Source organism: Phallusia mammillata, chromosome 7, assembly GCF_965637545.1.
Source record: "Phallusia mammillata chromosome 7, kaPhaMamm4.hap1.1, whole genome shotgun sequence".
Lineage (NCBI taxonomy): Eukaryota > Metazoa > Chordata > Ascidiacea > Phlebobranchia > Ascidiidae > Phallusia > Phallusia mammillata.
In genome coordinates, this window is record NC_137258.1 from 24,967,806 (window position 1) to 25,210,216 (window position 242,411).

General features: G+C 36.1%; 9 protein-coding genes, 14 long non-coding RNA genes and 2 pseudogenes across 51 annotated transcripts; all 25 read left to right on the forward strand.

Moving 5' to 3' along the window:
• Window positions 1-1,083: 1,083 nt before the first annotated feature.
• Window positions 1,084-2,633, forward strand: LOC145239283 (G-protein coupled receptor GRL101-like). 3 transcript variants are annotated; one of them, XM_080102587.1, is made up of 4 exons: window positions 1,084-1,137; window positions 1,264-1,376; window positions 1,439-1,620; window positions 1,677-2,633. In XM_080102587.1, the coding sequence occupies exons 1-4, from the start codon at window positions 1,120-1,122 to the stop codon at window positions 1,967-1,969; spliced, it is 606 nt and encodes a 201-aa protein (XP_079958713.1). In that variant the 5' UTR covers window positions 1,084-1,119; the 3' UTR covers window positions 1,970-2,633. The 3 variants fall into 3 exon arrangements, with proteins under 3 accessions (XP_079958713.1, XP_079958711.1, XP_079958712.1); XM_080102585.1 differs by having other exon boundaries at window positions 1,086-1,137; window positions 1,200-1,376; XM_080102586.1 differs by lacking the exon at window positions 1,084-1,137 and having other exon boundaries at window positions 1,150-1,376.
• Window positions 2,634-3,420: 787 nt separating this feature from the next.
• On the forward strand, window positions 3,421-7,891 carry LOC145238017 (ankyrin and armadillo repeat-containing protein-like). The gene is made up of 8 exons (XM_080101041.1): window positions 3,421-3,541; window positions 4,016-4,176; window positions 4,685-4,753; window positions 5,170-5,276; window positions 5,442-5,614; window positions 6,080-6,236; window positions 7,426-7,586; window positions 7,827-7,891. The coding sequence occupies exons 4-7, from the start codon at window positions 5,180-5,182 to the stop codon at window positions 7,539-7,541; spliced, it is 543 nt and encodes a 180-aa protein (XP_079957167.1). The 5' UTR covers window positions 3,421-3,541; window positions 4,016-4,176; window positions 4,685-4,753; window positions 5,170-5,179; the 3' UTR covers window positions 7,542-7,586; window positions 7,827-7,891.
• On the forward strand, window positions 7,713-11,913 carry LOC145239113 (ankyrin and armadillo repeat-containing protein-like; annotated as a pseudogene). The gene is made up of 10 exons (XR_013862224.1): window positions 7,713-7,748; window positions 7,827-7,941; window positions 8,176-8,369; window positions 9,475-9,582; window positions 9,976-10,093; window positions 10,482-10,535; window positions 10,718-10,925; window positions 11,189-11,394; window positions 11,452-11,629; window positions 11,849-11,913. The product of XR_013862224.1 is annotated as an ankyrin and armadillo repeat-containing protein-like (transcript).
• Window positions 11,457-14,440, forward strand: LOC145239114 (uncharacterized; annotated as a pseudogene). Its single transcript, XR_013862225.1, has 11 exons — window positions 11,457-11,568; window positions 11,849-11,974; window positions 12,038-12,225; window positions 12,592-12,784; window positions 12,881-13,056; window positions 13,387-13,540; window positions 13,594-13,755; window positions 13,812-13,921; window positions 13,978-14,100; window positions 14,155-14,288; window positions 14,347-14,440. The product of XR_013862225.1 is annotated as an uncharacterized LOC145239114 (transcript).
• Window positions 14,441-14,740: 300 nt separating this feature from the next.
• Window positions 14,741-16,498, forward strand: LOC145238022 (uncharacterized). The gene is made up of 3 exons (XR_013862067.1): window positions 14,741-14,788; window positions 15,002-15,056; window positions 15,113-16,498. It is a non-coding gene; the product is annotated as an uncharacterized LOC145238022 (long non-coding RNA).
• Window positions 16,499-17,700: 1,202 nt separating this feature from the next.
• On the forward strand, window positions 17,701-24,504 carry LOC145238021 (uncharacterized). Its single transcript, XR_013862066.1, has 8 exons — window positions 17,701-18,146; window positions 18,835-19,022; window positions 21,504-21,606; window positions 21,941-22,043; window positions 22,378-22,480; window positions 22,815-22,917; window positions 23,252-23,354; window positions 24,489-24,504. It is a non-coding gene; the product is annotated as an uncharacterized LOC145238021 (long non-coding RNA).
• An 8,080-nt stretch (window positions 24,505-32,584) lies between these two features.
• LOC145238018 (uncharacterized) lies at window positions 32,585-46,496 on the forward strand. The gene is made up of 17 exons (XM_080101042.1): window positions 32,585-32,663; window positions 33,352-33,501; window positions 34,226-34,328; window positions 37,477-37,579; window positions 37,914-38,016; window positions 38,714-38,816; window positions 39,151-39,253; window positions 39,951-40,053; window positions 40,388-40,523; window positions 42,129-42,288; window positions 42,831-42,919; window positions 42,999-43,137; window positions 43,410-43,595; window positions 43,994-44,281; window positions 44,555-44,881; window positions 45,307-45,433; window positions 45,738-46,496. Exons 1-4 carry the CDS (start codon window positions 32,645-32,647, stop codon window positions 37,520-37,522), a joined length of 318 nt encoding a protein of 105 aa, XP_079957168.1. The 5' UTR covers window positions 32,585-32,644; the 3' UTR covers window positions 37,523-37,579; window positions 37,914-38,016; window positions 38,714-38,816; window positions 39,151-39,253; window positions 39,951-40,053; window positions 40,388-40,523; window positions 42,129-42,288; window positions 42,831-42,919; window positions 42,999-43,137; window positions 43,410-43,595; window positions 43,994-44,281; window positions 44,555-44,881; window positions 45,307-45,433; window positions 45,738-46,496.
• A 748-nt stretch (window positions 46,497-47,244) lies between these two features.
• Window positions 47,245-51,879, forward strand: LOC145238019 (WD repeat-containing protein 62-like). Of its 3 annotated transcripts, XM_080101045.1 has the most exons (9): window positions 47,245-47,398; window positions 47,654-47,813; window positions 48,361-48,449; window positions 48,582-48,720; window positions 48,991-49,176; window positions 49,581-49,868; window positions 50,141-50,467; window positions 50,738-50,864; window positions 51,125-51,879. In XM_080101045.1, the coding sequence occupies exons 6-7, from the start codon at window positions 49,811-49,813 to the stop codon at window positions 50,359-50,361; spliced, it is 279 nt and encodes a 92-aa protein (XP_079957171.1). In that variant the 5' UTR covers window positions 47,245-47,398; window positions 47,654-47,813; window positions 48,361-48,449; window positions 48,582-48,720; window positions 48,991-49,176; window positions 49,581-49,810; the 3' UTR covers window positions 50,362-50,467; window positions 50,738-50,864; window positions 51,125-51,879. The 3 variants fall into 3 exon arrangements, with proteins under 3 accessions (XP_079957171.1, XP_079957169.1, XP_079957172.1); XM_080101043.1 differs by having other exon boundaries at window positions 47,245-47,813; XM_080101046.1 differs by lacking the exon at window positions 48,361-48,449 and having other exon boundaries at window positions 47,245-47,813.
• Window positions 51,880-52,215: 336 nt separating this feature from the next.
• Window positions 52,216-57,339, forward strand: LOC145238020 (uncharacterized). Of its 3 annotated transcripts, XR_013862065.1 has the most exons (7): window positions 52,216-52,364; window positions 53,037-53,196; window positions 53,737-53,825; window positions 55,295-55,433; window positions 55,706-55,891; window positions 56,302-56,589; window positions 56,863-57,339. It is a non-coding gene; the product is annotated as an uncharacterized LOC145238020 (long non-coding RNA). The 3 variants fall into 3 exon arrangements; XR_013862064.1 differs by having other exon boundaries at window positions 52,216-53,196; window positions 56,863-57,338; XR_013862063.1 differs by lacking the exon at window positions 55,295-55,433 and having other exon boundaries at window positions 52,222-53,196; window positions 56,863-57,335.
• A 7,635-nt stretch (window positions 57,340-64,974) lies between these two features.
• Window positions 64,975-66,377, forward strand: LOC145239340 (uncharacterized). Its single transcript, XR_013862288.1, has 2 exons — window positions 64,975-65,663; window positions 66,215-66,377. It is a non-coding gene; the product is annotated as an uncharacterized LOC145239340 (long non-coding RNA).
• Window positions 66,378-66,681: 304 nt separating this feature from the next.
• On the forward strand, window positions 66,682-68,911 carry LOC145239339 (uncharacterized). The gene is made up of 4 exons (XR_013862287.1): window positions 66,682-67,052; window positions 67,625-67,912; window positions 68,186-68,512; window positions 68,783-68,911. It is a non-coding gene; the product is annotated as an uncharacterized LOC145239339 (long non-coding RNA).
• A 2,264-nt stretch (window positions 68,912-71,175) lies between these two features.
• Window positions 71,176-72,578, forward strand: LOC145238620 (uncharacterized). Its single transcript, XR_013862155.1, has 4 exons — window positions 71,176-71,320; window positions 71,867-71,955; window positions 72,141-72,279; window positions 72,552-72,578. It is a non-coding gene; the product is annotated as an uncharacterized LOC145238620 (long non-coding RNA).
• Window positions 72,579-73,189: 611 nt separating this feature from the next.
• On the forward strand, window positions 73,190-110,839 carry LOC145238617 (uncharacterized). Of its 2 annotated transcripts, XM_080101844.1 has the most exons (16): window positions 73,190-73,635; window positions 73,909-74,567; window positions 74,771-74,808; window positions 74,929-75,166; window positions 75,396-75,497; window positions 75,940-76,138; window positions 78,421-78,488; window positions 78,754-78,901; window positions 80,002-80,159; window positions 107,190-107,292; window positions 107,627-107,729; window positions 107,849-107,943; window positions 108,089-108,109; window positions 108,503-108,604; window positions 109,378-109,479; window positions 110,252-110,839. In XM_080101844.1, the coding sequence occupies exons 12-16, from the start codon at window positions 107,922-107,924 to the stop codon at window positions 110,338-110,340; spliced, it is 336 nt and encodes a 111-aa protein (XP_079957970.1). In that variant the 5' UTR covers window positions 73,190-73,635; window positions 73,909-74,567; window positions 74,771-74,808; window positions 74,929-75,166; window positions 75,396-75,497; window positions 75,940-76,138; window positions 78,421-78,488; window positions 78,754-78,901; window positions 80,002-80,159; window positions 107,190-107,292; window positions 107,627-107,729; window positions 107,849-107,921; the 3' UTR covers window positions 110,341-110,839. The 2 variants fall into 2 exon arrangements, with proteins under 2 accessions (XP_079957970.1, XP_079957972.1); XM_080101846.1 differs by lacking the exons at window positions 107,849-107,943; window positions 108,089-108,109 and having other exon boundaries at window positions 73,191-73,635; window positions 107,627-107,724.
• Window positions 110,840-111,020: 181 nt separating this feature from the next.
• On the forward strand, window positions 111,021-142,846 carry LOC145238616 (uncharacterized). Of its 11 annotated transcripts, XM_080101841.1 has the most exons (9): window positions 111,246-111,684; window positions 111,827-111,928; window positions 121,485-121,586; window positions 123,234-123,335; window positions 126,070-126,172; window positions 128,254-128,356; window positions 128,691-128,792; window positions 129,126-129,228; window positions 129,563-129,611. In XM_080101841.1, exons 2-6 carry the CDS (start codon window positions 111,844-111,846, stop codon window positions 128,264-128,266), a joined length of 405 nt encoding a protein of 134 aa, XP_079957967.1. In that variant the 5' UTR covers window positions 111,246-111,684; window positions 111,827-111,843; the 3' UTR covers window positions 128,267-128,356; window positions 128,691-128,792; window positions 129,126-129,228; window positions 129,563-129,611. The 11 variants fall into 11 exon arrangements, 7 of the variants coding, with proteins under 7 accessions (XP_079957965.1, XP_079957966.1, XP_079957968.1 ...); XM_080101839.1 differs by lacking the exons at window positions 128,254-128,356; window positions 128,691-128,792; window positions 129,126-129,228; window positions 129,563-129,611 and adding exons at window positions 131,465-131,566; window positions 131,900-131,954 and having other exon boundaries at window positions 111,021-111,684; XM_080101836.1 differs by lacking the exons at window positions 128,254-128,356; window positions 128,691-128,792; window positions 129,126-129,228 and adding an exon at window positions 131,465-131,525 and having other exon boundaries at window positions 111,244-111,684; window positions 129,563-129,665.
• Window positions 118,209-120,497, forward strand: LOC145238619 (uncharacterized). Its single transcript, XR_013862154.1, has 4 exons — window positions 118,209-118,262; window positions 118,382-118,476; window positions 119,036-119,137; window positions 119,910-120,497. It is a non-coding gene; the product is annotated as an uncharacterized LOC145238619 (long non-coding RNA).
• A 1,134-nt stretch (window positions 142,847-143,980) lies between the features above and the next one.
• LOC145238618 (mitogen-activated protein kinase-binding protein 1-like) lies at window positions 143,981-146,649 on the forward strand. Of its 3 annotated transcripts, none has more exons than XM_080101847.1 (5): window positions 143,981-144,146; window positions 144,698-144,994; window positions 145,268-145,484; window positions 145,656-145,943; window positions 146,218-146,649. In XM_080101847.1, the coding sequence occupies exons 3-4, from the start codon at window positions 145,281-145,283 to the stop codon at window positions 145,704-145,706; spliced, it is 255 nt and encodes an 84-aa protein (XP_079957973.1). In that variant the 5' UTR covers window positions 143,981-144,146; window positions 144,698-144,994; window positions 145,268-145,280; the 3' UTR covers window positions 145,707-145,943; window positions 146,218-146,649. The 3 variants fall into 3 exon arrangements, with proteins under 3 accessions (XP_079957973.1, XP_079957974.1, XP_079957975.1); XM_080101848.1 differs by having other exon boundaries at window positions 145,656-145,766; window positions 146,218-146,647; XM_080101849.1 differs by lacking the exon at window positions 143,981-144,146 and having other exon boundaries at window positions 144,289-144,994.
• A 4,658-nt stretch (window positions 146,650-151,307) lies between these two features.
• LOC145237906 (uncharacterized) lies at window positions 151,308-168,714 on the forward strand. Of its 6 annotated transcripts, XM_080100897.1 has the most exons (12): window positions 151,308-152,522; window positions 153,511-153,677; window positions 153,760-155,866; window positions 155,928-156,044; window positions 156,316-156,422; window positions 163,020-163,753; window positions 163,915-164,083; window positions 164,199-164,381; window positions 164,778-164,896; window positions 165,668-165,838; window positions 167,058-167,180; window positions 167,949-168,714. In XM_080100897.1, exons 1-3 carry the CDS (start codon window positions 152,496-152,498, stop codon window positions 154,022-154,024), a joined length of 459 nt encoding a protein of 152 aa, XP_079957023.1. In that variant the 5' UTR covers window positions 151,308-152,495; the 3' UTR covers window positions 154,025-155,866; window positions 155,928-156,044; window positions 156,316-156,422; window positions 163,020-163,753; window positions 163,915-164,083; window positions 164,199-164,381; window positions 164,778-164,896; window positions 165,668-165,838; window positions 167,058-167,180; window positions 167,949-168,714. The 6 variants fall into 6 exon arrangements, with proteins under 6 accessions (XP_079957023.1, XP_079957027.1, XP_079957026.1 ...); XM_080100901.1 differs by adding an exon at window positions 152,684-152,783 and having other exon boundaries at window positions 153,511-155,866; window positions 165,668-167,180; XM_080100900.1 differs by having other exon boundaries at window positions 153,736-155,866; window positions 165,668-167,180.
• Window positions 168,715-169,529: 815 nt separating this feature from the next.
• On the forward strand, window positions 169,530-194,206 carry LOC145237596 (uncharacterized). Its single transcript, XR_013862009.1, has 32 exons — window positions 169,530-169,955; window positions 173,567-173,666; window positions 175,000-177,887; window positions 178,249-178,368; window positions 178,616-178,775; window positions 179,193-179,304; window positions 179,617-179,810; window positions 180,335-180,456; window positions 180,767-180,947; window positions 181,471-181,592; window positions 181,905-182,099; window positions 182,625-182,746; window positions 183,059-183,253; window positions 183,778-183,900; window positions 184,213-184,407; window positions 184,935-185,057; window positions 185,370-185,564; window positions 186,095-186,216; window positions 186,529-186,723; window positions 187,233-187,354; window positions 187,667-187,861; window positions 188,370-188,491; window positions 188,804-188,998; window positions 189,531-189,653; window positions 189,937-190,064; window positions 190,617-190,739; window positions 191,052-191,246; window positions 191,764-191,886; window positions 192,199-192,393; window positions 192,921-193,043; window positions 193,327-193,454; window positions 193,972-194,206. It is a non-coding gene; the product is annotated as an uncharacterized LOC145237596 (long non-coding RNA).
• A 73-nt stretch (window positions 194,207-194,279) lies between these two features.
• Window positions 194,280-197,145, forward strand: LOC145237598 (uncharacterized). The gene is made up of 4 exons (XR_013862011.1): window positions 194,280-194,602; window positions 195,128-195,251; window positions 195,564-196,404; window positions 196,717-197,145. It is a non-coding gene; the product is annotated as an uncharacterized LOC145237598 (long non-coding RNA).
• Window positions 197,146-197,389: 244 nt separating this feature from the next.
• LOC145239703 (uncharacterized) lies at window positions 197,390-200,613 on the forward strand. Its single transcript, XR_013862361.1, has 3 exons — window positions 197,390-198,716; window positions 199,029-199,872; window positions 200,185-200,613. It is a non-coding gene; the product is annotated as an uncharacterized LOC145239703 (long non-coding RNA).
• A 244-nt stretch (window positions 200,614-200,857) lies between these two features.
• On the forward strand, window positions 200,858-204,081 carry LOC145239704 (uncharacterized). Its single transcript, XR_013862362.1, has 3 exons — window positions 200,858-202,184; window positions 202,497-203,340; window positions 203,653-204,081. It is a non-coding gene; the product is annotated as an uncharacterized LOC145239704 (long non-coding RNA).
• A 6,069-nt stretch (window positions 204,082-210,150) lies between these two features.
• Window positions 210,151-212,601, forward strand: LOC145237599 (uncharacterized). The gene is made up of 5 exons (XR_013862012.1): window positions 210,151-210,267; window positions 210,580-210,774; window positions 211,302-211,424; window positions 211,708-211,835; window positions 212,353-212,601. It is a non-coding gene; the product is annotated as an uncharacterized LOC145237599 (long non-coding RNA).
• A 38-nt stretch (window positions 212,602-212,639) lies between these two features.
• On the forward strand, window positions 212,640-214,416 carry LOC145237600 (uncharacterized). Its single transcript, XR_013862013.1, has 3 exons — window positions 212,640-212,983; window positions 213,509-213,632; window positions 213,945-214,416. It is a non-coding gene; the product is annotated as an uncharacterized LOC145237600 (long non-coding RNA).
• A 4,875-nt stretch (window positions 214,417-219,291) lies between these two features.
• On the forward strand, window positions 219,292-223,406 carry LOC145237597 (uncharacterized). Its single transcript, XR_013862010.1, has 8 exons — window positions 219,292-219,409; window positions 219,722-219,916; window positions 220,442-220,565; window positions 220,878-221,072; window positions 221,598-221,721; window positions 222,039-222,233; window positions 222,752-222,875; window positions 223,193-223,406. It is a non-coding gene; the product is annotated as an uncharacterized LOC145237597 (long non-coding RNA).
• Window positions 223,407-235,412: 12,006 nt separating this feature from the next.
• LOC145239702 (uncharacterized) lies at window positions 235,413-238,724 on the forward strand. 3 transcript variants are annotated; one of them, XM_080103088.1, is made up of 5 exons: window positions 235,413-236,034; window positions 236,522-237,153; window positions 237,613-237,666; window positions 237,945-238,103; window positions 238,407-238,724. In XM_080103088.1, exons 3-5 carry the CDS (start codon window positions 237,631-237,633, stop codon window positions 238,503-238,505), a joined length of 294 nt encoding a protein of 97 aa, XP_079959214.1. In that variant the 5' UTR covers window positions 235,413-236,034; window positions 236,522-237,153; window positions 237,613-237,630; the 3' UTR covers window positions 238,506-238,724. The 3 variants fall into 3 exon arrangements, with proteins under 3 accessions (XP_079959214.1, XP_079959212.1, XP_079959213.1); XM_080103086.1 differs by having other exon boundaries at window positions 236,522-236,671; XM_080103087.1 differs by lacking the exon at window positions 237,613-237,666 and having other exon boundaries at window positions 236,522-236,671.
• Window positions 238,725-242,411: the final 3,687 nt, after the last annotated feature.

Below are 242,411 nucleotides of genomic sequence, written 5' to 3' on the forward strand. Positions count from 1 at the left end.
AACTTGCACAAAACAAGGAAGGGTCAATTGCTCCGCATTGAATGGAGCTAAGGTATGTTAGCATCTGCGGATCATAATAACAACCCCACTTTGTTTATCATTGAGTTCTGTGTGTTCATCTTATAGGGTAATGTGCTTAGGTTTCCATAAATAAATCAGCGATCTGTGATTTTACGATAAACTGTGATGATGAAAGCGACGAAACTAACTGCACGAGTGACGGAAGGTTTTATTGCGAAAACAAACAACCTTTGTTTGTGAAGAAGGAAAAGGTTTTAAATTATTTTAATAAATATCTTTTTATTGCGGTTTTAACAAAATGTGCCACTAACAGAAATTCAATGGATTTGGCGACTGTTCAGACTGGAGCGACGAATGCCCAACGAAGTCAAGCAGAGCAAATGAAAACGTTTTCTCCTCGCGATACGAACTGATCGCTAACCCGGTGTTACGAACTGTTGTGTGGATAATGGCGTTCCTCGCAATCTTTGGAAACCTGGTATATTTTGTAAAGCTTGGCTGAAACAAAGTTCGGCGTTCTAAGTTCCTGATAAACTAGATGGTTTTGTATATAACTTTTTGGTTTCCTTTATTTTCAGGTGGTCATGGTTACTGAGATTAAGCTGTTGGTGACGACAGAATCACAATCGGCCTCATTTCGAACCAACCATCTTCTTGTTTTGAATCTGTCGATTTCTGACCTGCTCATGGGAGTTTATCTGCTCATGCTCGGCATTGCTGGTGTTCAATATTCTGGAAACTACTGTGCCAACGACCTTGTTTGGAGGTCAAATCGGGCGTGCAATTCAATGGGCATTTTGGTTTTGCTTTCCAGCGAACATCAGTAATTACAATGGTCCTGCTGACAGCGTTTCGAATTTATGCTGTGAAAAACGTGAGTATTTTTTAATGTATATGTGCTCTAGTGTTTGCAGCAAGCAACTTATGTTTTGCAGCCGTTTAATGCGCCATATTTTCCCGAACTGAAGATTATTATCCTTGCCATCATTTTATCCTGGACATTTTCATTCACTCTGGCTTTTATTCCTCTCACGCCTCAATTCCAACATTTGTTTGAAACCAAAGCGTGGATGAAAGAAAATCCGTTCTTCAAGAGTCATGCCGTTGACTTTTCAAGTGAGCAATTGTAACACATGTGTATATTTACCAGTTTTGTTCCGCCGTGTGTTTTCGTGCAGGCATGGCACTTTCATGAAACGGTTTGTAAACTTTCGACACAATTTTACCATCAACGATTCTCAGACACTCGATGACGCACTTCTAAGGGCACACAATATTTATTCTTGGGCGGATTTTGTGGATGTTCTTGAAGATTATAACTACACTGAAATGTTTGACATTACAGGATATTTAGGGTATGTAGTTACAAGCAAATGGGGTTTTAGTAATTGTTGCTGTAACTGAATGTTTTTCTCAGGTACTACAGCACCAACAGTGTTTGCATCAGTAAACTTTACGTGACACAGACCGACAAGGCTTGGTCATTTTCACTTGGCATCATCACTCTAAACTTCGTGACTTTTATGTTTGTTGCTGTGGCCAGTGGCAGGCAAGTGAATGAGAGGGCCCGAAATGCGAGAGCTGAAAAACAGAACCAAGGTAAATCCGATAAGCGCAACTTAAATATTGCTCCTAACTTCTGGTGTTTGTTGCAGAAATGCAAAAGAAAATCATCCGGCTGGTCTTTACTGATTTCTTCTGCTGGGTACCAATCTCAATCATGGCTTTCCTAAACTTCGGTGGAACAACTGTACCCCCAGTGATTTACGCAGTGTCAGCAATAATCCTGATTCCCATCAACAGCTCTCTTAACCCTCTCATCTACTCCAACGCCCCGAAAATGCTCTACGATCGAGTCCGGAAGCGTTTACGTGACGTTCGACGACGTCAACAGCCATATGACAACCGACGAGTTAACGTGGCAGTTGTGGCTGAAGCCGCCCTCTGACAATTAAACGACAAGCGACACACATGATTGACAAACCAAGCGGCTAAACCGCACAAACCACCTCTTGTGCGGCATGTACATATTTATTATAATTTTCAGTTGTTTGCGAATGTTTTGCAATTGCGTGGTGCTTTGATCCTTTTTGCTATTTTGTGTAAAACTTGGGGTCAAGTACATGTTTTTGTTTTGTGCATAATTTTGTCACGATGTGTTTGCTGGGAACTGGCATTTTTCTTTGGCAACCCGGGAAATCCCGATTATTTTTTATGAAATCCCGGGATTGGGGGCAGGTGTTTACATTAAGTGGGGGTAGGCGTTGTTTAGTTTGCAGAATAACCTTTTGAATCAATCATACAATACAGTAAAGCACACCGCGGCAAAGTCAAAAAGGCTTGTTTAGCATTGTACGGCGAGCCGTATTATTCAGGATTGGGTTTTTGAAAACAAACCAGAAGTATAAACTCTACCAAGTGCCACGTTTGATCCGTAATGTCACTTTCTATTTACGATTGATTAGTTGCATACAACCTGCATAAAAACCGACAACAAAATAATAAGCTTCCAAAGTATTAAGCAAAGTGGATTGTACAAACAGTTGTGACACTAAAACGCTGATGTTAATTAGAATCTCAGGAAAGTTGTAACTATTAATAAAATGAATGATTGACCGAAATGTTGGTTTGTTTGTTTCAAAAAAAACTTCAAGATTTAAATTCCGCGCAAACGCAACAAGAAAAACGTTTATCATAACAAATAAATGACCTTCAAAGTTGTCTGACTGTTTGCATGAAGTGTTTTAAATCACGCGGGATAGACTAACACGTGACTATCGCGGAAGGCGGTCCCCAAAAGGCAACGTGATTGAAGCCAACTGATTAATTAGTTTCACCCTAACACCATCTTTTGGTTGGTAATACGAAATTGTAGCTGTAATGCTTGCAGTAGGTAACGACAGGGGAAATAACGAAAACAGAGCGTGGTGCGCGAACGTGAACACAAAGTGCAACTTAAAGTGGAAACAAAGTGCATGAAGGTAATGAAACAAATAAAAGAAAAGCAAACCAGAAAGTAGTTGAAAAAAGGTAAACGTGGGAAGTAACAAAATGCAGAAAAATTATACTAAAAACATGTTTTAGTATAAGTTACTAAAAACAAAGTGCAAGACTTTTCATATCTTAGTTCTTTTATGGCCTCGAGTAGCACTGTTGTGGTAAATACATTTTACTGAGCTATTAAAAACGACAATTCCTAAAACAGATTTGATGTGCAACACACGAATCAAGTTCGTAGTAATTATGTTTGTGCAAAATCTCCCGACACAAGTTAGTGTTTGATTCACTTCTTTCCACTGTTTGTAAATCAAGGGTTGTTTCGTTCCTGAGGGGCGATTTATCGGTCAAAACGCGCGGTAAAGTGATTAAGTAATCGTTGCTCGAAAACTTCACAGACAGGAAGATTGGGACTCCAAAGCTGACTTGCATCGGCGCCAAAGTTGATATAAAAGGCAAACAGCTGATTTGCGGCGTTAAAAGCACGTTTTACTGGAAGCGGATGGAGAAAGCCAAGCTACAGGTTCGTCGTTGTTGCTGGAATATTTGTGATTATAAAAACACGGTTTAAAGCTTAGGGACAAGTGCCGGATTAACCATTAGGCACAGTAGGCACGTGCCTGCAGGCCAGTAAAATATCCAGGCCACTTTTGATGATTTGGCAACACTAATAATTCTAATTTTTTAGTTGGCAACCCTGATTTTCGGGCCACTTATAAAATGTGCCTACAGGCCAGCAGACCCTTAATCCGGCACTGTTAGGAACCCATCCAGAACCTTGATTTGCTATTTTTGTTTTTCTTTGTTGCATTTCTCTTTTATGTATTTTACTCCCAACTTTTTTTGCGCATTATTGCAAATTTCACTCGTATTATGACGTCATCGCCGCAACTATCTCATGGACTTGAACACTAATCATTATGTTTTGCACGCATGTGACGCAATCACTGATAATGTCATCCAATGGGAATTGCAACATGATCCAATGGAACCGAAGCACCAGTGAGAACCAGAACGCCGTCACTATTCGATGACATCACACGACGGAGCGCCAGTGATGATGTCATCCTCGGCGCATCAGTGCGACTTCGAAACGCTTATGGCACTCGCCATGTTTGTTGCACGATGTGTTTTTAAGCATTGTTGATTTGTCTGCAGGTGAGTGGAGACGACGGGATAAGAAAGCGCCGATGATAGAGCACATTTCAACTTAAGTTAATTACGCTATATATTTATAACGACCATTTTCATTATATAACTTAGTTATAACGACCATTTTCATTATATGTTTATAACAACCATTTTCACTATATGTTTATAACAGCCATTTTCAATTCCAATAGTTGTAAAATATACGACATGTTGAGGATTTTCATAATTTATATTTCGCTTTATCCACCAGTTTTAAATCCTTCAACGACATTAGAAAGCTGTTTTAAACTCGTTTATCAGCGAATTTCTTTTTCTGACCTCAATTATAAAATTAGCTTTTTAACTAACTGCATAAAATCGTACTTAATTATTTTCACTTTTTTATTTTTTTAAACGTAGTTTTTGGTGGTGTACAGTTTCTTTACGATATCACAAAATTTCAAGGCCGTAATTTTTTTAAATAGAATGTTTGTATAAAATACATTAGTTATTGACATTATCGCTTTGTTTTCAGCTTGTGTTTTTAGTGCGTCAGTATATTTTCTTCATTTCAAGACTGTGGTCAAAATGTCATCGTACAAAAGTGAGTGTTTTTAAAATAATATTTTGCAGCAATTTTAAATCAATGTTATATTATTAACACATGCGTTTAAATTAAACCACCAATATTGGATTGGGAATTTTCGTTGCGCAATAACTGCTGAGCAAACGTCAATCAATATTACCACTAGCGGGATTTCCTGGGAATTTAATGTTGTGATAAATGTCAGTTCGAGCTGCAAACATATTTACTGCGATCTACAATTGGTTTGCAACTACCTAAAAACTACCAGCTATCTGTTCTGCGACATTTTAATGCGTAAAAATATTATTTTAATGCGTAAAATATTTGTGCATAGAAACTAATTTTTTGATATTTTATTACCTATACGTTTTATATAGAAAGTAAATTTTGGTTTAAAACCATCAGCAGGTGTAAAAACTTGTTTTTATGCATAGATTCAGGAATATGGGACATCACATCCAACGTTTGTGGATTTGTACGAAAGTTGATCCTGATGAGTGTTCGGCCGAGAAAGAAAGTCGGTTCTTCAACACCTACTCGGGTATTTTGCATTTAATCACGTGACGTTCGGCTGGTAAAACCTATTAGCATAAAAACATGTTGGCATGTTTGTAAGTAGTTGGTTCCTTAAATTTAATAAGCGTTGAAAAAACATTAGCTTACTAATGTGCTGTAGTTTGTTAAATACTTCTTTTTCTCTTTTCAGAAATCGTGAAATGTGTCTTGTCTGTGCACATGTCGCGTGTACGTGTGTCTCCTGTCGCGAACGTACTTGCGCTACACGCGACATGCGACGTATCTTCCGCCGTCAAGCTTTCTGACCACATCCACATCCACCCGATTTTGCTGCAACGATGGCGTCGACGATTACGTCATCACGTGAGTGACGTAAAACCGATGTAATGACGTGTATGTAAGGGTTTAAATCGGAGTTTCTATACCTGGGGAGGATTGTTAATAGAGTCGATCTTAATAAAACAGTTCATTGCAAAATTTGGAGCTGAAATAATCAAACGCACAAATATACCGAGCAAAATAACATTATGCAGGAAACCAATTTTTCAGCGCTGTGAACCGTAGTGAAGTTTCCGTGTTAATTGTTCTTACTTGCGTCGTAAAAATCGTGTGACAAAACATCCATTATATTTTCGTCACTGCTTTTTAAACATTTTAAGGCAAAACCGAGTTTCCTAAACTAAAAGCGAAAAATCTCAGTTACCGTCTGACTTTCATGTTAACCATTGAAGATTTTAAACATTGTCGCATTCTAAAAGTTTCTTATATGTTTGCAATAAGATCCTCAGTATACACAATATTTACGAGCTGAGGTTTTAATGTTTCCAGGTTGGACTGATTCGTGCAGCGATGGAACGTGACCCGGTGACGCAGAGAAATCTTAAACTTCTGCAATTTATCACCTCTCTGCCTGTCCTCTTGGTGGCGCTAAGGCGTCGGTTGATAAAAATCCCTGATTTGGGAGGATTGCTGACTCCGCTATCAGGTGATGAATAATTGAACGGGAAGAGTTGAGTTTATTTCGCGTGGTGAACATAGCGACACAATTGCACTAAAACCATCACCAAGCCGGAAATAACTGCGCAACGTTAAAACGTTATTGAGCGCAATACAGTGAAGGGAACAATTGGTGGGTCATGACTAATCCAGCTGCAGGTACACCGTATCGTGGAGCGTTATGTGACAGGGACTCACAAGAAAGTGAGTTTGGTGCATTGTGGTAAACACGACCGGGGGAAGACTCCCTTATTTCACCAAATGTTAATGTAAACATTTGTGGCCTCGTCAGTTCATGCAGAGAAATATAAACCGGTTATAAAGCGATTAACGACAGGATTGTGCGGTTATAATAAAGCGTTACTTACAATCAACTTTGTTGTTTGTTGTTTCATTTTCATGCTCTGGGCGGGCAAAGCCTGAATGCGTCATGCTCGCAATAAGTCCGCCGTATAGCTGCCTGTTTTTAATGTAAGTTGGTTAAATCATTTTTATTTACTTTTTTTGACTTATACAGTTGGTAAGTTGGTGATTTCAATTTAGTTCAACCCATCGGAAACCACTAGGTTGGAGCAATGTTGCTTAATTTCTTGCTCAGAAAACACAAGCGACCGAGATAGGATTAGAACTCACAACCTTGTGAACATAAGGCGGTTGCTCGTTTCTGTGATTTTGTTTTGACACAAAATACTTTATTTCAACCAATTTATACGGAAGCTTTAAAAATAATCTGCGTTAATGAGGAGTTGCAAGAAATCAGACGTGAATTGGCAATAGCTGCCGATAACAACGTTGCCAAAACGCTCGGATATGTTTGCAACAGGGGTCGGCAACACTTGGCACGCGTTCCAAGGTTACCTGCCTTCGTAATTTTCATGGCACGCCAACTGATTTGCGTGTTTATTTTTAAGTACTAATTTAACCTGTTACACTGCTTGTTTATAGTTTTTATCATGTCATTGTCTTAAAATTCAGCCTTACAAAACACTCTGCTGCACAAAACACTCTGCTTTTTATTATTGATATCTGCTGTTACGAACCACTGTTATTTAGAATAAACTTTGGCACACGAGGTCATTAAAACTTTAAAATAACAAGTAAATTGGCACGCGTCGCTTATAACGGTTGCCGACCCCTGGTTTACAACGAGTCTAACACTATCGTATGACGTCATGCAGGTGACGTATTACGAACTGAATCGGAAATTCCGCCGTTCGCAATTGGTCCAAAAGGTGCTCAACCATGCGAAACCTTCACGCTTGACCAAACAGGAGAACGATGTCATCTTACATGAGCTCACGGGGAAATTCAGTTTGACCTTGACACAGATGACATTGAGGTAAGCGTTGTGACGTCAGAATCATGTAACGTTATAAGTTGAGTGTGTTCTAAACACTGAAGCCAGGTTATCTTTAAATAAGTATTATGTGCTGGTTATTTACTCGATTGTAAGCCGCATTTTGTGATGTTCTATACTAGTTTTGGTTTGGCCAATTTCGTGGTAAGGTCTTGGCTGAATTCAGGGTTTGTACCGAAATTTTTCGATTGATTCGGTTTAACACTACTTATTTGTTTACAGACGTTGTCCGATGACGATTGGTGTAATCATGTTGCGGTTGAGGCAGGGCGACATCTAGCGGATCTCCTGGCAAACCGACCGCGACAGGAGTATTCCGTCCCGACAACATCGCTCGGTACAAGCGGTGACTTGGAGTTGCGAACTCAACACAGAAAATAAACATAAGTGCAAAAAATATTAATATCAGCGTATTCCAGGTTATTAAATCAATGCAGAACATTTCCTTACTTGTGGCGCAGGACATCAAACCGCAGTAGGCTATTTTGTTTGAAATTAGTCAACGCATTTGCTTTCCGTCGCCCATCCTTTCTGCTGTGCCATGTCACGGATGAAGTACTTGTTGTTGCAGATGGGAGTTTGTACCACGTGATCCGTATCCCTCTCACCACTTATTACCCAGCAACTCCGCCCATCCCAGCGTGGCTTCATGCAAGATACCAGCTACTAAGCTCCTACAGACCGAGAAAGCTGCCAATGAACGATTAACAACTCGACGAAATGATGAAAAGAGTCTTTGGGTTCCGCCAAGCTTTGAACAGCAAGGTTAGCACAGATGCGCGCGAGTTACATCTACGTTATTAATCGGGCAAGTAAAGTCTTTTTGTAAGTAAGTTAACTGCATGCGTTGTGGTTTTAAGAGTTCTGGACACAGGAAGTAAGTTTCAATATCTGCTCATAAAAACTGATCATCAGATATATCACATTGCTTTAGAAGTAAACAAGCTAGGTGAAGTATTTAAAAGGAGGCAGCGCAGGTGAAGTATTTGAAGGAGGCAGCGCAGAAGCATCTTGGTTGCCTTTTTAGACTAGTGTTGCTCTATTATTCGATGACAGTGAATAGAGAGTCAACAAATAATTTATGCTGCGGTATTGTGTTGATTATGCGAGCTTTTTGACAGTTGGTATTCTATTTTATTGTTGTAGGTTATAGAGTAAAAAAGTGGCGTGACCTGTATGTATTTTTATAAAAAGTGGCGTGACCTGTATGTATTTATTAATATTTTGTTTCAGCTTGTGAGATAAATAAGGTTTTTTGGTGCATAGTAATTTATGACGCTACAAGTTCTTCCAGTGCATCCAAAATTATATTTACACTCAAGACTTTCCTGCCGAATTTATACAAAGTCCCAGCAATAAATTATATACAACATCTGCAGCTGTACAGTTTATTTCGATTTCTTGTTGACAGTCACAGAAAAAAAAACGAGTAAACAAATGAGTTAGACAGCAAGTGAGCCACAAATCTCAGGCACTTTGCAAACGTTTATGAGGAAAGTCAACAGCGATTTTTTTAAATGAGGTAACCAAGGCATTTTTTTCTGCTGATATTCTCTGCACAAACAAACATATTTTTCTGGTTATTAATGAAAGCATTTTGTCTGGCATGTGTAGTTGAAATGGTAGAGCGCGAGTCCCGGAAAGACTCGAATCCCATCGCAGATTTTTATAATTTTTTTGTACCCTGTGCCTTGCTGGTCGCTGATTTGAGTTTATGTTTACTATATCTGACACACAATATTTAAATATTTTAGTTGGAAGTTATTTGTGCGATTGTCAACCTACTAAGTGCGCCAAATAGTGCTCTCAGGTCGGGCAGTTGATGATTGTCACCCACAATAATTTTATAGGTCGTATTTCACATTTGCAGAGTATGGAAGGAAGTCTCAAACTCTCATGCCGTCGTGAACTTGTCACCCCCTTTATCGCCCTAATGCGGAAAACTGCAAGCTCGAGTTTATTTTCCCCAGATGTGCAGGTTTGATGGTGACGTTGTTGTTTTTGTGTAGGGCATGACGCTGTTGTTTGTGTGTAGGGGATGACGCTGTTGTTTGTGTGTAGGGGATGACGCTGTTGTTTGTGTGTAGGTGATGACGCTGTTGTTTGTGTGTAGGGGATGACGTTGTTGTTTGTGTGTAAGGGATGACGCTGTTGTTTGTGTGTAGGGAATGACTCTGTTGTTTGTGTGTAGGGGATGACGTTATTGTTTGTGTGTAGGGGATGACGCTGTTGTTTGTGTGTAGGGGATGACATTGTTGTTTGTGTGTAGGGGATGACGCTGTTGTTTGTGTAGGGGATGACGCTGTTGTTTGTGTGTAGGGGATGACGCTGTTGTTTGTGTGTAGAGGATGACGTTGTTGTTTGTGTGTAGGGGATGACTCTACTTCACCACGCTTGCATTCACAACCGGCAGATGATCCTGAGTATTTTGTTGGGGCAGAAACCGAACTTAAACGTGAGACGAACCGAGATTAACCCGCGTTCTACACGTGAGTAAACACTTTTGTATTACTTGTTTATATTTAGCTGCTTTTCGTCTATAAACATAACCTGACAAAAATTTTAATGCCATTACATCATATATGTTTTCTGGTTATTGCCCGTATGGTCAATACAAGGTCAAATTTAAGACGGGTAAAAGTTTGAATAAACTGTTGCTGCCAGGCATAACGTATCAACAAAATTTTTAGCTCTTCCAGCAGTTTTTTATTGTAATATGTCGACGTTTCGACGTCTCATACGAGACACCTTCATCAGGTTAATGACATAAATTGAAAACACAAAGTTGTAAAGTATCTTGTTTCTTAAGCTAGAAATATTTTACAACTTTTAAATATGGCCGCCATTTTTTCTGAAACGACTTTATGTTGAACTTAGAATTGACAGGTTTCAACGATATACCTGATGACGATTTGTTTATTGAAAGGACCGGTGAGATTTTTATGAATGGAACTAACCCGCTTGTGTGACGTAATAACCTGCTTGTCGTCATTCAACGTCATCTTTGTTGTTGTTCATTGTAGATTTGTATTTTTCGCCGACTTGTAATGTTTTGTTGACTGCGTTTTAAACAGAAAGTGATTTTGTTTAAAAACCTTCAATTTTCATGACAGGCGCGACCCCCCCCCCCCTGCACTTTGCTGCCAGATGTGGCGCCCTCGAGTGTGTTACAGCGCTCCTAGCGAGCAAAGTGAACCCAATGGTGAGCGATGCCCGCAATCATTCAGCGATCCACCACGCATGCGCAACAGGTCACACGGCCATTGTGAGGTCACTACTGCGACGTCACCCGAATTTACTGGAAATGCCAGCAACTGGGGGGTGAGTTACGTGGATTAATTTGTTATTTGCGCGAATGTTACCTGGATATTGTTTTTGTGTTTTCAGTGAAAATTCGTCGAGTTTTAACTGAAGGTATTTTTACTTCACTCGTATTCATGCTTCAATCGTCACTAACAAAGCAATCACGTCATAGCGCATATTTAACTTATCAATATTACACAAACGACACTAATCTCAACCAAATGCGGTGGTTTTTTCCCGCCACAATTTATCTTTATGCTACACCTTTACATGCTATGTAGAGACAATGTGACCCCCCTGCTCGCTGCTGCCTCCAACGGCGCTCTTCAAACACTTAAGTTCCTCCTCAAATGTGGTGCAACAATAACTGCTTGTGACGTCAACAATGACGGGCCGATACAGCGCGCTGAGTTAAAGTACCACACTGACTTCATCGAGTAGTTGATCGGGCGCACAAAAAGCCACGATGTGTGGAGAGGTGTTGTTGGTACGTATCAGTCTGTGCATGCGCCCGGCTCGGCCAATAAAAAGCCTTTGTTGACAGAAATGATGGCTGGTCGTGACAAAGCAGGACGCGTCACTTCGGTGTTTGGAAGTTTTGCTCGATCGTTCACCCAAATACTGGAAACCTCTTCTCCACTCCGGGGCTGTCCCTCATCTCGTTAAGCTGCTCCAAAGTTCGTAAAGAAGACCGAAGTCGGCGACACTGTCGGTTGATTCTGGTCGGTTTTATGTTTCCTTAAAGTTTTGCTACACACGACAAGTACAACTGTCGTTTAATCGTCTCAATTTATTTTTTAAATCCAAAACTTGCACTTTAGCTGTTGTGCTATAGTGTATTAACTTAATACAAATACTATTAAGCGTTATTACTTGTTTTGCTCTGCATTAAGCTCGGTTGAGTGGATAACTCTCTCAGTTCATGCTTTGTTGTGTTCCAGGACTCGGCAGGGATTTGGACGATGAGAATTGTTCACTGATCCGCTCCTTGGCCTGCTCCGTTATTTGTCTCATGTCAGAACAGGATTCTGTGCGGGTCGAAGTTGCAAATGCTGGCGCAATACCAAGTAGGTACCCGGAATTCCCCCAAACCCCCTCAATAAGTTTGCCACATCTCTATTTGTGTCCAGCTTTGATTTCTCTGTTGAAACCGAGCAACGATGGTGATCCGGAGCACCGAGGTGTGGATGACGAGAGATGTGAGATCCAATCGTGTTCTTCTGTCGTTCTCTCGGATCTCGCTCATGTTGACGACAACGCGTCACGCATCGCTGATTACGGTGGTATCCGGCCTCTTGTGGAACTTCTGCAAGTTGATGTGAGTTTACATCGAAATGTTTCGGCCTTTAAGTTGAACTTATAAACTTAATGTATCATCAGCGCACAAATTTACGATATTGAAGTCTAGCAGCTGCAGCGTCACATTGACCTCTTATATAAGGCCTGCAGTTTTGTTCTGTTGATTTGATTCTTCAGTAAATCGTTTAGTTTGTATTCCTTTTAATATGTGCCCCTTACTCGATGCGTGAAGTCGGTTGTTAAATTGACTGCTTGATTCTTCTTTAATTGCATAATCATAAGCGAGCTCGTTCATTTTACAAACCGACTTCTTGTTTGTTCCCGAATTCTGGGCTGGCTTTCATGTAAGTGATTTGCGTCCCGGCTAATACGACTTCTACATCAGGTCGTCGATGTCTTGGTGAACGTCATCAACACTCTTGCCTCCCTGTGTCGGGGGGCAAGTCCGGTGCTGGCGACATCCAGCGGAGGATTATGGAGTGCGGAGCTTCAATTTTCTCACGGTTCGTGACGATGCGTTGCAGACAGCCGCTGCTGACGCAATAGCCGCCGTTTGTGACGAAACCAATGAGAACCAGGTAAACAGTTCTGGGCGGGCATACTGCGTCATTTTTCGATTAATAATGTCTGTTACAGATATAAATCTGTACGATAATGTGATTGTCTTCTTATAGAACGACTTTGTGAATATCGGAGTTCTACCGCCACTGGTGGCGATATTGCGTGGTCACTGCATTCCGGCTCAAATGAAGGCGGCACTTGCAGTTGGATGCATCACCAGAGGGAACTGTGTGCACAGCAGGAAGCGTCACTGGAGGGCGCCCCCGCATCGCTCAGCAGGATTTTTCAGGTTTTTGATTCAACCAAATTGAATATTCGTAATGCGTGGCTACAAAGAGAACTACGACACAAAAATAAAATCTAACAAAATTTAAAAACGCGTTATACCGAGTGAGAAGGTTTCAAATGAAAATCGTCTTTAGTGTTTAACGACGAGAATTTTTGGCATTTTCACGCTAATAGCTCTTGACGAGCCAACATAACCTGTACGGAGCCTGTACGATAAAATACTTGCGGCCTGTTATTCCCATAAAAAAAACGCAAATTGGATATGCGATAAACCGAATTCGTCTGTGTTCACGTATTATTGACAGCTACGTCATGAAAACTATTTGTGCAGATTTGGTCGGATGAGGTAAAGGAATGTGGCGCATGCGCACTGTGGGCGTTGGCTGGCAACCACCCGGAGCAGCAGAGAGCTATAGCTGAAAGAATCGGGACCAGCCAAATAATTGACATGCTGCTTATCAAGTCCGACACGCTTCATTTGATCGGTGAGCCAAAGTCACTGTGACGTCATTGTCGTACTAACTGATGCCCAATACAGGTTGCCAGGCGGTGGCAGCATGGGGCTGGAAAAGTTCGTCAAGTCAAAGTCGCTTGTCACGTGACAACACCATTCCTCCGCTCATCCGATTGTTGCGATTGGAAAGATCGACTCGGAAGGTCGTCATGGCAACCCTCGACGCTTTAAACAACATGTGCATTGGTGCGTGACAATTGTACTTAAATTCCTACAGTGTAATTAACTTCACACTGGTTCAGGCGTCGCCCACATTAACAACAAACAAACGCAACTTCTCATTGCCGAAGAGGGCGCCATAAAGCTGTTGCTCAACCGGGTCTGGAGGACGTCACGTGATGAGACGATGCAGGTAACGCCATCATCACGCTATGTGTGACGTCACAATGATTCATTGTCTATTGTCAGGTTTGCCTGTTGCACTGCTTGGCTTGTTTGGTGAGCGGATGCCAGGAGAATGAGGAGAAGTTGAATGACCTGGATGGATTCGGATTCGAAATTATTTTGGAAATACTCAACTCCGCCAACCTGGTGCGTCATTATAGTTTTGTTCGGTTGTTTGTGGTAATATACAGTTGTTTTCAGTCAGTAAAGTTTCAAGCAGCCTCAGCTGCGCTCAGCACTTGCTGGAATTTCACGCTTGGGTGGCTTGAATCTCACAACGTTGGAGGATTTCAACGTTGGAGGATTTGCTGCAATGACCCTGGTGGTGATGGCAGGTGTGACGTGTGGAAGTTAGTTCCTGTTGCAAAGTAATTACGGCGTGTTCTGTTTCAGCGGATTACCTGAGCTAGAGTGCCCGATGCCATTGTGACGTGTGGGGCAGTACCTAAACTGCTGGAGAAACTTAATTCGAGTGATAAGCTGCTTCGGCAGTCGGCCGCGCAGGCTTTGGGTGGGTTTCGTGTTTACTTGGAGCAGTGATTATTACCTGTTTATGTATTTCTCTGCCTCAACTTTCGATATTTTGTATATTAACACCCTACTTTGGTCCTTTACATGTGCGTTTGGTTAAAATCTCCCACTTGGTACTTGACAGGTTATTTGTCGTTCAACCGAACAGCGAGTCGGGAGTTGATGGGAGCTTGCAGGGCAACAGAAGGAGTTTATTCAAATCTCACTGTGAATTTGGGGGAAGATGGTCGCATTTCCGATGAATTTGTGGCGTAATTCAAACGACAAGCAACGATTGGACTTCCCATCGCTAACAAGAAGAAAAGTAATACAGTTTTTTATTTATAGAATTGGTGTGTAAACTGAGTGTAGTGACTGCAAGAGCTGCGTTTCTAGTTTTTAATTTACGAGACAGCACAATTGATAGAACTGTGGGAAGTTTTATAATGTGGGCTCGCAGACGTAATTTTATAAAAGGAGCCGATCACTACAAGATTGTTGGGAACCACTGACTTGTATTGACCGATTTTCACTTTAGGGATTTCCCGACCTTAAACGGCTTTCCCCACAACAAACAGGCCTCATGAGAACAGGTGGGAAAGTTTTGCAATCACCCTTTTCTTCGAATTTCATCAAATATTTTATGCAGAAATCCACGCAAATCGTTACGATCAAAATCCATTTCTCCTGCTAATAGAATTGTGACGTTAAAGAAGTAAAGTATGACGTCTTAAATCATGATGTCATCCTGTCAAGGACACAGAACAATTTTTTTCATTTATTTTTGCTTAATTTTCGAAAAGAAATATTTACTGTGAACAATTTTAATTAAATTAAAGTTTTTACCTTTTCAGTCGCAACTGTGATTTTTGATACTTTTGTTAGTTTGACTTGATCATTGACTTGATACTGTGTAATATTTTTATCTATGCCTTTCTTTTACCATCATGCATAAGAATTTATGTTTTCGTCCACCACTATTTTTGTTAATATTACTTTTAGCTGCAAACGTTTGTCGTCAATGCTTGGTTTGGCACAAATTGTAATTTGTATCAGCCTGAAGGAGGGCTTTAACCTGGAAATTTCTAAACCTTTTTTGTTTTGTGCCAATAAATGGGTAATAAATTCTTTTTTTTTAATTGATCGCGTGATGACGTTTTGCCGAATGTGTATCGGACCTTGGACTTTTCATTCAAAACATATCGGACTTTGGACTTTCAATTCAAAACATTTTAATTGCATGTAATTATCGTGACGTATTGGCCCGGTCAGACCCGATCATAACTCGCCTTTTTTCTACACTAAAGTTTGACCGGCTATTAAACCGGTTTAAACCTGTTTTCTCATCAACACACCGGTCATAAACTGGCTGAAGGCTATCGTTTTATCGCCCCCCTTACGTGTTAACGTGAAGCAACGTCTTAAACTGCTTCCAGCCATGTTACACTTGACGTTTCTGTAAAGCAGGGGTGGGCAACCTGCGGCCCTTCATCAAAGGTTGTGCGGCCCGCAGAGACGCTAGTATTTTAAAAGTACTGGCAAAAGAGTCCAATTAATACATATTTTTAAACTGATTAATGCGCCTCATGCTAGTTTTCTGCAATCTGGCCAAATGTGGCTAGAACCAAGTACGAATTATACTTGTAGTTGAGCATATTTGGTAAGAAACAAAGCAAAATCACTTTGTGTTATGCACATGTGCGGCCCGCGATCCAATTTTGACATTTGTAATTGGCCCTACAGTAAAAAAGGTTGCCCACCCCGGTTGTAAAGCATTTTAATGAATAATTGCGGTTTAGAACTCGGTTAATATTCTCGGCCGTACACGTTTTACAACCATACCAGTTTTACAACTTGTAATAACATGTGACCTGACCGCTATATAAGCTAGTATCTTTTAGACCTAAAATCAGTTTTTACTTTAGACTTGAAATCTCACAGTTGATTCGTGGCGCGTTGACTTTTGCGTTGCGTGTTGAGCCGCAATTGGCGCTCTCGTGGCATGGTTTATTGAAATATAATGTGGGAACGTTAATTTAGCTTTGCGTCTTTTTAGGTTTGTTTAGGCAGCTTAGTTTGTTTATTGGAGTCAGATATACGGCAGTGTTTTATATTGTCTACCTTGAAGGTCAGTACAAATGCAAGCTGAAATAAAGAAGTACCGTTTCATTGGCCTAAGAACGATAGTAGGATGCGTCTTTTTGCTGCGAAGTTGATTTAAAAGTTATACTTTTTCGCCTCGATGGAACCCACAGTTCAGGAGTTCGTTAATGTGCATTTATTTCCGAATATTATTGAGCGCGAAACATATTTATTAAACAGCTGTGAAAATAAACATTGCGTCATCAATCAGCTGTTTGTTAAGGTAGATACTTTAACACCAAAAACTAGCGGCACTGGAGTCCGGTTCACTTTAGGTCAAATGACAAATAGTTTGTGATAGTTTATAACTGCTGTTTAAATCATTAGAATGCAACTGTTGTTGTAGTGTGGTGGAAAAAACAATGCCTCATGCGCGCAATTTTTGGGTTCAATTTTTGTCTATTTTTTTTCTTTTTTTGCAGGCTTGTACAAATGCCGGCGGTTAGGGCTATTAGGGTCAGGTGAAGGTTTAAAATCAAAAATAACGTTAAAAACAAGCATTTTTTAAACATTTGACCTGACGTTACCTTCTTGACCTAAAGTGAACCGGACTCCAGTGCCGCTAGTTTTTGGTGTTAAAGTATCTACCGTTTGTTAACAGACGTGGCGAAAATTTTTATCTTAAAAGTTGAGACTGTTTTTGGTCGTTTTGTCGCAAAATTATGAAGATTAACGACAAAATCGTTTGGTAACACGTTTTTGGAATAACATTCTGAAAGTTTTGAGTTTCAATTTAAGTTGGAAACGTCGTTGCCGATGACCCTGTTTTACAGTTTACTAAGAAGGTTTTGGGCCTTATACGTTTTTATTTACGAATTTACCGTGTACCTTATGTTGTGTTAGATTTCTAGAGGATTAATAATAAACGCAATCCAAAGATCTGAATTGCAACAGAGAGAATGAAATCCAAAACATGTCTTCTACTCCAGTCCAAATTATGACATGATTGGGTGCTATTTTTCTTTTGCCTGTCACCTTTCTCATATCTCTGTCGTGCCAAGATGGAGCTTATGGGCTTGAAAGGCTGAGGCAGTTTTTCTTTTTAATCCAAGACTTTGAAACAACATTCAGCATCTGAAAGGTAGGTCTGTGTGCTGTAGTATATATATTGTGTTCATTTTAGTAGGTTAGGTGAACCTTTAGGACATTCTCAATCACCTCATTACAGTTTTTTCATGTTTTTAAAAAACAGGGGGTTCAGTTTGGGGGTATGCAAATGTGCATTCATGCGTAACAACAACTTTAAAAGCTCATATCTTGAAGAGCACACTAGCTACAAAGTTGAGTAATGGCTCAAATGAAAGCTCTTGTTGAGTACCTTACTTGTTCTTCATTTTGTGCTTGCCTTTTGTAATTTGTTTGAAGCAGGGTCATAATAAAAAACAGGTTCATTTTTCAGATATTTTTGTGATACTGCTTCTATTATCTATATTTTATGTGCCCTATTTTGTGATTAAAAGTTGTTAAGATGCAAAAGTGTAGTGTAGGTGTCTCACTGGATACTGAATGCCACAAAAAGACATATCCAACACAAAAACAAGGTATTTTACCAATTGACTCTCTAACAGATAAAGAGCGAGTGCTTCTGAATATCCGAGTTGCTGCTGATAAGGGTAATGAATGTTGTTTGGAGAACCCATGTATTCCCACAAGTACAATTACATTGGTCGGCACCCTTCCTTGCAGAAGAAGTGTTGTGATCCTTTTCAAGCCCACAGTAAACCAGTCAAAAATCGTAATATAAGTCCTATCACTTGGGAATGTTACCAAACTTGTAAAAACAAACATTGTACCGGGGAAAAAGGTGTGTGCCAAATGCAGCACAAGACTTTTTTTTAATGTATATGCTACATGGTTTGGAGTAGCATACTCTTCTCCACTATAAAGCTCTTCGAATGAGACATGATAATGCTGGTTGACGTTTTGATGACAGTGAGCCCGGTATCAGTAAAAGCCTCAGTAGCAAGCAAAAATGTGTATGTATATAATAGTTTTTGACACAGTTAGGTGATGGGGCTGTAGGTACATACCATGCATTGTAAGGCAGATTAATTTATTCATGGTAAAAATCATTAGTTGAGTGTTTCTTGGCACATGTAGGTTCTTCAACCAGTGTCCTCAAATATTTTAGAGGCTCATAGGTGGATCTTTGGCGAATAGTACCATAACACACTTTCTTGCTAAACATTATTTGTTTGTCTTACCTACTGCTCTCTGTATATGTTGCAGGTGGTCACATAAGTTCAATTCGCTTTCCATGTGAGCTGTTGTCTTTGCTGGATGCAGGAGGTGGAAGGAATCATTGCAATAAGCTCCTATAGGCTACAACATACAGTGCTTTTGCTGCATGTTTAGAAGTATCCACCAGCGTATGCGCACAAAAATGTTGTCCTTGCAATTTCGAACAGCTATGCAAGGTAACTACTGTAAATTACACCTACATTTTTTGTTTGTATTCTAATCCTTTATAGTGATTTTTGTTTTTGGGTACCCTTTCGAACACTAGTTTCATATGCATGGGCATATATATGCAAATTTAATGCTCGGGTGAGTTTGTGCAACTGCTCGGCCGAGCACCAAGCACCAAAATATGCAGTTCTCGGTAGCAAGTTCTCTGATTCTGGCTCAGTGCGGCCAATCCCTAGTATTTACTTTGGTCTATAACAGGGAATGGGTCATACATGAGATTATAATTCGGAAAGAAAACAAAGTGGGTCACTTATTTTATTACATGTCAATGTCAATGAGACGCTTGTTGCTGCATCTTCTCTGCAAGTCTTACAATCCTAGATAGTTTTCAGCTTAATACACGCAGCAGTCATATCCGAGCTAATACGATTCCTGGCACTTGATTTTACCAAATCCATGTGTGCAAACAAGGATTCGGATGAATATTTAAATTTGGGTCACTAAAAAAAACTACAAGTGGGTCACTAAAATTCATGTGGCGGGTCACTTCTTCGCCATCCCTGGTATATGAGGACATTAAAAAAGCAATGGTTTTAGGTTTGAATATGTTTGCAAATGATCCATTACCATGATAGTGAGTTTTATGTCATTATGAAATGTTTGAAACCAGGGTGATAGACTAGAATGGCATACATAATTTGTTGCTTGTAACTAAGTCACATTGCTAAGCTGTTTATGTTTGGCCTGGAAACCAATTTTCTTAGCCAAGTGTAGGCTGACCCTTGCCGCTAAATATTTTTGACCAGTATATGCTTGGTAAAGCCATATTTACATTTTGAACTTTGATTTTATTTCTAAATGTCCCCCCCCCCCCCCCCACACACACACTTTTATACGGTATTTTTAAGAATATCCACCAGAGCATTGTTGGTTTAATGTGTCGGGTATGCAAGTTTTTACAGCAAGTGTTTTGTGTTATGGCAAAGTACTGGAACCCCTGGTTTTTGCACCTTTTTCTTCACTGTAGGTTTTTAAAGCTGTTTAATCGAAGCCCATTACAAAATATACTTTACAAATTTACACTCTTTACGCCATGTGTGCGTATAGTACTGGGACTGTGTCTTTCCGTTTTTCATTTCTGGGTTAATGTGTTGGTCTCAGAAGTTAACATTTGATAAGACATGTTACATTTAAATTCAAGCTGTTATTTTTATGTTTTGATTCAAACAGGCTAACTTATGTAGATATAAACCCCTATGTTTTCTGCACCAATTGTTTAAGTTATTTCTACTTTGTATTTGTAGTCTAAGTGCTGTATGTGTTCATTAGTGTGTCCCTTGATTTCACAAACCTGCCTGCTTAAAAACATTTGACATTGCATCGCTTCAGACAGTAAGGTTGCTGAAATAGTTTTAATAGAAGGTGTGTTTTGTAGAAGGCATGCTTCCAGTAAATGAAATGTCCTATTTTAGTCGATCTTATTTTGTATGTTTTCGCTTGTGTTCAAAATCTGTTGCATGTTTTTGGCGTTAATAAAGTTTATTATGTTTGTGTTGGTACTTGAGAAGGCAGGCAGAGATTTATTTAAACATAGAATAAAAGGAATCCATAAAATCACATGTAAACATTGAGATTTGTCAAAAAATGATTGTTGACAAGCTTTTTGTGGAAATTTGGTCACGCACTAACGACCATATCATGAAAAGTGATACCATAAAAAATACTTTGTTATCAATTGCGGCATGAATTTGGGGAAAAAATTGCAATTTTGGAGTTAAAATAATATTTTATGTTTTAATTTACCGCAGTTGTTTAATGACTTTATTGGTAAAGTTTTCTGAATCTAATTAACGTGACGCAATAATTCATAAGTTTGGCAAATATGATTTCAGTGTTTAGTTATGACTTAAATTTTTTTTAAATTGCCGAAATTGAGCTACTGCTTGCTATGTCTGGTTTTGTTTTGTGCCAATCAATGGGTAATAAATTCTTTTTTAAAAAAATTGATCGCGTCATGACGTTTTGCCGAATGCAAACCCAAATAAAGAAGTACCGTTTCATTGGCTTAAGAACGATAGTAGTGCGTCTTTTTGCTGCAAAAGTGATTTGCAAGTTAAACTGATACGCTTCGATGGAATAGCAAGTTCAGGAGTTCGTTAATATGCATTTATTTTCGAAAAATATTGAGCGCGAAACATATTTATTGAACAACTGTAAAAATAAACATTGCGTCATCAGCGATCAGCTGTTTGTAAACAGATGTGGCGAAAATTTTTATCTTAAAAGTTGAGACTGTTTTTGGTCGTTTTGTCGCAAAATTATGAAGATCGAAGACAAAATCGTTTGGTAACTCGTTTTTGGAATAATATTCTAAAAGTTTGAGTTTCAATTTAACTTGGAAACATTTTCTGCCGATGACTCAGTTTTTCAGTTTACTAAGAAAAAACTTTGATTTCACTTCTAAATGTCTTTTTGTATTTTTATTACAGGCGTGCAAAGTCGCCAAAGGACACATACATACAGACAGTTGAATCATAGCTTGGATTTACTGACAGATTCTTTTCTTCGTGAATGCACCCCTACATTTATACGGTATTTGGTTTTGCTCTATAAGGACATTAAAAAAGCAATGGTTTTAGGTATCAACTTTTTTGCAAATGATCAATTACCATGATAGTGCGTTTTTTGTCATTATGAAATCTTTTTCACCAGGGGTGATAGACTAGAATGGCATACATAATTTTGTTGTTTAAAACTAGCCTGCATTGCTGTGCTGTTTATGTTTGGCCCGGAAACAAATTTTCATGGTCAAGTGTAGCTGACACTTGCCACAAAATATTCTTGAGAACTATAAGCTTGGTAAAGCCACATGTGCATTTTAAACTTTGATTTCACTTCTAAATGTCTTTTTGTAATCTTGTTACAGGTGTGCAAAGTCGCCAAAGGACACATACATACAGACAGTTGAATCATAGCTTGGATTTACTGACAGATTCTTTTCTTCGTGAATGCACCCCTACATTTATACGGTATTTGGTTTTGCTCTATAAGGACATTAAAAAAGCAATGGTTTTAGGTATAAACTTTTTTGCAAATGATCAATTACCATGATAGTGAGTTTTTTGTCATCATGGTATCTTTTTTACCAGGGGTGATAGACTAGAATGGCATACATAATTTTGTTGTTTATAACTAGCCTGCATTGCTGTGCTGTTTATGTTTGGCCCGGAAATAAATTTTCATGGTCAAGTGTAGCTGACACTTGCCACAAAATATTCTTGAGAACTATAAGCTTGGTAAAGCCACATGTGCATTTTAAACTTTGATTTCACTTCTAAATGTCTTTTTGTATTCTTATTGCAGGCGTGCAAAGTCGCCAAAGGACACATACATACAGACATTTGAATCATAGCTTGGATTTACTGACAGATTCTTTTCTTCGTGAATGCACCCCTACATTTATACGGTATTTGGTTTTGCTCTATAAGGACATTAAAAAAGCAATGGTTTTAGGTATCAACTTTTTTGCAAATGATCAATTACCATGATAGTGAGTTTTTTGTCATCATGAAATCTTTTTTACCAGGGGTGATAGACTAGAATGGCATACATAATTTTGTTGTTTCTAACTAGCCTGCATTGCTGTGCTGTTTATGTTTGGCCCGGAAACAAATTTTCATGGTCAAGTGTAGCTGACACTTGCCACAAAATATTCTTGAGAACTATAAGCTTGGTAAAGCCACTTGTGCATTTTAAACTTTGATTTCACTTCTAAATGTCTTTTTGTAATCTTGTTACAGGCGTGCAAAGTCGCCAAAGGACACATACTTACAGACATTTGAATCATAGCTTGGATTTACTGACAGATTCTTTTCTTCGTGAATGCACCCCTACATTTATACGGTATTTGGTTTTGCTCTATAAGGACATTAAAAAAGCAATGGTTTTAGGTATAAACGTTTTTGCAAATGATCAATTACCATGATAGTGAGTTTTTTGTCATCATGAAATCTTTTTCACCAGGGGTGATAGACTAGAATGGCATACATAATTTTGTTGTTTATAACTAGCCTGCATTGCTGTGCTGTTTATGTTTGGCCCGGAAACAAATTTTCATAGTCAAGTGTAGCTGACACTTGCCACAAAATATTCTTGAGAACTAAAAGCTTGGTAAAGCCACATGTGCTTTTTAAACTTTGATTTCACTTCTAAATGTCTTTTTGTATTCTTATTACAGGCGTGCAAAGTCGCCAAAGGCCACATACATACAGACATTTGAATCATAGCTTGGATTTACTGACAGATTCTTTTCTTCGTGAATGCACCCCTACATTTATACGGTATTTGGTTTTGCTCTATAAGGACATTAAAAAAGCAATGGTTTTAGGTATAAACTTTTTTGCAAATGACAGGGTTCCTGCAGGTATGGAAAACCTGGAAAAGTTATGGAATTTAAATTTGTATTTTTAAGGCCTGTAAAAGTTTTGAAAAAGACCAACTCTTGCAAAAGTCCTTGAAAAAGTATGGAATTTGGCAACTGTTTTACCCAAAAAATGCCAGATAGGGATAGGAATATCAAATTACGTAATGTTTGTATATTCGTTGCAAGTATGGCAAATTGGCTGCATCTACCAAAGCCTCTTTACAAGTTTCACGATGGGAATAACTCGATTTGTTTCGAATAAGTTATGAAAAAAAATTTTTTTTTCTTGAAAAGTTTTGGAAAAGTCATGGAATTTGTGAACGAAAATTGTGCGGGAACCCTGAAATGATCAATTACCATGATAGTGAGTTTTTTGTCATCATAAAATTTTTTTCACCAGGGGTGATACACTAGAATGGCATACATAATTTTGTTGTTTCTAACTAGCCTGCATTGCTGTGCTGTTTATGTTTGGCCCGGAAACAAATTTTCATGGTCAAGTGTAGCTGACACTTGCCATAAAATATTCTTGAGAACTATAAGCTTGGTAAAGCCACATGTGCATTTTAAACTTTGATTTCACTTCTAAATGTCTTTTTGTATTCTCTTTACAGGCGTGCAAAGTCGCCAAAGGACACATACATGCAGACATTTGAATGATAGCTTGGATTTACTGACAGATTCTTTTCTTCGTGAATGCACCCCTACATTTATACGGTATTTGGTTTTGCTCTATAAGGACATTAAAAAAGCAATGGTTTTAGGTATCAACTTTTTTGCAAATGGTCAATTACCATGATAGTGAGTTTTTTGTCATCATGAAATCTTTTTCACCAGGGGTGATAGACTAGAATGGCATACATAATTTTGTGGTTTAAAACTAGCCTGCATTGCTGTGCTGTTTATGTTTGGCCCGGAAACAAATTTTCATGGTCAAGTGTAGCTGACACTTGCCCCAAAATATTCTTGAGAACTATAAGCTTGGTAAAGTCACATGTGCATTTTAAACTTTGATTTCACTTCTAAATGTCTTTTTGTATTCTTATTACAGGCGTGCAATGTCGCCAAAAGGCCACATACATACAGACATTTGAATCATAGCTTGGATTTACTGACATATTCTTTTCTTCGTGAATGCACCCCCACATTTATACGGTATTTGGTTTTGCTCTATAAGGACATTAAAAAAGCAATGGTTTTAGGCATAAACTTTTTTGCAAATGATCAATTACCATGATAGTGAGTTTTTTGTCATCATGAAATCTTTTTTACCAGGGGTGATACACTAGAATGGCATACATAATTTTGTTGTTTATAACTAGCCTGCATTGCTGTGCTGTTTATGTTTGGCCCGGAAATAAATTTTCATGGTCAAGTGTAGCTGACACTTGCCACAAAATATTCTTGAGAACTATAAGCTTGGTAAAGCCACATGTGCATTTTAAACTTTGATTTCACTTCTAAATGTCTTTTTGTATTCTTATTACAGGCGTGCAAAGTAGCCGAAGGACACATACATACAGACATTTGAATCATAGCTTGGATTTACTGACAGATTCTTTTTTTCGTGAATGCACCCCTACATTTATACGGTATTTGGTTTTGCTCTATAAGGACATTAAAAAAGCAATAGTTTTAGGTATCAACTTTTTTGCAAATGATCAATTACCATGATAGTGAGTTTTTTGTCATCGTGAAATCTTTTTTACCAGGGGTGATAGACTAGAATGGCATACATAATTTTGTTGTTTATAACTAGCCTGCATTGCTGTGCTGTTTATGTTTGGCCCGGAAACAAATTTTCATAGTCAAGTGTAGCTGACACTTGCCACAAAATATTCTTGAGAACTAAAAGCTTGGTAAAGCCACATGTGCTTTTTAAACTTTGATTTCACTTCTAAATGTCTTTTTGTATTCTTATTACAGGCGTGCAAAGTAGCCGAAGGACACATACATACAGACATTTGAATCATAGCTTGGATTTACTGACAGATTCTTTTTTTCGTGAATGCACCCCTACATTTATACGGTATTTGGTTTTGCTCTATAAGGACATTAAAAAAGCAATAGTTTTAGGTATCAACTTTTTTGCAAATGATCAATTACCATGATAGTGAGTTTTTTGTCATCATGAAATCTTTTTTACCAGGGGTGATAGACTAGAATGGCATACATAATTTTGTTGTTTATGACTAGCCTGCATTGCTGTGCTGTTTATGTTTGGCCCGGAAACAAATTTTCATGGTCAAGTGTAGCTGACACTTGCCACAAAATATTCTTGAGAACTAAAAGCTTGGTAAAGCCACATGTGCTTTTTAAACTTTGATTTCACTTCTAAATGTCTTTTTGTATTCTTATTACAGGCGTGCAAAGTCGCCAAAGGCCACATACATACAGACATTTGAATCATAGCTTGGATTTACTGACAGATTCTTTTCTTCGTGAATGCACCCCTACATTTATACGGTATTTGGTTTTGCTCTATAAGGACATTAAAAAAGCAATGGTTTTAGGTATAAACTTTTTTGCAAATGACAGGGTTCCTGCAGGTATGGAAAACCTGGAAAAGTTATGGAATTTAAATTTGTATTTTTAAGGCCTGTAAAAGTTTTGAAAAAGGCCAACTCTTGCAAAAGTCCTTGAAAAAGTATGGAATTTGGCAACTGTTTTACCCAAAAAATGCCAGATAGGGATAGGAATATCAAATTACGTAATGTTTGTATATTCGTTGCAAGTATGGCAAATTGGCTGCATCTACCAAAGCCTCTTTACAAGTTTCACGATGGGAATAACTCGATTTGTTTCGAATAAGTTATGAAAAAATTTTTTTTTTTCTTGAAAAGTTTTGGAAAAGTCATGGAATTTGTGAACGAAAATTGTGCGGGAACCCTGAAATGATCAATTACCATGATAGTGAGTTTTTTGTCATCATAAAATTTTTTTCACCAGGGATGATACACTAGAATGGCATACATAATTTTGTTGTTTATAACTAGCCTGCATTGCTGTGCTGTTTATGTTTGGCCCGGAAACAAATTTTCATGGTCAAGTGTAGCTGACACTTGCCATAAAATATTCTTGAGAACTATAAGCTTGGTAAAGCCACATGTGCATTTTAAACTTTGATTTCACTTCTAAATGTCTTTTTGTATTCTCTTTACAGGCGTGCAAAGTCGCCAAAGGACACATACATGCAGACATTTGAATGATAGCTTGGATTTACTGACAGATTCTTTTCTTCGTGAATGCACCCCTACATTTATATGGTATTTGGTTTTGCTCTATAAGGACATTAAAAAAGCAATGGTTTTAGGTATCAACTTTTTTGCAAATGATCAATTACCATGATAGTGAGTTTTTTGTCATCATGAAATCTTTTTCACCAGGGGTGATAGACTAGAATGGCATACATAATTTTGTGGTTTAAAACTAGCCTGCATTGCTGTGCTGTTTATGTTTGGCCCGGAAACAAATTTTCATGGTCAAGTGTAGCTGACACTTGCCACAAAATATTCTTGAGAACTATAAGCTTGGTAAAGTCACATGTGCATTTTAAACTTTGATTTCACTTCTAAATGTCTTTTTGTATTCTTATTACAGGCGTGCAAAGTCGCCAAAAGGCCACATACATACAGACATTTGAATCATAGCTTGGATTTACTGACATATTCTTTTCTTCGTGAATGCACCCCCACATTTATACGGTATTTGGTTTTGCTCTATAAGGACATTAAAAAAGCAATGGTTTTAGGCATAAACTTTTTTGCAAATGATCAATTACCATGATAGTGAGTTTTTTGTCATCATGAAATCTTTTTTACCAGGGGTGATACACTAGAATGGCATACATAATTTTGTTGTTTATAACTAGCCTGCATTGCTGTGCTGTTTATGTTTGGCCCGGAAATAAATTTTCATGGTCAAGTGTAGCTGACACTTGCCACAAAATATTCTTGAGAACTATAAGCTTGGTTAAGCCACATGTGCATTTTAAACTTTGATTTCACTTCTAAATGTCTTTTTGTATTCTTATTACAGGCGTGCAAAGTAGCCGAAGGACACATACATACAGACATTTGAATCATAGCTTGGATTTACTGACAGATTCTTTTTTTCGTGAATGCACCCCTACATTTATACGGTATTTGGTTTTGCTCTATAAGGACATTAAAAAAGCAATAGTTTTAGGTATCAACTTTTTTGCAAATGATCAATTACCATGATAGTGAGTTTTTTGTCATCGTGAAATCTTTTTTACCAGGGGTGATAGACTAGAATGGCATACATAATTTTGTTGTTTATAACTAGCCTGCATTGCTGTGCTGTTTATGTTTGGCCCGGAAACAAATTTTCATAGTCAAGTGTAGCTGACACTTGCCACAAAATATTCTTGAGAACTAAAAGCTTGGTAAAGCCACATGTGCTTTTTAAACTTTGATTTCACTTCTAAATGTCTTTTTGTATTCTTATTACAGGCGTGCAAAGTAGCCGAAGGACACATACATACAGACATTTGAATCATAGCTTGGATTTACTGACAGATTCTTTTTTACGTGAATGCACCCCTACATTTATACGGTATTTGGTTTTGCTCTATAAGGACATTAAAAAAGCAATAGTTTTAGGTATCAACTTTTTTGCAAATGATCAATTACCATGATAGTGAGTTTTTTGTCATCGTGAAATCTTTTTTACCAGGGGTGATAGACTAGAATGGCATACATAATTTTGTTGTTTATAACTAGCCTGCATTGCTGTGCTGTTTATGTTTGGCCCGGAAACAAATTTTCATAGTCAAGTGTAGCTGACACTTGCCACAAAATATTCTTGAGAACTAAAAGCTTGGTAAAGCCACATGTGCTTTTTAAACTTTGATTTCACTTCTAAATGTCTTTTTGTATTCTTATTACAGGCGTGCAAAGTAGCCGAAGGACACATACATACAGACATTTGAATCATAGCTTGGATTTACTGACAGATTCTTTTTTTCGTGAATGCACCCCTACATTTATACGGTATTTGGTTTTGCTCTATAAGGACATTAAAAAAGCAATAGTTTTAGGTATCAACTTTTTTGCAAATGATCAATTACCATGATAGTGAGTTTTTTGTCATCATGAAATCTTTTTTACCAGGGGTGATAGACTAGAATGGCATACATAATTTTGTTGTTTATAACTAGCCTGCATTGCTGTGCTGTTTATGTTTGGCCCGGAAACAAATTTTCATGGTCAAGTGTAGCTGACACTTGCCACAAAATATTCTTCAGAACTATAAGCTTGGTAAAGTCACATGTGCATTTTAAACTTTGATTTCACTTCTAAATGTCTTTTTGTAATCTTGTTACAGGCGTGCAAAGTCGCCAAAAGGCACATACATACAGACATTTGAATCATAGCTTGGATTTACTGACAGATTCTTTTCTTCGTGAATGCACCCTTACATTTATACGGTATTTGGTTTTGCTCTATACGGACATTAAAAAAGCAATGGTTTTAGGTATCAACTTTTTTGCAAATGATCAATTACCATGGTAGTGAGTTTTTTGTCATCGTGAAATCTTTTTTACCAGGGGTGATAGACTAGAATGGCATACATAATTTTGTTGTTTATAACTAGCCTGCATTGCTGTGCTGTTTATGTTTGGCCCGGAAACAAATTTTCATGGTCAAGTGTAGCTGACACTTGCCACAAAATATTCTTGAGAACTATAAGCTTGGTAAAGCCACATGTGCATTTTAAACTTTGATTTCACTTCTAAATGTCTTTTTGTAATCTTGTTACAGGCGTGCAAAGTCGCCAAAGGACACATACATACAGACATTTGAATCATAGCTTGGATTTACTGACAGATTCTTTTCTTCGTGAATGCACCCCTACATTTATACGGTATTTGGTTTTGCTCTATAAGGACATTAAAAAAGCAATGGTTTTAGGTATAAACTTTTTTGCAAATGACAGGGTTCCTGCAGGTATGGAAAACCTGGAAAAGTTATGGAATTTAAATTTGTATTTTTAAGGCCTGTAAAAGTTTTGAAAAAGGCCAACTCTCGCAAAAGTCCTTGAAAAAGTATGGAATTTGGCAACTGTTTTACCCAAAAAATGCCAGATAGGGATAGGAATATCAAATTACGTAATGTTTGTATATTCGTTGCAAGTATGGCAAATTGGCTGCATCTACCAAAGCCTCTTTACAAGTTTCACGATGGGAATAACTCGATTTGTTTCGAATAAGTTATGAAAAAAATTTTTTTTTCCTTGAAAAGTTTTGGAAAAGTCATGGAATTTGTGAACGAAAATTGTGCGGGAACCCTGAAATGATCAATTACCATGATAGTGAGTTTTTTGTCATCATAAAATCTTTTCCACCAGGGGTGATACACTAGAATGGCATACATAATTTTGTTGTTTATAACTAGCCTGCATTGCTGTGCTGTTTATGTTTGGCCCGGAAACAAATTTTCATGGTCAAGTGTAGCTGACACTTGCCATAAAATATTCTTGAGAACTATAAGCTTGGTAAAGCCACATGTGCATTTTAAACTTTGATTTCACTTCTAAATGTCTTTTTGTATTCTCTTTACAGGCGTGCAAAGTCGCCAAAAGACACATACATGCAGACATTTGAATGATAGCTTGGATTTACTGACAGATTCTTTTCTTCGTGAATGCACCCCTACATTTATATGGTATTTGGTTTTGCTCTATAAGGACATTAAAAAAGCAATGGTTTTAGGTATCAACTTTTTTGCAAATGATCAATTACCATGGTAGTGAGTTTTTTGTCATCGTGAAATCTTTTTTACCAGGGGTGATAGACTAGAATGGCATACATAATTTTGTTGTTTATAACTAGCCTGCATTGCTGTGCTGTTTATGTTTGGCCCGGAAACAAATTTTCATGGTCAAGTGTAGCTGACACTTGCCACAAAATATTCTTGAGAACTATAAGCTTGGTAAAGCCACATGTGCTTTTTAAACTTTGATTTCACTTCCAAATGTCTTTTTGTATTCTTATTACAGGCGTGCAAAGTCGCCAAAGGACACATACATACAGACATTTGAATCATAGCTTGGATTTACTGACATATTCTTTTCTTCGTGAATGCACCCTTACATTTGTACGGTATTTGGTTTTGCTCTATAAGGACATTAAAAAAGCAATGATTTGAGGGATCAACTTTTTTTGCAAATGATCAATTACCATGATAGTGAGTTTTTTGTCATCATGAAATCTTTTTCACCAGGGGTGATAGACTAGAATGGCATACATAATTTTGTTGTTTATAACTAGCCTGCATTGCTGTGCTGTTTATATTTGGCCCGGAAACAAATTTTCATGGTCAAGTGTAGCTGACACTTGCCACAAAATATTCTTGAGAACTATAAGCTTGGTAAAGCCACTTGTGCATTTTAAACTTTGATTTCACTTCTAAATGTCTTTTTGTATTCTTATTACAGGCGTGCAAAGTAGCCGAAGGATACATATGCTAAACCCAGGGCTTCCACATCTTTTCTTCGCTGTAAGTTTTCAAAGTTGTGTAATTGAAACCCGTCATAAAACATACTTTCAGATTTGCACTGTTTAAGCCACATGTGAGTATAGTACTGGGATTGTGTCTTTCCGTTTTTCATTTCTGGGTTATGTGTTGATCTCAGAAGGTAACATTTGATAAGACATCTTACATTCCAATTCCAGCCGTTATTTTTATGTTTTGATTCAAACAGGCTTACTTATGTGGATACAAACCCCTATCCTTTCAGCACCAATTGTTGTTTCTACTTTGTATTTGTAGCCTAATTGCTGTATATGTTCATTAGTGTGTCCCTTGATTTCACAAACCTGCCTGCTTGAAAACATTTGACATTGCATCGCTTCAGACAGTAAGGTTGCTGAAATAGTTTTAATAGAAGTTGTGTTTTGTAGAAGGCATGCTTTCAGTAAATGAAATGTCATTTTTTAGTCGATACTATTTTGTATGTTTTCGCCTGTGTTCAAAATCTGTTGCATGTTTTTGGCGTGAATAAAGTTTCTTCTAGATTGATCACTGGTGTTTTGCATTTTGTAAAGTATCTCTTGATTATGTTTGCGTTGTTTCTTGAGAAGGCAGATAGAGATTGATTTAAACATAGAACAAAAGGAGTCCATAAAATCACATGAAACCGTTGAGATTTGTCAAAAATGTTTGTTTACAAGGTTTTTGTGGAAATTTGGTCACGCACTAATGACAATGTCATGAAAAGTGATACCATAAAAAAATACTTTGTTATCAATTGTGGCATGAATTTGGGGAAAAAATTGCACTTTTGGAGTTAGAATAATATTTTGTGTTTTAATTTGCCGAAGTTGTTTAAAAACTTTATTAGTGAAGTTTTCTGAATCTAATTAACGTGACGCAATAATTCATGAGTTTGGCAAATATGATTTCAGTGTTTAGTTATGACTTAAAATTTTTCCAGAAGTTTCCAGTGCCGAAATTGAGCTACTGGTTGCTATGCCCGATTTTGTTTTCTGCCAATAAATGGGTAATAAATTCTTTTTTTTGAAAAAATTGATCGCGTGATGACGTTTTGCCGAATGCAAACTCAAATAAAGAAGTACCGTTTCATTGGCCTAAGAACGATAGTAGTGCGTCTTTTTGCTGCAAAAGTGATTTGCAAGTTAAACTTTTACGCCTCGATGGAATAGCAAGTTCAGGAGTTCGTTAATATGCATTTATTTTCGAAAAATATTGAGCGCGAAACATATTTATTGAACAACTGTGAAAATAAACATTGCGTCATCAGCGATCAGCTGTTTGTAAACAGACGTGGCGAAACTTTTTATCTTAAAAGTTGAGACTGTTTTTGGTCGTTTTGTCGCAAAATTATGAAGATCAAAGACAAAATCGTTTTGTAACTCGTTTTTGGAATAATATTGTAAAAGTTTGAGTTTCAATTTAACTTGGAAACATTGTCTGCCGATGACTCAGTTTTTCAGTTTACTAAGAAAAAACTTTGATTTCACTTCTAAATGTCTTTTTGTATTTTTATTACAGGCGTGCAAAGTCGCCAAAGGACACATACTTACAGACATTTGAATCATACCTTGGATTTACTGACAGATTCTTTTCTTCGTGAATGCACCCCTACATTTATACGGTATTTGGTTTTGCTCTATAAGGACATTAAAAAAGCAATGATTTGAGGGATCAACTTTTTTTGCAAATGATCAATTACCATGATAGTGAGTTTTTTGTCATCATGAAATCTTTTTTACCAGGGGTGATAGACTAGAATGGCATACATAATTTTGTTGTTTATAACTAGCCTGCATTGCTGTGCTGTTTATATTTGGCCCGGAAACAAATTTTCATGGTCAAGTGTAGCTGACACTTGCCACAAAATATTCTTGAGAACTATAAGCTTGGTAAAGCCACATGTGCATTTTAAACTTTGATTTCACTTCTAAATGTCTTTTTGTATTCTTATTACAGGCGTGCAAAGTCGCCAAAAAGGCACATACATACAGACATTTGAATCATAGCTTGGATTTACTGACATATTCTTTTCTTCGTGAATGCACCCCTACATTTATACGGTATTTGGTTTTGCTCTATAAGGACATTAAAAAAGCAATGGTTTTAGGCATAAACTTTTTTGCAAATGATCAATTACCATGATAGTGAGTTTTTTGTCATCATGAAATCTTTTTTACCAGGGGTGATACACTAGAATGACATACATAATTTTGTTGTTTATAACTAGCCTGCATTGCTGTGCTGTTTATGTTTGGCCCGGAAACAAATTTTCATGGTCAAGTGTAGCTGACACTTGCCACAAAATATTCTTGAGAACTATAAGCTTGGTAAAGCCACTTGTGCATTTTAAACTTTGATTTCACTTCTAAATGTCTTTTTGTAATCTTGTTACAGGCGTGCAAAGTCGCCAAAGGACACATACATACAGACATTTGAATCATAGCTTGGATTTACTGACAGATTCTTTTCTTCGTGAATGCACCCCTACATTTATACAGTATTTGGTTTTGCTCTATAAGGACATTAAAAAAGGAATGGTTTTAGGTATCAACTTTTTTGCAAATGATCAATTACCATGATAGTGAGTTTTTTGTCATCATGGTATCTTTTTTACCAGGGGTGATAGACTAGAATGGCATACATAATTTTGTTGTTTATAACTAGCCTGCATTGCTGTGCTGTTTATGTTTGGCCCGGAAACAAATTTTCATGGTCAAGTGTAGCTGACACTTGCCACAAAATATTCTTGAGAACTATAAGCTTGGTAAAGTCACATGTGCATTTTAAACTTTGATTTCACTTCTAAATGTCTTTTTGTAATCTTGTTACAGGCGTGCAAAGTCACCAAAGGACACATACATACAGACATTTGAATCATAGCTTGGATTTACTGACAGATTCTTTTCTTCATGAATGCACCCCTACATTTATACGGTATTTGGTTTTGCTCTATAAGGACATTAAAAAAGCAATGGTTTTAGGTATAAACTTTTTTGCAAATGATCAATTACCATGATAGTGAGTTTTTTGTCATCGTGACATCTTTTTAACCAGGGGTGATAGACTAGAATGGCATACATAATTTTGTTGTTTATAACTAGTCTGCATTGCTGTGCTGTTTATGTTTGGCCCGGAAACAAATTTTCATGGTCAAGTGTAGCTGACACTTGCCACAAAATATTCTTGAGAACTATAAGCTTGGTAAAGCCACATGTGCATTTTAAACTTTGATTTCACTTCTAAATGTCTTTTTGTAATCTTGTTACAGGCGTGCAAAGTCGCCAAAGGACACATACATACAGACATTTGAATCATAGCTTGGATTTACTGACAGATTCTTTTGTTCGTGAATGCACCCCTACATTTATACGGTATTTGGTTTTGCTCTATAAGGACATTAAAAAAGCAATGGTTTTAGGTATAAACTTTTTTGCAAATGATCAATTACCATGATAGTGAGTTTTTTGTCATCATGAAATCTTTTTCACCAGGGGTGATAGACTAGAATGGCATACATAATTTTGTTGTTTCTAACTAGCCTGCATTGCTGTGCTGTTTATGTTTGGCCCGGAAACAAATTTTCATGGTCAAGTGTAGCTGACACTTGCCACAAAATATTCTTGAGAACTATAAGCTTGGTAAAGCCACATGTGCATTTTAAACTTTGATTTCACTTCTAAATGTCTTTTTGTATTCTTATTACAGGCGTGCAAAGTAGCCGAAGGATACATATGCTAAACCCAGGGGTTCCACATCTTTTCTTCGCTGTAAGTTTTCAAAGCTGTGTAATTGAAACCCATCATAAAACATACTTTCAGATTTGCACTCTTTAAGCCACATGTGAGTATAGTACTGGGATTGTGTCTTTCCGTTTTTCATTTCTGGGTTATGTGTTGGTCTCAGAAGGTAACATTTGATAAGACATCTTACATTCAAATTCCAGCCGTTATTTTTATGTTTTGATTCAAACAGGCTTACTTATGTGGATACAAACCCCTATCCTTTCAGCACCAATTGTTGTTTCTACTTTGTATTTGTAGCCTAATTGCTGTATATGTTCATTAGTGTGTCCCTTGATTTCACAAACCTGCCTGCTTGAAAACATTTGACATTGCATCGCTTCAGACAGTAAGGTTGCTGAAATAGTTTTAATAGAAGGTGTGTTTTGTAGAAGGCATGCTTTCAGTAAATGAAATGTCATTTTTTAGTCGATACTATTTTGTATGTTTTCGCCTGTGTTCAAAATCTGTTGCATGTTTTTGGCATGAATAAAGTTTCTTCTAGATTGATCAGTGGTGTTTTGCATTTTGTAAAGTATCTCTTGATTATGTTTACGTTGTTTCTTGAGAAGGCAGATAGAGATTGATTTAAACATAGAACAAAAGGAGTCCATAAAATCACATGAAACCGTTGAGATTTGTCAAAAATGTTTGTTTACAAGCTTTTTGTGGAAATTTGGTCACGCACTAATGACAATGTCATGAAAAGTGATACCATAAAAAAATACTTTGTTATCAATTGTGGCATGAATTTGGGGAAAAAATTGCACTTTTGGAGTTAGAATAATATTTTGTGTTTTAATTTGCCGAAGTTGTTTAAAAACTTTATTAGTGAAGTTTTCTGAATCTAATTAACGTGACGCAATAATTCATGAGTTTGGCAAATATGATTTCAGTGTTTAGTTATGACTTAAAATTTTTCCAGAAGTTTCCAGTGCCGAAATTGAGCTACTGCTTGCTATGTCCGATTTTGTTTTCTGCCAATCAATGGGTAATAAATTCTTTTTTTTGAAAAAATTGATCGCGTGATGACGTTTTGCCGAATGCAAACTCAAATAAAGAAGTACCGTTTCATTGGCCTAAGAACGATAGTAGTGCGTCTTTTTGCTGCAAAAGTGATTTGCAAGTTAAACTTTTACGCCTCGATGGAATAGCAAGTTCAGGAGTTCGTTAATATGCATTTATTTTCGAAAAATATTGAGCGCGAAACATATTTATTGAACAACTGTGAAAATAAACATTGCGTCATCAGCGATCAGCTGTTTGTAAACAGACGTGGCGAAATTTTTTATCTCAAAAGTTGAGACTGTTTTTGGTCGTTTTGTCGCAAAATTATGAAGATCAAAGACAAAATCGTTTGGTAACTCGTTTTTGGAATAATATTGTAAAAGTTTGAGTTTCAATTTAACTTGGAAACATTGTCTGCCGATGACTCAGTTTTTCAGTTTACTAAGAAAAAACTTTGATTTCACTTCTAAATGTCTTTTTGTATTTTTATTACAGGCGTGCAAAGTCGCCAAAGGACACATACTTACAGACATTTGAATCATAGCTTGGATTTACTGACAGATTCTTTTCTTCGTGAATGCACCCCTACATTTATACGGTATTTGGTTTTGCTCTATAAGGACATTAAAAAAGCAATGGTTTTAGGTATAAACGTTTTTGCAAATGATCAATTACCATGATAGTGAGTTTTTTGTTATCATGAAATCTTTTTCACCAGGGGTGATAGACTAGAATGGCATACATAATTTTGTTGTTTATAACTAGCCTGCATTGCTGTGCTGTTTATGTTTGGCCCGGAAACAAATTTTCATAGTCAAGTGTAGCTGACACTTGCCACAAAATATTCTTGAGAACTAAAAGCTTGGTAAAGCCACATGTGCTTTTTAAACTTTGATTTCACTTCTAAATGTCTTTTTGTATTCTTATTACAGGCGTGCAAAGTCGCCAAAGGACGCATACATACAGACATTTGAATCATAGCTTGGATTTACTGACAGATTCTTTTCTTCATGAATGCACCCCTACATTTATACGGTATTTGGTTTTGCTCTATAAGGACATTAAAAAAGCAATGGTTTTAGGTATAAACTTTTTTGCAAATGACAGGGTTCCTGCAGGTATGGAAAACCTGGAAAAGTTATGGAATTTAAATTTGTATTTTTAAGGCCTGTAAAAGTTTTGAAAAAGGCCAACTCTTGCAAAAGTCCTTGAAAAAGTATGGAATTTGGCAACTGTTTTACCCAAAAAATGCCAGATAGGGATAGGAATATCAAATTACGTAATGTTTGTATATTCGTTGCAAGTATGGCAAATTGGCTGCATCTACCAAAGCCTCTTTATCAGTTTCACGATGGGAATAACTCGATTTGTTTCGAATAAGTTATGAAAAAAATTTTTTTTTCCTTGAAAAGTTTTGGAAAAGTCATGGAATTTGTGAACGAAAATTGTGCGGGAACCCTGAAATGATCAATTACCATGATAGTGAGTTTTTTGTCATCATAAAATTTTTTTCACCAGGGGTGATACACTAGAATGGCATACATAATTTTGTTGTTTATAACTAGCCTGCATTGCTGTGCTGTTTATGTTTGGCCCGGAAACAAATTTTCATGGTCAAGTGTAGCTGACACTTGCCATAAAATATTCTTGAGAACTATAAGCTTGGTAAAGCCACATGTGCATTTTAAACTTTGATTTCACTTCTAAATGTCTTTTTGTATTCTCTTTACAGGCGTGCAAAGTCGCCAAAGGACACATACATGCAGACATTTGAATGATAGCTTGGATTTACTGACAGATTCTTTTCTTCGTGAATGCACCCCTACATTTATATGGTATTTGGTTTTGCTCTATAAGGACATTAAAAAAGCAATGGTTTTAGGTATCAACTTTTTTGCAAATGATCAATTACCATGATAGTGAGTTTTTTGTCATCATGAAATCTTTTTCACCAGGGGTGATAGACTAGAATGGCATACATAATTTTGTTGTTTATAACTAGCCTGCATTGCTGTGCTGTTTATGTTTGGCCCGGAAACAAATTTTCATGGTCAAGTGTAGCTGACGCTTGCCCCAAAATATTCTTCAGAACTATAAGCTTGGTAAAGCCACATGTGCATTTTAAACTTTGATTTCACTTCTAAATGTCTTTTTGTAATCTTGTTACAGGCGTGCAAAGTCGCCAAAGGACACATACATACAGACATTTGAATCATAGCTTGGATTTACTGACAGATTCTTTTCTTCATGAATGCACCCCTACATTTATACGGTATTTGGTTTTGCTCTATAAGGACATTAAAAAAGCAATGGTTTTAGGTATAAACTTTTTTGCAAATGACAGGGTTCCTGCAGGTATGGAAAACCTGGAAAAGTTATGGAATTTAAATTTGTATTTTTAAGGCCTGTAAAAGTTTTGAAAAAGGCCAACTCTCGCAAAAGTCCTTGAAAAAGTATGGAATTTGGCAACTGTTTTACCCAAAAAATGCCAGATAGGGATAGGAATATCAAATTACGTAATGTTTGTATATTCGTTGCAAGTATGGCAAATTGGCTGCATCTACCAAAGCCTCTTTATCAGTTTCACGATGGGAATAACTCGATTTGTTTCGAATAAGTTATGAAAAAAATTTTTTTTTCCTTGAAAAGTTTTGGAAAAGTCATGGAATTTGTGAACGAAAATTGTGCGGGAACCCTGAAATGATCAATTACCATGATAGTGAGTTTTTTGTCATCATAAAATTTTTTTCACCAGGGGTGATACACTAGAATGGCATACATAATTTTGTTGTTTATAACTAGCCTGCATTGCTGTGCTGTTTATGTTTGGCCCGGAAACAAATTTTCATGGTCAAGTGTAGCTGACACTTGCCATAAAATATTCTTGAGAACTATAAGCTTGGTAAAGCCACATGTGCATTTTAAACTTTGATTTCACTTCTAAATGTCTTTTTGTATTCTCTTTACAGGCGTGCAAAGTCGCCAAAGGACACATACATGCAGACATTTGAATGATAGCTTGGATTTACTGACAGATTCTTTTCTTCGTGAATGCACCCCTACATTTATATGGTATTTGGTTTTGCTCTATAAGGACATTAAAAAAGCAATGGTTTTAGGTATCAACTTTTTTGCAAATGATCAATTACCATGATAGTGAGTTTTTTGTCATCATGAAATCTTTTTCACCAGGGGTGATAGACTAGAATGGCATACATAATTTTGTTGTTTATAACTAGCCTGCATTGCTGTGCTGTTTATGTTTGGCCCGGAAACAAATTTTCATGGTCAAGTGTAGCTGACGCTTGCCCCAAAATATTCTTCAGAACTATAAGCTTGGTAAAGCCACATGTGCATTTTAAACTTTGATTTCACTTCTAAATGTCTTTTTGTAATCTTGTTACAGGCGTGCAAAGTCGCCAAAGGACACATACATACAGACATTTGAATCATAGCTTGGATTTACTGACAGATTCTTTTCTTCATGAATGCACCCCTACATTTATACGGTATTTGGTTTTGCTCTATAAGGACATTAAAAAAGCAATGGTTTTAGGTATAAACTTTTTTGCAAATGACAGGGTTCCTGCAGGTATGGAAAACCTGGAAAAGTTATGGAATTTAAATTTGTATTTTTAAGGCCTGTAAAAGTTTTGAAAAAGGCCAACTCTCGCAAAAGTCCTTGAAAAAGTATGGAATTTGGCAACTGTTTTACCCAAAAAATGCCAGATAGGGATAGGAATATCAAATTACGTAATGTTTGTATATTCGTTGCAAGTATGGCAAATTGGCTGCATCTACCAAAGCCTCTTTACAAGTTTCACGATGGGAATAACTCGATTTGTTTCGAATAAGTTATGAAAAAAATTTTTTTTTCCTTGAAAAGTTTTGGAAAAGTCATGGAATTTGTGAACGAAAATTGTGCGGGAACCCTGAAATGATCAATTACCATGATAGTGAGTTTTTTGTCATCATAAAAATTTTTTCACCAGGGGTGATACACTAGAATGGCATACATAATTTTGTTGTTTATAACTAGCCTGCATTGCTGTGCTGTTTATGTTTGGCCCGGAAACAAATTTTCATGGTCAAGTGTAGCTGACACTTGCCATAAAATATTCTTGAGAACTATAAGCTTGGTAAAGCCACATGTGCATTTTAAACTTTGATTTCACTTCTAAATGTCTTTTTGTATTCTCTTTACAGGCGTGCAAAGTCGCCAAAGGACACATACATGCAGACATTTGAATCATAGCTTGGATTTACTGACAGATTCTTTTCTTCGTGAATGCACCCCTACATTTATATGGTATTTGGTTTTGCTCTATAAGGACATTAAAAAAGCAATGGTTTTAGGTATCAACTTTTTTGCAAATGATCAATTACCATGATAGTGAGTTTTTTGTCATCATGAAATCTTTTTCACCAGGGGTGATAGACTAGAATGGCATACATAATTTTGTGGTTTATAACTAGCCTGCATTGCTGTGCTGTTTATGTTTGGCCCGGAAACAAATTTTCATGGTCAAGTGTAGCTGACACTTGCCACAAAATATTCTTGAGAACTACAAGCTTGGTAAAGCCACATGTGCATTTTAAACTTTGATTTCACTTCTAAATGTCTTTTTATATTCTTATTACAGGCGTGCAAAGTAGCCAAAGGATACATATGCTAAACCCTGGGGTTCCGCATCTTTTTCTTCACTGTAAGTTTTTCTAGCTGTGTAATTGAAACCCTTCATAAAACATACTTTCGGATTTGCACTCTTTGAGCCACATGTGAGTATAGTACTGGGATTGTGTCTTTCCGTTTTTCATTTCTGGGTTAATGTGTTGGTCTCAGAAGGTAACATTTGATAAGACATATTACATTTAAATTCCAGTCGTTATTTTTATGTTTTGATTCAAACAGGCTAACTTATGTGGATACAAACCCCTATCCTTTCAGCACCAATTGTTGTTTCTACTTTGTATTTGTAGCCTAATTGCTGTATATGTTCATTAGTGTGTCCCTTGATTTCACAAACCTTCCTGCTTGAAAACATTTGACATTGCATCGCCTCAGACAGTAAGGTTGCTGAAATAGTTTTAATAGAAGATGTGTTTTGTAGAAGGCATGGTTCCAGTAAATGAAATGTCCTATTTTAGTGGATCCTATTATGTATGCTTTCGCTTGTGTTCAAAATCTGGTGCATGTTTTTGGCGTAAATAAAGTTTTCGTTTAGATCCTTCCGTGTTGTTTTGCATTGTGTAAAATATCTCTTTATTATGTTTGTGCTGTGACTTGATAAGGCAGACAGAGATTTATTTGAACGTAGAATAAAAGGAATCCATAAAATCACATGTAAACGTTGAGATTTGTCAAAAAATGTTTGTTGACAAGCTTTTTGTGGAAATTTGGTCACGCACTAACGACCATGTCATGAAAAGTGATACCATAAAAAAATACTTTGTTATCAATTGCGGCATGAATTTGGGGAAAAAATTGCACTTTTGGATTTATAATAAAATTTGGTGTTTTAATTTACCGCAGTTGTTTAAAAAATTTATTAGTAATGTTTTCTGAATCTAATTAACGTGACGCAATAATTCATGAGTTGGCCAAATATGATTTCAGTGGTTAGTTATGACGTAACATTTTTTCAGAAATTTCCAGTGCCGAAATTCAGCTATTGCTGGCTATCTCCGGTTTTGTTTTGTGCCAATGAATGGGTAATAAATTATTTTTCCTAATAATTTGACCGCGTGATAACCTTTTGCCGAATGCAAACTCAAATAAAGAAGTAACGTTTCATTGGTCCAAGAACGATAGTAGATTGCGTTTTTTTGCTGCACAAGTGATTTACAAGTTAAACTTTTACGCCTTGATGGAATTGCAAGTTCAGAAGTTCGTTAATGTGCATTTATTTCATTGATTTAAATTATTGATCGCGAAACATGTTTATTGAACAGCTGTGAAAATAAACATTGCGTCATCAGCGATCAGCTGTTTGTAAACAGACGTGGCGAAAAATTTTCATCTTTAAAGTTGACACTGTTTTTGGTCGTTTTGTCGCAAAATTATGAAGATTAAAGACAAAATCGTGCTTTTGCTTTTGCTTTTGCTGCCTGATAAGAAGTTGTATTTTGGTAAAAGTTAGTTTCAAAATTTTTACATATTTAATGAGAAAAATAACGGCCTAAGTAGACATAAAAAGCAACTTGCCTCGATATCACTGATGTGGGCATGAGCATTTGCAGAAGCAGTTATAAAATAATAAACCATGTTGCATTTACATCTATTTGAGCTTTTATTTTTATGACTAAATTTATGAACAGATCCATGCATATTGTTTAATATATTTTTACATTAATTATTTTGAACTTACAATTGGATTCTTGCAGAGGTTATGAAGTGCTTGTGATGTCAGTAGATGTCTACAACATGTGGCTGCATCTTGTATTTTCTAATCACTCACTTGTTATAACTGATGTGATGGATTTTGAAAAACCAAATGTCACTTCAGTTTCCAGGTTTCACAGCTCGTGTGTCTAGGAAATCAAGGTTTGTCTTTGTAACATACATATATTGAAGTTACATCACTAAAAAAATTATATTTCATCACAAAAGACAATTGTAAACAATAAATTTTATTAATCGGGACACACTGCTCTTCGATATCCAAAATACTTAAAAACAGTGACTGATCATTTTTTAGTGATTTTTTTTTAATGTTAAATGTGCTCAAAAAAAGCATCGTCAGTTTCTGTACCCCTCACATCCATGGAGATCATTACATAATTCATAACAAAAAGTATATAGGCTTATGTCAATAGACATACTATAACTATTCAAATATCATCAGTAGTGGCTGAAAATGAATGAAATGTTGTAACGTCAGCTGCTGTAATCATGTCTCATGAGTGTAAATTGTCTGCTCTAATTATAACAGTGAAATTATAAATGTAAACCAAATTCAGAAAAGTCTTTCTGATTTAATTTATTTGGTCAAATTCTTGTTTTGTTTTTGTCACTGATTTAAATCACTGGGGCACAAAACCCTGTTTACATGTAATAATAGTTTCTTCCTTATGGTGTTTTTGCAGACTCTTTCTGATTGTGCTGAGTCAGCTGTTTTGTTTCGGTTTCAAATGACGGCAGAGTCAGGATTTGGAAAATCGATGACCAAACATGTGTACGAACCTTATATATTGTGGCTGTTTGTAGGATATATGTATTGAACGAGCAATAAGTTAGTTATTAAATATTTGTAGGTTCTGAAACACACAATTCTATTGGAAAGTATGGAGAAACACTTCACGGACACTAAAACATCGGTTGAAGCACGTTGAATTTCTGTTCATAATGACGGCAAACACATGTGGTTGGCGACAGGAGTGGGAGTATCCAGCAGTATGTATTCAACATACTTCCTAATTCAATTTGTAGTCATCTTTATGTCTGGGCACATTGGGGAATTCTGCACACAATTTAACACTCTATCATAAATATGCATCAGTAATTTCATCGCTGGTTTCTAGGCTGCACCTATTTTAGCTTGTTTTTCCAAGCCACAGTAAATTTGGAATTTGGTTTTAAGTTGTTATTTTGGATTTGTTTTTTTTTGTAATCCTCAAGACTAAATAGTTTTCCGTTTTTTATGACAACCAATCATTTGTTTTTAGTGTGTACGACCTTATGACGTTTAAGAGGATATCATTTATTTCGTCACACGACGGGGATATATTAAGCATGGATTATTCTCACTGTGGTTCGATGCTTGCAAGCGCGAGTAGAGATTGATGTGTTCACATGTTTACTGATGATTCTATTCCGTCCATTTGGCTCATTCGACCCAGTTGACACAAAATGTAAATTCAATGCACTAAGTATCATTTACACGAACTACAATAAACTGCATTAAAACGCTGGAATTTAAATCATACAAGTAAACAAGGGTAAATTTGGAAAATGAAACACGCATGTTTAAGTGATTTGCCTTTGAACCAAATGTGTAACATTTAAAAATCTGACTTTTTTCCGAACCTTTCTTTGTAAATTGCATTTTGCTTTGCCTAAGCTTTTTTAATTATATATTTATATATATATATATCAGTCACAGTGAAAGTGTCCAGTTTTCAGCTGCATTTGTTTTTGTACCACTTTTGTGATTTTTGTGTTTTAGTGTCATTATGTTGTTTAACAGAGAGCATAGTTGTTTAATCTTGATGCTGACAATTCTTGGTCTAAATCAGATTTATAATTACAGTTTCGACTAATGAGCTGTGGAACAGACAAGTCTCTTTACTACTACAACTGACATCAGTTGAGAACAACATTACATTGAGAAACACTCGATGGCTGAAATGGACATTGTTGAGTAAGCAAATCCACAAAATTTTAAACCCAGCCATTCTAATTGTGGATTTTATTCATCGATGATTCAGTGCTAGTTGCGTGCAGCTGCAATTTAACCGAATATGACATCTTTGGTGCAAAACGCTTGTTGCAACCTCGTGTGTTGATAAAAACATCTATGTCCTCCCGTACACCACAGGTCAGTGTTGGTTTGCATTTGTTGAGAAAATTGAAAAGCAATTTGCAGTTATACAATATTAATAAGCATTTCCACTTAATTCAATCAAACATGTTTTATTCATGTCAAATGACTAAATGTATGTCTAGCAAATTTACTCATGGTAGGAATTTCACAATACTGGCCTTTTACAAGTTTGCATTTTTTCTGCATCAGTTTTTAAATTGCTTTAATGTATTTGCAACTGTTTTTCCAATTAACATTTTTAACTAGACTCTTTTGTTTGTCTCGCAGGAGATTGTGTTTGCATGATCAGCCGGCATTCAGAGGTAGCGGTTGCTCTCACTTTCGACCACAACTCTCACTTAATCTCTGCATCTGCCGACAGTTGCATATTTGGGCAGACATTTAGCCATCGGGTGACAGAAGAGCTCAAACAAAGCCAGAAAGGTGCCACCTTCATGCCTGGAAGTCCAGATTTGAATAAAACCTCATATTTTGCTACAAACGACTAGTTCACATAGGAAATAATCGATGATTCGACGCATCCTAGTAATGTTGACATCCCGTTCAGTGATGAGTTTGACGACACTTCAACTTTCACATTTCACAACAATCCGGGTAATGTCTGTTGCTGCGGTTTCCAAATGATTTGTCCGTTAGTTGAGGTGTTTGCAGAGTTGCTTTGGTAATGATCCCAGAAAATATCCTGCATTAAGAAAGATATTATTTATGTTTTCTGAAATAATTTTATTTTATCACATATTTAAACTTATAATCGTTTGTTGTATCTTGATTTTTGTTCCTTGATTTAAACAGAATGACCACTGTTTTGGCTGGTTTGATATGTTACTATTATCATATTTATTGACATTCAGAATACACTTTTTTTATTATGATTCCTTTATTGTTTTTCTTATTACACACATCAGTACAAACTTCATTATGCAAATTTAATTTGTAAAGAAGTGTCAACATTTTTATGCATTTTGCTGGTTTGTATTTATTTTGTTTGGCTTTTTAAGAACTTACAATTGCTTGTTCAGATGCTGAGCAACAAAATGCTGATGAGTCATTGTTGTCAAAGTGAGTGACTAAGCAGTTGTCCAACGATGAGTCAGGGTTACCTTTACCTGAACTGGGGAAATGGGAGATAAATTACACAAAGAAAAGGTGGTATGTTGGGATTTAACTTTACAAATATGTGACAGACTAAAAACTTTGACAAGCCTGAAGTCGTCCACTGTTTTATTTAGACATATATATTTCACCTAAGTAATAGGCAGTGTTAGTTTCTAAAAACAACTAAGTCACATTGCTAAGCTGTTTATGTTTGGCCTGGAAACCAATTTTCTTAGGCAAGTGTAGGCTGACCCTTGGGGCTAAATATTTTTGACTAGTATATGCTTGGCAAAGCCACATATACATTTTAAACTTTGATTTCATTTCTAAATGTCTTTTTGTATTCTTATTTCAGGCTTGCACAGTAGCAGAAGGACACATACATACCAACATTTGAGTCATAGCTTGGATTTACTGATGGATTATTTTCTTTGTCCCCCCCACACACACACACTTTTATCTGGTATTTTCAAGATTATCCACCAGAGCATTGATGGTTTAATGTGTCTGGTATGCAATTTTTTTACAGCAAGTGTTTTGTGTTATGGCAAAGTACGGAAACCCCTGGTTTTTGCACCTTTTTCTTCACTGTAGGTTTTTAAAGCTGTTTAATTGAAGCCGGTCATAGAATATACTTTACAAATTTACACTCTTTAAGCCATGTGTGCGTATAGTGGGATTGTGTCTTTCCGTTTTTGATTTTGGGTGTAATGTGTTGGTCTCAGAAGGTAACATAAGATAAGACATGTTACATTTAAATTCAAGCTGTTATTTTTATGTTTTGATTCAAACAGGCTAACTTATGTAGATATAAATCCCTATGTTTTTTGCACCAATTGTTAAAGTTGTTTCTACTTTGTATTTGTAGCCTAATTGCTGTATATGTTCATTAGTGTGTCCCTTGATTTCACAAACCTTCCTGCTTGAAAACATTTGACATTGCATCGCCTCAGACAGTAAGGTTGCTGAAATAGTTTTAATAGAAGATGTGTTTTGTAGAAGGCATGGTTCCAGTAAATGAAATGTCCTATTTTAGTGGATCCTATTATGTATGCTTTCGCTTGTGTTCAAAATCTGGTGCATGTTTTTGGCGTAAATAAAGTTTTCTTTTAGATCCTTCCGTGTTGTTTTGCATTGTGTAAAATATCTCTTTATTATGTTTGTGCTGTTACTTGATAAGGCAGACAGAGATTTATTTAAACGTAGAATAAAAGGAATCCATAAAATCACATGTAAACGTTGAGATTTGTCAAAAAATGTTTGTTGACAAGCTTTTTGTGGAAATTTGGTCACGTACTAACGACCATGTCATGAAAAGTGATACCATAAAAAAATACTTTGTTATCAATTGCGGCATGAATTTGGGGAAAAAATTGCACTTTTGGAGTTAAAATAATGTTTGGTGTTTTAATTTACCGCAGTTGTTTAAAAAATTATTAGTAATGTTTTCTGAATCTAATTAACGTGACGCAATAATTCATGAGTTGGCCAAATATGATTTCAGTGGTTAGTTATGACGTAACATTTTTTCAGAAATTTCCAGTGCCGAAATTCAGCTATTGCTGGCTATCTCCGGTTTTGTTTTGTGCCAATGAATGGGTAATAAATTATTTTTCCTAATAATTTGACCGCGTGATAACCTTTTGCCGAATGCAAACTCAAATAAAGAAGTAACGTTTCATTGGTCCAAGAACGATAGTAGATTGCGTTTTTTTGCTGCACAAGTGATTTACAAGTTAAACTTTTACGCCTTGATGGAATTGCAAGTTCAGAAGTTCGTTAATGTGCATTTATTTCATTGATTTAAATTATTGATCGCGAAACATGTTTATTGAACAGCTGTGAAAATAAACATTGCGTCATCAGCGATCAGCTGTTTGTAAACAGACGTGGCGAAAAATTTTCATCTTTAAAGTTGAGACTGTTTTTGGTCGTTTTGTCGCAAAATTATGAAGATTAAAGACAAAATCGTGCTTTTGCTTTTGCTTTTGCTGCCTGATAAGAAGTCGTATTTTGGTAAAAGTTAGTTTCAAAATTTTTACATATTTAATGAGAAAAATAACGGCCCAAGTAGACATAAAAAGCAACTTGCCTCAATATCACTGATGTGGGCATGAGCATTTGCAGAAGCAGTTATAAAATAATAAACCATGTTGCATTTACATCTATTTGAGCTTTTATTTTTATGACTAAATTTATGAACAGATCCATGCATATTGTTTAATATATTTTTACATTAATTATTTTGAACTTACAATTGGATTCTTGCAGAGGTTATGAAGTGCTTGCGATGTCAGTAGATGTCTACAACATGTGGCTGCATCTTGTATTTTCTAATCACTCACTTGTTATAACTGATGTGATGGATTTTGAAAAATCAAATGTCACTTCAGTTTCCAGGTTTCACAGCTCGTGTGTCTAGGAAATCAAGGTTTGTCTTTGTAACATACATATATTGAAGTTACATCACTAAAAAAATTATATTTCATCACAAAAGACAATTGTAAACAATAAATGTTATTAATCGGGACACACTGCTCTTCGATATCCAAAATACTTAAAAACAGTGACTGATCATTTTTTAGTGATTTTTTTTTAATGTTAAATGTGCTCAAAAAAAGCATCGTCAGTTTCTGTACCCCTCACATCCTTGGAGATCATTACATAATTCATAACAAAAAGTATATAGGCTTATGTCAATAGACATACTATAACTATTCAAATATCATCAGTAGTGGCTGAAAATGAATGAAATGTTGTAACGTCAGCTGCTGCAATCATGTCTCATGAGTGTAAATTGTCTGCTCCACACTAATTATAACAGTGGAATTATAAATGTAAACCAAATTCAGAAAAGTCTTTCTGATTTAATTTATTTGGTCAAATTCTTGTTTTGTTTTTGTCACTGATTTAAATCACTGGGGCACAAAACCCTGTTTACATGTAATAATAGTTTCTTCCTTATGGTGTTTTTGCAGACTCTTTCTGATTGTGCTGAGTCAGCTGTTTTGTTTCGGTTACAAATGACGGCAGAGTCAGGATTTGGAAAATCGATGACCAAACATGTGTACGAACCTTATATATTGTGGCTGTTTGTAGGATATATGTATTGGACGATCAATAAGAACATTATATATTGTGGCTGTTTGTAGGATATATGTATTGAACGAGCAATAAGTTAGTTATTAAATATTTGTAGGTTCTGAAACACACAATTCTATTGGAAAGTATGGAGAAACACTTCACGGACACTAAAACATCGGTTGAAGCACGTTGCATTTCTGTTCATAATGACGGCAAACACATGTGGTTGGCGACAGGAGTGGGAGTATCCAGCAGTATGTATTCAACATACTTCCTAATTCAATTTGTAGTCATCTTTATGTCTGGGCACATCGGGGAATTCTGCACACAATTTAACACTCTATCATAAATATGCATCAGTAATTTCATCGCTGGTTTCTAGGCTGCACCTATTTTAGCTTGTTTTTCCAAGCCACAGTAAATTTGGAATTTGGTTTTAAGTTGTTATTTTGGATTTGTTTTTTTGTAATCCTTAAGACTAAATAGTTTTGCGTTTTTTATGACAACCAATCATTTGTTTTTAGTGTGTACGACCTTATGACGTTTAAGAGGATATCATTTATTTCGTCACACGACGGGGATATATTAAGCATGGATTATTCTCACCGTGGTTCGATGCTTGCAAGCGCGAGTAGAGATCGATGTGTTCACATGTTTACTGATGATTCTATTCCGTCCATTTGGCTAATTCGACCCAGTTGACACAAAATGTAAATTCAATGCACTAAGTATCATTTACACGAACTACAATAAACTGCATTAAAACGCTGGAATCTAAATCATACAAGTAAACAAGGGTAAATTTGGAAAATGAAACACGCATGTTTAAGTGATTTGCCTTTGAACCAAATGTGTAACATTTAAAAATCTGACTTTTTTCCGAACCTTTCTTTGTACATTGCATTTTGCTTTGCCTAAGCTTTTTTAATTATATATATATATATATATATATATATATCAGTCACAGTGAAAGTGTCCAGTTTTCAGCTGCATTTGTTTTTGTACCACTTTTGTGATTTTTGTGTTTTAGTGTCATTATGTTGTTTAACAGAGAGCATAGTTGTTTAATCTTGATGCTGACAATTCTTGGTCTAAATCAGATTTATAATTACAGTTTCGACTAATGAGCTGTGGAACAGACAAGTCTCTTTACTACTACAACTGACATCAGTTGAGAACAACATTACATTGAGAAACACTCGATGGCTGACATGGACATTGTTGAGTAAGCAAATCCACAAAATTTTAAACCCAGCCATTCTAATTGTGGATTTTATTCATCGATGATTCAGTGCTAGTTGCGTGCAGCTGCAATTTAACCGAATATGACATCTTTGGTGCAAAATGCTTGTTGCAAGCTCGTGTGTTGATAAAAACATCTATGTCCTCCCGTACACCACAGGTCAGTGTTGGTTTGCATTTGTTGAGAAAATTGAAAAGCAATTTGCAGTTATGCAGTATTAATAAGTATTTCCACTTAATTCAATCAAACATGTTTTATTCATGTCAAATGATTAATGTGTGTCTAGCAAATTTACTCATGGTAGGAATTTCACAATACTGGCCTTTTACAAGTTTGCATTTTTTCTGCATCAGTTTTTAAATTGCTTTAATGTATTTGCAACTGTTTTTCCAATTAAAATTTTTAACAAGAATCTTTTGTTTGTCTCGCAGGAGATTGTGTTTGCATGATCAGCCGGCATTCAGAGGTAGCGGTTGCTCTCACTTTCGACCACAACTCTCACTTAATCTCCGCATCTGCCGACAGTTGCATATTTGGGCGGACATTTAGCCATCGGGTGACAGAAGAGCTCAAACAAACCCAGAAAGGTGCCACCTCCATGCCTGGAAGTCCAGATTTGAATAAAACCTCGTATTTTGCTACAAACGACTAGTTTACAGTAGAAATAATCGATGATTCGACGCATCCTAGTAATGTTGACATCCCGTTCAGTGATGAGTTTGACGACCCTTCAACTTTGACATTTCAAAACAATCCAGGTAATGTCCCTTGCTGCGATTTCCAAATGATTTGTCCGTTAGTTGAGGTGTTTGCAGAGGTTTGATATGTTACTATTATCATATTTATTGACATTCAGAATACACTTTTTTATTTTATTATGATTCCTTTATTGTTTTTCTTATTACACACATCAGTACAAACTTCATTATGCAAATTTAATTTGTAAAGAAGTGTCAACATTTTTATGCATTTTGCTGGTTTGTATTTATTTTGTTTGGCTTTTTAAGAACTTACAATTGCTTTTTCAGATGCTGAGCAACAAAATACTGATGAGTCATTGTTGTCAAAGTGAGTGACTAAGCAGTTGTCCAACGATGAGTCAGGGTTACCTTTACCTGAACTGGGGAAATGGGAGATAAATTACACAAAGAAAAGGTGGGATGTTGGGATTTAACTTTACAAATATGTGACAGACTAAAAACTTTGACAAGCAGTAATAGGCAGTGTTAGTTTCTGAAAACAACTAAGTCACATTGCTAAGCTGTTTATGTTTGGCCTGGAAACCAATTTTCTTAGGCAAGTGTAGGCTGACCCTTGGGGCTAAATATTTTTGACTAGTATATGCTTGGCAAAGCCACATATACATTTTAAACTTTGATTTCATTTCTAAATGTCTTTTTGTATTCTTATTTCAGGCTTGCACAGTAGCAGAAGGACACATACATACCAACATTTGAGTCATAGCTTGGATTTACTGATGGATTATTTTCTTTGTCCCCCCCCACACACACACACACTTTTATCTGGTATTTTCAAGATTATCCACCAGAGCATTGATGGTTTAATGTGTCGGGTATGCAATTTTTTTACAGCAAGTGTTTTGTGTTATGGCAAAGTACGGAAACCCCTGGTTTTTGCACCTTTTTCTTCACTGTAGGTTTTTAAAGCTGTTTAATTGAAGCCGGTCATAGAATATACTTTACAAATTTACACTCTTTAAGCCATGTGTGTGTATAGTGGGATCGTGTCTTTCCGTTTTTGATTTTGGGTGTAATGTGTTGGTCTCAGAAGGTAACATAAGATAAGACATGTTACATTTAAATTCAAGCTGTTATTTTTATGTTTTGATCAAACAGGCTTACTTATGTTGATACAAACCCCTATGTTTTCTGCACCAATTGTTGTTTCTACTTTGTATTTGTAGTCTAATTGCTGTATATGTTCATTAGTGTGTCCCTTGATTTCACAAACCTTCCTGCTTGAAAACATTTGACATTGCATCGCCTCAGACAGTAAGGTTGCTGAAATAGTTTTAATAGAAGATGTGTTTTGTAGAAGGCATGGTTCCAGTAAATGAAATGTCCTATTTTAGTGGATCCTATTATGTATGCTTTCGCTTGTGTTCAAAATCTGGTGCATGTTTTTGGCGTAAATAAAGTTTTCTTTTAGATCCTTCCGTGTTGTTTTGCATTGTGTAAAATATCTCTTTATTATGTTTGTGCTGTTACTTGATAAGGCAGACAGAGATTTATTTAAACGTAGAATAAAAGGAATCCATAAAATCACATGTAAACGTTGAGATTTGTCAAAAAATGTTTGTTGACAAGCTTTTTGTGGAAATTTGGTCACGCACTAACGACCATGTCATGAAAAGTGATACCATAAAAAAATACTTTGTTATCAATTGCGGCATGAATTTGGGGAAAAAATTGCACTTTTGGAGTTAAAATAATGTTTGGTGTTTTAATTTACCGCAGTTGTTTAAAAAATTATTAGTAATGTTTTCTGAATCTAATTAACGTGACGCAATAATTCATGAGTTGGCCAAATATGATTTCAGTGGTTAGTTATGACGTAACATTTTTTCAGAAATTTCCAGTGCCGAAATTCAGCTATTGCTGGCTATCTCCGGTTTTGTTTTGTGCCAATGAATGGGTAATAAATTATTTTTCCTAATAATTTGACCGCGTGATAACCTTTTGCCGAATGCAAACTCAAATAAAGAAGTAACGTTTCATTGGTCCAAGAACGATAGTAGATTGCGTTTTTTTGCTGCACAAGTGATTTACAAGTTAAACTTTTACGCCTTGATGGAATTGCAAGTTCAGAAGTTCGTTAATGTGCATTTATTTCATTGATTTAAATTATTGATCGCGAAACATGTTTATTGAACAGCTGTGAAAATAAACATTGCGTCATCAGCGATCAGCTGTTTGTAAACAGACGTGGCGAAAAATTTTCATCTTTAAAGTTGAGACTGTTTTTGGTCGTTTTGTCGCAAAATTATGAAGATTAAAGACAAAATCGTGCTTTTGCTTTTGCTTTTGCTGCCTGATAAGAAGTCGTATTTTGGTAAAAGTTAGTTTCAAAATTTTTACATATTTAATGAGAAAAATAACGGCCCAAGTAGACATAAAAAGCAACTTGCCTCAATATCACTGATGTGGGCATGAGCATTTGCAGAAGCAGTTATAAAATAATAAACCATGTTGCATTTACATCTATTTGAGCTTTTATTTTTATGACTAAATTTATGAACAGATCCATGCATATTGTTTAATATATTTTTACATTAATTATTTTGAACTTACAATTGGATTCTTGCAGAGGTTATGGAGTGCTTGCGATGTCAGTAGATGTCTACAACATGTGGCTGCATCTTGTATTTTCTAATCACTCACTTGTTATAACTGATGTGATGGATTTTGAAAAACCAAATGTCACTTCAGTTTCCAGGTTTCACAGCTCGTGTGTCTAGGAAATCAAGGTTTGTCTTTGTAACATACATGAAGTTACATCACTAAAAAAATTATATTTCATCACAAAAGACAATTGTAAACAATAAATGTTATTAATCGGGACACACTGCTCTTCGATATCCAAAATACTTAAAAACAGTGACTGATCATTTTTTAGTGATTTTTTTTAATGTTAAATGTGCTCAAAAAAGCATCGTCAGTTTCTGTACCCCTCACATCCATGGAGATCATTACATAATTCATAACAAAAAGTATATAAGCTTATGTCAATAGACATACTATAACTATTCAAATATCATCAGTAGTGGCTGAAAATGAATGAAATGTTGTAACGTCAGCTGCTGTAATCATGTCTCATGAGTGTAAATTGTCTGCTCCACACTAATTATAACAGTGGAATTATAAATGTAAACCAAATTCAGAAAAGTCTTTGTGATTTAATTTATTTAGTCAAATTCTTGTTTTGTTTTTGTCACTGATTTAAATCACTGGGGCACAAAACCCTGTTTACATGTAATAATAGTTTCTTCCTTATGGTGTTTTTGCAGACTCTTTCTGATTGTGCTGAGTCAGCTGTTTTGTTTCGGTTTCAAATGACGGCAGAGTCAGGATTTGGAAAATCGATGACCAAACATGTGTACGAACCTTATATATTGTGGCTGTTTGTAGGATATATGTATTGGACGATCAATAAGAACATTATATATTGTGGCTGTTTGTAGGATATATAGTCAAGTGGGATAAAAAAAAACAATTTTTTGAAACTTTGTTACCAAACTTTTATTTTAGGCAACAAAATGTCAGTTTTTCTTCCCAACAAAGCTGATAGGACTACTTTTATAGTTATGTGACAAGTTTTTGATTTTACTAATAAACAAAAAAAATATTTGACAAAAACTGTTCTTCTTTTTTAACCCGAAAAAGGTACAAAAAAAAACAATGTCGGGGTAAAAAAACAACAAGTGGACATTAGGACCATTCAAAAAAAATTGAGTGGCAGTTGGAACTTCAATTCAGTTATATGAACTTAATCAACCATCTTAAAGTCAAACATAAGACAGAAATTTCATTAATAACTCTGTTACAATAAATAAGCCAAAAAAACACGAGCCACATAAAAATTCTTTGTTTTCGAATTTTTACAAACCAAACTTACAGCAGTTAGTAAACTGTTTGTAAATTAATAAAACACTTTCAAATTGGGGCTAAGACTTTCCATGGCTTTGTACCTTTATTGCACTGCATTTATTGCCTTTGATTTGGTCTTTTTTGTCATTTTCCAGTCTTTTGTTGGTATGCAACTAGGTTTAAATAGAGCTCACCCACTTGCTGACTGGTCATGTAACCTAAAACCTTATTAAAATAAAGTTTAATTTTCTACCCCAAACTGCTTGAATTGCCACATAATGATTTGATAACCTGTTTTTCTTACTTAGTAGCATTTTTCTTTACACCTGGATCCCAATTTGTACTTTTATCCATGCAGGTATACTTTTTGGTAAAAATTTCTCCAAAACTGGGCCTCAAAGAAATTTTATACAAGTTTGGTTTAAGTACATGTTTTATAGGCTTTCTTTTTTATTTTCTAAACTTCCAGGTGACAAATAAAAATGTTTGGGCAAAAAAAATTTTTGGGGTGCAAAAAATACATAGTTTTTTATTACCCCATTCCTATAGAACCGTTTGGGGTAAAAACAAACAACAAGATAACTGAAAAAATTTAGAAGCTAGCCAAGTGGAGTCTTTTTTGTTTATTAGGTCATAGTTATGACACAACACAGAACAAAGGTCATTGACACCAAACTTGTAATAAAAAATCTGCAGGAAAGTTTTTAAAGGTTGTTGAAGACTTTTTAACATACGAATTTTACTACTGTTGTTTCAACCTGCAGAACATTGCCTGCAAACAAAATCTGAGAATGGTTTATGGCTTATTTTGTTGGTAGAGAATAAATACATCCTATGAAAAAGAAACCATTTAAAAAAAATTTTTGGTTTAGCTGTGAAGGTATTGTTTTTTTTACCCCAACTTCAGCAAAAATTTTTTTTACCCCATTTGACTATATGTATTGAACGAGCAATAAGTTAGTTATTAAATATTTGTAGGTTCTGAAACACACAATTCTATTGGAAAGTATGGAGAAACACTTCACGGACACTAAAACATCGGTTGAAGCACGTTGCATTTCAGTTCATAATGACGGCAAACACATGTGGTTGGCGACAGGAGTGGGAGTATCCAGCAGTATGTATTCAACATACTTCCTAATTCAATTTGTAGTCATCTTTATGTCTGGGCACATTGGGGAATTCTGCACACAATTTAACACTCTTTATCATAAATATGCATCAGTAATTTCATCGCTGGTTTCTAGACTGCACCTATTTTAGCTTGTTTTTCTAAGCCACAGTAAATTTGGAATTTGGTTTTAAGTTGTTATTTTGGATTTGTTTTTTTGTAATCCTTAAGACTAAATAGTTTTGCGTTTTTTATGACAACCAATCATTTGTTTTTAGTGTGTACGACCTTATGAAGTTTAAGAGGATATCATTTATTTCGTCACCTGACGGGGATATATTAAGCATGGATTATTCTCACCGTGGTTCGATGCTTGCAAGCGCGAGTAGAGATCGATGTGTTCACATGTTTACTGATGATTATATTCCGTCCATTTGGCTAATTCGACCCAGTTGACACAAAATGTAAATTCAATGCACTAAGTATCATTTACACGAACTACAATAAACTGCATTAAAACGCTGGAATCTAAATCATACAAGTTAACAAGGGTAAATTTGGAAAATGAAACACGCATGTTTAAGTGATTTGCCTTTGAACCAAATGTGTCACATTTAATAATCTGACTTTTTTCCGAACCTTTCTTTGTACATTGCATTTTGCTTTGCCTAAGCTTTTTTAATTATATATATATATATATATATATATATATATATATCAGTCACAGTGAAAGTGTCCAGTTTTCAGCTGCATTTGTTTTTGTACCACTTTTGTGATTTTTGTGTTTTAGTGTCATTATGTTGTTTAACAGAGAGCATAGTTGTTTAATCTTGATGCTGACAATTCTTGGTCTAAATCAGATTTATAATTACAGTTTCGACTAATGAGCTGTGGAACAGACAAGTCTCTTTACTACTACAACTGACATCAGTTGAGAACAACATTACATTGAGAAACACTCGATGGCTGACATGGACATTGTTGAGTAAGCAAATCCACAAGATTTTAAACCCAGCCATTCTAACTGTGGATTTTATTCATCGATGATTCAGTGCTAGTTGCGTGCAGCTGCAATTTAACCAAATATGACATCTTTGGTGCAAAACGCTTGTTGCAACCTTGTGTGTTGATAAAAACATCTATGTCCTCCCGTACACCACAGGTCAGTGTTGGTTTGCATTTGATGAGAAAATTGAAAAGCAATTTGCAGTTATGCAGTATTAATAAGTATTTCCACTTAATTCTATCAAACATGTTTTATTCATGTCAAATGACTAAATGTATGTCTAGCAAATTTACTCATGGTAGAAATTTCACAATACTGGCCTTTTACAGGTTTGCATTTTTTCTGCATCAGTTTTTAAATTGCTTTAATGTATTTGCAACTGTTTTTCCAATTAACATTTTTAACAAGAATCTTTGGTTTGTCTCGCAGGAGATTGTGTTTGCATGATCAGCCGGCATTCAGAGGTAGCGGTTGCTCTCACTTTCGACCACAACTCTCACTTAATCTCCGCATCTGCCGACAGTTGCATATTTGGGCGGACATTTAGCCATCGGGTGACAGAAGAGCTCAAACAAACCCAGAAAGGTGCCACCTCCATGCCTGGAAGTCCAGATTTGAATAAAACCTCGTATTTTGCTACAAACGACTAGTTTACAGTAGAAATAATCGATGATTCGACGCATCCTAGTAATGTTGACATCCCGTTCAGTGATGAGTTTGACGACCCTTCAACTTTGACATTTCACAACAATCCAGGTAATGTCCCTTGCTGCGATTTCCAAATGATTTGTCTGTTAGTTGAAGTGTTTGCAGAGTTGCTTTGGTAATGATCCCAGAAAATATCCTGCATTAGGAAAGACATTATTTATGTTTTCCGAAATAATTTTATTTTATCACATATTTAAACTTATAATTTTTTTTTGTATCTTGATATTTTTTCCTTGATTTAAACAGAATGACCACTGTTTTGGCTGGTGTGATATGTTACTATTATCATATTTATTGACATTCAGAATACACTTTTTTATTTTATTATGATTCCTTTATTGTTTTTCTTATTACACACATCAGCACAAACTTCATTATGCAAATTTAATTTGTAAAGAAGTGTCAACATTTTTATGCATTTTGCTGGTTTGTATTTATTTTGTTTGGCTTTTTAAGAACTTACAATTGCTTTTTCAGATGCTGAGCAACAAAATACTGATGAGTCATTGTTGTCAAAGTGAGTGACTAAGCAGTTGTCCAACGATGAGTCAGGGTTATTAAGCAACAAACCTTTACCTGAACTAGGGAAATGGGAGATAAATTACACAAAGAAAAGGTGGGATGTTGGGATTTAACTTTACAAATATGTGACAGACTAAAAACTTTGACAAGTCTGAAGTTGTCCACTGTTTTATTTAGACATATATATTTCACCTAAGTAATAGGCAGTGTTAGTTTCTAAAAACTACTAAGTCATATTGCTAAGCTGTTTATGTTTGGCCTGGAAACCAATTTTCTTAGGCAAGTGTAGGCTGACCCTTGGGGCTAAATATTTTTGACCAGTATATGCTTGACAAAGCCACATATACATTTTAAACTTTGATTTCATTTCTAAATGTCTTTTTGTATTCTTATTTCAGGCTTGCACAGTAGCAGAAGGACACATACATACCAACATTTGAGTCATAGCTTGGATTTACTGATGGATTATTTTCTTTGTCCCCCCCCCCCACACACACACTTTTATACGGTATTTTCAAGATTATCCACCAGAGCATTGATGGTTTAATGTGTCGGGTATGCAATTTTTTTACAGCAAGTGTTTTGTGTTATGGCAAAGTACGGAAACCCCTGGTTTTTGAACCTTTTTCTTCACTGTAGGTTTTTAAAGCTGTTTAATTGAAGCCGGTCATAGAATCTACTTTCCAAATTTACACTCTTTAAGCCATGTGTGCGTATAGTGGGATTGTGTCTTTTCGTTTTTGATTTTGGGTGTGATGTGTTGGTCTCAGAAGGTAACATAAGATAAGACATGTTACATTTAAATTCAAGCTGTTATTTTTATGTTTTGATTCAAACAGGCTAACTTATGTGGATATAAACCCCTATCCTTTCAGCACCAATTGTTGTTTCTACTTTGTATTTGCAGCCTAATTGCTGTATATGTTCATTAGTGTGTCCCTTGATTTCACAAACCTTCCTGCTTGAAAACATTTGACATTGCATCGCCTCAGACAGTGAGGTTGCTGAAATAGTTTTAATAGAAGATGTGTTTTGTAGAAGGCATGGTTCCAGTAAATGAAATGTCCTATTTTAGTGGATCCTATTATGTATGCTTTCGCTTGTGTTCAAAATCTGGTGCATGTTTTTGGCAGAAATAAAAGTTTTCTTTTAGATCCGTCCGTGTTGTTTTGCATTGTGTAAAATATCTCTTTATTATGTTTGTGTTGTTACTTGATAAGGCAGACAGAGATTTATTTAAACATAGAATAAAAGGAATCCATAAAATCACATGTACACGTTGAGATTTGTCAAAAAATGTTTGTTGACAAGCTTTTTGTGGAAATTTGGTCACGCACTAACGACCATGTCATGAAAAGTGATACCATAAAAAAATACTGTGTTATCAATTGCGGCATGAATTTGGGGAAAAAATTGCACTTTTGGAGTTAAAATAAAATTTTGTGTTTTAATTTACCGCAAATGTTTAAAAAAAGTATTAGTAATGTTTTCTGAATCTATTTAACGTGACGCAATAATTCATGAGTTTCCCAAATATGATTTCAGTGGTTAGTTATGACGTAACATTTTTTCAGAAGTTTCCAGTGCCGAAATTTAGCTATTGCTGGCTATCTCCGATTTTGTTTTGTGCCAATGAATGGGCAATAAATTCTTTTTCATAAAAATTTGACCGCGTGATGACCTTTTGCCAAATGCAAACTCAAATAAAGAAGTAACGTTTCATTGGTCCAAGAACGATAGTAGATTGCGTTTTTTTGCTGCACAAGTGATTTACAAGTTAAACTTTTACGCCTTGATGGAATTGCAAGTTCAGAAGTTCGTTAATGTGCATTTATTTCCGAAAATTATTAAGCGCGAAACATATTTATTGAACAGCTGTGAAAATAAACATTGCGTCATCAGCGATCAGCTGGTTGTAAACAGACGTGGCGAAAAATTTTCATCTTTAAAGTTGAGACTGTTTTTGGTCGTTTTGTCGCAAAATTATGAAGATTAAAGACAAAATCGTGCTTTTGCTTTTGCTGCCTGATAAGAAGTCGTATTTTGGTAAAAGTTAGTTTCAAAATTTTTACATATTTAATGAGAAAAATAACGGCCCAAGTAGACATAAAAAGCAACTTGCCTCAATATCACTGATGTGGGCATGAGAATTTGCAGCAGTTATAAAATAATAAACCATGTTGCATTTACATCTATTTGAGCTTTTATTTTTATGACTAAATTTATGAACAGATCCATGCATATTGTTTAATATATTTTTACATTAATTATTTTGAACTTACAATTGGATTTTTGCAGAGGTTATGAAGTGCTTGCGATGTCAGTAGATGTCTACAACATGTGGCTGCATCCTGTATTTTCTGATCACTCACTTGTTGTAACTGATGTGATGGATTTTGAAAAACCAAATTTCACTTCAGTTTCCAGGTTTCACAGCTCGTGTGTCTGGGATATCAAGGTTTGTCTTTGGAACATACATATATTGAAGTTACATCACTAAAAAAATTATATTTCATCACAAAAGACAATTGTAAACAATAAATGTTATTAATCGGGACATACTGCTCTTCGATATCCAAAATACTGAAAAACAGTGACTGATCATTTTTTAGTGATTTATTTTTTTAAATGTTAAATGTGCTCAAAAAAAGCATCGTCAGTTTGTGTACCCCTCACATCCATGGAGATCATAACAAAAAGTATATCAGCTTATGTCAATAGACATACTATAACTATTCAAATATCATCATTAGTGGCTGAAAATGAATGAAATGTTGTAACATCAGCTGCTGTAATCATGTCTCATGAGTGTAAATTGTCTGCTCCACACTAATTATAACAGTGGAATTATAAATGTAAACCAAATTAAGAAAAGTCTTTCTGATTTAATTTATTTAGTCAAATTCTTGTTTTGTTTTTGTCACTGATTTAAATCACTGGGGCACAAAACCCTGTTTACATGTAATAATAGTTTCTTCCTTATGGTGTTTTTGCAGACTCTTTCTGATTGTGCTGAGTCAGCTGTTTTGTTTCGGTTTCAAATGACGGCAGAGTCAGGATTTGGAAAATCGATGACCAAGCATGTGTACGAACCTTATATATTGTGGCTGTTTGTAGGATATATGTATTGGACGATCAATAAGAACATTATATAATGTGGCTGTTTGTAGGATATATGTATTGAACGAGCAATAAGTTAGTTATTAAATATTTGTAGGTTCTGAAACACACAATTCTATTGGAAAGTATGGAGAAACACTCCACGGACACTAAAACATCGGTTGAAGCACGTTGCATTTCTGTTTATAATGACGACAAACACATGCGGTTGGCGACAGGAGTGGGAGTATCCAGCAGTATGTATTCAACATACTTCCTAATTCAATTTGTAGTCATCTTTATGTCTGGGCACATTAGGGAATTCTGCACACAATTTAACACTCTTTATCATAAATATGCATCAGTAATTTCATCGCTGGTTTCTAGGATGCACCTATTTTAGCTTGTTTTTCCAATCCACAGTAAATTTGGAATTTGGTTTTAAGTTGTTATTTTTGATTTGTTTTTTTGTAATCCTCAAGACTAAATAGTTTTGCATTTTTTATGACAACCAATCATTTGTTTTTAGTGTGTACGACCTTATGACGTTTAAGAGGATATCATTTATTTCGTCACACGACGGGGATATATTAAGCATGGATTATTCTCACCGTGGTTCAATGCTTGCAAGCGCGAGTAGAGATTGATGTGTTCACATGTTTACTGATGATTATATTCCGTCCAACACGATAGATGATCATTCTGCTGCCGTCACTGCTGTGAAGTTTGCGAACCGAGATTATGAGGTAAACTGTCATGTAGGGAAGTTGAAACTAGTATAAGTAGGTATTTTAGAATAGTTGTTTCGATTCTAGAATATCTAATCCAAATCTTATATAATTTTTTATTGTGATCTGGACAACAATGTTTCCCGAGGTAAACTGTCACTGGTGTGGCTATTTCCATTCAGTTGACACAAAATGTAAATTCAATGCACTAAGTATCATTTACACGAACTACAATAAACTGCATTAAAACGCTGAAATTTGAATGATACAAGTTAACAAGGGTAAATTTGGCAAATGCAACACACACGTTTAAGTGATTTGCCTTTGTTGAACCAAATATGTAAGATTTGAAAATCTGACTTTTTTCCGAACCTTTCTTTGTACATTGCTTTTTGCTTTGCCTAAGCTTTTTTAATTATATATATATATATATCAGTCACAGTGAAAGTGTCCAGTTTTCAGCTGCATTTGTTTTTGTACCACTTTTGCGATTTTTGTGTTTTAGTCTCATTATGTTGTTTAACAGAGAGCATGATTGTTTAATCTTGATGCTGACAATTCTTGGTCTAAATCAGATTTATAATTACAGTTTCGACTAATGAGCTGTGGAACAGACAAGTCTCTCTACTACTACAACTGACATCAGTTGAGAACAACATTACATTGAGAAACACTCGATGGCTGACATGGACATTGTTGAGTAAGCAAATCCACAAAATTTTAAACCCAGCCATTCTAACTGTGGATTTTATTCATCGATGATTCAGTGCTAGTTGCGTGCAGCTGCAATTTAACCGAATATGACATCTTTGGTGCAAAACGCTTGTTGCAACCTCGTGTGTTGATAAAAACATCTATGTTTCCCGTACACCACAGGTCAGTGTTGGTTTGCATTGCAGTTATACAATATTAATAAGCATTTCCACTTAAATTAATCAAACATGTTTTATGCAATACTGGCCTTTTACAAGTTTGCATTTTTTCTGCATCAGTTTTTAAATTGCTTTAATGTATTTGCAACTGTTTTTCCAATTAACATTTTTAACAAGAATCTTTTGTTTGTCTCGCAGGAGATTGTGTTTGCATGATCAGCCGGCATTCAGAGGTAGCGGTTGCTCTCACTTTCGACCACAACTCTCACTTAATCTCCGCATCTGCCGACAGTTGCATATTTGGGCGGACATTTAGCCATCGGGTGACAGAAGAGCTCAAACAAACCCAGAAAGGTGCCACCTCCATGCCTGGAAGTCCAGATTTGAATAAAACCTCGTATTTTGCTACAAACGACTAGTTTACAGTAGAAATAATCGATGATTCGACGCATCCTAGTAATGTTGACATCCCGTTCAGTGATGAGTTTGACGACCCTTCAACTTTGACATTTCACAACAATCCAGGTAATGTCCCTTGCTGCGATTTCCAAATGATTTGTCCGTTAGTTGAGGTGTTTGCAGAGGTTTGATATGTTACTATTATCATATTTATTGACATTCAGAATACACTTTTTTATTTTATTATGATTCCTTTATTGTTTTTCTTATTACACACATCAGTACAAACTTCATTATGCAAATTTAATTTGTAAAGAAGTGTCAACATTTTTATGCATTTTGCTGGTTTGTATTTATTTTGTTTTGCTTTTTAAGAACTTACAATTGCTTTTTCAGATGCTGAGCAACAAAATACTGATGAGTCATTGTTGTCAAAGTGAGTGACTAAGCAGTTGTCCAACGATGAGTCAGGGTTATTAAGCAACAAACCTTTACCTGAACTAGGGAAATGGGAGATAAATTACACAAAGAAAAGGTGGGATGTTGGGATTTAACTTTACAAATATGTGACAGACTAAAAACTTTGACAAGTCTGAAGTCGTCCACTGTTTTATTTAGACATATATATTTCACCTAAGTAATAGGCAGTGTTAGTTTCTAAAAAGTCACATTGCTAAGCTGTTTATGTTTGGCCTGGAAACCAATTTTCTTAGGCAAGTGTAGGCTGACCCTTGGGGCTAAATATTTTTGACCAGTATATGCTTGGCAAAGCCACATATACATTTTAAACTTTGATTTCATTTCTAAATGTCTTTTTGTATTCTTATTTCAGGCTTGCACAGTAGCAGAAGGACACATACATACCAACATTTGAGTCACAGCTTGGATTTACTGATGGATTATTTTCTTTGTCCCCCCCCCCACACACACACACTTATATATGGTATTTTCAAGATTATCCACTAGAGCATTGATGGTTTAATGTGTCGGGTATGCAATTTTTTTACAGCAAGTGTTTTGTGTTATGGCAAAGTACGGAAACCCCTGGTTTTTGCACCTTTTTCTTCACTGTAGGTTTTTAAAGCTGTTTAATTGAAGCCGGTCATAGAATATACTTTCCAAATTTACACTCTTTAAGCCATGTGTGCGTATAGTGGGATTGTGTCTTTCCATTTTTGATTTTGGGTGTAATGTGTTGGTCTCAGAAGGTAACATAAGATAAGACATGTTACATTTAAATTCAAGCTGTTATTTTTATGTTTTGATTCAAACAGGCTAACTTATGTAGATATAAACCCCTATGTTTTCTGCACCAATTGTTTAAGTTGTTTCTACTTTGTATTTGTAGCCTAATTGCTGTATATGTTCATTAGTGTGTCCCTTGATTTCACAAACCTTCCTGCTTGAAAACATTTGACATTGCATCGCCTCAGACAGTAAGGTTGCTGAAATAGTTTTAATAGAAGGTGTGTTTTGTAGAAGGCATGGTTCCAGTAAATGAAATGTCCTATTTTAGTTGATCCTAATATGTATGCTTTCGCTTGTGTTCAAAATCTGGTGCATATTTTTGGCGTAAATAAAGTTTTCTTTTAGATCCGTCCGTGTTGTTTTGCATTGTGTAAAATATCTCTTTATTATGTTTGTGTTGTTACTTGATAAGGCAGACAGAGATTTATTTAAACATAGAATAAAAGGAATCCATAAAATCACATGTAAACGTTGAGATTTGTGAAAAAATGTTTGTTGACAAGCTTTTTGTGGAAATTTGGTCACGCACTAACGACCGTGTCATGAAAAGTGATACCATAAAAAAATACTTTGTTATCAATTGCGGCATGAATTTGGGGAAAAAATTGCACTTTTGGAGTTAAAATAAAATTTGGTGTTTTAATTTACCGCAGTTGTTTGAAAAATTTATTAGTAATGTTTTCTGAATCTAATTAACGTGACGCAATAATTCATGAGTTTGCCAAATATGATTTCAGTGGTTAGTTATGACGTAACATTTTTTCAGAAGTTTCCAGTGCCGAAATTCAGCTATTGCTGGCTATCTCCGGTTTTGTTTTGCGCCAATGAATGGGCAATAAATTCTTTTTCATAAAAATTTGACCGCGTGATGATCTTTTGCCAAATGCAAACTCAAATAAAGAAGTAACGTTTCATTGGTCCAAGAACGATAGTAGATTGCGTTTTTTTTGCTGCACAAGTGATTTGCAAGTTAAACTTTTACGCCTTGATGGAATTGCAAGTTCAGAAGTTCGTTAATGTGCATTTATTTCCGAAAATTATTGAGCGCGAAACATATTTATTGAACAGCTGTGAAAATAAACATTGCGTCATCAGCGATCAGCTGTTTGTAAACAGACGTGGCGAAAAATTTTCATTTTTAAAGTTGAGACTGTTTTTGGTCGTTTAGTCGCAAAATTATGAAGATTAAAGACAAAATCGTGCTTTTGCTTTTGCTGCCTGATAAGAAGTCGTATTTTGGTAAAAGTTAGTTTCAAAATTTTTACATATTTAATGAGAAAAATAACGGCCCAAGTAGACATAAAAAGCAACTTGCCTTAATATCACTGATGTGGGCATGAGCATTTGCAGAAGCAGTTATAAAATAATAAACCATGTTGCATTTACATCTATTTGAGCTTTTATTTTTATGACTAAATTTATGAACAGATCCATGCATATTGTTTAATATATTTTTACATTAATTATTTTGAACTTACAATTGGATTTTTGCAGAGGTTATGAAGTGCTTGCGATGTCAGTAGATGTCTACAACATGTGGCTGCATCTTGTATTTTCTGATCACTCACTTGTTATAACTGATGTGCAGGATTTTGAAAAACCAAATGTCACTTCAGTTTCCAGGTTTCACAGCTCGTGTGTCTAGGAAATCAAGGTTTGTTTTTGTAACATACATATATTGAAGTTACATCACTAAAAAGATTATATTTCATCACAAAAGACAATTGTAAACAATAAATGTTATTAATCGGGATACACTGCTCTTCGATATCCAAAATACTGAAAAACAGTGACTGATCATTTTTTAGTGATTTATTTTTTTTAAATGTTAAATGTGCTCAAAAAAAGCATTGTCAGTTTCTGTATCCCTCACATCCATGGAGATCATAACATAATTCATAACAAAAAGTATATAAGCTTATGTCAATAGACATACTATAACTATTCAAATATCATCAGTAGTGGCTGAAAATGAATGAAATGTTGTAACGTCAGCTGCTGTAATCATGTCTCGTGAGTGTAAATTGTCTGCTCCACTCTAATTATAACAGTGGAATTATAAATGTAAACCAAATTCAGAAAAGTCTTTCTGATTTAATTTATTTAGTCAAATTCTTGTTTTGTTTTTGTCACTGATTTAAATCACTGGGGCACAAAACCCTGTTTACATGTAATAATAGTTTCTTCCTTATGGTGTTTTTGCAGACTCTTTCTGATTGTGCTGAGTCAGCTGTTTTGTTTCGGTTTCAAATGACGGCAGAGTCAGGATTTGGAAAATCGATGACCAAACATGTGTACGAACCTTATATATTGTGGCTGTTTGTAGGATATATGTATTGGACGATCAATAAGAACATTATATATTGTGGCTGTTTGTAGGATATATGTATTGAACGAGCAATAAGTTAGTTATTAAATATTTGTAGATTCTAGAACACACAATTCTATTGGAAAGTATGGAGAAACACTCCACGGACACTAAAACATCGGTTGAAGCCCGTTGCATTTCTGTTCATAATGACGGCAAACACATGCGGTTGGCGACAGGAGTGGGAGTATCCAGCAGTATGTATTCAACATACTTCCTAATTCAATTTGTAGTCATCTTTATATCTGGGCACATTAGGGAATTCTGCACACAATTTAACACTCTTTATCATAAATATACATCAGTAATTTCATCGCTGGTTTCTAGGCTGCACCTATTTTAGCTTGTTTTTCCAAGCCACAGTAAATTTGGAATTTGGTTTTAAGTTGTTATTTTGGATTTGTTTTTTTGTAATCCTTAAGACTAAGTAGTTTTGCGTTTTTTATGACAACCAATCATTTGTTTTTAGTGTGTACGACCTTATGACGTTTAAGAGGATATCATTTATTTCGTCACACGACGGGGATATATTAAGCATGGATTATTCTCACCGTGGTTCGATGCTTGCAAGTGCGAGTAGAGATGATTTTTACTGATGATTATATTCCGTCCAACACGATAGCTGATCATTCTGCTGGCGTCACTGCTGTGAAGTTTGCGAACCGAGATTATGAGGTAAACTGTCATGTAGGGAAGTTGAAACTAGTATAACTAGGTATTTTAGAATAGTTGTTTCGATTCTAGAATATCTAATCCAAGTCTTATATAATTTTTTATTGTGATCTGGACAACAATGTTTCCCGAGGTAAACTGTCACTGGTGTGGCTATTTCCATCCAGTTGACACAAAATGTAAATTCAATGCACTAAGTATCATTTACACGAACTACAATAAACTGCATTAAAACGCTGGAATTTAAATGATACAAGTTAACAAGGGTAAATTTGGCAAATGCAACACACACGTTTAAGTGATTTGCCTTTGTTTGAACCAAATGTGTAACATTTAAAAATCTGACTTTTTTCCGAACCTTTCTTTGTACATTGCTTTTTGCTTTGCCTAAGCTTTCTTAATTATATATATATATATATCAGTCACAGTGAAAGTGTCCAGTTTTCAGCTGCATTTGTTTTTGTACCACTTTTGTGATTTTTGTTTTTTAGTCTCATTATGTTGTTTAACAGAGAGCATAGTTGTTTAATCTTGATGCTGACAATTCTTGGTCTAAATCAGATTTATAATTACAGTTTCGACTCATGAGCTGTGGAACAGACAAGTCTCTCTACTACTACAACTGACATCAGTTGAGAACAACATTACATTGAGAAACACTCGATGGCTGACATTGACATTGTTGAGTAAGCAAATCCACAAAATTTTAAACCCAGCCATTCTAACTGTGGATTTTATTCATCGATGATTCAGTGCTAGTTGCGTGCAGCTGCAATTTAACCGAATATGACATCTTTGGTGCAAAACGCTTGTTGCAACCTCGTGTGTTGATAAAAACATCTATGTCCTCCCGTACACCACAGGTCAGTGTTGGTTTGCATTTGATGAGAAAATTGAAAAGCAATTTGCAGTTATGCAGTATTAATAAGTATTTCCACTTAATTCAATCAAACATGTTTTATTCATGTCAAATAACTAAATGTATGTCTAGCAAATTTACTCATGGTAGGAATTTCACAATACTGGCCTTTTACAAGTTTGCATTTTTTCTGCATCAGTTTTTAAATTGCTTTAATGTATTTGCAACTGTTTTTCCAATTAACATTTTTAACAAGAATCTTTTGTTTGTCTCGCAGGAGATTGTGTTTGCATGATCAGCCGGCATTCAGAGGTAGCGGTTGCTCTCACTTTCGACCACAACTCTCACTTAATCTCCGCATCTGCCGACAGTTGCATATTTGGGCGGACATTTAGCCATCGGGTGACAGAAGAGCTCAAACAAACCCAGAAAGGTGCCACCTCCATGCCTGGAAGTCCAGATTTGAATAAAACCTCGTATTTTGCTACAAACGACTAGTTTACAGTAGAAATAATCGATGATTCGACGCATCCTAGTAATGTTGACATCCCGTTCAGTGATGAGTTTGATGACCCTTCAACTTTGACATTTCACAACAATCCAGGTAATGTCCCTTGCTGCGATTTCCAAATGATTTGTCCGTTAGTTGAGGTGTTTGCAGAGGTTTGATATGTTACTATTATCATATTTATTGACATTCAGAATACACTTTTTTATTTTATTATGATTCCTTTATTGTTTTTCTTATTACACACATCAGTACAAACTTCATTATGCAAATTTAATTTGTAAAGAAGTGTCAACATTTTTATGCATTTTGCTGGTTTGTATTTATTTTGTTTGGCTTTTTAAGAACTTACAATTGCTTTTTCAGATGCTGAGCAACAAAATACTGATGAGTCATTGTTGTCAAAGTGAGTGACTAAGCAGTTGTCCAACGATGAGTCAGGGTTATTAAGCAACAAACCTTTACCTGAACTGGGGAAATGGGAGATAAATTACACAAAGAAAAGGTGGGATGTTGGGATTTAACTTTACAAATATGTGACAGACTAAAAACTTTGACAAGTCTGAAGTCGTCCACTGTTTTATTTAGACATATATATTTCACCTAAGTAATAGGCAGTGTCAGTTTCTAAAAACAACTAAGTCACATTGCTAAGCTGTTTATGTTTGGCCTGGAAACCAATTTTCTTAGGCAAGTGTAGGCTGACCCTTGGGGCTAAATATTTTTGACCAGTATATGCTTGGCAAAGCCACATATACATTTTAAACTTTGATTTCATTTCTAAATGTCTTTTTGTATTCTTATTTCAGGCTTGCACAGTAGCAGAAGGACACATACATACCAACATTTGAGTCATAGCTTGGATTTACTGATGGATTATTTTCTTTGTCCCCCCCCCCCCCCCCCCCCCCCCCACACACACACACACACACACACACACACTTTTATACGGTATTTTCAAGATTATCCACCAGAGCATTGATGGTTTAATGTGTCGGGTATGCAATTTTTTTACAGCAAGTATTTTGTGTTATGGCAAAGTACGGAAACCCCTGGTTTTTGAACCTTTTTCTTCACTGTAGGTTTTTAAAGCTGTTTAATTGAAGCCGGTCATAGAATATACTTTACAAATTTACACTCTTTAAGCCATGTGTGCGTATAGTGGGATTGTGTCTTTCCGTTTTTGATTTTGGGTGTAATGTGTTGGTCTCAGAAGGTAACATAAGATAAGACATGTTACATTTAAATTCAAGCTGTTATTTTTATGTTTTGATTCAAACAGGCTTACTGATGTGGATACAAACCCCTATCCTTTCAGCACCAATTGTTGTTTCTACTTTGTATTTGTAGCCTAATTGCTGTATATGTTCATTTGTGTGTCCCTTGATTTCACAAACCTTCCTGCTTGAAAACATTTGACATTGCATCGCCTCAGACAGTAAGGTTGCTGAAATAGTTTTAATAGAAGATGCGTTTTGTAGAAGGCATGGTTCCAGTAAATGAAATGTCCTATTTTAGTGGATCCTATTATGTATGCTTTCGCTTGTGTTCAAAATCTGGTGCATGTTTTTGGCGTAAATAAAGTTTTCTTTTAGATCCGTCCGTGTTGTTTTGCATTGTGTAAAATATCTCTTTATTATGTTTGTGTTGTTACTTGATAAGGCAGACAGAGATTTATTTAAACATAGAATAAAAGGAATCCATAAAATCACACGTAAACGTTGAGATTTGTGAAAAAATGTTTGTTGACAAGCTTTTTGTGGAAATTTGGTCACGCACTAACGACCATGTCATGAAAAGTGATACCATAAAAAAATACTTTGTTATCAATTGCGGCATGAATTTGGGGAAAAAATTGCACTTTTGGAGTTAAAATAAAATTTGGTGTTTTAATTTGCCGCAGTTGTTTAAAAAATTTATTAGTAATGTTTTCTGAATCTAATTAACGTGACGCAATAATTCATGAGTTTGCCAAATATGATTTCAGTGGTTAGTTATGACGTAACATTTTTTCAGAAGTTTCCAGTGCCGAAATTCAGCTATTGCTGGCTATCTCCGGTTTTGTTTTGTGCCAATGAATGGGTAATAAATTATTTTTTCTAATAATTTGACCGCGTAATAACCTTTTGCCAAATGCAAACTCAAATAAAGAAGTAACGTTTCATTGGTCCAAGAACGATAGTAGATTGCGTTTTTTTTGCTGCACAAGTGATTTACAAGTTAAACTTTTACGCCTTGATGGAATTGCAAGTTCAGAAGTTCGTTAATGTGCATTTATTTCCGAAAATTATTGAGCGCGAAACATATTTATTGAACAGCTGTGAAAATAAACATTGCGTCATCAGCGATCAGCTGTTTGTAAACAGACGTGGCGAAAATTTTTCATCTTTAAAGTTGAGACTGTTTTTGGTCGTTTAGTCGCAAAATTATGAAGATTAAAGACAAAATCGTGCTTTTGCTTTTGCTGCCTGATAAGAAGTCGTATTTTGGTAAAAGTTAGTTTCAAAATTTTTACATATTTAATGAGAAAAATAACGGCCCAAGTAGACATAAAAAGCAACTTGCCTCAATATCACTGATGTGGGCATGAGCATTTGCAGAAGCAGTTAAAAAATAATAAACCATGTTGCATTTACATCTATTTGAGCTTTTATTTTTATGACTAAATTTATGAACAGATCCATGCATATTGTTTAATATATTTTTACATTAATTATTTTTAACTTACAATTGGATTTTTGCAGAGGTTATGAAGTGCTTGCGATGTCAGTAGATGTATACAACATGTGGCTGCATCTTGTATTTTCTAATCACTCACTTGTTATAACTGATGTGATGGATTTTGAAAAACCAAATGTCACTTCAGTTTCCAGGTTTCACAGCTCGTGTGTCTAGGAAATCAAGGTTTGTCTTTGTAACATACATATATTGAAGTTACATCACTAAAAAAATTATATTTCATCACAAAAGACAATTGTAAACAATAAATGTTATTAATCGGGATACACTGCTCTTCGATATCCAAAATACTGAAAAACAGTGACTGATCATTTTTTAGTGATTTTTTTAAATGTTAAATGTGCTCAAAAAAAGCATCGTCAGTTTCTGTACCCCTCACATCCATGGAGATCATTACACAATTCATAACAAAAAGTATATAGGCTCATGTCAATAGACATACTATAACTATTCAAATATCATCAGTAGTGGCTGAAAATGAATGAAATGTTGTAACGTCAGCCGCTGTAATCATGTCTCATGAGTGTAAATTGTCTGCTGCACACTAATTATAACAGTGGAATTATAAATGTAAACCAAATTCAGAAAAGTCTTTCTGATTTAATTTATTTAGTCAAATTCTTGTCTTGTTTTTGTCACTGATTTAAATCACTGGGGCACAAAACCCTGTTTACATGTAATAATAGTTTCTTCCTTATGGTGTTTTTGCAGACTCTTTCTGATTGTGCTGAGTCAGCTGTTTTGTTTCGGTTTCAAATGACGGCAGAGTCAGGATTTGGAAAATCGATGACCAAACATGTGTACGAACCTTATATATTGTGGCTGTTTGTAGGATATATGTATTGGACGATCAATAAGAACATTATATAATGTGGCTGTTTGTAGGATATATGTATTGGACGATCAATAAGAACATTATATATTGTGGCTGTTTGTAGGATATATGTATTGAACGAGCAATAAGTTAGTTATTAAATATTTGTAGGTTCTGAAACACACAATTCTATTGGAAAGTATGGAGAAACACTCCACGGACACTAAAACATCGGTTGAAGCACGTTGCATTTCTGTTCATAATGACGGCAAACACATGCGGTTGGCGACAGGAGTGGGAGTATCCAGCAGTATTTATTCAACATACTTCCCAATTCAATTTGTAGTCATCTTTATGTCTGGGCACATTGGGGAATTCTGCACACAATTTAACACTCTTTATCATAAATATGCATCAGTAATTTCATCGCTGGTTTCTAGACTGCACCTATTTTAGCTTGTTTTTCCAAGCCACAGTAAATTTGGAATTTGGTTTTAAGTTGTTATTTTTGATTTGTTTTTTTGTAATCCTTAAGACTAAATAGTTTTGCGTTTTTTATGACAACCAATCATTTGTTTTTAGTGTGTACGACCTTATGACGTTTAAGAGGATATCATTTATTTCGTCACACGACGGGGATATATTAAGCATGGATTATTCTCACCGTGGTTCGATGCTTGCAAGCGCGAGTAGAGATCGATGTGTTCACATGTTCACAGATGATTATATTCCGTCCAACACGATAGCTGATCATTCTGCTGGCGTCACTGCTGTGAAGTTTGCGAACCGAGATTATGAAGTAAACTGTCATGTAGGGAAGTTGAAACTAGTATAAGTAGGTATTTTAGAATAGTTGTTTCGATTCTAGAATATCTAATCCAAGTCTTATATAATTTTTTATTGTGATCTGGACAACAATGTTTCCCGAGGTAAACTGTCACTGGTGTGGCTAATTCGACCCAGTTGACACAAAATGTGAATTCAATGCACTAAGTATCATTTACACGAACTACAATAAACTGCATTAAAACGCTGAAATTTGAATGATACAAGTTAACAAGGGTAAATTTGGCAAATGCAACACGCACGTTTAAGTGATTTGCCTTTGTTTGAACCAAATGTGTAACGTTTAAAAATCTGACTTTTTTCCGAACCTTTCTTTGTACATTGCTTTTTACTTTGCCTAAGCTTTCTTAATTATATATATATATATATATATATCAGTCACAGTGAAAGTGTCCAGTTTTCAGCTGCATTTGTTTTTGTACCACTTTTGTGATTTTTGTTTTTTAGTCTCATTATGTTGTTTAACAGAGAGCATAGTTGTTTAATCTTGATGCTGACAATTCTTGGTCTAAATCAGATTTATAATTACAGTTTCGACTAATGAGCTGTGGAACAGACAAGTCTCTCTACTACTACAACTGACATCAGTTGAGAACAACATTACATTGAGAAACACTCGATGGCTGACATGGACATTGTTGAGTAAGCAAATCCACAAAATTTTAAACCCAGCCATTCTAACTGGATTTTATTCATCGATGATTCAGTGCTAGTTGTGTGCAGCTGCAATTTAACCGAATATGACATCTTTGGTGCAAAACGCTTGTTGCAAAACGCTTGTGTGTTGATAAAAGCATCTATGTCCTCCTGTACACCACAGGTCAGTGTTGGTTTGCATTTGTTGAGAAAATTGAAAAGCAATTTGCAGTTATGCAGCATTAATAAGTATTTCCACTTAATTCAATCAAAAATGTTTTATTCATGTCAAATGACTAAATGTATGTCTAGCAAATTTATTCATGGTAGGAATTTCACAATACTGGCCTTTTACAAGTTTGCTTTTTTTCTGCATCAGTTTTTAAATTGCTTTAATGTATTTGCAACTGTTTTTCCAATTAACATTTTTAACAAGAATCTTTTGTTTGTCTCGCAGGAGATTGTGTTTGCATGATCAGCCGGCATTCAGAGGTAGCGGTTGCTCTCACTTTCGACCACAACTCTCACTTAATCTCCGCATCTGCCGACAGTTGCATATTTGGGCGGACATTTAGCCATCGGGTGACAGAAAAGCTCAAACAAACCCAGAAAGGTGCCACCTCCATGCCTGGAAGTCCAGATTTGAATAAAACCTTGTATTTTGCTACAAGCGACTAGTTTACAGTAGAAATAATCGATGATTCGACGCATCCTAGTAATGTTGACATCCCGTTCAGTGATGAGTTTGACGACCCTTCAACTTTGACATTTCACAACAATCCAGGTAATGTCCCTTGCTGCGATTTCCAAATGATTTGTCCGTTAGTTGAGGTGTTTGCAGAGGTTTGATACTCAGCAGGTAACTCAGCAGGGCTGCCACTCCTTGGGATTTTTCCCAAGATCTTGGGATTTCAGTGCTGAGCTTGGGACTTTGGGAAAAACGTTTTAAATCTTGGGATTTTTTTTATATTATCCGTTGAATACGTTTAAGGTTAACTTATTACCATTTTTCATCAAAAATCATCGTTTTGCAAAATCCATTTTTTGAATTAACAGTGCTTTGTCAATTTAGTGATCGAAGCCGTGCAAGTTGATTGAAAAACACTGTCAAAACTAGTAAGTCTGGCCAGCATTATTGCTTTTTCGATGTATCATGTACCAGTAAAAAGATGTATACAAAAACTATTTTTTCTTTCGTATTTTACTGGTATTTCTTAGCGTCTGTTTGAAGGTATGTGGTGGCTGGGTTCTGGCGTAACTATAATAATTATGTTGCCTGCACTATATTACATATATACTGTGTGTTTGCCATTTTTTAGGTGATCTTGTGATTTTTCGACAAACCTTGGAATTTTTGGTAAGTGAACCTTGGGATATTTTAAAATTCTCAGTGGCAGCTCTGTGACCCTGTTTTACAGTTTACTAAGAAACTTTTCTGCCTTGTACGAACTTTAACTTGTACCTTATGTTTTGTCAGGTTTCTTGAGGATTAATATTCAATGCATTCCAAAGATCTGAATTGCAACAGAGAGAATGGTATCCAAACTTTGTCTTCTACTCCAGCTTAAATTATAATAAGATTGGGTGCTATTTTTCCATTGCCGTCACCTACCTTATATCACTGTCCTGTGAAGATGCAGCTGGTGGGCTTGGATGGCTGAGGCAGTTTTTTCGTTCTAAGCAAAGACTTTAGAACAACATTCAACATCTGAAAGGTAGGCATGTGTGTTGTAGTTTTCTACTGTTTAGCTGTTAACCTTGGAACAGTACTATACAGCCGAATTATGTCCAATTGGTACCTAGTCCGAAATGGCCTGTGCGATAATTTGGATTTTCTCTTGTATCCTATATGCTGTAAAATTTAGGGATACAAATATGATATAGAATCAAATGCATTTAGTGCTATGATTTGATCTTAAATTTATATTGTTGATTTTGTTTTAGGTTTGAGTTATTGGCTAACCCGCTGAGGCATACACTTATGATACCAATTAGAAAACTGATGGATATTATTTTTTTGAAGACAGCACAGCATCTATTAATGAGGTATTTTAATGTGAGGTGATATGTTACCTTTTATTTGTTTGATTTTAATGTATATACTACATGGTTTGGAGTAGCATACTCTTCTCCACTATAAAGCTCTTCGAATGAGACATGATACTGCTGGTTGACTTTTTGCTGACAGCGAGCCCGGTATCAGTAAATGCCTCAGTAGCAAGCAAAAATGTGTATGTATATTATAGTTTTTGACACAGTTAGGCGATGGGGCTGTAGGTACATACCGAGCATTGTAAGGCAGATTAATTTATTCATAGTATAAATCATTAGTTGAGTGTTTCTTGGCACATGTAGGTTCTTCAACCAGTGTCCTCAAATATTTAAGAGGCTCCTAGGTGGATCTTTGGCGAATAGTACCATAACACATTTTCTCGCCAAACATTTTTTGTTTGCCTTATCAACTGCTCTTTGTATATTTATGTTGCAGGTGGCCACATAAGTTCAATTTGTTTTCTATGTGAACTGTTGTCTTAGCGGGATGCAGTGGTGATGCAGGAGGTGGAAGAAACCATTGCAATAAACTCCTTTGGGCTACAACATACAGTGCTTTTGCTGCATGATCAGAAGTATCCACCAGCGTATGTACACAAAAATGCTGTCTTTGCAATTTTGAACAGCTATCCTAGGTAAATGCTGCAAAATGACACTTATACAATTAGTCTTTTTTCTGTTTTTTGTAGTGTAATGTTTATGTGTTGTCCCTAAACAAATCTCACAGCCTGGCAATGAGTTGTGGCAAACATATTGTCATCTTCTGCTTTAGAGTGTAGAAAACAAATATAGGATCGATGTATTTGCAGCTTTGATTAGATCAGTGGTTCTTAACCTTTTTTCTGTTGTTACCCACAAAATGTTTTGATGGATATCAATTACCCCTTATTAGAAAAATATCACCTAACATTTTTGGGGTCTAAATTATCCTTACTACTACAAACGAAACAAATGCTACCTCATGCCTATGATGCCTATCACTAAGCCTCTTTACATGGAGTGTTTAAGCGTATTCGATACGCATTTCTCTCGTTTTCGAAAAAGAAAAAAGGCTAAGCGTATTAGACTTCTCCGATTCTCGATGCGCTCGGCACAGGTGCCAATACGCTTAGGAGAACTCTTTTGTGAACAATTACGTCAACTTGAAACCATATGTAGTTTGTTTAATTTGGTGCCGAATATAACGGGGAAAATTGTAGTTAATGCTGAACGTATGTTCCAAACAGCAAGTTATATATTTCATAAATTTTTTCGTCCAACTGGTGCAAAGTTCTACAAATTAGTTGTTATTATACATATAACAAACAGGAGACTCTAATGAAACAGATTTAATATATTTGTACAGTCATATAAAGGATTTTTTGTAATGTGCTACATGGCCTGGAAATGTAGGCTAATACAGTTTTAGTATGTAAACTTAGAAATCGGCACGTATTACTATTGGACAATAAAGTCAGAGTAATCTATACACTTTGAATGTTTCTTCCAACTACTCCTGATAGTTCACAATAAAGAAATTCATACATATGGTATGTCTAAACTCGACGCAAACAGCTGCTGCACACAAATTAATTCATATTTTTTTGGAAGAATAGACTAAAAGTCTAAAAATACTTTATAATTATGGGTCCCCTTCCCTGAAGGGGACACATATTGATTTTACTCAAAATGTTTGTTTTTTTTGTTTTTTTTTCTTTTTTTTCTTTTTTTTTCTTTTTTTTTCTTCTACCCAAAGTTTGTCCGACTCGTTTTTCCATCAAATCCTTGATGGATTTGGATGAAATTTACACAGATGTTAGATGTAGTTATGTAGATGTGCATCCCACTTTGTTTTGTTGATACCCCCAGTATTTACCCCGCTAGCCCCCTAAAATAGGTATTTTTTCCCCGAAGTTTGTCTGACTCGTTTTTCCATCAAATGTTTGATGGATTTGACTGAAATTTACACAGATGGTAGATGTAGTTATGTAGATGTGCATCCCACTTTGTTTTGTTGATAACCCCATTATTTACCCCGTTAGCCCCCTAAAATGGGTGAGTTTTTAAACAGTGTCAGAATTGGCTGAAATTTGGATTTCTTGTATAGTATGCCATTTATGTGTGTCGATTGTTGCGTTTAACCTTGTAGTCCTAACATTTACCCCACAAGCCCCTAAAGTGTAAAACGTATTTGTATGTTACTGGTCACCACAAACGAAAGATTTCTTTGGAGCAATAGTGTTACAAGGGCAACCAGTTGTATGTTGCTCATTGGTGGGTCGCTCGGTGGTCGTTTTTGTGCCATGGCAGTTAGGGGCTTGTTAACAACCCTATGACGTCGGAAACATTATCGGTTGTTGCTCAAAACACCTCTAGTGGTCAAAATTTTAAACATTGGCGGATTGGGCTGAAATTTTGCAGTACTATTGATTGAGTCATTGTTGTTTTTATATATTTTTTAGTTTGTGTTTCGAAACCAATTAGTTGCTCTACTAGCCCCCTAAAATGGGTCAGTCATGGTTATCTCTTGAATTGCATTATTTTCAACTTTACATGTGTGGGGACCCATGAGTTTTTGCCTGCAGAAACGACTAAAGTTATAAAAGACGATGGCTAATATGGGACCCAGTACAAAATAAGCATAGGAAATATATTTATGTTTTAAAATAGGTTATAGTGTATGTGCAAGGGCAATATGTGCTAAGCCACCCTTCTAGTTTAGTTTGACTTTTTATTGAATTATTTTGAATAAATTTTACCCTCATTACAAAATTTTTGCTGGTTACAATAATGATAATTAAGAATCTAAAAATAACTATAACAGAAAATCTATGTTACCCCTTTTAAAATGCCAAATTACCACTTTGGGGGTAACTACCCACAGGTTAAGAACCACTGGATTAGATCTTAAATTTATATATTGTTGATTTTGTTTTAGGTTTGAGATATTAGCTAACTTCTTTGTTTTGGAAGACAGCACAGCATCTTTTAATTAGGAATTTTAATGTGATGTGATATGTTAACTTTTATTTGTTTGATTTTAATGTATATACTACATGGTTTGGAATAAAATACTCTTGGAATAGCATGTTTATCGAAAGCATTCGTGACCCCCACTAAAATGGTAAACAACCCTATCTTAGGTCGCAACACATAGGTTAAACACCACTGGTGTAGATTCTGCTCAAACCATTGGTAGCTGTTGTTTTTTTGTTGTTTGATGCACAGGTATATTTTTCTTTTAGATGTTAAACTTTTCTGTTTTTAACAGGTTTGTTTGGTCACATGATCCAACATGTGTTCATCCAGATTACAAGTGACATCCATCATGAGTCTTTTATGCAAGCCTGATATAGAAAAGATTGGATTATTATGGATCCCTTTCCTTGAAGGCGACACATATTGATTTTACTCAAAATGTTTTTTTTTTTTTCTTTTTTTTTCTTCTACCCAAAGTTTGTCCAACTCTTTTTTTTCATTTAATGTTTGATGGCTTTTCCTGAAATTTACACAGATGGTAGATATAGTTATGTTAATGTGCATCCCACTTTGTTTCTCCGGATAATCGTAGTATTTACCCCACCAGCCCCTTAAAATGGGTGAGTTTGTGAACAATGTCAGAATTGGCTAAAATTTGGATAGCTTATAAAGTATGCCAATTATCGTTATTGCACCATTGCAGTTCGGGGGTTGTTAACAGCCCTTTGACTGTCAACTTTGCATATGTGGGGACCCATGAGTTTTTGCCTGCAGAAACAACCAAGGTTATAAAAGACGATGGCTAATATGGGACCCAATACAAAAAAAGGATAGGAAATTAATGTATGTTTTAAAAATAGATCATAGTGTATGTGCAAGAGCAATGTGTTCTAAGCCAGGGGTTTCAAACTCAAACCACTTTGAGGGCCAAAATCAGGCTTCCAAGTAAGTCGAGGGGCCGCACTGTCGAAACCTTTTTTACAGATCAACATGACAATAACACAATTGCATGATTATGAACTGAAAGAATCATTAATTCCATTAAAAAACTATATTTTAATAAACAACAAACATATATACAGTGTAACAAAGTGAAAGAATCAACTGTGCTTTATTGCTTTGTGTGAAAACAATGGCGTACAATGACGCAACAATCGCAGTTGCTGATTCTAAAGATGGATTATATCAATTAACCTATTAAAACGCTAATATATACCACTAATAGACAGGGATTGTATCGTGTGAACTCGCTGGGATGACAGGGTATTTTGCCTGAGTAAAATACATAAATAACTTCTAGAAGTTACTTCGGTGGCCGCACAAAAACTCTTAAAGGGCCGCATGCGGCCCGCGGGCCGCATGTTTGACATCCCTGTTCTAAGCCACCCTTCTAGTTTTCTGTTGTTTAATGCCCCAATGGATTCCTTTGAGATGTTAAACTTTTCTGTTTTTAACTGGTTTGCTTGGTCACATGATCCAACATGTGCTCATCTAAACATTTTTTGTTTGCCTTACCTACTTCTCTTTGCATGTATTGCAGGTGACCACATAAGTTCCATTCGCTTGCCATGTGAGCTGTTGTCTTAGCAGGATGCAGTGGTGATGCAGGATGTGGAAGGAATCATTGCAATAAAAAGTGCTTTTGCTGCATGATCAGAAGTATACACACAAAAATGTTGTCCTTGCAATTTGACACAGGTAACCAAGGTAGCTCCTGTAAACGATACCCATTTTTGTATTTATTTTCAGTGTTTATGTGTTGCCCACAAACAAATCCCACAGCCTGTTCTTGGAAACTCTTTGGCACACTGCCCGGCATAAATATGCAAATTTCATACTCGGGTCAGTTTGTGCAACTGCTCAGCCGAGCACCGAGCATCAAAACAACAGTGCTCGGTACCGAGCACTCGGGTTCTAGCTCGGCTTGGCCCATCCCTTGCCAATAAGGTACATAAGAACGACCTGATTTAATCGCGTAAATAAGCGTGCCCCCGAAAAACAGTATGAAGTTCGCTTGTCATTTCCGTTTTGCTTACATGAACGAACTGTAACTTTTCAAGCTATGTCTGACTGCAATTCCGAATTGGCTCGTGAAAATCGTTTAATTTTATGTCATTTCGTTTACGTTTTATGGCCAATAAGGTATATTAAGAACGACCTGATTTAATCGCGTTAATAGTCTTGCACTCGAAAAAAAATGAAGTTCGCTTGTCATTTCCGTTTTGCTTACATGAACGAACTGTAACTTTTCAAGCTATTTCTGACTGCAATTCCGAATTGGCTCGTGAAAACTGTTTAATTTTATCTCATTTCGTTTACGTTTTATGGCCAGCAAGGTACATTAAGAACGACCTGATTTAATCGCGTTAATAGTCTTGCCCTCGAAAAAAAATGAAGTTCGCTTGTCATTTCTGTTTTGCTTACATGAACGAACTGTAACTTTTCAAGCTATGTCTAAATGCAATTCCGAATTGCCTCGTGAAAACCGTTTAATTTTATGTCATTTCGTTTACGTTTTATAGCCAATAAGGTATATTAAGAACGACCTGATTTAATCGCGTTAATAGTCTTGCACTCGAAAAAAAATGAAGTTCGCTTATCATTTCCGTTTTGCTTACATGAACGAATTGAAACTTTTCAAGCTATTTCTGACTGCAATTCCGAATTGGCTCGTGAAAACCGTTTAATTTTATCTCATTTCGTTTACGTTTTATAGCCAATAAGGTATATTAAGAACGACCTGATTTAATCGCGTTAATAGTCTTGCCCCGGAAAAACAGTATGAAGTTCGCTTGTCATTTCCGTTTTGCTTACATGAACGAATTAAAACTTTGCAAGCTATGTCTAAATGCAATTCCGAATTGGCTTGTGAAAACCGTTTAATTTTATCTAATTTCGTTTACGTTTTATGGCCAATAAGGTATATTAAGAACGACCTGATTTAATCGCGTTAATAGTCTTGCACTCGAAAAAAAATGAAGTTCGCTTGTCATTTCTGTTTTTCTTACATGAACGAACTGTAACTTTTCAAGCTATGTCTAAATGCAATTCCGAATTGGCTCGTGAAAACCGTTTAATTTTATGTCATTTCGTTTACGTTTTATGGCCAATAAGGTATATGAAGAACGACCTGATTTAATCGCGTTAATAGTCTTGCACTCGAAAAAAAATGAAGTTCGCTTGTCATTTCTGTTTTGCTTACATGAACGAACTGTAACTTTTCAAGCTATGTCTAAATGCAATTCCGAATTGGATCGTGAAAACCGTTTAATTTTATGTCATTTCGTTTACGTTTTATGGCCAATAAGGTATATTAAGAACGACCTGATTTAATCGCGTTAATAGTCTTGCCCCGAAAAACAGTATGAACTTCGCTTGTCATTTCCGTTTTGCTTACATGAACGAACTGTAACTTTTCAAGCTATGTCTAAATGCAATTCCGAATTGGCTCGTGAAAACCGTTTAATTTTATCTCATTTCGTTTACGTTTTATGGCCAGCAAGATATATTAAGAACGACCTGATTTAATCGCGTTAATAGTCTTGTCCTCGAAAAAAAATGAAGTTCGCTTGTCATTTCCGTTTTGCTTACATGAACGAACTGTAACTTTTCAAGCTATGTCTAAATGCAATTCCGAATTGGCTCGTGAAAACCGTTTAATTTTATCTCATTTCGTTTACGTTTTATGGCCAATAAGGTATATGAAGAACGACCTGATTTAATCGCGTTAATAGTCTTGCACTCGAAAAAAACGAAGTTCGCTTGTCATTTCTGTTTTGCTTACATGAACGAACTGTAACTTTTCAAGCTATGTCTAAATGATATTCCGAATTGGATCGTGAAAACCGTTTAATTTTATCTCATTTCGTTTACGTTTTATGGCCAATAAGGTATATTAAGAACGACCTGATTTAATCGCGTTAATAGTCTTGCCCCGAAAAACAGTATGAACTTCGCTTGTCATTTCCGTTTTGCTTACATGAACGAATTAAAACTTTTCAAGCTATGTCTAAATGCAATTCCGAATTGGCTCGTGAAAACCGTTTAATTTTATGTCATTTCGTTTACGTTTTATGGCCAATAAGGTATATTAAGAACGACCTGATTTAATCGCGTTAATAGTCTTGCACTCGAAAAAAAATGAAGTTCGCTTGTCATTTCCGTTTTGCTTACATGAACGAACTGTAACTTTTCAAGCTATTTCTGACTGCAATTCCGAATTGGCTCGTGAAAACCGTTTAATTTTATGTCATTTCGTTTACGTTTTATGGCCAATAAGGTATATTAAGAACGACCTGATTTAATCGCGTTAATAGTCTTGCCCCGAAAAACAGTATGAACTTCGCTTGTCATTTCCGTTTTGCTTACATGAACGAATTAAAACTTTTCAAGCTATGTCTAAATGCAATTCCGAATTGGCTCGTGAAAACCGTTTAATTTTATCTCATTTCGTTTACGTTTTATGGCCAATAAGGTATATTAAGAACGACCTGATTTAATCGCGTTAATAGTCTTGCACTCGAAAAAAAATAAGTTCGCTTGTCATTTCCGTTTTGCTTACATGAACGAATTAAAACTTTGCAAGCTATGTCTAAATGCAATTCCGAATTGGCTCGTGAAAACCGTTTAATTTTATCTCATTTCGTTTACGTTTTATGGCCAATAAGGTATATTAATAACGACCTGATTTAATCGCGTTAATAGTCTTGCACTCGAAAAAAATGAAGTTCGCTTGTCATTTCCGTTTTGCTTACATGAACGAATTAAAACTTTTCAAGCTATGTCTAAATGCAATTCCGAATTGCCTCGTGAAAACCGTTTAATTTTATCTCATTTCGTTTACGTTTTATAGCCAGCAAGATATATTAAGAACGACCTGGTTTAATCGCGTTAATAGTCTTGTCCTCGAAAAAAAATGAAGTTCGCTTGTCATTTCCGTTTTGCTTACATGAACGAACTGTAACTTTTCAAGCTATGTCTAAATGCAATTCCGAATTGGCTCGTGAAAACCGTTTAATTTTATCTCATTTCGTTTACGTTTTATGGCCAATAAGGTATATTAAGAACGACCTGATTTAATCGCGTTAATAGTCTTGCACTCGAAAAAAAATGAAGTTCGCTTGTCATTTCCGTTTTGCTTACATGAACGAACTGTAACTTTTCAAGCTATTTCTGACTGCAATTCCGAATTGGCTCGTGAAAACCGTTTAATTTTATCTCATTTCGTTTACGTTTTATGGCCAACAAGGTACATTAAGAACGACCTGATTTAATCGCGTTAATAGTCTTGCCCTCGAAAAAAAAATGAAGTTCGCTTGTCATTTCTGTTTTGCTTACATGAACGAACTGTAACTTTTCAAGCTATGTCTAAATGCAATTCCGAATTGGCTCGTGAAAACCGTTTAATTTTATCTCATTTCGTTTACGTTTTATGGCCAATAAGGTATATTAAGAACGACCTGATTTAATCGCGTTAATAGTCTTGCACTCGAAAAAAATGAAGTTCGCTTGTCATTTCCGTTTTGCTTACATGAACGAATTAAAACTTTTCAAGCTATGTCTAAATGCAATTCCGAATTGGCTCGTGAAAACCGTTTAATTTTATCTCATTTCGTTTACGTTTTATAGCCAGCAAGATATATTAAGAACGACCTGATTTAATCGCGTTAATAGTCTTGTCCTCGAAAAAAAATGAAGTTCGCTTGTCATTTCCGTTTTGCTTACATGAACGAACTGTAACTTTTCAAGCTATGTCTAAATGCAATTCCGAATTGGCTCGTGAAAACCGTTTAATTTTATCTCATTTCGTTTACGTTTTATGGCCAATAAGGTATATGAAGAACGACCTGATTTAATCGCGTTAATAGTCTTGCCCTCGAAAAAAACGAAGTTCGCTTGTCATTTCTGTTTTGCTTACATGAACGAACTGTAACTTTTCAAGCTATGTCTAAATGATATTCCGAATTGGATCGTGAAAACCGTTTAATTTTATGTCATTTCGTTTACGTTTTATGGCCAATAAGGTATATTAAGAACGACCTGATTTAATCGCGTTAATAGTCTTGCCCCGAAAAACAGTATGAACTTCGCTTGTCATTTCCGTTTTGCTTACATGAACGAATTAAAACTTTTCAAGCTATGTCTAAATGCAATTCCGAATTGGCTCGTGAAAACCGTTTAATTTTATGTCATTTCGTTTACGTTTTATGGCCAATAAGGTATATTAAGAACGACCTGATTTAATCGCGTTAATAGTCTTGCACTCGAAAAAAAATGAAGTTCGCTTGTCATTTCCGTTTTGCTTACATGAACGAACTGTAACTTTTCAAGCTATTTCTGACTGCAATTCCGAATTGGCTCGTGAAAACCGTTTAATTTTATGTCATTTCGTTTACGTTTTATGGCCAATAAGGTATATTAAGAACGACCTGATTTAATCGCGTTAATAGTCTTGCCCCGAAAAACAGTATGAAGTTCGCTTGTCATTTCTGTTTTGCTTACATGAACGAACTGTAACTTTTCAAGCTATGTCTAAATGCAATTCCGAATTGGCTCGTGAAAACCGTTTAATTTTATGTCATTTCGTTTACGTTTTATGGCCAATAAGGTATATTAAGAACGACCTGATTTAATCGCGTTAATAGTCTTGCACTCGAAAAAAAATGAAGTTCGCTTGTCATTTCCGTTTTGCTTACATGAACGAACTGTAACTTTTCAAGCTATTTCTGACTGCAATTCCGAATTGGCTCGTGAAAACCGTTTAATTTTATCTCATTTCGTTTACGTTTTATGGCCAATAAGGTATATTAAGAACGACCTGATTTAATCGCGTTAATAGTCTTGCCCCGAAAAACAGTATGAACTTCGCTTGTCATTTCCGTTTTGCTTACATGAACGAATTAAAACTTTTCAAGCTATGTCTAAATGCAATTCCGAATTGGCTCGTGAAAACCGTTTAATTTTATCTCATTTCGTTTACGTTTTATGGCCAATAAGGTATATTAAGAACGACCTGATTTAATCGCGTTAATAGTCTTGCACTCGAAAAAAATGAAGTTCGCTTGTCATTTCCGTTTTGCTTACATGAACGAATTAAAACTTTTCAAGCTATGTCTAAATGCAATTCCGAATTGCCTCGTGAAAACCGTTTAATTTTATCTCATTTCGTTTACGTTTTATAGCCAGCAAGATATATTAAGAACGACCTGGTTTAATCGCGTTAATAGTCTTGTCCTCGAAAAAAAATGAAGTTCGCTTGTCATTTCCGTTTTGCTTACATGAACGAACTGTAACTTTTCAAGCTATGTCTAAATGCAATTCCGAATTGGCTCGTGAAAACCGTTTAATTTTATCTCATTTCGTTTACGTTTTATGGCCAATAAGGTATATTAAGAACGACCTGATTTAATCGCGTTAATAGTCTTGCACTCGAAAAAAAATGAAGTTCGCTTGTCATTTCCGTTTTGCTTACATGAACGAACTGTAACTTTTCAAGCTATTTCTGACTGCAATTCCGAATTGGCTCGTGAAAACCGTTTAATTTTATCTCATTTCGTTTACGTTTTATGGCCAACAAGGTACATTAAGAACGACCTGATTTAATCGCGTTAATAGTCTTGCCCTCGAAAAAAAAATGAAGTTCGCTTGTCATTTCTGTTTTGCTTACATGAACGAACTGTAACTTTTCAAGCTATGTCTAAATGCAATTCCGAATTGGCTCGTGAAAACCGTTTAATTTTATCTCATTTCGTTTACGTTTTATGGCCAATAAGGTATATTAAGAACGACCTGATTTAATCGCGTTAATAGTCTTGCACTCGAAAAAAATGAAGTTCGCTTGTCATTTCCGTTTTGCTTACATGAACGAATTAAAACTTTTCAAGCTATGTCTAAATGCAATTCCGAATTGGCTCGTGAAAACCGTTTAATTTTATCTCATTTCGTTTACGTTTTATAGCCAGCAAGATATATTAAGAACGACCTGATTTAATCGCGTTAATAGTCTTGTCCTCGAAAAAAAATGAAGTTCGCTTGTCATTTCCGTTTTGCTTACATGAACGAACTGTAACTTTTCAAGCTATGTCTAAATGCAATTCCGAATTGGCTCGTGAAAACCGTTTAATTTTATCTCATTTCGTTTACGTTTTATGGCCAATAAGGTATATGAAGAACGACCTGATTTAATCGCGTTAATAGTCTTGCCCTCGAAAAAAACGAAGTTCGCTTGTCATTTCTGTTTTGCTTACATGAACGAACTGTAACTTTTCAAGCTATGTCTAAATGATATTCCGAATTGGATCGTGAAAACCGTTTAATTTTATGTCATTTCGTTTACGTTTTATGGCCAATAAGGTATATTAAGAACGACCTGATTTAATCGCGTTAATAGTCTTGCCCCGAAAAACAGTATGAACTTCGCTTGTCATTTCCGTTTTGCTTACATGAACGAATTAAAACTTTTCAAGCTATGTCTAAATGCAATTCCGAATTGGCTCGTGAAAACCGTTTAATTTTATCTCATTTCGTTTACGTTTTATGGCCAATAAGGTATATTAAGAACGACCTGATTTAATCGCGTTAATAGTCTTGCACTCGAAAAAAAATGAAGTTCGCTTGTCATTTCCGTTTTGCTTACATGAACGAACTGTAACTTTTCAAGCTATTTCTGACTGCAATTCCGAATTGGCTCGTGAAAACCGTTTAATTTTATCTCATTTCGTTTACGTTTTATAGCCAGCAAGATATATTAAGAACGACCTGATTTAATCGCGTTAATAGCCTTGTCCTCGAAAAAAAATGAAGTTCGCTTGTCATTTCCGTTTTGCTTACATGAACGAACTGTAACTTTTCAAGCTATGTCTAAATGCAATTCCGAATTGGCTCGTGAAAACCGTTTAATTTTATCTCATTTCGTTTACGTTTTATGGCCAATAAGGTATATGAAGAACGACCTGATTTAATCGCGTTAATAGTCTTGCCCTCGAAAAAAACGAAGTTCGCTTGTCATTTCTGTTTTGCTTACATGAACGAACTGTAACTTTTCAAGCTATGTCTAAATGATATTCCGAATTGGATCGTGAAAACCGTTTAATTTTATGTCATTTCGTTTACGTTTTATGGCCAATAAGGTATATTAAGAACGACCTGATTTAATCGCGTTAATAGTCTTGCCCCGAAAAACAGTATGAACTTCGCTTGTCATTTCCGTTTTGCTTACATGAACGAATTAAAACTTTTCAAGCTATGTCTAAATGCAATTCCGAATTGGCTCGTGAAAACCGTTTAATTTTATCTCATTTCGTTTACGTTTTATGGCCAATAAGGTATATTAAGAACGACCTGATTTAATCGCGTTAATAGTCTTGCACTCGAAAAAAAATGAAGTTCGCTTGTCATTTCCGTTTTGCTTACATGAACGAACTGTAACTTTTCAAGCTATTTCTGACTGCAATTCCGAATTGGCTCGTGAAAACCGTTTAATTTTATGTCATTTCGTTTACGTTTTATGGCCAATAAGGTATATTAAGAACGACCTGATTTAATCGCGTTAATAGTCTTGCCCCGAAAAACAGTATGAAGTTCGCTTGTCATTTCCGTTTTGCTTACATGAACGAATTAAAACTTTTCAAGCTATGTCTAAATGCAATTCCGAATTGGCTCGTGAAAACCGTTTAATTTTATCTCATTTCGTTTACGTTTTATGGCCAATAAGGTATATTAAGAACGACCTGATTTAATCGCGTTAATAGTCTTGCACTCGGAAAAAATGAAGTTCGCTTGTCATTTCCGTTTTGCTTACATGAACGAATTAAAACTTTGCAAGCTATGTCTAAATGCAATTCCGAATTGGCTCGTGAAAACCGTTTAATTTTATCTCATTTCGTTTACGTTTTATGGCCAATAAGGTATATTAAGAACGACCTGATTTAATCGCGTTAATAGTCTTGCACTCGAAAAAAATGAAGTTCGCTTGTCATTTCCGTTTTGCTTACATGAACGAATTAAAACTTTTCAAGCTATGTCTAAATGCAATTACGAATTGCCTCGTGAAAACCGTTTAATTTTATCTCATTTCGTTTACGTTTTATAGCCAGCAAGATATATTAAGAACGACCTGATTTAATCGCGTTAATAGTCTTGTCCTCGAAAAAAAATGAAGTTCGCTTGTCATTTCCGTTTTGCTTACATGAACGAACTGTAACTTTTCAAGCTATGTCTAAATGCAATTCCGAATTGGCTCGTGAAAACCGTTTAATTTTATCTCATTTCGTTTACGTTTTATGGCCAATAAGGTATATGAAGAACGACCTGATTTAATCGCGTTAATAGTCTTGCACTCGAAAAAAACGAAGTTCGCTTGTCATTTCTGTTTTGCTTACATGAACGAACTGTAACTTTTCAAGCTATGTCTAAATGATATTCCGAATTGGATCGTGAAAACCGTTTAATTTTATGTCATTTCGTTTACGTTTTATGGCCAATAAGGTATATTAAGAACGACCTGATTTAATCGCGTTAATAGTCTTGCCCCGAAAAACAGTATGAACTTCGCTTGTCATTTCCGTTTTGCTTACATGAACGAATTAAAACTTTTCAAGCTATGTCTAAATGCAATTCCGAATTGGCTCGTGAAAACCGTTTAATTTTATGTCATTTCGTTTACGTTTTATGGCCAATAAGGTATATTAAGAACGACCTGATTTAATCGCGTTAATAGTCTTGCACTCAAAAAAAATGACTATCGCTTGTCATTTCCGTTTTGCTTACATGAACGAATTGAAACTTTGCAAGCTATGTCTAAATGCAATTCCGAATTGGCTCGTGAAAACCGTTTAATTTTATCTCATTTCGTTTACGTTTTATGGCCAGCAAGATATATTAAGAACGACCTGATTTAATCGCGTTAATAGTCTTGCCCTCGAAAAAAAATGAAGTTCGCTTGTCATTTCCGTTTTGTCTACATGAACGAACTGTAACTTTTCAAGCTATTTCTGACTGCAATTCCGAATTGGCTCGTGAAAACCGTTTAATTTTATCTCATTTCGTTTACGTTTCATAGCCAATAAGGTATATTAAGAACGACCTGATTTAATCGCGTTAATAGTCTTGCACTCGAAAAAAAATGAAGTTCGCTTGTCATTTCCGTTTTGCTTACATGAACGAATTGAAGCTTTTCAAGCTATTTCTGACTGCAATTCCGAATTGGCTCGTGAAAACCGTTTAATTTTATCTCATTTCGTTTACGTTTTATGGCCAATAAGGTATTTTAAGAACGACCTGATTTAATCGCGTTAATAGTCTTGCCCCGGAAAAACAGTATGAAGTTCGCTTGTCATTTCCGTTTTGCTTACATGAACGAATTAAAACTTTGCAAGCTATGTCTAAATGCAATTCCGAATTGGCTTGTGAAAACCGTTTAATTTTATCTAATTTCGTTTACGTTTTATGGCCAATAAGGCATATTAAGAACGACCTGATTTAATCGCGTTAATAGTCTTGCACTCGAAAAAAAATGAAGTTCGCTTGTCATTTCTGTTTTGCTTCCATGAACGAACTGTAACTTTTCAAGCTATGTCTAAATGCAATTCCGAATTGGCTCGTGAAAACCGTTTAATTTTATGTCATTTCGTTTACGTTTTATGGCCAATAAGGTATATGAAGAACTACCTGATTTAATCGCGTTAATAGTCTTGCACTCGAAAAAAATGAAGTTCGCTTGTCATTTCTGTTTTGCTTACATGAACGAACTGTAACTTTTCAAGCTATGTCTAAATGCAATTCCGAATTGGCTCGTGAAAACCGTTTAATTTTATGTCATTTCGTTTACGTTTTATGGCCAATAAGGTATATTAAGAACGACCTGATTTAATCGCGTTAATAGTCTTGCACTCGAAAAAAATGAAGTTCGCTTGTCATTTCCGTTTTGCTTACATGAACGAATTAAAACTTTGCAAGCTATGTCTAAATGCAATTCCGAATTGGCTCGTGAAAACCGTTTAATTTTATCTCATTTCGTTTACGTTTTATGGCCAATAAGGTATATTAAGAACGACCTGACTTAATCGCGTTAATAGTCTTGCCCTCGAAAAAAATGAAGTTCGCTTGTCATTTCCGTTTTGCTTACATGAACGAATTAAAACTTTGCAAGCTATGTCTAAATGCAATTCCGAATTGGCTCGTGAAAACCGTTTAATTTTATCTCATTTCGTTTACGTTTTATAGCCAGCAAGATATATTAAGAACGACCTGATTTAATCGCGTTAATAGTCTTGCCCTCGAAAAAAAAATGAAGTTCGCTTGTCATTTCCGTTTTGTCTACATGAACGAACTGTAACTTTTCAAGCTATTTCTGACTGCAATTCCGAATTGGCTCGTGAAAACCGTTTAATTTTATCTCATTTTGTTTACGTTTCATAGCCAATAAGGTATATTAAGAACGACCTGATTTAATCGCGTTAATAGTCTTGCACTCGAAAAAAAATGAAGTTCGCTTGTCATTTCCGTTTTGCTTACATGAACGAATTGAAACTTTTCAAGCTATTTCTGACTGCAATTCCGAATTGGATCGTGAAAACCGTTTAATTTTATGTCATTTCGTTTACGTTTTATGGCCAATAAGGTGCAAGGTATATTAAGAACGACCTGATTTAATCGCGTTAATAGTCTTGCCCTCGAAAAAAAATGAAGTTCGCTTGTCATTTCCGTTTTGCTTACATGAACGAACTGTAACTTTTCAAGCTATGTCTAAATGCAATTCCGAATTGGATCGTGAAAACCGTTTAATTTTATGTCATTTCGTTTACGTTTTATGGCCAATAAGGTATATTGAGAACGACCTGATTTAATCGCGTTAATAGTCTTGCCCCGAAAAACAGTATGAACTTCGCTTGTCATTTCCGTTTTGCTTACATGAACGAATTAAAACTTTTCCAGCTATGTCTAAATGCAATTCCGAATTGGCTCGTGAAAACCGTTTAATTTTATGTCATTTCGTTTACGTTTTATGGCCAATAAGGTATATTAAGAACGACCTGATTTAATCGCGTTAATAGTCTTGCACTCGAAAAAAATGACTATCGCTTGTCATTTCCGTTTTGCTTACATGAACGAATTGAAACTTTGCAAGCTATGTCTAAATGCAATTCCGAATTGGCTCGTGAAAACCGTTTAATTTTATGTCATTTCGTTTACGTTTTATGGCCAGCAAGATATATTAAGAACGACCTGATTTAATCGCGTTAATAGTCTTGCCCTCGAAAAAAAATGAAGTTCGCTTGTCATTTCCGTTTTGTCTACATGAACGAACTGTAACTTTTCAAGCTATTTCTGACTGCAATTCCGAATTGGCTCGTGAAAACCGTTTAATTTTATCTCATTTCGTTTACGTTTCATAGCCAATAAGGTATATTAAGAACGACCTGATTTAATCGCGTTCATAGTTGCCCTCGAAAAAAAAATGAAGTTCGCTTGTCATTTCCGTTTTGCTTACATGAACGAACTGTAACTTTTCAAGCTATGTCTGACTGCAATTCCGAATTGGCTCGTGAAAACCGTTTAATTTTATGTCATTTCGTTTACGTTTTATGGCCAATAAGGTATACAGACGAATCCGGTTAATCGCATATCGGTTAATCGCATATTCCGTTTAATTGCATCACAATTAAAAATCCCAAACCGTCGCCCATCGTTTGTTAAGAAAATCGTCCGGTTAATCGCATACCGGTTTATCGCATAAACCGGATATTCGCATCGATTTTCCACGAAATATGCGATTAACTGGATTGATGACCTATATGTGAAAGTCGAACAGCCCGAGTATTTGGAATAAAAAAGGACGATATGATAGTAAAATCCTCCGGAGGTAATGTACGCGAAAAAGACGTAGATGCATTTTTGCATTCCACACCAAATAACGCGTCTAACGTTGAAAATGACACGTCTCGACCATAAAATATTTTGGAAAAGTTATTAGAAGATTAAATCGGCGTTCAGTGTACCGCTGTGCGATAACAAGGAGTCGTTATCTCACAGCCGTGCACATTGATCCTTTTTTATTGGCTTATCTAATCGCCAATAGTTTAAATCAAGCGTTTAAATAAAGAGTTCAACGTCTTAAATTTACGAAACTGGTGTTCCGGCAAAGACGCTGATTGTAATTTCTGCACCAAATTCGAAGTGTTAAACTGTATTGAAATTTAAACCATGTTAAATGTAAAACAAATGTTTAAAAATGTTTTCTGTTATATTGTTCATGACCCGCCAAACACGTAATGGTTGTAAAAAATGTTAGATCGCAAGTAATCACACCATGTTGTATAGATTTACGTAGTTGGTAACATGCCAATGATTGCCATATTTTGTCTTCTGTTCGTGACCTTGCGCAACTTATCAGGTACAACACCGATTAAGAAAGGCATTTATTCCTGTAATATTTGTTTCTGCTTTAAATTTTTGAAGCAACGATTACACGTTGATCACGTGACAGTCACGCTAATCTTGCAGCTGCAGTTTTGCTGAGTAAGCTAGAAAGTAGCGCCACAATCTGAGTCGTTAAAGTTTTGCTAAAATCAAATATTCTTTTTGTCAATTGGATAATGGGCAATAATAGAAACTGATGCAGCTCGCCTTAGTGTCCTTGTGCTGTAGAATGTGCCAAAGCTTTAGGTTTAACGTGTACTTGCGGGTTTGGGCTTGTTCACAAATATGCACCTAGCACTTTGCCGCTTAACGCGTTGGTTTGCACTAGAAAACGAAATAGGTTAGAAACAACAGGCCATTTTTCATGTATATTAGGCGAGAGGCCTGGCAGCTTTATAAGGGAAACTACCCAAAACAAGACTAAAACATCATAAACCGTCTTTATCGGGAAGTTCCCAAATTTAAATGTTGGGCCGCTTAGCTACGATGCGATGTAACAGATCTTTTCAAATAAAACCGACTGCAAGAGAAAGCACAAATCAAGCGAACTGTGGCGTGTGTGCCAATTAAGAGTGTGTGTGCGTGCGTGCGTTTCTACTGTTTCTTTAACACACATAGGCGATTGCACTATAGCCACGACAGTTAGGAAGCATGTCGTCATGTATTGCGCTGAGAGCAGCAATTTTTTTAATTCTCGGCAACAAAAGAGAGAAAATACTGCTCCGTTGCCATAGTTGAGCGTCACTGCAACTTTGTTTCAGCTGGGGAAGTGAAAATGTGCACTTTTGTCAACGGCTTGTACTGTTTACATAGCAACCGGATTATCGCATAATCCGGTTAATCGCATCAAATACCCTTGGCAAATCGATGATGCGATTAACCGGATTCGTCTGTATTAAGAACGACCTGATTTAATCGCGTTAATAGTCTTGCACTCGAAAAAAAAATGAAGTTCGCTTGTCATTTCCGTTTTGCTTACATGAACGAACTGTAACTTTTCAAGCTATTTCTGACTGCAATTCCGAATTGGCTCGTGAAAACCGTTTAATTTTATCTCATTTCGTTTACGTTTTATGGCCAGCAAGGTACATTAAGAACGACCTGATTTAATCGCGTTAATAGTCTTGCCCTCGAAAAAAAATGAAGTTCGCTTGTCATTTCTGTTTTGCTTACATGAACGAACTGTAACTTTTCAAGCTATGTCTAAATGCAATTCCGAATTGCCTCGTGAAAACCGTTTAATTTTATGTCATTTCGTTTACGTTTTATAGCCAATAAGGTATATTAAGAACGACCTGATTTAATCGCGTTAATAGTCTTGCCCTCGAAAAAAAATGAAGTTCGCTTGTCATTTCCGTTTTGCTTACATGAACGAATTGAAACTTTTCAAGCTATTTCTGACTGCAATTCCGAATTGGCTCGTGAAAACCGTTTAATTTTATCTCATTTCGTTTACGTTTTATAGCCAATAAGGTATATTAAGAACGACCTGATTTAATCGCGTTAATAGTCTTGCCCCGGAAAAACAGTATGAAGTTCGCTTGTCATTTCCGTTTTGCTTACATGAACGAATTAAAACTTTGCAAGCTATGTCTATATGCAATTCCGAATTGGCTTGTGAAAACCGTTTAATTTTATCTCATTTCGTTTACGTTTTATGGCCAATAAGGTATATTAAGAACGACCTGATTTAATCGCGTTAATAGTCTTGCACTCGAAAAAAAATGAAGTTCGCTTGTCATTTCTGTTTTGCTTACATGAACGAACTGTAACTTTTCAAGCTATGTCTAAATGCAATTCCGAATTGGCTCGTGAAAACCGTTTAATTTTATGTCATTTCGTTTACGTTTTATGGCCAATAAGGTATATTAAGAACGACCTGATTTAATCGCGTTAATAGTCTTGCCCCGAAAAACAGTATGAACTTCGCTTGTCATTTCCGTTTTGCTTACATGAACGAATTAAAACTTTTCAAGCTATGTCTAAATGCAATTCCGAATTGGCTCGTGAAAACCGTTTAATTTTATGTCATTTCGTTTACGTTTTATGGCCAATAAGGTATATTAAGAACGACCTGATTTAATCGCGTTAATAGTCTTGCCCCGAAAAACAGTATGAACTTCGCTTGTCATTTCCGTTTTGCTTACATGAACGAATTAAAACTTTGCAAGCTATGTCTAAATGCAATTCCGAATTGGCTTGTGAAAACCGTTTAATTTTATCTCATTTCGTTTACGTTTTATGGCCAATAAGGTATATTAAGAACGACCTGATTTAATCGCGTTAATAGTCTTGCACTCGAAAAAAAATGAAGTTCGCTTGTCATTTCTGTTTTGCTTACATTAACGAACTGTAACTTTTCAAGCTATGTCTAAATGCAATTCCGAATTGGCTCGTGAAAACCGTTTAATTTTATGTCATTTCGTTTACGTTTTATGGCCAATAAGGTATATTAAGAACGACCTGATTTAATCGCGTTAATAGTCTTGCCCCGAAAAACAGTATGAACTTCGCTTGTCATTTCCGTTTTGCTTACATGAACGAATTAAAACTTTTCAAGCTATGTCTAAATGCAATTCCGAATTGGCTCGTGAAAACCGTTTAATTTTATGTCATTTCGTTTACGTTTTATGGCCAATAAGGTATATTAAGAACGACCTGATTTAATCGCGTTAATAGTCTTGCCCCGAAAAACAGTATGAACTTCGCTTGTCATTTCCGTTTTGCTTACATGAACGAATTAAAACTTTTCAAGCTATGTCTAAATGCAATTCCGAATTGGCTCGTGAAAACCGTTTAATTTTATGTCATTTCGTTTACGTTTTATGGCCAATAAGGTATATTAAGAACGACCTGATTTAATCGCGTTAATAGTCTTGCCCTCGAAAAAAAATGAAGTTCGCTTGTCACTTCCGTTTTGCTTACATGAACGAATTGAAACTTTGCAAGCTATGTCTAAATGCAATTCCGAATTGGCTCGTGAAAACCGTTTAATTTTATGTCATTTCGTTTACGTTTTATAGCCAGCAAGATATATTAAGAACGACCTGATTTAATCGCGTTAATAGTCTTGCCCTCGAAAAAAAAAATGAAGTTCGCTTGTCATTTCCGTTTTGTCTACATGAACGAACTGTAACTTTTCAAGCTATTTCTGACTGCAATTCCGAATTGGCTCGTGAAAACCGTTTAATTTTATCTCATTTCGTTTACGTTTCATAGCCAATAAGGTATATTAAGAACGACCTGATTTAATCGCGTTAATAGTCTTGCCCTCGAAAAAAAATGAAGTTCGCTTGTCATTTCCGTTTTGCTTACATGAACGAACTGTAACTTTTCAAGCTATGTCTAAATGCAATTCCGAATTGGCTCGTGAAAACCGTTTAATTTTATGTCATTTCGTTTACGTTTTATGGCCAGCAAGATATATTAAGAACGACCTGATTTAATCGCGTTAATAGTCTTGCCCTCGAAAAAAATGAAGTTCGCTTGTCATTTCCGTTTTGTCTACATGAACGAACTGTAACTTTTCAAGCTATTTCTGACTGCAATTCCGAATTGGCTCGTGAAAACCGTTTAATTTTATCTCATTTCGTTTACGTTTCATAGCCAATAAGGTATATTAAGAACGACCTGATTTAATCGCGTTAATAGTCTTGCCCTCGAAAAAAAAAAGAAGTTCGCTTGTCATTTCCGTTTTGCTTACATGAACGAACTGTAACTTTTCAAGCTATTTCTGACTGCAATTCCGAATTGGCTCGTGAAAACCGTTTAATTTTATCTCATTTCGTTTACGTTTCATAGCCAATAAGGTATATTAAGAACGACCTGATTTAATCGCGTTAATAGTCTTGCCCTCGAAAAAAAAAATGAAGTTCGCTTGTCATTTCCGTTTTGCTTACATGAACGAACTGTAACTTTTCAAGCTATGTCTGACTGCAATTCCGAATTGGCTCGTGAAAACCGGTTAATTTTATCTCATTTCGTTTACGTTTTATGGCTAATAAGGTATATTAAGAACGACCTGATTTAATCGCGTTAATAGTCTTGCACTCGAAAAAAATGAAGTTCGCTTGTCATTTCTGTTTTGCTTACATGAACGAACTGTAACTTTTCAAGCTATGTCTAAATGCAATTCCGAATTGCCTCGTGAAAACCGTTTAATTTTATCTCATTTCGTTTACGTTTTATGGCCAATAAGGTATATTAAGAACGACCTGATTTAATCGCGTTAATAGTCTTGCCCCGAAAAACAGTATGAACTTCGCTTGTCATTTCTGTTTTGCTTACATGAACGAATTAAAACTTTGCAAGCTATGTCTAAATGCAATTCCGAATTGGCTCTTGAAAACCGTTTAATTTTATCTCATTTCGTTTACTTTTATGGCCAATAAGGTATATGAAGAACGACCTGATTTAATCGCGTTAATAGTCTTGCCCTCGAAAAAAAATGAAGTTCGCTTGTCATTTCCGTTTTGCTTACATGAACGAACTGTAACTTTTCAAGCTATTTCTGACTGCAATTCCGAATTGGCTCGTGAAAACCGTTTAATTTTATCTCATTTCGTTTACGTTTCATAGCCAATAAGGTATATTAAGAACGACCTGATTTAATCGCGTTAATAGTCTTGCCCTCGAAAAAAAAAATGAAGTTCGCTTGTCATTTCCGTTTTGCTTACATGAACGAACTGTAACTTTTCAAGCTATGTCTGACTGCAATTCCGAATTGGCTCGTGAAAACCGTTTAATTTTATCTCATTTCGTTTACGTTTTATGGCTAATAAGGTATATTAAGAACGACCTGATTTAATCGCGTTAATAGTCTTGCACTCGAAAAAAATGAAGTTCGCTTGTCATTTCCGTTTTGCTTACATGAACGAACTGTAACTTTTCAAGCTATGTCTAAATGCAATTCCGAATTGCCTCGTGAAAACCGTTTAATTTTATCTCATTTCGTTTACGTTTTATGGCCAATAAGGTATATTAAGAACGACCTGATTTAATCGCGTTAATAGTCTTGCCCCCAAAAACAGTATGAACTTCGCTTGTCATTTCTGTTTTGCTTACATGAACGAATTAAAACTTTGCAAGCTATGTCTAAATGCAATTCCGAATTGGCTCTTGAAAACCGTTTAATTTTATCTCATTTCGTTTACTTTTATGGCCAATAAGGTATATTAAGAACGACCTGATTTAATCGCGTTAATAGTCTTGCCCTCGAAAAAAAATGAAGTTCGCTTGTCATTTCCGTTTTGCTTACATGAACGAACTGTAACTTTTCAAGCTATGTCTAAATGCAATTCCGAATTGGCTCGTGAAAACCGTTTAATTTTATGTCATTTCGTTTACGTTTTATGGCCAATAAGGTATATGAAGAACGACCTGATTTAATCGCGTTAATAGTCTTGCGCTCGAAAAAAAATGAAGTTCGCTTGTCATTTCTGTTTTGCTTACATGAACGAACTGTAACTTTTCAAGCTATGTCTAAATGCAATTCCGAATTGGATCGTGAAAACCGTTTAATTTTATGTCATTTCGTTTACGTTTTATGGCCAATAAGGTATATTAAGAACGACCTGATTTAATCGCGTTAATAGTCTTGCCCCGAAAAACAGTATGAACTTCGCTTGTCATTTCCGTTTTGCTTACATGAACGAATTAAAACTTTTCAAGCTATGTCTAAATGCAATTCCGAATTGGCTCGTGAAAACCGTTTAATTTTATGTCATTTCGTTTACGTTTTATGGCCAATAAGGTATATTAAGAACGACCTGATTTAATCGCGTTAATAGTCTTGCACTCGAAAAAAATGACTATCGCTTGTCATTTCCGTTTTGCTTACATGAACGAATTGAAACTTTTCAAGCTATGTCTAAATGCAATTCCGAATTGGCTCGTGAAAACCGTTTAATTTTATGTCATTTCGTTTACGTTTTATGGCCAATAAGATATATTAAGAACGACCTGATTTAATCGCGTTAATAGTCTTGCCCTCGAAAAAAAAATGAAGTTCGCTTGTCATTTCCGTTTTGTCTACATGAACGAACTGTAACTTTTCAAGCTATTTCTGACTGCAATTCCGAATTGGCTCCTGAAAACCGTTTAATTTTATCTCATTTCGTTTACGTTTCATAGCCAATAAGGTATATTAAGAACGACCTGATTTAATCGCGTTAATAGTCTTGCCCTCGAAAAAAAATGAAGTTCGCTTGTCATTTCTGTTTTGCTTACATGAACGAACTGTAACTTTTCAAGCTATGTCTAAATGCAATTCCGAATTGCCTCGTGAAAACCGTTTAATTTTATGTCATTTCGTTTACGTTTTATAGCCAATAAGGTATTTTAAGAACGACCTGATTTAATCGCGTTAATAGTCTTGCCCCGGAAAAACAGTATGAAGTTCGCTTGTCATTTCCGTTTTGCTTACATGAACGAATTAAAACTTTGCAATCTATGTCTAAATGCAATTCCGAATTGGCTTGTGAAAACCGTTTAATTTTATCTAATTTCGTTTACGTTTTATGGCCAATAAGGTATATGAAGAACGACCTGATTTAATCGCGTTAATAGTCTTGCACTCGAAAAAAAGTGAAGTTCGCTTGTCATTTCTGTTTTGCTTACATGAACGAACTGTAACTTTTCAAGCTATGTCTAAATGCAATTCCGAATTGGCTCGTGAAAACCGTTTAATTTTATGTCATTTCGTTTACGTTTTATGGCCAATAAGGTATATGAAGAACGACCTGATTTAATCGCGTTAATAGTCTTGCACTCGAAAAAAATGAAGTTCGCTTGTCATTTCCGTTTTGCTTACATGAACGAATTAAAACTTTTCAAGCTATGTCTAAATGCAATTCCGAATTGGCTTGTGAAAACCGTTTAATTTTATCTCATTTCGTTTACGTTTTATGGCCAATAAGGTATATTAAGAACGACCTGATTTAATCGCGTTAATAGTCTTGCACTCGAAAAAAAAATGAAGTTCGCTTGTCATTTCTGTTTTGCTTACATGAACGAACTGTAACTTTTCAAGCTATGTCTAAATGCAATTCCGAATTGGCTCGTGAAAACCGTTTAATTTTATGTCATTTCGTTTACGTTTTATGGCCAATAAGGTATATGAAGAACGACCTGATTTAATCGCGTTAATAGTCTTGCACTCGAAAAAAATGAAGTTCGCTTGTCATTTCCGTTTTGCTCACATGAACGAATTAAAACTTTTCAAGCTATGTCTAAATGCAATTCCGAATTGGATCGTGAAAACCGTTTAATTTTATGTCATTTCGTTTACGTTTTATGGCCAATAAGGTATATTAAGAACGACCTGATTTAATCGCGTTAATAGTCTTGCCCCGAAAAACAGTATGAACTTCGCTTGTCATTTCCGTTTTGCTTACATGAACGAATTAAAACTTTTCAAGCTATGTCTAAATGCAATTCCGAATTGGCTCGTGAAAACCGGTTAATTTTATCTCATTTCGTTTACGTTTTATAGCCAGCAAGATATATTAAGAACGACCTGATTTAATCGCGTTAATAGTCTTGCCCTCGAAAAAAAAATGAAGTTCGCTTGTCATTTCCGTTTTGTCTACATGAACGAACTGTAACTTTTCAAGCTATTTCTGACTGCAATTCCGAATTGGCTCGTGAAAACCGTTTAATTTTATCTCATTTCGTTTACGTTTCATAGCCAATAAGGTATATTAAGAACGACTTGATTTAATCGCGTTAATAGTCTTGCCCTCGAAAAAAAATGAAGTTCGCTTGTCATTTCCGTTTGGTCTACATGAACGAACTGTAACTTTTCAAGCTATTTCTGACTGCAATTCCGAATTGGCTCGTGAAAACCGTTTAATTTTATCTCATTTCGTTTACGTTTCATAGCCAATAAGGTATATTAAGAACGACCTGATTTAATCGCGTTAATAGTCTTGCCCTCGAAAAAAAAATGAAGTTCGCTTGTCATTTCCGTTTTGCTTACATGAACGAACTGTAACTTTTCAAGCTATGTCTAAATGCAATTCCGAATTGGCTCGTGAAAACCGGTTAATTTTATCTCATTTCGTTTACGTTTTATGGCCAATAAGGTATATTAAGAACGACCTGATTTAATCGCGTTAATAGTCTTGCACTCGAAAAAAATGAAGTTCGCTTGTCATTTGTGTTTTGCTTACATGAACGAACTGTAACTTTTCAAGCTATGTCTCACTGCAATTCCGAATTGGCTCGTGAAAACCGTTTAATTTTTTCTCATTTCGTTTACGTTTTATGGCCAATAAGGTATATTAAGAACGACCTGATTTAATCGCGTTAATAGTCTTGCCCCGAAAAACAGTATGAACTTCGCTTGTCATTTCCGTTTTGCTTACATGAACGAATTAAAACTTTGCAAGCTATGTCTAAATGCAATTCCGAATTGGCTCGTGAAAACCGTTTAATTTTATCTCATTTCGTTTACGTTTTATGGCTAATAAGGTATATTAAGAACGACCTGATTTAATCGCGTTAATAGTCTTGCCCTCGAAAAAAAATGAAGTTCGCTTGTCATTTCCGTTTTGCTTACATGAACGAACTGTAACTTTTCAAGCTATGTCTAAATGCAATTCCGAATTGGATCGTGAAAACCGTTTAATTTTATCTCATTTCGTTTACGTTTTATGGCCAGCAAGATATATTAAGAACGACCTGATTTAATCGCGTTAATAGTCTTGCCCCGAAAAACAGTATGAACTTCGCTTGTCATTTCCGTTTTGCTTACATGAACGAATTAAAACTTTTCAAGCTATGTCTAAATGCAATTCCGAATTGGCTCGTGAAAACCGTTTAATTTTATGTCATTTCGTTTACGTTTTATGGCCAATAAGGTATATTAAGAACGACCTGATTTAATCGCGTTAATAGTCTTGCCCCCAAAAAATGAAGTTCGCTTGTCATTTCCGTTTTGCTTACATGAACGAATTAAAACTTTGCAAGCTATTTCTGACTGCAATTCCGAATTGGCTCGTGAAAACCGTTTATTTTATGTCATTTCGTTTACGTTTTATGGCCAATAAGGTATATTAAGAACGACCTGATTTAATCGCGTTAATAGTCTTGCACTCGAAAAAAAATGAAGTTCGCTTGTCATTTCCGTTTTGCTTACATGAACGAATTGAAACTTTTCAAGCTATTTCTGACTGCAATTCCGGATTGGCTCGTGAAAACCGTTTAATTTTATCTCATTTCGATTGCGTTTTATGGCCAATAAGGTATATTAAGAACGACCTGATTTAATCGCGTTAATAGTCTTGCACTCGAAAAAAATGAAGTTCGCTTGTCATTTCTGTTTTGCTGACATGAACGAACTGTAACTTTTCAAGCTATGTCTAAATGCAATTCCGAATTGGATCGTGAAAATCGTTTAATTTTTTCTTATTTCGTTTACGTTTTATGGCCAATAAGGTATATTAAGAACGACCTGATTTAATCGCGTTAATAGTCTTGCCCCGAAAAACAGTATGAACTTCGCTTGTCATTTCCGTTTTGCTTACATGAACGAATTAAAACTTTTCAAGCTATGTCTAAATGCAATTCCGAATTGGCTCGTGAAAACCGTTTAATTTTATCTCATTTCGTTTACGTTTTATGGCCAATAAGGTATATTAAGAACGACCTGATTTAATCGCGTTAATAGTCTTGCCCCGAAAAACAGTATGAACTTCGCTTGGCATTTCCGTTTTGCTTACATTAACGAATTAAAACTTTGCAAGCTATGTCTAAATGCAATTCCGAATTGCCTCGTGAAAACCGTTTAATTTTATCTCATTTCGTTTACGTTTTATGGCCAATAAGGTATATTAAGAACGACCTGATTTAATCGCGTTAATAGTCTTGCACTCGAAAAAAATGAAGTTCGCTTGTCATTTCCGTTTTGCTTACATGAACGAATTGAAACTTTTCAAGCTATTTCTGACTGCAATTCCGGATTGGCTCGTGAAAACCGTTTAATTTTATCTCATTTCGTTTACGTTTTATGGCCAATAAGGTATATTAAGAACGACCTGATTTAATCGCGTTAATAGTCTTGCCCCCCCAAAAAATGAAGTTCGCTTGTCATTTCTGTTTTGCCTACATGAACGAATTAAAACTTTTCAAGCTATGTCTGACTGCAATTCCGAATTGGCTCGTAAAAACCGTTTAATTTTATGTCATTATGGGTCCCCTTCCCTGAAGGGGACACATATTGATTTTACTCAAAATGTTTGTTTTTTTTTCTTTTTTTTTCTTTTTTTTCTTATTTTTTCTTCTACCCAAAGTTTGTCCGACTCGTTTTTCCATCAAATCCTTGATGGATTTGGATGAAATTTACACAGATGGTAGATGTAGTTATGTAGATGTGCATCCCACTTTGTTTTTGTTGATAACCCCAGTATTTACCCCACTAGCCCCCTAAAATGGGTATTTTTTTCCCCGAAGTTTGTCCGACTCGTTTTTCTATCAAATGTTTGATGGATTTGGCTGAAATTTACACAGATGGTAGATGTAGTTATGTAGATGTGCATCCCACTTTGTTTTTGTTGATAACCCCAGTATTTACCCCGCTCGCCCCCTAAAATGGGTGTTTTTACCCCAAAGTTTGTCCGACTCGTTTTACCATCAAATGTTTGATGGATTTGGCTGAAATTTACACAGATGGTAGATATAGTTATGTAGATGTGCATTCCACTTTGTTTTGTTGAAAACCCCGTTTTTTACCCCGTTAGCCCCCTAAAATGGGTGAGTTTTTGAACAGTGTCAGAATTGGCTGAAATTTGGATTTCTTGTATAGTATGCCATTTATGTGTGTCGATTGTTGTTTTCAACTCTGTAGTCCTAACATTTACCCCACAAGCCCCTAAAGTGTAAAACGTACTTGTATGTTACTGGTCACCACAAACGAAAGATTTCTTTGGAGCAATAGTGTTACAAGGGCAACCAGTTGTATGTTGCTCATTGGTGGGTTGCTTGGTGATCGTTTTTGCGCCATGGTAGTTAGGAGCTTGTTAGCAGCCCTATGACGTCAGAAACATTTACGATTGTTGCTCAAAACACCTCTAGTGGTCGAAATTTTAAACATTGGCGGATTGGGCTGAAATTTTGCAGTACTATTGATTGAGTCATTGTGGTTTTTATATATTTTTTAGTTTGTGTGTCGAACCCAATTAGTTGCTCTACTAGCCCCTTAAAATGGGTCAGTTTTTTGAAACGTTAAATAGGACATACTTCAAACAATATCTGGGGTGAATCTAATTTTATAGCTTGTATTCTACATAGTATTATTATTTAAGCCCAGTGCCGATCACTGTGTTTTACCTTACATCACCCGACTTTCTCATGGTTATCTCTTGAATTGCATTATTTTCAACTTTACATGTGTGGGGACCCATGAGTTTTTGCCTGCAGAAACGACTAAAGTTATAAAAGACGATGGCTAATATGGGACACAATACAAAATAAGCATAGGAAATATATTTATGTTTTAAAATAGGTTATAGTGTATATGCAAGGGCAATATGTGCTAAGCCACCCTTCTAGTTTCGTTTACGTTTTATGGCCAATAAGGTATATTAAGAACGACCTGATTTAATCGCGTTAATAGTCTTGCCCCGAAAAACAGTATGAACTTCGCTTGTCATTTCCGTTTTGCTTACTTGAACGAATTGAAACTTTTCAAGCTATGTCTGACTGCAATTCCGAATTGGCTCGTGAAAACCGTTTAATTTTATCTCATTTCGTTTACGTTTTATGGCCAATAAGGTATATTAAGAACGACCTGATTTAATCGCGTTAATAGTCTTGCCCTCGAAAAAAAAATGAAGTTCGCTTGTCATTTCCGTTTTGCTTACATGAACGAATTGAAACTTTTCAAGCTATTTCTGACTGCAATTCCGAATTGGCTCGTGAAAACCGTTTAATTTTATCTCATTTCGTTTACGTTTTATGGCCAATAAGCTATATTAAGTACGACCTGATTTAATCGCGTTAATAGTCTTGCCCTCGAAATAATCTGGAAACCAATCAATGGAAGATAATGGAAAAGCTCCTTAAAATTTTAAACCAATTTGTTGATTGTACAGCTCTACTGAGTGGATCAAATGTCACTGCGACTTCAATTATTCCTCACATCAAAGTCTTTTGTCACTTTTATGAGATAGGAGAACAGAAAGGGTTGTTTGTAGGGCTAGGCACAACTTTGACTGCATGGAAAGCGTCCCTAAATATTCGCTTTAAAAGTTATTTGGAAAACAAAAACTTGATCTTAGCGACTTTTCTAGACCCTAGATTCAAAAAAAGTTTTTTGGAGGACGAGTACAACAACGATTCGCTGGAAGATGCTGTCGTTGTTTTGTTGTCAAAAGATTTGAGTGTACCAGCTACAAGTAACTCAGATTGTCCAGACACTTTCCCACCGATCGATTCTTCAGATTCTTTTGATGAGGAAAGTAGCGATGATTTTAGTTTTGCGAAATGCTTCTAGAATCTTAAGAAAAAAAAGAAAAACGTAACGAAAGTTACTTTGGTACCAGAAGAAAAAAGTGAAAGGGCAGCACTACATGAAGAGGTCGTTAAGTACCAAAGTCTGGCTGTAATAAAGACGGAAGAAGATCCCTTTCAATGGTGGAAAGCACACAGCAATAATTTTGACCGCCTCAAGTCAGCTGTGAGAAAGTATTTGTCAGCCCCTCCATCCTCTATAGAAAGTGAGAGAATTTTCAGTGTCAGGGGCAATATATGTACTCCGAAACGAAACAGGCTGCAGAGTAAAACAGCGGAAAAGCTTATGTTCCTGCATTATAATTTGAGAGTACTTGGATTAAAGTACGAGTAATGCAGTGCGAGTATCTTCTGTCGGCTCAGTTTTTTTTGAACATAATAACTTGCTTGTTGGTATTTTATTATATTGGATGTGTAACGAATGGGTAGAGCTACTGACACAAGAACGCACAACAGACAAAGTTTGCTAAATCGTAATCTTAAAAAAAGACACAGTTATTTAAATTAACAATCAGACTAGGATGTGGGTAAACACTAAGTTTATAATCTGGGTTGATTGTTATTATAAAACACCACCGCAAATAGCTCTAACCGTAAGCATTTTTGCTTAACTTGTTTTTTGCATATTCACAAATGCTATTGGTTTACTTATCGATATTTAGCAAACTTTGTCTGATGTGAGTTCTTACGTTTGTTCAATTTGAAAGCAAATGAATGCAAATACCTAGTGTTTTGTACAAAATAGCCAAGCTTTCGTCCAACTGAAGCAAACGAGTGCACTTCTTATTCAGGAACAACATATCTAAAAGTGCAATAGCGTCGAGCTGCTAGGCCGGCGCAAGTTGCCGTTCCGCTAGGTTATGTAAACTTTTTCGTTATCATGTGGAGATTACATTTTTCTACATGCTTCGGCATTTGTGTGCACGCCTGTAACCTAAATTAGCTAGTGATATATCTTGATTATGTTTGCGTTGTTTCTTGAGAAGGCAGATAGAGATTGATTTAAACATAGAACAAAAGGAGTCCATAAAATCACATGTAACCTTTGAGATTTGTCAAAAATGTTTGTTTACAAGCTTTTTGTGGAAATTTGTTCACGCACTAATGACCATGTGATGAAAAGTGATACCATAAAAACATACTTTGTTATCAACTGCGGCATGAATTTGGGGAAAAAAATTGCACTTTTGGAGTTAGAATAATATTTTGTGTTTTAATTTGCCGAAGTTGTTTAAAAACTTTATTAGTGAAGTTTTCTGAATCTAGATAACGTGACGCAATAATTCATGAGTTTGGCAAATATGATTTCAGTGTTTAGTTATGACGAAAAAGTTTTCCAGAAGTTTCCAGTGCCGAAATTAAGCTACTGCTTGCTATGTCCGATTTTGTTTTGTGCCAATCAATGGGTAATAAATTCTTTTTTTTTAAATTGATCGCGTGATGACGTTTTGCCGAATGCAAACTCAAGTAAAGAACTGCCGTTTCATTGGCCTAAGAACGATAGTAGTGCGTCTTTTTGCTGCAAAAGTGATTTGCAAGTTAAACTTTTACGCCTCGATGGAATAGCAAGTTCAGGAGTTCGTTAATGTGCATTTATGTTCGAAAAATGTTGAGCGCGAAACATATTTATTGAACAACTGTAAAAATAAACATTGCGTCATCAGCGATCAGCTGTTTGTAAACAGACGTGGCGAAAATTTTATCTTTAAAGTTGAGACTGTTTTTGGTCGTTTTTTTTTCAGTTTACTTAGAAAAAACTTTGATTTCACTTCTAAATGTCTTTTTGTATTCTTATTACAGGCGTGCAAAGTCGCCAAAGGACACATACTTACAGACATTTGAATCATACCTTGGATTTACTGACAGATTCTTTCCTTCGTGAATGCACCCCTACATTTATACGGTATTTGGTTTTGCTCTATAAGGACATTAAAAAAGCAATGGTTTTAGGTATCAACTTTTTTGCAAATGATCAATTACCATGATAGTGAGTTTTTTGTCATCATAAAATCTTTTTCACCAGGGGTGATAGACTAGAATGGCATACATAATTTTGTTTTTTATAACTAGCCTGCATTGCTGTGCTGTTTATGTTTGGCCCGGAAACAAATTTTCATGGTCAAGTGGAGCTGACACTTGCCACAAAATATTCTTGAGAACTATAAGCTTGGTAAAGCCACATGTGCATTTTAAACTTTGATTTCACTTCTAAATGTCTTTTTTTATTCTTATTGCAGGCATGCAAAGTTGCCAAAGGACACATACATACCGACATTTGAATCATAGCTTGGATTTACTGACAGATTCTTTCCTTCGTGAATGCACTCCTACATTTGTACGGTATTTGGTTTTGCTCTATAAGGACATTAAAAAAGCAATGGTTTTAGGTATCAACTTTTTTGCAAATGATCAATTACCATGATAGTGAGTTTTTTGTCATTATGAAATGTTTTTCATAGGGGTGATAGACTAGAACAGTGCTCTTCAATCTTTTTTGGTGTTGTGAACCCTTGAAGTTGTTGTGACGAACTCATGCACCCTGTTTACTTAAAAGGTAAACTGAGATAAAAAGCGATATGAAAAATTGTTATGCATATCATTTTGTCAAATAAATCCAAGCATATGTTCGCAAATTTTCTATGAAACATTGGTGAAAAAATCATCACTTGATATCCAAACATCACCCGAATGTAACACAGACACTATCAAACTGGACACAGGTATAAACCATGGAAAAAGTTTACCTTGGTGTTGTACATGAGTTGAAACCTACATCTTTTTTCTAATATCTTGTAAGTCAAATATTAATGGTTCATTAAAAGTTTGTGATGCACCCTTGTATACCTTTTCGGACTGGTGCACCCCATGCATGTTTTGGTGCATCTTGCACACCGGTTGAAGAGCATTGGACTAGAATGGTGTACATAATTTGTTGCCTATAACTATCCTGCATTGCTGTGCTGTTTATGTTTGCCCCGGAAACAAATTTTCATGGTCAAGTGTAGCTGACACTTGCCTCACAATATTCTTGAGAACTATATGCTTGGTAAAGCCACCTGTGCATTTTAAACTTTGATTTCACTTCTAAATGTCTTTTTGTATTCTTATTGCAGGTGTGCAAAGTAGCCAAAGGACACATACATACAGACATTTGAATCATAGCTTGGATTTACTGACAGATTCTTTTCTTCTTAATGCACCCCTACATTTATACGGTATTTGGTTTTGCTCTATAAGGACATTAAAAAAGCAATGGTTTTAGGTATCAACTTTTTTGCAAATGATCAATTACCATGATAGTGAGTTTTTTGTCATTATGAAATGTTTTTCATAGGGGTGATAGACTAGAACAGTGCTCTTCAATCTTTTTTGGTGTTGTGAACCCTTGAAGTTGTTGTGACGAACTCATGCACCCTGTTTACTTAAAAGGTAAACTGAGATAAAAAGCGATATGAAAAATTGTTATGCATATCATTTTGTCAAATAAATCCAAGCATATGTTCGCAAATTTTCTATGAAACATTGGTGAAAAAATCATCACTTGATATCCAAACATCACCCGAATGTAACACAGACACTATCAAACTGGACACAGGTATAAACCATGGAAAAAGTTTACCTTGGTGTTGTACATGAGTTGAAACCTACATCTTTTTTCTAATATCTTGTAAGTCAAATATTAATGGTTCATTAAAAGTTTGTGATGCACCCTTGTATACCTTTTCGGACTGGTGCACCCCATGCATGTTTTGGTGCATCTTGCACACCGGTTGAAGAGCATTGGACTAGAATGGTGTACATAATTTGTTGCCTATAACTATCCTGCATTGCTGTGCTGTTTATGTTTGCCCCGGAAACAAATTTTCATGGTCAAGTGTAGCTGACACTTGCCTCACAATATTCTTGAGAACTATATGCTTGGTAAAGCCATCTGTGCATTTTAAACTTTGATTTCACTTCTAAATGTCTTTTTGTATTCTTATTGCAGGTGTGCAAAGTAGCCAAAGGACACATACATACAGACATTTGAATCATAGCTTGGATTTACTGACAGATTCTTTTCTTCTGACTGCACCCCTACATTTATACGGTATTTGGTTTTGCTCTATAAGGACATTAAAAAAGCAATGGTTTTAGGTATCAACTTTTTTGCAAATGATCAATTACCATGATAGTGAGTTTTTTGTCATCATGAAATCTTTTTCACCGGGGGTGATGGACTAAAATGGCATACATAATTTTGTTGTTTATGACTAGCCTGCATTGCGGTGCTGTTTATGTTTGGCCCAGAAACGAATTTTCATGGTCAAGTGCAGCTGACACTTGCCACAAAAAATATTCTTAAGATCTATAAGCTTGGTAAAGCGACATGTGCATTTTAAACTTTGATTTCACTTTTAAATGTCTGTTTGTATTCTTATTGCATTCGTGCAAAGTCGCCAAAGGACGCATACATACCGACATTTCAATCATACCTTGGATTTCTGACAGATTCTTTTCTTCGTGAATGCACCCCTACATTTGTACGGTATTTGGTTTTGCTCTATAAGGACATTAAAAAAGCAATGGTTTTAGGTATCAACTTTTTTGCAAATGATCAATTACCATGATAGTGAGTTTTTTGTCATCATGAAATCTTTTTCACCAGGGGTGATAGACTAGAATGGCATACATAATTTTGTTGTTTATAACTAGCCTGCATTGCTGTGCTGTTTATGTTTGGCGCGGAAACAAATTTTCATGGTCAAGTGTAGCTGACACTTGCCACAAAATATTGTTGAGAACTATAAGCTTGGTAAAGCCACATGTGCATTTTAAACTTTGATTTCACTTCTAAATGTCTTTTTGTCATCTTATTACAGGCGTGCAAAGTAGCCGAAGGACACATATGCTAAACCCTGGGGTTCCGCATCTTTTTCTTCGCTGTAAGTTTTTAAAGCTGTGTAGTTGAAACCCGTCATAAAACATACTTTCAGATTTGCACTCTTTAAGACACATGTGAGTATAGTACTGGGATTGTGTCTTTCCGTTTTTCATTTCTGGGTTAATGTGTTGGTCTCAGAAGTTAACATTTATTAAGACATCTTACATTCAAATTCCAGCCGTTATTTTTATGTTTTGATTCCAACAGGCTAACTTATGTAGATACAAACCCCTATCCTTTCAGCACCAATTGTTGTTTCTACTTTGTATTTGTAGCCTAATTGCTGTATATGTTCATTAGTGTGTCCCTTGATTTCACAAACCTGCCTGCTTGAAAACATTTGACATTGCATCGCTTCAGACAGTAAGGTTGCTGAAATAGTTTTAATAGAAGGTATGTTTTGTAGAAGGCATGCTTCAAGTAAATGAAATGTAATTTTTCAGTCGATACTATTTTGTATGTTTTCGCCTTTGTTCAAAATCTGTTGCATGTTTTTGGCGTGAATAAAGTTTTCTTCTAGATCGGTCAGTGTTGTTTTGCATTTTGTAAAGTATCTCTTGATTATGTTTGCGTTGTTTCTTGAGAAGGCAGATAGAGATTGATTTAAACATAGAATATAAGGAGTCCATAAAATCACATGCAACCGTTGAGATTTGTCAAAAATGTTTGTTTACAAGCTTTTTGTGGAAATTTGGTCACGCACTAATGCTAATGTCATGAAAAGTGATACCACAAAAATACTTTGTTATGAATTGCGGCATGATTTTGGGGAAAAAAATTGCACTTTTGGAGTTAGAATAATATTTTGTGATTTAATTTGCCGAAGTTGTTCAAAAACTTTATTAGTGAAGTTTTCTGAATCTAATTAACGTGACGCAATAATTCATGAGTTTGGCAAATATGATTTCAGTGTTTAGTTATGACGAAAAAGTTTTCCAGAAGTTTCCAGTGCCGAAATTGAGCTACTGCTTGCTATGTCCGATTTTGTTTTGTGCCAATCAATGGGTAACAAATTCTTTTTTTTTAAATTGATCGCGTGATGACGTTTTGCCGAATGCAAACTCAAGTAAAGAACTGCCGTTTCATTGGCCTAAGAACGATAGTAGTGCGTCTTTTTGCTGCAAAAGTGATTTGCAAGTTAAACTTTTACGCCTCGATGGAATAGCAAGTTCAGGAGTTCGTTAATATGCATTTATGTTCGAAAAATGTTGAGCGCGAAACATATTTATTGAACAACTGTGAAAATAAATATTGCGTCATCAGCGATCAGCTGTTTGTAAACAGACGTGGCGAAAATTTTTATCTTAAAAGTTGAGAGTGTTTTTGGTCGTTTTGTCGCAAAATTATGAAGATCAAAGACAAAATCGTTTGGTAAGTCGTTTTTGGAATAATATTCTAAAAGTTTGAGTTTCAATTTAACTTGGAAACATTGTCTGCCGATGACTCAGTTTTCAGTTTACTAAGAAAAAACTTTGATTTCACTTCTAAATGTCTTTTTGTATTTTTATTACAGGCGTGCAAAGTCGCAAAATGACACATACATACAGACATTTGAATCATAGCTTGGATTTTCTGACAGATTCTTTTCTTTGTGAATGCACCCCTACATTATACGGTATTTGGTTTTGCTCTATAAGGACATTAAAAAAGCAATGGTTTTAGGTATCAACTTTTTTGCAAATGATCAATTACCATGATAGTGAGTTTTTTGTCATCATGAAATCTTTTTCACCGGGGGTGATAGACTAAAATGGCATACATAATTTTGTTGTTTATAACTAGCCTGCATTGCGGTGCTGTTTATGTTTGGCCCGGAAACGAATTTTCATGGTCAAGTGCAGCTGACACTTGCCACAAAAAATATTCTTAAGATCTATAAGCTTGGTAAAGCGACATGTGCATTTTAAACTTTGATTTCACTTTTAAATGTCTGTTTGTATTCTTATTGCATTCGTGCAAAGTCGCCAAAGGACGCATACATACCGACATTTGAATCATAGCTTGGATTTCTGACAGATTCTTTTCTTCGTGAATGCACCCCTACATTTGTACGGTATTTGGTTTTGCTCTATAAGGACATTAAAAAAGCAATGGTTTTAGGTATCAACTTTTTTGCAAATGATCAATTACCATGATAGTGAATTTTTGGTCATCGTGACATCTTTTTCACCAGGGGTGATAGACTAGAATGGCATACATAATTTGTTGTTTATAACTAGCCTGCATTGCTGTGCTGTTTATGTTTGGCCCTGAAACAAATTTTCATGGTCAAGTGTAGCTGACACTTGCCACAAAATATTCTTGAGAACTATAAGCTTGGTAAAGCCACATGTGCATTTTAAACTTTGATTTCACTTCTAAATGTCTTTTTTTATTCTTATTGCAGGCATGCAAAGTTGCCAAAGGACACATACATACCGACATTTGAATCATAGCTTGGATTTACTGACAGATTCTTTCCTTCGTGAATGCACTCCTACATTTATACGGTATTTGGTTTTGCTCTATAAGGACATTAAAAAAGCAATGGTTTTAGGTATAAACTTTTTTGCAAATGATCAATTACCATGATAGTGAGTTTTTTGTCATTATGAAATGTTTTTCATAGGGGTGATAGACTAGAACAGTGCTCTTCAATCTTTTATGGTGTTGTGAACCCTTGAAGTTGTTGTGACGAACTCATGCACCCTGTTTACTTAAAAGGTAAACTGAGATAAAAAGCGATATGAAAAATTGTTATGCATATCATTTTGTCAAATAAATCCAAGCATATGTTCGCAAATTTTCTATAAAACATTGGTGAAAAAATCATCACTCGATATCCAAACATCACCCGAATGTAACACAGACACTATCAAACTGGACACAGGTATAAACCATGGAAAAAGTTTACCTTGGTGTTGTACATGAGTTGAAACCTACATCTTTTTTCTAATATCTTGTAAGTCAAATATTAATGGTTCATTAAAAGTTTGTGATGCACCCTTGTATACCTTTTCGGACTGGTGCACCCCATGCATGTTTTGGTGCATCTTGCACACCGGTTGAAGAGCATTGGACTAGAATGGTGTACATAATTTGTTGCCTATAACTATCCTGCATTGCTGTGCTGTTTATGTTTGCCCCGGAAACAAATTTTCATGGTCAAGTGGAGCTGACACTTGCCTCACAATATTCTTGAGAACTATATGCTTGGTAAAGCCACCTGTGCATTTTAAACTTTGATTTCACTTCTAAATGTCTTTTTGTATTCTTATTGCAGGTGTGCAAAGTAGCCAAAGGACACATACATACAGACATTTGAATCATAGCTTGGATTTACTGACAGATTCTTTTCTTCTGAATGCACCCCTACATTTATACGGTATTTGGTTTTGCTCTATAAGGACATTAAAAAAGCAATGGTTTTAGGTATAAACTTTTTTGCAAATGATCAATTACCATGATAGTGAGTTTTTTGTCATCATGAAATCTTTTTCACCGGGGGTGATAGACTAGAATGGCATACATAATTTTGTTGTTTATAACTAGCCTGCATTGCGGTGCTGTTTATGTTTGGCCCGGAAACGAATTTTCATGGTCAAGTGCAGCTGACACTTGCCACAAAAAATATTCTTAAGATCTATAAGCTTGGTAAAGCGACATGTGCATTTTAAACTTTGATTTCACTTTTAAATGTCTGTTTGTATTCTTATTGCATTCGTGCAAAGTCGCGAAAGGACGCATACATACCGACATTTGAATCATAGCTTGGATTTCTGACAGATTCTTTTCTTCGTGAATGCACCCCTACATTTATACGGTATTTGGTTTTGCTCTATAAGGACATTAAAAAAGCAATGGTTTTAGGTATCAACTTTTTTGCAAATGATCAATTACCATGATAGTGAGTGTTTTGTCATCATGAAATCTTTTTCACCAGGGGTGATAGACTAGAATGGCATACATAATTTTGTTGTTTATAACTAGCCTGCATTGCTGTGCTGTTTATTTTTGGCGCGGAAACAAATTTTCATGGTCAAGTGTAGCTGACACTTGCCACAAAATATTGTTGAGAACTATAAGCTTGGTAAAGCCACATGTGCATTTTAAACTTTGATTTCACTTCTAAATGTCTTTTTGTCATCTTATTACATGCGTGCAAAGTAGCCGAAGGATACATATGCTAAACCCTGGGGTTCCGCATCTTTTTCTTCGCTGTAAGTTTTTAAAGCTGTGTAGTTGAAACCCGTCATAAAACATACTTTCAGATTTGCACTCTTTAAGCCACATGTGAGTATAGTACTGGGATTGTGTCTTTCCGTTTTTCATTTCTGGGTTAATGTGTTGGTCTCAGAAGTTAACATTTATTAAGACATCTTACATTCAAATTCCAGCCGTTATTTTTATGTTTTGATTCCAACAGGCTAACTTATGTAGATACAAACCCCTATCCTTTCAGCACCAATTGTTGTTTCTACTTTGTATTTGTAGCCTAATTGCTGTATATGTTCATTAGTGTGTCCCTTGATTTCACAAACCTGCCTGCTTGAAAACATTTGACATTGCATCGCTTCAGACAGTAAGGTTGCTGAAATAGTTTTAATATAAGGTATGTTTTGTAGAAGGCATGCTTCAAGTAAATGAAATGTAATTTTTCAGTCGATACTATTTTGTATGTTTTCGCCTTAGTTCAAAATCTGTTGCATGTTTTTGGCGTGAATAAAGTTTTCTTCTAGATCGGTCAGTGTTGTTTTGCATTTTGTAAAGTATCTCTTGATTATGTTTGCGTTGTTTCTTGAGAAGGCAGATAGAGATTGATTTAAACATAGAATAAAAGGAGTCCATAAAATCACATGTAACCGTTGAAATTTGTGAAAAATGTTTGTTTACAAGCTTTTTGTGGAAATTTGGTCACGCACTAATGACAATGTCATGAAAAGTGATACCACAAAAATACTTTGTTATGAATTGCGGCATGATTTTGGGGAAAAAAATTGCACTTTTGGAGTTAGAATAATATTTTGTGATTTAATTTGCCGAAGTTGTTCAAAAACTTTATTAGTGAAGTTTTCTGAATCTAATTAACGTGACGCAATAATTCATGAGTTTGGCAAATAAGATTTCAGTGTTTAGTTATGACGTAAAATTTTTCGTGAAGTTTCCGGTAGATACTATAACACCAAAAACTAGCGGCACTGGAGTCCGGTTCACTTTAGGTCAAGAAGGTAACGTCAGGTCAAATGTTTGAAAATGCTTGTTTTTAACGTTATTTATGATTTTAAACCTTCACCTGACCCGAATAGCCCTAACCGCCGGCATTTCTACAAGTCTGCAAAATAAAGAAAAAAAAAGATAAAAACTAAACGGGATTTGAACCCAAAAATTTTGCGCATGAGGCATTGTTTTTTCCACTACACTACAGAAACACTTGCTTTATTATACTTCAAACAACACGTATAAACTAACATAAACTATTTGTCATTTGACCTAAAGTGAACCGGACTCCAGTGCCGCTAGTTTTTGGTGTTAAAGTATCTACCGAAGTTTCCAGTGCCGAAATTGAGCTACTGCTTGCTATGTCCGATTTTGTTTTGTGCCAATCAATGGGTAATAAATTCTGTTTTTTTAAAATTGATCGCGTGATGACGTTTTGCCGAATGCAAACTCAACTAAAGAAGTGCCGTTTCATTGGCCTAAGAACGATAGTAGTGCGTCTTTTTGCTGCTAAAGTGATTTGCAAGTTAAACTTTTACGCCTCGATGGAATAGCAAGTTCAGGAGTTCGTTAATATGCATTTATGTTCGAAAAATGTTGAGCGCGAAACATATTTATTGAACAACTGTGAAAATAAACATTGCGTCATCAGCGATCAGCTGTTTGTAAACAGACGTGGCGAAAATTTTTATCTTAAAAGTTGAGAGTGTTTTTGGTCGTTTGGTCGCAAAATTATGAAGATCAAAGACAAAATCGTTTGGTAAGTCGTTTTTGGAATAATATTCTAAAAGTTTGAGTTTCAATTTAACTTGGAAACGTTGTCTGCCGATGACTCAGTTTTTCTGTTTACTGTGAAAAAACTTTGATTTCACTTCTAAATGTCTTTTTGTATTTTTATTACAGGCGTGCAAATTCGCCAAAGGACACATACATACAGACATTTGAATCATAGCTTGGATTTACTGACAGATTCTTTTCTTCGTGAATGCACCCCTACATTTATACGGTATTTTGTTTTGCTCTATAAGGACATTAAAAAAGCAATGGTTTTAGGTATAAACTTTTTTGCAAATGATCAATTACCATGATATTTGTTTTTTTGTCATCATAAAATCTTTTTAACCAGGGGTGATAGACTAGAATGGCATACATATTTTGTTGTTTATAACTAGCCTGCATTGCTGTGCTCTTTATGTTTGGCCCGGAAACAAATTTTCATGGTCAAGTGTAGCTGACACTTGCCACAAAATATTCTTGAGTATTATAAGCTTGGTAAAGCGACATGTGCATTTTAAACTTTGATTTCACTTCTAAATGTTTTTTTGTATTTTTATTGCAGGCGTGCAAAGTCGCCAAAGGACACATACATACAGACATTTGAATTATAGCTTGGATTTCTGACAGATTCTTTTCTTCGTGAATGCACCCTTACATTTATACGGTATTTGGTTTTGCTCTATAAGGACATTAAAAAAGCAATGGTTTTAGGTATCAACTTTTTTGCAAATGATCAATTACCATGATAGTGAATTTTTGGTCATCGTGACATCTTTTTCACCAGGGGTGATAGACTAGAATGGCATACATAATTTTGTTTTTTATAACTAGCCTGCATTGCTGTGCTGTTTATGTTTGGCCCGGAAACAAATTTTCATGGTCAAGTGGAGCTGACACTTGCCACAAAATATTCTTGAGAACTATAAGCTTGGTAAAGCCACATGTGCATTTTAAACTTTGATTTCACTTCTAAATGTCTTTTTTTATTCTTATTGCAGGCATGCAAAGTTGCCAAAGGACACATACATACCGACATTTGAATCATAGCTTGGATTTACTGACAGATTCTTTCCTTCGTGAATGCACTCCTACATTTGTACGGTATTTGGTTTTGCTCTATAAGGACATTAAAAAAGCAATGGTTTTAGGTATAAACTTTTTTGCAAATGATCAATTACCATAATAGTGAGTTTTTTGTCATTATGAAATGTTTTTCATAGGGGTGATAGACTAGAACAGTGCTCTTCAATCTTTTTTGGTGTTGTGAACCCTTGAAGTTGTTGTGACGAACTCATGCACCCTGTTTACTTAAAAGGTAAACTGAGATAAAAAGCGATATGAAAAATTGTTATGCATATCATTTTGTCAAATAAATCCAAGCATATGTTCGCAAATTTTCTATGAAACATTGGTGAAAAAATCATCACTCGATATCCAAACATCACCCGAATGTAACACAGACACTATCAAACTGGACACAGGTATAAACCATGGAAAAAGTTTACCTTGGTGTTGTACATGAGTTGAAACCTACATCTTTTTTCTAATATCTTGTAAGTCAAATATTAATGGTTCATTAAAAGTTTGTGATGCACCCTTGTATACCTTTTCGGACTGGTGCACCCCATGCATGTTTTGGTGCATCTTGCACACCGTTTGAAGAGCATTGGACTAGAATGGTGTACATAATTTGTTGCCTATAACTATCCTGCATTGCTGTGCTGTTTATGTTTGCCCCGGAAACAAATTTTCATGGTCAAGTGTAGCTGACACTTGCCTCACAATATTCTTGAGAACTATATGCTTGGTAAAGCCACCTGTGCATTTTAAACTTTGATTTCACTTCTAAATGTCTTTTTGTATTCTTATTGCAGGTGTGCAAAGTAGCCAAAGGACACATACATACAGACATTTGAATCATAGCTTGGATTTACTGACAGATTCTTTTCTTCTTAATGCACCCCTACATTTATACGGTATTTGGTTTTGCTCTATAAGGACATTAAAAAAGCAATGGTTTTAGGTATCAACTTTTTTGCAAATGATCAATTACCATGATAGTGAGTTTTTTGTCATTATGAAATGTTTTTCATAGGGGTGATAGACTAGAACAGTGCTCTTCAATCTTTTTTGGTGTTGTGAACCCTTGAAGTTGTTGTGACGAACTCATGCACCCTGTTTACTTAAAAGGTAAACTGAGATAAAAAGCGATATGAAAAATTGTTATGCATATCATTTTGTCAAATAAATCCAAGCATATGTTCGCAAATTTTCTATGAAACATTGGTGAAAAAATCATCACTTGATATCCAAACATCACCCGAATGTAACACAGACACTATCAAACTGGACACAGGTATAAACCATGGAAAAAGTTTACCTTGGTGTTGTACATGAGTTGAAACCTACATCTTTTTTCTAATATCTTGTAAGTCAAATATTAATGGTTCATTAAAAGTTTGTGATGCACCCTTGTATACCTTTTCGGACTGGTGCACCCCATGCATGTTTTGGTGCATCTTGCACACCGGTTGAAGAGCATTGGACTAGAATGGTGTACATAATTTGTTGCCTATAACTATCCTGCATTGCTGTGCTGTTTATGTTTGCCCCGGAAACAAATTTTCATGGTCAAGTGTAGCTGACACTTGCCTCACAATATTCTTGAGAACTATATGCTTGGTAAAGCCATCTGTGCATTTTAAACTTTGATTTCACTTCTAAATGTCTTTTTGTATTCTTATTGCAGGTGTGCAAAGTAGCCAAAGGACACATACATACAGACATTTGAATCATACCTTGGATTTACTGACAGATTCTTTTCTTCTGAATGCACCCCTACATTTATACGGTATTTGGTTTTGCTCTATAAGGACATTAAAAAAGCAATGGTTTTAGGTATCAACTTTTTTGCAAATGATCAATTACCATGATAGTGAGTTTTTTGTCATCATGAAATCTTTTTCACCGGGGGTGATGGACTAAAATGGCATACATAATTTTGTTGTTTATGACTAGCCTGCATTGCGGTGCTGTTTATGTTTGGCCCGGAAACGAATTTTCATGGTCAAGTGCAGCTGACACTTGCCACAAAAAATATTCTTAAGATCTATAAGCTTGGTAAAGCGACATGTGCATTTTAAACTTTGATTTCACTTTTAAATGTCTGTTTGTATTCTTATTGCATTCGTGCAAAGTCGCCAAAAGACGCATACATACCGACATTTCAATCATACCTTGGATTTCTGACAGATTCTTTTCTTCGTGAATGCACCCCTACATTTGTACGGTATTTGGTTTTGCTCTATAAGGACATTAAAAAAGCAATGGTTTTAGGTATCAACTTTTTTGCAAATGATCAATTACCATGATAGTGAGTTTTTTGTCATCATGAAATCTTTTTCACCAGGGGTGATAGACTAGAATGGCATACATAATTTTGTTGTTTATAACTAGCCTGCATTGCTGTGCTGTTTATGTTTGGCGCGGAAACAAATTTTCATGGTCAAGTGTAGCTGACACTTGCCACAAAATATTGTTGAGAACTATAAGCTTGGTAAAGCCACATGTGCATTTTAAACTTTGATTTCACTTCTAAATGTCTTTTTGTCATCTTATTACAGGCGTGCAAAGTAGCCGAAGGACACATATGCTAAACCCTGGGGTTCCGCATCTTTTTCTTCACTGTAAGTTTTTAAAGCTGTGTAGTTGAAACCCGTCATAAAACATACTTTCAGATTTGCACTCTTTAAGCCACATGTGAGTATAGTACTGGGATTGTGTCTTTCCGTTTTTCATTTCTGGGTTAATGTGTTGGTCTCAGAAGTTAACATTTATTAAGACATCTTACATTCAAATTCCAGCCGTTATTTTTATGTTTTGATTCCAACAGGCTAACTTATGTAGATACAAACCCCTATCCTTTCAGCACCAATTGTTGTTTCTACTTTGTATTTGTAGCCTAATTGCTGTATATGTTCATTAGTGTGTCCCTTGATTTCACAAACCTGCCTGCTTGAAAACATTTGACATTGCATCGCTTCAGACAGTAAGGTTGCTGAAATAGTTTTAATAGAAGGTATGTTTTGTAGAAGGCATGCTTCAAGTAAATGAAATGTAATTTTTCAGTCGATACTATTTTGTATGTTTTCGCCTTTGTTCAAAATCTGTTGCATGTTTTTGGCGTGAATAAAGTTTTCTTCTAGATCGGTCAGTGTTGTTTTGCATTTTGTAAAGTATCTCTTGATTATGTTTGCGTTGTTTCTTGAGAAGGCAGATAGAGATTGATTTAAACATAGAATATAAGGAGTCCATAAAATCACATGCAACCGTTGAGATTTGTCAAAAATGTTTGTTTACAAGCTTTTTGTGGAAATTTGGTCACGCACTAATGCTAATGTCATGAAAAGTGATACCACAAAAATACTTTGTTATGAATTGCGGCATGATTTTGGGGAAAAAAATTGCACTTTTGGAGTTAGAATAATATTTTGTGATTTAATTTGCCGAAGTTGTTCAAAAACTTTATTAGTGAAGTTTTCTGAATCTAATTAACGTGACGCAATAATTCATGAGTTTGGCAAATATGATTTCAGTGTTTAGTTATGACGAAAAAGTTTTCCAGAAGTTTCCAGTGCCGAAATTGAGCTACTGCTTGCTATGTCCGATTTTGTTTTGTGCCAATCAATGGATAACAAATTCATTTTTTTTAAATTGATCGCGTGATGACGTTTTGCCGAATGCAAACTCAAGTAAAGAACTGCCGTTTCATTGGCCTAAGAACGATAGTAGTGCGTCTTTTTGCTGCAAAAGTGATTTGCAAGTTAAACTTTTACGCCTCGATGGAATAGCAAGTTCAGGAGTTCGTTAATATGCATTTATGTTCGAAAAATGTTGAGCGCGAAACATATTTATTGAACAACTGTGAAAATAAATATTGCGTCATCAGCGATCAGCTGTTTGTAAACAGACGTGGCGAAAATTTTTATCTTAAAAGTTGAGACTGTTTTTGGTCGTTTTGTCGCAAAATTATGAAGATCAAAGACAAAATCGTTTGGTAAGTCGTTTTTGGAATAATATTCTAAAAGTTTGAGTTTCAATTTAACTTGGAAACATTGTCTGCCGATGACTCAGTTTTCAGTTTACTAAGAAAAAACTTTGATTTCACTTCTAAATGTCTTTTTGTATTTTTATTACAGGCGTGCAAAGTCGCAAAATGACACATACATACAGACATTTGAATCATAGCTTGGATTTTCTGACAGATTCTTTTCTTTGTGAATGCACCCCTACATTATACGGTATTTGGTTTTGCTCTATAAGGACATTAAAAAAGCAATGGTTTTAGGTATCAACTTTTTTGCAAATGATCAATTACCATGATAGTGAGTTTTTTGTCATCATGAAATCTTTTTCACCGGGGGTGATAGACTAAAATGGCATACATAATTTTGTTGTTTATGACTAGCCTGCATTGCGGTGCTGTTTATGTTTGGCCCGGAAACGAATTTTCATGGTCAAGTGCAGCTGACACTTGCCACAAAAAATATTCTTAAGATCTATAAGCTTGGTAAAGCGACATGTGCATTTTAAACTTTGATTTCACTTTTAAATGTCTGTTTGTATTCTTATTGCATTCGTGCAAAGTCGCCAAAGGACGCATACATACCGACATTTGAATCATAGCTTGGATTTCTGACAGATTCTTTTCTTCGTGAATGCACCCCTACATTTGTACGGTATTTGGTTTTGCTCTATAAGGACATTAAAAAAGCAATGGTTTTAGGTATCAACTTTTTTGCAAATGATCAATTACCATGATAGTGAATTTTTGGTCATCGTGACATCTTTTTCACCAGGGGTGATAGACTAGAATGGCATACATAATTTGTTGTTTATAACTAGCCTGCATTGCTGTGCTGTTTATGTTTGGCCCTGAAACAAATTTTCATGGTCAAGTGTAGCTGACACTTGCCACAAAATATTCTTGAGAACTATAAGCTTGGTAAAGCCACATGTGCATTTTAAACTTTGATTTCACTTTTAAATGTCTTTTTTTATTCTTATTGCAGGCATGCAAAGTTGCCAAAGGACACATACATACCGACATTTGAATCATAGCTTGGATTTACTGACAGATTCTTTCCTTCGTGAATGCACTCCTACATTTATACGGTATTTGGTTTTGCTCTATAAGGACATTAAAAAAGCAATGGTTTTAGGTATCAACTTTTTTGCAAATGATCAATTACCATGATAGTGAGTTTTTTGTCATTATGAAATGTTTTTCATAGGGGTGATAGACTAGAACAGTGCTCTTCAATCTTTTATGGTGTTGTGAACCCTTGAAGTTGTTGTGACGAACTCATGCACCCTGTTTACTTAAAAGGTAAACTGAGATAAAAAGCGATATGAAAAATTGTTATGCGTATCATTTTGTCAAATAAATCCAAGCATATGTTCGCAAATTTTCTATAAAACATTGGTGAAAAAATCATCACTCGATATCCAAACATCACCCGAATGTAACACAGACACTATCAAACTGGACACAGGTATAAACCATGGAAAAAGTTTACCTTGGTGTTGTACATGAGTTGAAACCTACATCTTTTTTCTAATATCTTGTAAGTCAAATATTAATGGTTCATTAAAAGTTTGTGATGCACCCTTGTATACCTTTTCGGACTGGTGCACCCCATGCATGTTTTGGTGCATCTTGCACACCGGTTGAAGAGCATTGGACTAGAATGGTGTACATAATTTGTTGCCTATAACTATCCTGCATTGCTGTGCTGTTTATGTTTGCCCCGGAAACAAATTTTCATGGTCAAGTGGAGCTGACACTTGCCTCACAATATTCTTGAGAACTATATGCTTGGTAAAGCCACCTGTGCATTTTAAACTTTGATTTCACTTCTAAATGTCTTTTTGTATTCTTATTGCAGGTGTGCAAAGTAGCCAAAGGACACATACATACAGACATTTGAATCATAGCTTGGATTTACTGACAGATTCTTTTCTTCTGAATGCACCCCTACATTTATACGGTATTTGGTTTTGCTCTATAAGGACATTAAAAAAGCAATGGTTTTAGGTATCAACTTTTTTGCAAATGATCAATTACCATGATAGTGAGTTTTTTGTCATCATGAAATCTTTTTCACCGGGGGTGATAGACTAGAATGGCATACATAATTTTGTTGTTTATAACTAGCCTGCATTGCGGTGCTGTTTATGTTTGGCCCGGAAACGAATTTTCATGGTCAAGTGCAGCTGACACTTGCCACAAAAAATATTCTTAAGATCTATAAGCTTGGTAAAGCGACATGTGCATTTTAAACTTTGATTTCACTTTTAAATGTCTGTTTGTATTCTTATTGCATTCGTGCAAAGTCGCGAAAGGACGCATACATACCGACATTTCAATCATACCTTGGATTTCTGACAGATTCTTTTCTTCGTGAATGCACCCCTACATTTATACGGTATTTGGTTTTGCTCTATAGGGACATTAAAAAAGCAATGGTTTTAGGTATCAACTTTTTTGCAAATGATCAATTACCATGATAGTGAGTGTTTTGTCATCATGAAATCTTTTTCACCAGGGGTGATAGACTAGAATGGCATACATAATTTTGTTGTTTATAACTAGCCTGCATTGCTGTGCTGTTTATTTTTGGCGCGGAAACAAATTTTCATGGTCAAGTGTAGCTGACACTTGCCACAAAATATTGTTGAGAACTATAAGCTTGGTAAAGCCACATGTGCATTTTAAACTTTGATTTCACTTCTAAATGTCTTTTTGTCATCTTATTACATGCGTGCAAAGTAGCCGAAGGATACATATGCTAAACCCTGGGGTTCCGCATCTTTTTCTTCGCTGTAAGTTTTTAAAGCTGTGTAGTTGAAACCCGTCATAAAACATACTTTCAGATTTGCACTCTTTAAGCCACATGTGAGTATAGTACTGGGATTGTGTCTTTCCGTTTTTCATTTCTGGGTTAATGTGTTGGTCTCAGAAGTTAACATTTATTAAGACATCTTACATTCAAATTCCAGCCGTTATTTTTATGTTTTGATTCCAACAGGCTAACTTATGTAGATACAAACCCCTATCCTTTCAGCACCAATTGTTGTTTCTACTTTGTATTTGTAGCCTAATTGCTGTATATGTTCATTAGTGTGTCCCTTGATTTCACAAACCTGCCTGCTTGAAAACATTTGACATTGCATCGCTTCAGACAGTAAGGTTGCTGAAATAGTTTTAATATAAGGTATGTTTTGTAGAAGGCATGCTTCAAGTAAATGAAATGTAATTTTTCAGTTGATACTATTTTGTATGTTTTCGCCTTAGTTCAAAATCTGTTGCATGTTTTTGGCGTGAATAAAGTTTTCTTCTAGATCGGTCAGTGTTGTTTTGCATTTTGTAAAGTATCTCTTGATTATGTTTGCGTTGTTTCTTGAGAAGGCAGATAGAGATTGATTTAAACATAGAATAAAAGGAGTCCATAAAATCACATGTAACCGTTGAAATTTGTGAAAAATGTTTGTTTACAAGCTTTTTGTGGAAATTTGGTCACGCACTAATGACAATGTCATGAAAAGTGATACCACAAAAATACTTTGTTATGAATTGCGGCATGATTTTGGGGAAAAAATTGCACTTTTGGAGTTAGAATAATATTTTGTGATTTAATTTGCCGAAGTTGTTCAAAAACTTTATTAGTGAAGTTTTCTGAATCTAATTAACGTGACGCAATAATTCATGAGTTTGGCAAATATGATTTCAGTGTTTAGTTACGACGTAAAATTTTTCGTGAAGTTTCCGGTAGATACTATAACACCAAAAACTAGCGGCACTGGAGTCCGGTTCACTTTAGGTCAAGAAGGTAACGTCAGGTCAAATGTTTGAAAATGCTTGTTTTTAACGTTATTTATGATTTTAAACCTTCACCTGACCCGAATAGCCCTAACCGCCGGCATTTCTACAAGTCTGCAAAATAAAGAAAAAAAAAGATAAAAACTAAACGGGATTTGAACCCAAAAATTTTGCGCATGAGGCATTGTTTTTTCCACTGCACTACAGAAACACTTGCATTATTATACTTCAAACAACACGTATAAACTAACATAAACTATTTGTCATTTGACCTAAAGTGAACCGGACTCCAGTGCCGCTAGTTTTTGGTGTTAAAGTATCTACCGAAGTTTCCAGTGCCGAAATTGAGCTACTGCTTGCTATGTCCGATTTTGTTTTGTGCCAATCAATGGGTAATAAATTCTGTTTTTTTAAAATTGATCGCGTGATGACGTTTTGCCGAATGCAAACTCAACTAAAGAAGTGCCGTTTCATTGGCCTAAGAACGATAGTAGTGCGTCTTTTTGCTGCTAAAGTGATTTGCAAGTTAAACTTTTACGCCTCGATGGAATAGCAAGTTCAGGAGTTCGTTAATATGCATTTATGTTCGAAAAATGTTGAGCGCGAAACATATTTATTGAACAACTGTGAAAATAAACATTGCGTCATCAGCGATCAGCTGTTTGTAAACAGACGTGGCGAAAATTTTTATCTTAAAAGTTGAGAGTGTTTTTGGTCGTTTGGTCGCAAAATTATGAAGATCAAAGACAAAATCGTTTGGTAAGTCGTTTTTGGAATAATATTCTAAAAGTTTGAGTTTCAATTTAACTTGGAAACGTTGTCTGCCGATGACTCAGTTTTTCTGTTTACTGTGAAAAAACTTTGATTTCACTTCTAAATGTCTTTTTGTATTTTTATTACAGGCGTGCAAATTCGCCAAAGGACACATACATACAGACATTTGAATCATAGCTTGGATTTACTGACAGATTCTTTTCTTCGTGAATGCACCCCTACATTTATACGGTATTTTGTTTTGCTCTATAAGGACATTAAAAAAGCAATGGTTTTAGGTATAAACTTTTTTGCAAATGATCAATTACCATGATATTTGTTTTTTTGTCATCATAAAATCTTTTTAACCAGGGGTGATAGACTAGAATGGCATACATATTTTGTTGTTTATAACTAGCCTGCATTGCTGTGCTCTTTATGTTTGGCCCGGAAACAAATTTTCATGGTCAAGTGTAGCTGACACTTGCCACAAAATATTCTTGAGTATTATAAGCTTGGTAAAGCGACCTGTGCATTTTAAACTTTGATTTCACTTCTAAATGTTTTTTTGTATTTTTATTGCAGGCGTGCAAAGTCGCCAAAGGACACATACATACAGACATTTGAATTATAGCTTGGATTTCTGACAGATTCTTTTCTTCGTGAATGCACCCTTACATTTATACGGTATTTGGTTTTGCTCTATAAGGACATTAAAAAAGCAATGGTTTTAGGTATCAACTTTTTTGCAAATGATCAATTACCATGATAGTGAATTTTTGGTCATCGTGACATCTTTTTCACCAGGGGTGATAGACTAGAATGGCATACATAATTTTGTTTTTTATAACTAGCCTGCATTGCTGTGCTGTTTATGTTTGGCCCGGAAACAAATTTTCATGGTCAAGTGGAGCTGACACTTGCCACAAAATATTCTTGAGAACTATAAGCTTGGTAAAGCCACATGTGCATTTTAAACTTTGATTTCACTTCTAAATGTCTTTTTTTATTCTTATTGCAGGCATGCAAAGTTGCCAAAGGACACATACATACCGACATTTGAATCATAGCTTGGATTTACTGACAGATTCTTCTCTTCGTGAATGCACCCTTACATTTATACGCTATTTGGTTTTGCTCTATAAGGACATTAAAAAAGCAATGGTTTTAGGTATCAACTTTTTTGCAAATGATCAATTACCATGGTAGTGAGTTTTTTTGTCATCGTGACATCTTTTTCACCAGGGGTGATAGACTAGAATGGCATACATAATTTTGTTGTTTATAACTAGCCTGCATTGCTGTGCTGTTTATGTTTGGCCCTGAAACAAATTTTCATGGTCAGATGTAGCTGACACTTGCCACAAAATATTGTTGAGAACTATAAGCTTGTTAAAGCCACATGTGCATTTTAAACTTTGATTTCACTTCTAAATGTCTTTTTGTATTCTTATTACAGGCGTGCAAAGTCGCCAAAGGACACATACATACAGACATTTGAATCATAGCTTGGATTTCTGACAGATTCTTTTCTTCGTGAATGCACCCTTACATTTATACGGTATTTGGTTTTGCTCTATAAGGACATTAAAAAAGCAATGGTTTTAGGTATCAACTTTTTTGCAAATGATCAATTACCATGATAGTGAGTTTTTTGTCATTATGAAATGTTTTTCATAGGGGTGATAGACTAGAACAGTGCTCTTCAATCTTTTTTGGTGTTGTGAACCTTTGAAGTTGTTGTGACGAACTCATGCACCCTGTTTACTTAGAAGGTAAACTGAGATAAAAGCGATATGAAAAATTGTTATGCATATCATTTTGTCAAATAAATCCAAGCATATGTTCGCAAATTTTCTATGAAACATTGGTGAAAAAATCATCACTCGATATCCAAACATCACCCGAATGTAACACAGACACTATCAAACTGGACACAGGTATAAACCATGGAAAAAGTTTACCTTGGTGTTGTACATGAGTTGAAACCTACATCTTTTTTCTAATATCTTGTAAGTCAAATATTAATCGTTCATTAAAAGTTTGTGATGCACCCTTGTATACCTTTTCGTACTGGTGCACCCCATGCATGTTTTGGTGCATCTTGCACACCGGTTGAAGAGCATTGGACTAGAATGGTGTACATAATTTGTTGCCTATAACTATCCTGCATTGCTGTGCTGTTTATGTTTGCCCCGGAAACAAACTTTCATGGTCAAGTGTAGCTGACACTTGCCTCACAATATTCTTGAGAACTATATGCTTGGTAAAGCCACCTGTGCATTTTAAACTTTGATTTCACTTCTAAATGTCTTTTTGTATACTTATTGCAGGTGTGCAAAGTAGCCAAAGGACACATACATACAGACATTTGAATCATAGCTTGGATTTACTGACAGATTCTTTTCTTCGTGAATGCACCCCTACATTTATATGGTATTTGGTTTTGCTCTATAAGGACATTAAAAAAGCAATGGTTTGAGGTATCAACTTTTTTGCAAATGATCAATTACCATGATAGTGAGTTTTTTGTCATCGTGACATCTTTTTCACCAGGGGTGATAGACTAGAATGGCATACATAATTTTGTTGTTTATAACTAGCCTGCATTGCTGTGCTGTTTATGTTTGGCCCTGAAACAAATTTTCATGGTCAAATGTAGCTGACACTTGCCACAAAATATTGTTGAGAACTATAAGCTTGTTAAAGCGACATGTGCATTTTAAACTTTGATTTCACTTCTAAATGTCTTTTTGTATTCTTATTACAGGCGTGCAAAGTCGCCAAAGGACACATACATACAGACATTTGAATCATAGCTTGGATTTCTGACAGATTCTTTTCTTCGTGAATGCACCCTTACATTTATACGGTATTTGGTTTTGCTCTATAAGGACATTAAAAAAGCAATGGTTTTGGTATAAACTTTTTTGCAAATGATCAATTACCATGATAGTGAGTTTTTTGTTATCATGAAATCTTTTTCATCAAGGGTGATAGACTAGAATGGCATACATAATTTTGTTGTTTATAACTAGCCTGCATTGCTGTGCTGTTTATGTTTGGCCCGGAAACAAATTTTCATGGTCAAGTGTAGCTGACACTTGCCACAAAATATTCTTGAGAACTATAAGCTTGGTAAAGCCACATGTGTCTTGTAAACTTTGATTTCACTTCTAAATGTCTTTTTGTATTCTTATTGCAGGCGTGCAAAGTCGCCAAAGGACACATACATGCCGACATTTGAATGATAGCTTGAATTTACGGACAGATTATTTTCTTCGTGAATGCACCCCTACATTTATACGGTATTTGGTTTTGCTCTATAAGGACATTAAAAAAGCAATGGTTTTAGGTATCAACTTTTTTGCAAATGATCAATTACCATGATAGTGAATTTTTTGTCATCGTGACATCTTTTTAACCAGGGGTGATAGACTAGAATGGCATACATAATTTTGTTGTTTATAACTAGCCTGCAATGCTGTGCTGTTTATGTTTGGCCCGGAAACAAATTTTCATGGTCAAGTGCAGCTGACACTTGCCACAAAATATTCTTGAGAACTATAAGCTTGGTAAAGCCACATGTGCATTTTAAACTTTGATTTCACTTTTGAATGTCTTTTTGTATTCTTATTACAGGCGTGCAAAGTCACCAAAGGACACATACATGCAGGCATTTGAATCATAGCTTGGATTTACTGACAGATTCTTTTCTTCGTGAATGCACCCTTACATTTATACGGTATTTGGTTTTGCTCTATAAGGACATTAAAAAAGCAATGGTTTTAGGTATCAACTTTTTTGCAAATAATCAATTACCATGATATTGAGTTTTTTGTCATCATGACATCTTTATAACCAGGGGTGATAGACTAGAATGGCATACATAATTTTCTCCGCGTTCAGTTTTGCATGATTAACTTTTATTTCCCGTTCTATGACGTAACAATCGCCATGTGCGTAACAGCAAAAATCAGAACGCTATTGTCAGTATGTTGCAATGATTAGTTCATTTCATTGTGCAACGTGGTCGAGTGAGGGCACTTTACTACTACAACATTAAGTAAATTCGTTTGTGTTTACTTAATGCAGTAATAGTTCGTTTGGACAGAATTGAACCACCATAGCGCGACCCATTTTTTGACCCTGCGCGACCCATGATTGGGTCGCGACCCATACTTTGAGAAACACTGCTCTATAAGGACATCAAAAAAGCAATGGTTTTAGGTATCAACTTTTTTGCAAATGATCAATTACCATGATAGTAAGTTTTTTGTCATCATTATGGGTCCCCTTCCCTGAAGGGGACACATATTGATTTTACTCGAAATGTTTGTTTTTTTTTCTCTTTTTTTCTTTCTTTTTCTTCCCAAAGTTTGTCCGACTCGTTTTTCCATCAAATGTTTGATGGATTTGGCTGAAGTTTACACAGATGGTAGATATAGTTATGTAGATGTGCATCCCACTTTGTTTTTGTTGATAACCCCAGTATTTACCCCGCTAGCCCCCTAAAACTGGTATTTCCCCCCCGAAGTTTGTCCAACTCGTTTTTCCATCAAATGTTTGATGGATTTGGCTGAAGTTTACACAGATGGTAGATATAGTTATGTGGATGTGCATCCCACTTTGTTTTTGTCGATAACCCCAGTATTTACCCCGCTAACCTCCTAAAATGGGTGAGTTTTTAAACAGTGTCAGAATTGGCTGAAATTTGGATTTCTTGTATAGTATGCCGTATGCCATTTATAGGTGTTGATTGTTGTGTTCAACCCTGTGGTCCTAACATTTACCCCACAAGTCCCCAAAGTGTACTATGCTCAAAATACCTCTAGTGGTCAAAATTTTAAACATTCTTGGATTGGGCTGAAATTTTGCAGTACTATTGATTGAGTCATTATGGTTTTTATATATTTTTTAGTTTGTGTGTCGAACGCAATTAGTTGCCCTACTAGCCCCCTAAAAAGGGTCAGTTTTTTAAAACGTTAAATAGGACATACTTCAAACAATATCTGGGGTGAATCTAATTTTATAGTTTGTATTCTACATAGTATTATTATTTAAGCCCAGTGCCGATCGCTGTGTTTTACCATACAACACCCGACTTCCTCAGGGTTATCTCTTGAATTGCATTATTTTCAACTTTGCATGTGTGGGGACCCATTAGTTTTTGCCTGCAGAAACTAATAAAGTTACAAATGATGATGGCTAATATGGGACCCAATACAAAATAAGCAAAGGAAATATATTTATGTTTTAAAATAGGTTACAGTATATATGCAAGGGCAATATGTGCTAAGCCACCTTTCTAGTTAAATCTTTTTTTGCCATGGATGATAGAGTAGAATGGCATACATAATTTGTTGTTTATAACTAGCCTGCATTGCTGTGCTCTTTATGTTTGGCCCGGAAACAAATTTTCATGGTCAAGTGTAGCTGACACTTGCCACAAAATATTGTTGAGAACTATAAGCTTGGTAAAGCCACATGTGTATTTTAAACTTTGATTTCACTTCTGAATGTATTTTTGTATTCTTATTACAGGCGTGCAAAGTCGCCAAAGGACACATACATACAGAGATTTGAATCATAGATTGGATTTCTGACAGATTCTTTTCTTCGTGAATGCACCCTTACATTTATACGGTATTTTGTTTTGCTCTATAAGGACATTAAAAAAGCAATGGTTTTAGGTATAAACTTTTTTGCAAATGATCAATTGCCATGATATTGAGTTTTTTGTCATTATGAAATGTTTTTCACCAGGGGTGATAGACTAGAATGGCATACATAATTTTGTTGTTTATAACTAGCCTGCATTGCTGTGCTGTTTATGTTTGGGCGGAAACAAATTTTCATGGTCAAGTGTAGCTGACACTTGCCACAAAATATTGTTGAGAACTATAAGCTTGGTAAAGCCACCTGTGCATTTTAAACTTTGATTTCACTTCTAAATGTCTTTTTGTATTCTTATTACAGGCGTGCAAAGTCGCCAAAGGACACATACATACCGACATTTGAATCATAGCTTGGATTTACTGACAGATTCTTTCCTTCGTGAATGCACCCCTTTATTTATACGGTATTTGGTTTTGCTCTATAAGGACATTAAAAAAGCAATGGTTTTAGGTATCAACTTTTTTGCAAATGATCAATTACCATGATAGTGAATTTTTTGTCATCGTGACATCTTTTTAACCAGGGGTGATAGACTAGAATGGCATACATAATTTTGTTGTTTATAACTAGCCTGCAATGCTGTGCTGTTTATGTTTGGCCCGGAAACAAATTTTCATGGTCAAGTGCAGCTGACACTTGCCACAAAATATTCTTGAGAACTATAAGCTTGGTAAAGCCACATGTGCATTTTAAACTTTGATTTCACTTTTGAATGTCTTTTTGTATTCTTATTACAGGCGTGCAAAGTCACCAAAGGACACATACATGCAGGCATTTGAATCATAGCTTGGATTTACTGACAGATTATTTTCTTCGTGAATGCACCCTTACATTTATACGGTATTTGGTTTTGCTCTATAAGGACATTAAAAAAGCAATGGTTTTAGGTATCAACTTTTTTGCAAATAATCAATTACCATGATATTGAGTTTTTTGTCATCATGACATCTTTATAACCAGGGGTGATAGACTAGAATGGCATACATAATTATGGGTCCCCTTCCTTGAAGGGGACACATCTTGATTTTACTCGATTTCTTTTTTTTTTTTTTCTTTTTTTTTCTTCTTTTTTTTTTTCTTCCCTGAAGTTTGTCCACCCCATTTTGCCCTGAAATGTTTGATGGATTTGGATGAAACTTTCACAGATGGTAGATATAGTTGTGTAGATGTGCCATCTGCTTCGTTTGTCATGATAACCCCAGTATTTACCCCGCTAGCCCCCAAAATGTAAAATGTGGTTTGTGCGCACCACAAACGTTAGTTTTGTGTGATGTTATAAAGACAACTACATATGGTACTTATGTTTAAGGATTGCTTGGTGAACGTGTTTGCGGATAGCAGTCAAGGGGGTTGTTCACAGCCTTGTGACGTCATAAGTCATTAGGGTTGTTTGTTAAAACGCCCCCTAGTGGTCAAAATTGAAACATTGGCCAATTTGGACAAAATTTTACAGGATTGTTGTTTGGGTCATCTTGTGACGTCATAAGTTATTACGGTTGTTGGTTAAAACGCCCCCTAGTGGTCGAAATTGAAACATTGGCCAATTTGGACAAAATTTTACAGGATTGTTGTTTGGGTCATTGCAGTTTCATATTTTCAACATTAGGGTGAAGAACCCCATCAGTTACCCCACTAGCCCCCTAAAATGGGTGAATATTTAAACAGGGTCGGAATTGGCTGAAATTTGGATAGCTTGTATAATTTGCCATTTACAATTGATGATTGTTGTGTTAAAACCTGTAGCCCCAGCATTTACCCCACTAGCCCCCTAAAATGGGTGAATTTTTAAACAGGGTTGGATTTGGCTGAAATTTGGATAGCTTGTACAATTTGCCATTTACAAATGATGATTGTTGTGTTAAACCCTGTAGCCCCATCAGTTACCCCACTAGCCCCCTAAAAAGGATAAATTTTTTAAACAGGGTCGGAATTGGCTGAAATTTGGATAGCTTGTACAATTTGCCATTTACAAATGACGATTGTTGTGTTAAACCCTGTAGCCCCAATAGTCACCCTGCTAGCCCCCTAAAATGGGTGAGTTTTTAAACAGTGCACAATTGTTGGAAATGTTATGCCATTTATAGGTATCGATTGTTGTGTTTTACTTCTTTGTTTTAAACTAGACAAACTTTAAACAATGCTTGAATTGAGTCGATTTGTATAGTTTGAACTTTGCATAGCATGACTATTTAATCCTAGTACCAATCACAGTGTTTTACTTTACAACACCAAAGTTTCTTATGGTTATCTCTTGAAATGCAGTATTTACAACTTTGCATGTGTGGGGACCCATGAGTTTCTGCCTGCAGAAACAACTAACGTTTTAAAAGACGGTGGCAAATATGGGACCCAATATAAAATAAGTGAAGGAATTATATTTATGTTTTAAAATAGATCATAGTGTATGTGCAAGGGCAATATGTGCTAAGCCACCCTTCTAGTTTTCTCCGCGTTCAGTTTTGCATGATTAACTTTTATTTCCCGTTCTATGACGTAACAATCGCCATGTGCGTAACAGCAAAAATCAGAACGCTATTGTCAGTATGTTGCAATGATTAGTTCATTTCATTGTGCAACGTGGTCGAGTGAGGGCACTTTACTACTACAACATTAAGTAAATTCGTTTGTGTTTACTTAATGCAGTAATAGTTCGTTTGGACAGAATTGAACCACCATAGCGCGACCCATTTTTTGACCCTGCGCGACCCATGATTGGGTCGCGACCCATACTTTGAGAAACACTGCTCTATAAGGACATCAAAAAAGCAATGGTTTTAGGTATCAACTTTTTTGCAAATGATCAATTACCATGATAGTAAGTTTTTTGTCATCATTATGGGTCCCCTTCCCTGAAGGGGACACATATTGATTTTACTCGAAATGTTTGTTTTTTTTTCTCTTTTTTTCTTTCTTTTTCTTCCCAAAGTTTGTCCGACTCGTTTTTCCATCAAATGTTTGATGGATTTGGCTGAAGTTTACACAGATGGTAGATATAGTTATGTAGATGTGCATCCCACTTTGTTTTTGTTGATAACCCCAGTATTTACCCCGCTAGCCCCCTAAAACTGGTATTTCCCCCCCGAAGTTTGTCCAACTCGTTTTTCCATCAAATGTTTGATGGATTTGGCTGAAGTTTACACAGATGGTAGATATAGTTATGTGGATGTGCATCCCACTTTGTTTTTGTCGATAACCCCAGTATTTACCCCGCTAACCTCCTAAAATGGGTGAGTTTTTAAACAGTGTCAGAATTGGCTGAAATTTGGATTTCTTGTATAGTATGCCGTATGCCATTTATAGGTGTTGATTGTTGTGTTCAACCCTGTGGTCCTAACATTTACCCCACAAGTCCCCAAAGTGTACTATGCTCAAAATACCTCTAGTGGTCAAAATTTTAAACATTCTTGGATTGGGCTGAAATTTTGCAGTACTATTGATTGAGTCATTATGGTTTTTATATATTTTTTAGTTTGTGTGTCGAACGCAATTAGTTGCCCTACTAGCCCCCTAAAAAGGGTCAGTTTTTTAAAACGTTAAATAGGACATACTTCAAACAATATCTGGGGTGAATCTAATTTTATAGTTTGTATTCTACATAGTATTATTATTTAAGCCCAGTGCCGATCGCTGTGTTTTACCATACAACACCCGACTTCCTCAGGGTTATCTCTTGAATTGCATTATTTTCAACTTTGCATGTGTGGGGACCCATTAGTTTTTGCCTGCAGAAACTAATAAAGTTACAAATGATGATGGCTAATATGGGACCCAATACAAAATAAGCAAAGGAAATATATTTATGTTTTAAAATAGGTTACAGTATATATGCAAGGGCAATATGTGCTAAGCCACCTTTCTAGTTAAATCTTTTTTTGCCATGGATGATAGAGTAGAATGGCATACATAATTTGTTGTTTATAACTAGCCTGCATTGCTGTGCTCTTTATGTTTGGCCCGGAAACAAATTTTCATGGTCAAGTGTAGCTGACACTTGCCACAAAATATTGTTGAGAACTATAAGCTTGGTAAAGCCACATGTGTATTTTAAACTTTGATTTCACTTCTGAATGTATTTTTGTATTCTTATTACAGGCGTGCAAAGTCGCCAAAGGACACATACATACAGAGATTTGAATCATAGATTGGATTTCTGACAGATTCTTTTCTTCGTGAATGCACCCTTACATTTATACGGTATTTTGTTTTGCTCTATAAGGACATTAAAAAAGCAATGGTTTTAGGTATAAACTTTTTTGCAAATGATCAATTGCCATGATATTGAGTTTTTTGTCATTATGAAATGTTTTTCACCAGGGGTGATAGACTAGAATGGCATACATAATTTTGTTGTTTATAACTAGCCTGCATTGCTGTGCTGTTTATGTTTGGGCGGAAACAAATTTTCATGGTCAAGTGTAGCTGACACTTGCCACAAAATATTGTTGAGAACTATAAGCTTGGTAAAGCCACCTGTGCATTTTAAACTTTGATTTCACTTCTAAATGTCTTTTTGTATTCTTATTACAGGCGTGCAAAGTCGCCAAAGGACACATACATACCGACATTTGAATCATAGCTTGGATTTACTGACAGATTCTTTCCTTCGTGAATGCACCCCTTTATTTATACAGTATTTGGTTTTGCTCTATAGGGACATTAAAAAAGCAATGGTTTTAGGTATCAACTTTTTTGCAAATGATCAATTACCATGATAGTGGGTTTTTTGTCATCGTGACATCTTTTTAACCAGGGGTGATAGACTAGAATGGCATACATAATTTTGTTGTTTATAACTATCCTGCATTGCTGTGCTGTTTATGTTTGGCCCGGAAACAAATTTTCATGGTCAAGTGTAGCTGACACTTGCCACAAAATATTGTTGAGAACTATAAGCTTGGTAAAGCCACATGTGCATTTTAAACTTTGATTTCACTTCTGAATGTCTTTTTGTATTCTTATTACAGGCGTGCAAAGTCGCCAAAGGACACATACATACAGAGATTTGAATCATAGATTGGATTTCTGATAGATTCTTTTCTTCGTGAATGCACCCTTACATTTATATGGTATTTGGTTTTGCTCTGTAAGGACATTAAAAAAGCAATGGTTTGAGGTATCAACTTTTTTGCAAATGATCAATTACCATGACAGTGAATTTTTTGTTATCGTGACATCTTTTTAACCAGGGGTGATAGACTAGAATGGCATACATAATTTTGTTGTTTATAACTAGCCTGCATTGCTGTGCTGTTTATGTTTGGCCCGGAAACAAATTTTCATGGTCAAGTGTAGCTGACACTTGCCACAAAATATTGTTGAGAACTATAAGCTTGGTAAAGCCACATGTGCATTTTAAACTTTGATTTCACTTCTAAATGTCTTTTTGTCATCTTGTTACAGGCGTGCAAAGTAGCCGAAGGATACATATGCTAAACCCTGAGGTTCCGCATATTTTTCTTCACTGTAAGTTTTAAAGCTGTGTAATTGAAACCCGTCATAAAACATACTTTCAGATTTGCACTCTTTAAGCCACATGTGAGTATAGTACTGGGATTGTGTCTTTCCGTTTTTCATTTCTGGGTTAATGTGTTGGTCTCAGAAGTTAACATTTATTAAGACATCTTACATTCAAATTCCAGCCGTTATTTTTATGTTTTGATTCAAACAGGTTAACTTATGTAGATACAAACCCCTATCCTTTCAGCACCAATTGTTGTTTCTACTTTGTATTTGTAGCCTAATTGCTGTATATGTTCATTAGTGTGTCCCTTGATTTCACAAACCTGCCTGCTTGAAAATATTTGACTTTACATCGCCTCAGACAGTAAGGTTGCTGAAATAGTTTTAATAGAAGGTGTGTTTTGTAGAAGGCATGCTTCCAGTAAATGAAATGTAATTTTTTAGTCGATACTATTTTGTATGTTTTCGCCTGTGTTCAAAATCTGTTGCATGTTTTTGGCGTGAATAAAGTTTTCTTCTAGATCGGTCAGTGTTGTTTTGCATTTTGTAAAGTATCTCTTGATTATGTTTGCGTTGTTTCTTGAGAAGGCAGATAGAGATTGATTTGAACATAGAATAAAAGGAATCCATAAAATCACATGTAACCGTTGAGATTTGTCAAAAATGTTTGTTTACAAGCTTTTTGTGGAAATTTGGTCACGCACTAGTGACAATGTCATGAAAAGTGATACCAAAAAAATACTTTGTTATCAATTGCGGCATGAATTTGGGGAAAAAACTGCATTTTTGGAGTTAGAATAATATTTTGTGTTTTGATTTGCCGAAGTTGTTCAAAAACTTTATTAGTGAAGTTTTCTGAATCTAATTAACGTGACGCAATAATTCATGAGTTTGGCAAATATGATTTCAGTGTTTAGTTATGACGTAAAAATTTTCCAGAAGTTTCCAGTGCCGAAATTGAGCTACTGCTTGCTATGTCCGATTTTGTTTTGTGCCAATCAATGGGTAATAAATTCTTTTTTTTTTTGAATTGATCGCGTGATGACGTTTTGCCGAATGCAAACTCAAATAAAGAAGTGCCGTTTCATTGGCCTAAGAACGATAGTAGTGCGTCTTTTTTCTGCAAAAGTGATTTGCAAGTTAAACATTTACGCCTGGATGGAATAGCAAGCTCAGGAGTTCGTTAATGTGCATTTATGTTCGAAAAATGTTGAGCGCGAAACATATTTATTGAACAACTGTGAAAATAAATATTGCGTCATCAGCGATCAGCTGTTTGTAAACAGATGTGGCGAAAATTTTTATGTTAAAAGTTGAGACTGTTTTTGGTCGTTTGGTCGCAAAATTATGAAGATCAAAGACAAAATCGTTTGGTAAGTCGTTTTTGGAATAATATTCCAAAAGTTTGAGTTTCAATTTAACTTGGAAACGTTGTCTGCCGTTGACTCAGTTTTTCTGTTTGCTGTGAAAAAACTTTGATTTCACTTCTAAATGTCTTGTTGTATTTTTATTACAGGCGTGCAAATTCGCCAAATGACACATACATACAGACATTTGAATCATAGCTTGGATTTACTGACAGATTCTTTTCTTCGTGAATGCACCCCTACATTTCCTACATTTATACGGTATTTGGTTTTGCTCTAACAGTGGTTCTCAAACTTTTTTGACCGCGACCCAAATCTGAGTTTTATGAACATCTCACGACCCAAGCCTCAAACATCAAACAATGTAACAATTTCGAGGCCACTTTGTCGCCGCATATGAGTCTGCCCATTTCAAAATGGCTGCAGGTTTAACGAGTTCGATTCGACAATACTACATAACACAACACATATTGTGGATTTGCAGCACCATGATCATTGATAGAAGTGAACCCCAAATCTAAAAATGTTTCTGTGTACGAATACTTACTCATCCTCAAACGCTAACTGGTACATCTCCGCGCTCAGTTTTGCATGATTAACTTTTATTTCCCGTTCCATGACGTAACAATCGCCATGTGCTTAACAGCAAAAATCTGAACGCTATTGTCAGTATGTTGCAATGATTAGTTCATTTCACTGTGCAACGTGGTCGAGTGAGGGCACTTTACTACTACAACATTAAGTAAATTCGTTTGTGTTTACTTAATGCAGTAATAGTTTGTTTGGACAGAATTGAACCACCATAGCGCGACCCATTTTTTGACCCTGCGCGACCCATGATTGGGTCGCGACCCATACTTTGAGAACCACTGCTCTATAAGGACATTAAAAAAGCAATGGTTTTAGGTATCAACTTTTTTGCAAATGATCAATTACCATGATAGTAAGTTTTTTGTCATCATTATGGGTCCCCTTCCCTGAAGGGGACACATATTGATTTTACTCAAAATGTTTGTTTTTTTTTCTTTTTTTTCTTTCCAAAGTTTGTCTGACTCGTTTTTCCATCAAATGTTTGATGGATTTGGCTGAAATTTGCACAGATTGTAGATATAGTTATGTAGATGTGCATCCCACTTTGTTTTTGTTGATAACCCCAGTATTTACCCCGCTAGGCCCCTAAAATGGGTGTTTTTACCCAAAGTTTGTCCGACTTGTTTTTCCATCAAATGTTTGATGGATTTGGCTAAAATTTACACAGATGGTAGATATATTCATGTGGATGTGCATCCCACTTTGTTTTTGTCGATAACCCCAGTATTTACCCCGCTAACCTCCTAAAATGGGTGAGTTTTCAAACAGTGTCAGAATTGGCTGAAATTTGGATTTCTTGTATAGTATGCCATTTATAGGTGTTGATTGTTGTGTTCAACCCTGTGGTCCTAACATTTACCCCATAAGTCCCCAAAGTGTACTATGCTCAAAATACCTCTAGTGGTCAAAATTTTAAACATTCTTGGATTGGGCTGAAATTTTGCAGTACTATTGATTGAGTCGTTATGAAATATTGTTGAGAACTATAAGCTTGGTAAAGCCACATGTGCATTTTAAACTTTGATTTCACTTCTAAATGTTTTTTTGTATTCTTATTACAGGCGTGCAAAGTCGCCAAAGGACACATACATACCGACATTTGAATCATAGCTTGGATTTACTGACAGATTCTTTCCTTTGTGAATGCACCCCTACATTTATATGGTATTTGGTTTTGCTCTATAAGGACATTAAAAAAGCAATGGTTTTAGGTATCAACTTTTTTGCAAATGATCAATTACCATGATAGTGAGTTTTTTGTCATCATGAAATCTTTTTCACCAGGGGTGATAGACTAGAATGACATACATAATTTTGTTGTTTATATCTAGCCTGCATTGCTGTGCTGTTTATGTTTGGCCCGGAAACAAATTTTCATGGTCAAGTGTAGCTGACATTTGCCACAAAATATTGTTGAGAACTATAAGCTTGGTAAAGCCACATGTGCATTTTAAACTTTGATTTCACTTCTAAATGTTTTTTTGTATTCTTATTACAAGCGTGCAAAGTCGCCAAAGGACACATACATACCGACATTTGAATCATAGCTTGGATTTACTGACAGATTCTTTCTTTCGTGAATGCACCCCTACATTTATATGGTATTTGGTTTTGCTCTATAAGGACATTAAAAAAGCAATGGTTTTAGGTATAAACTTTTTTGCAAATGATCAATTACCATGATAGTGAGTTTTTTGTCATCATGAAATCTTTTTCACCAGGGGTGATAGACTAGAATGACATACATAATTTTGTTGTTTATATCTAGCCTGCATTGCTGTGCTGTTTATGTTTGGCCCGGAAACAAATTTTCATGGTCAAGTGTAGCTGACATTTGCCACAAAATATTGTTGAGAACTATAAGCTTGGTAAAGCCACATGTGCATTTTAAACTTTGATTTCACTTCTAAATGTTTTTTTGTATTCTTATTACAGCCGTGCAAAGTCGCCAAAGGACACATACATACCGACATTTGAATCATAGCTTGGATTTACTGACAGATTCTTTCCTTCGTGAATGCACCCCTACATTTATATGGTATTTGGTTTTGCTCTATAAGGACATTAAAAAAGCAATGGTTTTAGGTATCAACTTTTTTGCAAATGATCAATTACCATGATAGTGAGTTTTTTGTCATCATGAAATCTTTTTCACCAGGGGTGATAGACTAGAATGACATACATAATTTTGTTGTTTATATCTAGCCTGCATTGCTGTGCTGTTTATGTTTGGCCCGGAAACAAATTTTCATGGTCAAGTGTAGCTGACATTTGCCACAAAATATTGTTGAGAACTATAAGCTTGGTAAAGCCACATGTGCATTTTAAACTTTGATTTCACTTCTAAATGTTTTTTTGTATTCTTATTACAGGCGTGCAAAGTCGCCAAAGGACACATACATACCGACATTTGAATCATAGCTTGGATTTACTGACAGATTCTTTCCTTCGTGAATGCACCCCTACATTTATATGGTATTTGGTTTTGCTCTATAAGGACATTAAAAAAGCAATGGTTTTAGGTATCAACTTTTTTGCAAATGATCAATTACCATGATAGTGAGTTTTTTGTCATCATGAAATCTTTTTCACCAGGGGTGATAGACTAGAATGACATACATAATTTTGTTGTTTATATCTAGCCTGCATTGCTGTGCTCTTTATGTTTGGCCCGGAAACAAATTTTCATGGTCAAGTGTAGCTGACATTTGCCACAAAATATTGTTGAGAACTATAAGCTTGGTAAAGCCACATGTGCATTTTAAACTTTGATTTCACTTCTAAATGTTTTTTTGTGTTCTTATTACAAGCGTGCAAAGTCGCCAAAGGACACATACATACCGACATTTGAATCATAGCTTGGATTTACTGACAGATTCTTTCCTTCGTGAATGCACCCCTACATTTATACGGTATTTGGTTTTGCTCTATAGGGACATTAAAAAAGCAATGGTTTTAGGTAACTTTTTTGCAAATGATCAATTACCATGATAGTGGGTTTTTTGTCATCGTGACATCTTTTTAACCAGGGGTGATAGACCAGAATGGCATACATAATTTTGTTGTTTATAACTAGCCTGCATTGCTGTGCTGTTTATGTTTGGCCCGGAAACAAATTTTCATGGTCAAGTGTAGCTGACACTTGCCACAAAATATTGTTGAGAACTATAAGTTTGGTAAAGCCACATGTGCATTTTAAACTTTGATTTCACTTCTAAATGTCTTTTTGTATTGTTATTACAGGCGTGCAAAGTAGCCGAAGGATACATATGCTAAACCCTGGGGTTCCGCATCTTTTTCTTCGCTGTAAGTTTTAAAGCTGTGTAATTGAAACCCGTCATAAAACATACTTTCAGATTTGCACTCTTTAAGCCACATGTGAGTATAGTACTGGGATTGTGTCTTTCCGTTTTTCATTTCTGGGTTAATGTGTTGGTCTCAGAAGGTAACATTTATTAAGACATCTTACATTCAAATTCCAGCCGTTATTTTTATGTTTTGATTCAAACAGGCTAACTTATGTAGATACAAACCCCTATCCTTTCAGCACCAATTGTTGTTTCTACTTTGTATTTGTAGCCTAATTGCTGTATATGTTCATTAGTGTGTCCCTTGATTTCACAAACCTGCCTGCTTGAAAATATTTGACATTACATCGCTTCAGACAGTAAGGTTGCTGAAATAGTTTTAATAGAAGGTGTGTTTTGTAGAAGGCATGCTTCCAGTAAATGAAATGTAATTTTTTAGTCGATACTATTTTGTATGTTTTCGCCTGTGTTCAAAATCTGTTGCATGTTTTTGGCCTGAATAAAGTTTTCTTCTAGATTGATCAGTGTTGTTTTGCATTTTGTAAAGTATCTCTTGATTATGTTTGCGTTGTTTCTTGAGAAGGCAGATAGAGATTGATTTAAACATAGAATAAAAGGAGTCCATAAAATCACATGTAACCGTTGAGATTTGTCAAAAGTGTTTGTTTGCAAGCTTTTTGTGGAAATTTGGTCACGCACTAATGACAATGTCATGAAAAGTGATACCAAAAAAATACTTTGTTATCAATTGCGGCATGAATTTGGGGAAAAAATTGCAGTTTTGGAGTTAGAATAATATTTTGTGATTTAATTTGCCGAAATTGTTCAAAAACTTTATTAGTGAAGTTTTCTGAATCTAATTAACGTGACGCAATAATTCATGAGTTTGGCAAATATGATTTCAGTGTTTAGTTATGACGTAAAAATTTTCCAGAAGTTTCCAGTGCCGAAATTGAGCTACTGCTTGCTATGTCCGATTTTGTTTTGTGCCAATCAATGGGTAATAAATTCATTTTTTTTAAATTGATCGCGTGATGACGTTTTGCCGAATGCAAACTCAAATAAAGAAGTGCCGTTTCATTGGCCTAAGAACGATAGTAGATCGCTTCTTTTTGCTGCAAAAGTGATTTGCAAGTTAAACTTTTACGCCTCGATGGAATAGCAAGTTCAGGAGTTCGTTAATATGCATTTATGTTCGAAAAATGTTGAGCGCGAAACATATTTATTGAACAACTGTGAAAATAAACATTGCGTCATCAGCGATCAGCTGTTTGTAAACAGATGTGGCGAAAAATTTTATCTTTAAAGTTGAGACTGTTTTTGGTCGTTTTGTCGCAAAATTATGAAGATCAAAGACAAAATCGTGCTTTGGCCTGTGCTACATGATAAGAAGTCGTATTTTGGTAGAAGTTAGTTTCAAAATTTGTACATATTTAATGAGAAAAATAACGGCCCAAATAGATATAAAAAGCAACTTGCCTCAATATCACTGATGTGGGCATGAGCATTTGCAGAAGCAGTTATAAAATAATAAACCATGTTGCATTTACATCTATTTGAGCTTTTATTTTTATGACTAAATTTATGAACAGATCCATGCATATTGTTTAATATATATATTTTTACATTAATTATTTTGAACTTACAATTGGATTTTTGCAGAGGTTATGAACTGCTTGCGATGTCAGTAGATGTCTACAACATGTGGCTGCATCTTGTATTTTCTGATCACTCACTTGTTATAACTGATGTGATGGATTTTGAAAAACCAAATGTCACTTCAGTTTCCAGGTTTCACAGCTGTGTGTCTGGGATATCAAGGTTTGTCTTTGTAACATACATATATTGAAGTTACATTACTAAAAAAATTATATTTCATCACAAAAGACAATTGTAAACAATAAATGTTATTAATTGGGACACACTGCTTTTGGATATCCAAAATACTGAAAAACAGTGACTGATCATTTTTTAGTGATTTATTTTTTTTAAATGTTGAATGTGCTCAAAAAAGCATAGTCAGTTTCTGTACCCCTCACATCCATGGAGATCATAACATAATTCATAACAAAAAGGATATAAGCTTATGTCAATAGACACACTATAACTATTCAAATATCATCAGCAGTGGCTGAAAATGAATGAAATGTTGTAACGTCAGTTGCTGTATTCATGTCTCATGAGTGTAAATTATCTGCTCCACTCTAATTATAACAGTGGAATTATAAATGTAAACCAAATTCAGAAAAGTCTTTCTGATTTAATTTATTTAGTCAAATTCTTGTTTTGTTTTTGCCACTGATTTAAATCACTGGGGCACAAAACCCTGTTTACATGTAATAATAGTTTCTTCCTTATGGTGTTTTTTGCAGACTCTTGTTGATTGTGCTGAGTCAGCTGTTTTGTTTCATGTTCAAATGACAGCAGAGTCAGGATTTGGAAAATCAAAGACCAAACACCTTATATATTGTGGCTGTTTGTAGGATATATATATTGAACGAGCAATAAGTTAGTTATTAAATATTTGTAGGTTCTGAAACACACAATTCTATTGGAAAGTATGGAGAAACACTCCACGGACACTAAAACATCGGTTGAAGCACGTTGCATTTCTGTTCATAATGACGGCAAACACATGCGGTTGGCGACAGGACTGGGAGTATCCAGCAGTATGTATTCAACATACTTCCTAATTTAATTTGTAGTCATCTTTATGTCTGGGCACATTAGGGAATTCTGCATACAATTTCAACACTCTTTATCATAAATATGCATCAGTAATTTAATCGCTGGTTTCCAGGCTGCACCTATTTTAGCTTGTTTTTCCAAGCCACAGTAAATTTGGAATTTGGTTTTAAGTTGTTATTTTTGATTTGTTCTTTTGTAATCCTTAAGACTAAGTAGTGTTGCGTTTTTTATGACAACCAATCATTTGTTTTTAGTGTGTACGACCTTATGACGTTTAAGAGGATATCATTTATTTCTTCACATGACGGGGATATATTAAGCATGGATTATTCTCACTGTGGTTCGATGCTTGGAAGTGCGAGTAGAGATCGATGTGTTCACATGTTTACTGATGATTATATTCCGTCCAACACTATAGCTGATCATTCTGCTGCCGTCACGGCTGTGAAGTTTGCAAACCGAGATTATGGGGTAAACTGTCATGTAGGGAAGTTGAAACTAGTATAACTAGGTATTCTAGAATAGTTGTTTCAATTCTAGAATTTCTAATCCTTTTCTAATCATTATGTTGTTTAACAGAGAGCATAGTTGTTTAATCTTGATGCTGACAATTCTTGGTCTAAATCAGATTTATAATTACAGTTTCGACTAATGAGCTGTGGAACAGACAAGTCTCTCTACTACTACAACTGACATCAGTTGAGAACAACATTACATTGAGAAACACTCGATGGCTGACATGGACACTGTTGAGTAAGCAAATCCACAAAATTTTAAACCCAGCCATTCTAACTGTGGATTTTATTCATCGATGATTCAGTGCTAGTTGCGTGCAGCTGCAATTTAACTGAATATGACATATTCGGTGCAAAACGCTTGTTGCAACCTCGTGTGTTGATAAAAACATCTATGTCCTCCCGTACACCACAGGTCGGTGTTGGTTTGCATTTGATGAGAAAATTGAAAAGCAATTTGCAGTTATGCAGTACTAATAAGTATTTCCACTTAATTCAATCAAACATGTTTTATTCATGTCAAATGACTAAATGTATGTCTAGCAAATTTACTCATGTTAGGAATTTCACAATACTGGCCTTTTACAAGTTTGCATTTTTTTCTGCATCAGTTTTTAAATTGCTTTAATGTATTTGCAACTGTTTTTCCAATTAACATTTTTAACAAGAATCTTTTGTTTGTCTCGCAGGAGATTGTGTTTGCATGATCAGCCGGCATTCAGAGGTAGCGGTTGCTCTCACTTTCGACCACAACTCTCACTTAATCTCTGCATCTGCCGACAGTTGCATATTTGGGCGGACATTTAGCCATCGGGTGACAGAAGAGCTCAAACAAACCCAGAAAGGTGCCACCTCCATGTCTGGAAGTCCAGATTTGAATAAAACCTTGTATTTTGCTACAAACGACTAGTTTACAGTAGAAATAATCGATGATTCGACGCATCCTAGTAATGTTGACATCCCGTTCAGTGATGAGTTTGACGACCCTTCAACTTTGACATTTCACAACAATCCAGGTAATGTGCATTGCAGCAAATTTCCAAATGATTTGTCCGTTAGTTGAGGTGTTTGCAGAGTTGCTTTGGTAATGATCCCAGAAAATATCCTGCATTAAGAAAGATATTATTTATGTTTTCCAAAATAACAAATTTTTTGTATCTTGATTTTTGTTCCTTGATTTAAACAGAATGACTACTGGTTTGGCTGGTTTGACTTGTTATTATTATCATATTTATTGACATTCAGAATACACTTTTTTTTACTATGATTCCTTTATTGTTTTTCTTATTACACACATCAGTACAAACTTCATTATGCAAATTTAATTTTTAAAGAAGTGTCAACATTTTTATGCATTTTGCTGGTTTGTATTTATTTTGTTTGGTTTTTTAAGAACTTACAATTGCTTTTTCAGATGCTGAGCAACAAAATACTGATGAGTCATTGTTGTCAAAGTGAGTGACTAAGCATTTGTCCAACGATGAGTCAGGGTTATTAAGCAACAAACCTTTACCTGAACTGGGGAAATGGGAGATAAATTACACAAGGGAAAGGTGGGATGTTGGGATTTAACTTTACAAATATGTGACAGACTAAAAACTTTGACAAGTCTGAAGTCGTCCACTGTTTTATTTAGACGTATATATTTCACCTAAGTAATAGGCAGTGTTAGTTTCTAAAAACAACTAAGTGACATTGCTAAGCTGTTTATGTTTGGCCTGGAAACCAATTTTCTTAGGCAAGTGTAGGCTGACCCTTGGGGCTAAATATTTTTGACCAGTATATGCTTGGCAAAGCCACATATACATTTTAAACTTTGATTTCATTTCTAAATGTCTTTTTGTATTCTTATTTCAGGCTTGCACAGTAGCAGAAGGACACATACATACCAACATTTGAGTCATAGCTTGGATTTACTGATGGATTATTTTCTTTGTCCCCCCCCCCCCCCCCCCCCCACACACACACACACACTTTTATATGGTATTTTCAAGATTATCCACTAGAGCATTGATGGTTTAATGTGTCGGGTATGCAATTTTTTTACAGCAAGTGTTTTGTGTTATGGCAAAGTACGGAAACCCCTGGTTTTTGCACCTTTTTCTTCACTGTAGGTTTTCAAAGCTGTTTGATTGAAGCCGGTCATAGAATATACTTTACAAATTTACACTCTATAAGCCATGTGTGCGTATAGTGGGATTGTGTCTTTCCGTTTTTGATTTTGGGTGTAATGTGTTGGTCTCAGAAGGTAACATAAGATAAGACATGTTACATTTGAATTCAAGCTGTTATTTTTATGTTTTGATTCAAACAGGCTAACTTATGTAGATATAAACCCCTATGTTTTCTGCACCAATTGTTTAAGTTGTTTCTACTTTGTATTTGTAGCCTAATTGCTGTATATGTTCATTAGTGTGTCCCTTGATTTCACAAACCTTCCTGCTTGAAAACATTTGACATTGCATCGCCTCAGACAGTAAGGTTGCTGAAATAGTTTTAATAGAAGATGTGTTTTGTAGAAGGCATGCATCCAGTAAATGAAATGTCCTATTTTAGTTGATCCTATTTTGTATGTTTTCGCTTGTGTTCAAAATTCTGTTGCATGTTTTTGGCGTGAATAAAGTTTTCTTCTAGATCGGTCAGTGTTGTTTTGCATTGTGTAAAATATCTCTTTATTATGTTTGTGTTGTTACTTGATAAGGCAGACAGAGATTTATTTAAACATAGAATAAAAGGAATCCATAAAATCACATGTAAACGTGGAGATTTGTCAAAAAATGTTTGTTGACAAGCTTTTTGTGGAAATTTGGTCACGCACTAACGACCATGTCATGAAAAGTGATACCATAAAAAAATACTTTGTTATCAATTGCGGCATGAATTTGGGGAAAAATTGCACTTTTGGAGTTAAAATAAATTTTGGTGTTTTAATTTACCGCAGTTGTTTAACAAATTTATTAGTAATGTTTTCTGAATCTAATTAACGTGACGCAATAATTCATGAGTTTGCCAAATATGATTTCAGTGGTTAGTTATGACGTAACATTTTTTCAGAAGTTTCCAGTGCCGAAATTCAGCTATTGCTGGCTATCTCCGGTTTTGTTTTGCGCCAATGAATGGGCAATAAATTCTTTTTCATAAAAGTTTGACCGCGTGATGACCTTTTGCCAAATGCAAACTCAAATAAAGAAGTAACGTTTCATTGGTCCAAGAACGATAGTAGATTGCGTTTTTTTGCTGCACAAGTGATTTACAAGTTAAACTTTTACGCCTTGATGGAATTGCAAGTTCAGAAGTTCGTTAATGTGCATTTATTTCCGAAAATTATTGAGCGCGAAACATATTTATTGAACAGCTGTGAAAATAAACATTGCGTCATCAGCGATCAGCTGTTTGTAAACAGACGTGGCGAAAAATTTTCATCTTTAAAGTTGAGACTGTTTTTGGTCGTTTTGTCGCAAAATTATGAAGATTAAAGACAAAATCGTGCTTTTGCTTTTGCTGCCTGATAAGAAGTCGTATTTTGGTAAAAGTTAGTTTCAAAATTTTTACATGTTTAATGAGAAAAATAACGGCCCAAATAGATATAAAAAGCAACTTGCCTCAATATCACTGATATGGGCATGAGCATTTGCAGAAGCAGTTATAAAATAATAAACCATGTTGCATTTACATCTATTTGAGCTTTTATTTTTATGACTAAATTTATGAACAGATCCATGCATATTGTTTAATATATTTTTACATTAATTATTTTGAACTTACAATTGGATTTTTGCAGAGGTTATGAAGTGCTTGCGATGTCAGTAGATGTCTACAACATGTGGCTGCATCTTGTATTTTCAGATCACTCACTTGTTATAACTTATGCGATGGATTTTGAAAAACCAAATGTCACTTCAGTTTCCAGATTTCACAGCTCGTGTGTCTAGGAAATCAAGGTTTGTCTTTGTAACATACATATATTGAAGTTACATCACTAAAAAAATTATAGTTCATCACAAAAGACAATTGCAAACAATAAATGTTATTAATCGGGACACACTGCTCTTCGATATCCAAAATACTGAAAAACAGTGACTGATCATTTTTTAGTGATTTATTTTTTTTAATGTTAAATGTGCTCAAAAAAAAGCATCGTCAGTTTCTGTACCCCTCACATCCATGGAGATCATAACATAATTCATAACAAAAAGTATATAAGCTTATGTCAATAGACATACTATAACTATTCAAATATCATCAGTAGTGGCTGAAAATGAATGAAATGTTGTAACGTCAGCTGCTGTAATCATGTCTCATGAGTGTAAATTGTCTGCTCCACACTAATTATAACAGTGGAATTATAAATGTAAACCAAATTCAGAAAAGTCTTTCTGATTTAATTTATTTAGTCAAATTCTTGTTTTGTTTTTGTCACTGATTTAAATCACTGGGGCACAAAACCCTGTTTACATGTAATAATAGTTTCTTCCTTATGGTGTTTTTTGCAGACTCTTCCTGATTGTGCTGAGTCAGCTGTTTTGTTTCGGTTTCAAATGACGGCAGAGTCAGGATTTGGAAAATCGATGACCAAACATGTGTACGAACCTTATATATTGTGGCTGTTTGTAGGATATATGTATTGGACGATCAATAAGAACATTATATATTGTGGCTGTTTGTAGGATATATGTATTGAACGAGCAATAAGTTAGTTATTAAATATTTGTAGGTTCTGAAACACACAATTCTATTGGAAAGTATGGAGAAACACTCCATGGACACTAAAACATCGGTTGAAGCACGTTGCATTTCTGTTCATAATGACGGCAAACACATGCGGTTGGCGACAGGAGTGGGAGTATCCAGCAGTATGTATTCAACATACTTCCCAATTCAATTTGTAGTCATCTTTATGTCTGGGCACATTGGGGAATTCTGCACACAATTTAACACTCTTTATCATAAATATGCATCAGTAATTTCATCGCTGGTTTCTAGGCTGCACCTATTTTAGCTTGTTTTTCCAAGCCACAGTAAATTTGGAATTTGGTTTTAAGTTGTTATTTTTGATTTGTTTTTTTGTAATCCTTAAGACTAAGTAGTTTTGCGTTTTTTATGACAACCAATCATTTGTTTTTAGTGTGTACGACCTTATGACGTTTAAGAGGATATCATTTATTTCGTCACACGACGGGGATATATTAAGCATGAATTATTCTCACCGTGGTTCGATGCTTGCAAGTGCGAGTAGAGATCGATGTGTTCACATGTTTACTGATGATTATATTCCGTCCAACACGATAGCTGATCATTCTGCTGCCGTCACTGCTGTGAAGTTTGCGAACCGAGATTATGAGGTAAACTGTCATGTAGGGAAGTTGAAACTAGTATAACTAGGTATTTTAGAATAGTTGTTTCGATTCTAGAATATCTAATCCAAGTCTTATATAATTTTTTATTGTGATCTGGACAACAATGTTTCCCGAGGTAAACTGTCACTGGTGTGGCTAATTTGACCCAGTTGACACAAAATGTAAATTCAATGCACTAAGTATCATTTACACGAACTACAATAAACTGCATTAAAACGCTGAAATTTGAATGATACAAGTTAACAAGGGTAAATTTGGCAAATGCAACACACACGTTTAAGTGATTTGCCTTTGTTTGAACCAAATGTGTAACATTTAAAAATCTGACTTTTTTCCGAACCTTTCTTCGTACATTGCTTTTTACTTTGCCTCAGCTTTTTTAATTATATACATATATATCAGTCACAGTGAAAGTATCCAGTTTTCAGCTGCATTTGTTTTTGTACCACTTTTGTGATTTTTGTGTTTTAGTCTCATTATGTTGTTTAACAGAGAGCATAGTTGTTTAATCTTGATGCTGACAATTCTTGGTCTAAATCAGATTTATAATTACAGTTTCGACTAATGAGCTGTGGAACAGACAAGTCTCTCTACTACTACAACTGACATCAGTTGAGAACAACATTACATTGAGAAACACTCGATGGCTGACATGGACATTGTTGAGTAAGCAAATCCACAAAATTTTAAACCCAGCCATTCTAACTGTGGATTTTATTCATCGATGATTCAGGGCTAGTTGCGTGCAGCTGCAATTTAACCGAATATGACATCTTTGGTGCAAAATGCTTGTTGCAACCTCGTGTGTTGATAAAAACATCTATGTCCTCGCGCATAGCACAGGTCAATGTTGGTTTGCATTTGTTGAGAAAATTGAAAAGCAATTTGCAGTTATGCAGTATTAATAAGTATTTCCACTTAATTCAATCAAACATGTTTTATTCGTGTCAAATGATTAATGTGTGTCTAGCAAATTTACTCATGGTAGGAATTTCACAATACTGGATATTTACAAGCATTTTTTCTGCATCAGTTTTTAAATTGCTTTGAATTTTTTTTCACAACAATCCAGGTAATGTCCGTTGCTGCGGTTTCCAAATGATTTGTCTGTTAGTTGAGGTGTTTGTAGAGTTGCTTTGGTAATTATCCCAGAAAATATCCTGCATTAAGAAAGATATTATTTGTGTTTTCTGAAATAATTTTATTTTATCACATATTTAAACTTATAATCTTTTTTTGTATCTTGAATTTTGTTCCTTGATTTAAACAGAATGACTACTGGTTTGGCTGGTTTGACTTGTTATTATTATCATATTTATTGACATTCAGAATACACTTTTTTTTACTATGATTCCTTTATTGTTTTTCTTATTACACACATCAGTACAAACTTCATTATGCAAATTTAATTTTTAAAGAAGTGTCAACATTTTTATGCATTTTGCTGGTTTGTATTTATTTTGTTTGGTTTTTTAAGAACTTACAATTGCTTTTTCAGATGCTGAGCAACAAAATACTGATGAGTCATTGTTGTCAAAGTGAGTGACTAAGCATTTGTCCAACGATGAGTCAGGGTTATTAAGCAACAAACCTTTACCTGAACTGGGGAAATGGGAGATAAATTACACAAGGGAAAGGTGGGATGTTGGGATTTAACTTTACAAATATGTGACAGACTGGAAACTTTGACAAGTCTGAAGTCATCCACTGTTTTGTTTAGACATATATATTTCACCAAAGTAATAGGCATTGTCAGTATGTAAAAACAAACAGCGCCAACTAAACATATTTTTGTTAGATTTGCGAGGAGATTGAAAACTTGGCTCAGTTTGGGGATTTAATTTTTATTGTGAGTTTGTGCGACGACGAAAATTTTGAAACAGAAAAACTTCAACTGGGTGAGAAGATTTATTGGTTGATTATGTTTTAGAATAAAATAAGCAGGACAAGTTGGGAAAATACAAACTGGTTAATAAACTGTAGAGCTTGCTTTGTTTATGGGAAATCGTGAACGTAGTGTTCGAAGTTGCAGTTCCTAAAAAAATCCTGGCTTATTTATAAAATTTTTGTAGCCACTGATAAAAGCGAATGTTTAGCAAAAATTAGTAAAGACCTTTAAAGTTTGGTTGTTTATCTAATTCAGGGGTGCACAACCTTTCGCTAAGATGGCCACATTGCAGATCATTATTTAATCAAAGGTGGCCAGGTGTATTCTTGTCGTTTGTGAATGAAAGAATATGTGTATTACATATATGTATATAAAGGCCAGCATCTGAAAAGCCCAGAATATTATTTAACTTGTTTCAAAGATCTGAACAAGCTGGCGGTGAGTTATCTATGACGTCACCTATATTGTGATTCTTGTGGTGCCTGTTTTCGCATCATTTGTCCATAATAGGCTTGCAAAAAGTCTGATGACAATTAAAATTACTAGGCGGGTAATATCTTTTACAGTATCACTATAACTAGTTAGACCAGTTTTGAAATTCATATATAGCAAATGAGTTTTATTTACATTACCACAGCCAGTCCATGTATTTCAACCCACATGTTCACAGCCGCACAAACTGATATCTGTGGCCGCAGGTTTTGCACCCCTGATCTAATTTGTTGTGTCATGTGTAGAGAACCTGCAAAATATTGGGACAAATTTTTCCCATTGCTGATGACTTTTCAACGACCTCTGAAAGTCTGGATGAAGACCACCAACATTTAAACGCGACTTTTTTTACAAGATTTTCAAAACAAGCATCATGTCATGAAAAAAATTCAGAATGTTTCACAAAATCCAGGTAGGGGAACTACCATGTGGTGCTTTTGATGATTTGGATGATGACAAATATGTTTCAGAAAATAACTTTGCCATGGTTCCAGGATTTTAAAAGAAAACGCGGCTTTGTGCAAAAAAGCCAAGCACCGTTTACAACCTGTCGCCATAGAAACAGAGGAAAATAACTCTCACTTAAGTGAAGTGCAATCGAGCTTCGAACACGTGGATATTCGGGCTCTGATATTCTCAAAATCTCCCAGAAAAACTGGTAAACAAAGTAATCATAATAATCTCGAACCCGGGTTTAGGTCAAATAAAGTGCTCCATCTAGTGTCGGTATGTTTTCTTTTCAAGATTTTGCCATATTAATAAATCTGGCTTTTCTGCCTCCCAGTGCCTTCGTGTATAAGTTCATAAAATTATTTCGCAGTTTGATGCAGTGTTGTGTTAAAGCGGGTTTTAAACAAGCTTTGTGCAGTCATCCATAACCAACCCAGCTACAAGATACTTTCTCGTGTATTTCAAAACATCAGCACTCTTGAATGTACGAAGCTCGCTTGCAAACCCGCTTCATGCTGACCATGTATAAGTAACGTGTTTCGTTTTTCGTGCAACCGGTTAAATTTCCATCCACTGTTTCTACATAACCTACTTCGTCTTTGCAGACGTGTTTGTATCGTTCATGGTGAAATGTTGCAAATGTATTTGACACTTTGTTTCCGAGCTGAGTAGTTGGTTTCGCAAAAAGGTTGTAAACAAGAAGACGCAGTTTCAAATGACATAACAATGCGAACGATAGTTAGACAGCCAGTTGAAACTGTTGTTGCTTTTATATTTGCAATGGATAAATTTCTACGACTTGAATATGTCACAAGTAACCGTGGATTATGAAAGGGGCGCCAATATCGGTGGTGCGAAGTCAGGGAGGATCGTATAAAAGCTTGGAATATTATTTTGAAGACCTATTTTGGGAAGTTTATAACCATGGATGGTTGAAAACGACGAGATTGTTCATGCAAATTGCTGCTAGTGACAAATTTCCGTGGATCTATGTAGTCTCCCTCCTTATCAGTGGGTCACCTGTGTAAAGGTGTTTCTCTACTCTTTGAGCCAAGGTGTGAAGATTTGGTGAAAGTGACGTAGTAACTGAAAATTAAATGTTTAATGCTTAGTTCGAGGGATTCTTAACAAAAATGAGGTCGCGGGCCAAAGTTTCTCATGTATTCTGTTCCTGTGTTCCACCCTGCCCAGCAAATTGGATTTAACCTAATAACGGTTTTAAGTCGATTTTTTCCCGATGGAACACAACAAGAACGACCTGAATATATTGATGCGGTGTCTGACTGTTACATGTTTATTTTAATCAAGTCCGTCCTAATTATGTTTATGTGACATCACCTGACACAAGTCAGTGTTTGATTCTGTTGTCACTTCTTTCCACTGTTTGTAAACCAAGAGTTGTTTCGTCCCTGAGGGGGTGAATGTTCGGTAAAAACGCGCGGTAAAGTGATTAAGTAATCGTTGCCCGAAAACTCTACAAGCAAAAAGATTGGGACTACAGGTGTTTGTAGGATTTTTTTCCGAGGCGATGATTGGTCGGTCAAAACACGTGACATTAAGCAATCAAGGCCTGAAAACTCCACAGGCAATTTGCGCGCAGAATTGGGGACTCCAAAGCTGACTTGCAGGGGCGCTGAGGTTGATATAAAAGTCAACAGCTGATTTGCGGCGTTAAAAGCACGTTTTGCTGGAAGCGGATGGAGGAAGCCAAGCTATACAGGTTCGTCGTTGTTACTGGGTTTTGTTGTTATCAAAACACGGTTTAAAGTTTAGGAACCAACCCAGAACCTTGTTTTGCTATTTTTATTTACTTCACTTCTCTTTCATTCTTTTTATTTCTATCGTATTTTTTTTTCGCCGCACTATACAATATAGAGGGTTTGGCCAGACTCTCTATATTGTTTTTGCGGATTTTACCAAACAAGGTTCTGGGTTTTTACGCGCATAAACTATTTGTTTGTTTGTATCGTGATAAAATCAAAATATTTAGTAATAAGTTTTATTTTGTTTTCACGCATGTGACGCAACCATTGATGATGTCATCTACTGGGAATTGCAACATGATCCAATGGAACCGAAGCACCAGTGAGAACTAAAACGCGGTCACTATTCGATGACGTCACACGACGGAGCAGTACGACTTCAAAACCCGTATGACACTCGCCATGTTTGTTGCCCGATGCGGTTTTAAGCATCGTTGATTTGTCTGCAGCTGAGTGGAGACGACGGGATAACGAAGCGACGATGATCGGATCCATGAAGCGGTTGGATTCTGAAAGTAAGATGACTCGGCAAACCAGCGACACAACAATATTATGACAGGAACGAGGTAACTGTTATTAGTTGTTTAAATAACTTTTTAACAACTACCGAAGGTTATGTCACTTTACATCACAGTTAAACACTTTATTAATGTGTTTTTAAGCATTGTTGATTTGTCTGCAACTGTTTAAATGAATGTTAAATAATTCCACTTTATATAAATTTTATTCCGTTCACATTTTGTGAAATGTGTTTGTAAATTCTTATACACAAAGGCATATTGGTGGTAGTAGCAAATATTCTTAGCAAACAACAACAAATAGTTTATTTCTTAACAGGAATCCAACCTCCTTCTCTGCGATACCACCAAACTCCACCTCTCCATCGAACAAGCAACTTTCCTCCTGATATGTTTTGTTAGAAGTCTGTCGTGTGATTCACCCAGGTCGTCCAACCAAATCATAACAACTACATATTTAATTTTACTAACTCCGTCAATAGATTTGTAATCAATTAATAATTTATTTTCTTGCATTTCCCGTAACTGGGTTTTGCTTTTTTATATTTGGACGACGAAAATGCATGACAGACTCGCTATATGAATTTTGTAAGCTAGCTTAGTTGAATAGATAGATATAAATATGGTTAGGCTAGCTTAGGGTTGCCATATTTTATGAAACACAATCCCTGACAAAATTTATGTCAGTTGCGTCAACCCAGTTTTTCTCAAACTTTAAGTCTAAATGTGTATTTCAGAAAAACGAAAGTTGATTGCAGGATTTTAGCTAGTTATGCAAAATTGCGCATAACAAGGATCCAAATCTGACATCACAGACAGAACAAAAAACATTACAATTGTGCGCGAACAATTGCATTTTGTTAGTTGTCAATTGTCATGCAATACAGCCTATTGTTTGACAATGGAGACGGTCGATTCTCACTTTCACTTTTGATTTAAACTTATTTAGTTGCACAAACTGACGCCAAATAAGGTTATAGAATTACTTCCACCTTTTCGAGGTCCCCGCAAAATGCCATAAACGACCGCGGATCCCAGTCTGAGAACCGCTGCGTTGATCATTTTTGCGATCCAAACACTTATATTCCGGAATAAATTATAATATTGGGAAGTCACACGGACAGCGACACGAGAAAACGTTACATACGATACTCTGATCCTTGTCAATTAACTTTCTGCTCACGCTTGTGGTTAGTTAAGTTTTTTTTTTAACCAAAAAAATGAAACGATGGGAGTCACAAGGAGCTTTTTAAATTTGAAGAAAAATGCCACTGCAAAAATGTTCCACTGTAAAAATGCCACTGTAAAAATGACTTTTAGTTGTTTGTTAGTTCCCTGCATATTAGGTACACGTCAGTTAAATGAAATTTTCCACGTTCTCATGTAGCTTCGAATGCTGTGTTTTCTTGAAACGCGGATTTTTATTTGTGTATTTAACGCATATTGTTAAACATCTAGTAACAAACAGGTATTGTTACGCGCGCACACACATCAAACAGTAACAGGTACATTAACCTGCGCGCCGCCGGTTTACCTCTTATCGTTTCATGGTATAGACGCGGTTATAGCTATCTACTAGAAACTTTCTCCGTTGGTACATTAATTTTTATAATATATACAAATATTTTTTCTTGAATTCCGGACTTAAGTACATTTTACCATTTCTCCCTGACGCAGATTGAAACACTAAATTCCCTGACATGTCAGGGAAAATCCGTACGAATGGCAACCCTAGGCTAGCTGTGTTAGATATCTTAAAACTTAATTTTACTCGGTTAGTTTACCAAACCTCTAGCTTAACGTTGAACAATATCCAACTTAAAAACTCGCAATATTCGTTAATCATACCTGACCAGTTTGCTGACATTTAACTTACATGTATCACATGTAGATGATTATTATTCACTTAACCGTCATACTGACCACTTTTCATTTATTTTAATGCGCTTGGTTAACCATCCTGCAACACCCGCATTATCTGATACAAGTGAATAATCCCAACCTGCTGAGTTTGCCATTCAACCATTTTGTCCCCCGATAATTGATAACACGCATAATATCTTGGACGGTTGTTAGCAATGAACCTGTTTTAATTGTTTAGTTGCCTGTCTGACAATCCAAACATAAATAATACTTATTTGACCCTAAACTGTGGCTTACAAATTAATAACCCCTGTACCCCGATCTTAGAATCAATAAGTAATACATATTTTCTCAGCTACAAGTTACAAACATATTTAAACATTTCTATAATAGCTAAAATCTCAATAAATCTGCGAAATAAAGTTTGTAGGAATACTCGGAACCTTGTTTTGTTTTCATTTTTTTCGTTTCTTGTGTTTTATTTTTACTTCTCTTTTATTTTCTCTTTATTTTTGTTCGTTTATGTTATATTTTTATTTACATTTTTTTATTCTTTCGTTTTTTTATATTTTTTTCGCCGCATTATATAATATCGAGGGTGTGCACGGCCCTTTATATTATTTGTGCGGATTTTTTAAACAAGGTTCTAGGTTAAAAATTAGTTTCAAAATGTAAAAAAATAAATAAATTTTTGCGTTCATGGTTTCATTACGTCCCCAACATGTTACGTCATAGTAGGGGAATTCCCTTATTTGTCCCCCAGCTCCTAACATGTTACGTCATAGTGGGGGAATTCCCATGCGCCCCCAACGCGTTACGTCATAGTAGGGGAAATCCCATATGGGCCCCCCAACATGTTACGTCATAGTAGGGGAATCCCATATGCGCCTATAACACGTTACGTAATATTTACTTTTGAGGTTTTGTAATCTACCCTATGGACGGCCATCGTTAATATTACGTATAATTGTTTGTAGATTTGTAAATATAGTTTGTAACCGTAATAATATATGGAATTAATTTTAATGGTAAGCAAATAGCCTGTATTTTTGTAGCTGTATTAGCGTATGTTTTTAAGCATGTTTACATATTACATATTACTCATCTGTTATTAACGTTAGTTTTGTTCGGTCAGCCGCAAATTTAGGGGTGTAGCGGTTACAACACTATTGTGCAATGTTTATGAAAACGATTGCATGTTATTTCGCAATAACGTTTCTCACCACGAAATGGAAATGGTTACCCTCATTTCTGCATAGACTAATGTTTATATTTCCGTTTCTATGGTAGTCATAAGTTATTTTCAGCCATTTTTCGGGTTCCAGAAAGATCTAACAGTAAACATAGTGTTTATTCCCTTATGACACATATTTCCGCAGTCGTGATTCGTGTATAACGCGTCGTTTCCACCCTGTGTAAATTACATGGCTACCTTAAAATAAATAATATAAGTAATATGAGAAAAAGAATTCGTACACCGGCCAAGGTTTCACATTGTTATATAAGCGTAGACTTTGATGTTTTCGCCCTTCTATTTGGGTTCTATTTGTGGATTCTATTTGTTCCTGCTATTTCCACCGGGAAAGCTATTTTGGGACTTCTATTTTTTGGCTTCTATTTTTATCCCATGTGGATGTGTAGCTGATTTGGACGTTCGCCTTTAATGTTATTCAAGAATACAAAGAAAGAAGAGACATATGTGTGGCTGTTAATCAGTCAGCTGTTATTGAGATGCAAAGATCAGACTCACCAAACAATTTGCAATGAACATCATAGTTCACACCGTAGCGGTCCTTCACAGGCCGCCATTGAGGCAGGCATCGCTACAAAGTGGTGCCCACGAGTTGCTACAGACCTTCCGAACTCGCTTCCAGCGCAGGCAGATGTCACTTCAAATTGGTACTTTACGAGCAAGGTTCGGACAGCACGTTCAAAGTGATGCCCCGAACGGTTCGAACAAGTCGTCATTTGGACAAGGGTTACTCACAGATTGCCCTGACGCTCGATCGAGCTTACCAGAGACTTTTCGAGCACAACCAGACATTTTAGTTATGTGCAACGCCACCGACATCCCATTGGAATCTGAAACAAAAGAGGAAGAAATCGACTACCAAGGTCACGGAAATGACATTCACGCGGTCGCTCCGACTGACATATTTTCCTCTGTTAAGTAAGTGCGTGTGAAATCTGCACTTGACATTCTTCTGTGTTGTAAAATATATATTTTATTCGCTTAATAACACTTTTCAAGATAATTTAGTTATGTTTATTCATCGATGTATGTTGCATGTTAAGCTGTGTGCGTGTATATAACTTATAATTCAGTAAAAATTGATATAATTTTTTGCTAGTGTCAAACTGTAAACGTGTGCTTCGGTGTTTTTCACCGTCAATTTATGTTTCACGTTTCATGTCAACGGCTTTGTCAAGCCGGAAACGTTCTTGTTTTGCAACTCACGCTGCATGATATGTATTGACTCCCTGGCTTGAGCTGTTTAATAAGATCACACATTTTCCACACACAAATATAACATGTTAACGACCAACCTGTCAAAACAAGTAAGCTCAGTTACGCTGAAGACAATTGCCCAAACCCAAGAAAACAAGCATCCTGACCGAAACACGACGTCGTTCTACGCCATATTTGTCTGCATGGTGCATACCACTTCGAGCATCGAGCTCCATCTGTTCACAAGTCTACAAACAGACATTTCGAGCCACGAGCTCCAACTATTTTCAAGTCTACAAAAGACATTTCGAGCAACAAGCTCCAACTATTTTCAAGTCTACAAAAAGATATTTCGAGCAACAAGCTCCAACTATTTTCAAGTCTACAAAAAGACATTTCGAGCCACGAGCTCCAACTATTTTCAAGTCTACAAAAGACATTTCGAGCAACAAGCTCCAACTATTTTCAAGTCTACAAAAAGATATTTCGAGCAACAAGCTCCAACTATTTTCAAGTCTACAAAAAGACATTTCGAGCAACGAGCTCCAACTATTTTCAAGTCTACAAAAAGATATTTCGAGCAACAAGCTCCAATTATTTTCATGTCTACAAAAAGACATTTCGAGCAACAAGATCCAACTACTTACAAGTCTACAAAAAGACATTTCGAGCAACATGCTCCAACTATTTACAAGTCTACAAAATTATGAGCTACGAGCTCTAACTATTCACAAGTCTACAAAAGATATCTTTGAGTCTGAAACTCATGACTCGACGTAAAGCGATTCCAAGTCGACTTATCGCTTTAAGCAATACACTACAACAGAAAACAAAGATCTACCATTTGCGCATCGGCGACATATTCCCCAGCGAATGCCTGAACAGAAATCAATCTAACTATATGCGTTGGTGATCTTGGACATAAAGGTTGCGGTTTTGTTGACCAAACGTAGCCCTGGCCAGGCTACTGGCAAGTTAACCAGTCAAGCTTGATGTCCAGGCGAAAGTTTTCCCACATTAAAAAAATTCTTAATCGAAAGGGATGCATAAACGAGGTCCCTGGTATCAAAAATGCTTTCAACCTACTAAAACATAACGAACGACACTTCCTTTCAAGTGGGTACCAAAGTGCAACAATTGGCACCAACTACATTATTTGCAATCGTCATATCCATGACCAGTTTTGCAGTGCTATTAAGCACCTGTTTACCGGGCACGTCATCACACACGTGACGGTACAGAAACAGATGAATTCAGACGTCAAACAACAACAAGATCAACAGGAAGCACTTCGCCAACAATCAGCAACATGAGCTTTTCACACGGCGTGAACATTTTAGCCAGCCCTTCACTCGTAAATAGTTTAACGCCTACAGCAACCTTGTTCACATATGCTCTTTCACTAACCTTCATACATCGTTCTGTTAAGATTAGCTTCCAAAATTTTAGGGAAGAGTCAATATATATCTTATTAAATGTCATTAACTTGTGTTTCGCCAGTTTATACGTACAGACAATATTTTCCTCCGTCTGACCTTGTCTTTACGACGTTTATTGTTTTCCTTACGATATTTATCCTAAGAGCCGAAGAGTCATACCCTTATTGACAAGATATATAATTGTTATGTTCATTTTTCGTCTTTAATTGTGCATATTTTTCCCAACGTATAAATCCCCACGTAACAGCACCTACCGCCATCTATTGACCAATCTCTCTTGTCGCGTGTCGCTAACGACCATTAATATTGATAAAATGTGTTTTTCATTCAAACACATTGTGCATCCTTTTTGGGGGGGAGCTTTTTGTAGCGGTTACAACACTATTGTGCAATGTTTATGAAAACGATTGCATGTTATTTCGCAATAACGTTTCTCACCACGAAATGGAAATGGTTACCCTCATTTCTGCATAGACTAATGTTTATATTTCCGTTTCTATGGTAGTCATAAGTTATTTTCAGCCATTTTTCGGGTTCCAGAAAGATCTAACAGTAAACATAGTGTTTATTCCCTTATGACACATATTTCCGCAGTCGTGATTCGTGTATAACGCGTCGTTTCCACCCTGTGTAAATTACATGGCTACCTTAAAATAAATAATATAAGTAATATGAGAAAAAGAATTCGTACACCGGCCAAGGTTTCACATTGTTATATAAGCGTAGACTTTGATGTTTTCGCCCTTCTATTTGGGTTCTATTTGTGGATTCTATTTGTTCCTGCTATTTCCACCGGGAAAGCTATTTTGGGACTTCTATTTTTTGGCTTCTATTTTTATCCCATGTGGATGTGTAGCTGATTTGGACGTTCGCCTTTAATGTTATTCAAGAATACAAAGAAAGAAGAGACATATGTGTGGCTGTTAATCAGTCAGCTGTTATTGAGATGCAAAGATCAGACTCACCAAACAATTTGCAATGAACATCATAGTTTACACCGTAGCGGTCCTTTACAGGCCGCCATTGAGGCAGATATTGCTACAGGGGTATGTTATTATTTATTATTGACATTATCGCTTTTTATTACCATGTTTTCAGCTTGCGCTTTTCGTGCGCCAGTCTGTTTTCCTCTATTCGGTTGTAGTTTTGCACCGAACGAGGTGCAATGTAGTTCTGCACCTTGACGCGGTGCGATGGCTTTTAAACCAAGATCAACCCGCAGAACCTTGATGTTTTTGCGAACGTTATTTAAAAATGCTTTTCTTGTTTCAGAATACCTTGGATTATCGGATGAGCGAAACTTTTTTGTCCCATAATATATTTCTATATTTTTGTTTTTGTCCCATAATATATTTTTTGTCGGATAATATATTTCTTGATGGCCTTGTCCTTGGGAACTCTGGTTTGTTTATTTTATTTTTATTGATTTTTTTACTTGTTGCTGTTCGTAAAATTTGGACAAATAAACAGTGCAATTTTGCGATGTAATCGTTCCTCAGTAAGAAAGTTCTTTTGTATTATTTAATATAGATAACAGTATTAAGTTTTACAGTTTTAAGAGTAATACTTGTCCTTCGGAACACTACATAACTGCCAAAGCATTTATGTAAATGGAATAGATTATGCAGACGTTTCAACAACCTGTACTGATGATGACAACCGTGATTGTTGAAACGTCTGTAGCCTACGATGTATTTTATTATACACGGGTACTCTGGCAGTTGTGTTTAGGATTAAATTACCTGTCCTAATACCAGTAATTCATTAGCAAGGTGGCAACCATGGCTGTAGCACCACTGTTTGCGTGGTAGAGAAACTTGGTGCTGGTACGACTTCGCAAATTCGGTTGGATTGGGCGAATTTAAGTTAAAGCCGATTCAGTTCATCTCGTTATTTCCAACATATCGGTATTGTATAATTCACTGGCAACACGGACAGTCAGGAATACCAAGCCTTCGGGCAAAATACGACGTTTTTACTATACCAGGAGCAGCAAATTTTTATCCGTAAGTTTAATGTTCGTATAAATTGTTTTCTCTTATTACATGTTGTGGCGCGAAATCCAAGTTGTTTACTAATATTGGAGTTGGTTTTATTGTGTTAAAAATATTTATCTGATTATGTATATCAAGTACAGATAGCGTAGTTTTAAAGATATTTTGTTTAGATCAAGTGGTTATGGCGATGAGCTGGTTTTGGCCGTGATTTGGCTTCATAAAGCAACTTATAAGCAATCTTATTTGGGTGATGCCGTTGCAAAATATCAGGAATTCGGTCTTGACAAGATTAACACGGATAAAGGATTTACCTACGACAACAAAATATTGGCTGTACAGGTCGGTTCTATTACGTTAAATGTCAATAGCTAACAGATTGCATAGTGCACAAAAACATTTTAATATTTAAATTTAAATCATGATTTTGTTGAAAATTTGTGTTTCTTTTATTCAGCTTTTATTATCTGAGCTAACAGGAGATTACGATTTGTACATCACTCCTGTTCTAAACTTCTGCGATACGTGGAGTGCTCAAAATGCCCCCAAAACTCCGGATGGTCTACTGTCAATGCCAAAAATCAAAAACAAAATGTTATTTGTGGGCAAAAGTCACTATTGTTTTTATTGAATAACTGAGGTAATTGGAAAAAAGGCTCATTAACATTCCTGTGATTTGGTTACCTATGCCACTATATTTAAAACAATGCTTTAAGAGAAGTGAAAAACATTGAAATCCCACTCCTAACCCTTATTTTGCAGCTGCAGTTTGGCTGAGTAAGCTAGATAGCAGCGGCAAAATCAGAAAACTACAAAGCTTTTGCTAAAATTACCTGTTCTTCCTGTCAATTAGATGGGTAGAGAAACCGCCAATTTGGAAAAAGTGCTTTGCCGCATAACGCGTCGTTTTGAAAAAAGTGTGACGTCATAATGACGTTTTGAGGGATTCCCCCCCCAAAAAAATTGTTGGACCCCCCCCCCCCCCCCTTTAAAAATTTCTGAATACACCCCTGTATATACTTATATATTTTTTCAGCGAACACAGCATTTTTGTGCACACTAACAGCAGAAGAAACATTAGATCTCAATCAAGCATCAAGCTACCAGGCCATGGTAAAACAACAAATATCAGAGGTTCTTAGGAAAGACAGAGGAGTGAGTTATATGGTTGGGTACTGAACGGATTACCCCAAGAAGTTGCACGACAAAGATAGGTCATGCCAGGTCCCTTTTCTATCAGCGTTATTGCGTATAACGGCTCTCGTACAGCGCCGAAAACATGTTCGTTCGCATCAAAGCTAAAAATTACTTTCAAATGACAGGACAAGGCGCCGGTACAGCAGTAAATCGCTTCATCGGCATGTATTGCGATGGCAAAAACAAAGTTTCTGCGATGTATTTATACAACAACCTAAATAACCGCCGTACAATCCAATGACGAATCCCAGTTTTTTTAGATTATTAGTGGAAAAGCGCATCTGACCATTCAACCAATCTATGATACGCACTTAGCAATAAAATCGTGTTTGGGAAAGTTGGTAGTTCGTTGCCTGCCCCCTCAATTTTTCGCTTATTGTGGCACTGAATGTAATATATTTAAATAAAACCTATTCATAGGAACACTATACACAGACTTGAAAAGTAATTTATTCATAAACATTACTGCCAAGATACTGGTGTATATAGAATACATCGTTCAGAAGTTTCGACAATCTCTGTTGTTAAAAACTGTTTAATAAAATAAACATGTTTTTTTTGCATTGCTGGCAATTTGTTTTTTATTAAAGCCATTAAGGCTTTGTTTACATGTTTTGATTAAAGAAGTATTTTGGTTTTAAGACAACTAGCAGTCAGTTAATAAAACTAACAACTAACAATCACTTTATTGTTTACTTGGGTTGTTAACGTTTGCATTTTATCTTGCAGGAAAATTTTTGTTGGCAACCAACCTCACATTCTTCACAACTTTGCTTCAATTGGCAGCAGCGGGGATTCTTTACATAGAAAGCATAAATTCAGGGCAATCTCTGGTTGCGCTCGACCCACAAGAAATTGCTTGACGAGTTTTTGCAATTAACACAGCTTCTCAACTTAATTGTAAACTGATTAACATGAAGTTGACTTTTTCCATTACTTTGTATGAATGTATGATTTGTACATTATTGGATGTGTGTATTTGTTAACTGTTTGACCACACAGCATCACCAATAACTTGCTTAACTTGTAAACGACATAATTGGTGCCTTTTTGATTTACTGGGCTATAATTTGTGCAAACTTAAAAAAATACTGCTTAAAATTTTTTTTATTCCTAACATTGTCTGTAGAAAATATTGTTGAACACTATAGGCTGCATGCTATTATAAACGATGTCAAAAGGTCATTAAACAGTCGTTTTTGCAAAATGAAGTTACATGAAAAACAAGTTGTTATCTATACCTTTGTAGCAACTGACTTTTCAAATTGAAGTGTCTAATACAGCAGTTAAGGCTTTCAAGGAAAATTTGTGTTTGAAAACTGACCTTAAACGACAATATCAAGGTCAAAGCAAGGGATTGAATCGAAAGTATTTTTCCCGTTCTTTTTATTCTGATGTTTTGTAATTATATGACAATAATGATGAAAAAAGAATATGGACAAAAACCTGTAAGTTAAGGTTATGCTTGATGAAAATTTTGTCCTTAAGAATCTAAAAATAACCGCAACATTTGTTTTGGGGACCCATTCGTTTTTTGTTGTTGTACAAAAACAATCGTATGTGTAGATCAAATGATCTGTATAGTAAACTGGTAAATAGGATATAGAATATATATATAAAATGGAAGTATATCAGAAAGCCACTTCTAGTTCGTTGTGTTTTTGTCATTCTTTTTGTGATAGTCGTGCAGGAGTTACATACAAATTGCATGAACCATTTAATCCACTTGTAAATCAAAAATTCATTAATTCATGCAAATCTGCATCGCAGTCAAGTTGAAATTCCGTGCAAAATCTGTTCAGTTATTTTAACCTAAAGAATTTACTGAAAGCATTTCAAAATTACAATTGTTTGGTGCATGGGAATCTATTGCCACTCATGAGCCAAAAATGACACAGACATAGATGTATTAGGTTATTTTATGGGCAATAAGTGCTGTCATCTATGGTTAAGTGTAGTAAATAACAGTCATGTTGTGTTTCTTATTCCCACAGCCTGACAATGGGTTGTGGCACACATTTTGTCATCTTATGCTGTAAAGTACACAAAACAAATATAGGATCAAATGCATAGAGTGCTATGATTTGATTATAATTATAATTTGCTATTTATCTTTTAGGTTTTTGTTATTGGCTGACCTGCAGATGAGACACTTGTAATTCCAATCAAAAAACTAAACTGCTGGACATTATTTTTTGCAGAAGACAACACGGCAGCTTTTAATGAGATATTTAAATGCAAGGTTATATGTTAACTTTTATTTTTTGTGATTTTAATGTATACACTACATAGCTGGTAGTAGCATGCTCTTTTTTAATACACAGCTGTTTAAATCAGACATGATACATACAACTTTTGGGCTTTTCTTTGGCATATTTAATGCTCGGTGCTCAGCGAGCACGCTCGGTGCTTTGTGTTGTCATAAACATTTTTAATTCCACACTAGTTTTGTGAGTTTCAAAGGTCCTTTTGTCACCTGCTTGTATTAAGCTGCACAGGCCCCAGAAATACGCGTTTTTCCACCATATAAACATTTAATAAAACGTTGATTTTTGATTTTTGTCTAACACTGGTTTTATATACATTGGTATATGTATGCAAATTTAATGCTCGGGTGAGTTTGTGCAACTGCTTGGCTGAATACCAAACACCAAAAATAAAACAGTTCTTGGTACCAAGTACTCTGGTTCTGGCTCAGCGCGACCAATCCCTAATATTTACTTTGGTCTATAAGGACAATAGTGAGTTTTTTTTGATAATAGTGAGTTTTTGTCATAATGAAATGTTTGGACCCAGGGAGCATAGACTAGAATGGCATACATAATTTGTTGCTATGACTAGCCCACATTGCTGTACTGTTTATGTTTGATCTGGTTACAAATTTTCATGGACAAGTGTTTTTCTGACCCTTGCTGTTAAATTTTTTTGACAAGTATATGCTTGGCAAAGCCACATATACATTTTAAACTTTGATTTCACTTCTAAAAGCCTTTTTGTATTCTTATTTCAGGCTTGCAAAGTAGCAGAAGGACACATACATACCAACGTTTGAGTCATAGCTTGGATTTACTGATGGATTATTTTCTTTGTGCCCCCCCCCCCCCCTCCCACACACACACACTTTTATACGGTATTTAGTTTTTTATGGTATTTTCAAGATTATTCACCAGAGCATTGATGGTTTAATGTGTTGGGTATGCAATTTTTTACAGCAAGTGTTTTGTGTTATGGCAAATTACTGGAACCCCTGGTTTTTGCACCTTTTTTTCGTTGCAAGTTTTTGAACCTGTTTGATTGAAGCCCATCATAAAATATACTTCACAAATTTACACTCTTTAAGCCACATGTGTGTATTGTACTGGGATTGTGTCTTGTGTCTGGTCTCCGAAGTTAACATTTGATAAGACATGTTACATTTAAATTCAAGCTGTTATTTTTATGTTTTGATTCAAACAGGCTAACTTATGTAGATATAAACCAGTATGTTTTCTGCACCAGTTGTTTAAGTTGTTTCTACTTTGTATTTGTAGCCTAATTGCTGTATATGTTCATTTGTGTGTCCCTTGATTTCACAAACCTGCCTGCTTGAAAACATTTGACATTGCATCGCTTCAGACAGTAAGGTTGCTGAAATAGTTTTAATAGAAGGTGTGTTTTGTAGAAGGCATGCTTCCAGTAAATGAAATGTAATTTTTTAGTCGATACTATTTTGTATGTTTTCGCCTGTGTTCAAAATCTGTTGCATGTTTTTGGCGTGAATAAAGTTTTCTTCTAGATCCGTCAGTGTTGTTTTGCATTGTGTAAAATATCTCTTTATTATGTTTGTGTTGTTACTTGAGAAAGCGGAGAGAGATTGATTTAAACATGGAACAAAAGGAACCCGTAAAATCACATGCAAACATTGAGATTTGTCAAAAATGTTTGTTTACAAGCTTTTTGTGGAAATTTGGTCACGGACTAACGACCATGTCATGAAAAGTGATACCATTAAAAAAAGCTCTTGTTATCAAATGTGGCTTGAACTAGGGCAAAAATTGCATCTTACGAGTAATAATAATATTTCTTGTTTTAATTAAACGCAGTTGTTTAAAAACTTTTTTTGTAGAGTTTATAGAATCTAAGTAACGTGACGTAATAATTCATAAGTTTGGCAAATATGATTTCAGTGTTTAGTTATGACGTAACATTTTTCCAGAAGTTTCAAGTGCCGAAATTGAGCTATTGCTGGCTATCTCCTGTTTTGTTTTAAGCCAATCAATTGGTAATAAACTATTTTGTTATAGTTTATTACAGATTGACCGCGCGATGGCCGTTTGCTGAATGCAAACTCAAATAGAGAAGTAACGGTCCTTGGCGTAAGAACGATAGTAGGATGCGTCTTTTTGATACAAAATTGATTTAAAAGTTATACTTTTTCGCCTCGATGGAACCCACAGTTAAGGAGTTCGTTAATGTGCATTTATTTTCGAAAATTATTGAGCACAAAACATATTTATTGAACAACTGTGAAAATAAACATTGCGTCATTAATCAGCAGTTTGTAAACAGACATGGCGAAATTTTTTATCTTCAAAGTTGAGACTGTTTTTGGTCGTTTTGTCGCAGATTTATGAAGCTTAAAGACAAAATCGTTTGCTAACTTGGTTTTGAAATAATAGTCCAAAAGTTTGAGTTTTAATTTAAGTTCGAAACGTTGTCTTTCGATGACCCAGTTTCACAGTTTACTAAGAAACTTTCCCGCCTTGTACGAATTTTAACTTGTACCTTATATTTTGTCAGGTTTCTAGAGGATTATTATTCATTTCATTGCCAAGATTTGAATTGCAACAGAGAGAATGAAATCCAAAACATGTCTTCTACTCCAGCCCAAATTATGACAAGACTGGGTGTTATTTTTCTTTTGCATTTCACCTACCTGATATCACTGTCGTGCCTAGATGGAGGTGATGGGCTTAAAAGGCTGAGGCAGTTTTTCTTTTTCATTCAAGGCTTTGAAACAACATTCAGCATCTGAAAGGTAGGTCTGTGTGCAGAAGTTTTCTGCTGCTTTAGCTGTTAGCCTTGGAACAGTACCACACAGATGAATTATATATCCAATTTGTGTCTGGTTAGTGCCAGATTGGAAAGAATGGCGTAAAGCAGGGGTGGGGAACCTGCGGCCCGTGGGCCACATGTGGCCCGCTTGCCTTTTTAGCGTGGCCCCGGTCACAATTTTCTTCAAGAACAGTATACAACATAGCATAAAAAAACAATGAAATGTTTATGTACAAATGTTTCGTTGAAACGACTTCGACATTATTGCTAATCTTCCCATTCCACTTTATGACGCCAAACTTATTAAAATGCCATACATTCAACCACTTGCTCTATTTGTGACATAACAGTCACTCGATTGCCTCTCAGTAACAAATTATTTGCCATGTGATGGTAGTTTTAAATTCATTTTAGAGCTATTACTGTGGATCCCTATATTGTTATTTCCAATATCTCTCGGAAAAAATGACAGATCGGGATAATCGTGCTAGGGTGTTCAATAAAGAATGGTGAAACTCTTAATTTTTAGTCAAAATAAGTGATAAACCTGTATGTCTTTATTCGAACGTGTAGCAGCAAAGAAGGTATCAAATCTGTATCGATGAAATGTGAAACCACTTGTGTGCTTTGGGTATTTTACACGGAATTTGAAATTAAAAAAAGTATTTGGCCCACCCGAAAATGTTGTGCAATTCATGCGGCCCGCGACTCTAAGTAGGTTCCCCACCCCTGCCCTAAAGGATAAATCCTCCGCGCAATATTTTGGATTTTCCCTTGTAATCCGCACAAATTTAGGCTTTTGACATGTAATCCGCGCAAAAAAGTGGTCTGCGCAGCTTAGCACAGCTTCCATAGATAACTTTAATAAACTTTCGATAAAATTTTAAAATTTATATTGCACAATGAAGTTCTATGTCGTCACAAACCTTATTTCGCAAATAATCCATGTAAATCAGTCAAGCGCATCATAACTTACCAATCGTCACGCTTGTAATAACATCTATAATTGGCTAATGTAGTCTTTAAAAGTACATTTATCAGTATTTTTAGGACGTAGTTATGACATTAAAGTGACTGCCGGCTAGGCAAGTTACATAAAATAATGTTTTCTGTGTGACAAATAATAATTTAGGGCAGTTTTGCATTCTCAAATTACTTCATAAGAAAGAAATGTAACAGCACAAAAATGTTTGAATCATTATGAAAATGATAATTTGTAGAGTTTAGCGAAACGCTGCATGTGCAATAGAGCAAAACTGAAGTTTTGTAGTGTTTATCTTGTGTTCTTTTTGTCAGAAAGTGTTGCAAGCGCTACATGCAAAGTGTGTTAATCGTTAAATCCACCTGTCAATCAAAAGTCTATCAATCCGCGCAGAAAATTTGTATTCCGCGCAAAAATCCGCGCAATTATTTTGACGAAAAAAATATCCTCAGCGCAAAAAAAAAACTTTCCAATCTGGGGCATGTGCAATTTTTGATTTTTTCTTGTCTCCATTCAAATATGCTGTCCTTGCAATATTGAACAGCTCCCTAAGACAACTCCAGTAAATTTTCTGAGAAACTTTATGTTAATGTAGAACAATAAACTGCTTGGTTGTAACAAGCTTAATTTCATTAATAGAGTCAATGAAAAGAGGTATAGCAAAACTGATGACAATTTGTTGTGGTTTTTGTCATTATTTTTGTGATAGTCTTGCAGGAATTACATACAAATTGCATGAACCTTTTAATCCACTTGTAAATCAAAAATTCATTAATTTATGCAAATGTGCACGGCAGTCAAGTTGAAATTCCATGCAAAATCTGTGCAATTATTTGAACCTAAAGAATTCACTGAAAGCATTTCAAAATTACAATTGTTTGGTGCATGGGAATTTATTGCCACTCATGAGTCAAAAAAGACACAGACATAGATGTATTAGGTTATTTTATGGGCAATAAGTGCTGTCATCTATGGTTAAGTGTAGTAAATAACAGTCATGTTCTGTTTCTTATTCCCACAGCCTGACAATGGGTTGTGGCACACATTTTGTCATCTTATGCTATAAAGTACACTAAACAAATATAGGATCAAATGCATAGATTTGCTATGATTTGATTATAATTATGGGTCCCCTTTCTTCTTTTTTTTTTCCTCCCCCAAAGTTTGTCCGACTCGTTTTTCCATGAAATGTTTGATGGATTTCAATGAAATTTACACAGATGGTAGATATAGTTATGTAGATGTGCATCCCACTTTGTTTTTGTTGATAACCCCAGTATTTACCCCGCTAGCCCCCTTTTACCCCAAAGTTTGTCCGACTCGTTTTGCCATCAAATGTTTAATGAATTTAGATGAAACTTACACAGATGGTAGGTATAGTTATGTAGATGTGTATCCCACTTTGTTTGTGTTGATAACCCCACTATTTACCCCGCTAGCCCCTTAAAATGGTTTTTTTCACCCAAAGTTTGTCCGACACGTTTTTCCATCAAATGTTTAATGGATTTGGGTGAAATTTGCACAGATAGTAGATATAGTTATGTAGATGTGCATCCTATTTGGTTTGTGATGATAACCCCACTATTTATCCCGCTAGCCCCCTAAAATGTTTTTTTTCACCCATAGTTTGTCCGACTCTTTTTTTCCATCAAATGTATAATGGATTTGGGTGAAATTTGCACAGATGGTAGATATAGTTATGTAGATGTGCATCCCACTTTGTTTGTGTTGATAACCCTAGTACTTACCCCGCAAGCCCCCTAAAATGTTTTTTTACCCCACAAAATTTGTCCGACTCGTTTTGCCATCAAATGTTTAATGGATTCGGATGAAACTTACACATATGGTAAAGATAGTTATGTAGATGTGCTTCCCACTTTGTTTGTGTTGATAACCCCAGTATTTACCCTGTTAACCCCTTAAAATGGGTGGGGTTTTAAACAGTGTCGAAATGGGCTGAAATTTGGATAGCTTGAAGAAGAGGCCATTTATAGGTGTTGATTGTTGTGTTCAACCCTGTAGCCCCAACATTCACCCCACTAGCCCCCAAAGTGTAAAACGTATTTGTATGTTATTGGGCACCACAAACGAAAGATTTCTGTGGCCCAATAGTGTTACAAGGGCAACCAGTTGTGTGTTACTTGTGTTTGTGGGTTGCTTGTTGGATGTTTTTGTGGCATGGCAGTTAGGGGGTTGTTAACAGATCTATGTAGTCAGAAGCATTAATGGTTGTTGCTCAAAACACATCTAGTGGTCAAACCTTTAAACATTGGCGGATTGGGCTCAAATTTTGTAGTACTATTGATTGAATTATTGTGGTTTTATAGTATTATTATTTAAGCCCAGTGCTGATCACTGTGTTTTACCTTACAACACCCGACTTTCTCATGGTAATCTCTTGAAATGCATTATTTTTAACTTTGCATGTGTGGGGACCCATGAGCTTCTGCTTGCAGAAACAACTAAGGTTATAAAGACGCTGGATAATGTGGGACCCAATATAAAATAAGCAGAGGAAATATATGAATGTTTTAAAATAGGTTATAGTGTATAGGCAATGACAAAATGTGCTAAGCCACCCTTCTAGTTATAATTTGCTATTTATCTTTTAGGTTTAAGTTATTGGCTGACCCGCAGATGAGACACTTGTAATTCCAATCAGAAAACTAAACTGCTGGACATTATTTTTTGCAGAAGACAGCTTTTAATGAGGTATTTAAATGCTAGGTTATATGTTAACTTTTATTATGGGTCCCCTTCTATGAAGGGGACACATATTGTTTTTGTCCGTATTTTTTTTCTTTTTTACGTCTAACGCTGGTTTGTTAAACGCGTTTGGTCAAGAAAGAGTGCTCCAAATTTATTAAAATTTTGACAGATGTTACATATTAATCCAAATTTGATCCTCCTGAAGTTTAACCCCAAATGACCCAGCGATTCGCCCGCAGGCCCCCAAAATGTAAAAATTTTAAAACGGCTGTACTGACTAAAGTACATCATCTAGGAGTTATGGGCTCTGTTGGTTGGTGCAGTGTGAGGTTTTCTAAAGAATTCTAACTTTTAACAGGATTTACCCATTTTTACCCCTTAAACCCCGAAATATTCATTTCTGTCTGATACTGGTTTGTCAAACGCATTTGGGCAAGAAAGAGTGCTTTAAATTTATTCAAATTTACACAGATGTTAGCTATTGTTTAAAACTTGATTCTCTTAAAGTTTGACCCCCAAATGACCCAGCCGTTCACCCACAAGCCCCCAAAATGTAAAATTTTAAAAACGGCTGTACTGACTAAAGTACATGATCTAAGAGTTTCATGCTTTGTTGGTTGGAAAGTAGATGATCTAAGAGTTTCATGCTTTGTTGGTTGGTGCAATGTAAGGTATTCTAAATAATTTTCTATTTTTGTATTGGATTTACCCATTTTTTACCTCTTTAACCCCGAAGTAATCATCACCCCTTAAATCCCGAAATAATCTTTTTTGGTTTTAGGCCAGAAATACAAGCCCTAATGCGCTGAAATTTCAAACAATTGTTTGCAGTAGTTTACTCATTTAGTATTCAAAAATTTGCCTTAATCGGCCAAATAATGACTTTCACAGCTATTTGAAGAAGCATAGGAAACAGACTTGGGATAGATGATTTGATATTTCTGATGAATTATTTTACGATACATGACCTGCTTGTTTTTGTCTTAGGACCTTAAACTTGAAAACGTTTTGCCATCAAAGTTATTTTTTACTGATTCGTCATCATGACAATGAGTTAATCAACTTTTTTTTGCCATGAAATCATTCCAATTATTTTTGATTGTGCTTAAAGGGTACACATTTTTTGTTTCTTGCAACTAGCATATAATACTGTGTTGTTTATGTTTGACCTGGTAACAAATCTTCATGAGCAAGTGTATGCATAAAATAGTTTGGACAAGTTACATTTGTAAGCTGCAACGTTAGTCATTTAAATTCAGTCATAAAAACCTATCTGTTGTGTGGTTTTGACAGACAAATATACTAAAATAGTGTTAATACAAGTTGTGTTCTGCAGACTGAAGAGAAGACATGTGTTTGAACTGAACATTATTGGACCCTTCAACAGTTCCTGTTCAACAGACAATCACCATTCATGTACAGACAATCACCATTCATGTGCAGACAATCACCATTCATGTACAGACAATCACCATTCATGTACAGACAATCACCATTCATGTACAGACAATCACCATTCATGTACAGACAATCACCATTCATGTACAGACAATCACCATTCATGTACAGACAATCACCATTCATGTACAGACAATCACCATTCATGTACAGACAATCACCATTCATGTACAGACAATCACCATTCATGTGCAGACAATCATCATTCATGTACAGACATTCACCATTCATGTTCTTAAATAACTGAGAATGGAAAATATTTTTCATTTCCATTCTTAGTTTCAGCAACTCATAGAAGATATACTGGACAATACCGGTATTTCCAAGTGAATATTTTCTAAAAAAATGTAATTTTGCACTGGACAATTGTTTGTGTGTTTTGTTTTGTGCACAAAATCAGTTGCATGTTTTGAATAATGTTTTTTTTTACCTTGGTCAGTGTTGTTTTGTGTTGTTTGTTTGTTTCAAGTGTGTTTACGTTTTAACTTAGACAGGTAGAGATTGATTCCAATATTAGATCAATCGAATCCGTAAAACACATGTTGATGGCTAACAAAATGTTTTATTTGTCAAGACCCTAATTGTGAATTTTGTCGATTTTGTTTGGAAATTCGGTCGCGCTTCAAATTCTTGCAAAGTGGTACCAACAAAAACCTGTTATTTTTAAATGCAGCATGAACTTGGGCAATAATTGCATATTTAGAGTTTCGAACATATGTGTGAAAATTTGTTTGTAAAGATTTCTGAATCTAACTAATGTGACGTAATATTTCATGAGTTTGGCAAATCTGATATCAGTGTTTAGTTTTAAACATTTTGCCAATTTTCAAACCATGATATGAAAGTAACGTTCCATTGGCACAAGAATGAAAATATGATGCAACCTTTTGTTGCCAAAGTGATTTAAAAAACTAATTTTATGCCTCAGTGAAACCTAAAATTTAGTTAATATTCGATCACAGAAAATAGTAAGTAAAACAATTTAATTGTACCATTGTGAAAATATATCCTTGCGCCATCAATCATCTGTTTATAAACAAACTTATGACCAGTGTCATTTTGGCAGAATAATTGACCAGTGTCATTCTGGCAGAATAATTTCCCCAATTACAAAAACTTTACCACAATATTTCAGTTACTATGTAAAATTGCAAATTAATGCAAGACACAGTTCCAAAACAAAAATTGAAAAATTTTAATTATAACGTATAGAGCATTTTAATGAAATTTAGCCAAAAAAATGAAATCTAGCCAAAAAAAAGCTGTGCAGAGTATTGTCCTTCTACTGTAAGATCTTTTTTTTTACATATTTTGATCATTAGCAGAAATCGTAACTGTCAGCGTTATAACACGCAAAAATTAGGCTAAAACGCTTGTGATCACCAACTGTCCAGGAGGTAAGGTTTTTACTAGAAGGATTCAATGTTGAGCCTAGAACTTTTTTTTGTCCCGTTGACTTTACGACACACCCTTTACGCGTTTTTACAGCAGAACGCTTTTAGTAAGTCCCTTTCTTCAATTTTTATGTAAAAATTTTCTCATGTGGAAAAATTAGCTGCAAACAACCTCAATTTTGAATGCAGAACAACTTTATTTTTAAAACTGTTGCAGAGTTTTTTTTAACCAGCAGGGTACCATGTTGGATCCAAGAGCTAACTCTTTTCTGTCCCGTTAACTCCACGACACACTTTGTGCGTTTACAGCAGAACGCATTTTGCGAGACACCTTTTAAATTTTGTTAAAATATATGTCAAATATTTCATATGAGGAAAAATTGCCTGCAAACAACCTCAATTTTGAACGTAGAACAACATTAGGTTTGACCAATGACAGACAGGTTTAAGCGAACCGTCTGAGTGACTTATAGGCTACACATATTGCACGTTTAGACATTTCGTAACATATGAAAAAATTAACAAAATGGCGGGGTTCAAATTTGGTCTTGTGATATCGGTATAGCTGGTGGATTACTGAGAATAAAATAATGGTCTCCTATGTTCAACACATTGTTTTAGGTAACATTTATTTATCGAGCACAATGACGTTTTAAGCACCGAGCTGCTAAACAGAACGAGACACTTCATTTGAAACTGAGCAGTTTTTATCATTGCACTACTATTGAGTGGTAATAGCGATATTGTCAGCAGTGCCGGATGAATCATTAGGCAAAGTAGGCACGTGCCGGTCAAAAATCCAGGCCACTTTTTTGATTTGGCAACACTGATAATTCTATTTTTTTAGTTGGGAACCCTGATTTTCGGGCCACTTATAACATGTGCCTACAGGCCAGTAGACCCTTAATCCCGCACTGATTGTCAGTAATACATTGATGCTATTAATTTTGTGTACGTCTTTGTAATGGTTTGACAATGGTTTGGTTTGGCTACATACTTTTGTTTGTAAACCGAGTAATCTGGTCTTGTTGAAACCCTAATGGTGGTTCCTAATTGCGCACAAAAATAGGGTTCAATTGGATTATGTGGGTGTCGATACACGTCTTTCATTAACTCTTTTATTTCTTATTTCTTTTCGTTGTTATTTATTTCTTCTTTTTAGCCGTAAAAACGCTGTACCATGTTTCACGCGAGAACACGACGGAAACTGTTTTGTGGAGCATCATTCACTTTCCAATGACGCATACGAGAAACTTTTGAGAAGTCGAACTCGTTAATTTCTACTTGAAAATGAAAAGATTCAAATGGACATCGCACAAAAGGAAGCACACTGGGCGCTAAGCAGGAAAATACAAAAGTATTAAAGACAAAGGTGACAATCACGCAAACGAAACAAAGCCAACGGTTTCAAAACATCATAGCTTTTATTTTATGGAGTGAGGTTTGGGGCCCGAAAAGGGTTAGTGGAGTAAGCGAACGGTATGAGTGACCTATACACATATAATTTCAAATTTTCATGCGTTTTGGAATATGCTGAAAAATTATCAAAATTGCGAAAGTATGGAAATTAGAGAAACAAAAGTGCAAAATTACTAAAATTAGATGAATAATTAAAAACATGTAAATTTGGTCTTGTGCTATCGGAATAGCTAAAATACATTGTCGGGTATGATGAAGAGTTGAAGACATTATTGTTATGGGGAAACATTTATTTATCGATTGCATTTCTTTAGGTTATGAAGGTTTCAAGCAATCATCATCAGCGTTTGCAAACCGAGCTGCTTATGAAGAAGCACCCCGTTTGTCGATTGAATTCAAACTTTGGAGCCAGACCGCAAAACACATTGTACCAGGTATGATGAAAATGTTGACATACTGAAGAGTGGTACAGCGATTTTATTAGAAAAACATTGATGCTATTAATTTTGTGTACGTCCTTACAATGGCTTGACAGTAAACTCTTGTCCTAAATTTTCAAACTGTCTTGTGTACACACTTTTGTTTGTAAACAATCCCAATTGATTTGTTTTGCGTGTTGATGCACGTGTTTCACTGCCTCATTTCTTTAAAGCATGTTGTTATTTTGTCATTTCGTTCCAGCAGTGAGAACGCTGTACGACGACAGAATCTGCTTTGTGGATCATCATTCATTTACCAGTGACGCATACGAAGTGGAACTCGAAAATTTCAACTGGAAAATGAAAAGATTTACATGAATGTGGAACAAAAGGAAGCACACTTCAAACAGGAAAATAAAAAAGTAAGCAAAAAATAAAGGTGTCAATTGACGTAAACGAAACAAAAGCACCTCGCCAAACAAAGGTTTCAAACATCATATTTTTTATGGGTTGAGATGGGGGTTCGTGTGCAACGCACGTACATTTTTTTCCAAGTTATAGTCTAAATCAGTGGTTCTCAACCTTTCGTGGACCGTGCACAGCCCCCTAAAGGTAACTTTTTTGCCTTGTGGCCCCCTTCAAGTAAAGCTGTATGACCTTTGCCACCCTTAAAAATGTAAATGGCAATCTCGTGTTGGAATTCGGTACAAATTTCGGCTTTAAACAGGTCGGATAGATTAAACAAGAATTTGTAATCGTGACAAACCTCAATAAAACAAATAGTATGTGAAATAGTCGATTGAATTAGGGAAAGAAGTTAAAAAGAAAATGGCTTTTAGTGGGTGTTTCAGGTGAATCTACACCCAACCTGAGCTGCTTAGGAAAGAGAAACACACTGTTCAACGGTTGAGTGCAAACTATGGAGCAAGAACACAAAACACAATAAATCAGGTTAGGTTCAATACGTTGATTGCCATACTAACGAGTGGTACAGCGATATTGTCAGTAATACTTTGATGTTATTTATTTTGTGTACATCCTTGCAATGGTATGACAGTAAACTCTTGTCTAGCATTTTTAAACTGCCGTCTTGTGTGTATACTTTGGTTGCAAACCATTTAATCTGCAAGTCATGTTATTTCATTCTTAGCGGCACTTAACTGCCCACAAATTAGGGTTCAGTTGTATTGCATGTGTGTGGATAGAAGTCTCCCATTGACTTATTTCTTTCAAGTCCGTTGACATTTTATTATTTCTTTTCAGCTGTAAGAGCGCTGTACGATGTTTCCTACTAGGACATGACAGAATCTGTTTTGTCGAGCATCATCCATTTACTAACGACGCATGTCAGAAACGTGTGGGAAGCCGAACTCGATAATGTCTACCCGAAAATGAAAAGATTCGTATGAACACCGCACTTGAAGGAATACACATGGTGCAGAACAAAAAATAAAAAAGTAAGTGAAAGATAATGGTGACAATCGGTTTTAACGAAACAAAGCCATCTCGACAAACAGGGGTTTTGAAATATCTTATTTTTTGGGGGTGGGTGGTGTTTAAGTAACGCTTGTACCTTGTTTCCAAGTTATAGTCCAAAGCGATGGTTTAATGGGCAGAGTTGTATATTTAACTGGGCTGGGCGATCTTGTTACTACTTTAAACTTACTTCTTTAAGCAGAAATTTGTGATTGCGAGGGTTTTGTAAGCAAATAATTCTTGGAGGAATTAGAAAGTCCTAAAGGATAGAGGTTTGGGTAAATGACATCTACTTGATTAACTTATACACACATAATTGTAGGTTTTACGACATTTCGGAACATACGGAAATATTATCGAAATTGCGAAAAATTAAATGAGTAATGAAAAAAAGGAAATTTGGTCTTGTGGCATCGGAAAAGCTAGTGTTCTGACAGCCATGATTGTCTGGTATGTTCAAAACATTGTTTCAGGGAACATTTATTTATCAATTCGATTTGTTTAGGTTATAAAGGCTTCAAGCAATCATCAGCAGCGTTAGCAAGCTGAGCTCCTTAGGAAAGAGAAACACACTATTTGTCGGTTGAATGCAAACTATGGAACCGAACACAAAGCACAATAAATCAGGTTAGGTTCAATATGTTGATTGCCATACTGACGAGTGTTACAGCGATATTGTCAGTACTACATTGATGCTATTTATTTTGTGTACATTCTTGCAATGGTATGACAGTAAACCCCTGCCTAGCATTTTTAAACTGCCGTCGTGTGTGCACACCTTGGTTGCAAACCATATAATCTGCAAGTCATGTTATTACATTATTAGCGGCACCTAACTGCCCACAAATTAGGGTTCAGTTGTATTACATGTGTGTGGATAGAAATCTCATTGACTTATTTCTTTCAAGCCTGCTGTCATTTGGTTATTTCTTTTCAGCTGTAATGTTTCCCACTAGGACATGACAGAATCAGTTTTGTCAAGCATCATCCATTTACTAACGACGCGTATCCGAAACTGTGGGAAGCCGAACTCGATAATATCTACCCGAAAACGAAAAAATTCGAATGTACACCTTACATCAAGCAATACACATGGTGCAGAACAAAAAAATAAAAAAGTAAGTGAAAGATAATGGTGGCAATTGGTATTAACGAAACAAAGCCATCTCGACAAACAGGGGTTTTGAAATATCTTATTTTTTTGGGGTGGGTCGTATTTAAGTAACGCTTGTACATCTTTTCCAAGTTATAGTCCAAAGCGATGGTTAAATGGGCAGAGTTGTATATTTAACTTGGCTGGGCGATCTTGTTACTACTTTAAGTTTATTTCCTTAAGCAGAAGTTTGGGATTGCGAGGGTTTTGCAAGTAAATAATTCTGGGGAATTAGAAAGTGTCAAGGGATAGAGGTTTGGGATAAATGACATCTGCTTGAGTAACTTATACACACATAATTGTACGTTTTACGACATTTCGGAACATACGGAAATATTATCGAAATTGCGGAAAATTAAATGAGTAATTAAAAAAAGGAAATTTAAACTTGTGGCATCGGAATACCTAGTGTTCTGACAACCATGACTATCTGGTATGTTCAAAACATTGTTTAAGGGAACATTTATTTATCAATTCGATTTGTTTAGGTTATAAAGGCTTCAAGCAATCATCGGCAGCGTTAGCAAGATGAGCTCCTTAGGAAAGAGAAACACACTATTTGTCGGTTTAATGCAAACTATGGAACCGAACACAAAGCACAATAAATCAGGTTAGGTTCAATATGTTGATTGCCATACTGACGAGTGTTACAGCGATATTGTCAGTACTACATTGATGCTATTTATTTTCTGTACATTCTTGCAATGTTATGACAGTAAACCCCTGTCTAGCATTTTCAAACTGCCGTCGTGTGTGCACACCTTGGTTGCAAACCATTTAATCTGCAAGTCATGTTATTGCATTCTTAGCGGCACCTAACTGCGCACAAATTAGGGTTCAGTTGTATTACATGTGTGTGGATAGAAGTCTCCCATTGACTTATTTCTTTCAAGTCCGTTGACATTTTGTTATTTCTTTTCAGCTGTAAGAGCGCTGTACGATGTTTCCCACTAAGAGACGACAGAATCTGTTTTGTCGAGCATCATCCATTTACTAACGACGCATATCAGAAACCTGTGGGAAGCCGAACTCGGTAATGTCTACCCGAAAACGAAAAGGTTCGAATGTACACCTTACATCAAACAATACTCATGGTGCAGAACAAGAAAATAAAAAAGTAAGTGAAAGATATTGGTGACAATTGGTTTTAACGAAATAAAGCCATCTCGACAAACAGGGGTTTTGAAGTATCTAAGTTTTATGTAGTGGGTCGTGTTTAAGTAACGCTTGTACCTCGTTTACAAGTTATAGTCCAAAGCGATGGTTTAATGGGCAGAGTTGTATATTTAACTGGGCTGGACGATCTTGTTACTACTTTAAACTTAGTTCTTTAAGCAGAAATTTGTGATAGCGAGGGTTTTGTAAGCAAATATATCTGGGGGGAATTAGAAAGTGTCAAGGGATAGAAGTTTGGGATAAATGACATCTGCTTGAGTAACTTATACACACATAATTGTACGTTTTACGACATTTCGGAACATACGGAAATATAATCGAAGTTGCGGAAAATTAAATGAGTAATTAAAAAAAGGAAATTTAAACTTGTGGCATCGGAAAAGCTAGTGTTCTGACAGCCATGATTGTCTGGTATGTTCAAAACATTGTTTCAGGGAACATTTATTTATCAATTTAATTTGTTTAGGTGATGAAGGCTTCAAGCAATCATCAGCAGCGTTAGCAAGCTGAGCTCCTTAGGAAAGAGAAACACACTATTTGTCGGTTGAATGCAAACTATGGAACCGAACACAAAGCACAATAAATCAGGTTAGGTTCAATATGTTGATTGCCATACTGACGAGTGTTACAGCGATATTGTCAGTACTACATTGATGCTATTTATTTTGTGTACATTCTTGCAATGTTATGACAGTAAACGCCTGTCTAGCATTTTCAAACTGCCGTCGTGTGTGCACACCTTGGTTGCAAACCATTTAATCTGCAAGTCATGTTATTGCATTCTTAGCGGCACCTAACTGCTCACAAATTAGGGTTCAGTTGTATTACATGTGTTTTAATAGAAGTCTCTCATTGATTTAATTCTTTCAAGCCTGCTGTCATTTTGTTATTTCTTTTCAGCTGTAAGAGCGATGTACGATGTTTCCCACTAGGACACGACAGAATCTGTTTTGTCGAGCATCATCCATTTACTAACGACGCATATGAGAAACCTGTGGGAAGCCGAACTTGATAATATCTACCCGAAAACGAAAAAATTCGAATGTACACCTTACATCAAACAATACTCATGGTGCAGAACAAGAAAATAAAAAAGTAAGTGAAAGATATTGGTGACAATTGGTTTTAACGATACGAAGCCATCTCGACAAACAGGGGTTTTGAAATATCTTATTTTTTGGGGTGGGTCGTATTTAAGTAACGCTTGTACATCGTTTCCAAGTTATAGTCCAAAGCGATGGTTTAATGGGCAGAGTTGTATATTTAACCGGACTGAGCGATCTTGTTACTACTTTAAACTTAGTTCTTTAAGCAGAAATTTGTGATTGCGAGGGTTTTGTAAGCAAATAATTCTTGGAGGAATTAGAAAGTCCTAAAGGATAGAGGTTTGGGATAAATGACATCTACTTGAGTAACTTATACACACATAATTGTACGTTTTACGACATTTCGGAACATACGGAAATATTATCGAAATTGCGGAAAATTAAATGAGTAATGAAAAAAAGGAAATTTGGTCTTGTGGCATCGGGATAGCTAGTGTTCTGACAACCATGATTATCTGGTATGTTCAAAACATTGTTTCAGGGAACATTTATTTATCAATTTAATTTGTTTAGGTGATGAACGCTTCAAGCAATCATCTGCAGCGTTAGCAACCTGAGCTTCTTAGGAAAGAGAAACACAGTGTTCGACGGTTGAGTGCAAACTATGGAGCTAGAACACAAAGCACAATAAATCAGGTTAGGTTCAATATGTTGATTGCCATACAAAGGAGTGGTACAGCGATATTGTCAGTACTACATTGATGCTATTTGTTTTGTGTACATCCTTGTAATGATATGACAGTAAACTCTTGTCTAGCATTTTCAAACTGTCGTCGTATGTGCATGCTTTGGTTGCAAACCATTTAATCTGCAACTCATGTTATTTCATTCTTAGCGGCACTTAGCTGCCCACAAATTAGGGTTCAGTTGTATTACATGTGTTTTGACACAAGTCTCTCATCGACTTATTTCTTTCAAGCCTGCTGTCATTTTGTTATTTCTTTTCAGCTGTAAGAGCGCAGTACGATGTTTCCCACTAGGACATGACAGAATCTGTTTTGTCGAGCAAAATCCATTTACTAACGACGCATATCAGAAACCTGTGGGAAGCCGAACTCGATAATGTCTACACGAAAACGAAAAGATTCGTATGAACACCGCACTTGAAGGAATACACATGGTGCAAAACAAAAAAATAAAAAAGTAAGTCAAAGATAATGGTGGCGATTGGTGTTAATGAAACAAAGCCATCTCGACAAACAGAGAATTTGAAATATCTACGTTTTATGGGGTGGGTCGTGTTTGAGTAACGCTTGTACCTCGTTTCCAAGTTATAGTCCAAAGCGATGGTTTAATGGGCAGAGTTGTATATATGACTTAGCTGGGCGATCTTGTTACTACTTTAAGTTTATTTCTTTAAGCAGAAGTTTGGGATTGCAGGGGTTTTGCAAGTAAATAATTCTGGGGGAATTAGAAAAGGGTCACGGGATAGAGGTTTGGAATAAATGACATCTGTCTGAGTATCTTATACACACATAATTGTACGCTTTTAGACATTTCGGAACATACGGAAATGTTATCGAAATTGCGGAAAAATGAATGAGTAATTAAAAAACATGTAAATTTAAACCTGTGGCATCGGAATAGCTAGTGTTCTGACAACCATGATTATCTGGTATGTTCAAAAGATTGTTTTAGGGAACATTTATTTATCAATTCGATTTGTTTAGGTTATAAAGGCTTCAAGCAATCATCAGCAGTGTTAGCAAGCATTGCTTCTTAGGAAGGAGAAACACACTATTTGTCGGTTGAATGCAAGCTATGGAGCCAGAACACAAAGCACAATAAATCAGGTTAGTTTCAATATGTTGATTGCCATACTGACGAGTTTTACAGCGATATTGTCAGTACTACATTGATGCTATTTATTTTGTGTATATTCTTGCAATGTTATGACAGTAAACCCCTGTCTAGCATTTTCAAATTGCCGTCGTGTGTGCACACCTTGGTTGCAAACCATTTAATCTGCAAGTCATGTTATTGCATTCTTAGCGGCACCTAACTGCTCACAAATTAGGGTTCAGTTGTATTACATGTGTGTGGATAGAAGTCTCTCATTGACTTATTTCTTTCAAGTCCGTTGACATTTTGTTATTTCTTTTCAGTTGTAAGAGAACTGTACGATGTTTCCCACTGGGACATGACAGAATATGTTTTGTCGAGCATCATCCAGTTACTAACGACGCATATCAGAAACCTGTGGGAAGCCGAACTCGATAATATCTACCCGAAAACGAAAAAATTCGAATGTACACCTTACATCAAGCAATACACATGGTGCAGAACAAAAAAATAAAAAAGTATGTCAAAGATAATAGTGACAATTGGTGTTAATGAAACAAAGCCATCTCGACAAACAGAGAATGTGAAATATCTGAGTTTTTTGGGGTATGTCGTGTTTAAGTAACGCTTGTACCTCGTTTCCAAGTTATAGTCCAAAGCGATGGTTTAATGGGCAGAGATGTATATATAACTTGGCTGGGCTGGACGATCTTGTTACTACTTTAAGTTTATTTCTTTAAGCAGAAGTTTGGGATTGCAATGGTTTTGCAAGTAAATAATTCTGGGGGAATTAGAAAAGGGTCACGGGATAGAGGTTCGGAATAAATGACATCTGTCTGAGTATCTTATACACACATAATTGTACGCTTTATGACATTTCGGAACATACGGAAATGTTATCGAAATTGCGGAAAAATGAATGAGTGATTAAAAAACATGTAAATTTAAACTTGTGGCATCGGAATAGCTAGTGTTCTGACAACCATGATTATCTGGTATGTTCAAAAGATTGTTAGGGAACATTTATTGATCAATTCGATTTTTTTAGGTTATAAAGGCTTCAAGCAATCATCAGCAGCGTTAGCAAGCTGAGCTCCTTAGGAAAGAGAAACACACTATTTGTCGGTTGAATGCAAACTATGGAACCGAACACAAAGCACAATAAATCAGGTTAGGTTCAATATGTTGATTGCCATACTGACGAGTGTTACAGCGATATTGTCAGTACTACATTGATGCTATTTATTTTGTGTACATTCTTGCAATGTTATGACAGTAAACGCCTGTCTAGCATTTTCAAACTGCCGTCGTATGTGCACACCTTGGTTGCAAACCATTTAATCTGCAAGTCATGTTATTGCATTCTTAGCGGCACCTAACTGCTCACAAATTAGGGTTCAGTTGTATTACATGTGTTTTAATACAAGTCTCTCATTGATTTAATTCTTTCAAGCCTGCTGTCATTTTGTTATTTCTTTTCAGCTGTAAGAGCGCTGTACGATGTTTCCCACTAGGACACGACAGAATCTGTTTTGTCGAGCATCATCCATTTACTAACGACGCATATGAGAAACCTGTGGGAAGCCGAACTCGATAATATCTACCCGAAAACGAAAAAATTCGAATGTACACCTTACATCAAACAATACTCATGGTGCAGAACAAGAAAATAAAAAAGTAAGTGAAAGATATTGGTGACAATTGGTTTTAACAAAACGAAGCCATCTCGACAAACAGGGGTTTTGAAATATCTTATTTTTTGGGGTGGGTCGTATTTAAGTAACGCTTGTACATCGTTTCCAAGTTATAGTCCAAAGAGAGTTGTATATTTAACCGGACTGAGCGATCTTGTTACTACTTTAAACTTAGTTCTTTTAAGCAGAAATTTGTGATTGCGAGGGTTTTGTAAGCAAATAATTCTTGGAGGAATTAGAAAGTCCTAAAGGATAGAGGTTTGGGTAAATGACATCTACTTGATTAACTTATACACACATAATTGTAGGTTTTACGACATTTCGGAACATACGGAAATATTATCGAAATTGCGAAAAATTAAATGAGTAATGAAAAAAAAGGAAATTTGGTCTTGTGGCATCGGAAAAGCTAGTGTTCTGACAGCCATGATTGTCTGGTATGTTCAAAACATTGTTTCAGGGAACATTTATTTATCAATTTAATTTGTTTAGGTTATAAAGGCTTCAAGCAATCATCAGCAGCGTTAGCAAGCTGAGCTCCTTAGGAAAGAGAAACACACTATTTGTCGGTTGAATGCAAACTATGGAACCGAACACAAAGCACAATAAATCAGGTTAGGTTCAATATGTTGATTGCCATACTGACGAGTGTTACAGCGATATTGTCAGTACTACATTGATGCTATTTATTTTGTGTACATTCTTGCAATGTTATGACAGTAAACGCCTGTCTAGCATTTTCAAACTGCCGTCGTGTGTGCACACCTTGGTTGCAAACCATTTAATCTGCAAGTCATGTTATTGCATTCTTAGCGGCACCTAACTGCTCACAAATTAGGGTTCAGTTGTATTACATGTGTTTTAATAGAAGTCTCTCATTGATTTAATTCTTTCAAGCCTGCTGTCATTTTGTTATTTCTTTTCAGCTGTAAGAGCGCTGTACGATGTTTCCCACTAGGACACGACAGAATCTGTTTTGTCGAGCATCATCCATTTACTAACGACGCATATGAGAAACCTGTGGGAAGCCGAACTCGGTAATATCTACCCGAAAACGAAAAAATTCGAATGTACACCTTACATCAAACAATACTCATGGTGCAGAACAAGAAAATAAAAAAGTAAGTGAAAGATATTGGTGACAATTGGTTTTAACGAAACGAAGCCATCTCGACAAACAGGGGTTTTGAAATATCTTATTTTTTGGGGTGGGTCGTATTTAAGTAACGCTTGTACATCGTTTCCAAGTTATAGTCCAAAGAGAGTTGTATATTTAACCGGACTGAGCGATCTTGTTACTACTTTAAACTTAGTTCTTTTAAGCAGAAATTTGTGATTGCGAGGGTTTTGCAAGTAAATAATTCTTGGAGGAATTAGAAAGTCCTAAAGGATAGAGGTTTGGGTGAATGACATCTACTTGATTAACTTATACACACATAATTGTAGGTTTTACGACATTTCGGAACATACGGAAATATTATCGAAATTGCGGAAAATTAAATGAGTAATGAAAAAAAGGAAATTTGGTCTTGTGGCATCGGGATAGCTAGTGTTCTGACAACCATGATTATCTGGTATGTTCAAAACATTGTTTCAGGGAACATTTATTTATCAATTTAATTTGTTTAGGTGATGAACGCTTCAAGCAATCATCTGCAGCGTTAGCAACCTGAGCTTCTTAGGAAAGAGAAACACAATGTTCGACGGTTGAGTGCAAACTGTGGAGCCGAACACAAAGCACAATAAATCAGGTTAGGTTCAATATGTTGATTGCCATACTGACGAGTGGTAGAGCGATATTGTCAGTACTACATTGATGCTATTTATTTTGTGTACATTCTTGCAATGGTATGACAGTAAACCCCTGTCAAGCATTTTCAAACTGCCGTCGTGTGTGCATACTTTGGTTGCAAACCATTTAATCTGCAAGTCATGTTATTTCATTCTAAGCGGCACTTAACTGCCCACAAATTAGGGTTCAGTTGTATTACATGTGTGTGGATAGAAGTCTCTCATTGACTTATTTCTTTCAAGTCCGTTGACATTTTGTTATTTCTTTTCAGATGTAAGAGCGCTGTACGATGTTTTCTACTAGGTCATGACAGAATCTGTTTTGTCGAGCTTCATCCATTTACTAACGACGCATATCAGAAACCTGTGGGAAGACGAACTCGATAATGTCTACCCGAAAACGAAAAAATTCGAATGTACACCTTACATCAAGCAATACACATGGTGCAGAACAAAAAAATAAAAAAGTATGTCAAAGATAATAGTGACAATTGGTGTTAATGAAACAAAGCCATCTCGACAAACAGAGAATGTGAAATATCTAAGTTTTTTGGGGTATGTCGTGTTTAAGTAACGCTTGTACCTCGTTTCCAAGTTATAGTCCAAAGCGATGGTTTAATGGGCAGAGATGTATATATAACTTGGCTGGGCTGGACGATCTTGTTACTACTTTAAGTTTATTTCTTTAAGCAGAAGTTTGGGATTGCAATGGTTTTGCAAGTAAATAATTCTGGGGGAATTAGAAAAGGGTCACGGGATAGAGGTTTGGAATAAATGACATCTGTCTGAGTATCTTATACACACATAATTGTACGCTTTTAGACATTTCGGAACATACGGAAATGTTATCGAAATTGCGGAAAAATGAATGAGTAATTAAAAAACATGTAAATTTAAACTTGTGGCATCGGAATAGCTAGTGTTCTGACAACCATGATTATCTGGTATGTTCAAAAGATTGTTTTAGGGAACATTTATTTATCAATTCGATTTGTTTAGGTTATAAAGGCTTCAAGCAATCATCAGCAGTGTTAGCAAGCTGAGCTCCTTAGGAAAGAGAAACACACTATTTGTCGGTTGAATGCAAACTATGGAGCCAGAACACAAAGCACAATAAATCAGGTTAGGTTCAATATGTTGATTGCCATACTGACGAGTGTTACAGCGATATTGTCAGTACAACATTGATGCTATTTATTTTGTGTACATTCTTGCAATGGTATGACAGTAAACCCCTGTCTAGAATTTTCAAACTGCCGTCGTGTGTGCATACTTTGGTTGCAAACCATTTAATCTGCAAGTCATATTATTTCATTCTTAGCGGCACTTAACTGCCCACAAATTAGGGTTCAGTTGTATTACATGTGTGTGGATAGAAGTCTCCCATTGACTTATTTCTTTCAAGTCCGTTGACGACGCATATCAGAAACCTGTCGGAAGCCGAACTCGAAAATGTCTACCCGAAAACGAAAAGATTCGAATGAACACCGTGCATCAAGCAATACACATCGTGCAGAACAAAAAAATCAAAAAGTAAGTCAAAGATAATGGTGACAATTGGTGTTAACGAAACAAAGCCATCTCGACAAACAGAGGATTTGAAATATCTAAGTTTTTTGGGGGTTCATGCTTAAGCAACTTGTCTCCAAGTTATAGTCCAAAGCGATGGTTTAATGGGCAGAGTTGTATATATAACTTAGCTGGGCGATCTTGTCACTACTTTAAGTTTGGTTTTTTAAGCAGAAGTTTGGGATTGCAGGGGTTTTGCAAGTAAACAATTCTGGGGGAATTAGAAAAAGGTCAAGGGATAGAGGTTTAGGATAAATGACATCTACTTGAGTAACTTATACACACATAATTGTACGTTTTACGACATTTCGGAAAACTAAAAAATTATCGAAATTGGGAAAGTTTGAAAAATAAGGGAACAGTGGTACGAAATTGCGGAAAATTAAATGTGTAATTAAAAAACATATCAATTTAAACTTGTGGCATCGGGATAGCTAGTGTTCTGACAACAATGATTGTCTGGTATGTTCAAAACATTGTTTAGGTAATATTTATTTATAGATGACATTTGTTTAGGTTATGAAGGCTTCAAGCAATCATCGGCAGCGTTAGCAGCCTGAGCTTCTTAGGAAAGAGAAACACACTATTTGTCGGTTGAATGCAAGCTATGGAGCCAGAACACAAAGCACAATCAATCAGGTTAGGTTCAATATGTTGATTGCCATACTAACGAGTGGTACAGCGATATTGTCAGCAATACTTTATTGCTATTCATTTTGCTTACATTCTGGTAAAGATATGACAGTTAACTCTAGTCTAGCATTTTCTAATTGTCGTCATGTGAGCATACTTTGATTGCAAGAAATTTAATCTGCAAGTCATGTTATTGCATTCTTAGCGGCACCTAACTGCGCAAAAATTAGCGTTCAGTTGTTTTACATGTGTGTGGATAGAAGTCTCTCATTGACTCATTTCTTTCAAGTGCGTTGACATTTTGTTATTTCTTTTCAGTTGTAAGAGCGCTGTACGATGCTTCCCACTAGGAGACGACAGAATCTATTTTGTCGAGCATCATCCATTTACTAACGACGCATATCAGAAACGTGTGGGAACTCGAACTCGATAATGTCTATCGGAAAACGAAAAGATTCGAATGAACACCGTGCATCAAGCAATACACATCGTGCAGAACAAAAAAATAAAAAAGTAAGTGAAAGATAATGGTGATAATTGGTGTTAACGAAACAAAGCCATCTCGACAAACAGAGGATTTGAAATATCTAAGTTTTATGGGGGGTTCGTGCTTAAGCAACTTGTCTCCAAGTTATTGTCCAAAGCGATGGTTTAATGGGCAGAGTTGTATATATAACTTAGCTGGGCGATCTTGTTACTACTTTAAGTTTGGTTTTTTAAGCAGAAGTTTGGGATTGCAGGGGTTTTGCAAGTAAATAATTCTGGGGGAATTAGAAAAGGATCAAGGGATAAAGGTTTGGGATAAATGACATCTACTTGAGTAACTTATACACACATAATTGTAGGTTTTACGACATTTCGGAACATACGGAAAAATTATCGAAATTGCGGAAAATTTAATGTGTAATTAAAAAACATGTAAATTTAAACTTGTGGCATCGAGATAGCTAGTGTTCTGACAACAATAATTGTCTGGTGTGTTCAAAACATTGATTCAGGGAACATTTATTTATCAATTTAATTTGTTTAGGTTATGAAGGCTTCAAGCAATCATCGGGAGCGTTAGCAAGCATTGCTTCTTAGGAAGGAGAAACACACTATTTGTCGGTTGAATGCAAGCTATGGAGCCAGAACACAAAGCACAATAAATCAGGTTAGGTTCAATATGTTGATTGCCATACTGACGAGTGTTACAGCGATATTGTCAGTACTACATTGATGCTATTTATTTTGTGTATATTCTTGCAATGTTATGACAGTAAACCCCTGTCTAGCATTTTCAAACTGCCGTCGTGTGTGCACACCTTGGTTGCAAACCATTTAATCTGCAAGTCATGTTATTGCATTCTTAGCGGCACCTAACTGCTCACAAATTAGGGTTCAGTTGTATTACATGTGTTTTAATAGAAGTCTCTCATTGATTTAATTCTTTCAAGCCTGCTGTCATTTTGTTATTTCTTTTCAGCTGTAAGAGCGCTGTACGATGTTTCCCACTAGGACACGACAGAATCTGTTTTGTCGAGCATCATCCATTTACTAACGACGCATATGAGAAACCTGTGGGAAGCCGAACTCGATAATATCTACCCGAAAACGAAAAAATTCGAATGTACACCTTACATCAAGCAATACACATGGTGCAGAACAAAAAAATAAAAAAGTATGTCAAAGATAATAGTGACAATTGGTGTTAATGAAACAAAGCCTTCTCGACAAACAGAGAATGTGAAATATCTAAGTTTTTTGGGGTATGTCGTGTTTAAGTAACGCTTGTACCTCGTTTCCAAGTTATAGTCCAAAGCGATGGTTTAATGGGCAGAGATGTATATATAATTTGGCTGGGCGATCTTGTTACTACTTTAAGTTTATTTCTTTAAGCAGAAGTTTGGGATTGCAGGGGTTTTGCAAGTAAATAATTCTGGGGGAATTAGAAAAGGGTCACGGGATAGAGGTTTGGAATAAATGACATCTGTCTGAGTATCTTATACACACATAATTGTACGCTTTATGACATTTCGGAACATACGGAAATGTTTGCGAAATTGCGGAAAAATGAATGAGTAATTAAAAAACATGTAAATTTAAACCTGTGGCATCGGAATAGCTAGTGTTCTGACAACCATGATTATCTGGTATGTTCAAAAGATTGTTTTAGGGAACATTTATTTATCAATTCGATTTTTTTAGGTTATAAAGGCTTCAAGCAATCATCAGCAGTGTTAGCAAGCTGAGCTCCTTAGGAAAGAGAAACACACTATTTGTCGGTTGAATGCAAACTATGGAGCCAGAACACAAAGCACAATAAATCAGGTTAGGTTCAATATGTTGATTGCCATACTGACGAGTGTTATAGCGATATTGTCAGTACAACATTGATGCTATTTATTTTGTGTACATTCTTGCAATGGTATGACAGTAAACCCCTGTCTAGAATTTTCAAACTGCCGTCGTGTGTGCATACTTTGGTTGCAAACCATTTAATCTGCAAGTCATATTATTTCATTCTTAGCGGCACTTAACTGCCCACAAATTAGGGTTCAGTTGTGTTACATGTGTGTGGATAGAAGTCTCCCATTGACTTATTTCTTTCAAGTCCGTTGACGACGCATATCAGAAACCTGTCGGAAGCCGAACTCGAAAATGTCTACCCGAAAACGAAAAGATTCGAATGAACACCGCACTTGAAGCAATACACATGGTGCAGAACAGAAAAATCAAAAAGTAAGTCAAAGATAATGGTGACAATTTCTGTTAACGAAACAAAGCCATCTCGACAAACAGAGGATTTGAAATATCTAAGTTTTATGGGGGATTCGTGCTTAAGCAGCTTGTCTCCAAGTTATAGTTCAAAGCGATGGTTTAATGGGCAGAGTTGTATATATAACTTAGCTGGGCGATCTTGTTACTACTTTCAGTTTGGTTCTTTAAGCAGAAGTTTGGGATTGCAAGGGTTTTGCAAGTAATTAATTCTGGGGGAATTAGAAAAGGGTCAAGGGATAAAGGTTTGGGATAAATGACATCTGTCTGAGTAACTTATACACACATAATTGTACGTTTTAAGATATTTCGGAACATGCGGAAAAATTATCGAAATTGCGGAAAATTGGATGTATAATTAAAAAACATGTAAATTTGCTCTAGTGGCATCGGAATAGCTATTGTTCTGACAAAAATGATTGTCTGTTATGTTCAAAACATTGTTTTAGGTAATATTTATTGATAGATGACATTTGTTTAGGTTATGAAGGCTTCAAGCAATCATCGGCAGCGTTAGCAACCTGAGCTTCTTAGGAAAGAGAAACACACTGTTCGACGGTTGATTGCAAACTAATGGAGCCAGAACACAAAGCACAATCAATCAGGTTAGGTTCAATATGTTGATTGTCATACTAACGAGTGGTACAGCGATATTGTCAGTAATGCTTTGATGCTATTTATTTTGTGTACATCCTTGTAATGATATGACAGTAAACTCTTGTCTAGCATTGTCAAACTGTCGTCGTGTGTGCATACTTTGGTTGCAAACAATTTTATCTGCAAGTAATGTTATTACATTATTAGCGGCACCTAACTGCGCACAAATTAGGGTTCAGTTGTATTACATGTGTGTTAATACAAGTCTCTCATTGACTTATTTCTTTCAAGCCTGCTGTCATTTTGTTATTTCTTTTCAGCTGTAAGAGCGCTGTACGATGTTTCCCACTAGGACATGACAGAATGTGTTTTGTCGAGCATCATCCATTTACTAACGACACATATCTGAAACCTGTGGGAAGCCGAACTCGATAATGTCTACCCGAAAACGAAAAGATTCGAATGAACACCGTACATCAAGCAATACACATGGTGCAGAACAAAACAATAATAAAGTAAGTCAAAGATAATGGTGACAATTGGTGTTAACGAAACAAAGCCATCTCGACAAACAGGGGTTTAGAAATATCTTATTTTTTGGGGGTGGGTCGTGTTTAAGTAACGCTTGTACCTCGTTTCGAAGTTATAGTCCAAAGCGACGGTTTAATGGGCAGAGTTGTATATGTAACTGGACTGGGCGATCTTGTTACTACTTTAAACTTAGTTCTTTAAGCAGAAATTTGGGATTGCGAGGGTTTTGTAAGCAAATAATTCTTGGGGGAATTAGAAAGTGTCAAGGGATAGAGGTTTGGGATAAATGACATCTGCTTGAGTAACTTATACACACATAATTGTACGTTTTAAGACATTTCGGAACATACGGAAAAATTATCGAAATTGCGGAAAATTAAATGAGTAATTAAAAAAAGGAAATTTGGTCTTGTGGCATCGGGATAGCTAGTGTTCTGACAACAATGATTGTCTGTTATGTTCAAAACATTGTTTTAGGTAATATTTATTGATAGATGACATTTGTTTAGGTTATGAAGGCTTCAAGCAATCATCGGCAGCGTTAGCAACCTGAGCTTCTTAGGAAAGAGAAACACACTGTTCGACGGTTGAGTGCAAACTAATGGAGCCAGAACACAAAGCACAATCAATCAGGTTAGGTTCAATATGTTGATTGTCATACTAACGAGTGGTACAGCGATATTGTCAGTAATGCTTTGATGCTATTTATTTTGTGTACATCCTTGTAATGATATGACAGTAAACTCTTGTCTAGCATTTTCAAACTGTCGTCGTGTGTGCATATTTTGGTTGCAAACAATTTTATCTGCAAGTCATGTTATTACATTATTAGCAGCACCTAACCGCGCACAAATTAGGGTTCAGTTGTATTACATGCGTGTTAATACAAGTCTCTCATTGACTTATTTCTTTCAAGCCTGCTGTCATTTTGTTATTTCTTTTCAGCTGTAAGAGCGCTGTACGTTTCCCACTAGGACATGACAGAATGTGTTTTGTCAAGCATCATCCATTTACTAACGACGCATATCTGAAACCTGTGGGAAGCCGAACTCGATAATGTCTACCCGAAAACGAAAAGATTCGAATGAACACCGTACATCAAGCAATACACATGGTGCAGAACAAAAAAATAAAAAAGTAAGTCAAAGATAATGGTGACAATTGGTGTTAACGAAACAAAGCCATCTCGACAAACAGGGGTTTAGAAATATCTTATTTTTTGGGGGTGGGTCGTGTTTAAGTAACGCTTGTACCTCGTTTCCAAGTTATAGTCCAAAGCGATGGTTTAATGGGCAGAGTTGTATATGTAACTGGACTGGGCGATCTTGTTACTACTTTAAACTTAGTTCTTTAAGCAGAAATTTGGGATTGCGAGGGTTTTGTAAGCAAATAATTCTGGTGGGAATTAGAAAGTGTCAAGGGATAGAGGTTTGGGATCAATGACATCTGCTTGAGTAACTTATACACACATAATTGTACGTTTTACGACATTTCGGAACATACGGAAAAATTATCGAAATTGCGGAAAATTAAATGAGTAATTCAAAAAAGGAAATTTGGTGTTGTGGCATCGGGATAGCTAGTGTTCTGACAACAATGATTGTCTGTTATGTTCAAAACATTGTTTTAGGTAATATTTATTGATAGATGACATTTGTTTAGGTTATGAAGGCTTCAAGCAATCATCGGCAGCGTTAGCAACCTGAGCTTCTTAGGAAAGAGAAACACACTGTTCGACGGTTGAGTGCAAACTAATGGAGCCAGAACACAAAGCACATTAAATCAGGTTAGGTTCAATATGTTGATTGTCATACTAACGAGTGGTACAGCGATATTGTCAGTAATGCTTTGATGCTATTTATTTTGTGTACATCCTTGTAATGATATGACAGTAAACTCTTGTCTAGCATTTTCAAACTGTCGTCGTGTGTGCATACTTTGGTTGCAAACAATTTTATCTGCAAGTCATGTTATTACATTATTAGCGGCACCTAACCGCGCACAAATTAGGGTTCAGTTGTATTACATGCGTGTTAATACAAGTCTCTCATTGACTTATTTATTTCAAGCCTGCTGTCATTTTGTTATTTCTTTTCAGCTGTAAGAGCGCTGTACGATGTTTCCCACTAGGACATGACAGAATGTGTTTTGTCAAGCATCATCCATTTACTAACGACGCATATCTGAAACCTGTGGGAAGCCGAACTCGATAATGTCTACCCGAAAACGAAAAGATTCGAATGAACACCGTACATCAAGCAATACACATGGTGCAGAACAAAAAAATAAAAAAGTAAGTCAAAGATAATGGTGACAATTGGTGTTAACGAAACAAAGCCATCTCGACAAACAGGGGTTTAGAAATATCTTATTTTTTGGGTGTGGGTCGTGTTTAAGTAACGCTTGTACCTCGTTTCCAAGTTATAGTCCAAAGCGATGGTTTAATGGGCAGAGTTGTATATGTAACTGGACTGGGCGATCTTGTTACTACTTTAAACTTAGTTCTTTAAGCAGAAATTTGGGATTGCGAGGGTTTTGTAAGCAAATAATTGTTGTGGGAAATAGAAAGTGTCAAGGGATAGAGGTTTGGGATCAATGACATCTGCTTGAGTAACTTATACACACACAATTGTACGGTTTAAGACATTTCGGAACATACGGAAAAATTATCGAAATTGTGGAAAATTAAATGAGTAATTAAAAAAAGGAAATTTGGTCTTGTGGCATCGGGATAGCTAGTGTTCTGACAACAATGATTGTCTGTTATGTTCAAAACATTGTTTTAGGTAATATTTATTGATAGATGACATTTGTTTAGGTTATGAAGGCTTCAAGCAATCATCGGCAGCGTTAGCAACCTGAGCTTCTTAGGAAAGAGAAACACACTGTTCGACGGTTGATTGCAAACTAATGGAGCCAGAACACAAAGCACAATCAATCAGGTTAGGTTCAATATGTTGATTGTCATACTAACGAGTGGTACAGCGATATTGTCAGTAATGCTTTGATGCTATTTATTTTGTGTACATCCTTGTAATGATATGACAGTAAACTCTTGTCTAGCATTTTCAAACTGTCGTCGTGTGTGCATACTTTGGTTGCAAACAATTTTATCTGCAAGTCATGTTATTACATTATTAGCGGCACCTAACCGCGCACAAATTAGGGTTCAGTTGTATTACATGCGTGTTAATACAAGTCTCTCATTGACTTATTTCTTTCAAGCCTGCTGTCATTTTGTTATTTCTTTTCAGCTGTAAGAGCGCTGTACGATGTTTCCCACTAGGACATGACAGAATGTGTTTTGTCAAGCATCATCCATTTACTAACGACGCATATCTGAAACCTGTGGGAAGCCGAACTCGATAATGTCTACCCGAAAACGAAAAGATTCGAATGAACACCGTACATCAAGCAATACACATGGTGCAGAACAAAAAAATAAAAAAGTAAGTCAAAGATAATGGTGACAATTGGTGTTAACGAAACAAAGCCATCTCGACAAACAGGGGTTTAGAAATATCTTATTTTTTGGGGGTGGGTCGTGTTTAAGTAACGCTTGTACCTCGTTTCCAAGTTATAGTCCAAAGCGATGGTTTAATGGGCAGAGTTGTATCTGTAACTGGACTGGGCGATCTTGTTACTACTTTAAACTTAGTTCTTTAAGCAGAAATTTGGGATTGCGAGGGTTTTGTAAGCAAATAATTCTGGTGGGAATTAGAAAGTGTCAAGGGATAGAGGTTTGGGATAAATGACATCTGCTTGAGTAACTTATACACACATAATTGTACGTTTTAAGACATTTCGGAACATACGGAAAAATTATCGAAATTGCGGAAAATTAAATGAGTAATTAAAAAAAGGAAATTTGGTCTTGTGGCATCGGGATAGCTAGTGTTCTGACAACAATGATTGTCTGTTATGTTCAAAACATTGTTTTAGGTAATATTTATTGATAGATGACATTTGTTTAGGTTATGAAGGCTTCAAGCAATCATCGGCAGCGTTAGCAACCTGAGCTTCTTAGGAAAGAGAAACACACTGTTCGACGGTTGAGTGCAAACTAATGGAGCCAGAACACAAAGCACATTAAATCAGGTTAGGTTCAATATGTTGATTGTCATACTAACGAGTGGTACAGCGATATTGTCAGTAATGCTTTGATGCTATTTATTTTGTGTACATCCTTGTAATGATATGACAGTAAACTCTTGTCTAGCATTTTCAAACTGTCGTCGTGTGTGCATACTTTGGTTGCAAACAATTTTATCTGCAAGTCATGTTATTACATTATTAGCGGCACCTAACCGCGCACAAATTAGGGTTCAGTTGTATTACATGCGTGTTAATACAAGTCTCTCATTGACTTATTTCTTTCAAGCCTGCTGTCATTTTGTTATTTCTTTTCAGCTGTAAGAGCGCTGTACGATGTTTCCCACTAGGACATGACAGAATGTGTTTTGTCAAGCATCATCCATTTACTAACGACGCATATCTGAAACCTGTGGGAAGCCGAACTCGATAATGTCTACCCGAAAACGAAAAGATTCGAATGAACACCGTACATCAAGCAATACACATGGTGCAGAACAAAAAAATAAAAAAGTAAGTCAAAGATAATGGTGACAATTGGTGTTAACGAAACAAAGCCATCTCGACAAACAGGGGTTTAGAAATATCTTATTTTTTGGGGGTGGGTCGTGTTTAAGTAACGCTTGTACCTCGTTTCCAAGTTATAGTCCAAAGCGATGGTTTAATGGGCAGAGTTGTATCTGTAACTGGACTGGGCGATCTTGTTACTACTTTAAACTTAGTTCTTTAAGCAGAAATTTGGGATTGCGAGGGTTTTGTAAGCAAATAATTCTGGTGGGAATTAGAAAGTGTCAAGGGATAGAGGTTTGGGATAAATGACATCTGCTTGAGTAACTTATACACACATAATTGTACGTTTTAAGACATTTCGGAACATACGGAAAAATTATCGAAATTGCGGAAAATTAAATGAGTAATTAAAAAAAGGAAATTTGGTCTTGTGGCATCGGGATAGCTAGTGTTCTGACAACAATGATTGTCTGTTATGTTCAAAACATTGTTTTAGGTAATATTTATTGATAGATGACATTTGTTTAGGTTATGAAGGCTTCAAGCAATCATCGGCAGCGTTAGCAACCTGAGCTTCTTAGGAAAGAGAAACACACTGTTCGACGGTTGAGTGCAAACTAATGGAGCCAGAACACAAAGCACATTAAATCAGGTTAGGTTCAATATGTTGATTGTCATACTAACGAGTGGTACAGCGATATTGTCAGTAATGCTTTGATGCTATTTATTTTGTGTACATCCTTGTAATGATATGACAGTAAACTCTTGTCTAGCATTTTCAAACTGTCGTCGTGTGTGCATACTTTGGTTGCAAACAATTTTATCTGCAAGTCATGTTATTACATTATTAGCGGCACCTAACCGCGCACAAATTAGGGTTCAGTTGTATTACATGCGTGTTAATACAAGTCTCTCATTGACTTATTTATTTCAAGCCTGCTGTCATTTTGTTATTTCTTTTCAGCTGTAAGAGCGCTGTACGATGTTTCCCACTAGGACATGACAGAATGTGTTTTGTCAAGCATCATCCATTTACTAACGACGCATATCTGAAACCTGTGGGAAGCCGAACTCGATAATGTCTACCCGAAAACGAAAAGATTCGAATGAACACCGTACATCAAGCAATACACATGGTGCAGAACAAAAAAATAAAAAAGTAAGTCAAAGATAATGGTGACAATTGGTGTTAACGAAACAAAGCCATCTCGACAAACAGGGGTTTAGAAATATCTTATTTTTTGGGTGTGGGTCGTGTTTAAGTAACGCTTGTACCTCGTTTCCAAGTTATAGTCCAAAGCGATGGTTTAATGGGCAGAGTTGTATATGTAACTGGACTGGGCGATCTTGTTACTACTTTAAACTTAGTTCTTTAAGCAGAAATTTGGGATTGCGAGGGTTTTGTAAGCAAATAATTGTTGTGGGAAATAGAAAGTGTCAAGGGATAGAGGTTTGGGATCAATGACATCTGCTTGAGTAACTTATACACACACAATTGTACGGTTTAAGACATTTCGGAACATACGGAAAAATTATCGAAATTGTGGAAAATTAAATGAGTAATTAAAAAAAGGAAATTTGGTCTTGTGGCATCGGGATAGCTAGTGTTCTGACAACAATGATTGTCTGTTATGTTCAAAACATTGTTTTAGGTAATATTTATTGATAGATGACATTTGTTTAGGTTATGAAGGCTTCAAGCAATCATCGGCAGCGTTAGCAACCTGAGCTTCTTAGGAAAGAGAAACACACTGTTCGACGGTTGATTGCAAACTAATGGAGCCAGAACACAAAGCACAATCAATCAGGTTAGGTTCAATATGTTGATTGTCATACTAACGAGTGGTACAGCGATATTGTCAGTAATGCTTTGATGCTATTTATTTTGTGTACATCCTTGTAATGATATGACAGTAAACTCTTGTCTAGCATTTTCAAACTGTCGTCGTGTGTGCATACTTTGGTTGCAAACAATTTTATCTGCAAGTCATGTTATTACATTATTAGCGGCACCTAACCGCGCACAAATTAGGGTTCAGTTGTATTACATGCGTGTTAATACAAGTCTCTCATTGACTTATTTCTTTCAAGCCTGCTGTCATTTTGTTATTTCTTTTCAGCTGTAAGAGCGCTGTACGATGTTTCCCACTAGGACATGACAGAATGTGTTTTGTCAAGCATCATCCATTTACTAACGACGCATATCTGAAACCTGTGGGAAGCCGAACTCGATAATGTCTACCCGAAAACGAAAAGATTCGAATGAACACCGTACATCAAGCAATACACATGGTGCAGAACAAAAAAATAAAAAAGTAAGTCAAAGATAATGGTGACAATTGGTGTTAACGAAACAAAGCCATCTCGACAAACAGGGGTTTAGAAATATCTTATTTTTTGGGGGTGGGTCGTGTTTAAGTAACGCTTGTACCTCGTTTCCAAGTTATAGTCCAAAGCGATGGTTTAATGGGCAGAGTTGTATCTGTAACTGGACTGGGCGATCTTGTTACTACTTTAAACTTAGTTCTTTAAGCAGAAATTTGGGATTGCGAGGGTTTTGTAAGCAAATAATTCTGGTGGGAATTAGAAAGTGTCAAGGGATAGAGGTTTGGGATAAATGACATCTGCTTGAGTAACTTATACACACATAATTGTACGTTTTAAGACATTTCGGAACATACGGAAAAATTATCGAAATTGCGGAAAATTAAATGAGTAATTAAAAAAAGGAAATTTGGTCTTGTGGCATCGGGATAGCTAGTGTTCTGACAACAATGATTGTCTGTTATGTTCAAAACATTGTTTTAGGTAATATTTATTGATAGATGACATTTGTTTAGGTTATGAAGGCTTCAAGCAATCATCGGCAGCGTTAGCAACCTGAGCTTCTTAGGAAAGAGAAACACACTGTTCGACGGTTGAGTGCAAACTAATGGAGCCAGAACACAAAGCACATTAAATCAGGTTAGGTTCAATATGTTGATTGTCATACTAACGAGTGGTACAGCGATATTGTCAGTAATGCTTTGATGCTATTTATTTTGTGTACATCCTTGTAATGATATGACAGTAAACTCTTGTCTAGCATTTTCAAACTGTCGTCGTGTGTGCATACTTTGGTTGCAAACAATTTTATCTGCAAGTCATGTTATTACATTATTAGCGGCACCTAACCGCGCACAAATTAGGGTTCAGTTGTATTACATGCGTGTTAATACAAGTCTCTCATTGACTTATTTCTTTCAAGCCTGCTGTCATTTTGTTATTTCTTTTCAGCTGTAAGAGCGCTGTACGATGTTTCCCACTAGGACATGACAGAATGTGTTTTGTCAAGCATCATCCATTTACTAACGACGCATATCTGAAACCTGTGGGAAGCCGAACTCGATAATATCTACCCGAAAACGAAAAGATTCGAATGAACACCGTACATCAAGCAATACACATGGTGCAGAACAAAAAAATAAAAAAGTAAGTCAAAGATAATGGTGACAATTGGTGTTAACGAAACAAAGCCATCTCGACAAACAGGGGTTTAGAAATATCTTATTTTTTGGGGGTGGGTCGTGTTTAAGTAACGCTTGTACCTCGTTTCCAAGTTATAGTCCAAAGCGATGGTTTAATGGGCAGAGTTGTATATGTAACTGGACTGGGCGATCTTGTTACTACTTTAAACTTAGTTCTTTAAGCAGAAATTTGGGATTGCGAGGGTTTTGTAAGCAAATAATTCTGGTGGGAATTAGAAAGTGTCAAGGGATAGAGGTTTGGGATCAATGACATCTGCTTGAGTAACTTATACACACATAATTGTACGTTTTACGACATTTCGGAACATACGGAAAAATTATCGAAATTGCGGAAAATTAAATGAGTAATTCAAAAAAGGAAATTTGGTGTTGTGGCATCGGGATAGCTAGTGTTCTGACAACAATGATTGTCTGTTATGTTCAAAACATTGTTTTAGGTAATATTTATTGATAGATGACATTTGTTTAGGTTATGAAGGCTTCAAGCAATCATCGGCAGCGTTAGCAACCTGAGCTTCTTAGGAAAGAGAAACACACTGTTCGACGGTTGAGTGCAAACTAATGGAGCCAGAACACAAAGCACATTAAATCAGGTTAGGTTCAATATGTTGATTGTCATACTAACGAGTGGTACAGCGATATTGTCAGTAATGCTTTGATGCTATTTATTTTGTGTACATCCTTGTAATGATATGACAGTAAACTCTTGTCTAGCATTTTCAAACTGTCGTCGTGTGTGCATACTTTGGTTGCAAACAATTTTATCTGCAAGTCATGTTATTACATTATTAGCGGCACCTAACCGCGCACAAATTAGGGTTCAGTTGTATTACATGCGTGTTAATACAAGTCTCTCATTGACTTATTTATTTCAAGCCTGCTGTCATTTTGTTATTTCTTTTCAGCTGTAAGAGCGCTGTACGATGTTTCCCACTAGGACATGACAGAATGTGTTTTGTCAAGCATCATCCATTTACTAACGACGCATATCTGAAACCTGTGGGAAGCCGAACTCGATAATGTCTACCCGAAAACGAAAAGATTCGAATGAACACCGTACATCAAGCAATACACATGGTGCAGAACAAAAAAATAAAAAAGTAAGTCAAAGATAATGGTGACAATTGGTGTTAACGAAACAAAGCCATCTCGACAAACAGGGGTTTAGAAATATCTTATTTTTTGGGTGTGGGTCGTGTTTAAGTAACGCTTGTACCTCGTTTCCAAGTTATAGTCCAAAGCGATGGTTTAATGGGCAGAGTTGTATATGTAACTGGACTGGGCGATCTTGTTACTACTTTAAACTTAGTTCTTTAAGCAGAAATTTGGGATTGCGAGGGTTTTGTAAGCAAATAATTGTTGTGGGAAATAGAAAGTGTCAAGGGATAGAGGTTTGGGATCAATGACATCTGCTTGAGTAACTTATACACACACAATTGTACGGTTTAAGACATTTCGGAACATACGGAAAAATTATCGAAATTGTGGAAAATTAAATGAGTAATTAAAAAAAGGAAATTTGGTCTTGTGGCATCGGGATAGCTAGTGTTCTGACAACAATGATTGTCTGTTATGTTCAAAACATTGTTTTAGGTAATATTTATTGATAGATGACATTTGTTTAGGTTATGAAGGCTTCAAGCAATCATCGGCAGCGTTAGCAACCTGAGCTTCTTAGGAAAGAGAAACACACTGTTCGACGGTTGATTGCAAACTAATGGAGCCAGAACACAAAGCACAATCAATCAGGTTAGGTTCAATATGTTGATTGTCATACTAACGAGTGGTACAGCGATATTGTCAGTAATGCTTTGATGCTATTTATTTTGTGTACATCCTTGTAATGATATGACAGTAAACTCTTGTCTAGCATTTTCAAACTGTCGTCGTGTGTGCATACTTTGGTTGCAAACAATTTTATCTGCAAGTCATGTTATTACATTATTAGCGGCACCTAACCGCGCACAAATTAGGGTTCAGTTGTATTACATGCGTGTTAATACAAGTCTCTCATTGACTTATTTCTTTCAAGCCTGCTGTCATTTTGTTATTTCTTTTCAGCTGTAAGAGCGCTGTACGATGTTTCCCACTAGGACATGACAGAATGTGTTTTGTCAAGCATCATCCATTTACTAACGACGCATATCTGAAACCTGTGGGAAGCCGAACTCGATAATGTCTACCCGAAAACGAAAAGATTCGAATGAACACCGTACATCAAGCAATACACATGGTGCAGAACAAAAAAATAAAAAAGTAAGTCAAAGATAATGGTGACAATTGGTGTTAACGAAACAAAGCCATCTCGACAAACAGGGGTTTAGAAATATCTTATTTTTTGGGGGTGGGTCGTGTTTAAGTAACGCTTGTACCTCGTTTCCAAGTTATAGTCCAAAGCGATGGTTTAATGGGCAGAGTTGTATCTGTAACTGGACTGGGCGATCTTGTTACTACTTTAAACTTAGTTCTTTAAGCAGAAATTTGGGATTGCGAGGGTTTTGTAAGCAAATAATTCTGGTGGGAATTAGAAAGTGTCAAGGGATAGAGGTTTGGGATAAATGACATCTGCTTGAGTAACTTATACACACATAATTGTACGTTTTAAGACATTTCGGAACATACGGAAAAATTATCGAAATTGCGGAAAATTAAATGAGTAATTAAAAAAAGGAAATTTGGTCTTGTGGCATCGGGATAGCTAGTGTTCTGACAACAATGATTGTCTGTTATGTTCAAAACATTGTTTTAGGTAATATTTATTGATAGATGACATTTGTTTAGGTTATGAAGGCTTCAAGCAATCATCGGCAGCGTTAGCAACCTGAGCTTCTTAGGAAAGAGAAACACACTGTTCGACGGTTGAGTGCAAACTAATGGAGCCAGAACACAAAGCACATTAAATCAGGTTAGGTTCAATATGTTGATTGTCATACTAACGAGTGGTACAGCGATATTGTCAGTAATGCTTTGATGCTATTTATTTTGTGTACATCCTTGTAATGATATGACAGTAAACTCTTGTCTAGCATTTTCAAACTGTCGTCGTGTGTGCATACTTTGGTTGCAAACAATTTTATCTGCAAGTCATGTTATTACATTATTAGCGGCACCTAACCGCGCACAAATTAGGGTTCAGTTGTATTACATGCGTGTTAATACAAGTCTCTCATTGACTTATTTATTTCAAGCCTGCTGTCATTTTGTTATTTCTTTTCAGCTGTAAGAGCGCTGTACGATGTTTCCCACTAGGACATGACAGAATGTGTTTTGTCAAGCATCATCCATTTACTAACGACGCATATCTGAAACCTGTGGGAAGCCGAACTCGATAATGTCTACCCGAAAACGAAAAGATTCGAATGAACACCGTACATCAAGCAATACACATGGTGCAGAACAAAAAAATAAAAAAGTAAGTCAAAGATAATGGTGACAATTGGTGTTAACGAAACAAAGCCATCTCGACAAACAGGGGTTTAGAAATATCTTATTTTTTGGGTGTGGGTCGTGTTTAAGTAACGCTTGTACCTCGTTTCCAAGTTATAGTCCAAAGCGATGGTTTAATGGGCAGAGTTGTATATGTAACTGGACTGGGCGATCTTGTTACTACTTTAAACTTAGTTCTTTAAGCAGAAATTTGGGATTGCGAGGGTTTTGTAAGCAAATAATTGTTGTGGGAAATAGAAAGTGTCAAGGGATAGAGGTTTGGGATCAATGACATCTGCTTGAGTAACTTATACACACACAATTGTACGGTTTAAGACATTTCGGAACATACGGAAAAATTATCGAAATTGTGGAAAATTAAATGAGTAATTAAAAAAAGGAAATTTGGTCTTGTGGCATCGGGATAGCTAGTGTTCTGACAACAATGATTGTCTGTTATGTTCAAAACATTGTTTTAGGTAATATTTATTGATAGATGACATTTGTTTAGGTTATGAAGGCTTCAAGCAATCATCGGCAGCGTTAGCAACCTGAGCTTCTTAGGAAAGAGAAACACACTGTTCGACGGTTGATTGCAAACTAATGGAGCCAGAACACAAAGCACAATCAATCAGGTTAGGTTCAATATGTTGATTGTCATACTAACGAGTGGTACAGCGATATTGTCAGTAATGCTTTGATGCTATTTATTTTGTGTACATCCTTGTAATGATATGACAGTAAACTCTTGTCTAGCATTTTCAAACTGTCGTCGTGTGTGCATACTTTGGTTGCAAACAATTTTATCTGCAAGTCATGTTATTACATTATTAGCGGCACCTAACCGCGCACAAATTAGGGTTCAGTTGTATTACATGCGTGTTAATACAAGTCTCTCATTGACTTATTTCTTTCAAGCCTGCTGTCATTTTGTTATTTCTTTTCAGCTGTAAGAGCGCTGTACGATGTTTCCCACTAGGACATGACAGAATGTGTTTTGTCAAGCATCATCCATTTACTAACGACGCATATCTGAAACCTGTGGGAAGCCGAACTCGATAATGTCTACCCGAAAACGAAAAGATTCGAATGAACACCGTACATCAAGCAATACACATGGTGCAGAACAAAAAAATAAAAAAGTAAGTCAAAGATAATGGTGACAATTGGTGTTAACGAAACAAAGCCATCTCGACAAACAGGGGTTTAGAAATATCTTATTTTTTGGGGGTGGGTCGTGTTTAAGTAACGCTTGTACCTCGTTTCCAAGTTATAGTCCAAAGCGATGGTTTAATGGGCAGAGTTGTATCTGTAACTGGACTGGGCGATCTTGTTACTACTTTAAACTTAGTTCTTTAAGCAGAAATTTGGGATTGCGAGGGTTTTGTAAGCAAATAATTCTGGTGGGAATTAGAAAGTGTCAAGGGATAGAGGTTTGGGATAAATGACATCTGCTTGAGTAACTTATACACACATAATTGTACGTTTTAAGACATTTCGGAACATACGGAAAAATTATCGAAATTGCGGAAAATTAAATGAGTAATTAAAAAAAGGAAATTTGGTCTTGTGGCATCGGGATAGCTAGTGTTCTGACAACAATGATTGTCTGTTATGTTCAAAACATTGTTTTAGGTAATATTTATTGATAGATGACATTTGTTTAGGTTATGAAGGCTTCAAGCAATCATCGGCAGCGTTAGCAACCTGAGCTTCTTAGGAAAGAGAAACACACTGTTCGACGGTTGAGTGCAAACTAATGGAGCCAGAACACAAAGCACATTAAATCAGGTTAGGTTCAATATGTTGATTGTCATACTAACGAGTGGTACAGCGATATTGTCAGTAATGCTTTGATGCTATTTATTTTGTGTACATCCTTGTAATGATATGACAGTAAACTCTTGTCTAGCATTTTCAAACTGTCGTCGTGTGTGCATACTTTGGTTGCAAACAATTTTATCTGCAAGTCATGTTATTACATTATTAGCGGCACCTAACCGCGCACAAATTAGGGTTCAGTTGTATTACATGCGTGTTAATACAAGTCTCTCATTGACTTATTTCTTTCAAGCCTGCTGTCATTTTGTTATTTCTTTTCAGCTGTAAGAGCGCTGTACGATGTTTCCCACTAGGACATGACAGAATGTGTTTTGTCAAGCATCATCCATTTACTAACGACGCATATCTGAAACCTGTGGGAAGCCGAACTCGATAATATCTACCCGAAAACGAAAAGATTCGAATGAACACCGTACATCAAGCAATACACATGGTGCAGAACAAAAAAATAAAAAAGTAAGTCAAAGATAATGGTGACAATTGGTGTTAACGAAACAAAGCCATCTCGACAAACAGGGGTTTAGAAATATCTTATTTTTTGGGTGTGGGTCGTGTTTAAGTAACGCTTGTACCTCGTTTCCAAGTTATAGTCCAAAGCGATGGTTTAATGGGCAGAGTTGTATATGTAACTGGACTGGGCGATCTTGTTACTACTTTAAACTTAGTTCTTTAAGCAGAAATTTGGGATTGCGAGGGTTTTGTAAGCAAATAATTGTTGTGGGAATTAGAAAGTGTCAAGGGATAGAGGTTTGGGATAAATGACATCTGCTTGAGTAACTTATACACACATAATTGTACGTTTTAAGACATTTCGGAACATACGGAAAAATTATCGAAATTGCGGAAAATTAAATGAGTAATTAAAAAAAGGAAATTTGGTGTTGTGGCATCGGGATAGCTAGTGTTCTGACAACAATGATTGTCTGTTATGTTCAAAACATTGTTTTAGGTAATATTTATTGATAGATGACATTTGTTTAGGTTATGAAGGCTTCAAGCAATCAACGGCAGCGTTAGCAACCTGAGCTTCTTAGGAAAGAGAAACACACTGTTCGACGGTTGAGTGCAAACTAATGGAGCCAGAACACAAAGCACATTAAATCAGGTTAGGTTCAATATGTTGATTGTCATACTAACGAGTGGTACAGCGATATTGTCAGTAATGCTTTGATGCTATTTATTTTGTGTACATCCTTGTAATGATATGACAGTAAACTCTTGTCTAGCATTTTCAAACTGTCGTCGTGTGTGCATACTTTGGTTGCAAACAATTTTATCTGCAAGTCATGTTATTACATTATTAGCGGCACCTAACCGCGCACAAATTAGGGTTCAGTTGTATTACATGCGTGTTAATACAAGTCTCTCATTGACTTATTTCTTTCAAGCCTGCTGTCATTTTGTTATTTCTTTTCAGCTGTAAGAGCGCTGTACGATGTTTCCCAATAGGACATGACAGAATGTGTTTTGTCAAGCATCATCCATTTACTAACGACGCATATCTGAAACCTGTGGGAAGCCGAACTCGATAATATCTACCCGAAAACGAAAAGATTCGAATGAACACCGTACATCAAGCAATACACATGGTGCAGAACAAAAAAATAAAAAAGTAAGTCAAAGATAATGGTGACAATTGGTGTTAACGAAACAAAGCCATCTCGACAAACAGAGGATTTGAAATATCTAAGTTTTATGGGGGGTTCGTGCTTAAGCAACTTGTCTCCAAGTTATTGTCCAAAGCGATGGTTTAATGGGCAGAGTTGTATATATAACTTAGCTGGGCGATCTTGTTACTACTTTAAGTTTGGTTTTTTAAGCAGAAGTTTGGGATTGCAGGGGTTTTGCAAGTAAATAATTCTGGGGGAATTAGAAAAGGATCAAGGGATAAAGGTTTGGGATAAATGACATCTACTTGAGTAACTTATACACACATAATTGTAGGTTTTACGACATTTCGGAACATACGGAAAAATTATCGAAATTGCGGAAAATTTAATGTGTAATTAAAAAACATGTAAATTTAAACTTGTGGCATCGAGATAGCTAGTGTTCTGACAACAATAATTGTCTGGTGTGTTCAAAACATTGATTCAGGGAACATTTATTTATCAATTTAATTTGTTTAGGTTATGAAGGCTTCAAGCAATCATCGGGAGCGTTAGCAAGCATTGCTTCTTAGGAAGGAGAAACACACTATTTGTCGGTTGAATGCAAGCTATGGAGCCAGAACACAAAGCACAATAAATCAGGTTAGGTTCAATATGTTGATTGCCATACTGACGAGTGTTACAGCGATATTGTCAGTACTACATTGATGCTATTTATTTTGTGTATATTCTTGCAATGTTATGACAGTAAACCCCTGTCTAGCATTTTCAAACTGCCGTCGTGTGTGCACACCTTGGTTGCAAACCATTTAATCTGCAAGTCATGTTATTGCATTCTTAGCGGCACCTAACTGCTCACAAATTAGGGTTCAGTTGTATTACATGTGTTTTAATAGAAGTCTCTCATTGATTTAATTCTTTCAAGCCTGCTGTCATTTTGTTATTTCTTTTCAGCTGTAAGAGCGCTGTACGATGTTTCCCACTAGGACACGACAGAATCTGTTTTGTCGAGCATCATCCATTTACTAACGACGCATATGAGAAACCTGTGGGAAGCCGAACTCGATAATATCTACCCGAAAACGAAAAAATTCGAATGTACACCTTACATCAAGCAATACACATGGTGCAGAACAAAAAAATAAAAAAGTATGTCAAAGATAATAGTGACAATTGGTGTTAATGAAACAAAGCCTTCTCGACAAACAGAGAATGTGAAATATCTAAGTTTTTTGGGGTATGTCGTGTTTAAGTAACGCTTGTACCTCGTTTCCAAGTTATAGTCCAAAGCGATGGTTTAATGGGCAGAGATGTATATATAATTTGGCTGGGCGATCTTGTTACTACTTTAAGTTTATTTCTTTAAGCAGAAGTTTGGGATTGCAGGGGTTTTGCAAGTAAATAATTCTGGGGGAATTAGAAAAGGGTCACGGGATAGAGGTTTGGAATAAATGACATCTGTCTGAGTATCTTATACACACATAATTGTACGCTTTATGACATTTCGGAACATACGGAAATGTTTGCGAAATTGCGGAAAAATGAATGAGTAATTAAAAAACATGTAAATTTAAACCTGTGGCATCGGAATAGCTAGTGTTCTGACAACCATGATTATCTGGTATGTTCAAAAGATTGTTTTAGGGAACATTTATTTATCAATTCGATTTTTTTAGGTTATAAAGGCTTCAAGCAATCATCAGCAGTGTTAGCAAGCTGAGCTCCTTAGGAAAGAGAAACACACTATTTGTCGGTTGAATGCAAACTATGGAGCCAGAACACAAAGCACAATAAATCAGGTTAGGTTCAATATGTTGATTGCCATACTGACGAGTGTTATAGCGATATTGTCAGTACAACATTGATGCTATTTATTTTGTGTACATTCTTGCAATGGTATGACAGTAAACCCCTGTCTAGAATTTTCAAACTGCCGTCGTGTGTGCATACTTTGGTTGCAAACCATTTAATCTGCAAGTCATATTATTTCATTCTTAGCGGCACTTAACTGCCCACAAATTAGGGTTCAGTTGTGTTACATGTGTGTGGATAGAAGTCTCCCATTGACTTATTTCTTTCAAGTCCGTTGACGACGCATATCAGAAACCTGTCGGAAGCCGAACTCGAAAATGTCTACCCGAAAACGAAAAGATTCGAATGAACACCGCACTTGAAGCAATACACATGGTGCAGAACAGAAAAATCAAAAAGTAAGTCAAAGATAATGGTGACAATTTCTGTTAACGAAACAAAGCCATCTCGACAAACAGAGGATTTGAAATATCTAAGTTTTATGGGGGATTCGTGCTTAAGCAGCTTGTCTCCAAGTTATAGTTCAAAGCGATGGTTTAATGGGCAGAGTTGTATATATAACTTAGCTGGGCGATCTTGTTACTACTTTCAGTTTGGTTCTTTAAGCAGAAGTTTGGGATTGCAAGGGTTTTGCAAGTAATTAATTCTGGGGGAATTAGAAAAGGGTCAAGGGATAAAGGTTTGGGATAAATGACATCTGTCTGAGTAACTTATACACACATAATTGTACGTTTTAAGATATTTCGGAACATGCGGAAAAATTATCGAAATTGCGGAAAATTGGATGTATAATTAAAAAACATGTAAATTTGCTCTAGTGGCATCGGAATAGCTATTGTTCTGACAAAAATGATTGTCTGTTATGTTCAAAACATTGTTTTAGGTAATATTTATTGATAGATGACATTTGTTTAGGTTATGAAGGCTTCAAGCAATCATCGGCAGCGTTAGCAACCTGAGCTTCTTAGGAAAGAGAAACACACTGTTCGACGGTTGATTGCAAACTAATGGAGCCAGAACACAAAGCACAATCAATCAGGTTAGGTTCAATATGTTGATTGTCATACTAACGAGTGGTACAGCGATATTGTCAGTAATGCTTTGATGCTATTTATTTTGTGTACATCCTTGTAATGATATGACAGTAAACTCTTGTCTAGCATTGTCAAACTGTCGTCGTGTGTGCATACTTTGGTTGCAAACAATTTTATCTGCAAGTAATGTTATTACATTATTAGCGGCACCTAACCGCGCACAAATTAGGGTTCAGTTGTATTACATGTGTGTTAATACAAGTCTCTCATTGACTTATTTCTTTCAAGCCTGCTGTCATTTTGTTATTTCTTTTCAGCTGTAAGAGCGCTGTACGATGTTTCCCACTAGGACATGACAGAATGTGTTTTGTCGAGCATCATCCATTTACTAACGACACATATCTGAAACCTGTGGGAAGCCGAACTCGATAATGTCTACCCGAAAACGAAAAGATTCGAATGAACACCGTACATCAAGCAATACACATGGTGCAGAACAAAACAATAATAAAGTAAGTCAAAGATAATGGTGACAATTGGTGTTAACGAAACAAAGCCATCTCGACAAACAGGGGTTTAGAAATATCTTATTTTTTGGGTGTGGGTCGTGTTTAAGTAACGCTTGTACCTCGTTTCGAAGTTATAGTCCAAAGCGACGGTTTAATGGGCAGAGTTGTATATGTAACTGGACTGGGCGATCTTGTTACTACTTTAAACTTAGTTCTTTAAGCAGAAATTTGGGATTGCGAGGGTTTTGTAAGCAAATAATTGTTGTGGGAATTAGAAAGTGTCAAGGGATAGAGGTTTGGGATAAATGACATCTGCTTGAGTAACTTATACACACATAATTGTACGTTTTAAGACATTTCGGAACATACGGAAAAATTATCGAATTTGCGGAAAATTAAATGAGTAATTAAAAAAAGGAAATTTGGTCTTGTGGCATCGGGATAGCTAGTGTTCTGACAACAATGATTGTCTGTTATGTTCAAAACATTGTTTTAGGTAATATTTATTGATAGATGACATTTGTTTAGGTTATGAAGGCTTCAAGCAATCATCGGCAGCGTTAGCAACCTGAGCTTCTTAGGAAAGAGAAACACACTGTTCGACGGTTGAGTGCAAACTAATGGAGCCAGAACACAAAGCACAATCAATCAGGTTAGGTTCAATATGTTGATTGTCATACTAACGAGTGGTACAGCGATATTGTCAGTAATGCTTTGATGCTATTTATTTTGTGTACATCCTTGTAATGATATGACAGTAAACTCTTGTCTAGCATTTTCAAACTGTCGTCGTGTGTGCATATTTTGGTTGCAAACAATTTTATCTGCAAGTCATGTTATTACATTATTAGCAGCACCTAACCGCGCACAAATTAGGGTTCAGTTGTATTACATGCGTGTTAATACAAGTCTCTCATTGACTTATTTCTTTCAAGCCTGCTGTCATTTTGTTATTTCTTTTCAGCTGTAAGAGCGCTGTACGTTTCCCACTAGGACATGACAGAATGTGTTTTGTCAAGCATCATCCATTTACTAACGACGCATATCTGAAACCTGTGGGAAGCCGAACTCGATAATGTCTACCCGAAAACGAAAAGATTCGAATGAACACCGTACATCAAGCAATACACATGGTGCAGAACAAAAAAATAAAAAAGTAAGTCAAAGATAATGGTGACAATTGGTGTTAACGAAACAAAGCCATCTCGACAAACAGGGGTTTAGAAATATCTTATTTTTTGGGTGTGGGTCGTGTTTAAGTAACGCTTGTACCTCGTTTCCAAGTTATAGTCCAAAGCGATGGTTTAATGGGCAGAGTTGTATATGTAACTGGACTGGGCGATCTTGTTACTACTTTAAACTTAGTTCTTTAAGCAGAAATTTGGGATTGCGAGGGTTTTGTAAGCAAATAATTCTGGTGGGAATTAGAAAGTGTCAAGGGATAGAGGTTTGGGATCAATGACATCTGCTTGAGTAACTTATACACACATAATTGTACGTTTTACGACATTTCGGAACATACGGAAAAATTATCGAAATTGCGGAAAATTAAATGAGTAATTCAAAAAAGGAAATTTGGTGTTGTGGCATCGGGATAGCTAGTGTTCTGACAACAATGATTGTCTGTTATGTTCAAAACATTGTTTTAGGTAATATTTATTGATAGATGACATTTGTTTAGGTTATGAAGGCTTCAAGCAATCATCGGCAGCGTTAGCAACCTGAGCTTCTTAGGAAAGAGAAACACACTGTTCGACGGTTGATTGCAAACTAATGGAGCCAGAACACAAAGCACAATCAATCAGGTTAGGTTCAATATGTTGATTGTCATACTAACGAGTGGTACAGCGATATTGTCAGTAATGCTTTGATGCTATTTATTTTGTGTACATCCTTGTAATGATATGACAGTAAACTCTTGTCTAGCATTTTCAAACTGTCGTCGTGTGTGCATACTTTGGTTGCAAACAATTTTATCTGCAAGTCATGTTATTACATTATTAGCGGCACCTAACCGCGCACAAATTAGGGTTCAGTTGTATTACATGCGTGTTAATACAAGTCTCTCATTGACTTATTTATTTCAAGCCTGCTGTCATTTTGTTATTTCTTTTCAGCTGTAAGAGCGCTGTACGATGTTTCCCACTAGGACATGACAGAATGTGTTTTGTCAAGCATCATCCATTTACTAACGACGCATATCTGAAACCTGTGGGAAGCCGAACTCGATAATGTCTACCCGAAAACGAAAAGATTCGAATGAACACCGTACATCAAGCAATACACATGGTGCAGAACAAAAAAATAAAAAAGTAAGTCAAAGATAATGGTGACAATTGGTGTTAACGAAACAAAGCCATCTCGACAAACAGGGGTTTAGAAATATCTTATTTTTTGGGTGTGGGTCGTGTTTAAGTAACGCTTGTACCTCGTTTCCAAGTTATAGTCCAAAGCGATGGTTTAATGGGCAGAGTTGTATATGTAACTGGACTGGGCGATCTTGTTACTACTTTAAACTTAGTTCTTTAAGCAGAAATTTGGGATTGCGAGGGTTTTGTAAGCAAATAATTGTTGTGGGAATTAGAAAGTGTCAAGGGATAGAGGTTTGGGATCAATGACATCTGCTTGAGTAACTTATACACACATAATTGTACGTTTTAAGACATTTCGGAACATACGGAAAAATTATCGAAATTGCGGAAAATTAAATGAGTAATTAAAAAAAGGAAATTTGGTCTTGTGGCATCGGGATAGCTAGTGTTCTGACAACAATGATTGTCTGTTATGTTCAAAACATTGTTTTAGGTAATATTTATTGATAGATGACATTTGTTTAGGTTATGAAGGCTTCAAGCAATCATCGGCAGCGTTAGCAACCTGAGCTTCTTAGGAAAGAGAAACACACTGTTCGACGGTTGAGTGCAAACTAATGGAGCCAGAACACAAAGCACATTAAATCAGGTTAGGTTCAATATGTTGATTGTCATACTAACGAGTGGTACAGCGATATTGTCAGTAATGCTTTGATGCTATTTATTTTGTGTACATCCTTGTAATGATATGACAGTAAACTCTTGTCTAGCATTTTCAAACTGTCGTCGTGTGTGCATACTTTGGTTGCAAACAATTTTATCTGCAAGTCATGTTATTACATTATTAGCGGCACCTAACCGCGCACAAATTAGGGTTCAGTTGTATTACATGCGTGTTAATACAAGTCTCTCATTGACTTATTTCTTTCAAGCCTGCTGTCATTTTGTTATTTCTTTTCAGCTGTAAGAGCGCTGTACGATGTTTCCCACTAGGACATGACAGAATGTGTTTTGTCAAGCATCATCCATTTACTAACGACGCATATCTGAAACCTGTGGGAAGCCGAACTCGATAATATCTACCCGAAAACGAAAAGATTCGAATGAACACCGTACATCAAGCAATACACATGGTGCAGAACAAAAAAATAAAAAAGTAAGTCAAAGATAATGGTGACAATTGGTGTTAACGAAACAAAGCCATCTCGACAAACAGGGGTTTAGAAATATCTTATTTTTTGGGTGTGGGTCGTGTTTAAGTAACGCTTGTACCTCGTTTCCAAGTTATAGTCCAAAGCGATGGTTTAATGGGCAGAGTTGTATATGTAACTGGACTGGGCGATCTTGTTACTACTTTAAACTTAGTTCTTTAAGCAGAAATTTGGGATTGCGAGGGTTTTGTAAGCAAATAATTGTTGTGGGAATTAGAAAGTGTCAAGGGATAGAGGTTTGGGATAAATGACATCTGCTTGAGTAACTTATACACACATAATTGTACGTTTTAAGACATTTCGGAACATACGGAAAAATTATCGAAATTGCGGAAAATTAAATGAGTAATTAAAAAAAGGAAATTTGGTGTTGTGGCATCGGGATAGCTAGTGTTCTGACAACAATGATTGTCTGTTATGTTCAAAACATTGTTTTAGGTAATATTTATTGATAGATGACATTTGTTTAGGTTATGAAGGCTTCAAGCAATCAACGGCAGCGTTAGCAACCTGAGCTTCTTAGGAAAGAGAAACACACTGTTCGACGGTTGAGTGCAAACTAATGGAGCCAGAACACAAAGCACATTAAATCAGGTTAGGTTCAATATGTTGATTGTCATACTAACGAGTGGTACAGCGATATTGTCAGTAATGCTTTGATGCTATTTATTTTGTGTACATCCTTGTAATGATATGACAGTAAACTCTTGTCTAGCATTTTCAAACTGTCGTCGTGTGTGCATACTTTGGTTGCAAACAATTTTATCTGCAAGTCATGTTATTACATTATTAGCGGCACCTAACCGCGCACAAATTAGGGTTCAGTTGTATTACATGCGTGTTAATACAAGTCTCTCATTGACTTATTTCTTTCAAGCCTGCTGTCATTTTGTTATTTCTTTTCAGCTGTAAGAGCGCTGTACGATGTTTCCCACTAGGACATGACAGAATGTGTTTTGTCAAGCATCATCCATTTACTAACGACGCATATCTGAAACCTGTGGGAAGCCGAACTCGATAATATCTACCCGAAAACGAAAAGATTCGAATGAACACCGTACATCAAGCAATACACATGGTGCAGAACAAAAAAATAAAAAAGTAAGTCAAAGATAATGGTGACAATTGGTGTTAACGAAACAAAGCCATCTCGACAAACAGGGGTTTAGAAATATCTTATTTTTTGGGTGTGGGTCGTGTTTAAGTAACGCTTGTACCTCGTTTCCAAGTTATAGTCCAAAGCGATGGTTTAATGGGCAGAGTTGTATATGTAACTGGACTGGGCGATCTTGTTACTACTTTAAACTTAGTTCTTTAAGCAGAAATTTGGGATTGCGAGGGTTTTGTAAGCAAATAATTCTGGTGGGAATTAGAAAGTGTCAAGGGATAGAGGTTTGGGATAAACGACATCTGCTTGAGTAAATTATACACACATAATTGTACGTTTTAAGACATTTCGGAACATACGGAAAAATTATCGAAATTGCGGAAAATTAAATGAGTAATTAAAAAAAGGAAATTTGGTCTTGTGGCATCGGGATAGCTAGTGTTCTGACAACAATGATTGTCTGTTATGTTCAAAACATTGTTTTAGGTAATATTTATTCATAGATGACATTTGTTTAGGTTATGAAGGCTTCAAGTAATCATCGGCAGCGTTAGCAACCTGAGCTTCTTAGGAAAGAGAAACACACTGTTCGACGGTTGAGTGCAAACTAATGGAGCCAGAACACAAAGCACATTAAATCAGGTTAGGTTCAATATGTTGATTGTCATACTAACGAGTGGTACAACGATATTGTCAGTAATGCTTTGATGCTATTTATTTTGTGTACATCCTTGTAATGATATGACAGTAAACTCTTGTCTAGCATTTTCAAACTGTCGTCGTGTGTGCATACTTTGGTTGCAAACAATTTTATCTGCAAGTCATGTTATTACATTATTAGCGGCACCTAACCGCGCACAAATTAGGGTTCAGTTGTATTACATGCGTGTTAATACAAGTCTCTCATTGACTTATTTCTTTCAAGCCTGCTGTCATTTTGTTATTTCTTTTCAGCTGTAAGAGCGCTGTACGATGTTTCCCATTAGGACATGACAGAATGTGTTTTGTCAAGCATCATCCATTTACTAACGACGCATATCTGAAACCTGTGGGAAGCCGAACTCGATAATATCTACCCGAAAACGAAAAGATTCGAATGAACACCGTACATCAAGCAATACACATGGTGCAGAACAAAAAAATAAAAAAGTAAGTCAAAGATAATGGTGACAATTGGTGTTAACGAAACAAAGCCATCTCGACAAACAGGGGTTTAGAAATATCTTATTTTTTGGGTGTGGGTCGTGTTTAAGTAACGCTTGTACCTCGTTTCCAAGTTATAGTCCAAAGCGATGGTTTAATGGGCAGAGTTGTATATGTAACTGGACTGGGCGATCTTGTTACTACTTTAAACTTAGTTCTTTAAGCAGAAATTTGGGATTGCGAGGGTTTTGTAAGCAAATAATTCTGGTGGGAATTAGAAAGTGTCAAGGGATAGAGGTTTGGGATAAACGACATCTGCTTGAGTAAATTATACACACATAATTGTACGTTTTAAGACATTTCGGAACATACGGAAAAATTATCGAAATTGCGGAAAATTAAATGAGTAATTAAAAAAAGGAAATTTGGTCTTGTGGCATCGGGATAGCTAGTGTTCTGACAACAATGATTGTCTGTTATGTTCAAAACATTGTTTTAGGTAATATTTATTCATAGATGACATTTGTTTAGGTTATGAAGGCTTCAAGTAATCATCGGCAGCGTTAGCAACCTGAGCTTCTTAGGAAAGAGAAACACACTGTTCGACGGTTGAGTGCAAACTAATGGAGCCAGAACACAAAGCACATTAAATCAGGTTAGGTTCAATATGTTGATTGTCATACTAACGAGTGGTACAACGATATTGTCAGTAATGCTTTGATGCTATTTATTTTGTGTACATCCTTGTAATGATATGACAGTAAACTCTTGTCTAGCATTTTCAAACTGTCGTCGTGTGTGCATACTTTGGTTGCAAACAATTTTATCTGCAAGTCATGTTATTACATTATTAGCGGCACCTAACCGCGCACAAATTAGGGTTCAGTTGTATTACATGCGTGTTAATACAAGTCTCTCATTGACTTATTTCTTTCAAGCCTGCTGTCATTTTGTTATTTCTTTTCAGCTGTAAGAGCGCTGTACGATGTTTCCCAATAGGACATGACAGAATGTGTTTTGTCAAGCATCATCCATTTACTAACGACGCATATCTGAAACCTGTGGGAAGCCGAACTCGATAATATCTACCCGAAAACGAAAAGATTCGAATGAACACCGTACATCAAGCAATACACATGGTGCAGAACAAAAAAATAAAAAAGTAAGTCAAAGATAATGGTGACAATTGGTGTTAACGAAACAAAGCCATCTCGACAAACAGGGGTTTAGAAATATCTTATTTTTTGGGTGTGGGTCGTGTTTAAGTAACGCTTGTACCTCGTTTCCAAGTTATAGTCCAAAGCGATGGTTTAATGGGCAGAGTTGTATATGTAACTGGACTGGGCGATCTTGTTACTACTTTAAACTTAGTTCTTTAAGCAGAAATTTGAGATTGCGAGGGTTTTGTAAGCAAATAATTCTTGGGGGAAATAGAAAGTGTCAAGGGATAGAGGTTTGGGATAAATGACATCTGCTTGAGTAACTTATACACACATAATTGTACGTTTTAAGACATTTCGGAACATACGGAAAAATTATCGAAATTGCGGAAAATTAAATGAGTAATTAAAAAAAGGAAATTTGGTGTTGTGGCATCGGGATAGCTAGTGTTCTGACAACAATGATTGTCTGTTATGTTCAAAACATTGTTTTAGGGAACATTTGTTTATCAATTTAATTTGTTTAGGTGATGAAGGCTTCAAGTAATCATCGGCAGCGTTAGCAACCTGAACTTCTTAGGAAAGAGAAACACAATGTTCGACGGTTGAGTGCAAACTAATGGAGCCAGAACACAAAGCACATTAAATCAGGTTAGGTTCAATATGTTGATTGTCATACTAACGAGTGGTACAGCGATATTGTCAGTAATGCTTTGATGCTATTTATTTTGTGTACATCCTTGTAATGATATGACAGTAAACTCTTGTATAGCATTTTCAAACTGTCGTCGTGTGTGCATACTTTGGTTGCAAACAATTTTATCTGCAAGTCATGTTATTACATTATTAGCGGCACCTAACCGCGCACAAATTAGGGTTCAGTTGTATTACATGCGTGTTAATACAAGTCTCTCATTGACTTATTTCTTTCAAGCCTGCTGTCATTTTGTTATTTCTTTTCAGCTGTAAGAGCGCTGTACGATGTTTCCCAATAGGACATGACAGAATGTGTTTTGTCAAGCATCATCCATTTACTAACGACGCATATCTGAAACCTGTGGGAAGCCGAACTCGATAATATCTACCCGAAAACGAAAAGATTCGAATGAACACCGTACATCAAGCAATACACATGGTGCAGAACAAAAAAATAAAAAAGTAAGTCAAAGATAATGGTGACAATTGGTGTTAACGAAACAAAGCCATCTCGACAAACAGGGGTTTAGAAATATCTTATTTTTTGGGTGTGGGTCGTGTTTAAGTAACGCTTGTACCTCGTTTCCAAGTTATAGTCCAAAGCGATGGTTTAATGGGCAGAGTTGTATCTGTAACTGGACTGGGCGATCTTGTTACTACTTTAAACTTAGTTCTTTAAGCAGAAATTTGAGATTGCGAGGGTTTTGTAAGCAAATAATTCTTGGGGGAAATAGAAAGTGTCAAGGGATAGAGGTTTGGGATAAATGACATCTGCTTGAGTAACTTATACACACATAATTGTACGTTTTAAGACATTTCGGAACATACGGAAAAATTATCGAAATTGCGGAAAATTAAATGTGTAATTAAAAAAAGGAAATTTGGTGTTGTGGCATCGGGATAGCTAGTGTTCTGACAACAATGATTGTCTGTTATGTTCAAAACATTGTTTTAGGGAACATTTGTTTATCAATTTAATTTGTTTAGGTGATGAAGGCTTCAAGTAATCATCGGCAGCGTTAGCAACCTGAGCTTCTTAGGAAAGAGAAACACACTGTTCGACGGTTGAGTGCAAACTAATGGAGCCAGAACACAAAGCACAATCAATCAGGTTAGGTTCAATATGTTGATTGTCATACTAACGAGTGGTACAGCGATATTGTCAGTAATACTTTGATGCTATTCATTTTGTTTACATTCTTGTAAAGATATGACAGTAAACTCTTGTCTAGCATTTTCAAATTGTCGTCATGTGTGCATACTTTGATTGCAAACCATTTAATCTGCAAGTCATGTTATCATAATACACTATTAGCGGCACCTAACTGCGCACAAATTAGGGTTCAGTTGTATTACATGTGTTTTGACACAAGTCTCTCATCGATTTGTTACTTTCAAGCCTGTTGACATTTTGTTATTTCTTTTCAGCTGTAAGAGCACTGTACGATGTTTCCCACTAGGAAACGACAGAATCTGTTTTGTCGAGCATCATCCATTTACTAACGACGCATATCAGAAACCTGTGGGAAGCCGAACTCGATAATGTCTACCCGAAAACGAAAAGATTCGTATGAACACCGCACTTGAAGGAATACACATGGTGCAGAACAAAAAAATAAAAAAGTAAGTCAAAGATAATGGTGACAATTGGTGTTAATGAAACGAAGCCATCTCGACAAACAAAGAATTTGAAATATCTAAGTTTTATGGGGGGTTCGTGCTTAAGCAGCTTGTTTCCAAGTTATGGGCCAAAGCGATGGTTTAATGGGCAGAGTTATATATATATAACTTAGCTAGGCGATCTTGTTACTACTTTAAGTTTATTTTTTGAAACAGAAGTTTGGGATTGCAGGGGTTTTGCAAGTGAATAATTCTGGGGGGAATTAGAAAAGGGTCACGGGATAGAGGTTTGGGATAAATGACATCTGTCTGAGTAACTTATACACACATAATTGTACGTTTTACGACATTTCGGAACATACGGAAAAATTATCGAAATTGTGGAAAATTAAATGTGTAATTAAAAAAAGGAAATTTGGTGTTGTGGCATCGGGATAGCTAGTGTTCTGACAACAATGATTGTCTGTTATGTTCAAAACATTGTTTTAGGGAACATTTATTTATCAATTTAATTTGTTTAGGTGATGAAGGCTTCAAGTAATCATCGGCAGCGTTAGCAACCTGAGCTTCTTAGGAAAGAGAAACACACTGTTCGACGGTTGATTGCAAACTAATGGAGCCAGAACACAAAGCACAATCAATCAGGTTAGGTTCAATATGTTGATTGTCATACTAACGAGTGGTACAGCGATATTGTCAGTAATACTTTGATGCTATTCATTTTGTTTACATTCTTGTAAAGATATGACAGTAAACTCTTGTCTAGCATTTTCAAATTGTCGTCATGTGTGCATACTTTGATTGCAAACCATTTAATCTGCAAGTCATGTTATCATAATACACTATTAGCGGCACCTAACTGCGCACAAATTAGGGTTCAGTTGTATTACATGTGTTTTGACACAAGTCTCTCATCGATTTGTTACTTTCAAGCCTGTTGACATTTTGTTATTTCTTTTCAGCTGTAAGAGCACTGTACGATGTTTCCCACTAGGAAACGACAGAATCTGTTTTGTCGAGCATCATCCATTTACTAACGACGCATATGAGAAACCTGTGGGAAGCCGAATTCGATAATGTCTACCCGAAAACGAAAAGATTCGTATGAACACCGCACTTGAAGGAATACACATGGTGCAGAACAAAAAAATAAAAAAGTAAGTCAAAGATAATGGTGACAATTGGTGTTAATGAAACGAAGCCATCTCGACAAACAAAGAATTTGAAATATCTAAGTTTTATGGGGGGTTCGTGCTTAAGCAGCTTGTTTCCAAGTTATGGGCCAAAGCGATGGTTTAATGGGCAGAGTTATATATATATAACTTAGCTAGGCGATCTTGTTACTACTTTAAGTTTATTTTTTGAAACAGAAGTTTGGGATTGCAGGGGTTTTGCAAGTGAATAATTCTGGGGGGAATTAGAAAAGGGTCACGGGATAGAGGTTTGGGATAAATGACATCTGTCTGAGTAACTTATACACACATAATTGTACGTTTTACGACATTTCGGAACATACGGAAAAATTATCGAAATTGTGGAAAATTAAATGTGTAATTAAAAAACATGTAAATTTGCTCTAGTGGCATCGGAATAGCTAGTGTTCTGACAACAATGATTGTCTGTTATGTTCAAAACATTGTTTTAGGTAACATTTATTTATCAATTTAATTTGTTTAGGTGATGAAGGCTTCAAGCAATCATCGGCAGCGTTAGCAAGCTGAGCTTCTTAGGAAAGAGAAACACACTATTTGTCGGTTGAATGCAAACTATGGAGCCGAATACAAAGCACATTAAATCAGGTTAGGTTCAAAATGTTGATTGCCATACTGACGAGTGGAACAGCGATATTGTCAGTACTGCATTGATGCTATTTATTTTGTGTACATTCTTGCAATGGTATGACAGTAGACCCCTGTCTAGCATTTTCAAAGTGTCGTCGTGTGTGCATACTTTGGTTGCAAACCATTTAATCTGCAAGTCATGTTACTACATTATTAGCGGCACCTAACTGCGCACAAATTAGGGTTCAGTTGTATTACATGTGTTAATACAAGTCTCTCATTGACTTATTTCTTTCAAGCCTGTTGTCAGTTTTTTATTTCTTTTCAGCTGTAAGAGCGCTGTACGATGTTTCCCACTGGGACATGACAGAATCTGTTTTGTCAAGGATCATCCATTTACTAACGACGCATATCAGAAACCTGTGGGAAGCCGAACTCGATAATGTCTACCCGAAAACGAAAAGATTCGTATGAACACCGCACTTGAAGGAATACACATGGTGCAGAACAAAAAAATAAAAAAGTAAGTCAAAGATAATGGTGGCAATTGGTGTTAATGAAACGAAGCCATCTCGACAAACAAAGAATTTGAAATATCTAAGTTTTATGGGGGGTTCGTGCTTAAGCAGCTTGTTTCCAAGTTATGGGCCAAAGCGATGGTTTAATGGGCAGAGTTATATATATATAACTTAGCTAGGCGATCTTGTTACTACTTTAAGTTTATTTTTTGAAACAGAAGTTTGGGATTGCAGGGGTTTTGCAAGTGAATAATTCTGGGGGGAATTAGAAAAGGGTCACGGGATAGAGGTTTGGGATAAATGACATCTGTCTGAGTAACTTATACACACATAATTGTACGTTTTACGACATTTCGGAACATACGGAAAAATTATCGAAATTGTGGAAAATTAAATGTGTAATTAAAAAACATGTAAATTTAAACTTGTGGCATCGGAATAGCTAGTGTTCTGATAACGATGATTGTCTGGTATGTTCAAAACATTGTTTTAGGGAACATTTATTTATCAATTTAATTTGTTTAGGTGATGAAGGCTTCAAGTAATCATCGGCAGCGTTAGCAACCTGAGCTTCTTAGGAAAGAGAAACACACTGTTCGACGGTTGAGTGCAAACTAATGGAGCCAGAACACAAAGCACAATCAATCAGGTTAGGTTCAATATGTTGATTGTCATACTAACGAGTGGTACAGCGATATTGTCAGTAATACTTTGATGCTATTCATTTTGTTTACATTCTTGTAAAGATATGACAGTAAACTCTTGTATAGCATTTTCAAATTGTCGTCATGTGTGCATGCTTTGATTGCAAACCATTTAATCTGCAAGTCATGTTATCATAATACACTATTAGCGGCACCTAACTGCGCACAAATTAGGGTTCAGTTGTATTACATGTGTTAATACAAGTCTCTCATTGACTTATTTCTCTCAAGCCTGTTGTCAGTTTTTTAATTCTTTTCAGCTGTAAGAGCGCTGTACGATGTTTCCCACTGGGACATGACAGAATCTGTTTTGTCAAGGATCATCCATTTACTAACGACGCATATCAGAAACCTGTGGGAAGCCGAACTCGATAATGTCTACCCGAAAACGAAAAGATTCGTATGAACACCGCACTTGAAGGAATACACATGGTGCAGAACAAAAAAATAAAAAAGTAAGTCAAAGAAAATGGTGGCAATTGGTGTTAATGAAACGAAGCCATCTCGACAAACAAAGAATTTGAAATATCTAAGTTTTATGGGGGGTTCGTGCTTAAGCAGCTTGTTTCCAAGTTATGGGCCAAAGCGATGGTTTAATGGGCAGAGTTATATATATATAACTTAGCTAGGCGATCTTGTTACTACTTTAAGTTTATTTTTTGAAACAGAAGTTTGGGATTGCAGGGGTTTTGCAAGTGAATAATTCTGGGGGGAATTAGAAAAGGGTCACGGGATAGAGGTTTGGGATAAATGACATCTGTCTGAGTAACTTATACACACATAATTGTACGTTTTACAACATTTCGGAACATACGGAAAAATTATCGAAATTGTGGAAAATTAAATGTGTAATTAAAAAACATGTAAATTTGCTCTAGTGGCATCGGAATATCTAGTGTTCTGACAACAATGATTGTCTGTTATGTTCAAAACATTGTTTTAGGTAACATTTATTTATCAATTTAATTTGTTTAGGTGATGAAGGCTTCAAGCAATCATCGGCAGCGTTAGCAAGCTGAGCTTCTTAGGAAAGAGAAACACACTATTTGTCGGTTGAATGCAAACTATGGAGCCGAATACAAAGCACATTAAATTAGGTTAGGTTCAAAATGTTGATTGCCATACTGACGAGTGGAACAGCGATATTGTCAGTACTGCATTGATGCTATTTATTTTGTGTACATTCTTGCAATGGTATGACAGTAGACCCCTGTCTAGCATTTTCAAACTGTCGTCGTGTGTGCATACTTTGGTTGCAAACCATTTAATCTGCAAGTCATGTTATTACATTATTAGCGGCACCTAACTGCGCACAAATTAGGGTTCAGTTGTATTACATGTGTTAATACAAGTCTCTCATTGACTTATTTCTTTCAAGCCTGTTGTCAGTTTTTTATTTCTTTTCAGCTGTAAGAGCGCTGTACGATGTTTCCCACTGGGACATGACAGAATCTGTTTTGTCAAGGATCATCCATTTACTAACGACGCATATCAGAAACCTGTGGGAAGCCGAACTCGATAATGTCTACCCGAAAACGAAAAGATTCGTATGAACACCGCACTTGAAGGAATACACATGGTGCAGAACAAAAAAATAAAAAAGTAAGTCAAAGATAATGGTGGCAATTGGTGTTAATGAAACGAAGCCATCTCGACAAACAAAGAATTTGAAATATCTAAGTTTTATGGGGGGTTCGTGCTTAAGCAGCTTGTTTCCAAGTTATGGGCCAAAGCGATGGTTTAATGGGCAGAGTTATATATATATAACTTAGCTAGGCGATCTTGTTACTACTTTAAGTTTATTTTTTGAAACAGAAGTTTGGGATTGCAGGGGTTTTGCAAGTGAATAATTCTGGGGGGAATTAGAAAAGGGTCACGGGATAGAGGTTTGGGATAAATGACATCTGTCTGAGTAACTTATACACACATAATTGTACGTTTTACGACATTTCGGAACATACGGAAAAATTATCGAAATTGTGGAAAATTAAATGTGTAATTAAAAAACATGCAAATTTAAACTTGTGGCATCGGAATAGCTAGTGTTCTGATAACGATGATTGTCTGGTATGTTCAAAACATTGTTTTAGGGAACATTTATTTATCAATTTAATTTGTTTAGGTGATGAAGGCTTCAAGTAATCATCGGCAGCGTTAGCAACCTGAGCTTCTTAGGAAAGAGAAACACACTGTTCGACGGTTGAGTGCAAACTAATGGAGCCAGAACACAAAGCACAATCAATCAGGTTAGGTTCAATATGTTGATTGTCATACTAACGAGTGGTACAGCGATATTGTCAGTAATACTTTGATGCTATTCATTTTGTTTACATTCTTGTAAAGATATGACAGTAAACTCTTGTCTAGCATTTTCAAATTGTCGTCATGTGTGCATACTTTGATTGCAAACCATTTAATCTGCAAGTCATGTTATCATAATACACTATTAGCGGCACCTAACTGCGCACAAATTAGGGTTCAGTTGTATTACATGTGTTAATACAAGTCTCTCATTGACTTATTTCTCTCAAGCCTGTTGTCAGTTTTTTTATTTCTTTTCAGCTGTAAGAGCACTGTACGATGTTTCCCACTGGGACATGACAGAATCTGTTTTGTCAAGGATCATCCATTTACTAACGACGCATATCAGAAACCTGTGGGAAGCCGAACTCGATAATGTCTACCCGAAAACGAAAAGATTCGTATGAACACCGCACTTGAAGGAATACACATGGTGCAGAACAAAAAAATAAAAAAGTAAGTCAAAGATAATGGTGGCAATTGGTGTTAATGAAACGAAGCCATCTCGACAAACAAAGAATTTGAAATATCTAAGTTTTATGGGGGGTTCGTGCTTAAGCAGCTTGTTTCCAAGTTATGGGCCAAAGCGATGGTTTAATGGGCAGAGTTATATATATATAACTTAGCTAGGCGATCTTGTTACTACTTTAAGTTTATTTTTTGAAACAGAAGTTTGGGATTGCAGGGGTTTTGCAAGTGAATAATTCTGGGGGGAATTAGAAAAGGGTCACGGGATAGAGGTTTGGGATAAATGACATCTGTCTGAGTAACTTATACACACATAATTGTACGTTTTACGACATTTCGGAACATACGGAAAAATTATCGAAATTGTGGAAAATTAAATGTGTAATTAAAAAACATGTAAATTTGCTCTAGTGGCATCGGAATATCTAGTGTTCTGACAACAATGATTGTCTGTTATGTTCAAAACATTGTTTTAGGTAACATTTATTTATCAATTTAATTTGTTTAGGTGATGAAGGCTTCAAGCAATCATCGGCAGCGTTAGCAAGCTGAGCTTCTTAGGAAAGAGAAACACACTATTTGTCGGTTGAATGCAAACTATGGAGCCGAATACAAAGCACATTAAATCAGGTTAGGTTCAAAATGTTGATTGCCATACTGACGAGTGGTACAGCGATATTGTCAGTACTGCATTGATGCTATTTATTTTGTGTACATTCTTGTAAAGATATGACAGTAAACTCTTGTCTAGCATTTTCAAATTGTCGTCATGTGTGCATACTTTGATTGCAAACCATTTAATCTGCAAGTCATGTTATCATAATACACTATTAGCGGCACCTAACTGCGCACAAATTAGGGTTCAGTTGTATTACATGTGTTAATACAAGTCTCTCATTGACTTATTTCTCTCAAGCCTGTTGTCAGTTTTTTAATTCTTTTCAGCTGTAAGAGCGCTGTACGATGTTTCCCACTGGGACATGACAGAATCTGTTTTGTCAAGGATCATCCATTTACTAACGACGCATATCAGAAACCTGTGGGAAGCCGAACTCGATAATGTCTACCCGAAAACGAAAAGATTCGTATGAACACCGCACTTGAAGGAATACACATGGTGCAGAACAAAAAAATAAAAAAGTAAGTCAAAGAAAATGGTGGCAATTGGTGTTAATGAAACGAAGCCATCTCGACAAACAAAGAATTTGAAATATCTAAGTTTTATGGGGGGTTCGTGCTTAAGCAGCTTGTTTCCAAGTTATGGGCCAAAGCGATGGTTTAATGGGCAGAGTTATATATATATAACTTAGCTAGGCGATCTTGTTACTACTTTAAGTTTATTTTTTGAAACAGAAGTTTGGGATTGCAGGGGTTTTGCAAGTGAATAATTCTGGGGGGAATTAGAAAAGGGTCACGGGATAGAGGTTTGGGATAAATGACATCTGTCTGAGTAACTTATACACACATAATTGTACGTTTTACAACATTTCGGAACATACGGAAAAATTATCGAAATTGTGGAAAATTAAATGTGTAATTAAAAAACATGTAAATTTGCTCTAGTGGCATCGGAATATCTAGTGTTCTGACAACAATGATTGTCTGTTATGTTCAAAACATTGTTTTAGGTAACATTTATTTATCAATTTAATTTGTTTAGGTGATGAAGGCTTCAAGCAATCATCGGCAGCGTTAGCAAGCTGAGCTTCTTAGGAAAGAGAAACACACTATTTGTCGGTTGAATGCAAACTATGGAGCCGAATACAAAGCACATTAAATCAGGTTAGGTTCAAAATGTTGATTGCCATACTGACGAGTGGAACAGCGATATTGTCAGTACTGCATTGATGCTATTTATTTTGTGTACATTCTTGCAATGGTATGACAGTAGACCCCTGTCTATCATTTTCAAACTGTCGTCGTGTGTGCATACTTTGGTTGCAAACCATTTAATCTGCAAGTCATGTTATTACATTATTAGCGGCACCTAACTGCGCACAAATTAGGGTTCAGTTGTATTACATGTGTTAATACAAGTCTCTCATTGACTTATTTCTTTCAAGCCTGTTGTCAGTTTTTTTATTTCTTTTCAGCTGTAAGAGCGCTGTACGATGTTTCCCACTGGGACATGACAGAATCTGTTTTGTCAAGGATCATCCATTTACTAACGACGCATATCAGAAACCTGTGGGAAGCCGAACTCGATAATGTCTACCCGAAAACGAAAAGATTCGTATGAACACCGCACTTGAAGGAATACACATGGTGCAGAACAAAAAAATAAAAAAGTAAGTCAAAGATAATGGTGGCAATTGGTGTTAATGAAACGAAGCCATCTCGACAAACAAAGAATTTGAAATATCTAAGTTTTATGGGGGGTTCGTGCTTAAGCAGCTTGTTTCCAAGTTATGGGCCAAAGCGATGGTTTAATGGGCAGAGTTATATATATATAACTTAGCTAGGCGATCTTGTTACTACTTTAAGTTTATTTTTTGAAACAGAAGTTTGGGATTGCAGGGGTTTTGCAAGTGAATAATTCTGGGGGGAATTAGAAAAGGGTCACGGGATGGAGGTTTGGGATAAATGACATCTGTCTGAGTAACTTATACACACATAATTGTACGTTTTACAACATTTCGGAACATACGGAAAAATTATCGAAATTGTGGAAAATTAAATGTGTAATTAAAAAACATGTAAATTTGCTCTAGTGGCATCGGAATATCTAGTGTTCTGACAACAATGATTGTCTGTTATGTTCAAAACATTGTTTTAGGTAACATTTATTTATCAATTTAATTTGTATAGGTGATGAAGGCTTCAAGCAATCATCGGCAGCGTTAGCAAGCTGAGCTTCTTAGGAAAGAGAAACACACTATTTGTCGGTTGAATGCAAACTATGGAGCCGAATACAAAGCACATTAAATCAGGTTAGGTTCAAAATGTTGATTGCCATACTGACGAGTGGAACAGCGATATTGTCAGTACTGCATTGATGCTATTTATTTTGTGTACATTCTTGCAATGGTATGACAGTAGACCCCTGTCTATCATTTTCAAACTGTCGTCGTGTGTGCATACTTTGGTTGCAAACCATTTAATCTGCAAGTCATGTTATTACATTATTAGCGGCACCTAACTGCGCACAAATTAGGGTTCAGTTGTATTACATGTGTTAATACAAGTCTCTCATTGACTTATTTCTTTCAAGCCTGTTGTCAGTTTTTTATTTCTTTTCAGCTGTAAGAGCGCTGTACGATGTTTCCCACTGGGACATGACAGAATCTGTTTTGTCAAGGATCATCCATTTACTAACGACGCATATCAGAAACCTGTGGGAAGCCGAACTCGATAATGTCTACCCGAAAACGAAAAGATTCGTATGAACACCGCACTTGAAGGAATACACATGGTGCAGAACAAAAAAATAAAAAAGTAAGTCAAAGATAATGGTGGCAATTGGTGTTAATGAAACGAAGCCATCTCGACAAACAAAGAATTTGAAATATCTAAGTTTTATGGGGGGTTCGTGCTTAAGCAGCTTGTTTCCAAGTTATGGGCCAAAGCGATGGTTTAATGGGCAGAGTTATATATATATAACTTAGCTAGGCGATCTTGTTACTACTTTAAGTTTATTTTTTGAAACAGAAGTTTGGGATTGCAGGGGTTTTGCAAGTGAATAATTCTGGGGGGAATTAGAAAAGGGTCACGGGATAGAGGTTTGGGATAAATGACATCTGTCTGAGTAACTTATACACACATAATTGTACGTTTTACGACATTTCGGAACATACGGAAAAATTATCGAAATTGTGGAAAATTAAATGTGTAATTAAAAAACATGTAAATTTAAACTTGTGGCATCGGAATAGCTAGTGTTCTGATAACGATGATTGTCTGGTATGTTCAAAACATTGTTTCAGGGAACATTTATTTATCAATTTAATTTGTTTAGGTGATGAAGGCTTCAAGTAATCATCGGCAGCGTTAGCAACCTGAGCTTCTTAGGAAAGAGAAACACACTGTTCGACGGTTGAGTGCAAACTAATGGAGCCAGAACACAAAGCACAATCAATCAGGTTAGGTTCAATATGTTGATTGTCATACTAACGAGTGGTACAGCGATATTGTCAGTACTGCATTGATGCTATTTATTTTGTGTACATTCTTGTAAAGATATGACAGTAAACTCTTGTCTAGCATTTTCAAATTGTCGTCATGTGTGCATACTTTGATTGCAAACCATTTAATCTGCAAGTCATGTTATCATAATACACTATTAGCGGCACCTAACTGCGCACAAATTAGGGTTCAGTTGTATTACATGTGTTAATACAAGTCTCTCATTGACTTATTTCTCTCAAGCCTGTTGTCAGTTTTTTATTTCTTTTCAGCTGTAAGAGCGCTGTACGATGTTTCCCACTGGGACATGACAGAATCTGTTTTGTCAAGGATCATCCATTTACTAACGACGCATATCAGAAACCTGTGGGAAGCCGAACTCGATAATGTCTACCCGAAAACGAAAAGATTCGTATGAACACCGCACTTGAAGGAATACACATGGTGCAGAACAAAAAAATAAAAAAGTAAGTCAAAGAAAATGGTGGCAATTGGTGTTAATGAAACGAAGCCATCTCGACAAACAAAGAATTTGAAATATCTAAGTTTTATGGGGGGTTCGTGCTTAAGCAGCTTGTTTCCAAGTTATGGGCCAAAGCGATGGTTTAATGGGCAGAGTTATATATATATAACTTAGCTAGGCGATCTTGTTACTACTTTAAGTTTATTTTTTGAAACAGAAGTTTGGGATTGCAGGGGTTTTGCAAGTGAATAATTCTGGGGGGAATTAGAAAAGGGTCACGGGATAGAGGTTTGGGATAAATGACATCTGTCTGAGTAACTTATACACACATAATTGTACGTTTTACAACATTTCGGAACATACGGAAAAATTATCGAAATTGTGGAAAATTAAATGTGTAATTAAAAAACATGTAAATTTGCTCTAGTGGCATCGGAATATCTAGTGTTCTGACAACCATGATTGTCTGTTATGTTCAAAACATTGTTTTAGGTAACATTTATTTATCAATTTAATTTGTTTAGGTGATGAAGGCTTCAAGCAATCATCGGCAGCGTTAGCAAGCTGAGCTTCTTAGGAAAGAGAAACACACTATTTGTCGGTTGAATGCAAACTATGGAGCCGAATACAAAGCACATTAAATCAGGTTAGGTTCAAAATGTTGATTGCCATACTGACGAGTGGAACAGCGATATTGTCAGTACTGCATTGATGCTATTTATTTTGTGTACATTCTTGCAATGGTATGACAGTAGACCCCTGTCTATCATTTTCAAACTGTCGTCGTGTGTGCATACTTTGGTTGCAAACCATTTAATCTGCAAGTCATGTTATTACATTATTAGCGGCACCTAACTGCGCACAAATTAGGGTTCAGTTGTATTACATGTGTTAATACAAGTCTCTCATTGACTTATTTCTTTCAAGCCTGTTGTCAGTTTTTTTATTTCTTTTCAGCTGTAAGAGCGCTGTACGATGTTTCCCACTGGGACATGACAGAATCTGTTTTGTCAAGGATCATCCATTTACTAACGACGCATATCAGAAACCTGTGGGAAGCCGAACTCGATAATGTCTACCCGAAAACGAAAAGATTCGTATGAACACCGCACTTGAAGGAATACACATGGTGCAGAACAAAAAAATAAAAAAGTAAGTCAAAGAAAATGGTGGCAATTGGTGTTAATGAAACGAAGCCATCTCGACAAACAAAGAATTTGAAATATCTAAGTTTTATGGGGGGTTCGTGCTTAAGCAGCTTGTTTCCAAGTTATGGGCCAAAGCGATGGTTTAATGGGCAGAGTTATATATATATAACTTAGCTAGGCGATCTTGTTACTACTTTAAGTTTATTTTTTGAAACAGAAGTTTGGGATTGCAGGGGTTTTGCAAGTGAATAATTCTGGGGGGAATTAGAAAAGGGTCACGGGATAGAGGTTTGGGATAAATGACATCTGTCTGAGTAACTTATACACACATAATTGTACGTTTTACAACATTTCGGAACATACGGAAAAATTATCGAAATTGTGGAAAATTAAATGTGTAATTAAAAAACATGTAAATTTGCTCTAGTGGCATCGGAATATCTAGTGTTCTGACAACCATGATTGTCTGTTATGTTCAAAACATTGTTTTAGGTAACATTTATTTATCAATTTAATTTGTTTAGGTGATGAAGGCTTCAAGCAATCATCGGCAGCGTTAGCAAGCTGAGCTTCTTAGGAAAGAGAAACACACTATTTGTCGGTTGAATGCAAACTATGGAGCCGAATACAAAGCACATTAAATCAGGTTAGGTTCAAAATGTTGATTGCCATACTGACGAGTGGAACAGCGATATTGTCAGTACTGCATTGATGCTATTTATTTTGTGTACATTCTTGCAATGGTATGACAGTAGACCCCTGTCTATCATTTTCAAACTGTCGTCGTGTGTGCATACTTTGGTTGCAAACCATTTAATCTGCAAGTCATGTTATTACATTATTAGCGGCACCTAACTGCGCACAAATTAGGGTTCAGTTGTATTACATGTGTTAATACAAGTCTCTCATTGACTTATTTCTTTCAAGCCTGTTGTCAGTTTTTTTATTTCTTTTCAGCTGTAAGAGCGCTGTACGATGTTTCCCACTGGGACATGACAGAATCTGTTTTGTCAAGGATCATCCATTTACTAACGACGCATATCAGAAACCTGTGGGAAGCCGAACTCGATAATGTCTACCCGAAAACGAAAAGATTCGTATGAACACCGCACTTGAAGGAATACACATGGTGCAGAACAAAAAAATAAAAAAGTAAGTCAAAGAAAATGGTGGCAATTGGTGTTAATGAAACGAAGCCATCTCGACAAACAAAGAATTTGAAATATCTAAGTTTTATGGGGGGTTCGTGCTTAAGCAGCTTGTTTCCAAGTTATGGGCCAAAGCGATGGTTTAATGGGCAGAGTTATATATATATAACTTAGCTAGGCGATCTTGTTACTACTTTAAGTTTATTTTTTGAAACAGAAGTTTGGGATTGCAGGGGTTTTGCAAGTGAATAATTCTGGGGGGAATTAGAAAAGGGTCACGGGATAGAGGTTTGGGATAAATGACATCTGCTTGAGTGACTTATACACACACAATTGTACGTTTTACGACATTTCGGAACATACGGAAAAATTATCGAAATTGTGGAAAATTAAATGTGTAATTAAAAAACATGTAAATTTGCTCTAGTGGCATCGGAATAGCTAGTGTTCTGACAACAATGATTGTCTGTTATGTTCAAAACATTGTTTTTGGGAACATTTATTTATCAATTTAATTTGTTTAGGTGATGAAGGCTTCAAGCAATCATCGGCAGCGTTAGCAAGCTGAGCTTCTTAGGAAAGAGAAACACACTATTTGTCGGTTGAATGCAAACTATGGAGCCGAATACAAAGCACATTAAATCAGGTTAGGTTCAAAATGTTGATTGCCATACTGACGAGTGGAACAGCGATATTGTCAGTACTGCATTGATGCTATTTATTTTGTGTACATTCTTGCAATGGTATGACAGTAGATCCCTGTCTAGCATTTTCAAACTGTCGTCGTGTGTGCATACTTTGGTTGCAAACCATTTAATCTGCAAGTCATGTTATTACATTATTAGCGGCACCTAACTGCGCACAAATTAGGGTTCAGTTGTATTACATGTGTTAATACAAGTCTCTCATTGACTTATTTCTTTCAAGCCTGTTGTCAGTTTTTTATTTCTTTTCAGCTGTAAGAGCGCTGTACGATGTTTCCCACTGGGACATGACAGAATCTGTTTTGTCAAGGATCATCCATTTACTAACGACGCATATCTGAAACCTGTGGGAAGCCGAACTCGATAATGTCTACCCGAAAACGAAAAGATTCGTATGAACACCGCACTTGAAGGAATACACATGGTGCAGAACAAAAAAATAAAAAAGTAAGTCAAAGATAATGGTGGCAATTGGTGTTAATGAAACGAAGCCATCTCGACAAACAAAGAATTTGAAATATCTAAGTTTTATGGGGGGTTCGTGCTTAAGCAGCTTGTTTCCAAGTTATAGTCCAAAGCGATGGTTTAATGGGCAGAGTTGTATATTTAACTAGACTGGGCGATCTTGTTACTACTTTAAACTTAGTTATTTGAGCAGAAATTTGGGATTGCGAGGGTTTTGTAAGCAAATAATTCTTGGGGGAATTAGAAAGTGTCACGGGATAGAGGTTTGGGATAAATGACATCTGCTTGAGTAACTTATACACACATAATTGTACGTTTTAAGACAATTCGGAACATACGGAAAAATTATCGAAATTGCGGAAAATTAAATGAGTAATTAAAAAAAGGAAATTTGGTCTTGTGGCATCCGGATAGCTAGTGTTCTGAGAACAATGATTGTCAATGATTGTCTGTCGACTGTTTTGTGCAGCATCATTCATTTACCAATGACACATATCAGAAACCTGCAGGAAGGTTTGAGTGAAGTCAAACTCGTGCATTACCGCATGAAGATGAAAAGATTAAAATGAACACAGCACTTAAAAGGATACGCTGGGCGCTGAACAGAAAAAATAAAAAAGTAAGTGAAAAGTAAATGTAACAACTGACATTAACGAAACAAAGCCATGTCGACAAACTGAGGTTTCAAAATAACATAGTTTTTGGGGCGTTGGGAGGGGTGGGGAATCGTGTTTAAGTAACACATGCCCATTTATTCCTAAATATTGTCCAAAGCGATGGTTTAATGGGCAGAGTTGTATATTAGCCGAGACTGGGTGAATTTGTTAATCTGTTAACCTTAGTTCATTGTGCAGAAAATTAACTTTGAGGTACTTGTATCAGCAGAAAATGCTGGGTGGAATTAGAAAAGGGTAAAAGGATAGACATTTGGGTTGTAAGCAAACCGCCTGTTTACCAATGACGCATATCAAAAACCTGCAGGAAGGTTTGAGTGAAGTCAAACTCGTGCATTACCACCTGTAGATGAAAAGATTCAAATGAACAATGCACGTAAAGGGATACGCTTGGCGCTGAACAGAAAAATTAAAAGTTAAGTCAAAGGTAAATGTGACAACTGACATTAAAGAAATAAAGCCATGTTCGCAAACTGAGCTTTCGAAATAACATAGTTTTTTGTGTGTTGAGTTGGGTGGGGAGTCGTGTTTAAAGGTGGCTGTACACAGGATCCGTTTCGGTCCGTTTTCGTCCGTCATGCGTATACGCGCATAAATTTCGGTCCGTCGCTTTCCGTCGACGTGTATACACAGAATGCGAACCATGCGTTTTATCCGAAAACGGACGTTAACGCAAGGCCATCCTAACAAATAGAACATGTTCTATTTTTTCGGACGAATGCATGCGATTTTTGGTGTAGTTATATTGCAAAACTGAGGGATATTTCTAGATTGGTTGATTAGTATGAACTATTTTGAAAAAATCACTAGACTTGAAGCCCTCCTTTTTTAATAATAAATAGAAGTGAAGTAATATGCAAGGTTTTATTTTTAAATCGGCAAAAAGACTTCGAACTCGACTGGAATGCAGAACAACAGCGGGATACAAAAAACTAATAATGTAAGTAACAATAGCTTTCCGGGAAACAAAGGGGTCAGGAAAGAGGCAATTCATATTAACTCAGTTTTGGCAGTTAATGTCATTGATGCAAAATTTCAAAAAAAGGAAACTGCAAATATGCCATCAGGGTTTAGAAATTTGGAATTATGTTGTATTAGTATTTTGGATGTTGCTTACGAAATCATATGTCCATAGTTGTTGTTTACATACACTTAAGTACTGGTTGATGTTTCTGCAACAATCTGTGAATTATGCACTTTAAACTATCATGATTGTAGAATCCTTTGATTGACCAATATCAACTAAAGAAATCAAGTTTAACAAGAAAATCTAGTTGGAGAGAAACCTGCTTTGGAGAGAAATTTACCGATACCTATATAAAAAGAACACTGAATATCCCATGGTTTAAGATTTATACACAACACCACAGCCCACAGGTATGTAAATGAAATGATTTATGCTCCATATTTGTAATAAACCTACTGTGTGTGTGTTATGTTTGTAAGGCTTGGACTCAAACAATATGCTATCAGAGTACTGCAGGGAAAGAATTCTGATCAAAACTAGCATTTATTTTCACATCTTTATTGTAATTTGTAACCAAGGCCTGTGTTTAATATGAGAGATGGAAACAAACCAGAAAAGTCAAATGAAATAGAAGATTGCACTTGTGGATTAAACAAAAGTACTTCTAAACTAATTTGTACGTACTTTTGCATTTATGTTTTTGTTATTTGTAGGAGACCTGCAGGCAACAACCAGCACAATGCCAAATTATAAGAAGCCACCTACTGATGCTAGGATTGCCTTTCATTTTTCCGAAAGTACAAAATGCTTGAGGCAATCGAAAGAGGCTACAGGAGATTTTTAAAAGCAATGAAATTGTTTAGAAGTATGAAGCATTGTGTATAAATACACAAAAAAATCCTTTCAGTCTTTGTTCATCCCTGATTTTACCATTTAAACATATTGTTTATATGCACTGTGTGTTTGTACTTTTTTATTTTGTCTGCTTTATTAGTGTCTTTTACAAAAAATAAAAAACAAAATTTTTGCGACATCTGTTTTCCAATAGCGATGTTATTGTACTGCTATCTTATTTCAGGTAGGTTTGACACCAGCAAATGGGAAAAGTAGGTTGGGTAATGTTGATTGTAAACATTTTAAATTACATTTTTTGGTCGGTGTGTTCGAGTTCAGCAATATTAAAATTTGTTGGGACATGGCTGGGGCAGGTTTAAGAAAGCCTGGACAGGTCTAAGAAAGCCTGGACAGGTCTGGGCACGTCCGGGCAGGACTGGGGCCGCCGGGACAGGGCTGAACAGGCCCGGGACAGCTGGTGCAGACATTTCGGAACAGACGGGAAAATGATCAAAAGTGCGGAATTTTGGAAAATGTGGAAACCAAGTTGCAAAATTCCGGAATATGAGACGAAAGATTAAAAAACATGTAAAGTTAGTCTCGTGACATCGGAATTGCTGAAAGTAACGGGGCGAGCGGAGACAGCTTGCACAGTGTTGGTGCAGGGCTGGGCAGGTCCGGGCAGGTCTGGGCAGGTGTGGGCAGGTCCAGGCCGGACAGGGCAAGTCTGGGCAGGGCTGGGGCCGCCGGGACAGGGCCGGGGTAGCTGGTGCAGACATTTCGGAACTGACGGAAAAAAGACCAAAATTGCGGAATTTTGGAAATTAGGGAAACGAAGTTGCCAAATTGCGGAATATGAGACGAATGATTAAAAAACATGTAAATTTCGTCTCGTGAGATCGGAATTGCTAAAAGTAATAGGCAGAGCGGAGACAGCTTGCACAGTGTTGGGGTAGGGCTGTGCAAGTCCGGGCAGGACTGGGCAGGACTGGGCAGGACTGGGCAGGACTGGGCAGGACTGGGCAGGACTGGGCAGGTCTTGGCAGGTCTTGACAGGGGTGGGCACGTCTTGGCAGGTCCGGGCAGGTCTGGACAAGTCTGGTCACGGCTGAGGCCGCCGGGATAGGGCCAGGGCAGCTGGTGCTGACATTTCGGAACTAACGGAAAAAAGATGAAAATTGCGGAATATTAGACGAATGATTTGAAAAGTGGAGGGTTAGGGTTAGGGTTAGGGTTAGGGTTAGGGTTAGGGTTAGGGTTAGGGTTAGGGTTAGGGTTAGGGTTAGGGTTAGGGTTAGGGTTAGGGTTAGGGTTAGGGTTAGGGTTAGGGTTAGGGTTAGGGTTAGGGTTAGGGTTAGGGTTAGGGTTAGGGTTAGGGTTAGGGTTAGGGTTAGGGTTAGGGTTAGGGTTAGGGTTAGGGTTAGGGTTAGGGTTAGGGTTAGGGTTAGGGTTAGGGTTAGGGTTAGGGTTAGGGTTAGGGTTAGGGTTAGGGTTAGGGTTAGGGTTAGGGTTAGGGTTAGGGTTAGGGTTAGGGTTAGGGTTAGGGTTAGGGTTAGGGTTAGGGTTAGGGTTAGGGTTAGGGTTAGGGTTAGGGTTAGGGTTAGGGTTAGGGTTAGGGTTAGGGTTAGGGTTAGGGTTAGGGTTAGGGTTAGGGTTAGGGTTAGGGTTAGGGTTAGGGTTAGGGTTAGGGTTAGGGTTAGGGTTAGGGTTAGGGTTAGGGTTAGGGTTAGGGTTAGGGTTAGGGTTAGGGTTAGGGTTAGGGTTAGGGTTAGGGTTAGGGTTAGGGTTAGGGTTAGGGTTAGGGTTAGGGTTAGGGTTAGGGTTAGGGTTAGGGTTAGGGTTAGGGTTAGGGTTAGGGTTAGGGTTAGGGTTAGGGTTAGGGTTAGGGTTAGGGTTAGGGTTAGGGTTAGGGTTAGGGTTAGGGTTAGGGTTAGGGTTAGGGTTAGGGTTAGGGTTAGGGTTAGGGTTAGGGTTAGGGTTAGGGTTAGGGTTAGGGTTAGGGTTAGGGTTAGGGTTAGGGTTAGGGTTAGGGTTAGGGTTAGGGTTAGGGTTAGGGTTAGGGTTAGGGTTAGGGTTAGGGTTAGGGTTAGGGTTAGGGTTAGGGTTAGGGTTAGGGTTAGGGTTAGGGTTAGGGTTAGGGTTAGGGTTAGGGTTAGGGTTAGGGTTAGGGTTAGGGTTAGGGTTAGGGTTAGGGTTAGGGTTAGGGTTAGGGTTAGGGTTAGGGTTAGGGTTAGGGTTAGGGTTAGGGTTAGGGTTAGGGTTAGGGTTAGGGTTAGGGTTAGGGTTAGGGTTAGGGTTAGGGTTAGGGTTAGGGTTAGGGTTAGGGTTAGGGTTAGGGTTAGGGTTAGGGTTAGGGTTAGGGTTAGGGTTAGGGTTAGGGTTAGGGTTAGGGTTAGGGTTAGGGTTAGGGTTAGGGTTAGGGTTAGGGTTAGGGTTAGGGTTAGGGTTAGGGTTAGGGTTAGGGTTAGGGTTAGGGTTAGGGTTAGGGTTAGGGTTAGGGTTAGGGTTAGGGTTAGGGTTAGGGTTAGGGTTAGGGTTAGGGTTAGGGTTAGGGTTAGGGTTAGGGTTAGGGTTAGGGTTAGGGTTAGGGTTAGGGTTAGGGTTAGGGTTAGGGTTAGGGTTAGGGTTAGGGTTAGGGTTAGGGTTAGGGTTAGGGTTAGGGTTAGGGTTAGGGTTAGGGTTAGGGTTAGGGTTAGGGTTAGGGTTAGGGTTAGGGTTAGGGTTAGGGTTAGGGTTAGGGTTAGGGTTAGGGTTAGGGTTAGGGTTAGGGTTAGGGTTAGGGTTAGGGTTAGGGTTAGGGTTAGGGTTAGGGTTAGGGTTAGGGTTAGGGTTAGGGTTAGGGTTAGGGTTAGGGTTAGGGTTAGGGTTAGGGTTAGGGTTAGGGTTAGGGTTAGGGTTAGGGTTAGGGTTAGGGTTAGGGTTAGGGTTAGGGTTAGGGTTAGGGTTAGGGTTAGGGTTAGGGTTAGGGTTAGGGTTAGGGTTAGGGTTAGGGTTAGGGTTAGGGTTAGGGTTAGGGTTAGGGTTAGGGTTAGGGTTAGGGTTAGGGTTAGGGTTAGGGTTAGGGTTAGGGTTAGGGTTAGGGTTAGGGTTAGGGTTAGGGTTAGGGTTAGGGTTAGGGTTAGGGTTAGGGTTAGGGTTAGGGTTAGGGTTAGGGTTAGGGTTAGGGTTAGGGTTAGGGTTAGGGTTAGGGTTAGGGTTAGGGTTAGGGTTAGGGTTAGGGTTAGGGTTAGGGTTAGGGTTAGGGTTAGGGTTAGGGTTAGGGTTAGGGTTAGGGTTAGGGTTAGGGTTAGGGTTAGGGTTAGGGTTAGGGTTAGGGTTAGGGTTAGGGTTAGGGTTAGGGTTAGGGTTAGGGTTAGGGTTAGGGTTAGGGTTAGGGTTAGGGTTAGGGTTAGGGTTAGGGTTAGGGTTAGGGTTAGGGTTAGGGTTAGGGTTAGGGTTAGGGTTAGGGTTAGGGTTAGGGTTAGGGTTAGGGTTAGGGTTAGGGTTAGGGTTAGGGTTAGGGTTAGGGTTAGGGTTAGGGTTAGGTTAGGGTTAGGGTTAGGGTTAGGGTTAGGGTTAGGGTTAGGGTTAGGGTTAGGGTTAGGGTTAGGGTTAGGGGTAGGGTTAGGGTTAGGGTTAGGGTTAGGGTTAGGGTTAGGGTTAGGGTTAGGGTTAGGGTGAGGGTTAGGGTTAGGGTTAGGGTTAGGGTTAGGGTTAGGGTGTAGGGTTAGGGTTAGGAGGGTAGGGTTGTTAGGGTTAGGGTTAGGGTTAGGGTTAGGGTTAGGGTTAGGGTTAGGGTTAGGGTTAGGGTTAGGTTAGGTTAGGGTTAGGGTTAGGGGTTAGGGTAGGGGGTTAGGGTTAGGGTTAGGGTTAGGTTAGGTTAGGGTTAGGGTTAGGGTTAGGTT

Excerpts from the sequence above, each read along its gene's own strand:
- LOC145239283 (XM_080102585.1), top strand. The coding sequence starts at position 1,213 with ATGAAACGGTTTGTAAACTTTCGACACAATTTTACCATCAACGATTCT. Across the intron at positions 1,377-1,438 it reads GACATTACAGGATATTTAGG|GTACTACAGCACCAACAGTG; the intron begins GTATGTAGTTAC and ends TGTTTTTCTCAG. Across the intron at positions 1,621-1,676 it reads AGCTGAAAAACAGAACCAAG|AAATGCAAAAGAAAATCATC; the intron begins GTAAATCCGATA and ends TGTTTGTTGCAG.
- LOC145238017 (XM_080101041.1), top strand. The coding sequence starts at position 5,180 with ATGGGACATCACATCCAACGTTTGTGGATTTGTACGAAAGTTGATCCT. Across the intron at positions 5,277-5,441 it reads GTTCTTCAACACCTACTCGG|AAATCGTGAAATGTGTCTTG; the intron begins GTATTTTGCATT and ends TTCTCTTTTCAG. Across the intron at positions 5,615-6,079 it reads GTCGACGATTACGTCATCAC|GTTGGACTGATTCGTGCAGC; the intron begins GTGAGTGACGTA and ends TAATGTTTCCAG.
- LOC145238018 (XM_080101042.1), top strand. Across the intron at positions 33,502-34,225 it reads TAAAAAAGGAATGGTTTTAG|GCGTGCAAAGTCGCCAAAGG; the intron begins GTATCAACTTTT and ends ATCTTGTTACAG. Across the intron at positions 34,329-37,476 it reads TGCACCCCTACATTTATACG|GCGTGCAAAGTCGCCAAAGG; the intron begins GTATTTGGTTTT and ends TTCTCTTTACAG.
- LOC145238019 (XM_080101043.1), top strand. The coding sequence starts at position 49,811 with ATGCTTGTTGCAAGCTCGTGTGTTGATAAAAACATCTATGTCCTCCCG. Across the intron at positions 49,869-50,140 it reads TGTCCTCCCGTACACCACAG|GAGATTGTGTTTGCATGATC; the intron begins GTCAGTGTTGGT and ends TTTGTCTCGCAG.
- LOC145238617 (XM_080101844.1), top strand. The coding sequence starts at position 107,922 with ATGCACCCTGTTTACTTAAAAG. Across the intron at positions 108,110-108,502 it reads CACTATCAAACTGGACACAG|GTGTGCAAAGTAGCCAAAGG; the intron begins GTATAAACCATG and ends TTCTTATTGCAG. Across the intron at positions 108,605-109,377 it reads TGCACCCCTACATTTATACG|GTGTGCAAAGTAGCCAAAGG; the intron begins GTATTTGGTTTT and ends TTCTTATTGCAG.
- LOC145238616 (XM_080101839.1), top strand. The coding sequence starts at position 111,844 with ATGACACATACATACAGACATTTGAATCATAGCTTGGATTTTCTGACA. Across the intron at positions 111,929-121,484 it reads ATGCACCCCTACATTATACG|GCGTGCAAAGTCGCAAAATG; the intron begins GTATTTGGTTTT and ends TTTTTATTACAG. Across the intron at positions 126,173-131,464 it reads TGCACCCCTACATTTATACG|GCGTGCAAAGTCGCCAAAGG; the intron begins GTATTTTGTTTT and ends TTCTTATTACAG.
- LOC145238618 (XM_080101847.1), top strand. The coding sequence starts at position 145,281 with ATGACGTTTAAGAGGATATCATTTATTTCTTCACATGACGGGGATATA. Across the intron at positions 145,485-145,655 it reads TTGCAAACCGAGATTATGGG|TTTCGACTAATGAGCTGTGG; the intron begins GTAAACTGTCAT and ends TTATAATTACAG.
- LOC145237906 (XM_080100896.1), top strand. The coding sequence starts at position 152,496 with ATGGGAGATAAATTACACAAGGGAAAG. Across the intron at positions 152,523-153,510 it reads ATAAATTACACAAGGGAAAG|AGAACCTGCAAAATATTGGG; the intron begins GTGGGATGTTGG and ends TGTCATGTGTAG. Across the intron at positions 153,678-153,759 it reads GAATGTTTCACAAAATCCAG|GATTTTAAAAGAAAACGCGG; the intron begins GTAGGGGAACTA and ends CCATGGTTCCAG.
- LOC145239702 (XM_080103086.1), top strand. The coding sequence starts at position 236,618 with ATGAACACAGCACTTAAAAGGATACGCTGGGCGCTGAACAGAAAAAAT. Across the intron at positions 236,672-237,612 it reads TGAACAGAAAAAATAAAAAA|ACTTCGAACTCGACTGGAAT; the intron begins GTAAGTGAAAAG and ends ATCGGCAAAAAG. Across the intron at positions 237,667-237,944 it reads GGATACAAAAAACTAATAAT|AATCCTTTGATTGACCAATA; the intron begins GTAAGTAACAAT and ends TCATGATTGTAG.